The sequence below is a fragment of the Mustelus asterias genome, chromosome 7 (assembly GCF_964213995.1).
Source record: "Mustelus asterias chromosome 7, sMusAst1.hap1.1, whole genome shotgun sequence".
Taxonomy (NCBI): Eukaryota; Metazoa; Chordata; class Chondrichthyes; order Carcharhiniformes; family Triakidae; genus Mustelus; species Mustelus asterias.
Window position 1 is genome coordinate 13,031,017 of NC_135807.1, and position 288,358 is coordinate 13,319,374.

General features: G+C 45.9%; 2 protein-coding genes across 5 annotated transcripts; one reads left to right on the top strand and one right to left on the bottom strand.

Annotated features, from left to right (window-relative positions):
• Positions 1–61,958: 61,958 nt before the first annotated feature.
• Positions 61,959–183,618, top strand: LOC144495561 (melanocortin receptor 5-like). Of its 4 annotated transcripts, none has more exons than XM_078215671.1 (3): positions 61,959–62,109; positions 160,635–160,718; positions 181,351–183,618. In XM_078215671.1, the coding sequence occupies exon 3, from the start codon at positions 181,484–181,486 to the stop codon at positions 182,510–182,512; it is 1,029 nt and encodes a 342-aa protein (XP_078071797.1). In that variant the 5' UTR covers positions 61,959–62,109; positions 160,635–160,718; positions 181,351–181,483; the 3' UTR covers positions 182,513–183,618. The 4 variants fall into 4 exon arrangements, with proteins under 4 accessions (XP_078071797.1, XP_078071796.1, XP_078071798.1 ...); XM_078215672.1 differs by lacking the exon at positions 61,959–62,109 and adding an exon at positions 72,113–72,184; XM_078215670.1 differs by lacking the exon at positions 160,635–160,718.
• A 59,882-nt stretch (positions 183,619–243,500) lies between these two features.
• On the bottom strand, positions 243,501–244,478 carry LOC144496056 (melanocortin receptor 5-like). Its single transcript, XM_078217013.1, has one exon. It carries the CDS (start codon positions 244,476–244,478, stop codon positions 243,501–243,503), a length of 978 nt encoding a protein of 325 aa, XP_078073139.1.
• Between the last annotated feature and the right edge of the window lie 43,880 nt (positions 244,479–288,358).

Here is a 288,358-nt window from a genome sequence, read left to right on the forward strand (position 1 = left end):
CGTAGCCCAATCCATCACGCAAACCAGCCTCCCATCCATTGACTCTGTCTACACTTCCCGCTGCCTCGGCAAAGCAGCCAGCATAATTAAGAACCCCACGCACCCCGGACATTCTCTCTTCCACCTTCTTCAATCGGGAAAAAGATACAAAAGTCTGAGGTCTCGTACCAATCAACTCAAGAACAGCTGCCACCATCAGACTTTTGAATGGATTTACCTTGCATTAAGTTGATTTTTCTCTACACCCCAGCTACGACTGTAACACTACAATCTGCACTCTCTCCTTTCCTTCTCTATGAACGGTAAGCTTTGTCTGTATAGCGCGCAAGAAACAATACTTTTCACTGTATACCAATACATGTGACAATAATAAATCAAATCAAATCAAAATCAATGGTAATGCCATTGAATGTCATGGGGAGATGGTTAGTTTCTCTTTTGTTGGAGATGGCCATTACCTGAAACTTGAGTGCTGCAAATGTTACTTGTCCCTTATCAGCTAAAGGCTGCATTGTCCAGGTCTTGCTGCACATGCACACAGGCTGCATCAGTATCTGCGGAGAATGGTGCTGAACATTATGCAACCATCAGCAAACATCGCCACATCTGACCTTACGATGGAGGAAAGCATGAAGCAGATGATAACTATTTGGGTCTAGGACACTACCCTTCAGAACTCCTGCAGTGATGTCCTGGGACTGACCTCCAACAACCACAACCATCTTTCTCCAAGCCAAGCCTTTCGGTAACTTTTGGGGAGTTTTCCCCTGATTTCTATTTGACTTCATTTTTGCTTAGACGTCTTGGTACCACACTTGGCCAAATCCTGCCTTGATGTCAAGGACAGTCACTGTCACCTCACCTCTGTTTTTAGCCACGTTTATATCAAGGCTGTAATGAAGTCAGGAGTCCTGGCAGAAACCCAACTGATCATCAGTGAGGTTATTGCTGTGTAAGTGCAGCTTGATAGCACTCTCGATGAACCCTTCCATCTCTTTGTTGATTACCAAGGACCAGACGCATGGGCCAATAATTGACTCGATTGGATTTGTTCTGCTTGTTGTGGACATGACGTAACTGGGCAATGTTTCATGCTGACAGATAAATGGCAGTGTTTATGCTGTACTGGAACATCTCGGCCAGTATCGAGGCTGATTAAGAGCATAAGAACGTAAGAACAAAGAGCAGGAGTAGGCCATCTGGCCCCTCGAGACTGCTCTACCATTCAATAAGATCACGGCTGATCTTTTTGTGGACTCAACTCCACTTACCCGCCCGCTCACCATAACCCTTAATTCCTTCATTGTTCAAAGATCTATCTATCTTTGCCGTAAAAACATTCAGCGAGGTAGCCTCAACTGCTTCTCTGGGCAGTGAATTCCACAGATTCTGGAGCACAAGTCTACATTACTATTGCTGCAATGTTGTCATGGCCTTTGTAGTATCCAGTGCCTTCAGCCAGTTTTTGATATCACATGCGTCATGCTCTCTTATGGTCTGCTGCCGTCATATATGTTGAGGATCTCAATGTAGACCTCAAGCGACCTGTCCCTGCTAAGCACCATATTGAGAATGACAAGGGTTCTAACTGAACACATTTACATGAGGTTCATTGCTCTATACAGCTCTGCATAGGCCTTGGCCTAGCCTGGGTCTGAACATTTCATTTGGTTGGTCACTCATCTGCCTGACTCATGAACTGTACATGAAGTCTTACTGATACAGAGTCACAGACATTGCAGAACATATGCAGTAGTGATCGCAAGCAATAGTGAACATCTAACATGGAGGCTCTACCTTACGTAAGGAATAATACTTGCTTCTTCTGGGTGCCCTTACCAATAGGCACCTGCCCAATATACCTCAAACACCTGAGGCAGAAAGCTCCTGTAGTGGCCTCCCAACCTCATTTGCATCATTGAGCTAAGAATGCATTTCCCCCCCCCTTACCGCCTCCCCTCCCCCCACCACCCCACCTCCCTCCAACCTTCAAGCTGTCTGTCTACATCTGTATATCTGCCCATTATTGCTCCTCATTCCACCTTGGGACTAAGTGTTCCACAGACACACAGGAATGGGAAAGCTCTTGTCCCAGCTGTAACTCACTGAATCCATCATCTTTACTGCACACTGCACTGCCCAACCAGGCATGTATAAAAGGACATGATACAAAAATGTTCCCATGTGTCTCGATCCTGTGGCCAAAACTATAGAACTGTAAATAATATCTACAGGCTAGCGAGCTTTATTGAGCCACTTTAACCATGGAAATGCTAACTGCAGAGAATTCTTTTGATTTTTTGATTCATTAATGGGATGTGGGCATTGCTGGCTAGGCCAGATTTATTGCCCATCCATTGTTGCTCTTGAGATGATTGTGTTGAGCTGTATTCTTGAACAGCTGCAGTTCTGAGGTGTAGGTACATCCACCGTGCTGTTAGCATCTCTCAGCTTGATGTATCTCCTAGTCAGCTCTGCTATATATATGTTTTGGCTGATGTTTCACAACTTCTACATTCGACACACGTCCATCACTTTCTTTAGCAACAGTTTCTCATCTTTCAGTAGATTTGAAGTCACCAATGTTTCTCTCACTCTTAGGGTCAATATATCTTTAATCAGATCATCTTTTAGATGTCCAAATTCCCATGATACTGCCAGCTGCATTACTACCATGACATACCATTCAGTGGTCCTATTTTCATTCTGAACTCAAGTATTGAATACATATCTTTCATATGTAACAAACGTTTGAGGTTCATAATGTGCGTTCAAGGCACTTAAAGTCTATTTTCTTTGCTTGTCTGTTAGATTTTGGGTGGTATACACTTTGCAGCAGTCCCTCCCTGGCAGTGTTAAAAGTGTAGCTACTCTTCTCATTTCAGGTTTCTTATTTAAGTCTTTTGCAATCTCATAGCTTTGCCGTTGCAACTGGAAAAACTGCCAATTTTGCCATGCACCATTTTCCAAATTGACTGGAGATGGGATTGGAAAATTTACTGCAGCTATTTTTACTCACTCAGTACTTATGTGTGTGCTCTGCTTTTGTCCTTTTATTCTGCAGTCAGTGATTTCACTTGCGACCTGCGAGTGCTTCACGCACTCACTCGCTCACTCTCTCTTCCACACACACTCACTATCTCTCCTACACACACTCACTCTCTCCACCACTCTCTCTCTCCCACACACACTCACTATCTCTCCTACACACTCACTCTCTCCACCACTCTCTCTCTCTCACACATTCACTACTCTGTCTCCCACATTCACTCATTCGCTCTCTCCCACACTCTCTCCCACACTCACTCACTCTCTTGCTCCCTCACACACTCACTCTGTCTCCCACATTCACTCATTCTCTCTCTCCCGCACTCTCTCCCACATTCACTCACTCATTCTCTCTCTCCCACACACACTCACTCTCTCTCCCACACTCTCTCTCTCCCACATTCACTCCCTCTCTCCCATGCTCACTCACTCTCTTTCTCCCACACACACTCATCCTCTCTCCCACACTCTCTCCCACATTCACTCCCTCTCTCTCACATTCACTCACTCTCTCTCCCACACTCTCTCTCCAACACTCACTCTCTCTCCCACATTGATTCACTTGCTCTCTCCCACACACACTAACTCTCTCTCCCACACTCATTCACTCACTCAACAAATGTGAGGCCCACATCCTGTGAAATAATAATGAAAATTAAAGAGTGTTAACGAATGAGAATTTTTATTGAACCGGAATCCAGATCCCTGTTAATTGAGACAAGGAGCGAGGTTCTCCAGCCTCCCAGCCACGCGTTTCCTGCCAGTGGGAGGTGGCGCGTTGTTCGCTAGTGGCGGGATACTCTGGTCCCACTGGTGTCAATGGGAATTCCATGCCGGCGGGAAACCCATGAGTGGGGATGTGCTGTCGGCGGGACCGGAGAATCCCGTAAACAGCCAGAGAATTCCAGCCTAGTATTTCAGTCCAGATTTATACCAATTAAGTTAATTTAAATTCCTCGGGTTGCGTGGTGAGATTTGAACTCTTGCCTCTGGAAGATTAGTCTGGCATTCCGGCACAGTGGAGCAGCAATCATAGAATCCCTACAATGCAGAAGGAGGCCATTCAGTCCATTGTGTTAACACTGACCACAATTCCTCCCAGACCCTATTCCTGTAACCCCACATCTTTACCCTGCTTGTCCCCCTGACACTAGGGTCAACTTAGCATGGCCAATCCACCTAAGCTGCACATCGTTGAACTGTGGGAGGAAACCGGAGCACCCGGAGGAAACCCGCGCAGAGACAGGGAGAATGCGCAAACTCCACACAGACAGTGACCCGAGGCCGGAATTGAACCCGAGTCCCTGGCGCAGTGAGGCAGCAGTGCTAACCCCTGTGCCACCGTGCCGCCATGGACAATGTTGCCACTTTGATGCCGCAGCCTTTGACGAGCCCGTGTCTATGCAGATTTCAGGATAAATCAGGCGAGCGCTGAATTGCAAAATCACCCTTTCCTTCAGATCAAATGAAGCAGCACAGATTCGCACAGGAGAACACTTCAACAGTTACGTTGTAGAGAGGCAGTCCATAAACCAGAATAATTACTCCACATTGAACATTGACAGGAGACATTCAAACCCTTCTTTATTTTCTTTTTGTGCCCTGATATGAATGCGCTGTCCTCCAATTTCTATACAAAGGTAAATTGAATTCAATCTGTTCAGCGATGATTTACGTACACAAAAGGTCAGTCCTTACATCAAGCTTTGATAGGTCTTGATGGTGCTGTTCAGATGATGAAAAGCAAGTTTCAAAGTCTATTCAATCATGACATGAGACACAGCAAAGAGACGGCCTTTCTTCTTCTTTGCTTTTCAAATGTTCCATACCATGTGCCTTTCAAATTCCCATCTCGTGTCGAAATGATATTCTTGATCATGCTAACAATGCAACATTAGTGGCACTTATCTGCCCCAGCTTATGATCCACTCATCTTGATTGAGATGGGTTGGGAAAGAGTTGAAGGAATAGATTCATAATGCACATTTGCACAGGGGAAGAATAAAACGCAATAAAACTTGGCGCTCTATGGGAATTATGCGCACTCGCTAAAAGGGTGGTGGAAGCAGATTCAATTGTCACGTTCAAAAGAGAACTCCTAGGAAGAAAAAAATGGAAGGGGTGCAGGGAAAGACCAGGGAGGCAAGACTTTTACTTTAATTCTTCAATGGCTTGTGGGCGCCGCTGGCTGGGTCAGTATTTGTTGCCCCTCCCTAATTGCATTTGAACTGAGTGATTTGTGTTATATCTTTAAGTGGTTGCATGATTGCTTTAAGAGCCAGTCACATGATCTGATGGTGATGTCATTGGGGTGTTTTGCAGGCTCTGTTTAGTTTAGTTTTAAACTCTGTACAGACAACATCTCCTGCAATAAATCGGCTGTGCTTATTTTGAGCCTATGAGTGGGATTTTCTGGCCACGCTCGCCACAAGACCGGAACGTCACGCCCGAGGTCAACAGACCTTTGCTCGGTCCGTGTCCCGCTCACTACGATTCCCGTCGTGGGTGGGACAGGAAAATCCCACCCCACATGTGCAAACCACAGCTTTTTATTTTTGTTTAAAACCCACAACCCTGAACATAGGACATTACAAAAAGAAAACTGGCGACGAGTCAGAATCTTGTTTCATTGAGAACATCAAGAAAATATCCTCAGTTGTAAATAAATCGTGGGGTCCTCACAATTCGATTCTTGGAAGGTGGAGAAAATTAACAACAGGATTAAATATTGAAGTGCCAATGAAGGAAGACCAAATAAGAAAAAAGAAAGGACAGAAAATATTGCGCTTCTTACCGGGAAAGAAATCAGCAGACTCCTCAGTGCCGTAGAGTGTGTGCACATGTTGCAGTGTATATCGGCAGAGTGGGAGATTCACTCTGCAGTTGAGAAAGGGTGGAAGCTCTTGTGTGGCTTTAAAAAAGGTGTTTTTTTCCAATCAGATTCCAAGCAGTACAGAAACATAGAAACTAGAAGCAGAAATAGGCCATTTGGCCCTTCAAGCCTTCTCCGCCACTCATCTTGATCATGGCTGATCATTGAATTCAATATCCTGATCCCCCTCTTCCTCCCATATCCCTTGATCCCTTTAGCCCCAAGGGCGATATCTAATTTCTTCTTGAAATCAGACAATGTTTTGACCTCAACTACATTCTGTGGTAGCGAATTCCATACATTCACCACCCTCTGGGTGAAGAAATCTCTCTTCATCTCAGTTGTAAAAGGTTTACCCCTTATCCTCAAACTATGATCCCTAGTTCTGGACTCCCTCACCATTGAGAACATTCTTTCTCAATCTACTCTGTCTAACATTAGAATTTTATAAGTTTCTATGAGATCCCTCTCACTGTTCTAAATTCCAGTGAATATAATCCTAACCGACTTAGTCTCTCCTCATATGGCAGACCTGCCAATCCAGGAATGAGCCTGGTGAACCTTTACTGCACTCCCTCTATAACAAGGACATCCTTCCTCAGATAAGGACACCAAAACTGCACACAATACTCCAGGTGTGGCCTCACCAGCGCCCTGTACAGTATCTGCATGTTTGAAAAGAAGGGGATGCTTTGCTCTACGGTTGGGGCCGTTTGAAAAAAAAGTCAACAGTGGGTGGCATGGTGGCACAATGGTTAGCACTGCTGCCTCACAGCGCCAGGGTCAAAGGTTCAATTCCGGCCTCAGCTCTCTGTCTGTGTGGAGTTTGCACATTCTCCCTGTATCTGCGTGGGTTTCCTCCGGGTGCTCTGGTTCCCTCCCACAGTCTGAAAGATGCGTGGGTTAGGTGGATTGGCCATGCTAAATTAACCCTAGTGTCGGGGGGGTTAGCAGCGCAGGTGTGTGGGGTTGCGGGAGTGGCACCTGGGTGGGATTGTGGTCGGTGCAGACTCAATGGGCCTAATGGCTTCTTTCTGCTCCGTGGGGATTCTATGATTCTCCAGGGTGAAAAGGGGAGTACTGGGAAGACAGTAAAATAAAAGCATACTCAGCAGTCTCGAGTTGCTCGTGCCTGTGAGAGAAATGGCTGGAGCCATGAATTCTATCAGTGAAGAAAATGAATTACGGAGTTCCTAGGTAGAGATTTTTCAGTACTCTGTACAAGCGAATAAAATTCCAAACAAGTTGCTCGTATCAGCTTTTCTCAGGACCACAGGAAGTAAAACCTTCAATTTGCTCTGGTTCATCCAGCTGAACCAGGAGCCAAAACTTACAATGACTTGACAAAGATCCTTGAAGAGCATTACTCTCCAAAGCTACTGATCATTGCGGAAAGGTTCAGGTTCCATCGAAGGAATCACGTGGAAGGCAAAAGCATTGCTCAGTTTCTGGCAACCTTACAAAGGCCGGCACAACATTGTGAGTTTGGTGAGTCAGGAGAAGATATCCTTCAAGATCGTCTAGTTTGCAGTTTCCAAATTGCGGCGATCCAAAGAAGATTTGTTACTGAACATGCTTTAACTTTAAAGACAGCAATAGAAATGGCAGTGTCGATGGAACTGGCTACTAAAGAAGCTTCACAATCATGCTTTCAAGAGAAGAACAACAATAGTTTCTGCTTCACACACTCGGCTAACTCTGAATCTAACAATTCTCAGCTAGAATAAGAAACATTGGGTGGGATTTTCCAGCCGAGCTCGCCCCGAAACTGGAAAATCCGGCCCGAGGTCAACGGACCTTTGCATGTTCCGTGTCCCATGGTGGGCGGGACAGGAAAATTCCACCCATTGTCTATAATGTTTGGGGTACGAAGTTTCCATCATTGTTTATATGGTCACTATGTCACATTATTGACTGACCATTGACTGTTAACAAGATATTTGGGCCATAGAAAGGCATATCTTCGTTAGCTGCTAGCTGAGTGCAAAGACGGGCACTGATCCTCTTTGCATAATCCTAAGATATAAGGCACCACCAATCAGAGTGCCATGATAATTCTGATGCGTTGTCACACTTACCTTTACCTATTGAACAGATGCCACCAACTAGTTTTGCTAATATTCTTTATTTGCTAGTAGATCATTTGCCTGTGACAGCTTCTCAAGTTCAGAGACATACCAGAAATGATCCCGTGAAGGGGAAAGTGATGGATATGGTATTGAAAGGAACAATAGCTGGAAAGCATCATACACATCCTGATTTGAAACTATACGTGTCAAGGTGGCTGTCCATTGTGGGGAATCCGAGTGATCATTCCTCCTCGTGTGCATGGAAGAGTTCTTGAACAACTACATAAAGTACCGACCAGATGAAGGAATTAGCACAGTTATTTTTTGTGGCTGGGTCTGGATGTTCAGATTGAAGAAAAAGTGGGATACTATCAATCCTGTATATGAATAAGATAGTAAGGAGTCTAACAACGCCAGGTTAAAGTCCAACAGGTTTATTTGGTAGAAAACGCCACTAGCTTTCGGAGCGCTGCTCCTTCGTCAGGTGACTCACCTGACGAAGGAGCAGCGCTCCAAAAGCTAGTGGCGTTTGCTACCAAATAAACCTGTTGGACTTTAACCTGGTGTTGTTAGACTCCTTACTGTGTTTCCCCAGTCCAACGCTGGCACCTCCACATCATGAATAAGATATACACCACCGTTTTCTCCTTTACGCCCTTGGGAGTGGCCTAAAATGTCATGGAAACAATTGTATGTAGATTTTGATGGTCCGTTTGAGAGTTACATGTTCTTAATCATAATTGATGCACACTCAAAGTGGCCAGAAGTTGTTATCACGATATCTACCACATTTGAATAAACCATTGAGAAACTTGATGAAATTTTTTGCAAGATTTGGTAAATCAGAAAAGACAATTGTTGATAATGGTTTACACTTTACTTCATAAGAGTTTGAGAATTTTCTCAAAGTAAATGGTATTCAGCATATAAAATCAGCACCTTATCATCCATCAATCAATGGCTTAGTTGAAAGATTCATACAATCCTTGAAATATTCTTTCAAAACTTCAAAAGAGCAAGTTTCATTACCACGTCATATAAAAGAGGAATAGATGGCCTCCTGATTGACTTTCTTATTGATGGTGCTTAATGATTAATAGTACTGTGTCTAGATTATTATTGATTCTATGCATAACATTGTAGTAATTTGTTGTCATGACTACAGAAGTCAAGGGGAGAGTTGTCATATTTAAGTGGTTGCATGATTGCTCTGAGAGCCGGTCACATGATTTGATGGTGATGTCATTGGGGTGTTGCACAGACTGCTGTCTCAGTTTCATTTTGTACTCTGTTCAGTCTCTGTTCCAGTAGGGAGCCCTGGATGACTCGAGATATTGAGGCTCTGGTCAAGAAGAAGAAGAAGGCATATGGCATGCATAGGCAGCTGGGATCGAGTGCTGCCCAGTTTTTACCACTAAGCTAGTCCTAATTGCCGCATTTGGCCCACATCCCTCTATACTCATCTTACCCATGTAACTGTCTAAATGCTTTTTAAAAGACAAAATTGTACGCGCGTCTACTACTACCTCTGGCAGCTTGTTCCAGACACTCACCACCCTTCGTGTGAAAAAATTGCCCCTCTGGACCCTTTTGTATCTCTCCCCTCTCACCTTAAACCTATACCCTCTCATTTTAGACTCCCCTACCTTTGGGAAAAGATGTTGACTATCTAGCTGATCTATGCCCCTCATTATTTTATAGACCTCTATAAGATTACCCCTCAGCCTCCGATGCTCCAGGGAAAAAAGTCCCAGTCTATCCAGCCTCTCTTTATAACTCAAACCACCAAGTCCCAGTAGAACCCTAGTAAATCTTTTCTGCACTCTTTCTAGTTTAATAATATCCTTTCTATAATAGGGTGACCCGAACTGTACACAGTATTCCAAGTGTGGCCTTACTAATGTCTTGTACAACTTCAACAAGACGTCCCAACTCCTGTATTCAATGTTCTGACCAATGAAACCAAGCATGCTGAATTCCTTCATGACGGGGCATCATTGGGCTAAATTGAAGAGAAGACTCAAGGCTCTCATTGGAAATCCGATGCTCTGTGCTGTGATCCTGGTAGGTTTCGACTACAGAAACAATCTGCTTGTTACTTCAGGAACCACAAGAAAGTTAATCTCCACTGTGCAGAGAGGAAACCTGGACTATAATCAGAAGAGCCTTCTGACTAAATTTTTTTTTTCCCCAATATAAGGGCGACTTGGTGGCATAGTGGTTAGCACTGCTGCCTCACAGCTCCAGGGACCTGGGTTCGATTCCCAGCTCGGGACGCTGTCTGTGTGGAGTTTGCACGTTCTCCCCTGTGTGGGTTTCCTCCGGGTGCTCCAGTTTCCACCCACAGTCCAAAGATGTGCTGGTTAGGTGCATTGGCCATGCTTAATAGTCCTTTAGTGTCTCGGGATGCATAGATTAGCGGGGTAACGGGGATAGAGCCTGGGTGGGATTGTTGTCAGTGCAGGCTTGACGGGCCCGAATGGCCTCCTTCTGCACTGTGTGGATTCTATGATGATTCTATGAAGTAATTCCATTTCACACGATGCCATCTGTGACACATTCTGAGTATCAGACGTCTTCATCTTTTAATCTGCACAGTCACCCAGCGTTAATGAAAGACTCATTGGGGAGTTTCACCACAACATCAGTAACTCAGGCTCCAGCTGAACATCTGTAACGAGATGTGTATGGGAAACGTTTCCTGTCCAGTGGTTCGGCAAATCCATGCTTTTTTATCTCCTTGTTTTTTTATTTCTCTCCTGCAGTGCTTAACTCTGGGACGCAGGACTTTCACAATGACTCTTGCCCTATGATGGGCAATGATTTCCCTTATTCATTGCCTGTCCGAGTCTCTCCCACTGCCAGCTGCCTCCACAGCACCTGGGGTAAATGCTATAGGAGACTGAAGATCAAACAAATAATGGCAGCTGACTTGTTTTCAGTCACTTCTGGGACAGCACAGCTTGGAAAAGATCTGGAGCAAAGCGTGCAACAGAGAGGACAGATCCTGACCACTACTTTCTCAGAAGATGAAGGAAATTTGGCACGACTCTCACCAACCTTTACAGATGCACCATAGAAAGCATTCTTTCTGGTTGTATCACAGCTTGGTACGGCTCCTGCTCTGCCCATGACTGCAAGAAACTACAAAGGGTTGTGAACGAAGCCCAGTCCATCACACAATCCATGCTTTTTTATCTCCTTGCTTTTTTGTATCGAGTATAAAAGTTGGAGTATTATGGTAAGGTTATATAAGGCATTGGTGAGGCCGAATTTGGAGTATTGTGTACAGTTTTGGTCACCTAGTTACAGGAAGGATGTAAATAAGGTTGAAAGAGTGCAGAGAAGGTTTACAAGGATGTTGCCGGGACTTGAGAAGCTGAGTTACAGAGAGAGATTGAATAGGTTGGGACTTTATTCCCTGGAGCGGAGAAGAATGAGGGGAGATTTGATAGAGGTGTATAAGATTTTGATGGGTATAGATAGAGTGTATGCAAGCAGGCTTTTTCCGCTGAGGCTAGGGGAGAAAAAAACCAGAGGGCATGGGTTAAGGGTGAAAGGAGAAAAGCTTAAAGGGAATATTAGGGGGGGCTTCTTCACACAGAGAGTGGTGGGAGTGTGGAATGAGCTGCCGGATAAAGTGGTAAATGCGGGGTCACTTTTAACATTTAAGAAAAACTTGGACAGGTTCATGGATGAGAGGGGTGTGGAGGGATATGGTCCAAGTGCAGGTCAGTGGGGCTAGGCAAAAAATGATTTGGCACAGACAAGAAGGGCCAAAAGGCCTGTTTCTGAGCTGTAATTTTCTACGGTTCTATGGTTCTAACCAGCCTCCCACCCATTGACTCCGTCTACACTTACCGCTGCCTCGGAAAAGCAGCCAGCATAATTAAGGATCCCACGCACTCCGGACATTCTCTCTTCCACCTTCTTCCGTCAGGAAAAAGGTACAAAAGTCGGAGGTCACGTATCAACCAACTTCCCTGCTGCTGCCGGGTCTTGAGAAACTGAGTTACAGAGGGAGATTGAATAGGGGGTTGGGACTTTATTCCCTGGAGCTTAGAAAAATGAGAGGAGATTTGATAGAGGTGTATAAGATTTTGATGGGTATAGATAGAGTGAATGCAAGCAGGCTTTTTCCGCTGAGGCTAGGGGAGAAAAAAACCAGAGGGCATGGGTCAAGGGTGAAAGGAGAAAAGCTTAAAGGGATTCTTCCCTGCCGCTGTCAGACTTTTGAATGGACTTACCTCACACTAAGTTGATCTTTCTCTACACCCTAGCTACGACTGTAACACAACATTCTGCACTCTCCCCTTTCCTTCTCTATGAACGGTATGCTTTGTCTGTATAGCGCGCAAGAAACAATACTTTTCACTGCATGTTAATACATGTGACAATAATAAATCAAACCAAATCACCCAGTACCTAACTCTGTATTGCATACCTACCTGCTCTTGTGGGCCCCGAGGTCTGTTAACTTCCCCTCACTCTCAGCTGGAAGATGCGTTCAGCTGCAGAAGGGAGCCCCCCACACGCTCCCTACCCGCCCCCTCCACCTAGCCCCATTTCAAGGTATCACAATGGGACTTCCATTGACTTGCCGTTACTGCTACAGAGTGAGTGGATGTCCAGTGTTCTGTGTGGCTGGAGAAGTTCTGCCAAGTTCCTGGAGTCGGAGAGGTGTCATGCTGACTTATCCAAGGATTTCTGCAGCATTTGAATGCTTGTCAGCAGAAAAGTCTAACTCAGAACTGGTAATCTCACTGAATGTCAAGGCCAATAGTCTGATTCTCTCTTGTTGAAGGTGGTCATTTCCTGGCACTTCTCTGGTGTTAACTTACCAGCCCAAGCCTAGCATATTGTCCAGGTCTTGCTGCATGTGTACACAAACATGAGGAGTTACAAATGAGATTCAGCACTGTGCATCTCTGGTGATTGTCCCTTTTAGGGCAACACAGCAGATTAAGGGTCACATGGCCTGTTTGACCAATCAGGACTCAAGTGTGTGGATCACCCCATAATGAGAGAGGCTCCTAGGCAATGAGACAGTTTGGGAGCTAGCTACAGCCATGCAGCTCTGTAGAATTCTTATTTGTGTTCATTAATGAAGTCTGTGAAAGTGCATCTTTACATCAGGCGATGAGGATAAATTATCCTGACACTGCCTTTGGCCCGACACCAGTGAGTATCCTGCTTCGAAATCTAAGAAAAAAGAAGTCCTCACCAAAATTCTTTTATTGGGCAATAGACCCATTTGACCCCTCCATGGAGGACTGTACACAATACGTCGATCGCCTTGGATATTATTTCCAAGCAAACAAAATAGGAGAGCAAAATGCAAAACATATTTTCTAAGATGCCCCAATCTGTCAGGGGCCATGGTTGCTGGTGGGGCGGCCCTTTCCTTTTTTCTACAAAGTGCTTGAAATTTTGTCGGAGAAAGCTCTCAGGGAGCTGGTGGACTGCCCTCTGCTTTTCCCACCCGAGACAATGCTTTGAAAAAAAACATAAACTTCCGATGATGTTTTTGTTGCATCTGAGATGAGATATAACACATTCTGATCCTATAGTTTAATCTCAATTTCCATTCCTTTTTTTTATTTCTCACTATTGAATCTGAATAACATTTGCTTAACATTGCATCGAGTTTACAATACGAAAGCAGGCCATTCGGTCCATCAGAATCCATGCTGGTGTTAATGTTCCACACAAGTCTCCTCCTACCCTACTTCATCTCACCATATCTCTCTATTTCTTTGTCCCTCATTTTCTGATCCAACTTCCCTTTAAAGTTATCTATTCCATTTGTCTAAACTATTCATTGTGATAGTGAGTTCCACATTGAGGCCAAAACGTTGTGTGATTTCAAGAAGGAATTAGATATAGCTCTTGGGGCTAAAGGGATCAACGGATATGGGAGGAAGCGAGGATCAGGATAGAATTCAGTGATCCACCATGATCAAAATGAACGATTGAGCAGTCTTGAAGGGCCAAATGGTTTGCTGCTGCTTCTAGTTTCTATTTTCTATATAACCACTCTTTGAATGACCCTCTCTGGATTTTCTATTCTTCCAAAAATATGATTTATTTTTAAAATCTATGGACATAACAGTTCCAAGTTCAGATTACATGAATTGCAATCCAGTTCAGTTTCTTTTAATATGGTGCGGGGCACTCACACACGGTGCCCCTCTACACTCACAGTGAGTGTCTGGATTTCCAGCTTCCTCTCGACAGTTCAAACATAGAAACATAGAAAATAGGTGCAAGAGTAGGCCATTCGGCCCATCGAGCCTGCACCACCATTCAATATGATCATGGCTGGTCATGCACTTTCAGTATCCCACTCCCGCTTTCTCTCCATACCTCTTGATCCCTTGAGCCACAAGGGCCATGTTCAATTCTCTCTTGAACATATCCAATGATCCGGCTCCAATAGCTTTCTGTGGTAGAGAACTCTGCAGGTTCACAACTCTCTGAGTGAAGAACTTTTTTCCTCATCCCAGTCCTGAATGGCCTACCCCACCCACTGACTGCGACCCCTAGTTCTGGACTTCCCCAACATTGGGAACATTCTTCCTGCATCTAGCCTGTCCAGTTTCATCAGGATTTTATATGTTTCTATGAGATCCCCTCTCATTCTTCTAAATTCCAGTGAGTACAAGCCCAGTCGATCCAGTCTCTCTTCATATGTCAGTCCTGCCATTCCGGGAATCAGTCTGGTGAACCTTCGCTGGACTCCCTCAATAGCAAGAATGTCCTCCCTCAGACTAGGAGACCAAAACTGCACAAAATACTCAAGGTGCAGCCTCTGGAGCACAAGTGTCTCCGCACAGTTACATTGCACAATGTAAAGGCCTCGGTTTGAGGTTGTGACCATACAGACGATGATTTTGTCCTGCTTATTTACTGTCCAGAAGAGCAACCCAACACTAATCAAGCTGATGTCTGGTGATGTACCTTACAGGAAAAGATATTCTGTCTTCTCCTCGGCAAGAATGCTTGGTTTGCAACAGTATCATTACCGGCTCATAATTAACATACACTAATTAGAAAAATAGCAGCTTGTCCTAAACAAATTAGTCATTGTGCAAATACTAACTTCCACTGAATCCTGTCCTACCATCTGGGGATAATCTTAAATAGAATTACAGTGCATTTACAGCAGAGAAAGAAGTTAATTGTTCCAACTGGTCAATCCCAGTGTTTATGCTCCACACAAATTTCCGCTATATCATATTTCACCTCACTCTATCGGCACCTCCCGGGGGCTTTTCCAATTCCTCCCCAAACATATCGAAGCTAATCTCCTCAATTATCCCATCTGCTGGTGAGTTTCACATTCCCATCACTCACTAGGCAAAGAGGTTTCTCCTGAATCCTCTGTGGATTTATCATAGACTATGGGCCAGATTCTCCATCGTTGTCCAGAGACAGGAATTCTCCAGCCCCGCTGCTGCGAGCGAAGATTTGACTGAGCGCCAAATACTCCGTTCCCGCTGACGGCAGTAGCGGGGCGTGCGCGACCGGAGAATTGCGGCCTATTTGTTTGTATTTGGACTCTCCCCAAAGTGGAAACATCTTCTCGGGGCAGCACGGTGGCACAGTGATTTGCACTGCTGCCTCACAGCATCAGGGACCCAGGTTCGATTCCCGGCTTGGGTCACTGTCTGTGCGGAGTCTGCACGTTCTCCCCGTGTCTGCGTGGGTTTCCTCCGGGTGCTCTGGTTTCCTCCCACAGTCCGAAAGATGTGCTGGTTAGGTGCATTGGCCATGCTAAATTCTCCCTCAGTGTACCCAAACAGACGCTGCAGTATGGTGACTAGGGGATTTTCACTGTAACCCCATTGCGGTGTGAATGTAAGCCTACTTGTGACACTAATAAATAAACTTTTAGCCCTCATGAGTTCAGTTATATGGCGGGAGGGTTTGGATGGGTGGGGAGGGGGTTGGGCAGGGAGCAATATGGGAGATTCAATACAGTAATGTCCTATCTTTTGTGATTCCCCTATTGGCCGCCCTATGCTAAAGCTGTTACCATCGTGTGAACAACATTTGCTTAGAATCATAGAATCCCTACAGTGCAGAAGGAGGCCATTTGGCCCATCGAGTCTGCACCAACAACAATCCCACCCAGGCCCTATTCCTGTAACCCCACATATTTACCCTGCTAATCCCCCTGACATTAGAGTCAATTTAGCATGGCCAATCAAGCTGACCTGCACATCTTTGGGCTATGAGAGGAAACTGGAGTGCCCTGACGGAACCCACGCAGACACGGGGAGAACGTGCAAACTGTACATAGACAGTGACCCGTAGCCGGAATTGAACCCGGATCCCTGGCGCTGTGAGGCAGCAGTGCTAACCACTGTGCCACAGTGCGGCCCCATGCTCCCCACTTTCTTCTCCCCTCTCTCCCCTTTTTCACAGTAACTTCATTGCAGTGTTAATGTAAGGCTACTTGTGACAATAATAAATAAACTTTAAGCTTTAAAACTCTTTCCTCTGAGGAGACAGCAGCCAGACGGAGCAGAGACTGTGAAGGGGAGATGCTGTCAAAGTTTCTGGAAGAGGATTCCTTCCATTAGTCCTGGCCATGCACATTTAACTACCTTTTGATGTGAGCACCGATCCGGCAGAGGTGGGCGAGACTGGTTGCAGCAGAAGTGCCGCCCAAACGGAGAGATTAACAACTGGCTGAATCCCTTGGCCCAGATGTTCAATAATGTCTCTGTTCAATATTCGCCAATCATTTCTGCCAATTTTGAGATTTTTTCCCTCACTGAGGACTGTCTCTTTTTAACATTTTTGATACGTCTTGTGTTGCTCAGAGGCTCCCCCTGCCTGTCAGATACGGGTACTGTTCCACAAATTGCAAACCACTGCTGCCCTGACATTGCTCGAACCTACTGAACTGACTCCCATTGAAAAGCTTGTTCATTATTACCGATATCACCATTCGCAGGAACAGATGCCCCCACGAACAAGGGATAGTTGGAATCTGAGGCACTAGCAGAATGGATAATCAGAGTCTTTCTCCGAGAAATGTTAATTACTAGGTTTATTTTATCAGTGTCGCAAGTAGGTTTACATCAACACTGAAATGAAGTTACTGTGAAAATCCCCTTGTCGCCACACTGCGGCACCTGTTCGGGTACACTGAGAGAGAATTTAGCATGGCCAATGCCCCTAACCAGCACGTTTTTCCGACTGTGAGAGGAAACCGGAGGAAACCCACGCAGGCACGGGGAGAATGTGCAGACTCTTCACAGACAAGGACCCAAGCTGGAAATTGAACCCGGGTCCCTGGGCGCTGTGAGGCAGCAATGCTAACCACTAGGCCACCATGGGGGGGGGAGGGGGGGGGGCAGGGGGGGGGGGGGCAGGGGGGGGGGGGAGAGTTTAAAGGAGGTGTGAGAGGCAGAGACACTGTTTTTTGACACAGAGGGAGTTAAGTGTCTGGAATGTGCTGTCAGAGGAGGTGGTAGAAGCAGACCAAGGGATTCAGCCAGTTGTGGGTTAATCTCTCCGTTTGGGCGGCACTTCTGCTGCAAACAGTCTCGCCCACCTCTGCCGGATCCTGAGAGACAGGATTTATGATCATCTAGAGAAGTTTAGTATGATCAAAAGTAGTCAGCACGGCTTTGTCAAGGGCAGGTCGTGCCTTACGAGCCTGGTTGAGTTCTTTGAAAATGTGACCAAACACATTGACGAAGGAAGAGCGGTGGATGTGGTCTATATGGACTTCAGCAAGGCGTTCAATAAGGTCCCCCATGCAAGACTTCTTGAGAAAGTGAGAGGGCATGGGATCCAAGGGGCTGTTGCCTTGTGGATCCAGAACTGGCTTGCCTGCAGAAGGCAGAGAGTGGCTGTGGAGGGGTCTTTCTCTGCATGGAGGTCAGTGACCAGTGGAGTGCCCCAGGGATCTGTTCTGGGACCCTTGCTGTTTGTCATTTTCATAAATGACCTGGATGAGGAAGTGGAGGGATGGGTTGGTAAGTTTGCTGACGACACCAAGGTAGGTGGTGTTGTGGATAGTTTGGAGGGATGTCAGAAGTTGCAGCGAGACATAGATAGAATGCAAGACTGGGCGGAGAAGTGGCAGATGGACTTCAACCCGGATAAGTGTGTGGTGATCCATTTTGGCAGATCCAATGGGATGAAGCAGCAGTATAATATGAAGGGTACCATTCTTAGCAGTGTAGAGGATCAGAAGGACCTTGGGGTCCGGGTCCATAGGACTCTTAAATCGGCCTCGCAGGTGGAGGATGCGGTCAAGAAGGCGTACGGCGTACTGGCCTTCATTAATCGAGGGATTGAGTTTAGGAGTCGGGAGATAATGCTGCAGCTTTATAGGACCCTGGTTAGACCCCACTTGGAGTACTGCGCGCAGTTCTGGTCACCTCATTACAGGAAAGATGTTGAAGCCATTGAAAGGGTGCAGAGGAGATTTACAAGGATGTTGCCTGGATTGGGGGGCATGCCTTATGAGGATAGGTTGAGGGAGCTTGGTCTCTTCTCCCTGGAGAGACGAAGGATGAGAGGTGACCTGATAGAGGTTTACAAGATGTTGAGAGGTCTGGATAGGGTAGACTCTCAGAGGCTATTTCCAAGGGCTGAAATGGTTGCTACGAGAGGACACAGGTTTAAGGTGCTGGGGGGTAGGTACAGAGGAGATGTCAGGGGTAAGTTTTTCACTCAGAGGGTGGTGGGTGAGTGGAATCGGCTGACGTTGGTGGTGGTGGAGGCAAACTCGTTGGGGTCTTTTAAGAGACTTCTGGATGAGTACATGGGATTTAATGGGATTGAGGGCTATAGATAGGCCTAGAGGTGGGGATGTGATCGGCGCAACTTGTGGGCCGAAGGGCCTGTTTGTGCTGTGGCTTTCTATGTTCTATGTTCTATATTAGCAACATTTAACAGGCATCTTGACAGCTCCATGAATAGGCAGGGAATAGAGGGATATGGACCACGTAGGCAAAAGGCCTTTATTTGAGAGAGGTGTCATGTGTGGGTTGGCACAGGCTTGGTGGGCTGAAGGGCCTGTTCCTGTGCTGTACTGTTCTTTGTTTTTTGAACAGTGGGACTTTACTGTAACAGAAACAGAAAATGCTGGAAAAACTCAGTGGGGCTGGCACTTCTGCAGAGAGAGAAATCGAGTTATTGTTCTTCAGGGTCTGACGGACTCGAAAAGTTAACTCTGCCAGAGCTGCTGGGTTAGTGCAGTGCAGGAGGAGGCCATTCGGCCCATCGAGTCTGCACCGACCACAATCCCATCCAGACTCGATCCCCATAACCCCATCTATATACCCTAGCTAGTCCCCCTGACGCTAAGGGCAATTTAGCATGGCCAATCAACCTCTCATGTCTTTGGAGAGTGGGAGGAAACTGGAACACCTGGAGGAAACCCACGCAGACATGGGGAGAATGTGCAAACTCCACGCTGACAGTCATCCAAGCCAGGAATCGAACCCGGATCCCTGCCGCTGTGTGGCAGCAGTGCTAACCACTGTGTCACCATGTCGTTTCCAGCATCTTCTGTTTTTACTTCAGATTGCCGGCGTCCGCGGTATTTTGCTTTTATTCTGGGTTTTTTGTGCAGTTCCGGGAATGGACAGGTGATTCTGCCAACACAGACACTAATCCAGGATGCTGTGGTGCTTCTCTGTTGTCAGGGTCAAGAATGTTACTGAATGGCTGCAGAGCACCCTGAGGGGGAGATAACCAGTCAGCAGACATGGTCCACATCAGTGCCAACAACATAGGCAGAAAGAAGGGTATGTTCCCGCAATCAGAATTTAGGGACCTGGGTAGGAAATTAGCAAGTAGGACCTCAAAGTCAGTAACCTTCAGATTATTCCCAGTGCAACACGTCAGTTAGTATAGAATCATAGAACCCCTACAGTGCAGGAGGAGGCCATTCGGCCCATTGCATCTGCACCAACCACCATCCCACCCAGGCCCTATTCCCGTAGCCCCACATATTTACTCTGCTACTCCCCCTGACACTAAGGGGCAATTTAGCATGGCCAATCCACCTAACCTGCACATCTTTGGACTGTGGGAGGAAACCGGAGCACCCGGAGGAAACCCACACAGACACGGGGAGAATGTGCAAATTGCACATAGCCAGTGACCCGAGGCCAGAATTGAACCTGGGTCCCTGGCGCTGTGAGGCAGCAGTGCTAACCACTGTGCCACTGTAACACCCCCAAATGGAAGTGATAAAGCAGTTGAATGTGTGGCTGGAAAGTTGATGCATGAGAGAGGGCTTTAGGTTTCTGGGACATTGGGGTAAGTAATGGGAAAGATAAGTGAAATATTCTTGTTTATTGCAAGGGGAATGTAATGTTAAAGTAACGATGTTTGCTACAGTTGTATAGGGTATTGCTGGGATCACATATAGGGTACAATTTTGGTCTCCTTACTTAAGAAAGAACTTAATTGCATTGGAAGTGTCCAGAAAAGGTTCACGCGTGAGATTCCTGGGTTATCCTAAGGGGAAAGGTTGGACAGATTGAGCCTGTATCCAATGGAGTTTAGAAGAATGTGAGGTGATCCTATTGAAACATGACATCCTGAGGGAACGCTGGAGGCAGGGTCAGACAAACATACAAATCAGCAGCGGGCGTAGGCCACTCAGCCCCTCGAGCCTGCTCCACTATTCAATAAGATCATGGTTGAACTGATTGTAACCTCAACCCCACATTCCTGATTATTTGATTTGATTTGATTTATTATTGTCATATAGAACATAGAACATAGAAAGCCACAGCACAAACAGGCCCTTCGGCCCACAAGTTGCGCCGATCACATCCCCACCTCTAGGCCTATCTATAGCCCTCAATCCCATTAAATCCCATGTACTCATCCAGAAGTCTCTTAAAAGACCCCAACGAGTTTGCCTCCACCACCACCGACGTCAGCCGATTCCACTCACCCACCACCCTCTGAGTGAAAAACTTACCCCTGACATCCCCCCTGTACCTACCCCCCAGCACCTTAAACCTGTGTCCTCTCGTAGCAACCATTTCAGCCCTTGGAAATAGCCTCTGAGAGTCCACCCTATCCAGACCCCTCAACATCTTGTAAACCTCTATCAGGTCACCTCTCATCCTTCGTCTCTCCAGGGAGAAGAGACCAAGCTCCCTCAACCTATCCTCATAAGGCATGCCCCCCAATCCAGGCAACATCCTTGTAAATCTCCTCTGCACCCTTTCAATGGCTTCAACATCTTTCCTGTAATGAGGTGACCAGAACTGCGCGCAGTACTCCAAGTGGGGTCTAACCAGGGTCCTATAAAGCTGCAGCATTATCTCCCGACTCCTAAACTCAATCCCTCGATTAATGAAGGCTAGTACGCCATACGCCTTCTTGACCGCATCCTCCACCTGCGAGGCCGATTTAAGAGTCCTATGGACCCGGACCCCAAGGTCCTTCTGATCCTCTACACTGCTAAGAATGGTACCCTTCATTTTATACTGCTGCTCCATCCCATTGGATCTGCCAAAATGGATCACTACACACTTATCCGGGTTGAAGTCCATCATATGTATTAGTACACAGTGGAAAGTATTGTTTCTTCCGCGCTATACAGACAAAGCATACCATTCATAGAGAAGGAAAGGAGAGGGTGTAGAATGTAGTGTTACAGTCATAGCTAGGATGTAGAGAAAGATCAACTTAGTGCAAGGGAGGTCCATTCAAAAGTCTGACAGCAGCAGGGAAGAAGCTGTTCTTGAGTCAGTTGGTACGTGTCCTCAGACTTTTTATCTTTTTCCCGACGGAAGAAAGTGGAAGAGGGAATGTCCGCGGTGCGTGGGGTCCTTAATTATGCTGGCTGCTTTGCCGAGGCAGCGGGAAGTGTAGACAGAGTCAATGGATGGGAGGCTGGTTTGCGTGATGGATTGGGCAACATTCACAACATTTTGTCGTTTCTTGCGGTCTTGGGCAGAGCAGGAGCCATACCAAGCTGTGATACAACCAGAAAGAATGCTTTCTATGACACGTCTGTAAGTTTGTGAGAGTCCTAGCTGACATGCCAAATTTCCTTAGTCTTCTGAGAAAGTAGAGGAGTTGGTGGGCTTTCTTAACTATACAATCGGCATGGGGGGGACCAGGACAGGTTGTTGGTGATCTGAACACCTAAAAACATGAAGCTCTCGACCATTTCTACTTCGTCCCCATTGATGTAGACAGGGGCATGTTCTCCTTTACGCTTCCTGAAGTCAATGACAATCTCCTTCATTTTGTTGACATTGAGGGAGAGATTATTGTTGCCGCACCAGTTCACCAGATTCTCTATTTCATTCCTGTACTCTGTATCCTCATTGTTTGAGGTCTGACCCACTGTGGTGGCATCAGCAAACTTGATAATGGAGTTGGAGGGGAATCTGGCCTCACAGTCATAGGTGTATAAGGAGTATAGTAGGGGGCTGAGGACACAGCCTTGTGGGCCACCGGTGTTGAGGATGATCGTGGAGGAGGTGTTGTTGCCTATCCTTACTGATTGTGGTCTGTGGGTTAGGAAGTTCAGGATCCAGTCACAGAGGGAGGAACCGAGGCCCAGGCCACGGAGTTTGGAGATGAGTTTCGTAGGAATAATGGTGTTGAAGGCTGAGCTGCAGACAATAAGTAGGAGTCTGACATAGGTGTCCTTGTTATCGAGGTGTTGCAGGGTTGAGTGCAGGGTCAGGGAGATGGTGTGTGCTGTGGACCTGTTGCAATGGTATGCGAACTGTAGTGGATCCTGGCAATCCGGGAGGCTGGAATTGATTCGTGCCATGACTAACCTTTCGAAGGACTTCATAATGATGGATGTCAGAGCCATAGTCATTAAGGCTAGGAGAGGTTGGATAGGCTTGGGTTGTTTTAATTGGAGTAGAGAAGACTGAGGGGCGACCTGATCGAGGTGTACAAGATTATGAGGGACATGAACAGAGTTAATAAGGAGCAGTTGTTTGCCTTAGTTGAAGAGTCAGTCACCTGGGAACATAGGTTCAAGGTGAGGGGCAGGAGGTTTAGGGAGGATGTGAGGAGAAACCTTTTTACCCAGAGGGTGGTGACGGTTTGGAATGCGCTGCCTGGGAGGGTGGTGGAGGCGGGATGCCTCACATCCTTTAAAAAATACTTGGATGAGCACTTGTAACATCATAAAAGTTAAGGCTACGGGCCAAGTGCTGGTAAATGGAATTAGGTGGGAGTTCAGGTGTTTCTAATGTGTCGGTGTGAACTCGATGGGCCAAATGACCTCTTCTGCACTGTATCATTATATGATTCTATGATCCTATGACTACCCCGATAACCTTTCGCCTCCTTGCTTATCAAGAACCTATCTACCACTGTCTTAAAAATATTCAAAGATTCTGCTTCCACTGCCTTTTGAGCTTTAGAATTACACAGAGTCTGATCCTGTGAGAGAAAAACCTCTCATCTTCATTCTAAATGAGAGACCCCTTTAATTTACACTGGACCGTAGTTCCAGTCTCTCCCACAAGACTACCTCCACCCTGTCAAGAGCCATCAGGATCTTATATGTTTCAGCGTCTTACCCTTCTAAAACTCCAACGGATACAAGCCTAGCCTGTCCAAGCTTTCCTCATCGAACAGCCCATCCATTCCAGGTATAAATCTATTAAACCTCCAATCAGGGAGCACCTCACTTCACTACCCTTTGCTTTATGTGCGTGTCGTTTTGGTCATATCAGCAGGAAAGAAAACTACGCAGATGGAAATCAGCAAAATATGGCAACCCTGCGCGTGCACAATGGTCAACAAATTGTCTCGTGGGGCCGCACTCGGAACCCAGATGGGCTGCATGTGACCTCCCCCCCTCAGGCCACATGCTGCCCACCTCTGACCTATGACATTGCAGTGAACATGTTGATAGATAATATGACAGGTAAGCAGTGATCCTATTGCATTTCATTTATTATACAGTTATGGACCCTTCCTAACTTCATTTGTGAGCTTATATAAATTAGATTATCTTCACATCTTCTAATTGTAGGATTCCACCCTGAACAATCTTCAGTGTGGGCAATGATTTTCATTTCAAGTTTATTGCAGATTGAGAAACCTAATGGAATTAATAAAAGCAAGTCATTGGTTTATGTCGCACTGTGATGTTAAATGGTTGTGAAACCTGTTTAGCAGTGATGTTAATACGGAAAAACAAATCAGCCTAATTGGATCTATCTAAAGCATCGTCCAATGCATTCTTGCACATGTGCGTTCCCTGCTATTTCCAGTGCTGTAGTCCGCTATCCCCGAGGACCTCACACCACAGATGCCAAGCGGTTTCGGATCATGAAATGCACCATCGGCATTGCGTGAACTCAATTTGTTGTACCTCAGATAGAAACCAAATCATCTCAGCCCCAAGACCTCATTGCAGGAGGTGCTCAGGGTAATATCCGAGGACCAGCCATCTTCTGCTGTCTCACCAATGACCTTTCTTCCATCTTAAGGTAGGGTGATGACCCCCAGGACGTGCATGGGGAATCACTGATTGGCCTCCCTGTAGAATACATGCTCCACCAGGTAAGGTTTCTTTTTATTCATTCGTGGGACATGGGCCTCACTGGATGGCCAGCATTTATTACCCCATCTCTAGTTGCCCGAGGGCAGTTGAGAGTCAACCACATTGCGGTGGCTCTGGAGTCAGAGGTAGGTCAGGCAAGGTGAGGACGACAGATTTCCTTCCCTAAAGAACATTAGTGAACCAGATGGGTTTTTCCAACAATTGACAATGGCTTCATGGTCATCAGTAGATTCTTGATTCCAGATATTTTAAAGGTAATTGCCAATCACCAGGGATTTCGTATTCTACTAATTCTACAGGGAGGCCAATAAGTGATTCCTCGTGCGGGTCCTGGGGGTTATCACGGGTAGAAGTGTGGATGTTTGTTGACAATCGTACAGTGTTCAGTTCCATTCAGAACTCAGACACTGAGGCAGTCTATGCCCGCACGCAGTAAAAACTGGACAATGTTCAGTCTTGGGCTGATAAGTAACATCCATGCCACACAAGTGACCATGCCTACAAAGAGAGAATCTCACCGTCTCCTTCGATATTCAATAGCATTACCGTCGCTGAATCCCCCATCATCAACAGCTTTAGTTGCCATTGGCTAGAAACCTAACTGAACCAGCTATATAAAAACTGTGGCTACAAGAGTAGGTCAGGGACTTCAAATCCTGCGGCGAGTATCTCACCTCCTGACTCCCCAAATCCTGTCCACCATCTACAAGGCACGAGGCACAAGTCCAGAGATGTGCGGGTTAGGTGGATTGGTCATGCTAAATTGCCCCGGGGGACTAGCTCGGGTAAATGCATGCGGTTATGGGGATCGGGCCTGAGTGGGATTGTGGTCGCTGCCGACTCGATGGGCTGAATGGCCTCCTCCTGCACTGTGGGATTCTATGATTCTAAGTCGGGTTCGTGTTGGAATACTCCTCACTTGCCTGGATGGGTGCAACTCCAGCAACACTCAATAAGCTGAACACTATCCAGGACAAAGCAGCCCGCTTGATTGATATCCCATCCACCACCTTAAACATCCGACCCCGCCACCACCATGGCACAGTGGCAACAATGATATCTAAGAGGTGCATTGTAGTGATTCGCCAGGATTTCTTCAAAAGCACTGTCCAAACACGGGAACTCCACTACCAAGATGACCAAGTGCATTGGAACATGAGCAATAGTGAGATCCCCTCAAAACCACACAAATGCTCTCCTTCTCAGTGAAGCTCATATTAGAATCATAGAATCCTTACAGTGCAGAAGGAGGCTATTCAGCCCATCAAGCCTGCACCGACAACAATCCCACCCAGGCCTTATCACCGTAACTCCATGTATTTACCCTGCTAATCCTCCTGACACTAAGGGACAATTTAGCACGGCCAATGCATCTAACCCACACTGCTTTGGACTGTGGGAGGAAACCGGAGCACCCGGAGGAAACCCATGCAGACACGGGGAGAATGTGCAGACTCCGTACAGTGACCCAAGCCGGGAATCGAACCCGGGTCCCTAGCACTGTGAGGCAGCAGTGCCAACCACTGTGCCACCGTGCCACCCCTAAAATCACCACAAATACAAATTGAACCATCTGGTCTCTTCTGGAACCACCTGGGTGAACTTGTCCGCTCGCTGTGCGCTGGGGTGGCCTTTCAATATGGCGCCCTGATTATTGTGTGCCTAACTTGCTGGCAGGCTGGGGAAATCAGAGGCCACCCCGCCAGCGATGTACCGTAGAATCCATGACTTGAACATTTATTTTCAAAGTGCTGCACTCCATGGTGGAAAAAGCTGCCATTGCTGCTGGAGGCTTCAGCGAGGCTATTCCTCCCTGACATGGGCCTTTACTGTGTTTGACCTCAGTGTTCAGCACCTGAGATAAGTAGACTTCTGACTGTTAGGATGTAACTGGTGACAACTTTGTATTGGATATAATGTGACCAATGCTAACAAGCAGAAAGGGTCAGCTGACCCAGTAAACCATGGAACCAATTACAGAATGATGTGATGGTCAGCTGACCAGTTGACTCACTATAAATAAGAACCTGTTGGGAATTGTGGAGAGCTTGGAGTGGCCCAGGGTGTGGCCCCAAGTTTGGAGTAATGAAGTTTCTTTATTCAACCCCTTCTTTGATTTATAAGTTGGAGTAAGCTTTGTTATATTTTTACTGTCTGCATTTGAAGAGTCCCGTCTGAAGAAACACAGGCCACCCTCTCAAAGACCTCCATTCGGGTTGAGAGTGTGATGTTTCTCCACCTTTTGAAACTTAGCTAAGGGCCAGTTGCTTCTTTGCTGGTTTTAAAATGCTCTGGGGATCCAACCGGGAGTCTCCCCAAAGAAGAGATTATGCAGCCAGAGCTACATAATCAGCACGGGACAGAACCTGGCCATTCGGCCCAAATGGCCCATGTTGGCTTCTATGTTCCAAACAAATTCTCCACCCACCCTATTTCGACTCGTCTTCACTGCATGTCCTTCCATTCCTTTCCCCCTCAGGTTCATAGTTCAATTTGCTCATCCACAAAACTGAGCCCTAGATCAACACTGTGGGGAGAATTCCCCCGTTCCCGCCCACCATGGGAATCGTAGCGGGCAGGGGGGAACGGACCATGCAAATATCCATTGACCTCGGGCAGGATTCTCCAGGTTTGGGGCGAGCGTGGCCAGAGAATCGCACTCCATGAGTTTGCACTGGTTCAGGGGTGATGGCCCAGTGGTATTATCTCGAGACCATCAATCCAGATGTTCTGGGGACCTGGGTTCGAATCCCGCCACGACAGATGGTAGAATTTAAATTCAATAAAAAATATCTGGAATTAAGAGGCTACTGATGACCATGAAACCATTGTCGATCGTCGGAAAAACCCTTCTGGTTCACTGATGTCCTTTAGGGAAGGAAATCTGCCGTCCTTACCTGGTCTGGCCTACATGTGACTCCAGATACACAGCAATGCAGCTGACTCTCAACGAACCTCTGAACAAGGGCAACTAGGAATGGGCAATAAATGCTGGCCAGCCAGCGACAACAAACCAACAAACTCCTGACCTACAAAAGAATATAAAATAAGATGGCTCCCTAGACTGTGTTCATTTCAATAGGCGCACAGGCTCTTATAGACATAGCTTAAAAGCTTTACCTTATTGGAAAAATATTAAATTTACTAAGCAAGTTACTGGTGCGCACCAATTAAACTATTGAAGTTCCAGGATGGTTTTGTTCTAATTCATTTCAGTGAATTTAAATCCAGCTACTCAAAGGTGATGACATATTAAAATTGCTTCTATTAGGTGATAAACCTAGTTTCAGCTATATTAATAAAACTGCACCAAGCTACTGCTCTTAAACATGCATTAGCAACTTCCTAATGGGAAGACACTAACATATGAATATTTCAAACTATTATATCCACAAGACTTGGGGCGGCACGGTGGTGCAGTGGTCAGCACTGCTGCCTCACAGCGCCAGGGACCCAGGTTCGCTTCCTGGCTTGGGTTACTGTCTGTAACACTCTTCCCGTGTCTGCGTGGGTTTCCTCCGGGTGCCCCGGTTTCCTCCCACAATTCAAAGATGTGCGGGTTAGGTGGATTGGCCATTCTAAATTGCCCCCCTTAGTGTCAGGGGGATTAGCTAGGGTAAATGCATGGGGATGCGGGGATAGGGCCTGGGTGGGATTGTTGTTAGTGCAGGCTTGATAGGCCGAATGGCCTCCTTCTGCACTTTAGAGATTGTATGATTACTTGAGCCGGAGTTGTGGTACAATCGTGTGAAACTTTATTCAAACGTTACACGCTGGGATCACTTCTTTATTCAATGCCTACAACTTTCACAACTTTTATAACTCCTCTCAGAGGCCTGGTAGGCCTCCCTATCTGGCCTCACATACAACCTATTGTGTTTTTGGTGATGTCGGTTACTGAGTAACTGAATTTGTGTTGTTTTCCACGTATATTTTAACTTAGTTCCACAACTCCTGCTGCTGACTGCAGCAGTTGCAGACAATTAGCAGAACCTAGCAAGTCTGGTTTCTATGTTCGACCTTTGGAAATGTGTCGAGACTCAAATCAAGTCTCAGCATGTAGCTCAGCAATCCTTTGACATCAGCGGTACAGCACACATACACGGCTGTTCTGCTTCTCATTGTTATATGCAAGCCATTTTATACATGAATAACCATCTACTCCGACAAAACATATGACTTAGGAGCAGGAGTAGGCCACTTGGCCCCTCGGGACTGCTTTGTCATTCAATAAGATCATGGCTGCTTCGATTATAACTCCCACCCCACATTCTTGCCAGGCCCCCATAACCTTTCACCCCCTTGTTCATCAAGCATCTATCCGTCACTGCCTTAAAAATATTCCAAGACTCTGCTCCCACTGCCCTTTGAGGAAGAGAGTTCTGGATACTCACCATCCTCTGAGAGAAATATTTCTCCTCATCTCCATCCTAAATGGGTGACCCCTTATTTTTAAGTAGTGACCCCTTTTTCTAGATTCTTCCACAGAAGGAAACATGCTCTCCATATCCATCCTGTCAAAAACCTCAAGATCTTATATATTTTAATCAAGCCGCTCTTACTCTCTTAATTTCTAGTGAATGCAAGCCCAGCCTGTCCAACCTTTCCTCATAGGAAACCCACCCATTCCTGGTATCAGTGTAGTAAACTTTCTCAGACTGATTCTGTCACATTTACACACTCATTTCTGCTGGCAGGGAGACGGGTACTAATTGGATAGCACGATCAAAGAACTGCCATAAATGTTTTGGGTCAAATGGCCTCCTTCTATGCTGTATAATTCTATAATCTAGCTTCCCCTAGATCAGGCTTGCCCAACACACGGCCCGTGGATCACTATCTGGTCCGCCAAGCCTCTCTATCTGACCCACCAGGCCTCTCTATCCGACCCACCAGGCCTCTCTATCCGACCCACCAGGCCTCTCTATCCGGCCCCCAGGCCTCTCTAACCAGCCAGCCAGGCCTCTCTATCCGGCCCGCCAGGCCTCTCTATCCAGCCAGCCAGGCCTCTCTATCCAGCCAGCCAGGCCTCTCTATCCAGCCAGCCAGGCCTCTCTATCCGGCCCCCAGGCCTCTCTATCCGGCCCCCAGGCCTCTCTAACCAGCCAGCCAGGCCTCTCTATCCGGCCCGCCAGGCCTCTCTATCCAGCCAGCCAGGCCTCTCTATCCAGCCAGCCAGGCCTCTCTATCCGGCCCTCCAGGCTTCTCTATCCGGCAAGCCAGGCCTCTCATAACTTTAAAGACTGATATCAGGTCTCCCCTCAGCCTCCCGCTGCTCCAGAGGAAACAATCCCAGTTTGTCCAGCCTCTCCTTATAGCTCATACACTCTAATCCAGGCAGCATCTTGGTAAACCTCTCCTTCACCCTCTCCAAAGCCTCCATATCCTCCCTGTAAAGAATTGAACACAATACTCTAAGTGCGGCCTAACCAAAGTTTTACAAAGCTGCAACATGACATCCTGATTCTTGTACTCAATGCCCTGGACCAATAAAGGCAAGCAAGCCATGTGCCTCCTTTACCACCCTATCTCCTTGTGTGGCCAGCTTAAATCTGATTCAATATTAAAATCTCAGCTTGCTGGCAAACAGAAAAGAGTTACTCGTAATTATAGAGCACTTATTGGTTTTGTCCCACTCATGCTAGCCAAGAGGATTGAAGATGAATATATTTATCAGGAATCACACTTATATACACATCAATGAACCTCCATTATGGAAGTTTTTATCTGATTTCCCTCGTTACTTCTGTATGATAGTGCAAAAGGATAACAACCAGTTAAACTGTAAAATCAATCTCCACCTTCCCAGTAATGTGACAGAATTATCACAAAGCTAAACCCTTCACAAAGCAGCCACTCTGAGTTGTTACTGAGTTGTTACACAGTGCAGAAACAGGCCTGCAGGCCGACTGGTCCATCTCGAGGTTTAAGCTCCAGCTGTGTCTCCTCGTACCCTCATCCATCTAACCTCATCAGTATATCCCTCTATTCCTTTCTCCCTCACATGTTTATCAAGCTTGCCCTAGAATAAGTACATGAGATATGTAGGAACAGAATTAAGCCATTCGGCCCATCGAGTCCGCTTCGCCATTCGATCATGGCTGATATGCTCCTCATCCCCATTTTCCTGTCTTCTCCCCATAACCCTGCAACCCATTACCAATTAAAAATCTGTCTAACTCCTCCTTAAATTTACTCACTGTCCCAGCATCCACCGCACTTTGGGGCAGCGAATTCCACAGATTCACAACCCTTTGGGAGAAGTAGTTTCTCCTCAACTCTCTTTTAAATTTGCTGCCCCTTATCCTAAGACTATGACCTCTCGTCCTAGAATGTCCCACAAGAGGAAGCATCCACTCCACGTCTACTTTATCCATGCCTTCAATCATCTCAATTTGATCTCCCCTCATTTTTCTAGAATGTTTTTATTCTACTCAAATATTCCTTTTGTTCGCATGTTCCACATTGTCATTGCCCCTTGGGTAAAGGGATTTTCTCCAAAATTCCCTATTTGGCGTATTAGTGACTGTCTCATATTGAAAGTTCCTGGTCTCATCCTCCGCCAGAAGTAAAGCACCTTCTCCACATCATTCCTCAACTAAGCCACTAAGACACGTAGAGTGGCACAGTGGTTAGCACTGCTGTCTTGCAGCACCAGGGACCCGGTTTCGATTCCGGCCTTGGGTGACTGTCTGTGTGGAGTTTGCACGTTCTCCCCGTGTCTGCAGAGGTTTCCTCCGGATGCTCTGGCTTCCTCCCACAGTCCAAAGATCTGCAGGTTAGGTGGATTGGCCATGCTAAACTGCCCCTTAGTGTCAGGGGGATTAGCAGGATAAATGCGTGGGGCTATGAGGATAGGGCCTGGGTGGGACTGTGGTGGGTGCAGACCCGATGGGCTGAATGGCCTCCCTCTGCATTGTAGGGATTCTATGATTCCTCCGGATGCTCCGGTTTCCTCCCACAGTCCAAAGATGTGCAGGGTAGGTGGATTGGCCATGCTAAATTGCCCCTTAGTGTCAAGGGGATTAGCAGGGTAAATGCCTGGAGTGATGAGGATAGGGCCTGGATGGGACTGTGGTCAGTACAGACTCGATGGGCCAAATGGACTCCTTTTGCACTGTAGGGATTCTATGAGTCCTCCGGGTGCTCTGGTTTCCTCCCACAGTCCAAAGATGAGCGGGGTAGATGGATTGGCTATGCTAAATTGCCACTTAGTGCCCACAAGATGTGTAGGTTAGGGGAATTGGCCATGGCAAATGCGCAGGGTCACATGGATTGGACGGAGGGAAGGACCTGGGCGGGATGCTCTTTCGTAGAGTCGGTGCAAACCCCGATGGGCCGGATGGCCTCTTTCTGTAGTGTAAGGATTCAATGATTCTGAACAGCTGCTGAAGCCACACGATGTGTAGAGACAGCAGTGACTAGCAGTCAATTGTAGGAATCAGGAGTGTGATTTAAATCATGCTGCAAGAAACTCTGGAAGTTGATTAAAATTAATGGACTGTGTAACCTCTGTCAAAGGTTGCAGAATATGGAGAACGCAGCCTTGCCTTGGGTTCTTCAGCTTGTCGATAACCTGGAATTCGGGTATTACAGGTTTTAAGGACAACTGTTTTAAAGAGACATTTCTGTTTTCAAACCCGTACGTTAAGTTCAAGAACCTTTTTCAAAATGGAGGTATGGACAGACAACCATGGATGTTCAAGCCTTGCCAGGCTCCTATCTCTAGAACTGGCTATGAAGAGTCATTAAACATACAAAGACCCCCCTCCAAGGCTGTCCATTTAAATGTGAAAACCCTTTTTAGTTCTGAGGGAACAGGAGACAAAAAGGGACTTCAAAGGACCCCAACATAATCCTTTGCCCAAGTGGTACAAGGCTTCATCAAAATTAACATAGCAGCCATTTTGTTTTGTTGTGATACAAACAGGCTGAAAGTTCAGCAATTTTGTGTGTGGAACTGTAAGAAGAACTCTGGGAAATATCATCGGAGAGGGTTCTTGGCCAAGGGAGGACAGAGAGGGAAGTGTGAAGAAATCAACTGCAGATCTGCCAACAGAGTCCAGGTAATCTGCAAGTGCTATAACCACAGGGTTAGTGAGGAATAGAAACCCTTCTATTCCTCTCTCAGATATCTGCTGACATACTAAATCCATTTAAAAAAACAAATCTCCAAATAGTCAGCAGCAAAAGCCACCGCAGCTGCTAATCCAAACCCCAGGTTTCAACACCTTCACTTCAAACAGAAGGACTTGAAGCAACAGGCCCAGAACAAAATGTCACACAGACTGATTACAAATTCCGGTCTATAAGTATCTTTTTATCAGGATCTGCTTTTAACCTTTATGTCCGTATTATAGTTATTAGCTTTATCACGTTCATCAAAGTAACTTTCCGCAGTAGTTTTGTATGAACTAATCTTTATATGAACCACTCAGAAATTAAAAAGGGGGTCACACACATATACACACACACATTCTCACACACACACACGCTCACACACACACACACTCACACACACTCTCACACACACACACACTCACACACACATACACTCACACACTCTCACACACACACACACTCACACTCTCTCACACACACACACACACACACACATATACAGGGGAGATTTGATAGAGGTGTATAAGATTTTGATGGGTATAGATAGAGTGAATGCAAGCAGGCTTTTTCCGCTGAGGCTAGGGGAGAAAAAAACCAGAGGGCATGGGTTAAGGGTGAAAGGAGAAAAGTTTAAAGGGAATATTAGGGGGGGCTTCTTCACGCAGAGAGTGGTGGGAGTGTGGAATGAGCTGCCGGATAAAGTGGTCAATACTTTTAACTTTTAACATTTAAGAAAAACTTGGACGGGTTCATGGATGAGAGGGGTGTGGAGGGATATGGTCCAAGTGCAGGTCAGTGGGACTAGGCAAAAAATGGTTCGGCACAGACAAGAAGGGCCAAAAGGCCTGTTTCTGAGCTGTAATTTTCTATGGTTCTATGGTTCTACACACATAATTGTATTCACTTGACAAAATTGTACCTGCCTCTACTACTACCTCTGGCAGCTTGTTCCAGACACTCACCACCCTCTGTGTGAAAAAAGTGCCCCTCTGGACCATTTTGTATCTCTCCCCTCTCACCTTAAACCTATGCCCTCTAGTTTTAGTCTCCCCTACCTTTGGGAAAATATATTGACTATCTATCTGATCTATGTCCCTCATTATTTTATAGATTTCTATAAGATCACCCCTCAGCCTCCTACGCTCCAGAGAAAAAAGTCCCAGTCTATCCAGCCTCTCCTTATAACTCAAACCATCAAGTCCAAGTAGCATCCTAGTAAATCTTTTCTGCACTCTTTTTAGTTTAATAATATCCTTTCTATAATAGAGTGACCAGAACTGTACACAGTATTCCAAGTGTGGCCTTACCAATGTCTTGTACAACTTCAACAAGATGTCTCAACTCCTGTATTCAATGTTCTGACCGATGAAGCCAAACATGCTGAATGCCTTCTTCACCACTCTGTCCACCTTTGACTCCACTTTGAAGGAGCTATGAACCTGTACCCATAGATCTCTTTGTTCTGTAACTCTCCCCAACGCCCTACCATTAACTGAGTAAGCCCTGCCCTGGTTCAATCTACCAAAATGCATCACCTCGTATTTATCTAAATTAAAGTCCATCTGCCATTCATCAGCCCACTGGCCCAATTGATCAAGATCCCATTGCAATCGGAGATAACTTTCTTCACTGTCCACTATGCCACCAATCTTGGTGTCATCTGCCAATGTACTAACCATGCCTCCTATATTCTCATCCAAATCATTAATATAAATGACAAATAACAGTGGGCCCAGCACTGATCCCTGAGGCACACCGCTGGTCACAGGCCTCCAGTTTGAAAAACAATCCTCTACAACCACCGCAAACCATCAATAGGGTATAGGTTTCCCTTCTGTCAAGAAGCCAATTTTCTATCCATTTAGCTACCTCACCCTGGATCCCGTGAGATTTAACCTTATGCAACAACCTACCATGCGGTACCTTGTCAAAGGCCCCCTTGCTAAAGTTCATGTAGACAGCATCAACTTCTCTGCCCTCATCTACCTTCTTGATTACCCCTTCAAAAAACTCAATCAAATTTGTGAGACATGATTTTCCACTCACAAAGCCATGCTGACTGTCCCTAATCAGTCCTTGCGTCTCTAAGTGCCTGTAGATCCTGTCTCTCAAAATGCCTTCCAACAACTTACCCACTACAGATGTGAGGCTCACTGGCCTGTAGTTCCCAGACTTTTCCCTGCAGCCCTTTTTAAACAAAGGCACAACATTTGTCACTCTCCAATCTTCAGGCACCTCACCTGTGACTATCGATGATTCAAATATCTCGGCTAGGGGACCCGCAATTTCCTCCCTAGCCTCCCACAATATCCTGGGATACACTTCATCGGGTCCCGGGGATTTATCTACCTTGATGCGCTTTAAGGCTTCCAGCATCTCCTTCTCTGTAATATGTACACTCCTCAAGACATCACTATTTATTTCCCCAAGTTCCCTAACATCCATGCTTTTCTCAACAGTAAATACTGATGAGAAATATTCATTTAGTATCTCACCCATCTCTCGTGGATCCGCACACAGATGATGATGTTGATCCTTAGGAGGCCCTACTCTCTCCCTAGTTACTCTTTTGGCCTTTATGTATTTGTAGAAGCTCTTTGGATTCTCCTTTGCCTTTTCTGCCAAAACAATCTCGTGTCCCCTTTTTGCCCTCCTGATTTCTCTCTTAATTCTACTCCTACACCCCCTATACTCTTCAAGGGATTCACTTGATCCCAGCTGCCTGTGCATGTCACGCGCCTCCTTCTTCTTCTTGACCAGGGCCTCAATATCCCGAGTCATCCAGGGTTCCCTACTTCTGCCAGCCTTGCCCTTCACTCTAAGAGGAATGTGCTTCCCCTGAACCCTGGTTAACACACTTTTGAAAGCCTGCCACTTATTAAACATCCCATTGCCTTCCCACAGACTCCCCCAATTAACTTTTAAAAGTTCCTGCCTGATACCATCAAAATTGGCCTTGCCCCAATTTAACTTATGGGCCAGAGCTGGACTTTGCTTTGTATTTGGTTACACTGTTCGATTATGGAAACCTCAGTGTAATTTCAGTGTAATTTCAGTGTAACTCCACCTCAGCAAAAAGATCACTTTATCCAGGAGATCCTGGGCAGCCAATCCCAACAGTGGAGATACTGGAAACTGCAGCTCCTGCTGTCCATGCACAAAATAAGGGCCAGGAGGACAAAAAACAAGAAAGTTATGATGATCATTTATAAAATATTGATTCGGTCGCGATTGAAGCATTGCGTCCAATTCTGGGAACCCCATCTTCAGAAGGAAATGAAGACATGAGAGGGGGTGCAGGGGGGTGATTAGTCATCAATGGGGAGTGGGCATCACTGGCTGGGACAGCATTTGTTGCCCAGTCCTGTTTGCCCTTTAACTGAGTGGCTTTCTAGACCAGCTCAGAGTGGCAATTAAGAGTCAACCACATTGCCGTGGGTCTGGAGTCAACATGTGGGCCAGACCAGGGAAAGCTGGTAGATTTCCAGCCCTATAGGGACGAGGAACTTTAGTTTCATAGCTAGACTGGAGAGGCTGGGGCTGTTCTTCAGGGAGAAGAGAAGGTTGGGAGGAGATTTGATTGAAGTATCCAAAACCAGGGAGGGATTGGGACAGAGCAGTCAGGGCTAAACCGTTCCCACTGGTGGAAGAATCGAGAATCAGGGGGATTAGCATAAGAAGCAGCAGCGTCCCGAGCAAATCTGTCTCGTGCGGCAAGCAGTTAGAATCTGAAACTCAGCGTCTGAGAGCATGGGGGAGACAGATTCCACCATGCTTTCCAAGAGAGAACCTGCTGAGAAAAGGATGGCAAGGAAAGGGAGTAGGATTTGCTGAATTGCTCTAGCAGAGGATTGGCATGGACATGATGGGCCGAATGACCTGTTCTGTCCTGTAATCATTCCATGATTCAAAAAGCTCAGAATCTAATTTTTTTTTAAATAACAAATGCTGGAAATACTCGGCAGAACTGGCAGCGTCCGTGAAGAGAGCGACAGTCATCATTATAGTCCATAACTTTCCATCAAAAACAGTTAGAAATCGGACAATTTTTAAGCAACTGGAGGAAAAAGGAGAGGGAAAAGAACAAAAGGGAAGGTTGCTGAAAAGAGACATGTTGCTGAAGTTTTTTGTTTCGCACTCATCAGGACAAACATAAGAATATCAAATTTCAAACCATCACAGCAATTTTCTGCCCATTGCTATTTCTTTCCCCAACATGTAGTGCTATTGCATTATGCTGTTTCCTTCTGAGTAACAATCCATGCCTGCAAGGGCGACACAATGGCACAGTGGTTAGCGCTGCTGCCTCACAGCGCCAGGGACCCGGGTTCGATTCCAGCCTCGGGTCACTGTCTGTGCGGAGTCTGCACGTTCTCCCCTTGTCCGTGTGGGTTTCCTCCGGGTGCTCCGGTTTCCTCCCACAGTCTAAAGATGTACAGGTTAGGTGCATTAGCCATGCTAAATTGCCCCTTAGTGTCAGGGGGATTAGCAAGGTAAATGTGTGGGGTTATGGGAATAGGGCCTGGGTGGGATTGTGGTCGGTGCAAACTCGATGGGCCGAATGGCCCCCTTCTGCACTGTAGGGATTCTACATGCTCTAAAGTCTCTGACAAATACACTCAAGAAGCGCACACAGAAATACACACACACAAGCAAACACACGCAAACACACACCTGATAAATATTAAGCTGCGCTACCCTCTAGTGGACACCTCCAGAGCAACACATTCACATGCTCCATTTTATCCAGTAATACATCTGAAAGCTTGCAATTCATCATTTAAATTTTCCTTTGCAATCTTTCTTCAATCCTTCAATTTAATTCTGCTATGAACGTATATGTTCCCAGTAATCATGCTGTTGTACTATTAACTATCAACAATCCTTGGACACTGTATTTTAAAGTCAATCAGACTGGCAATATAAAACCAGTCTTTGTGAAATGAGATATACTCCGCTGTAATATGCAAACCCGACTCGGTCGACAATCCCGGGAATGGTTTGTGCACCTGTACAGGACCCAGGTCACTCCAGGTGAGCCTCTGTTATACAATCACGCAGAAAGAGCACTTACTAATATTATTTTAGAGCACCAGTGATTCATTTTATCATCTGCTGAGCTTCTGTGGATGCAGAGTCAATGTGTAAAACATATTATCTCTACCAAAAGAAATCAATGCTCGGGCCATCATTACACTTTAACACATGAATGGTTTACACAGTAACAGCACGTGACGTCAGCCTGAAAGTTATATAGATTTAGTTACATGTAGGCTGATACTCTGTTCCCCCCTCTTCACTGCCCCCCCGCCCCGACCACCTCTGATACCTACCCTTGGACTCCGATTCCTCTCCCAGCAGGTGTTTTTTATCTTCATTCTTGGGACATGGGCATCGCTGGCTGGCCAGCATGTATTGTCCATCCCTTGTTCAGAGTCAACCACATTGCTGCAGCTCTGGAGTCACATGTAGGCCAGACCAGGTAAGGACGGCAGATTTCCTTCCCTGAAGGTCAACAGTGAACCAGATGGGTTTTTCCATCAATGATTTCACGTCACCAGTAGATTTTTAATTCCAGGTTTTTTTTATTGAATTCGAATTCCACCGTCTGCCGTGGCGGGATTCGAACCTGGGTCCCCCAGAACATTAGCTGAGTTTTTGATTAATAAGTCGAGCACTCGACGGCTTGGTAAACATATAATTAACACACCAGGAGAACAAATCGAAACTATGACCCCCTATATTGTGGAAGGGATACACATCTCCAGCCATAAGTTAGCAGCACGGTGGCACAGTGGTTGGCACTGCTGCCTCACAGCGCCAGGGACCTGGGTTCAATTCCCGGATTGGGTCACTGTCTGTGTGGAATCTGCATGTTCTCCCCGTGCCTGCGTGGGTTTCCTCCGGGTGCTCCGGCTTCCTCCCACATTCTGAAAGACGTGCTGGTTAGATGCATTGACCCGAACAGGCGCCGGACTGTGGTGATTAGGGGAATTTCACGGAAACTTTACTGCAGTGTTAATGTAAACCTGACTTGTGACAAATAAATAAACTTTTTAACTTTAACTTTAAGTTATTGTAACGATTTCAATCAGGCAATTGAAGTTGGCCTGCTTGAATATGAACTCCCTGATTAAGGGTCAAATGGATGGTCCAATCAGGGAGCCCCATGCTCTGTACTTAACAGGAGTGTCAGTTCCTCTGGCACTCTGGATGCAGACTGCAGACTGAGAGCGCTGTGTGTAGTGTTGTTGGATCTTGTAAATAAAGGAATTCTGGTGAAGGGACTTCCGCCTCGAAGGAATTGTTACAGTTATCGTGGGGTTAATTTGAGTTAAAGGATGGCAACATGTCAAAATCTCACTGTACTTCAACCGGATTGTTAATTCCATTGAAATCAATTAAACTAAAAATGGGAAGTGAATTAAGGGCTTCGAGAATATTAATGATAAGTAGCTCGCTGCGTGTGCATGATAGCGTCTAAAATGGAAAGTGAGCCTGCTGATTTTCTCCAAAGTACACCCACTCCCACCCTGCATATAAATGAGCACGCAGGATGCTCTGTGTAAATGGAATTATGTTATATTAAAAGTTAATTTATGAAAACACATCAAAACATCCAAATTCATGTGGAGAAGCTGACAGAAGGGTCGGTAACCAGAAGACACAGATGGAAGATTAATTGGCAAAACATCCAGTACCGAGATCAGAAAAGGTTTTTTTACAAAACTATTCAATGACTTGGATAGTCAGAGGCTCTTTCTCAGGTGGAAGTGTCAATTACAAGGGGGCACTGGTTCAAGGTGAGAAGTGGGGAAAGTTTAAGGGAGATGTGTGGGGGGAGTTTTTCACGCAGAGAGTGGTGGGTGCCTGGAACGCGCTGCCAGAGGAGGTGGTGGAAGCAGGCACATTAGCAACGTTTAAGAGGGATCTGGATGGGTTCATGAATAGGGAGGGAATAGAGGGATACAGACCGAGTAAGGACAGAAGGTATTTTTTTTTAGTCTAGTTAGGGCATCATGATCGGCACGGGCTTGGAGGGCCGAAGGGCCTGTTCCTGTGCTGTACTTTTCTTCGTTCTCTTTTCACTCACCTGATGAAGGAGCAGCGCTCCAAAAGCTCGCGATTCCAAATAAACCTGTTGAACTTTAACCTGGTGTTGTGAGACTTCTTACTGTGCCCCTATTTTAACAGTCATTTCACACTTAACTCATAGCAGCCGGTATTCCCAACCTTTGCGAAAGCCAACAGTTGAAAGGAGGTGAGAAGGGTTGAATCCATGAGGTAAATGTCTCTACAGCACTGACACACTGCTTGTGGGCCAGGAGGAGTAGATGTGTTTTATTCAGACCCAACAAAATTACTCTGTAAACAATCCATCCAACCATTGGAACCACACTCGCACTATTGGACAACCCACCATGAATTTGGAGACTCACTGCACCCTCCCTGCCCTCCCCCATCACCCCCCCCCCCCCCCCCCCGCACCCTACCCCACAATATGGCATTCTTTCCTGATCAGTTCCAACATCCCATTTTCCACCTTTTCATCTTTGGATAAAACCCAGTTCTCCCGTGATTGGACACCCCTGTAATCCAACATCACACTTCAAAAGTCCCCCCCATCCCCCCCCCAACCCCCCCACCACGCTCCTTCACCACCACCATCTCTCCCACTGCACCCTCCAGCTTTCAGGCTACCTGCAGCCTTGCCATGGGCCTATAGTCTGTCAAGTCGCTTGCCTGTGGCAAAGAACAACCTATTGGACCCCCCTGGTTAAGATGCAGGACAATGTGGGAAAGTCATTCCGGGGATGAAGGGGTTGACGTATGAAGAGGGAATAAACAGTTTGGACTTATATTTGCTGGAGTTTAGAAGGATGAGAGGGGATCTGATCGAGGTATATAAAATTCTAAAAGGGATTGATAAAGTAAATGTAGACCAAATGTTTCCCCTTGTGGGGCAATCTCGAACAAGAGGTCACAGGTATAGGTTGAAAGGCGGTAGATTTAAAAGAGATGAGGAGGAACTACTTTCTTACGGAGGGGGGTGAATTTGTGGAACTCGCTGCCCCACAGCGCGGTGGAGTCTGAATCATCGAATGGCTTCAAGAAGGAGATAGATATATTTCTCATAAAAAAGGGATAAGGGGATATGGGGAATAGGTGGGGAGGTGGACTTGAGACCAGGGAGAGATCAGCCATGATCTGATTGAATGGCGGAGCAGGCTCGAAGGGCTGAATTTACCTATTTCTGCCCCTAATTCCTATGTTCATATGTTCTTCTAGGATCCTGGAACTCAAAACAGCTCCGCAAATGCTCCCAACCTCCCAGATATCTGACTCAACGGGTGGGGTTTTATGGCCTCGCTCACCCCGAAACCATAAAGTCCCGCCCAAGGTCAACGGATCTTTCCATGTTCCGCCCCCTTGCCCGTTTCGGTTCCCGCGGCGGATGGGGCGGTAAAACTCCCGCCAGTGTCTAGATTTCCTAAAAGTTCCGAATTAGAACCAGTTTTTGCAATAGGGACTCCTACGGCCTTGAATAAAGTTGTTCCCTGAGGAAGTACTCAAACTGAGAGCCACGAATAGTTTTGAGGCCAAGGCGAAATGGAGATTATCCTGACTCATGTTTCTGAGGAAAGAAAGAATCATGCGCCGATTTCCATTTTGCCACGAGGACACAACAGTTGAATCTTTCAGACAATATTTTGCCGTCACTTTTCGTCGAATTAAGGGCTTCAAGAATATTAATGATAAGTATCTTGCTGCATACGCACAATAGCATCTAAAAATGAAAGGGTGAAAAGTAACAATCCCTTATGAAAATGCAATCTTTGGATCCATGATTGATAGGCTTTGTGATCTGTGCTATAAAGGATACAATGGCCTATATTATACCGTTTCACTGTAGCTTCTAAATCACACTGACATACTTGTCCCAATACATAAAGTGAGAGATAACGCAGGCTCTAAAGGATGGCTTCGGAACAATGGGGGGACTAAATGTATATTATACATCGGTGACAGCTTTGTGAAATTTCATCTTTTATAGTTGAAATCCGAATTGTCGCTCTCATATCATGTTCTGAATTATTCTTAAGCATTACTGTAAATCACTGAGTACAACACATGGGCTGTCCCTAAACGTAGTGAATATAGAGCGCTAGCTAGTGTGAAGAGATATTTTGGGCGGCTCGGTGGCACAGTGGTTGGCTCCAGGGACCTGGAGGAGCATATCAGCCATGATCGAATGGCAGAGGAGACTCGATGGGCCAAATGGCCTAACCCTGCTCCTATACCTTATGAATTTATGAATTCCCGGCTTGGGTCACTGTCTGTGTGGAGTTTGCACGTTCTCCCCGTGTCTGCGTGGGTTTCCTCCGGGTGCGCCGGTTTCCTCCCACAGTCCAAAGATGTGCGGGTTAGGTGCATTGGCCATGCTAAAATTGCCCCTTAGAGTCCCGGGATGCGTAGGTTAGAGGGATTAGTGGGGTAAATATGTGGGATTACGGGGAGTTAATGTTTAAAGTCAATGCCCTTTCATCATAACTGATGTAAGGTTCTGAAGGAAGTTCACAGACCTGAAACATGATTCTCTCTCCACAGATGCTGCCCGACCTGCTGTATATTTCTACTACTTTCCATTTTAATTTCTGATTTTCAGCATCCATAGTATTTCTGACCTTACGACGGAGGGAAGGTCGCTGATGAAGCAGCTGAAGATGGTTGGGCCTAGGACACTAGCCTGAGGAACTCCTGCAGAGATGTCCTGGGGCTGAGATGATTGACTTCCAACTACCACAGCCATCTTCCTTTGTGCCAGGAATGACTCCAATCAGCGGAGAGTTTCCCCCCTAATTCCTGTTAACTCCAGTTTTGCTAGAATGGGGCCACACTCAATGAAATGCAACCTTGATTTCACCTCTTGAGTTCAGTTCTTTTGTCGATGTTTGACCTAAGGCTGTAATTAGGTCAGCAGCTGAGTGAGCATGGCAGAACCCATATATTCAAGTGTATTCGACATTTTGGGAAGGATAGGAGCAAAGGAAAAAGTTTATTCATTTATTTATTAGTGTCACAAGTAAGGCTTACATTAACACTGCAATGAAGTTACTGTGAAAATCTCCTCGTTGCCACACTTTGGCACCTGTTAGGGTACACTGAGGAAGAATTTAGCATGGCCAATGCACTGAACCAGCACATCTTTCGGACTGTGGGAGGAAACCGGAGCACCCGGAGGAAATGCATGCAGACACGGGGAGAACGTGCAGGCTCCGCACAGACGGTCATCCAAGCCGGGAATTGAACCGGCTTGGATGACCGCTGTGAGGCAGCAGTGCTAACCACTGTGCCACCAGTGCGTAGGGTAGTGCTGTTAATAAAGGATTCAGTAGAAAGGATGAAAGAAGAATCAGCAATTATTGGTGGGAGTTGTTTGTAGACCACCAAACAGTAATAGTAATATAGGGCATGGCAGCTCACCATCACCTTCTCTAGGGCAATTAGGGATGGCAATAACTGCCGGCCTGGCGAGCGAGGCCCACACCTGTCGAATGAATAATAAATAAGACTTTAGGCAATTTGAGGTACAGGTAACCAGGGCGGTACAATAATCACGGGGGTCTTCAAACTACATATAGACTGGGCAAATAAGCACTTAGCTGTGGATGACAAATTGCTGGACTATGTACAAGATGGTCTTCCAGAACAATTTGTTGATAGAACAGGCTATTTTAGATCTAGGGCGGAATTTTACTGGCACGTCTGCCCGAGGCACGTACGATCCTGCCTGAAGCCAATTGAGAATGCCGTTTTCCGAGCCTCGCCCGCCCCCAGAATCCGGGCAGGTGTGCCGATAAAATTCCAACCCTAGAGTTGTGAGATGAGAAAGGGCTGATTAATAATCTCATTGTAAAGAAGTATTTAGGGAAGAGTGACCATAATATGATAGAATTTTATACTTTATTTAGGGTCCAAAATCAATCCAAAGCTAGGGACTAGAAAAATTCAATAGATTCCAGAATGGTTCCTGCAGGTTAGAAGATAGTCCGACTATCGGGAGGAAGTGTTAGGTTTTTAGTTTTAGTGAACATAAAGACTGACAAATCCCCAGGGCCTGATGGAATCTATCCAAGGCTGCTCAGGGAAACGAGAGATGAAATCGCTGGGCCTTTGACGCAAATCTTTGTCTCGTCACTAGACGCAGGTGAGGTCCCAGAGGATTGGAGGATAGCTAATGTGGTCCCGTTATTTAAGAAGGGTAGGAAGGATAACCCGGGAAATTATAGGCCGGTGAGCTTGACGTCCGTGGTAGGGAAGTTTTGGAGAGGATTCTTAGAGATAGGATGTATGCGCATTTAGAAAGGAATAAGCTCATTAACGATAGTCAGCATGGTTTTGTGAGAGGGAGGTCATGCCTCACTAACCTGGTGGAGCTTTTTGAAGAAGTGACTAGAATGGTTGATGAGGGAAGGGCCGTGGATGTCGTCTATATGGACTTTAGTAAAGCGTTTGACAAAGTCCCTCATGGTAGGTTGGTGCAAAAGGTTGGATCTCATGGGATAAAGGGGGAGGTGGCTAGATGGGTGGCTTGGTCACAGAAGACAGAGGGTGGTAGTGGAAGGGTCTTTTTCCGGCTGGATGCCTGTGACTAGTGGTGTTCCGCAGGGCTCTGTATTGGGACCTCTGCTGTTTGTGATTTATATAAACGATCTGGAAGAAGGTGTAACTGGGGTGATCAGTAAGTTTGCGGACGACACGAAAATGGCTGGACTTGCAGATAGTGAGGAACATTGTCAGAGGCTACAGAAGGATATAGATAGGCTGGAAATTTGGGCAAAGAAATGGCAGATGGAGTTCAATCCTGATAAATGCGAAGTGATGCATTTTGGTAGAAATAATGTAGGGAGGAGCTATACGATAAATGGCAGAACCATAAAGGGTGTAGATACGCAGAGGGACCTGGGTGTGCAAGTCCACAGATCCTTGAAGGTGACGTCACAGGTGGAGAAGGTAGTGAATAAGGCATATGGCATGCTTGCCTTTATAGGACGGGGCATAGAGTATAAAAGTTGGGGTCTGATGTTGCAGTTGTATAGAACGTTGGTTCGACCGCATTTGGAATACTGCACCCAGTTCTGGTCACCACACTACCAGAAGGACGTGGAGGCTTCAGAGAGAGTGCAGAGGAGGTTTACCAGGATGTTGCCTGGTGTGGAAGGGCTTAGTTATGAGGAGAGATTGGGTAAACTAGGGCTGTTCTCACTGGAAAGACGGAGGATGAGGGGTGACCTAATAGAGGTGTATAAAATTATGAAAGGCATAGATAGGATGAACGGTGGGAAGCTTTTTCCCAGGTCGGTGGTGACGTTCATGAGGGGTCATAGGTTCAAGGTGAGAGGGGGGAGGTTTAACACGGATATCAGAAGGACGTATTTTACACAGAGGGTGGTGGGAGCCTGGAATGCGCTGCCGGGCAAGGTGGTGGAGGCGGACACACTGGGAACGTTTAAGACTTATCTAGATTAGGTTGATTGGCCAGGTTAAAAATTGCCCCTTAGAGTCCTGAGATGCGTAGGTTAGAGGGATTAGCGGGTAAATATGTGGGGGTAGGGCATGGGTGGGATTGTGGTCGGTGCAGACTCGATGGGCCGAATGGCCTCCTTCTGCACTGTAGGGTTTCTATGATTTCTATGATTTCTAGATAGCCACATGAACGGAATGGGAATGGAGGGATACAAAAGAATGGTCTAGTTTGGGCCAGGGAGCGGCGCGGGCTAGGAGGGCCGAAGGGCTGTATTGTTCTTTGTTTGTTCTTATTTAATCCCACTGTTTAAGAAAGGAGGAAGAGAGAAACTGGGGAACTTGAGTCCTGCATTTTCTCCACTACTCATATCAGGCTAACAGGTCTGTATTTCCCCATTTTCTCTCTACCTCCTTAGTACCCATTTAATGTCATGTAAATATTGTGGCTCTAAGAGCAATTTAGAAGCTGGAAATTCTGCAGTGATTATTTGAGCTCCTGACTGGGTGGCGCGGTGGCACAGCAGTTATCACTGCTGCCTCACAATGCCAGGGACCCGGGTTCGATTCCGGCCTCAGGTCACTGTCTGTTTGGAGTCACAGAGTCATAGATGTTTACAGCATGGAACAGGCCCTTCAGCCCAACTTGTCCATGCCGCCCTTTTTTTTAAAACCCCTGAGCTAATCCCAATTGCCCTCATTTGGCCCATATCCCTCTATACCCATCTTACCCATGTAACTGTCTAAATGCTTTTTAAAAGAAAAATTGTACCCGCCTCTACTCTACCTTTGGCAGCTTGTTCCAGACACTCACCACCCTCTGTGTGAAAAAAGTACCCCTCTCGACACTTTTGTATCTCTCCCCTCTCACCTTAAATCTATGCCCTCTAGTTTTAGACACCCTTACCTTTGGGAAAAGATACTGACTATCTACCTTATCTATGCTCCTCATTATTTTATAGGCCTCTATAAGGTCACCCCTCAGCCTCCTAAGCTCCAGAGAAAAAAGTCTATCCAGCCTCTCCTTATAACTCAAACCATCAAGTCCCAGTTGCTTCCTAGTAAATCTTTTCTGCACTCTTTCTAGTTTAATAATATCCTTTCTATAATAGGGTGACCAGAACTGCACACAGTATTCCAAGTGTGGCCTTACTAATGTCTTGTACAACTTCAACAAGACATCCCAACTCCTTATTCAATGTTCTGACCGATGAAACCAAGCATGCCGAATGCCTTCTTCACCACTCTGTCCACCTGTTACTCCACTTTCAAGGAGCTATGAACATGTACCCCTAGATCTCTTTGTTCTGTAACTCTCCCCAACGCCCTACCATTAACTGAGTAAGCCCTGCCCTGGTTCAATCTACCAAAATGCATCACCTCGTATTTGTCTAAATTAAACTCCATCTGCCATTCATCAGCCCACTGGCCCAATTGATCAAGATCCCGTTGCAATTGGAGATAACTTTCTTCACTGTCCACTATGCCACCAATCTTGGTGTCATCTGCAACTTACTAACCATGCCATGGTGTTTGCACCTTCTCCCTGTGTCTGCGTGGGTATCCTCCAGGTGCTCCGCTTTCCTCCCACACTCCAAAGATGTGTGGGTTGGGTTGATTGGCCATGCTAAATTGCCCCTTAGTGTCAGGGAAACTAGCTAGGGTAAATGCATGTGGTTACGGGGACAGCAACTGGGTGGGATTGTGGTCAGTGCAGAGTTGATGGGTCAAATGGCCTCCTTCTGCACTGTCGGGATTCTATGATTCTTTGACTCCCCAAAGCATGACAACAATCTACAAGGCTCAAGTCAGGAGTGAGATGAAATGCTCTCCACTTGACTGGATGAGTGCAGCTCACAAACACTCAAGAAGCCTTACACAATTACACAAGCCCTTGGCGGGTTGGATCAAGGAAAACCTCAAGGCTTTTTACTCTTATGTGAGGAATAAAAGAATGACCAGGGTGAGGTTAGGGCCGGTCAAGGACAGTAGTGGGAACTTGTGTATGGAGTCAGTAGAGATAGGCGAGGTGATGAATGAATACTTTTCTTCAGTGTTCACCAAGGAGAGGGGCCATGTTTTTGAGGAAGAGAAGGTGTTACAGGCTAATAGGCTGGAGGAAATAGATGTTCGGAGGGAGGATGTCCTGGCAGTTTTGAATAAACTGAAGGTCGATAAGTCCCCTGGGCCTGATGAAATGTATCCTAGGATTCTTTGGGAGGCAAGGGATGAGATTGCAGAGCCTTTGGCTTTGATCTTTGGGTCCTCGCTGTCCACGGGGCTGGTAGTCATGATGTGGAGATGCCGGCGTTGGACTGGGGTAAACACAGTAAGAAGTTTAACAACACCAGGTTAAAGTCCAACAGGTTTATTTGGTAGCAAAAGCTTGTGTGGCTTTTGCTACCAAATAAACCTGTTGGACTTTAACCTGGTGTTGTTAAACTTCTTACGGGGCTGGTGCCAGAGGACTGGAGAGTGGCGAATGTTGTTCCTCTGTTTAAGAAAGGGAATATAAATGACCCTGGTAATTATAGACCGGTTAGTCTTACTTCGGTGGTTGGTAAATTGATGGAAAAGGTCCTTAGAGATGGGATTTACGACCATTTAGAAAGATGCGGATTAATCCGGGATAGTCAGCACGGATTCGTGAAGGGCAAGTCGCGCCTCACAAATTTGATTGAATTTTTTGAGGAGGTAACTAAGTGTGTTGATGAAGGTAGGACAGTTGATGTCATATACATGGATTTTAGTAAGGCGTTTGATAAGGTCCCCCATGGTCGGCTTATGATGAAAGTGAGGAGGTGTGGGATAGAGGGAAAGTTGGCCGATTGGATAGGTAACTGGCTGTCTGATCGAAGACAGAGGGTGGTGGTCGATGGAAAATTTTCGGATTGGAGGCAGGTTGCTAGCGGAGTGCCACAGGGATCAGTGCTTGGTCCTCTGCTCTTTGTGATTTTTATTAATGACTTAGAGGAGGGGGCTGAAGGGTAGATCAGTAAATTTGCTGATGACACCAAGATTGGTGGAGTAGTGGATGAGGTGGAGGGCTGTTGTAGGCTGCAAAGAGACATAGCTAGAATGCAAAGCTGGGCTGAAAAATGGCAAATGGAGTTTAACCCTGATAAATGTGTGGTGATTCATTTTGGTAGGACTAATTTAAATGTGGATTACAGGGTCAAAGGTAGGGTTCTGAAGACTGTGGAGGAACAGAGAGATCTTGGGGTTCATATCCACAGATCTCTAAAGGTTGCCACTCAAGTGGATAGAGCTGTGAAGAAGGCCTATAGTGTGTTAGCTTTTGTTAACAGGGGGTTGGAGTTTAAGAGCCGTGGGGTTATGCTGCAACTGTACAGGACCTTGGTGAGACCGCATTTGGAATATTGTGTGCAGTTCTGGTCACCTCACTATAAGAGGGATGTGGAAGCGCTGGAAAGAGTGCAGAGGAGATTTACCAGGATGCTGCCTGGTTTGGAGGGTAGGTCTTATGAGGAAAGGTTGAGGGAGCTAGGGCTGTTCTCTCTGGAGCGGAGGAGGCTGAGGGGAGACTTAATAGAGGTTTATAAAATGATGAAGGGAATAGATAGAGTGAACGTTCAAAGACTATTTCCTCGGGTGGATGGAGCTATTACAAGGGGGCATAACTATAGGGTTCGTGGTGGGAGATACAGGAAGGATATCAGAGGTAGGTTCTTTACGCAGAGAGTGGTTGGGGTGTGGAATGGACTGCCTGCAGTGATAGTGGAGTCAGACACTTTAGGAACATTTAAGCGGTTATTGGATAGGCACATGGAGCACACCAGGATGATAGGGAGTGGGATAGCTTGATCATGGTTTCAGATAAAGCTCAGCACAACATTGTGGGCCGAAGGGCCTGTTCTGTGCTGTACTGTTCTATGTTCTATGTTCTACAATCTAGGATAAAGAGGTTTGCTTGGTTGATACCCCATACACCAACATTAAATTGGTGGCACAGTGATTAGAACTGCTGCCTCACCGTGCCAGGAACCGGGTTCAATTCCGGCCTCAAGTCACTGTCTCTGTGGAGTTTGCACATTCTCTCCATTTCTGCGTGGGTTTCCTCCGGGTGCTCCGGTTTCCTCCCACACTACAAAGATGTGCAGGTTAGGTGGATTGGTAATGCTAAATTGCCCCTTAGTGTCAGGGGATTAGCATGGTAAATACATGAGGTTACGGGGATTGGGCCTGGGTGGGATTGATCTCAGTGCAGGCTCGATGGGCCAAATGGCCTCCTTCTGCACTGTCAGGATTCTATGAAATATTCGCTGCCTTCGCCATTGGTACAATTAATACCATCTGCAGGGGCGGCACGGTGGCACAGTGGTTAGCACTGCTTTCTCACTGCATCAGGACCCAGGTTCAATTCCGGCCTTGGGTCGCTTTCTGTGTGCAGTCTACACATTCTCCCCGTGTCTGCGTGGGTTTCCTCCGGGTGCTCCGGTTTCCTCCCACAGTCCAAATATGTGCTGATTAGCTCAATTGGCCGTGCTCAATTGCCGCTTAGTGTCACAAGACGAGTAGGTTAAGGGGATCAGCCCTGCAATAGGGTGGGGGAGAGGGCCTGGGTAAGACACTCTATCAGAGAGTCGGTGCAGCCTCAATGGACCGAATGTCGGGTTTCTATGTAAGATGCAGTGCAGCAGCTTGACAAGTCTCGTGACAGCATCCTCCAAATACAGGGCCACCCAGAAAGACAAGGCCAAGAGTCGGGTAGGAACACCACCACACGTGTAAGGCCCCCTCCAAGCCACTCACCATCCTGACTTGGAAATATACCGTCGTTCCTTCACTGTTGCCGAGTCTGAATCCTGGGACACAAACCCAAACAGCACTGTGGGAAGTACCTACACCACAAGAATTGCAACGGTTCAAGTAAGCAGCTCACCACCACCTTCACAAGAGGAGTAAGGGATGGGTAACAAGTTCTGGCCCTGTCAGCGACTCTCCCATTCTATCAATAAAAAAGTAAAATAGATAGATAGAGTGAACGTTAAAAGACTATTTCCTCGGGTGGATGGAGCTATTACAAGGGGGCATAACTATAGGGTTCGTGGTGGGAGATACAGGAAGGATATCAGAGGTAGGTTCTTTACGCAGAGAGTGGTTGGGGTGTGGAATGGACTGCCTGCAGTGATAGTGGAGTCAGACACTTTAGGAACATTTAAGCGGTTATTGGATAGGCACATGGAGCACACCAGGATGATAGGGAGTGGGATAGCCTGATCTTGGTTTCAGATAAAGCTCGGCACAACATCGTGGGCCGAAGGGCCTGTTCTGTGCTGTACTGTTCTATGTTCTATGTTAAAATCCTTCTAATTCTTGCTCTGTGTGCATCTAGATTCCCCTTAAAAGTATCGATATTATTTGCCTCAGCTGCTCCATTTGATAATGAGTTTCACACACTGTGCTAACATAGAAACATAGAAGATAGGAGCATGACGAAGCCATTTGGCCCCTTGAGCCTGCTCCGCCATTCATTACGATCATGGCTGATCGTCCAACTCAATAGTCTAATCCAGCTTTCTCCCCATAACCTTTGATCCCATTCGCCCCAATTTCTATATCCAGCCACCTCTTGAATACATTCAATGTTTTGGCATCAACTACTTCCTGTGGTAATGAATTCCACAGGCTCACCACTCTTTGGGTGAAGAAATGTCTCCTCATCTCCGTCCTAAATGGTCTACCCTGAATCCTCAGACTGTGACCCCTGGTTCTGGACTCCCCCCACCTAAGCAGTACATTGCAATATCATTTATATGTTTCGTAACTCTTTGCTTCACTGATCAAACAACATGGTTCTGCTTGCCCCGTTCACATGTTCCATCATCACTGTCTCAGAAAAATAATATTCTGCCTGACCACAAGATGTCACCGAGTTCCTTACATTAAATATTACCATTAGGATTGTATTCATTGGAGTTTAGAAGAGTGGAGGGAATCTCATCGAAACTTATAAAATTCTAACAGGGTTAGAAAGGATAGCTTCAGAAAGAATTTCCCAATGGTGGGGGGAGTCCAGAACTAGGGGGTCATAGTTTGAGGATAAGGGGTAAACCTTTTAGAACTGAGGTGAGGAGAAATTTCTTCACCCAGAGGGTGGTGAATGTGTGGAATTCATTACCACAGAATGTAATTGAGGCCAAAACATTGTCTGCTTTCAAGAAGAAATTAGAACAAAGAACAAAGAAAATTACAGCACAGGAACAGGCCCTTCAGCCCTCCAAGCCTGCACCAAGCATGCTGCCTGACTTAACTAAAACCCGCTACCCTCCCGGGGACCATATCCCTCTATTCCCATCTCATTCATGTACTTGTCAAGATGCCCCTTAAAAGTCACTACCGTATCCACTTCCACTACCTCCCCCGGCAATGAGTTCCAGGCACCCACTACTCTCTGTGTAAAAAATCTGCCTCGTACATCTCCTTTAAACCTTGCCCCTCACACCTTAAACCTATGCCCCATAGTAATTGACTCTTCCACCCTGGGAAAAAGCTTCTGACTATCCACTCTGTCCATGCCTCTCATAATCTTGTAGACTTCTATCAGGTCTCTCCTCAACCTCCGTCGCTCCAGTGAGAACAAACCAAGTTTCTCCAACCTCTCCTCATAGCTAATGCCCTTCATACCAGGCAACATCCTGGTAAATCTTTTCTGTACCCTCTCCAAAGCCTCCACATCCTTCTGGTAGTGTGGCAACCAGAATTGAACACTATATTCCAAGTGCGGCCTTACTAAGGTTCTATAAAGCGTTCTATAAACATGACTTGCCAATTTTTAAACTCAATACCCCGGCCGATGAAGGCAAGCATGCTGTATGCTTTCTTGACTACCTTCTCCACCTGCATTGCCACTTTCAGTGACCTGTGTACCTGTACACCCAGATCCCTTTGCCTATCAATACTCCTAAGGGTTCTGCCATTTCCTCTATATTCCTATCTGTATTAGACCTTCCAAAATACATTACCTCACATTTGTCCAGATTAAACTCCATCTGCCATCTCTCCGCCCAAGTCTCCAACTGATCTATATCCTGCTGTATCCTCTGATGGTCCTCGTCGCTATCCGCAAATCCACCAACCTTTGTGTCGTCCGCAAACTTACTAATCAATCCAGTTACATTTTCCTCCAAATCATTTATATATATTACAAACAGCAAAGGTCCCAGCACTGATCCCTGAGGAACGCCACTTGTCACAGCCCTCCATTCAGAAACGCATCCTTCCAGTGCTACCCTCTGTCTTCTATGACCGAGCCAGTTCTGTATCCACCTTGCCAGCTCACCTCTCATCCCATGCAACTTCACCTTCTGCACCAGTCTGCCATGAGGGACCTTGTCAAAGGCCTTACTGAAGTCCATGTAGACAACATCCACTGCCCTACCCTCATCAATCATCTTCGTCACTTCCCCTTCACAAAACCATGTTGCCTCTCTCTAACACGTCCACTTATTTCCAAGTAGGAATAAATCCTGTCTCGAAGAATCCTCTCCAATAATTTCCCCACCACTGATGTAAGGCTCACCGGCCTGTAATTACCTGGATTATTCTTGCTACCCTTCTTAAACAAAGGAACAACATTGGCTATTCTCCAATCCTCTGGGACCTCCCCTGAAGAAGGAGCTTATGGCTCCGAAAACTTGAGGCTTTTGCTACCAAATAAACCTGTTGGACTTTAACCTGGTGTTGTAAAACTTCTTACTGTGTTTACCCCAGTCCAATGCTGGCATCTCCACATCATGTCCTCCCCTGTAGCCAGTGAGGACACAAAGATTTCTCTCAAGGCCCCAGCAATTTCCTCTCTTGCCTCTCTCAGTATTCTGGGGTATATCCCATCAGGCCCTGGAGACTTGTCTACCTTGATGTTTCTCAAGAACCCCAATACGTCCTCCTTTTTGATCTCAACATGACTCAAACTATCTACACATTCTTTCCCAGACTCATCATCCACCAAGTCCTTCTCTTTGGTGAATACTGACGCAAAGTACTCATTTAATACCTCGCCCATTTCCTCTGGATCCACACATAGATTCCCTCCCTTGTCCTTGAGTGGGCCAACCCTCTCCCTGGCTACCCTCTTGCTCTTTATATATGTGTAAAAAGCCTTGGGATTTTCCTTAATCCTGCTGGCCAATGCTTTTTCATGACCCCTTTTAGCTCTTCTTACTCCTAGCTTAAGTTTCTTTCTACTTTCCTTGTATTCCACACTTGCTTCGTGTGTTCCCAGCCTCCTAGCTTTGACAGATGCTTCCTTTTTCTCTTTGACTCGGCTCACAATATCTCTCGTTATCCAAGGTTCGCAAAAACTTGCCATTCTTATTAGATATAGCTCTGGGGGCTAAAAGGATCAAGGGATATGGGAGGAAGGGGGGATCAGGTTATTGAATTCGATGATCAGCCATGATCAAAATGAATGGCAGAGCAGGCTCAAAGGGCCGAATGGTCTACTCCTGCTTCTAGTTTCTATGTAAGGAAGACAACACATTTAGCATGAATCAGGCCGATATTCAGGGGGCAGGGCCTATTCCTGCTGGAAAGGCTGGCAGCGTAGCACTGAGCGGGACACTGCCAATCTCCAAATCTCCCCTGCCCCTGCAGCCCCGACACCCCCGGCAGGCCATTGGCCAGCACCAATCAGCCCTGTCATCCCTCCCCTCCCCCACCAATCCCGACTGCAGAGTGGCAGAGGGACCCCCGACCCCCCACCAATCATCCCGAGAGGCCCTGGCCCCCAGTAGGCCCCGCCCCAATAGGCCATATCCCCATGGTACTGAGCGATGCCCGGTGGACAAGCTGTCCCTTGGGCATTGCGACTTTGCCCCTTGGGCAGTGCCGAGGGGCCAGGCTGGGAATTCCCCCCCTTACCCCTGACCTCCTGCGGGGGGGCCTCTACTCCAACGGGGTCAGGCCGCCAGCACCCCATTAGTGAGGAGCTGTTGTAAACCCCGATGGAGTGAAACACTCCTGGCCGGCCAGGGATGGGGGTTGGGGGGGAGGCTAATTACATTTGAATTGGATATCAAATATTCAAATCAGCTCCACGCCAATTTCTGGAAACCTGGCGGCCGGAGACCATCAGAGGCCGTGGTGCCCAGCGGGAAGCTCACAACACGGCCTTCGCTGGCGTATCCCAGCGGGCTGGGAGAATCGCCCCAATATTTTTGAATTTCTGCCCACGTGTCTCTTAGGTGTGGATCAATTGCCACCTCGGGAAATTACCTTTAACTAACTCGATTTTGTTGCATTTAAGGTGCAAAATGCAACCCATTTGGATATAGATAGGGGCAAAACCCTGCTGGGTGTCTTAGGAATGTCTATGGAAGACGGAAGTTAAGGGAACAGAGACCAAGAAGCTGAACAAGGTGCTGTTCATGAGAATTTAAGGGAAAAGCAGATAGTTGCGGCACGATGGCACAGTGAGGCACTGCTGCCTCACAGCGGGGACCTCTGTTCGATTCCCGGCTTGGGTCACTGTCTGTGTGGAGTCTGCACATTCTCCCCGTGTCTGCGTGGGTTTCCTCCGGGTGCTCCGGTTTCCTCCCACCGTCTGAAAGACGTGCTGGTTAAGTGCATTGATCACGCTAAATTCACCCTCAGTGTACCCGAACAGGCGCCGGAGTGTGGCGACTAGGGGATTTTCACAGTAACTTCATTGCAGTGTTAATGTAAGTCTACTTGTGACACGAATAAAGAAACTTAAATTTAAAGATTTTAAGTGGAAAAGCGGACTACAGAGGTAAATCAAACCTTTGGGTGCCATCTTAATATAATCTGGGAATCGATTAACGAAGCAATTGTGAAGAATTTGTGCGACAATCCAGGGAAAAGAATGTGTAGGAAGCGTTGGAAGGAAGATGTAATTTGACTTATGCTCCCTCTCCCATTTGGGGTAATTTAGATTTCCAAGTATTCTGGACCAGAGTTCTGATACTTGTAAGGTTTGGGGATTCATTAGGTTGATTTGATTTGATTTAATATTGTCACATACAACGACAAGTATTGTTTCTTGCTCACTGTACAGACAGAGCATCCCGTTCATAGAGAAGGAAAGGAGAGAGTGCAGAATGTAGTGTTACAGTCATAGCTAGGGTGTAGAGAAAGATCAAAAAATATAAGGTAGGTCCATTCAAAAGTCTGACAGCAGCAGGAAAGAAGCTATTCTTGAGTTGGTTGGTATGTGACTTCAAACTTTTGTATCTTTTTCCCGACGGAAAAAGGTGGACGAGAGAATGTCCGGGGTGCGGGAGGTCCTTAGTTATGCTGGCTGATTTGCCGAGGCAGTGGGAAGTGTAGACAGAGGCCAGAATTTTACCGACGCACCTGCCCCAATTCCGGAGGTGGGCGAGGCTCGGAGAACGACATTCTCCATTGGCCTCGGCCAGGATCGTACGAACCTCAGGCGGACGTGCCGGTAAAATTCCACCCAGAGTCAATGGATGGGAGGCTGGTTTGTGTGATGGATTGGGCTACATTCACGACCTTTTGTAGTTTCTTGCGGTCTTGGGCAGAGCAGGAGCCGTACCAAGCTGTGATGCAACCAGAAAGAATGCTTTCTATGGTGTATCTGTAAAAGTTGGTGAGAGTCGTAGCTGACATGCCAAATTTCCTTAGTCTTCTGATAAAGTAAAGGCATTGGTGGGGCTTTCTTAACTACAGTGTTGGCATGGGGGGACCAGGACAGGTTGTTGTTGATCTGGACATCTAAAAACTTGAAGCTTTCGACTGTTTCTACTTCGTCCCCCTTGATGTAGACAGGGGCATGTTCTCCTCTACGTTTCCTGAAGTTGGTGACAATCTCCTTCGTTTTGTTGACATTGAGGGAGAGATCCTCACTAGCACCAATGGTTCCAGGATGTGTTTATCATAAGCAGCTGGAAATAAGACCTCTGGGAAGTTCTAAACATTTGCAAACCATGTACAACAATGTACAAGGACAGGTAAGCATGAGGCTCCTTCTGAAGGCATCTCTCTCTCTGAGCTCTGGTCACACATGATCTGACATCACCGATAATGTATATTAACTACTAAACCTTAACTTTACACATATAGCATGGACAAATATGAAAGAAGATCCCACATGCAGCAACATAATAACTGATTGGATATTCTATTTTTAGTGTTGTTGATTGAGGGATATATGTTGGTCAGGACAGAGGGAAGAATTGTCCTCCTCATTAACTCAGACCACGGGACATTTCACATCTCCCTGAATGACAGCCAGAGTTTAGAATCAAATCCAAAAGACAGATGTCGATGCCACCTTGCACTTGTGGGAATGATAACTGCGAACTATCCTGTACTTTCCCACCAGCTCCTGGAGATTCCATGGGGAATGCGAGGAAATCCTGGCAAAGCACTGCGTCTGGGGGCTAACTCATGCAGGAATGCACCAGAGCCTGACCGATGTTGCAGAAGTCTCCAACTGCAGCCTGAAATAGCCCTGATGTGGAGGAGGCCAGGACCGCAGCGATCGTAACTGCCACAAGAATGCCCTGTGCCAGCTGTGTCTAAAGAAACAGGAGGCAGAGTAGACCACCCTTGAGAATAGGGTGGATAGAGTAGGCCCCTTGAGAATAGAGTAGGCCCCTTGAGAATGTTCCACCACCATTCAATTAGTCACGGCTGAACTTTCACATCAAGCCCACTTTCTCACCCTCAGCCTTCTGTGGGACCAGTAGCTGACCCCTGAAGATCCCCACTTGTCTCTGTAGCTTCTCCTGTCGCTGTACTTCCTACTGCCAATAAAGGGTGCCCAATGTTCCTCTAATTTATTTATTTATTCTTTCATGAGATATGGGTGTTGCGAGCAAGGTCACCATTTATTGCTCTTCCCCAACCATCCTTGAACTGAATGGCTCACTTGGTCATTTCAGAGTCCACCTCATGCCTTGGGTCTGGTGTCACAGGGCAGCCAAACCAAATCAGGACAGTAGATTTCCTTCGCTAAAAACACCGTTGTGAACAATCAGTGATTGTTGTCATGGCCACCATTACTGAGACCAATTTTAAATTTCAGATTTATTAATTGAATTTACATTCCACCAGCTACTGGAACAAAGAAAATCACAGCACAGGAACAGGCCCTTCGGCCCTCCAAGCCTGCACCAACCACGCTGCCCCGTCTGAACTAAAACCCCTCTACCTTTCTGGGGACCATATCCCTCCATTCCCATCCTATTCATGCATTTGTCAAGACGCCCCTTAAAAGTCAGAGCAGGGTCATCTGGACTCGAAACGTTGGCTCTATTCTCTCTCCATAAATGCTGTCAGACCTGCTGAAATTTTCCAGCATTTATCTGTTTTTGTTTCAGATTCCAGCATTCGCAGTATTTTGCGTTTACCCCCAAAACAATAACCTGAGCCTCTGGAGTGCCGGTCCAGTGACATTGCGATTATGTCACCGCCTCCCCAAATATACAATGGCCTGAATTTTTGCCCCTCGCCATCTGAAGAGTCAGCAGAGAGCACGTCCCTTCCAACACCAGAAGGGCCCATTTCCATACTGTAAAGCTCTATGGGGGTGATCTGAGTGGCTCGCCACACTGATCGGCCAGCCAGTCAGATCGGCTGAGAGGTGGACAATTGGGTTCACGCCCAGTCTTTTGCCTCTTGCAATGTTACCAGCACTGTTCTGCCAGCAAAATCATCTTCATACCAGACTTAATTTAAATATAACTAGTGAGTCCTGGACACTATTGTCTGCGCTCATTTGCCCTTACATGCTCCCCAGTCGAGGTCTTCACCGGCGAGGATCACTTGAGGTCCCCACCACCTGATTTGTTGGCCTTGTCAGTGGAAACGGAGTCCATTGAAGCCCCCCCCGGTGGGCAGGTGCAGGCCAGGCACTGCCAGTTGAGCACTCTGGCACTGCTCACCAGGCTCTGACGTGGGGGTGGAAAGGGGGGAGCTTTGCATCAGCGTTGGGCGGTGATCGCGGGGGTGGAAGTGGTGATTGGCCGGGGCAGTGATTGGCTGGGAGATCAGGGCGCCTGCACGATGGTGCCCAGAGAGCTCAGCAGCTGGCTTTCCGCCCCCTCCCCCTGCTTGCGAAAATTGCATTGTGGTTCTTTTTTTCAAGTAAGTGCTGTACAATTGGCAGCTCATCCAGAACATGGGCGCGATTCTCTCCTTTTTCACACTTGTTCGGCAAGATCTCTCCCTATGACTACATGAATGCTCATTAACAGGGGAACAGACCAGAATCTTGTGCCATTTCCAAATCTACTTCCCCGTCAATGGGAATTTACGCCATTCAGTTGCCCAACTTGAGCAAGGTGGTACGGCCCCGGTGAAGGAGATTTATCGGAATGGAAACGTCACGGTTTATATGAACACTTGATGCTGGAGGAGGCAGCAGTAAGATCAGCACAAATAAGATGGAAGTTTCAGAGCACCCACTTTCATAGCATTCCTGACCAGCTGCCACCCTACATTTCGGGGATAACCTTTCACCCCTTGTTTGAGTCAAAGGGCATGAACTGAAGAATAGGAAATATCCTGCAATGTTGCTTGGCTTCACAACTCCACAGTGAAGACAGAACATGCTGGAAATGCTTAGCTTTTTTTTGTGTTTATTTATTAGTATCACAAATAGGCTTACACTAACACTGCAATGAAGTTACTGTGAAAATCCCCTGGTCACCACACTCCAGCGCCTGTTCGGGTACACGGAGGAGCAATTTAGCACGGCCAATGCACCCTAACCAGCACGCCTTTCAGACTGTGGGAGGAAACTGGAGCACCCGGAGGAAACCCACGCAGACACGAGGAGAACGTGCAAACTCCACACAGACAGTGACCCAAGCCGGGAATCGAACCTGAGTCCCTGGCGCTGTGAGGCAGCAGGGCTAACCACTGTGCCACCGTGCCGCCCTATCTGTTCCCAGGGTTCACCTTGCAGGTCATTGACCTTTCAACAGAACTGGGGAAAGTTAGAGATGTAATAGGTTTAGGGGGTGAGTGAGAGGGCGGCAATTGTCAGGAATTTAGAGAGCAGAAGAGATCTAATGACAAAAGATTTCATCCTGTGAAGGAACAGTCCAGTTTTGGTAGATACCAAGATCCAAGAACAAAGAACAATACAGCACAGGAACAGGCCTTTCGGCCCTCCAAGCCTGTGCCACACCCTGGTCCAAACTAGACCATTCTTTTGTATCCCTCAATTCCCACTCTGTTCATGTGGCTATCTAGATAAGTCTTAAACGTTCCCAGTGTGTCCGCCTCCACCACCTTGCCCAGCAGCGCATTCCAGGCCCCCACCACCCTCTGTGTAAAATACATCCTTCTGATATCCGTGTTAAACCTCCCCGCACCTCACCTTGAACCTATGACCCCTCGTGAACGTCACCACCGATCTGGGAAAAAGCTTCCCACCGTTCACCCTATCTATGCCTTTCATAATTTTATACACCTCTATTAGGTCACCCCTCATCCTCCGTCTTTCCAGTGAGAACAACCCCAGTTTACCCAATCTCTCCTCATAACTAAGCCCTTCCATACCAGGCAACATTCTGGTAAACCTCCTCTGCACTCTCTCTAAAGCCTCCACGTCGTCTGGTAGTGTGGTGACCAGAACTGGGCACAGTATTCCAAATGCGGCCAAACCAACGTTCTATACAACTGCAACATCAGGCCCCAACTTTTATACTCTATGCCCCGTCCTATAAAGGCAAGTATGCCATATGCCTTATTCACTACCTTCTCCACCTGTGACGTCAACTTCAAGGATCTGTGGACTTGCACACCCAGGTCCCCCTGCGTATCTACACGCTTTATGGTTCTGCCATTTATCGTATAGCTCCCCCCTACGTTAGTTCTACCAAAATGCATCACTTCGCATTTATCTGGATTGAACTCCATCTGCCATTTCTTTGCCCAAATTTCCAGCCTATCTATATCCTTCTGTAGCCTCTGACAATGTTCCTCACTATCTGCAAGTCCAGCCATTTTCGTGTCGTCCGCAAACTTACTGATCACCCCAGTTACACCTTCTTCCAGATCGTTTATATAAATCACAAACAGCAGAGGTCCCAATACAGAGCCCTGCGGAACACCACTAGTCACAGGCATCCAGCCGGAAAAAGACCCTTCCACTACCACCCTCTGTCTTCTGTGACCAAACCAGTTCTCCACCCATCTAGCCACCTCCCCCTTTATCCCATGAGATCCAACCTTTTGCACCAACCTACCAAAAGGGAATTTCTTGTAAATCCATTCATGGGATGTGGGCTTCGCTGGCTAGGCCGGGATTTATTGCCCATCCTTAATCGCCCTTGAGAAGGTGGTGATGAGCTGCCTTCGTGAACCGGTGCAGCCCCTGAGGTGTAGGTACACCCATCGGGCTGTTAGAGAGGGAGTTCCAGGATTTTGACCCAGTGACAATGAGGGAACAGCGATATATTTCCAAGCCTGGTCGGTGTGCGGCTTGGACGGGAACCTCCAGGTGGTGGTGTCCCCATGTGCCTACGCCCTCGTCCTTCTCGGTTGTCGTGGTCATGGGTCTGGAAGAAATCAGAAAGAGATGAAGGTGAACAGGGTAAAAGAGACAAGCAGAAATCCTGTCAGAGAGCAGAGCTTTATCAAGGTGGGCATTCCTGGAAGAGAAATGGCAGTGAATTAAACACTAACCCAAAAGCAAAATACTTTGGATGATCGTAGAATCATAAAACTTCCTCGTTAGTACAGCAACTTCCTCTTTAGTGTAGTGGTTGGTATCACGCAGGAGACCAGGGTCCCATTTGCCAACGCGAAGCTGCCAAGTTCCATGACACCACGGCGGCAGCATCTGGTTAACAGGGCGGCGGTGGCACAGTGGTTGGCACTGCTGCCTCACAGCGCCAGGGACCCGGATTCAATTCTCGGCTTGGGTCACTGTCTGTGTGGAGTTTGCACATTCTCTCCGTGTCTGTGTGGGTTTCCTCCGGATGCTCTGGTTTCCTCCCACAGTCCAAAAGATGTGCTCGTTAGAGGTATTGGCCGTGCTAAATTGCCCCTCAATGTACCCGAATAGGCGCCGGAGTGTGGCGACAAGAGGATTTTCACAGTAACTTCATTGCACTGTTAATGTAAACCTACTTGTGACAATAATAGGTAAACTTGAAAACGTTAAATCCTACAGAAGAGGCTGTTTAGCCCGTCAATTCTTTACCGACTCTCTGGCAGAGTATCTTAACCAGGCCCTCTCCCCCACCCTATCCCCGTGACCCCACACATTTAACACAGCCAATCCACCTAACCATCTTGGGACACTAAGGGGCAATTTAGCATGGCCAATCCACCTCAGCTGCACATCTTTGGACCGTGGGAGGAAACCGGAGCATGCAGAGGAAACTCACGCAGACACGGAGAGAATGTGCAAACTCCACACAGACAGTGACCCAAGGCCAGAATTGGACCCAGGTCCCTGGTGCAGAGGTAGCAATGCTGTGTCACCCATATTAAATTTTATTTAAAAGTTCCAGCATCGACAGTTTTTGCTTTTACAATTCCAAAGTAATTTCGGGACAGTCAGTGTTTTTTAAGACGGAGGCTGATGAGAAAGGCAGGAATATCAGTGAACCGACGGTGTATGACTTGTTTGCTTTTGGTATGCTATTACCCACTGATGGTTTTATGGGTCCATGGTGAAATATAGGGAAGGACATGAAATCACAAACAAGGTCTGCTGAGCTCAGAAGGGGGAAGGGTTTAACCATCCTCCCCCTTATCATGAAAAAAAATCGCATCATATTACACTAAACGTCATCTGTCTCTCTTGGCTTCTGAGTGCAGCCCATGTATTAAAAAGCTCAGTTCACTTCTACTGATCGGTGGGATACATTCAAATCTTCGCTCTTCACTTTTGAGTATGTGAGACTAAGCTTTCCAAATGGAGAGAGACGAGGAGCAAAACAGCTTCATCGACACATGGCGAGGTACTAAATTTTATCCATTTTTATTGAAGAAACTTTCTGGTCAATGAGTTGACGGAGGTGAGTCAGTTGCATCTGTAACCTCGGAATTTATGCTGTTTTATGCACATTACAGCTTTTAGGCTGTTGTTACTATTTACCAAAGAACAAACAAAGTACAATACAGCACAGGAACAGGCCCTTCGGCCCTCCAAGCCTGCACCGATCATGTGTTCCTAACTAGACCATCCGTTTGTATCCCTCTATTCCCAGTCTGTTCATGTGGCTATCTAGATAAGTCTTAAATGATCCTAGCGTGTCTGCCTCAACCACCTTGCTTGGTAGTGCATTCCAGGCCCCCACCACCCTCTGTGTAAAATACGTTCCCCGCATATCTGTATTGAACCTTGCCCCCCTTACCTTGAACTTGTGACCCCTTGTGTTTGTCATTTCTGACCTGGGAAAAAGCTTCCAACTGTTCACCCTATCTATGCCCTTCATAATTTTATAAACTTCTATTAGGTCGTCCCTCAACCTCCGTCTTTCCAGGGAGAACAATCCCAGTTTACTCAATCTCTCCTCATAGCTAATACCCTCCATACCAGGCAATATCCTGGTAAACCTTTTCTGCACTCTCTCCAAAGCCTCCACGTCCTTCTGGTAGCGTGGCGACCAGAACTGGATGCAGTATTCCAAATGTGGCCTAACTAGCATTCTATATACCTGCAACATCATATGCCAACTTTTATACTCTATGCCCCGTCCAATAAAGGCAAGCATGCCATATGCCTTCTTCACCACCTTTTCCACCTGTGCTGCCACCTTTAAGGATCTGTGGACTTGCACACCCAGATCCCTCTGTGTGTCTATACTCCTGATGGTTCTGCCATTTATTGTATAGCTCCGCCCTGCATTAGCTCCACCAAAATACATCACTTCGCATTTATCTGGATTAAATTCCATCTGCCATTTCTCCGCCCAATTTTCCAGCCTATCTATATCCTGCTGTATTCTCTGACAATGCTTATCATAATCCGCAAGTCCAGCAATCTTTGTGTCGTCCGCAAACTTACTAATCAGACCAGCTACATCTTCTTCCAAATCATTTATATATATCACAAAACAGCAGAGGTCCCAGTACAGAGCCCTGCGGAACACCACTAGTCACAGACCTCCAGTCAGAAAAAGACCCCTCCACTGCTATCCTCTGTCTTCTATGGCCAAGCCAGTTCTGTACCCATCTCTAGCTGGCTCACCTTTGATCCCGTGAGATTTAACCTTTTGCACCAGCCTGCCATGAGGGACCTTGTCAAATGCTTTACCAAAATCCATGCAGATGACATCCATGGCCCTTCCCTCATCAATCATTTTTGTCACCTCCTCAAAAAAACCGAACTTTGTTAGCAGCAGTTTGACAGGTAGGGATCACCGCGAGTGCGTGCCATGTGCCTCCTTATTCCCAGCCAGCTATAAACTTGTTTCATGTTCAGCTCCACCCCACCCAAGGGTTGGTGAGAAAGCTTCAGAATATTTTATTACAGTCGCGTAGGAAAGCTGAAACTCCCACTTGTGAATGTTCAGCTTCATGCTGATGTGACAATGCATTTATAGAAGGGTTTTGTTCAGGCCTTGCGGATGCACAGGCTCTGTTTCCTGTCAGCGTCGATTATGTTCAAAAACTTCCATGTTCTCACTTTAACAATATCAACATTGGCAGCAGGATGGAAAGTGGCAGGGGTGGCACGGTGGTACAGTAATTAGCACTGCTGCCTCACAGCGCCAGGGATCTGAGTTTAATTCCAGCCTCGGGTCACTGTCTGTGTGGAGTTTGCATGTTCCCCCCGTGTCTGCGTGGGTTTCCTCTGAGTGCTCCGGTTTCCTCCCACAGTCTGAAGGGCGCACGGGTTAAGTGGATTGTCCATACTAAATTGCCCCTTGGTGTCTAAAAATGTGCAGGTTAGGTGGATTAACCACAGTAAGTGTGTGAGGTTACCGGATAGGGTGAGGGTGGGCCTGGCTAAGAAGCTCCTTCGGAGATTCAGTGCAGGCTCGATGGGCTGAATGGCCTCCTTCTGCCCTGTAGGGATTCTATGATCTATAACAGTGCACAACATTAAACTGAGGTCTGTCTGACCTCTTGGCTGGACATGGAAGGTCCAATGGCACTATTTATCGGAAGAGCAGGGATGTTCTCGGTGGTGTTCTGGTTAACTCAGTTTCCCTCAACCAAAACCAGAAAGAACAGGTTATCCACTCATTAATCTCTTGTTGTGTGTGGGATCTTTCGGTGCGCAGATTTCCCGGCTGTGTTTTCCTACCAGTGGCTATATTTCAAAAAATATTTCATTGGCAGTAAAGATCTTTGGGACATCCTAAAGTTGTGTAAGGCACCATATAGATGCACAGCTTTCTTTCTCTACATTCAGAGAACCGCCTATCACTTCAAACCCCTGAACGTTCTGCCTTCCTTGTACCCTTTCAGTGCTGGGACAGCGAAGCCCCATTATTGATAGGCCATGTGTACGCTGGAAATATGTAACCAAGACCCCTGTCTACAGAAGTATCCATCCTGTAATCATACAGTGCCTTTCCTTGACAATGTTGCAATCGGAACCCTTCCTACACGCTCTGCCAGGAGTCATTCTTTCTTTGTGAACCCAAGATACACGTAAAACCTTATCTTCCACATTCTGTCCTTCCTCTGACAACCGCCTTGCTTTTAAAAACCCAAGGTAGGTGTCTCCGACTTGTTGATTCATAACATTTCTTCCCTCAGCCTTGGTGCCTGCACTGTGCCTCCCGACCCTTTCACCCTGGTATCTCAGTAACATTCAAAAGTATAAGTTGCTGCTGTTATCTGGGGCTCTGTCACAAGGGGGAAGCTGCAAACCCTCCTCAGAGCTTCTTGTTTAGAACATTGTGCTGCGTGTCAGTGCGGTATATCTGGATGTATAATTGGATTAACCCTGGCATTAATGTTCCTCAAACAAATCCAAACACATTATCCTCATTGACACTCCCTCTCGGCAGCCGTGCGCTGTTTTCTTTTCCAGCACAACGGTGATTTACATCAAATTACACAGAGCACAGAAATAGGCCATTCGGCCCAACTGGTCTAGACTGGTGGTCATGTTCCACATCATCACATTCAGCTATGAAGAGAGGCTGGCTGGGCTGAGGTTGTTTTCCCCCATAGTAGAGGGGTCACTAACCAGGGGGTTAGTAAGGTAAGCGGCAGGAGATTTAGAGGGGATCTGAGGAAAAATATTTTCACCCAGAGGGTGGTGGGAATCTGGAACTCACTGCCTGGAAGGGTGGTAGAGACGGGAACCCTCGGAACATTTAAAAAGCATTTAGATAAGCACTTGAAACACCACAGCATACAAGGCTATGGACCAAGTGCTGGAAAATGGGATTAGAGTAGATAGGTGTTTGATGGCCACCCAGATGTGAACAGCTGCCACTCTGCAACAGCGATCTGGGGGTGGGAGGGGAACCAGCTGCCGCTCTGCAACAGTGATTGGAGGGGGGGTCACCAGCTACCGCTCTACAACCGGCGATTGGCCGGTCCGTGCACGAAAGGGGGGTATTCAGCGGCAAAGCCCCTCGTGGGCCAGCTATTGCTGGGGAATGCTGTAACTCTCAGACCTGTTCACCCAGCACAGAGATCTGCACATGCGCACCCTCTGCTGCTATCTGCTGGCTTTCCTGCGAGGTAGGCCCCACTCCTCCCCCTGCTGGTGAGAAACAAGTTTGGCCTCTTTTTTTTTGACAGAGTCAGGTAAGATTCGATTTTTATCTCACCTGAAAAAACAATGTGATTCTTTCCCATTTTCATGCTCAGTTGAACATAGAACATAAAACATAGAACATTACAGCGCAGTACTAGCCCTTCGGCCCTCAAAGCTGCGCCGACTAGTGAAACCAATCTAAAGCCCCTCTAACCTACACTATTCCAATATCATCCATATGTTTATCCAATGACCATTTAAATGCCCTTAATGTTGGCGAGTCTACTACTGCTGCAGGCAGGGCATTCCACGCCCTTACTGCTCTCTGAGTAAAGAACCTACCTCTGACATCTGTCCGATATCTATCACCCCTCAATTTAAAGCTACGTCCCCTCGTGTTAGCTATCACCATCCGAGGAAAAAGGCTTTCACTATCCGCCCTATTTAATGCTCTTATCATCTTGTATGCCTCTATTAAGTCACCTCTTAACCTTCTTCTCTCTAACGAAACAACCTCAAGTCCCTCAGCCTTTCCTCATAAGACCTTCCCACCATACCAGGCAACATCCTAGTAAATCTCCTCTGCACCCTTTCCAATGCTTCCACATCCTTCCTATAATGCAGTGACCAGAACTGTACACAATACTCCAAGTGCGGCCGCACCAGAGTTTTGTACAGCTGCAACATGACTTCCTGGCTCCGAAACTCAATCCCTCTACCAATAAAAACTAACACTCCGTATGCCTTCTTAACAACCCTATCAACCTGGGTGCCAACTTTCAGGGATCTATGCACATGGACACCGAGATCTCTCTGTTCATCCACACTACCAAGTATCTTACCATTAGCCCAGTACTCTGTAATCCTGTTACTCCTTCCAAAGTGAATCACCTCACACTTTTCCGCATTGAGCTCCATTTGCCACCTCTCAGCCCAGCTCTGCAGCTTATCTATGTCCCTCTGTAACCTGCAACAACCTTCCGCACTGTCCACAAATCCACCGACTTTAGTGTCATCCGCAACTTTACTAACCCATCCTTCTACGCCCTCATCCAGGTCATTTATAAAAATGACAAACAGCAGTGGCCCCAAAACAGATCCTTGCGGTACACCACTAGTAACTGAAAATTGGCATTTTTTTTTGGCAAGATCGCCCCCATAGAGTGTGTCAGGTGAATTTGCTCAAATAGTATTTTGATAGGGAAGGAACGCAGAATGAGGATGTGTTAGTTGTTACATTGCAGAGTGAAGAAATAAATCCAGATGATTCAGAATTTGACATTCCTCAAATTGGATTGGATAATGAGGAAGTATTCAGAAATTGGAATAAATTATTGTGTTATCTTACGGAGGAGAATTAAAAAGACCTGAAAGAGTTATTATAAGCACATGAAGATATATGGGAATAAACTGGGAAGTACTAAAATAATTGTGCATGATGTATATGTAGAAAATGCTGTTCCAATTGAGCAACATCCATATAGGCTTAACCTTCTAAAGGTTCAATAAGGGATTGAAATAATGCTTAAAAATTGAATAATTGAAGTGAGTTGCAATGAGTGGAGCTCCCCCATAGTGATACTACCAAAACCAGATGGTACGCAACAATTGTGCAGTGGACTATAGCAAAGTCAATGCAGTTACAAAGTCAGATTCATATCCTATTCCTCGATTGGAAGACTGTATTGAGAAAGTGGGACAAAGGACTTGTATTGCTATGCTTGGTTTACTAAAAGGATACTGGCAAGTACCTTTATCCAAAAGAGCGAAGGAGGATTTGACTTTTGTGACACCAAATGGTCTGTACTAGTTTAAAGTCATGCCATTTGGAATGAAGAATGCAGCAGCCACATCAGTGCTGGGTCCACTGTTAGTTGTCATTTATATTAATGATTTGGATGAGAATATAGTAGGCATGGTTGGCATAAATGCGAGGTGATGCATTTTGGTAGATTGAACCAGGGCAGGGCTTACTCAGTTAATGGTAGGGCATTGGGGAGAGTTACAGAACAAAGAGATCTAGGGGTACACGTTCATAGCTCCTTGAAAGTGGAGTCACAGGTGGACAGAGTGGTGAAGAAGGCATTCAGCATGCTTGGTTTCATCGGTCAGAACATTGAATACAGGAGTTGGGACGTCTTGTTGAAGTTGTACAAGACATTGGTAAGGCCACACTTGGAATACTGTGTACAGTTCTGGCCACCCTATTATAGAAAGGATATTATTAAACTAGAAAGAGTGCAGAAGAGATTTACTAGGATGCTACAGGGACTTGATGGTTGGAGTTATAAGGAGAGGCTGGATAGACTGGGACTTTTTTCTCTGGAGCGTAGGAGGCTGAGGGGTGATCTTATAGAGGTCTATAAAATAATGAGGGGCATAGACAAGGTGGATAGTCAATATCTTTTCCCAAAGGTAGGAGAGTCTAAAACTAGAGGGCATAGATTTAAGGTGAGAGGGGAGAGATACAAAAGTGTCCAGAAGTTCAATTTTTTCACACAGAGGGTGATGAGTGTCTGGAACAAGCTGCCAGAGGTAGTAGTAGAGGCGGGTACAATTTTGTCTTTTAAAAAACATTTAGACAGTTCCATGGGTACGATGGGTATAGAGGGATATGGGCCAAATGCAGGCAATTGGGATTAGCTTAGGGGTTTAAAAAAGGACGGCGTAGACAAGTTGGGCTGAAGGGCCTGTTTCCATGCTGTAAACCTCTATGACTCTATGATTCCAAAGACTAACCAATAAAGTCATTTCTGGACTAACAGTGCAGTGTACATCGGCAATCTGGTGATTTTCAGTCAGATGTGGAAGGAACATCTAAAAGGAATTCTTCAATTGACTTCAGGAGGTGGGCTTGGTGGTAAACTTAGCTAAGAGTGAGTTTGCAAAAGCCCAAATCATGTTCCTGGGCCATACAATTGGACATGGACCGATGGCCCCACGGAATGTGAAAACAAAGGTTATTGGGGAGTTCCCAACACCTTCGTCAAAAAGAGAAGCACTGCGATTCCTGGGCCTGAGCAATTCCTGGGCCTGCATGATTTTTACAGGAAATACGTGCCAAATTATAGCAATGTGGTTGCTCCACTGACTGACCTGTTGAGAAAGCATAGAAAACCTGAGTGGATGGCTGAGTGTCAGAAGGTATTTGACAGCCTGAAAGCTGTGTTAACCACTGTCCCTGTACTGGCAACACTGCATTATGCAAAACCGTTCAAGGTGGCCATTGATGCGAGAAATGTGAGCCTTGGTACTGGACTGTTACAAGAAAATGATAAGAGGATAGAAAGGCCTATTGGGTATTTTTCCAGAAAGCTAAATGGTCTTCAAAAATAAATATTCGACCATTGAGAAAGAGACCTTGAGCTTGGTGTTGGCATTGCAACATTTTAACATTTATATTGCCAGCATCTCATCGGAGACAACTGTTTGCATTGATCATAATCCATTGACATTCCTGGAGAAATTTAAAGATAAAAATGCAAGACTGTTTCGATGAAGTTTATTATTGCAGTCACTTAATTTGAAAATTATACATGTGGCAGGAAGCGAGATTGCCAATGCTTTATCGTGACTTTGATGAAAGAAGAAGTAATATTTAACGTTTGGAGAAAAAGACTGAACTGGACTATAACTACTATCATATTTGCATGCTTTGATTTAATAACATGTATATAGAGTACTAATAGTGTGAAACTAGAGGTTTTGAAAAATGAAGCCATCTTTTCATATTGATGGTTCCTTTTTTTAAGGGGGAGGTGTAAAGATACCGTGCGTTTAAGAAATGTATTTATCTTACGGTTCTTGTGAAGGATGTGTTAAAATTCAACTCTGCTTAAATGGTGCCTATCTGTCTGCTCCAGACAATTCACATGCTGAGAATGTAGACTACTTTATCCTAGATATTGGGCTATTTGTTTTAACCAAAGCTAATGCAGTTTTGTTTATCTTTTGGGTTGTCCCTAGGGGGTCTCAGAGTAGGATTAGATTAGGTTGCCCTTGAACTGAGTGGCTTGCTAAGCCATTTCAGAGGGCGGTTGAGAGTCAACCACATTGCTGCGGCTCTGGAGTCACATGTAGGCCAGACCAGGTAAGGACGGCAGATTTCCTCCCCTAAAGGACATTAGTGAACCAGATGGGTTTTTACGACAATTGACAATGGTTTCGTGGTCATCAGTTGATTCCTAATTCCGGATATTCTTTATTGAATTCAAATTCCATCGTCTGCCGCGGCAGGATTCGAACCCAGGTCCCCAGAACATTAGCTGAGTTTCTGGATTAATAGTCGAGTGATAATACCACGAGGTCATTACTTCCCCCAATAGGCACCTGGATACAAAGGCTGCGTACCAGGAGTTGGAATGTGGCATAAGTTTGAATGGCTATTTGTTGGCTAGCACAGGCATAATGGGCTGAATGGTTTTCTCCCATGCTGCAAATATCTATGACTTATAGCACCAAACTCTCAGATTTTGGGTTGCCACCATTCGCCTGTACATTTGAAACAGTGAAACACTGTTGTTATTGTAAAGATTTGCTCAAGAGAGTTCACTAAACTGAGGGTCATGAGAGGAACTGAATAAGTGTAAACAGCAGATGATGAGATGTACGTATCCCTCATTCTTCCTGCCTTACACCGAATGCTGTACAGGACAAGTGTGGAAATGCATACTTAGACTGATTTTACAGTGCTAATGATCTGCAATGATGGAAATTAGTAATTTAAAGCCACAAAAACCAATGTTCATTTCTAAATCACATACACTTGGTTTGAGTTCAATAATGCATCCAGTTATTATCTTGGCACTTACTCAATCCCCGTCCCATATACTGGAAGTTTTTAATAATTCTCTTATGAATTAAGATACACACACATCTTTAGATTGCAGTCCATATTATTAAAAACAAAAATACAAGAAGCCAATTCAAACCACATTGGAGTTGTTTCTCACGAACCAGACTTGAAGATCGTCGAATCATAGAATCCCTACAGTGCGGAAGGAGGCCATTCGGCCCATCGAGCCTGTGCCGACAATAATCCCACCCAGGCCCTATCCCCACACATTTACCCTGCTAATCCCCCTGACACTGAGGGGCAAGTTAGCATGGCCAATCAACCTAACCAGCACGTCTTTCGGACTGTGGGAGGAAAGCGGAGCACCCGGAGGAAACCCACGTATATAATGTGCAAACTCTACACAGACGGTGACCCGAGGCCAGAATTGAACCCAAGTCCCTGGCACTGCAAGGCAGCAGTGCTATCCACTGTGCCACCCCGCCACCCCTAATGCTACCTTGCCATACTCCAGATTAGAATTTAGAGGCATTCGAAAAGAGTGAGTAATATGTTTGATTTTCTCACGTACAATCAGATTTAGAACAAGGGTGAATGCTTAACTCTGATAAACGCAGAATACTGCGGATGCTGGAATCTGAAAGGGAAACAGAAAAACTGGCAAATCTCAGCAGGCCTGACAGCATCTGTGGAGAGCGAATAGAGCCAACGTTTCGAGTCTGGATGACCCTTCGTCAGAGCTGAGAGGAAAGAGAGTCAGCAGAGATTTATACTATGAGGGGAGGGAGGGTCGGGAGGGGTAGTGGAATTGGACAAAGGGAATGTAAATGAGTATGCAGAAGGCTGAGAAGGTCATGTAGACTCGAAACGTTGGCTCTATTTCTCTCTTGACAGATGCTGTCAGACCTGCTGAGATTTTCCAGCATTTTTCTGTAGAATGCTCAACTAATTTGCTTTCAACAATCTCTTTTGTTCTAAATCTAGTTGCCCCTTGGCAGTGAACGGCAACATAGAAAACAGCCGCAGCTAATGTTTTACCTCTAGCACAAAGCACTGAAATAATACAGTTATTATTAACCCTTTAAAGTACTGAAAGTGCTTTGGGACTTAGTCCTTGGTTAACTCTTACAAGTGGTTTCTTTAACTGAGGGGCTGTAAAGAGCTGGAGAAGTTAAAACAGACATTGAGGAAAAGGACCTCTTAACAGAGGATGATCGAGGCAACGCTATCCCATAATAGTCTCTCAATGTAACATCGGAGCCCCAGTTATTGGGAATGGAATTTATTACTGACCCACCAGAGCTTCATTTGCTGGGTTTGATAACCATGGGTTAATATACATTGTTAAAATAGTGCTTCTTGCTTAGGAAAATGTTCCAACATACTCAAGGCACTGTAATCAGGCCAAGGATGAAACCAAACCAAAGAAGGCACTGTCAGAATAGTTTATCCAAATGCTTCATTAAAGTGGGAAGGTTGTACAGAGCCTCTTAGCGGCAGAGGGAGAGAGGTGGAGAGGTTCAGGGAGGGACTTCCAGAGTTTAGGATCCAAGCAGCTGAAGGTATTGACAACGTAAGTTTCAAGTTTATTTATTAGTGTCACAGGGAGACTTACATTAGCACTGCAATTAAGTTACTGTGAAAATCTCCTAGTTGCCACACTCTGGCGTCTGTCATTCTTTAGCGCTGGGTTTTTATCTAACCCCTTTTAACAAGCTGCTGAAATCGAGACAACAGCCAATCCACTTTTATACGAAACCACCAACTTTTCCAGATATATTCCCTGTACGTTCCCCAGACATCTGGATTCGATTGAGGCATTTTTTTTTCCCAGGAAATCCAGCCCTTCAGTATCCGTGGGAAAAAGAGATTATCGGCACATGCATGGGTTTAAAGTTCAAATACAAAGAGTATGTTAATCAGAGACCCTCCTGTGGTACTTAAAGGAGTGTAATAAGAAGCCAAGAACAGCACAGTACAGCACAGTGCAAGGCCATTCAGCCCGTAGAATCTGTGCCTGCTCTTTTTGAAGAACGTTCTGAATTGTCCCGTTCTCCCTCTCTCTCCACATATCTCCACAATTTTATCTCCAGCCAGTGTTTATCCAATTAAAAAAGCTACTAACCTATCAGGCAGCGCATTCTAAACCCAAACCACTCATTGGCCATGATCCTCCCTCTCTTCACTTCCTGTGACAGAGCTGGCTTGCCATTGGCTGTTGGTGGAGTTTTCTGGATCACCCTAGGTTTTGTATGGCTCGCCCATCCTGCCACTGGGATTCACGGTGCAGCGGAATTACCTTCAGTGGGACTGGGAGATCACGCTGGCAGAAAGGGCTGGAAAATCATAAAGTCATAGAGTTTTACAGCATGGAAACAGGCCCTTAGGCCCAACTTGTCCATGGCACCCTTTTTTTTTAATCCCCTAAGCCAGTTCCAATTGCCCGCGTTTGGCCCATATCCCTCTATACCCATCTTACCCATATAACTGTCAAAACGTTTTTTAAAAGACAAAATTATACCCGCCTCTACTACTACCTCTGGCAGCTTGTTCCAGATACTCACCGCCCTCTGTGTGAAAACATTTTAACCTCTGGACACTTTTGTATCTCTTCCCTCTCACCTTAAACCTATGCCCTCTAGTTTTAGACTCCCCTACCTTTGGGAAAAGATATTGACTATCTATCTTGTCTATGCCCCTCATTATTTTATAGATTTCTATAAGATGTCCAAAGATGTGCGGGTTAAGTTGATTGGCCATGCTAATAATTGCCCCTTGGTATCCTGAGATGCGGAGGTTAGAGGAATTAGTGGGTAAATATGTAGGGATATGGGGGTAGGGCCTGGGTGGGATTGTGGTCGGTGCAGACTCGATGGGCCGAATGGCCTCTTTCTGTACTGTAGGGTTTCTATGATTCTATGATCACCCCTCAGCCTCCTACACTCCAGAGAAAAAAGTCCCACTCTATCCAGCCTCTCCTTATAACTCAAACCATCAAGTTCCGATAGCATCCTAGTAAATCTTTTCTGCAATCTTTCTAGTTTAATAATATCCTTTCTATAATAGGGTGGCCAGAACTGTACACAGTATTCCAAGTGTGGCCTTACCAATGTCTTGTACAACTTCAACAAGATGTCCCAACTCCTGTATTCAATGTTCTGACCAAAAAACCAAGCATGCTGAATGCCTTCTTCACCACTCTGTCCACCTGTGACTCCACTTTCAAGGAGCTATGAACCTGTACCCCAAGATCTCTTTGTTCTGTAACTCTCCCCAACGCCCAACCATTAACTGAGTAAGTCCTGCCTGGTTCAATCTACCAAAATGAGTCACTTCGTATTTGTCTAAATTAAACTCTATCTGCCACTCCTCAGCCCACTGGCCCAATTGATCAAGATCCCGTTGCAATCGGAGATAACTTTCTTCATTGTCCACTATGCCACCAATCTTGGTGTCATCTGCAAACTTACTAACCATGCCTCCTATATTCTCACCCAAATCATTAATATAAATGACAAATAACAATGGACCCAGCACCAATCCCAGAGGCACACCGCTGGTCACAGGCCTCCAGTTTGAAAATAAACCCTCTACAACCACCCTCTGGCTTCTGTCAAGAAGCCAATTTTGTATCCACTTAGCTACCTCACCCTGGATCCCGTGAGATTTAACCTTACGCAACGACCTACCATGCGGTACCTTGTCAAAGACCTTGCTAAATTCCATGTAGACTGTCCTGTCCATTGTGTAAAAAATCCTTTCATAGAATCCCTGCAGTGCAGAAGAAGGCCATTTGACCCATTGAGCCTGCACCAACAACAGCAGAATGGTTAGCACTGTTGCCTCACAGCGCCAGAGACCCATGTTCAATTCCTGGCTTGGGTCACTGTCTGTGTGGAGTTTACATGACTCCACGCATCTGCGTGGGTTTCTTCCGGGTGCTCCGGTTTCCTCCCAAAAATTCAGCTGATGTTTTGGGGACCTGGGTTCGAATCCCACCACAGCAGATGGTGGAATGTGAATTCAATAAAAAAATCTGCAATTAAGAATCTACTGATTCATCCGGTTCACTGATGTCCTTTCAGGAAGGAAATCTGCCGTCCTTACCTGGTCTGGCCTACATGTGACTCCAGAGCCACAGCAATGTGGTTGACTCTCAATTGCCCTCCGACAACTAGGGATGGGAATAAATGCTGGCCAGCCAGCGACACCCATGTTCCACGAATGAAACGGAGGGGCAAGATCAGTAACAAGAATTGTCTTGTAGTTGTTCGCTTTCAGGAACAATCATTGGGGGGGAAGGGTGGGGATAGTGATGGGGGAGTTGGAGCAGGGCTTCACAGCAGAGATCCGAGAGATAAAGAAGAGGCCTCAATACTCACACTCCAACAAGGAAATTAAAGACAAAGCACTCGCCTTTTTGGGCCTTTTCAGGCTTCTGCACCCATTGTCTCCAGTGGTCAAGAAACCCCTGGCAATTTCCCACTTGGCCCGTCCTGCTCATGTTAAGGCCAGGTTCTGATGGTCCCTGGTCACTGCAGCCACACAAAGCATCGTCAACTATTATTCCAATTGTGAGGAAATCACAAATCCTCCAACTAGCTGTGACCACCAGAAAAGATCTCCTCTACGTCACTGCCAGCTGATACTTTTCCAATCCTCCCTTTACCAGCATCCTGCCTTCCGCCCTCAGTCAGCTAAAACTCTGCTGCCTCTTTCCTAACTTGCACCGAGCCCCATTCATTCAGCACCCCTGTGTTTGCCCTACATTGGGTCCCAGTCCAAGAACACCACCGTTTTAGAATTCTCTTTGCAGCTCTCTCACCCCTTCCCATCTCTGTAATCCCTCCAGTCCCATAATCCTGTCAGATTGCCGCATTGCTCAAATTTTGACCTCTTGAACATCTTCAATGCCAACTGCTCCACCATAGGTGGCCTTGCCATCCATTGCCCTGGCTCCCCAAGTTTGTCAATTCCCTCTCTAAACCTCTCTCTGCCTCCCTTTATCATTAAAATCTACTTCTTTGACCAGTCCTTTGGTCACCTGGTCCAAAATATTTGCTAACCTTCCTGCAAAGCATTTTGGGAAATTAAGCAACATTAACGAGGCAGTGGCGTAGTGGTTTTGTCACCGGACTAGTCATCCAGAGACCCAGGGTAATACTCTGGGGACCCGGGTTCAAATCCCACCATAGCCAATGGTGAAATTTGAATTCAATAAAAATCTGGAATTGAGAATCTACTGATGACCATGAAACCATCGCCAATTGTTGCAAAAACCCATCTGGTTCACTAATGTCCTTTAGGGAAGGAAATCTGCCGTCCTTACCTGGTCTGGCCTACATGTGACTCCACAGCAATATGGTTGACTCTTAAATTCCTCTGAAATGGCCAAGTGAGCCACTCAGTTCAATTAGGTATGGTCAATAAATGCTGGCCCGGTCAGCGACGCCCACATCCTGTGAATGAATTAAAAAAACAATGTAAATGCAAATTGTTGTGGTTACTCGGCAGAATGGCTCATATATCTCACTTGGAGGTGGCTTGGATAAGATGGCTGTGCTATGTCTGTGAGAAAGAGAGTGTGGTTCTAGTTTAGCTACAGTCCGTTCATGTTGACTACTTTTCTCAGGTGTTGCATTGACTGCAAAGCATCTTGGAGCATCCTCAGGTCATGAAAGGTGCTGCATTAATGCAAGTCATTTCTTCATTATAGGCAGAGAAAATAAAATTTATTCTGTAATCTCCATCCTCCTATATTTTAATGAGTAGAAGAGGCTTTGCATCACATTGGCTTCTCTTTACAATCATTTTTATCCGACTTACAAAGGTAGATTCAGAGATGGAAAGATGGCAGGAGGTTCAAGTGGAGCATAAACATCAACATGGACTAGTTGGGCTGAAGGGCCTGTTTTCTAGGCCATACATTCTTTATAATCTTATCAAAACTATTAGCCCTCTTCCATGACAGTTTGACTTGTCTGGAAGTAACCTAGCCTCAGAGGGATTACCGGCAAGGACAGAAAATCTGGAGACACTCAGGAAACCCAATTCTTGCCGGAGAGATCGGCCAGAATCTTATCATTGATTTGATTTGATTCGATTTATTATTGTCACATGTATTGACATACAATGAAAAGTATTGTTTCTTGCACGCTGTACAGACAAAACATACCGTTCATAGAGAAGGAAAGGAGAGAGTGCAGAATGTAGTGTTACAGTCATAGCTAGGGTGTAGAGAAAGATCAACTTAATGCAAGGTAAGTCCATTCAAAAGTCTGACAGCAGCAGGGAAGAAGCTGTTCTTGAGGCGGTTGGTACGTGACCTCAGACTTTTGTATCATTTTCCCGACGGAAGAGAGAATGTCCGGGGTGCGTGGGGTTCTTAATTATGCTGGCTGCTTTGCTGAGGCAGCAGGAAGTGTAGACAGAGTCAATGGATGGGTTTGTGTGGTTTGCGTGATGGATTGGGCTACATTCACGACCTTTTGAAGTTCCTTGCGGTCTTGGGCAGAGCAGGAACCATACCAAGCATACCATTGTTCATGCCGGTGGGATTTTCCCATCCCGCTGCAGTGAATGGAGATTTGGCTGGCTGCCAAATTCCCCAACCTGGCTGCAGCAGAGGTGTGGTGTGAACGGCCGGTATGACTGCGCCCATAGAGTTTCCCGATTTTCCTCACCCCCTCGCCAGTGATGTCACGAGGTTTGCGTCCACAAAGGGGCTAATTTTAATGGATTCAATAAATTTAAACATAAATATTCATCTCTCTGAAAGCCAGTGGCATAATGCAGGATCAGCTGGAGAGACTAAAACAGGAGCAGTGTGATATCTGACCAAGGCAATTAGCTGTGAAGTGTCAATCCCGCAATGTAAATTTGTACTCCAGACGTGTTCCATTGCCAGGTAGAAGGTTGGTGAGCTGGCTGAAGTGTTGAAACATGGCAGATCAATTGAACTATGAGAAAGCAGAGCCCGGGATGTGGAAAATGAGGCTAATGGTTTTATCAAGAAGTTAAATATTAAGCAATGGAAAGTTAAATATTAAACAGTGGTGTTTAAACCTTTGTCATCTGTGTCAATATCTTTGTGATACAATATAAAGCATAGCATTGGCACAGCATTCGAGAAGCTTGCCACTGTTTGCTTGCCGTAAGCTGCTAGTAGTTTTATGGTGACTATTTATTCTAGGACCCCGCTCTCACAAAACTGAGCATTTTATCAAGTTTAATTGACAACCAATAATTCAAATCAACTGAACATGCTAGTTAAATCTTTATGCATTATTGGTTAGGCCTCAGCTTTTTAAACAATTCTGGTCACTTTAGGAAAGATGTCAAGTCCTTCAAAAGAAAGCACAGAAGATTTTTTTTATTCGTTCGTGGGACACGGGTGTCGCTGGCTGGGCCAGCATTTATTGCCCATCCCTAGTTGCCCGAGGACAGTTGAGAGTCAACCACATTGCTGTGGCTCTGGAGTCACATGTAGGCCGGACCAGGTAAGAATGGCAGATTTCCTTCCCTAAAGGACATTAGTGAACCAGATGGGTTTTTCCGACAATCAACCATGTTTTCACGGTCATCGGTAGATTCTTAATTCCAGATTTTTAAAAATTGAATTCAAAGGGGCAGCATGGTGGCGCAGTGGTTAGCACTGCTGCCTCACAACGCCAGGGACCCGGGTTCAATTCCAACCTCAGGTCACTGTCTGTGTGGAGTTTGCACATTCTCCCCGTGTCTGCGTGGGTTTCCTCCGGGTGCTCCGGTTCCCTCCCACAGTCCAAAGATGTGCGGGTTAGGTTGATTGGCCGTGCTAAATTGACCCTAGTGTCAGGGGGGGATTAGCGGGGTAGATATGTGGGATTATGGGATTAGGGCCAGGGTGAGATTGTGGTCGGTGCAGACTCGATAGGCCAAATGGCCGCCTCCTGCACTGTAGGATTCTATGATTCTATGATAATGCCATAGAATTTGACAGGACCGCAGGAAATCCTGGGACACGCGTTCCCCATAAACATTCTCCCTTGTTCCCTTCTCCCATGATGATCAATTCCTGTATGTTTGAAGAATATAGAAAACAAGTGAGAGTTGTGGCAGAATTCTCTGAGAAACTCCTGCAGCGATGTTCTCCTGAGGCCGAGATAATTGGCTTCTGCAGAATCTAGTTCAGCACAGAAATACTAATTGTATCTGTTGAAGATTGTCAATAATTGGGCAAGCACATTATTTACACAAAAGGAATATTGAGTCATGCTGCGCTCTGACTAAAGTGCAGTGTTATTAGATTGTCAGAATGAAGCTTTAAACATGAGAGGAAAGAAAACTTACACTTTGCTTTTTATTGTGTGTGGGAGTTATTGTGATCAAGGCGTTGATGTGTTCTCAGAAGGAAATGAAAGGAATTGTCAAAATAAGCTTGAAAATACCAACTACGCTGAAGACTGAAATGGAAGGCGGCAGATTGGACAGTATTTAAGGGAGCAGAGGCCATTACAAGTATGGGCAGTATCCGTCACAATCACTATTTGCAGAAACCGCAAGCTGACAGGAGTAATTTACACAGAATCGTTGCACCAGGAAACCTGTTCCGAGGTTGCAAAAAGCATCAAGCACATTGTGCACTTTCTGTCGATTCCTTCGTCAGCCTGACCCCTTCGCTCAAGTTGGTGTCAGTCATTTTCTTGTCAATTCTTTGCTCCGTATTGACCTCTACCAGACCTTAGACTTGGTCGGTTAGTGACGCTGGAAGCGCCAGATGGGAAGGATTAGCAAGGACAAGAACAACAATTAAGAACGTATATCAAAATGATTGCACATCTGCCCGGCTATCATCAGCCTTATCGTTACCCTGCACCATTGCCTTGTCCTTTCTCTTTATCTCTCAATCGCCCCTCACCTGAACCCTTCCCCCTGCAACTCTCTAGTTCAAAGCCGCAGTTATACGATTTGCCAGGACACTGATCCCAACACGGTTCCATTAAGTCCATCCCAGTGGTACAGCTTCTTCTTTCCCCAGTGTTGGTACCAGTGCCCCATGAAACAAAATCCATTTCTCCCACATGACCGCAGTCAGTAAGGATAGGCAAGAGTGGGAATGGGGGGATACAAAAGAATGATCTAGTTTGGACCAGGGAGTGCCGCGGGCTTGGAGGGCCGGAGGGCCTGTTCCTGTGCTGTATTGTCCTTGGGTCTTTGTTGACACCTCCTCCACGATCATCCTCAACACCAGTGCCCCACAAGGCTGTGTTCTCAGCCCCCTACTATACTCCTTATACACATAGAACATAACATAGAACAGTACAGCACAGAACAGGTCTTTCGGCCCACGATGTTGTGCCGAGCTTTATCTGAAACCAAGATCAAGCTATCCCACTCCCTATCATCCTGGTGTGCTCCATGTGCCTATCCAATAACCGCTTAAATGTTCCTAAAGTGTCTGACTCCACTATCACTGCAGGCAGTCCATTCCACACCCCAACCACTCTCTGCGTAAAGAACCTACCTCTGATATCCTTCCTATATCTCCCACCATGAACTCTATAGTTATGCCCCCTTGTAATAGCTGCATCCACCTGGGAAATAGTCTTTGAACGTTCACTCTATCTATCCCCTTCATCATTTTATAAACCTCTATTAAGTCTCCCCTCAGCCTCCTCCGCTCCAGAGAGAACAGCCCTAGCTCCCTCAACCTTTCCTCATAAGACCTACCCTCCAAACCAGGCAGCATCCTGGTAAATCTCCTCTGCACTCTTTCCAGCGCTTCCACATCCTTCTTATAGTGAGGTGACCAGAACTGCACACAATATTCCAAATGTGGTCTCACCAAGGTCCTGTACAGTTGCAGCATAACCCCACGGCTCTTAAACTCCAACCCCCTGTTAATAAAAGCTAACACACTATAGGCCTTCTTCACTGCTCTATCCACTTGAGTGGCAACCTTTAGAGGTCTGTGGGTATGGACCCCAAAATCTCTCTGTTCCTCCACATTCTTCAGAACCCTACCTTTGACCCTGTAATCCACATTTAAATTTGTCCTACCAAAATGAATCACCTCACATTTATCAGGGTTAAACTCCATTTGCCATTTTTCAGCCCAGCTTTGCGTCCTATCTATGTCTCTTTGCAGCCTACAACAGCCCTCCACCTCATCCAATACTCCACCAATCTTGGTGTCATCAGCAAATTTACTGATCCACCCTTCAGCCCCCTCCTCTAAGTCATTAATAAAAATCACAAAGAGCAGAGGACCAAGCACTGATCCCTGTGGCACTCCGCTAGCAACCTGCCTCCAATCCGAAAATTTTCCATCGACCACCACCCTCTGTCTTCGATCAGATAGCCAGTTACCTATCCAATCGGCCAACTTTCCCTCTATCCCACACCTCCTCACTTTCAACATAAGCCGACCATGGGGGAACTTATCAAACGCCTTACTAAAATCCATTTATATGACATCAACTGCCCTACCATCATCAACACACTTAGTTACCTCCTCAAAAAATGCAATCAAATTTGTGAGGCACGACTTGCCCTTCACGAATCCGTGCTGACTATCCCGGATTAAGCTGCATCTTTCTAAATGGTCGTAAATCCCATCCCTAAGGACCTTTTCCATCAATTTACCAACCACCGAAGTAAGACTAACCGGTCTATAATTACCAGGGTCATTTCTATTCCCTTTCTTAAACAGAGGAACAACATTCGCCATTCTCCAGTCCTCTGGCACCATCCCCGTGGACAGTGAGGACCCAAAGATCAAAGCCAAAGGCTCTGCAATCTCATCCCTTGCCTCCCAAAGAATCCTAGGATACATTTCATCAGGCCCAGGGGACTTATCGACGTTCAGTTTATTCAAAACTGCCAGGACATCCTCCGAACATCTATTTCCTCCAGCCTATTAGCCTGTAACACTTTCTCTTCCTCTAAAACATGGCCCCTCTCCTTGGTGAACACCGAAGAAAAGTATTCATTCATCACCTCGCCTATCTCTACTGACTCCATACACAAGTTCCCACTACTGTCCTTGACCAGCCCTAACCTCACCCTGGTCATTCTTTTATTCCTCACATAAGATGGTAATGGGAAATGAGCCGGGCCAAGTGTTGGATTTGGTTGTGGGAGAGCAGTTTGGAGATAGTGACCACAATTCGGTGTCTTTTGTTATTGCAATGGAGAGGGAGAGGGCCATACGGCAGGGCATAGTTTACAATTGGGGGAGAGGTAATTATGATGCAATCAGGCGGGAATTAGGAAGCATAGGATGGGAACAAAAATTGTCAGGCAAAGGCACTAATGATAAGTGGAACTTTTTCAAGGAACAAATACTGCGTGTCCTTGATAGGTATGTCCCTGTCAGGCAGAGAGGAAATGGCCGAGTGAGGGAACCATGGTTCACAAAAGAGGTGGAATGTCTTGTCAAGAGGAAGAAGGAAGCGTATGTTAGGTTGAGAAAACAAGGTTCAGTTGGCTCGATGAAGGGTTACAAGTTAGCAAGAAATGAGCTGAAAAAGGGGCTTAGGAGAGCTAGGAGGGGGCATGAGAAGTCCTTGGCGGGTCGGATCAAGGAAAACCCCAAGTCTTTTTACTCTTATGTGAGGAATAAAAGAATGACCAGGGTGAGGCTAGGGCCAGTCAAGGACAGTAGTGGGAATTTGTGCATGGAGTCAGAAGAGATAGGAGAGGTGATGAATGAATACTTTTCTTCGGTGTTCACCAAGGAGAGGGGCCATGTTTTTGAGGAAGAGATGGTGTCACAGGCTGATAGGCTGGAGGAAGTAGATGTTCGGAGGGAAGATGTACTAGCAATTTTGAATAAACTGAAAGTTGATAAGTCCCCTGGGCCTGATGAAATATATCCTAGGATTCTTTGGGAGGCAAGGGATGAGATAGCAGAGCCTTTGGCATTGATCTTTGCGTCCTCACTGTCCACGGGGGTGGTGCCAGAGGACTGGAGAGTGGCGAATGTGGTTCCTCTGTTTAAGAAAGGGAATAGAAATGACCCTGGTAATTATAGGCCGGTTAGTCTTACTTCGGTGGTCGGTAAGTTGATGGAAAAGGTCCTTAGGGATAGGATTTACGACCATTTAGAAAGATGCAGCTTAATCCGGGATAGTCAGCACGGATTTGTGAAGGGCAAGTCTTGCCTCACAAATTGGATAGAATTTTTTGAGGAGGTAACTAAGTGTGTAGATGAAGGTAGTGCAGTTGATGTCATATACATGGATTTTAGTAAGGCGTTTGATAAAGTCCCCCACGGTCGGCTTATGAAGAAAGATGTGTGGGATAGAGGGAAGTTTGGCCGATTGGACAGGTAACTGGCTATCTAACAGAAAACAGAGGGTGGTGGTGGATGGAAAATTTTCGGACTGGAAACCGGTTACCAGCGGAGTGCCACAGGGATCAGTGCTTGGTCCTCTGCTCTTTGTAATTTTTATAAATGACTTGGAGGAGGGGGCTGAAGGGTGGATCAGTAAATTTGCTGATGACACCAAGATTGGTGGAGTAGTGGATGAGGTGGAGGGCTGTTGTAGGCTGCAAAGAGATATAGATAGGATGCAGAGCTGGGCTGAAAAATGGCAAATGGAGTTTAACACTGACAAATGCGAGGTGATTCATTTTGGTAGGACAAATTTAAATGTGGATTACAGGGTCAAAGGTAGGGTTCTGAAGAATGTGGAGGAACAGAGAGATCTTGGGGTTCATATCCATAGATCTCTGAAGGTTGCCACTCAATTGGATAGAGCCGTGAAGAAGGCCTATAGTGTGTTGGCGTTCATTAACAGGGGGTTTGAGTTTAAGAGCCATGGGATTATGCTGCAACTGTACAGGACCTTGGTAAGACCACATTTGGAATATTGTGTGCAGTTCTGGTCACCTCACTACAAGAAGGATGAGGAGACACTGGAAAGAGTGCAAAGGAGATTTACCAGGATGCTGCCTGGTTTGGAGGGTAGGTCTTATGAGGAAAGGTTGAGGGAACTTGGGCTTTTCTCTTTGGAGCGGAGGAGGTTGAGAGGAGACTTGATAGAGGTTTATAAGATGATGAGGGGGATAGATAGAGTGAACGTTCAAAGACTATTTCCTCGGGTGAATGGAGCGGTAACTAGGGGGCATAACTATAGAGTTCATGGTGGGAGATATAGGAAGATGTCCGAGGTAGGTTCTTTACTCAGAGAGTGGTTGGGGTGTGGAATGGACTGCCTGCAGGGATAGTGGAGTCAGAAACTTTAGGAACATTTAAGAAGCTATTGGATAGGCACATGGAGTACTTCGGGATGATAGGGAGGAAATAGCTTGATCTGGGTTTCAGACAAAGCTTGGCACAACATCGTGGGCCGAAGGGCCTGTTCTGGGCTGTACTGTTCTATGTTCTAAGAGTAAAAAGCCTTGGGGTTTTCCTTGATCCGACCCACCAAGGACTTCTCATGTCCCCTCCAAGCTCTCCTAAGCCCCTTTTTCAGCTCATTCCTTGCTAACCTGTAACCCTCAATCGAGTAAGAAGTTGAACAACACCAGGTTAAAGTCCAACAGGTTTATTTGGTAGCAAAAGTGTGGCTTTTGCTACCAAATAAACCTGTTGGACTTTAACCTGGTGTTGTTAAACTTCTTACTGTGTTTACCCCAGTCCAACGCCGGCATCTCCACATCATGACCCTCAATCGAGCCATCTGAACCTTGTTTCCTCATCCCTACATAAGCTTCCCTCTTCCTTTTCACAAGACATTCCACCTCTTTTGTGAACCATGGTTCCCTCACTCGGCCATTTCCTCCCTGCCTGACAGGGACATACCTATCAAGGACACCCAGTATTTGTTCCTTGAAGAAGTTCCACTTTTCATTAGTGCCTTTCCCTGACAGTTTCTGTTCCCAACTTATGCCCCCTCATTCTTGCCTAATCGCATCATAATTACCTCTCCCCCAATTGTAAACCTTGCCCTGCCGTACGGCCCTACCCCTCTCCATTGCAATAACAAAAGACACCGAATTGTGGTCACTATCTCCAAAGTGCTCTCCCACAACCAAATCTAACAATTGGCCCGGTTCATTTCCCAGTACCAAATCCAATGTGGCCTCACCTCTTGTTGGCCTATCCACATATTGTGTCAGGAAACCCTCCTGCACATACTGCACAAAAACTGCCCCATCTGAACTATTTGACCTACAAAGGTTCCAATCAATATTTGGAAAGTTAAAGTCCCCCATGACAACTACCCTGTGACCCCCACACATATCCATAATCTGCTTAGCAATTTCTTCCTCCACATCTCTATTACTATTTGGGGGCCTATAGTAAACTCCTAACAACGTGACCGCTCCTTTCCTATTTCTAACCTCAGCCCATATTACCTCAGTGTGCAGATCCCCCTCGAAGTGCCTTTCCGCAGCTGTTAAACTATCCTTGATTAACAATGCTACTCCTCCATCTCTTTTGCCAGCTTCCCTACACTTACTGAAACATCTATACCCCGGAACATCCAACAACCATTCCTGTCCTTGTTCTACCCACGTCTCCGTAATGGCCACAACATCGTAGTCCCAAGTACCAATCCACGCCCCAAGTTCATCTACCTTGTTCCGGGTGCTCCTTGCATTGAAGTAGACACACTTCAACCCACCTTCCTGTCTACCGGTACCCACCCTTGACCCTGATACCTTCCCCAATACCTCACCACCCTCACTGACTTCTGGACTACAACTCCTTTTCCCACTCCCCTGACAAATTAGTTTAAACCCCCCTGAAGAGCCGTATCAAATTTCCCTCCCAGGATATTGGTGCCCCTCTGGTTCAGGTGCACCCCGTCCTGTTTGTACAGGTCCCACCTTCCCCAGAATGTGTTCCAATTATCCACGCATCTGAAACCCTCCCTCCTACACCATCCCTGCAACCACATGTTTAACTGCACTCTCTCCCTGTTCCTCAACTCGCTATCACGTGGCACCAGCAACGTACCAGAGATGACCATATGTTTTGTCTTGGCTCTCAGCTTCCAGCCCAGCTCCTGAAATTCCTGTTTTAAATCCCCGTCCCTTCTCTTACCTATGTCGTTGGTACCAATGTGTACCACGACTTGTGACTGTTTCCCCTCCCCCTTAAGAATCCGGAAAACACTGTCTGAGACGTCACGGACCTTGGCATCCGGTAGGCAACATACCATCCTCCAGTCTCTTTTGCTGCCACAGAACCTCCTATCTATCCCTCTCACTAACGAGTCCCCAATAACTATTGCCCTCCCGCTCTGCCCCTTACCCTCCCGAGCCACAGAGACGGACACAGTGCTGGAGATACTCTCACTGCGGCTCACCACTGGTATGTCGTCCCCCTCAACCGTATCCAAAGCGGAATACTTGTTACTAAGGGGAAGGACCACAGGGGATCCCTGCACGGACTGCTTCCTCCCAGCCCCTCTCACCGTCACCCATCTGTTTTCATTCCTCGGAGTAACTGTATCCCTAAAGCTTCTGCCTATGGCCACCTCTGCGTCCCTAATGATCCTAAGTTCATCCAACTCCAGCTCCAGTTCCCTAACACGGTTTTGGAGGAGCTGCAGATGGGTGCACTTCCCACAGATGTAATCAGCAGGGACACTGTCGTCGTCCCTCACCTCAAACATAGTGCAAGAGGAACATAGCACTGCCTGCACACCCATCCCCTCTAGATACCTTGCTAGTACCAGGTAGAAACAGCAAAAATGAATTAAACTCACCCCTGCTCGCCCTGTCCCCCTAAGCCCTGTGAGCCAAAGCCCTTATAGCTCACACTCTGCTTCCCACACACTCCCGACGCTGCCTGCTGTATACTGCAGCCTACCTTTTATACTTTGCGCGCTTAAGAAACCCTTCCCAGACTCCTTAGCAGCCCACTTCCGGTTTTCACTTTAAACTTAAGAAAAATACTACTACAAAAGTAAAGGCCAAAAAAACCCACACTAACTGACTAATTAAATAAATAAATAATTCAATCAATCTCTCACCAGCACTCCTGCCTCCAATCACTCCCTCTCTGCTTGCTCCAGTGGAACAATGAATGTGTGGCCAAATTCCCCTCCAACTTCATTTTCAAGTTTGCTGATGACACCACCGTAGTGGGTTGGATCTCAAACGATGATGAGATGGAGTATCGGAAAGGGATAGGGAATCTGGTGAACTGGTGCGGCAACAATAATCTCTTCCTCAATGTCAACAAAATGAAGGAGATAGTCATCGACTTCAGGAAGCGCAGTGGAGGACATGTCCCTGTCTACATCAATGGGGACAAAGTAGAAATGGTCGAGAGCTCCAGGTTTCGAGGTGTCCAGATCACCAACAACCCATCCTGGTCCCTCCATGCTGACCCTATAGTTAAGAAAGCCCACCAATGGCGCTACTTTCTCAGGAGGCTAAGGAAATTCAGCATGTCTGCTACAACTCTCATCAACTTTTACAAATGTACATAGAAAGCATCCTTTCCAGATGTATCACAGCTTGGTATGGCTCCTGCTCTGACCATAAGAACTAGGATCAGGAGTTGACCATTTGGTCCCTCGAGCCTGCCCCGCCATTCAATAAGATCATGGCTGATCTTTTCGTGGACTCAGCTCCACTTACCCGCCCGCTCACCATAACCCTTCATTCCTTTGCTGTTCAAAAATCTATCTTTCATTGCCTTAAAAACATTCAATGAGGTAGCCTCAACTGCTTCACTGGGCAGGGAATTCCACAGACTCACAACCCTTTGTGGGAAGAAATTCTTCCTCAACTCAGTTCTAAATCTGCTCCCCCTTATTTTGAGGCCATGTCCCCTAGTTCTAGTTTCACATGCCCCCAGTGGAAACAACCTCCCTGCTTCTATCTTATCTATTCCCTTCATAATTTTATATGTTTCTATAAGATCCCCCCTCATCCTTCTGAATTCCAATAAGTATACTCCTAGTCTACTCAGTTTCTCCTCAAAAGCCAACCCTCTCAACTCTGGAATCAACCTAATGAATCTCCTCTGCACCCCCTCCAATGCCAGTATATCCTATCTCAAGTAAGGAGACCAAAACTGTACACAGTACTCCAGGTGTGGCCTCACCAGCACCTTATACAGCTGCAACATAACCTCGCTGTTTTTAAACTCCATCCCTCTAGCAATGAAGGACAAAATTCCATTTGCCTTCTTAATTATCTGCTGCACCTGCAAACAAACATTTTGCGATTCATGCACAAGGACACCCAGGTCCCTCTGCACAGCAGCATGCTGCAATTTTTACCATTTAAATAATCGTCCATTTTGCTGTTATTTTTATCAAAATGGATGACATCACATTTACCGACATTGTACTCCATCTGCCAGACCCTTGCCCACTCACTTAGATTATCTATATCCCTTTGCAGACTTTCAGCGTCCTCTGCACACTTTGCTCTGCACACTTTGCTCACAAATATCGGTGTATAAGGAGTACAGTAGGGCGCTGAAAACACAGCCTTGTGGGGCACTGGTGTTGAGGATGATCATGGAGGAGGTGTCGTTGCCTCTCCTTACTGACTGCGGTTACCTCAGTGTCAACTGCAAATTTTGACACACTACACTTGGTCCCCAAATCCAAATCATCTGTGTAAATTGTAAACAATTGCGGTCCTAATACTGACCCCCTGGGGCACATCACTAGTCACTGATCGCCAACCAGAAAAACACCCATTTACCCTCAAGACCACAAGAAACTACAAAGGATTGTGAATGTAGCCCAGTCCATCAAGCAAACCAGCTTCCCATCCATTGACTCAGTCAACACTTCCTGCTGCCTCGGAAAAGCAGCCAGCATAATCAAAGATCACACTCACTCCGTACATATTCTCTTCCACCTCCTTCCGTCAGGAAAAAGATACAAAAGTCTGAGGTCACGTACCAACCGACTCAAGAATAGTTTCTTCCTTGCTGCCATCAGACCTTTGAATGGACCTACCTTGCACTAAGTTGATCTTTCTCTACACCTTAGCTATGACTTTAAGAGACTTCTGGATGAGTACATGGGACTTAATAGGATTGAGGGTTATAGGTCAGCCTATATATAGGCCTAGGTAGGTAGGGACATGACCGGCGCAACTTGTGGGCTGAAGGGCCTGTTTGTGCTCTAGTTTTTCTATGTTCTATGTTCTATGACTGTAACACTACATTCTGCACCCTCTCTTTTCCTTCTCTATGAACGGCATGCTTTGTCTGTATAGCGCGCAAGAAACAATACTTGTCACTGTATACTAATACATGTGACAATTATAAATCAAATCAAATGAAAAAGAGATGGTAACTAAATCGCAATGCTTCCTGTATCTCACATTTCTGAAACTATAAAAAATACAAGTAATTTCCCTGCAGCACTTTGGACAATTTAAGGGAGGGGTGGGGGGGGCGATTTTAATCGAATTTGACGAGCAGAAAACCAATGGGATTGGGCGGAACAGTATTTCTTACCTTCCTCTCCAAAACTGCTTCAATGACGAATAAAATTCTGGGCAAGGAATTAAGGCAAGCACTGCATCCAATCCACCAATTTCCTGATGGGTGGTTTAATTATGATTAAGCCCACTTTGTGTCAATATAGAAGGACTAGAAAGAGAATTCTTCATTAACTTCATCCGCAACAGAAGTAGCAAACTGTAAAATAGTGGCACGAACACCGGGTGTACTTTTTTCATATCCTTTCAAATAATAAACTGATAATAAAGAAACCCAAAAGTATTCCGCACAGTTAAGCAACTCTGTCAGTGCAAAGTTTGAAAGACTAATACTGAACTAATAATTACCTTGTGAAGAAAGGTTGGAGAGGTTAAGTTTGTATCCACTGGAGTTTAGAAGAATAAGAGACAACTTGGTTGGACCCTTTCAAAACCTGTGAGATATTGACAAGATGGATGCGGAGAGGGTGACTCCTCTTGTTGGAGAAGCTAGAACTAGATGTCTGTGACCCTTTAAGGGGCGTTTCCCTGAAATAGTCATGTGACCTGCTGGTCCAATCGGGAGCTGAGTCGGGGACTCACCCAGACTTGCTTAAGCTTGTTCTAGGAGTTGGCATTTTGGGCCTGTGGAGTTTAAGACCCTTTTCCTTGCTCTGTAATGTGTTGAGTTATTCTGTCAATGAACCTTTTTTAGTTCACTGACCTGAGTTTGAGCCTTGCCTCACTGCACTACACTGGCGACGAGGGTAGGATTGGAAGACCTCTGTGGCCAGCTGCAATTCAAGACCAGGTCTCCATTGGATTTAGGCAGCAACAGCAAAATGTGAGTTAAAAATTACCTTGATTGGGAAACCTGAAGTTTTTGATCTCAATGTGAAGCACTGGAGTCATTACATCAAAGCACCTTAAGTTATTATTTACAGCCAACAGAATTGAAGATCATAGAGCCTTGGAGGTTTACAGGATGGAAACAGGCCCTTCAGCCCAACTTGTCAGTGCCGCCATTTTTTTAACCACTAAGTTAGTCCCAATTTCCCGCGTTTGGCCCATATCCCTCTACACCCATCTTACCCATGTAACTGTCTAAACGCTTTTTAAAAGACAAAATTGTACCCGCCTCTACTACTGCCTATGGCAGCTTGTTCCAGATACTCACCACCCTCTGTGTGAAAAAATTGCCCCTCTGGACACTTTTGTATCTCTCCCCTCTCATCTTAGACCTATGCCCTCTAGTTTTAGACTCCCCGACCTTTGGGAAAAGATATTGACTATCTAGCTGATCTATGCCCCTCATTATTTTATAGACCTCTATATAATCAGCCCTATGTCTCCTATGCTCCAGGGAAAAAAGTTCCGGTCTATCCAGTCTCTCCTTATAATTCAAACCATCAAGTCCCGGTAGCGTCTTAGTAAATCTTTTCTGCTCTCAGGGGGAAGAAACAGTGGATTATCCTGTTGTCAGTATGCAGAGCCCAAATTTCTGGAGCTTAACTTCTTCGGAGGCCCCTAATACAGAACCTTTTGAGCGGTTGGTGGCATTAGTAAAGGAGCACCTTCATCCCAAACCATTACAGGGACTGGGAACGTCCGACATGTGGAGTTTTTTCAAGGAGCAGCTACTGCGAGTCTGTGATAGGTATGTCCCTGTCAGGCAAGGAGGAATTGGTAGGGCTAGGGAACCGTGGTGCACCAAAAAAGTTTCTTTGTTGGTTAAAAAGAAAAAGGAGGCTTATGTTCGGATGAGACGTGAGCACTCGGGTAGTGCACTAGAAAGCTTTAGATTGGCTAAGAGGGAGTTGAAGAGCGAGCTTAGAAGGGCTAAAAGGGGACATGAGAAGACTTTGGCGGATAGGGTTAAAGAGAATCCTAAGGCGTTCTATAGGTATGTCAAGAACAGAAGGTTGGTTAGGGCAAGTTTAGGGCCAGTTATAGATGGCAGAGGGAAGTTATGTGTGGAACCGGAGGAGATTGGTGAAGCATTGAACCAATATTTCTCTTCGGTGTTCACGCAAGGGGACATGAATATAGCTGAGGAGGACACTGGGTTGCAAGGGAGTAGAATAGACAGTATTACAGTTGATAAGGAGGATGTGCAGGATATTCTGGAGGGTCTGAAAATAGATAAATCCCCTGGTCCGGATGGGATTTATCCAAGGATTCTCTGGGAGGCAAGAGAAGTGATTGCAGCGCCTCTGGCTCTGATCTTCAGGTCGTCGTTGGCCTCTGGTATAGTACCAGAAGATTGGAGGTTAGCGAATGTTGTCCCATTGTTTAAGAAGGGGAACAGAGACTTCCCCCGGAATTATAGACCGGTGAGTCTCACTTCTGTTGTCGGCAAGATGTTGGAAAAAATTATAAGGGATAGGATTTATAGTTATTTGGAGAGTAATGAATTGATAGGTGATAGTCAGCATGGTTTTGTGGCAGGTAGGTCGTGCCTTACTAACCTTATTGAGTTTTTTGAGAAAGTGACCAAGGAGGTGGATGGGGGCAAGGCAGTGGACGTGGTATATATGGATTTTAGTAAGGCGTTTGATAAGGTTCACCATGGTAGGCTTCTGCAGAAAATGCAGATGTATGGGATTGGGGGTGATCTAGGAAATTGGATCAGGAATTGGCTAGCGGATAGGAAACAGAGGGTGGTGGTTGATAGTAAATATTCATCATGGAGTGCGGTTACAAGTGGTGTACCTCAGGGATCTGTTTTGGGGCCACTGCTGTTTGTAATATTTATTAATGATCTGGATGAGGGTATAGTTGGGTGGATTAGCAAATTTGCTGATGACACCAAAGTCGGTGGTGTGGTAGACAGTGAGGAAGGGTGTCGTAGTTTGCAGGAAGACTTAGACAGGTTGCAAAGTTGGGCCGAGAGGTGGCGGATGGAGTTTAATGCGGAGAAGTGTGAGGTAATTCACTTTGGTAGGAATAACAGTTGTGTTGAGTATAGGGCTAACGGGAGGACTTTGAATAGTGTGGAGGAGCAGAGGGATCTAGGTGTATGTGTGCATAGATCCCTGAAAGTTGGGAATCAAGTAGATAAGGTTGTTAAGAAGGCATATGGTGTCTTGGCGTTTATTGGTAGGGGGATTGAATTTAGGAGTCGTAGCGTTATGTTGCAACTGTACACAACTCTGGTGCGGCCGCACTTGGAGTACTGTGTGCAGTTCTGGTCCCCACATTACAGGAAGGATGTGGGGGCTTTGGAGAGGGTGCAGAGGAGGTTTACCAGGATGTTGCCTGGTATGGAGGGGAGATCCTATGAGGAGAGGCTGAGGGATTTGGGATTGTTTTCGCTGGAAAGGCGGCGGCTAAGAGGGGATCTTATTGAAACATATAAGATGATTAGAGGTTTAGATAGGGTGGATAGTGATAGCCTTTTTCCTCTGATGGAGAAATCCAGCACGAGGGGGCATGGCTTTAAATTGAGGGGGGGTAGTTATAGAACCGATGTCAGGGGTAGGTTCTTTACCCAGAGGGTGGTGAGGGATTGGAATGCCCTGCCAGCATCAGTAGTAAATGCGCCTAGTTTGGGGGCGTTTAAGAGATCCGTAGATAGGTTCATGGACGAAAAGAAATTGGTTTAGGTTGGAGGGTCACAGTTTTTTTTTTAACTGGTCGGTGCAACATCGTGGGCCGAAGGGCCTGTTCTGCGCTGTAATGTTCTATGTTCTATGTTCTATCTGTAATCATGCAGCATTCTAAATTTAACTCAACTGGCAGGAACCCAGGACAATCTATCACAGAATCCGTGGCCAGATTGAGACAGCTGGCTGAACAGTGCAATTTTGGAGCCACGCTCCAAGTTATGCTCAGAGACAGACTAGTCTGCGGGGTGAACAATTTGACCACACGGAAAAATCTGCTGGGTGAAATGGATGTTACATTGGCCAAAGCCGTGGGGATTGCACAGGCTACAGAGAGTGCTGAGACGGGTGCTTTGCAACTACAGAATGTGCAGCATTGTGAGGTGAAAAGGCTTGGGGGGAGAGGCTCCAAGTGATTCTGGTGCCAAAGATGAGGGTGTGGAGGGCTGCGCAAGCAGCAGTGGCGAAATAGAGCAGGGACAAAGGAACCGAAGATGGGGTCAGTCGACCCAAAGAGTGGAAGAATGTTATCAAGCACCATCCTGATGTGTGTAGATTTAAGAGTGTAGTGTGTTTCGAATGGAACCAGAAGGGCTACATCCGCATTCGTGACAGAGAGAGAAAGAACTGACAGGGGCGAACAAAAAGAAAACAACTCCAAACCAAGTGTGTAATGTGGAGAGTGACTTGCTGAGCAATTCCAAAGACAGGCCCGTTGAGTAATTTGAGTGTGTGTAAATCAGTGACCATCGTAATTGAGTTGTTGATAAATGGCTTCCTTCCACTCTGCTTGGAAGTAGACACTGGAACTTCAGCCACTGTGATGGGAGAATATACAAATAAATATTTGAAGAGTGGTCCCCAAGAAATGAAGTTGAAAGATACCTCGGCGAGTTTAGCTACAAATACAGGTGAGTCCTTAAAAATATTGGGAACAACATCCATGCATCAATTGGCTCAACTACCTATCATCATTGTGAAGGGCCAGGGGCTCAGCCTATTGGGGCAAGATTAGTTGAACCAGATAAAACTAAATTGGCCAGAGATCTTCAGTATAACTGATGATATTTTCCAAAAGGCTTTAAGGAAATACCAAGTAGTCCTTTGCAACAAACTGGGGAAAATACGGACCATCAAAGCCAAGATCGATGTCAATTCAGTCTTCACTCCCAATTTTATTGAGTTTGGCCAGTACCCTACCTTTACATGAACGAGGTGAGGTGGAACTGAAGTGGTTAAAGGAGTTGGGAATAATAAGGCAAGTGCAGTTGTCAGAGTGGCGGCCCCAATTGTTCCCCTGCTGAAGCCAGACAGAATGATTTGTATCTGCAGGGGCTACAAATTAACCGCAAACCAAGTGACCAAGCTGGATGGTTATTCAATCCCAAAGATTGAGGAACTATACGCAAAGTTAGCAGGAGGACAACGATTTATCAAACTCGACTTGAGCCACACGTACCGGCAGTTGGAGCTGGATAAGGATTCAAGGAAGTATGTGATGATAACTACTCACAAGGGTCTGTACCAGTACACCCGGTTACCCTTTGGCATTTCATCAGCTTGTACCATTTTCCAACAAACCATGAAGAGTTTACTGCAGGGTATAGCTCAGATATTGGTGTACCAAGGTGATGTGTTGGTCACAGGAGTGTCCTAAGAGGAATATTTGGTGATCCTCAAGGGAGATTTAAGGATGCAGGAGTAAGGCTCAAGCGAGACAAGTATAACTTACAACCTCCGAGGTCGCTTACCTGGGTTTAAGGTCAATGGTCAAGAATTTTGCCCTTTAGCAGACAAGGTCAGGCTATCAAGAGGCACAAATGCCTCGTAATGTGGCTGAGCTGAAGTCTTTGTTGGGCATGGTAAATTATGATGGGACTTTCATACCCAATCTGTCAGCACTATTAGCCTACTTAAAAATAATCAATGATCGTATTGAAACGAGCACCAGAGAGAGGCCTTTGACAAAGTCAAAATCGCCCTGCAATCTTCAGACTATCGGTGCATTTTGATCTGAAGAAGAGAGATTGCGTTAACGTGTGATTCATCACCATGTGGCATGGAGGCAGTCCTGTCACACAAGACAGGAGAGGGAAAGGAGCAGCGTGTCACCTTTGCCTCCATGACCTTGGCAGATGCAGAGAGAGGCTACTCCCAGGTTGAAAAGGAGGGTTTGGTGGTGGTGTACGGGGTGAAAGAAGTTCACCAGTGCGTAAATGGATGGCACTTCTCAATAGTTACACACCACAAACCATTATTGGATTTGTTCAAGGAGGTTAAAGCTATTCCTTCCATTGCCTCAACCAGAGTCTAGCATTGGACATTGCTGTCAGCAGCCTATGAGTGAGTATTCATTCCAGCACAGACCGGGGACTCACATTTTGAATACAGATGCCTTAAGTGGCCTACTCTAATCATGGAGTGATTCACCCCCAGCACTGCCACAAGAGATCATACATGCCCTGAACTTTTTGGATACCTCAGCAATTTCTCTCCAGCAAATACAAATGAGGACTCAGAGAGACGCAGTGCCAGTGAAGGTAAAAGGAATGGTTCTTTGCAGTTGGAATAATAACAAATCTGAACAGTTTCGGTCCTATCAAACCAAAAAGAGGACAAAAGAACAAAGAACAAAGAACAAAGAACAAAGAACAGTACAGCACAGGAAACAGGCCCTTCGGCCCTCCAAGCCTGTGCCGCTCCTTGGTCCAACGAGACCAATCGTTTGTATCTCTCCATTCCCAGGCTGCTCATGTGACTATCCAGGTAAGTCTTAAACGATGTCAGCGTGCCTGCCTCCACCACCCTACTTGGCAGCGCATTCCAGGCCCCCACCACCCTCTGTGTAAAAAACATCCCTCTGATATCTGAGTTATACTTCGCCCCTCTCACCTTGAGCCCGTGACCCCTCGTGATCGTCACCTCCGACCTGGGAAAAAGCTTCCCACTGTTCACCCTATCTATCCCCTTCATAATCTTGTACACCTCTATTAGATCTCCCCTCATTCTCCATCTTTCCAGGGAGAACAACCCCAGTTTACCCAATCTCTCCTCATAGCTAAGACCCTCCATACCAGGCAACATCCTGGTAAACCTTCTCTGCACTCTCTCTAACGCCTCCATGTCCTTCTGGTAGTGCAGCGACCAGAACTGGACGCAGTACTCCAAATGTGGCCTAACCAGCGTTCTATACAGCTGCATCATCAGACTCCAGCTTTTATACTCTATACCCCGTCCTATAAAGGCAAGCATACCATATGCCTTCTTCACCACCTTCTCCACCTGTGTTGCCACCTTCGAGGATTTGTGGACTTGCACACCTAGGTCCCTCTGTGTTTCTATACTCCTGATGACTCTGTCATTTATTGTATAACTCCTCCCTACATTATTTCTTCCAAAATGCATCACTTCGCATTTATCCGGATTAAACTCCATCTGCCACCTCTTCGCCCAATTTTCCAGCCTATGTATATCCTGCTGTATTGCCCGACAATGCTCTTCGCTATCCGCAAGTCCAGGAGTTGAGGGCAGAGGACGGAGTGTTGTTGTGGGGAGTGAGAATGGTCATCCCTCCTCCAAGCAGCTAAATACAAAATTGGCTTGATGACAGAAGCCAGAGGGTGGTTGTAAAGGGTTGTTTTTCAAACTGGAGGCCTGTGACCAGCGGTGTGCCTCAGGGATCAGTGCTGGGTCCACTGTTATTTGTCATTTATATTAATGATTTGGATGAGAATATAGGAGGCATGGTTAGTAAGTTTGCAGATGACACCAAGATTGGTGGCATAGTGGACAGTGAGGAAGGTCATCTCGGATTGCAATGGGATCTTGATCAATTGGGCCAGTGGGCTGACGAATGGCAGATGGAGCTTAATTTAGATAAATGCGAGGTGATGCATTTTGATAGACTGAACCAGGGCAGGACTTACTCAGTTAATGGTAGGGCGCTGGGGAGAGTTACAGAACAAAGAGATCTAGGGGTACAGGTTCATAGCTCCTTCAAAGTGGAGTTACAGGTGGATAGAGCGGTGAAGAAAGCATTCAGCATGCTTGGTTTCATTGGTCAGAACATTGAATACAGGAGTTGGGACGTCTTGTTGAAGTTGTACAAGACATTGGTAAGGTCACACTTGAAGTACTGTGTACAGTTCTGGTCACCCTATTATAGAAAGGATATTATTAAACTAGAAAGAGTGCAGAAAAGATTTACTAGGATGCTACCGGGACTTGATGGTTTGAGTTATAAAGAGAGGCTGGATAGACTGGGACTTTTTTCTCTGGAGCGTAGAAGGCTGAGGAGTGATCTTATAGAGGTCTATAAAATAATGAGGGGCACAGATCAGCTCGATAGTCAATATCTTTTCCCAAAGGTAGGGGAGTCTAAAACTAGAGGGCATAGGTTTAAGTTGAGAGGGGAGAGATACAAAAGTGTCCAGAGGGGCAATTTTTTCACACAGAGGGTGGTGAGTGTCTGGAACAATCTGCCAGAGGTAGTAGTAGAGGCAGGTACAATTTTGTCTTTTAAAAAGCATTTAGACAGTTACATGGGTAAGATGGGTATAGAGGGATATGGGCCAAACACGGGCAATTGGGACTACCTTAGGGGTTTTAAAAAAAAGAGCGGCATGGACAAGGTGGACTGAAGGGCCTATTGCCATGCTGTAAACCTCTTGTGACTCTCTGACTCTAAGCCAGGGAGGCGCTGCTGCAGGAGTTACACGGGGTGCACCCTGGTATGACCACGGTGAAAATGCTGGCATGCAGCTACGTCTGGTGGCCAGGTCAGGACAAAGACATTGAGAGTGTGGTCAAGCAATGTGACCTATGCCAACTGCAGCAGCAGCTACCCCCATCAGCCCAGTTACACCCTCGGGAGTGGCCTGGACGGCCGTGGGCATGGATCCATATTGATTTTGTGGGACTCTTTCTTGGTGCCATGTTCCTCATCATTGTCAAGGCCCGTTCAGAATGGATGGATGTCCGTGTGACGAGATTCACCGACTCGATGACGATGATAAAGAAGTTACAGCAGATGTTTGCCCAGCATGGTTTGCCTGAGGCCCTGGTGTCACATAACGGCTCGACATTCACCAGTGAGGAGCTTCATTATCTTTCACAATCAAATAGGATTCGGTATCTTAAAACAGCTCCTTATCATCCGCCGTCCAATAGGTTGGCAGAGAGAGAGCAGTCCAGACCTTTAAGAAGTCAATGAAAAAGCAACCCCGGACTCTTGGCCAACTAGGCGGCACGGTGACACAGTGGTTAGCACTGCTGCCTCACAACGCCATGGATCCGGGTTCCATTCCAGTCTCGGGTCACTGTGTGGAGTTTGCACATTCTCCCCGTGTCTGCGTGGGTTTCCTCCGGTGCCCCGGTTTCCTCCCACAGTCCAACGATGTGCAGGTTAGGTGGATTGGCCACGCTAAATTGACCATAGTGTCAGTGGGATTAGCAGGGTAAATATGTGGGGTTATGTGGATAGAGCCTGGGTGGGATTGTGGTTGGTGCAGACTCGATGGGCCAAATGGCCTCCTAGGGATTCTATGGTTTTAAAGCTTTGTGGTTTCTGATGGTTTACCGGATGACCCCTCACACTGGCAGCGTCCCTGCTGAATTGTTGACGGGTAGACGTCTTTGGACGTGCCTGGATCTCATATTTCCAAAGTTGGTGTGAAAGGTGGAGATAAAGCAGGGTGTCCAGAAACCGTTTCATGATTCAAGCAACCAGAGCGCGCTTTCAGGGTGAGCAACCAGGTTTTGTAAGGAACTTTGGGAGAGGTCCAGTGTGGATCCCGGGTGAAGTTATGGAAAAGACTGGGCCAGTGTCGTACATCGTCGACATTCGAGGAAATAGAGTGCGGAAACATATGGATCATGTGAGGGAGAGGCAAGCGAGTTTCGCTCCAGAGGAGCAGTCAAGTATTGTTGTGCCTGTAATGATGGTGCCATCCGATGTGAGTGGGGGTGAAGAGTGTCCGTCTCTCTGAATGGGAGTGACGTGTCCCCCTGCAAAAGAAACAGCTTCCTCCACATCAGCAAGTGGGGAGGGCGCTGGCCCAAGCAGTTTGTGGGACGTTCGTCTAGCAGAGAGTGGGAGCAGATTGCCCCAGTGAGAGAAGGACCTGCCCAGGAACTTTGTCATTCCCAGTGAGTTCGGAAATCATCAGAAAGACTGGACCTGTAATGGACTGTATTGGATGCCCTGCCATTCTTGGGGTTTTTTTAGTTACTTACCTGTTGTGTATATAGTTTGAAACATAAAGGGGGAGGGGTGTGATCTAGCAGCCCTTTAATGGGTGTTTCCCTGAAAGGACACAACAATACTTGACTGCTCCTCTGGAGCGAAACTCGCTTGCCTCTCCCTTACATGATCCATATGTTTCCGCACTCTATTTCCTCGAATGTCGACGATGTACGACACTGGCCCAGTCTTTTCCATAACTTCACCCGGGATCCACACTGGACCTCTCCCAAAGTTCCTTGCAAAACCTGGTTGCTCACCCTGAAAGCGCGCTCTGGTTGCTTGAATCATAAATAAATTACCATTATTTATAAATTATTCTGTCAGTTCACTGACTGGAGTTCAAGCCTCACTTTGCCACATTACAGGGTCATTGTTGAAAAATAAGGGGTCGCTCAATTAAAACAGAGATGAGGGGATAAAGTTCTCTCAGAGAGTGGTGAGTGTCTGGAACTCTCTTCCTCAAAAACAATGGAAGCAAAATTTTGGAATATTTTTAAGGCAGAGCTGGATAGATTCTTGATGATGTGAAGTTGCCGGCGTTAGACTGGGGTAAACACAGTAAGAAGTCTCACAACACCAGGTTAAAGTCCAACAGGTTTATTTGGTAGCAAATACCATAAGCTTTCGGAGCGCTGCTCCTTCGTCAGATGGAGTGGAAATGTGCTCTCAAACAGTGCAAACAGACAAAATCCTTTGCGGTTGGTCTTGAGAGCGTGGATGGCGTTGCGTTGTGCTTGGGTGATGTTCGGGGCTGTCTTGTGAGTGCGGCTGATGAATTTGGTGTTGACGCACCTCCTGACGGCTTGGGCATACATGTCAAGTCGAGGGCAGCGGCCTGCCGGAGGAGTCCAATTCGACTCTTTCCTCTTCGGTTGCACTGCGGATCTCTCTGTCTGCTGTTCCGGCTCATTGGCTGTCTCATTGTGTTCGCTGTTGGCCTCTTGGGGTTTGTGGAAGAACTCCCACAGCCTCATTCGCCTGATGAATTCCTCTGTGTCCGCTGCAAGACTGATGGGGTCTATTTTGGTAGTGGGACAAAAGTTGAGCCCTCGGCTGAGAACTTCGATTTCATCTGGCTGAAGTGTGTAGTCCGATAAGTTGACAATGGACTTTCCTGCAGTGGTACTGTTTTCTACTGTGGTACCGGGGAATTCTTGATTAACAGGTGGGTGTGAAATAGCTCCTCAGAGGCCGGTGTCCCTTCACCAGATTCCCTTTACTTACAAACTTATCTCCACTCCTAAGACTGCTTCAGGTAAAAAGTCAGAATCCGGAGTGCCAGTAGCCCTGACGCTCCTCAATATACACACAGGTGAGACTCCCTGATTGGGCAGGCAATCATTCCCTCAATCAGGGAACTCATACTCCAAGAGGCCCACCTCACAAGGCCTCATTGAGGTCATTACAGGGTGAAAGGTTATCGGGGGTAGGCAGGAATGTAGGATACAATCGGATCAGCCTTGATCTTATTGAATGGCGGAGCAGACTCAAGGGACCCATTGCTCTACTCCTGCTCCTAAATCATCTATTTGTATAACTCCCCCAGAAACCACACAGGTAGTTACACTCCTTCAGGGTAAAACAGGGGTGCGAAATGGGTTAAAAAAAAAAGTGGATCAACCAGCTACTGGAAATTAAAAACGATAATTACAGAGCAGAATCAGCAAGTCAGAGAGAGAATCAGCCGACTGAGAATTCAGGCCATCAGAACAGATCTGGTAAACAAGACCTCCCGTGGTGCCAGCCTTTCAACAAGTCGACATGTGTACAAGAAACAGTCTATAAATACGGTAATGTCAGGCCAGATCAATGGGAATCATTTCTGTCACCTAGATGAGCGCTGAGTCTCCTCTCACACATTCGACAATAAATCAGGAAGGATTATATTCTGCACAGTTACATGATTGGAATATAAAACATCGCAAAAGAGAAATTAAACCCAGTCACCCTATAGTTACATAAGTATGAGGTGTCGATAGTCCTAACCCACAAAACATGTCCCAGCAACCAGGAATAATATAACGTGACCATTTCACTATCGCAACTACAACTCGCTCAACAAATACGTGTGAAGTCGGAGGATATTAAACATGGAAAATAAGCTCATAAATACGTTATTAGAAATAAATCGAAACAAAAAAAATCCACACTCTCATCATAAATAAATAGGGTACATGCACCCCATCACCGCACAAGTGCTACACAGTATTTAAAGCACAGAAATAGTCCACCCAGCCCAGTAAGTTCATGTTGGTGTTTATATTACACAGGAGCCTCCACCCTCCCTTCACCCTCTATCCCATCAAACTATCCTTCCATTTCTGTCTTCTCCGTGTGTTTCCCTAGCTTCCCTTTAAATGTATCCAAGCTGGTCCCACTCTCCGGGGAGGCACGGTGGCACAGTGGTTAGCACTGCTGCCTCACAGCGCCAGGGGCTCGGGTTCGATTGTAGCCTTGGGTGACTGTTTGTGCGGAGTTTGCACATTCTCCCCGTGTCTGTGTGGGTTTCCTCCGGGTGTCCCGGTTTCCTCCCACGGTCCAAAGGTATGCAGATTGGATGGATTAGCCATGAGAATTTCCCCGAGGATGGGTGATGGGGGGGTTGGACCTCAATAAAATGCTCTTTCGGAGAATCAGTGAGGCCGCGATGGCCTCTTTCTGCACTGTAGGGATTTTGATTTGATTTGGTTTATTATTGTCACATGTATTAACATACAGTGAAAAGTATTGTTTCTTGCGCGCTATCCAGACAAAGCATACCGTTCATAGAGAAGGAAAGAAGATGCAGAATGTAGTGTTACAGTCATAGCTAGGGTGTAGGGAAAGATCAACTTTTATGGTTCTGAACATGTTGTACTGAATTCCCTATTCAATTTATTATTGACTATATTTTCTCTTATTCATGACGCTACTTCCTTTGCATGTACTGTATAGAGACGTTTCAAAATTGTATGGACTCCTATACGTCACCCCTCCAACCTTCCTTTCCCAGAGACAAACCCCAGCCGGGTCAATCTTCTTTGACAGCTGTAATCTATTTGTTCTGGTATCAATCGAATATATCTGTTTGGTTGAGTTTGCTGATGTTGCAAGTGCAGCCAGCACACTCCCTGCACGTGTAGTTGTGATATCAAAACCAGCAACTGAAAATATCTTGCAGAGGCCAGCAACTTTTCAAACTCCTAGTTACTGGAAGAATTATGCCGCAAGGTTTCCCATTCTAAACAAAACATTTTCACAGTACAAGAAGTTAAATAAAGCAAGTGCCCCTCACTTAACAGTGTGGGTGGGATTCTCTGGCCCCCCCCCCCTCATTCCGTTGTTCTCGTACAGGAGGTGACATGCCATTGGCGCGATCTTCTGGTCCCGCCGCTGACAATGGGATTTCTGACTGACTCCACCCCACCCCACCAGGGAAACCACGGCAGGACTGAGACATTGGCTGGACCAGAAGGTTCCACCAGCATGAACAGCCGGAAAATTCCAGCCTACATGTTGTAAACATTTATAGCACACACCTGTAAAATTTCCACAGCACATTGCTTGTTCTCCTTTTCTTTCCACCCAAGAATTTGCTTATACTATACAAGATCATAAGGGTTCCATCACTTATCCTTGGACTAAACCAAGGTGTGCCACAGCTTTCAGGAATTCACTTTTATTCTCCTCGGTGTTCCTGCTATTCTCCAAGGCATGCAATTTCTTGTGATCCTTCCACTGGTAACTCTCCAAATCTAATGGACAGAGCTAATGGATTTTTGTTTATAGGTGAAGTTTTCCCCTGGGGTTTTTAGTAATTTGATTGACAGGGTCATGTGAGAAACAGCTTTCAGTTCTGGCTGGAATTTGTTTAGACAGAGGTCTGCAAGCTGCTTTGAAACTCAAAATCCCTCTCTGAAAGCTTTAAGACTGACTATACACCTTATAGCATGAATACTTATGGTTGCTAACTGTACTTAAAGTGGAATTTTCAGTCTGTAGGAGAATGTTGCTTATTTGGAACTGAAACAGTGATAGGTTAGAAAATTGTTTCCTTTAAATTTTTTAACTATTGTTCAACTGTTAAAAGTTAAGCTGTTTCATCTTGTTAGAATTATACCTAAACTGTGATATTAAATAAAGTTTATGTTACTATAAAGGATTCCTAATTTGTTTAGCAAAAATAGAAAAGTTGTTGTGGTCTAGTCTGGCTTCCTAATGTAACTTGGGATTCTGGTCCAGGACCCTAACAGATCATTAGTTAATCCTCTCATTACACAGTGTCAGTAATAATATAACCAGCTCCTTGGTTGCTTCCAGAATGTTTTGTTTCTAGAAACTTTGTAAATTTGATTTATCCTATCTGACTATAATCACCCACGATTACTGTAATTTTTTTCTTACAAAACCCCATTATTTCTTGATGGATACTCTGTCCGATAGTGTAGATACCGTCCTATGCTACTTCTTATCTCCATCCAAACAGATTCTACATGGGGAGACGATGGCCTAGTGGTATTATTGCTAGACTATTAATCCAGAAACTCAGCTAATGCTCTGGGGACCCAGGTTCGAATCCCGCCACGGCAGGTGGTAGAATTTGAATTCATTAAAAAATATCTGGAATTAAGAATCTACTGATGACCATTGTCGATTGTCAGAAAAAACCATCTGGTTCACTAATGTCCTCCAGGGAAGGAAATCTGCCGTACTTACCTGGTCTGGCCTACATGTGACTCCAAAGCCACAGCAATGTGGTTGACTCTCAACTGTCCTCGGGTAGCTAGGGATGGGCAAACAATGCTGGCCCAGCCAGTGACGCCCATGTCCCACGAATGAGTAATTAAAAAATGGACCTTCTGAACACTGATCATTTCTCACTATTGCACTGATCTCATCCTCCCCACAACCATTCACAACCTTAAAGTTAAAATTAAAGTTTATTTATTAGTCACAAGTCGGTTTACATTAACACTGCAATGAAGTTACTGTAAAAATGCCCTAGTCGCCACACTCCGGCGCCTGTTTGGGTACACTGAGGGAGAATTTAGCATGGACAATGCACCCTAACCAGCACGTCTTTCAGATTGAGGGAGAAAACTCACGCAGACACGTGGAGAATGTGCAGACTTGGCACAGACAGTGATCTAAGCTGGGAATTGAACCCGGGTCTCTGGCGTTGTGAGGCAGCAGTGCTAACCGCTGTGCCACCGTGCCGCCCCCCCCCCCCCATCCCTGTACGACCCTGTGCATCCCGAGAGAGCTGGCAAGGTGCAGCCCTTTATGTCTTCTCGGACTCCAATTAGCTAAATTCATGATGCTCCCAATTCAATTCAACCTTCCAAGCAAACAGTCACAAGAAGGAGGAGAAAGAGTGGGGAGAGAGAGAAAGAGAGAAAGAACAAGAGAGAGAATTTCTCTTGAGGGGTGAATATTTGGTGATTTTTCAGATTGAGGCAGATAACTCAGGCATGATCATTTTGAATTAAAGACTGGTGTTTGTTTTCTCTTCATTTGTAATTTTTTCAATATTTCATGAAGGTGCGTTCAGTGCTGGAGGCTGACTATCCTTCTCCAATCTCTTAATGTTAAGTGAATGTTTTCTGGAGTTGTTCCTTTGAAGGGAAACTAATTTAACATAAGTAAATTTGGCTTCAGATGAGGTTGCAGTCAGTCCTGTACCTGGGTCGGTGGTACATGATGTGTATTGTCTCTTGGACAGATTTCCTTGTCTCCATGTGACCCAACTGCATTATAAATCCACCCAGTAATTACACACAGCAGTTTATCCCGCATGCTTCCATTGAATATTTCATGTAGGCTTTTGCTACATCAAGGTCTTTACGATTTGGCCACGGGCGATTAGAATTGAAATATCTTAAGGACGTCAATTGTAACTGCAACCCCCACCCCACCCAATGCCAACGCTCAGCGGATTCATTACCTCATGGAATCCCAACAGTGCAGAGGAGGCCATTCAGCCCATCGAAACTGCACTGACTCTTACCCAGGCCCACTGTCCCGCCCTATCCCCGTAACCCCACACATGACCAATCCATCTAACCTCTGCGTCTTGGGACTCTAAGGTGCAATTTTACCACAGCAAATCTGCCTAATCTGCAGATCTTTGGACCTCGCGAGTCTGAATGTTTGGTAACGGTACTCAGATCAAACTCCAGGGTATCTGCTTGTTTCAAATAGGAGGCTGAATGTAATATGCAAATCAGCATTCCCAAATATCCATCGGACCCCTATTGTAATTTTCTACCCACTGACTCGCAAAGGCACGTCTGTTCATTGATGTTATAGCTATCCTCCGAGCCAATGATTCCGGACACTTGAAGTTTATTTATTAGTGTCACAAGTAGGCTCACATTCACACTGCAATGAAGTTACTGTGAAAATCCCCTGGTCACCACACTCCGGCGCCTGTTCGGGTACACAGAGGGAGAATTTAGCATGGCCGATGCACCTAACCAGCACGTCTTTTGGACTGTGGGTGGAAACCGTGGCACCCGGAGGAAACCCACGCAGACACGGGGAGAACGTGCAGACTCTGCACAGACAGTGACCCAAGCTGGAATCAAACCCAGATCCCTGGTGCTGCAAGGAAGCAGTGCTAACCACTGTGCCACCGATCTCAGTGCTGTGCAGTGCGCAGATGAACATAAGTATGTGACATCATTCTCCAACATAGAGCCCATTTTTATACAGGATTACACAAGCACAAGACTAGAAGATAGTCACTGATCGATCCACTGTCATTGTGCAGGCTGGGGTTATTTTCCTAGGAACAGGGGGGACCTGATTGAGTTGTTCAAAATTATGAAGGTGGATGGAAAGGAACTTATGCCCTTAACAGAGGGGTGAATAACGAAGGGGCAGAGATTTAAGGTAAGGGGCAGGAGGTTTATAGGAGATGTAGGGAAAACCTTTTCACCCAGAGGGTGGTGGGAATCTGGAACTCACTGGCTGAAAGGGTGGTAGAGGTGGGAACCCTCACAACATTTAAGAAGCAGTCACAGTCATTGTCATCGAAGTCTGCAGCATGGAAACAGGTCCTTCTGCCGAACATGTCCATGCCGACTTTTTTTAACCACTAAACTAGTCCCAATTGCCCACGTTTGGCCCATATCCCTCTATATCCATCTTACCCATGTCACTGTCTAAATGCTTTTTAAAAGACAAAATTGTACCTGCCTCTGCTACTACCTCTGGCGGCTCATTCCAGACACTCACCACCCTCTGTGTGAAAAAAGTGCCCCTCTGGACCCTTTTGTATCTCTACCCTCTCACCTTAAACCTATGCCCTCTAGTTTTAGACTCACCTACCTTTGGGAAAAGATGTTGACTATCTACCTCATCCATGCCCCTCATTATTTTATAGACCTCTATAAGACCATCCCTATGTCCCAGTCTATCCAACCTCTCCTTATAACTCAAAACATCAAGTCCCGGTAGCATCCTAGTAAATCTTTTCTGCACTTTTTCTAGTTTAATAATATCCTTTCTATAATAGGATGACCAGGACAGTACATACTAGAACATAGAACATAGAACATTACACAGCAGTACTAGCCCTTCGGCCCTCAATGTTGCGCCGACCAGCGAAACCCATCTAAAGCCCCTCTAATCTACACTATTCCAATATCATCCACATGTTTATCCAATAACCATTTGAATGTTCTTAATGTTGACGAGTCCACTTCTGCTGCAGGCAGGGCATTCCATGCCCTTACTACTCTCTGAGTAAAGAACCTACCTCTAACATCTGTCCTATATCTCTCACCCCTCAATTTAAAGCTATGTCCCCTCGTGTTAGCCATCACCATCCGAGGAAAAAGGCTCTCACTACCCACACTATCTAATCCTCTGATCATCTTGTATGCCTCTATTAAGTCACCTCTTAACCTTCTTCTCTCTAACGAAAACAACCTCAAGTCCCTCAGCCTTTCCTCATACGATCTTCCCACCATACCAGGCAACATCCTGGTAAATCTCCTCTGCACCCTTTCCAATGCTTCCACATCCTTCCTATAATGCGGCGACCAGAACTGTACGCAATACTCCAAGTGCGGCCACACCAGAGTTTTGTACAGTTGCAACATGACCTCCTCGCTCCGAAACTCAATCCCTCTACCAATAGAAGCTAACACACCGTACGCCTTCTTAACAACCCTATCAACCTGGGTGCCAACTTTCAGGGATCTATGCACATGGACACCCAGGTCCCTCTGTTCATCCACACTACCAAGTATCTTATCATAGACCAGTACTCTGTATTCTTGTTACTCCTTCCAAAGTGAATCACCTCACACTTTTCTGCATTAAACTCCATTTGCCACCTCTCAGCCCAGCTCTGCAGCTTATCTATGTCCCAAGTGTGAATCTATTATTCCAAGTGTGGTCTAGTACAACTTCAACAAGATGTCCCAACTTCTGCATTCAGTGTTCTGAGTATTTGGATTAGCACTTGAAAAGCCATAGCATACAAAAGTATGGACCCAGTGCTGGAAAATGTGATTAGAATAGATAGGTTCTTGATGGCTGGTGTGGAGACGATGGGCCGAAGGACCTTTTTCCGTGCTGTAAAACTCTGTGGCTCCATGATGCTATAATGAGCATCTGCAACCAGTCTGAACTGACGCCAGGAACCAGAGTAAATCAAGACAAGAGTGAGGTACAGATTATAAATAAAGGCTCCAGGAACTGAAGATCAATGTCCAGGACACTGCTGTGTGCAATTATAGAGAAAGATCATTAAAAAATATTTTTTCTTTGTCATTTTCTGAACATTTCTCTCTGCCAGATATAAAAATATTGAAAAATGAGAGGAAAAGTTTGTTTGTCTGACAGTCAAGCAGCACCCAATTGGATAATGAGTCTTTTTATTTTCCAATTGGTGCAGGAAAGCAGAGTACAAGGATGGATCTGTTGGCCGACTAATGGCTGGAGCATGGAGTGGGAGAGCAAGGAGAAGTGGGGGATGGTGGGGGGAATCATGTGATGAAACCTCCAGTCATACATTTATTCACAGTTGGCAAACTTAGAGTGACGTCACCTTCCTTGGGAAATGGCCTGGCCGACTCTTTGTCCCTTTCGCCACCAAAGAAAAGCTGAAGGTGGCCATTCAGCCCATCTTCCCCAAGTCAGTGTCCCTGAAGGAAATGTGGTTCTGAAAGGACAGGGGCATCAGCCACAAACTGAAAGGAGCATATATATATGGTAGATTGAACCAGGGCAGGACTTAGTCAGTTAATGGGAGGGCGTTGGGGAGAGTTACAGAACAAAGAGATCTCGGGGTACACGTTCATAGATCCTTGAAAGTGGAGTCACAGGTGGACAGAGTGGTGAAGAAGGTATTCGGCATGCTTGGTTTCATCGGTCAGAACATTGAATACAGGAGTTGGAATGTCTTGTTGAAGTTGTACAAGACATTGGTAAGGCCACACTTGGAATATTGTGTGTAATTATGGTCACCCTATTATAGAAAGGATATTATTAAACTAGAAAGAGTGCAGAAAAGATTTACTAGGATGCTACCAGGACTTGATGGATTGAGTTATAAGGGGAGGCTGGATAGACTGGGACTTTTTTCTCTGGAGAGTAGAAGGCTGAGGGGTGATCTTATAGAGGTCTATAAAATAATGAGGGGCACAGATCAGCTAATCAATATCACAGATAATCAATATCTTTTCCCAAAGGTAGGGGAGGCTAAAACTAGAGGGCATAGGTTTAAGGGGAGAGGGAAGAGATACAAAAGTGTCCAGAGGGGCAATATTTTCACACAGGGGGTGATGAGTGTCTGGAACGAGCTGCCAGAGGTAGTAGTAGAGGCAGGTACAATTTTACCTTTTAAAAAGCATTTAGATAGTTACATGGGTACGATGGGTATAGGGGGATATGGGCCAAATGCGGGCAATTGGGATTAGCTTAGGGATTTTTAAAAAAGGGCGGCATGGACAACTTGGGCCGAAGGGCCTGTTTCTATGCTGTAAACCTCTATGACTCTATGACTCTATATAGCCAGGGTGAGGCAGAAGCTGGGCTTTTGGGAGTTCTGCTCCTTCTCCATTGTAGGTAAGAGCCTGGGTCATCAGGAGCAAGGTGGTCTCAGTGTCCCTGTGCACAGTGCAGGTCTGGTCCATACCTCACTCCAGCCATGCGGTTATCAACCAAGTCATACTTTGTCTGGAGATACAACATGAACCATGCCTGCAGGGACATAGTGTACAAATCCCGCGATGGAGTTGGGGGTTTGGGAAACACAGCCAATGCTGCCCTCATCTTTGATGCAGTAAGAAGTCTCACAACACCAGGTTAAAGTCCAAACTTCAACTTCAGCATGGAAACAGGCCCTTCGGCCCAAGTTGTCCATGCCGCCCTTTTTTTAAAACCCCTAAGCTAATCCCAATTGCCCGCATTTGGCCCATATCCCCCTATACCCATCGTACCCATGTAACTATCTAAATGCTTTTTAAAAGATCATCTTTGATGGCCAGTGTAATATGCAGCTGCATCAAGTTGTGTATAAACCCTCATTATGTAAACCCCAAATGTCACTACACGCTGGAGTGTGACTGGTGATGAGAAACGTGCTCCCGATCAGATCATTCCTGCACCCCCAGAGTGTAATCACATCATCACACTGCCCTCAAGATGGCTCTGGTCAGGAGGAGACCATCGCTCACCTCCTCCTGGATTGTGTCTTTGCAGAGAAGATCTGGGAAGGGACACAGTGGTTTTTGACCAGGGTCACCCCAAGCAGCTCCAGGACGCACAACCCGATGGGCTGTTCCCAGGCACACACTCTTTGAGGACCCTCAACTCAGTGGAAGACACTTATTGATCGCCCGAACTCCATTGGTCTTCCAATGCAGAGAATTGTCCACCACCGAGCATTGCTCATTGCAACGTTCAGGACCATGTGCCGAGGGACACATTAAAGCTTGGGCTAACTGCCGCAAAAGCTTACAGGTCCCAAGAACACAATCTAAGGTCCACCCACTGTCATGCCCCGAGGAGTTGGAAACTGAGTCAACCTCCCCCGCCACCCTCCCACTTCCTCACACAGGCTGTATCCTTGTCTATTGTATACTGTTAATATCATGTTAATATCATGTGTAATTGCAACTTTATTGGCGCACCTCAGAGGACGACGTATGGGCAGAATTTTCCTGCCATTCGCGCCAGAGGGATTTTCTGCTCCCGCTGCAGTGAACAGAGATTTGGCTGAGCGCCAAATTCTCCATTCTGGCTGGCAGCAGTGACGGGGCGTGAATGGCCAGCAAATCCCAGCCCTCGTGTCCGAAAATAACTTGAGCCGCAGTGCACTTTCATAGAATCAAAGAATCCTACAGCGCGGAAAGAGGCCATTCGGCCCATCGCGTCTGCACCGACCACAACCCCACCCAAGGCCCTATCCCCATAACCCCATGCATTTACCCGAGCTAGTCCCCCTGACACTAAGGGGCAATTTAGCATGGCCAATCCACCTAACCTGCACATCTTTGGACTGCGGGAGGAAACGGGAGGAAACGGGAGCACCCGGAGGAAACCCACGCAGACACGAAAAGGTCAATTCAAAGCAGTGTGGAAATGTAATTTTATGGGTAAAGTATATTTATGGAGATAATGAGGAATTCTGGAGAAACGTGTTTAATCCGGGAATGGAGGTCTGCTGCACTCCAGCCCTGATATTTGTCTCTATTGAAATCAAAGGAAGTGAATATTTGATGGTGAGGATAATGGAGGGTTAATTCCTGCTTTGTGAGATCACCAAAGACCAATTTCAGACCAATTTCAGGAAAGTTCCCATTTCAGTTGACGCAAATCCACATCAAAGACTAATCTCAATACTATCTTTGGAGTCATAACCAGTTTATAGCTGTGCAGAAACTAAGTATTAAATGTTAATACAAGCAACTGCTTAATCCCTCATTTGTCAGACAAATATTACACAACATCCAAGCAAAGGGCAGACTCTAAACTGGTAGGAATTTCCTGCTGCCTTCTGTAAGCTTGAAATATTCCCAGCGACCACAATTTTTGCTGATGTCACCTTGTCACACAGTGAGTGGCTAAGGTCTGGGAAGCAGTGCCTGAGAGTATGAAGGAGGCAGGGTGACTCGGGGCATTCAATAGGGAACTGGATTGCTATCTGGAAGGTAAAGGCGTGCACGTGACACTAGGTGAATTATTCCGTTAGAAAGCCAGCACAAGTACAATGGGCTGAATGGCCTCCTCCTGTGCTATCACCATTCTCGGTACCCAAATCAATGCTACAGGAAGCTCTCAGCTTGAAATTGAGATGATGGGGTAATTTTAATCTAATCCACCCATGGGGAATATGACAAGGTTGGGTACAGCGCTAATTTTATAATCCAATGATTTTACTGTCCATTGCCAACAAAGAACAATACAGCACAGGAACAGGCTCTTCGGCCCTCCAAGCCGGTGCCGCTCCCTGGTCCAAACTAGACCATTCTTTTGTATCCCTCCATTCCCACTCCGTTCATATGGCTATCTAGATAAGTCTTAACCGTTCCCAGTGTGTCCGCCTCCACCACCTTGCCTGGCAGCGCATTCCAGGCCCCCACCACCCTCTGTGTAAAATATGTCCTTCTGATATCTGTGTTAAACCTCCCCCCCTTCACCTTGAACCTACGTGGAGAGATATTGGGTGGAATCTTACCAAAAAATGGCAAAGTGTCAGAGTCTGAATGAAAAACTCTCTCCAGAGAAACAGGCTGGTTTTCTCTCCAGATCTTCTGACACATTGGCCGGAAATCTACTGCCTCGTCTGCCAGGGAATTGGAGCGGGCGAGGGTTCGACAACAGAAATCTCCGTTGACCTCGGGTGGGGATTTCGGGTCTTACGCGAGCGAGATCGTAAAATCCCGCCCATTGTGAAAAAAAGCAGGTGGGCATGTTTCACACCATCATGTTGAGGGGAGGGGTCTAAAACTCCGATATAGCCCAACAGCACGGAGACAGAGACATCCTTTCTAAAGGGAGACACAATCAGAAGGAAAGGTAATCTCCTCCCTCCAAACCGCACCATGGAGGTCCCCAGGGGTCCTCCCCACCACGATCAGAGTCAGCAACTCTCCCCCACCTCACACACACCCCCACAAAAACAGTCAATACCACCACGATCAGAGTCAGCAACTCTCCCCCACCCCACACACACCCCCACAAAAACATTCAATACCACCACCCTCCACACCCCCCCCCCACCCCCGAACATTGCCAGCATCAGACCACTATCCTCCAGTCCCCCAAAAACAATAAATGCCAGTAAACCCCCCCCCCCCCAAACATTGGTGGCATGGACTCCTCCCCCCAAAACCTCAAACAGCCATCACCGGTACCCCCAACTCCCACATCCCCCACACCCCCATCACAAATGAGTTCCCCCACCCATGAGACTCCCACTAGGCTCTGCCCTTGGCACTGCCCACTGTCACAGGTTGGCTGTGCCTGGTTGGCCGTGCCAACCAGGCACAGCCAACCTGGTTTCGCCGGATTTCACCAGATTTTGGTTTTTGGATTTGGTTTCCAGGTTTCGCCGGATTTTGAACCCCACCATCATTCCCGTGCATGGAGAGGGTAGGCTCAAGATCGCCCCCATTAGGTATGGCTTAAATTAGCATTGCACATGATCCCGTGACTCTCCAGATTAGCAAATTAAGTTCAATTCTTTTTTGCAAAAATATACTTTATTTGTAAAATATCTGAAAGAACATTCCAAACATTTCAAAGTAGCCCTCACACAAAGAACAGTAATATTCAATAATATTCAGGTTGTCCACATCCATCATGTTGCACCCTGAGATGTTTCAATATAGTCGAAGGAAAATTGCAGACATTATAAAATGGTCACTACATAGAACATAGAAGAACATAGAACATTACAGCGCAGAACAGGCCCTTCGGCCCACGATGTTGCACCGACCAGTTAAAAAAAAAAACTGTGACCCTCCAACCTAAACCAATTTCTTTTCGTCCATGAACCTATCTACGGATCTCTTAAACGCCCCCAAACTAGGCGCATTTACTACTGATGCTGGCAGGGCATTCCAATCCCTCACCACCCTCTGGGTAAAGAACCTACCCCTGACATCGGTTCTATAACTACCCCCCCTCAATTTAAAGCCATGCCCCCTCGTGCTGGATTTCTCCATCAGAGGAAAAAGGCTATCACTATCCACCCTATCTAAACCTCTAATCATCTTATATGTTTCAATAAGATCCCCTCTTAGCCGCCGCCTTTCCAGCGAAAACAATCCCAAATCCCTCAGCCTCTCCTCATAGGATCTCCCCTCCATACCAGGCAACATCCTGGTAAACCTCCTCTGCACCCTCTCCAAAGCCTCCACATCCTTCCTGTAATGTGGGGACCAGAACTGCACACAGTACTCCAAGTGCGGCCGCACCAGAGTTGTGTACAGTTGCAACATAACGCTACGACTCCTAAATTCAATCCCCCTACCAATAAACGCCAAGACACCATATGCCTTCTTAACAACCTTATCTACTTGATTCCCAACTTTCAGGGATCTATGCACACATACACCTAGATCCCTCTGCTCCTCCACACTATTCAAAGTCCTCCCGTTAGCCCTATACTCAACACATCTGTTATTCCTACCAAAGTGAATTACCTCACACTTCTCCGCATTAAACTCCATCCGCCACCTCTCGGCCCAACTTTGCAACCTGTCTAAGTCTTCCTGCAAACTACGACACCCTTCCTCACTGTCTACCACACCACCGACTTTGGTGTCATCAGCAAATTTGCTAATCCACCCAACTATACCCTCATCCAGATCATTAATAAATATTACAAACAGCAGTGGCCCCAAAACAGATCCCTGAGGTACACCACTTGTAACCGCACTCCATGATGAATATTTACTATCAACCACCACCCTCTGTTTCCTATCCGCTAGCCAATTCCTGATCCAATTTCCTAGATCACCCCCAATCCCATACATCTGCATTTTCTGCAGAAGCCTACCATGGTGAACCTTATCAAACGCCTTACTAAAATCCATATATACCACGTCCACTGCCTTGCCCCCATCCACCTCCTTGGTCACTTTCTCAAAAAACTCAATAAGGTTAGTAAGGCACGACCTACCTGCCACAAAACCATGCTGACTATCACCTATCAATTCATTACTCTCCAAATAACTATAAATCCTATCCCTTATAATTTTTTCCAACATTGCCACTGTACAAATGGTGCAAAAGTATTTAAGTTGTCCACATGGAGCAAGTTGCACTCCAAAGTGCTTCAATACAATTATGATAGCTTTAATATTCACTGTATATATTTAATGCGAATCGTATGGCCCCGTGGGGGTTCTATACAATTCCCCTCCCCTCAGTTCATTGTGGCTGAAAGGTCTTAGACAGCAACTCCTTACATTGCATCACTACAGTGGCTGCCCCAAGCATTCCTTGGTGCGTAGTCCTGGGCTTTGGAATGTGTCAGTCTGCAAGACTCAGTCAGGGACAAGTGAATTACACAAGAAGTAGAAGCAGGAGTCAGCCACCAGGTCCTTCAAGCCTGCCCTGCCATTCAATACGATCATGGCTGATCTATGCTGGCCTCAACTCCTTTTCTGTGTCATTCCCCCATAGCCCTCTATTCCTCGATCTATCAAATATTTATCCATCTCCACTTTAAATATTTCTAATGATCCAAACTCCACCACCCTTTGGGGCAGAGAATTCCAGAGATTCACCACCCTCTCTATGGGAAGAAATTTCTACACACCTCAGCCGGCCCTTTATCTTGTAGCCATGTCCCCTTGTTCAAGACTCTCCCACTAGTGAAAACATCTCAGCATCTACCCTGTCAAGCCCCCTCACGATCTTATATGTTTGAATAAGGTCACCCCTCATGAACTCCAAGGAATGCAGACCCAGACTATTTTGTCTCTCTTGATGGGACAACCCTCTCATCCGGGAATTAGCCTGGTGAATCTCCTTCGGACAGTTCAAAGATGTGCAGGTTAGGTGAATTGGTCATACTAAATTGCCCCTTAGTGTCCAAAGATGTGTAGGTTAGATAGTTCGTAAATGTGTGGAGTTATGGGGATAGTATGAGACATTGGTAAGGCCACACTTGCAATACTGTGTACAGTTCTGGTCACCCTATTATAGAAAGGATATTATTAAACTATAAAGAGTGCAGAAAAGATTTACTAGGATGCTAATCGGACTTGATAGTTTGGGTTATAAAAAGAGGCTGGGTAGACTGAGACTATTTTCCCTGGAGCGTTGGAGGCTTAGAGATCTTATCTTGTGGAGGTCTATAAAATAATGAGCGGCATAGATTAGGTAGATAGTCAACATCTTTTCCCAAAGGTAGTGGAGTCTAAAACTAGAGGGTGTAGGTTTAAGGTGAGAGGACAGAGATACAAAATGGTCCAGAGAGGCAATTTTTTCACACAGAGGGTGGTGAGTGTCTGGAACGAGCCACCAGAGGTAGTAGTAGAGGAGGGTACAATTTTGTCTTTTAAAAAGCATTTAGACAGTTACATGGGTACGATGGGCACAGAGGGATATGGGCCAAACATGGGCAATTGGGACTAGCTTAATGATAAAAACTCGGTGGCATAGACAAATTGGGCCGAAGAGCCTGTTTCCATGCTGTAAACCTCTATGACTCTATGATAGGGCAGGGAAGAAGGCCTGGGTAAGATGCTCTGTCAGAGAGTCAGTGCAGACTCGAATGGCCTCTTCTGCACTGTAGGGATGTATGTTTCTATTGTTCTATTCTATGGTTCTTCTTTGCCGCCAATGTCCTTTTTTAGGTAAGGGGACCAAAACTGTACGCAGTATTCCAGGTGGGACCTCACCAAAACTCCAGACAGTTGCGACAAAACCTCTTTATTTTTAAACTCCAACTCTTTTGCAATAAAGGCCAAAATGCCATTTGCCTTCTTAACTACTTAGGTCAAAATTAGGTCAAAATTCCTCCCTGACCAGTGAGTGGAAGCTGATTTTATGTTATGGTACGGAAAAGAGGAGAGGTTGGAGATTCGAGCGGTGCCTCTCTAACAGGAACTTGGAGAGAAAGTGTTTGCAGTTCAACATATGAATCATAACGCAGCCAGGAAATGCCCCGCTCCCCCCCAGAGGAATCAAAGAACAAAGAACAAAAGAACAAAGAACAATACAGCACAGGAACAGGCCCTTCGGCCCTCCAAGCCCGCGCCGCTCCCCGGTCCAGGATTGAATCCTGAATCCAGGATCCCCGCCCAATTTTCCAGCCTATCTACATACCAATATCCTATCCACCGAGCTGTCCCCCACAGCTACGATGCTTTGTTCATTACAACCTATTAACTCACCCCCACCCCCCCATTCCAGACCATGTGATCTCCAGGGAGAGGCGAAAACCCAGAGTGAAAAACCCCAGGGCCAATATGGGGAAAAAAAATCTGGGAAATTCCTCTCCGACCCCCTGAGGCGATCGAAACGAGTCCAGGAGATCACAATGGCCCCGATTGGAAAATGCTTCCCAACCCTAGTCATTTCCACTTCCACGAACACCATATGAATTCCCTGCCCCCGAGACAGGTTCCCAACTATCCGCAGTCTCGCTCTGTACTGGCACCAGCAAGATGATCATAGAATGAAGCCTTGAAACGAGAAACAAGGAACAATTAGCCCGCGCCGCTCCCTGGTCCAAACTAGACCACTCTTTTGTATCCCTCCATTCCCACTCCGTTCATATAGCTGTCTAGATAAGTCTTAAACGTTCCCAGTGTGTCCGCCTCCACCACCTTGCCCGGCAACACATTCCAGGCCCCCACGACCCTCTGTGTGAAATATGTCCTTCTGATATCTGTGTTAAACCTCCCCCCCTTCACCTTGAACCTATGACCCCTCGTGAACGTCACCACCGACCCGGGGAAAAGCTTCCCACCGTTCACCCTATCTATGCCTTTCATAATTTTATACACCTCTATTAAGTCTCCCCTCATCCTCCATCTTTCCAAGGAGAACAACCCCAGTTTCCCCAATCTCTCCTCATAACCAAGCCCCTCCATACCAGGCAACATCCTGGTAAACCTCCTCTGTACTCTCTCCAAAGCCTCCACGTCCTTCTGGTAGTGTGGCGACCAGAACTGGACGCAGTATTCCAAATGCGGCCGAACCAACGTTCTAAGGATACATTTGACCTGTGAATCCTACTTGAGAATGAAGAAGAAATGTATGTTTGAAGAGGACATTAGGGGTGTGACTCGGGTCAAAGGACAAGCTTCAATCCACTTTAAAGAACATGACAATTGTCAAGGGAAGAATGGGAAGATTACTGGGCAAAGATATGAAAGGGAAAGACAAATCTCGAATAAGATGAAAATAGAGATTCAGAGCACCGTGCCTTTCATTGAAATGCCAGGATAGTATTTAAATTGCCAGTTCAATCATCTGGCACTATTAAACACAGGGACGTGATGACCTTGTTGGAGAAGAAATGAGTTGATAATGGGATTAAATACCTGCATAAGACCACAAGATGTACCAGCAGAAGTAGGCCATTTGACTCATCGAGTCTGCACTACCATTCAATGAGATCTTGACTGATCTGATAGGAAGCAGCTGTTCCCCGTCATTAAAGGGTATATCACGAGGGGACATAGGTTCAAGGTGAGAGGCAGGAAGTTTCAGGGAGATGTGAGGAAAAATTTATTTTACCCAGAGGGTGGTGACGGTCTGGAACACGCCAGGTGGGAGAGTGATAGAGGTGAGTTGCCTCACATCCTTGAAGAAATACCTGGCTGAGAGCTTGGCACGTCATAACTTTCAGGCCTATGGGCCAAGTGCTGGTAAATGGGATTAGGCGGGAGGCCAGGTGTTTCTTGCGTGTCGGTGCAGAATCAATGGGCTGAAGGGCCTCTTCTGCGCTGTATGATTCTATCATTCTATCATTCTATATGATAATCCTCAACTCCACTTTCCCGCCTTGATTCCCGTACTGCACTATGAGAAACAATCATGGTTAGTAGGAATGCTTATTTTGGAAGAAGATAGTTTGAGATACCGATTCTTTCTGGTAACCAACCTCCATGCTACAATATTGACTTCTAAAGCTTTCTGTCCTGGGTACTTATTCTTATTTCTTCTGACATTACAGTTACAGACGCATCCTCGAGTCTCTAATCATTGTTAATCAACTTCCTTCCTTGCAGAATGAAAGTAGCTTGCAGGGAACATAAAGACTGACACTAAGATTTTCTATAGATATGTGAAGAGAAAGAGGTTGGTGAAGACAAATATAGGTGCCCCTACAGACAGAAACGGGGAATGTGTAATAGGGGACAAAGAAATGGCCGAGCAACTGAATACCTACTTTGGTTCTGTCTTCACAAAAGAGGACACAAATCAAATGCCAGAAATGTTGGAGAATGCAAGATTTAGTGAGAGGGAAGGACTGAGGGAAATCAATATTAGTAGCAAAATGCTGCTGGAAAAAATTGATGGGATTGAAGACGGATAAATCCCCAGGGCCTGATAATCTACATCCCAGAGTACTTAAGGAAGCGGCTCTAGAAATAGTGGATGCATTGGTGGTCATCTTCCAGGTTTCAATAGATTTCTATATAATGGAACAGTCCCTGCAGATTGGTGGGTAGCTAATGTCACTCCAATATTCAAAAAGGGAGGTAGAGAGAAAACAGGGAATTATAGACCAGCAAACCTAACATCGGTAGTGGGGAGAATTCTCAAATCCATTATCAAGGACTTTATAGTGGAGCATTTAGGACGCAATGCCAAGATCAGACAGAGTCAGAATGGATTTATGAAGGGGAAATCATGCTTGACAAATCTGTTGGAATTCTTTGAAGCTGTAACTAGTAGAGTTGACAAGGGGGAGCCAGTCGATGTGGTATATTTGGACTTTCAAAAAGCGTTTGACAAAGTCCGGCATAAGAGAAAATCGTGCAAGATTAAAGCGCATGGGATTGGAGGAAGTGTATTGAGATGGATAGAAAACTGGTTGGCAGAGAGGAAACAAAGAGTAGGAATTAATGGGTCCTTTTCAAATTGGCAGGCAGTAACTAGTGGGGTGCCACAGGGATCGGTGCTGGGACACAGTATATATAAATGATTGGGATGAGGGAACAAAATGTAACATCTCAAAGTTTGCAGATGGATACCCAAGTTGGGTGGGAGGGTGAACTGTGACGATGATGCAGAGATCCTTCAGCATCTTCTGGACAGGTTGGGTGAGTGGGCAAATCAATGGCAGATGCAGTATAATTTTGATAAATGTGAAGTTATTCACTTTAGAAGCAAAAACAAGAAGGCAGATTACTATCTGAATGGCTGTAAATTGGGAGAGGGGAGTGTGCAGCGGGACCTGGGTGACCTTGTACACCAGTCACTGAAGGTAAGCATGCAGGTGCAGCAGGCGGTAAAGAAGGCAAATGGGATGTTGGCCTTCATTGCGAGAGGTTTCAAGTACAGGAGCAGGGATGTGTTGTTGCAACTATACAGGGCCTTGGTGAGGCCACACCTAGAGTATTGTGTGCAATTTTGGTCTCCTTTTCTGAGGAAGGATGTTCTTGCTCTCAAGGGAGTGCAGCGAAGATTTACCAGGCTGATTCCAGGGATGGCGGGACTGATGTATGAGGAGAGATTGACGAGGTTAGGATTGCTTTTGCTGGAGTTCAGACAAATGAGGGGGGGATCTAAGAGAGACTTATAAAATTCTAACAGGGCTAGACAGGGTAGATGCAGGGAGGATGTTCCCGATGGTGGGGGAGTCCAGAACCAGGGGTCACAGTCTGAGGATTCGGGGTAGACCATTTAGGACGGAAGTGAGGAGACATTTCTTCACCCAGAAAGTGGTGAGCCTGTGGAATTCATTACCACAGGAAGTAGTTGATGCGAAAACATCGAATGTATTCAAGAGGCGGCTGGATATAGCACTTGGGGCGAATGGGATCAAAGGTTATGGGGAGAAAGCAGGATTAGGCTATTGAGTTGGACTATCAGCCATGATCGTGATGAATGGCGGAGCAGGATCGAAGGGCCAAATGGCCTCCTCCTGCTCCTATCTTCTATGTTTCTACATTTCTATGGTTGACAATATCAGACTTTAAGGAGATAGTAAGAAGTCTCACAACACCAGGTTTAAGTTCAGCAGGTTTATTTGGAGTGCTGCTCTTTCATCAAGTGACTCACACTCACTCAAAAAGAAGTGTTAAATAGAAACCTGACAGAGGAAGGATTTGAGTTTCAAAGAGGTGTGAGAACATTGGAACCCAAGGTGAAAGGGGGGCAGAAAGAGAGCTTAGTGTTGGTTGTGTGAGGAAGACCTGTCTGAAACAGCTCTCCGCTGGGAGAAGATGTGAAGTTCGACTCACTGAACTATTAAATTCTTATTTTTCTGACCTTTTCTTTCTGTCTCTTTGTCTCTCTCTTAATCTCAATCTTTCTTGCCCTCATGATTTAATTTCCACTTTGAATACAGTTTAGATCTCTCTTTGCGTAACTTGAAGTCTGGTCTGGTTTTGGGGAGATTGGGGAGTGACTTAGGTCTAACCCTAGTAGGTTTCTTCAAAAACTCTTTTATTTACTGGCAGTACATTCTAAGCTTTGCAATAAGTACGGGCCCCATTCTCCCCAAAAAAATTCCAAGCGCTGAATTTGCGGGAAAAATGGTGTAAATCACGATTGTTTTCTCAGCGGAATTCAGACTCGAATCTCCCACACTCTGTGCAATGCAGAGGTCACCAACGTGAATATCATTAAAAGCTCGGGGGGGGCGGGACCTACTCACATCGGAGTCTGACAGTTCTGGATCTCTGCACATGCGTAGTGGCCCCGATCTGTCAGCCTTCCGTTTGCCCCCCAGGATCCGGGCAGTGCTGCCCCTACACTCCCTCCCACAGCCTGATTACGGCTCCCACGGCCATTCGCAAGCCTGCCCTGACCCCTCCCTGCGTCCCAGAGGGCCCCAATCTCCAACCCCCCCCCCCCCCCCCGCCCAGCAGTGCCGATCCCCTGGGAGGCAGAAACCCCCTGCGGGAGTGATGCGTGTTATCACACACGAGGCTTGAGATGCTCAAGGAAATAAAGGCTTTTATTTACTATTACAACGAAGCTACCATGTATAGTACACGATCCCAGACTGAGGGGTCCCAGACAGAGCAGTGACCTTTATACCTCTCCCAGGAGGCAGAGCCCGACTGGGATGTACCACAATAACTATAATATAGGTGTAACAGCCCAACCCTAACCCCAACAGCAACAAGTAGAACAACCCATCCCTAACCCCAACAGCAACATATATACATACTCGTAGTACTGGCCAGACCCTGGCTCAGTACTACCTAGTGGGAACCAACGATGGTTCACCACAGGGAGGCAGACCCACCCTCCCTCGGCATGTAGACCCCCCCACTCTGCCCTGATCACTGACCTCCCTCCAGCCCCAAACGATCCCCATGCAGAGTGGCAGTGGGACTCCCCCACCCCCACCAATTGCCTCAAGGCCCCGCCCCCTTGGCACTGCCCAATGCCCGGTGGGCAGTGACAATGTGACCCCTGGGCATGGACACATTTCCCCTTGGGCACTGCCAGGGTGCCCATGCCCGGGGGCACCATACCCCCACCGCCCGACCCCCTGGGGACCTCGATTGCCCCCACCTTCACTCCAGCAGGGTCGTCCCACTAGTTCCCTGAATGTGGGGAGCTAGTCTGAACCCCGCTAGAGTGAAATACTCCTGGTGGGGTGGGAGATGCTGTCGGGCACAGGGAATTCAGTCCCAGGCCCGATAATGCCATTTAATTTACATGAAAAATAGATTAAAGTCACTTACCTGGTCTTCCCGCCAGTTCCCAGCGTGGGGTCGATGTGCATGTCGGCCATTTCACGGGATTTACGCATGCTGCCCGGCGGTGGGAGATGTGCCTGCGCGAACCCCGCAAAATGGCCGACACGCGCGTCTCCCAACCGACGTGCCAAAAAAATTAGCGCGTCGCGATGGGCGAATCAGGCCCATATATCTGGCGTACAGACTATTCCACCTTCTCTTCTTCATAGACAGTCCCTTGGAGTCGAGGATGAGTTGCTTATAAATTTCACCTGAGTTCTCAGGTGACTGAGGAGACCAATGCATGACCTACAGTCTCTGTCACAGGAGGGGCAGGCGGTAATTGGAAGAACAGGTTGGCGGGGTAACGAAGTTCCGCATGTTTGATGATAGCCAATACCAGTCAATGTCGCTGATTATTAAATGCATTTAAATTCCACCAGCTGGCATTGGATTGGAACCCATATCCCCAGAGCATTAATATGACCCTCAGGAATATCGGACCAGTGACATTATTACTGCGCCACTATTCCCCTTTCTTCACATTGCCCTTCCTGCTCGATCGATGTTTAAAACATATTCCGAGAGGCTGTTCTCTGTACAGAAAGCACTTTAGAAAGAGCAAGTCCGGTTAATGTGGGCTAATCAGCTTAAATATTTGTCTTTACGCTGCGTGCGAAACATGATTAAGGAATTATAAATGGAAATATCTGTCGAGAATTTAGGGACATCATTAAAACTTCTCAACAAGCTTCATGCAGTGAATCAACTTTATTATTTTCAGTGTGACAGCTGGCAAACACTGAACGTTGAAAGGATCTTGACGTTTCCATTCTGGGCCGACTTTGCACCTTCCAAAAGTGTTTCATCTTCATGTCTGCTGCTTCTGCAGACATGAAGGTCACTTGCTATATGAATGAATGACAAAGTATTGCACTGGCAACGGCAGGAAAACATAGTCAATGAGTCCCAAGGGGCTTTGCAGGAGTGACTGTCAGACGCGAAACCCATCAAGATCTATTAGGATGGTGATCGAAATCTTGGACAAAGAGATAGGTTTTAAGGTCTAACGTTGACCCTGAGCCCTATGTGCAAAACCCAGAAGACAAATTGGGTTCTATTTGAATATGGGATACAGGCTGATCTGACAAGATGGATTCATAATTGGCTTAGCAGTAGGAGACAGTGGGTGGTGACAGTCGGCTGCTTTAGTGACTGGATCTCCACTTTGTGACTTAATGCATCTCCACTTAGTGACTGCAGGTCAGTGACCAGTGGCGTACCACAGGGATCCGTGCTGGGCCCCCTATTGTTCGTCATTTATATAAATGACACAGATGACCATGTGGGAGGTAGGATCAGTAAGTTTGCCGAAGACACAAAGATTGGCCGGGTGGTTAACAATGAGATTGAGTGTCTTGGGTTGCAGGAAGATATAGACGAGATGCTCAAATGGGCGGATAAGTGGCAGATGGAATTTAACCCTGAAAAGTGTGAGGTGATGCACTTTGGAAGGAGTAATTTGACAAGGAAGTATACTATGAAAGGTCTGACACTGGGAAGTTCCAAAGAACAAAGGGACCTTGGTGTGTTTGTCCATAGATCTCTGAAGGCAGAAAGGCAGGTTAATAGGGTGGCGAAAAAGGCATATGGCACTCTCGCCTTTATCAATCGGGGTATAGATTACAAAAGCAGAGAGGTCATGGTGTAGTTGTATAGAACTTTGGTGAGGCCACAGCTGGAGTACTGTGTGCAGTTCCGGTCACCACATTGTAGGAAGGACGTGAACGCACTGGAGGGAGTGCAGAGGAGATTTACCAGGATGCTGCCTCAGATGGAATATTTCAGTTATAAAGAGAGGTTGGATAGGCTTGGGTTGTTTTCTCTGGAGCAGAGAAGACTGAGGGGCGACCTGATCGAGGTGTACAAGATTGAGGGGATGGACAGAGTGGATAGGGAGCAGCTGTTCCCCCTTAGTTGAAGGGTCAGTTACAAGGGGGACAAGTTAAAAGTGAGGGGTGGGAGGTTTCGGGGGTTGTGTCGAAAAACATTTTTACCCAGAGGATGGTGACGGTCTGGAATGCGCTGCCTTGGAGGGTGGTGGAGGTGGGATGCCTCACATCCTTTAAAAAGTACCTGGATGAGTACTTGGCATGCATAACATTCAAGGCTGTTGACCAAGTGCTGGCAAGTGGGATCAGGTGGGCTGGTCAGGGCCTTTCATGCGTTGGTGCAGACTCGATGGGCCAAATGGCCTCTTTCTGCACTGTAGGGTTTCTATGATTCTATGAAACCGTAAAATCCCATCCAAGGGCAACAGACGTTCCCATGCTCTGCCCCTCACCCGCTTCGATATACGTGGCAAGCAGGCCAGTAGAATTCCGGCCACAGTCTTTTTCCCAGGGTAGGGAAATTGAAAACTAGGGGGCACAGGTTTAAGTTGAGAGGGGAAAGATTTAAAAGAGACCCGAAGGGTAACTTCTTCACTTAGAAGGTGTTTTGTATATGGAATGAGCTGACAGAGAAAGTAGTTGAGGCAGGTGCAATAGCAATATTTAAAAAGCATTTGGATAAGTACATGGATGGGAAGGGATTAGAGGGATATGGGCCAAACACGGGCAATTTAGACTAGATGGGAGGGCATCATGGTCGGTATGGACCAGTTGGGCTGAAGGGCCTGTTTCCGTGCTGTATTACTTTATGATTCTGTGACACTATTGTTGAGTGACTACTTGTGTTTAAAGTTGTCACGTCACATTCTTGCCTCAGTTGCATTTAAACTCCATTTTGATATAATCTTACAAAGCTTCAATGGGCAAAAGTTTATTTATAGTGTCACAAGTAGGCTTACATTAACACTGCAATGAAGTTACTGTGAAATTCCCCTCGTCACCACGCACCGGCCCTTATTCGAGCACACTGCGGGAGAATTTAGCATGGCTAATGCACCTAACTTCTAACTTTTTTCTTGAGGAGATTTATGATTTTGCAATATCGCTCAGCTCTCCGGCCCAGAATGGGAGCAATTATATGAGAATGGATTTTTTTTTATATTTGTGGCAAATAAAAGAGATGCACCACAGAAAGCATTCTTTAAGTTAATATAAGCCTACCTATGACACTAATAATAAACTTTTCTAGTTGTATCACTGGCTCCTGCTCTGCCCAAGACCACAAGAAACGACAAAAGGTCGTGAATGAAGCCCAGTCCATCACGCAAACCAACCTCCCATCCACTGACTCCGTCTACACTTCTGTCTTTTGGAGCCCTTCCTGAGATAATACTGAATCATCGGGCAGGATTTTCCTCTGCTCAGTGGGAAAATTTGGGGCTTCAGTCCACGTTGTTTTTCCAAGGGGTGAGGTGTCTGCAGCTTTTGTCATTCCTGGGTGTGCAAATTACTGTGAAGATTGGCATATATTGTCCATCCTTAGTTGTCCGGTTTGAAAAACTGTGTGGCTTCTATTACCAATGATGGGCGTGCCTTCACTTGCCTGGGCTCCAAAGCTCTGGAATTCTCTCCCTCCACCATCTGTCTCTCCACCTCACTCCTTAAAACCTACCACTTTGACCAAACTTTAATCACTCTCCTAATATCTCCTTCTGTGGCACAATGTTTCATTTAGCTTTCTAATGTCTCTTTCAATTGCCCTGCGATGTTGAATTACATTAAAGGCTCTATACAAATACATGTTTTGATTTTTGATTTGATTTATTGTTGTCACATGTGTTAGTATACAGTTAAAAGTATTATTTCTTGCGCACGATACAGACAAAGCATACCATTCATAGAGAAGGAAAAGAGAGAGTGCAGAATGTAGTGTTACAGTCATAGCTAGGGTGTAGAGAAAGATCAACTTAATATGAGGTAGGCCCATTCAAAAGTCTGAGGGTAGCAGGGAAGAAGCTGTTCTTGAATAGTTTGGTACGTGATCTCAGACTTTTGTCTCATTTTTCTAACGGAAGAAGGTAGAAGAGAGAATATCCGGGGAGCATAGGGTCCTTAATTATGCTGGCTGCTTTTCCGAGGCAGCCAGAAGTGTAGACAGAGGCAATGGATGGGAGGTTGGTTTGTGTGATGGACTGGGCTTCATTCATGACCTTTTGTCATTCTCTTGGGGTCTTGGGCAGAGCAGGAGCCATACCAAGTTGTGATACATCCAGAAGGATGCTTTCTATGATGTATCACCTTTATTCGCCACAAATATGTTTTTTAAAATATCCATTCTCATATAATTGCTCCCATTCAAAGACTATTTCCTAACGTTCAAAGACTATTTCCTCGGGTGGATGGAGCTATTACAAGGGGGCATAACTATAGGGTTCGTGGTGGGAGATACAGGACGGATATCAGAGGTAGGTTCTTTACGCAGAGAGTGGTTGGGGTGTGGAATGGACTGCCTGCAGTGATAGTGGAGTCAGACACTTTAGGAACATTTAAGCGGTTATTGGATAGGCACATGGAGCACACCAGGATGATAGGGAGTGGGATAGCTTGATCTTGGTTTCAGATAAAGCTCGGCACAACATCGTGGGCCGAAGGGCCTGTTCTGTGCTGTACTGTTCTATGTACTGTTCTATGTTCTATGTTCATTCTGGGCAGGACCGCTGAGCGATATTGCAGAATCATAAATCTCCTCAAGAAAGAAGTTAATTATGCTGTTAAGTACCAGCCTTAACTTTCCACGGTGAGTTTAATTGGTAATTAATGAACAAAGAGAGCAAATCCTTGTGACTTACAGGAAGACGAGGACAAGATGCCTTTTCGAGAGACCTAATGACAGACCAGAGAAAACCACCCAGTGACAGATGGTGATTCATAGCTCATCCCCGTCCCATATTGCTGGATAATTAATTCACTGATGATGGTGAGTGTCATTAAAGTTGTTGAGACATCGCAGAAGAGCCAGGGCCATTATCTATTTTCTTAACGTGCTGTTTGAATGGAGTTTAATGTGGGTTCCAGATAGCATACCCAATGAACTTTGCACAGCCCTTTATGAAGTAGTCACGTCCACCCTTTATCTACTTCATTTTTGGTCACCCTCTTTATATTTAGAAGCAGAAGTGCTTTGGTATTAGGAAGATTAATCACACAACCTTCTGACAAGAGAATCCCAGAACGTGCCGCCATAAAAATGTTTCCAATATTTCCAAGTGGTTTTCTGATTCCTTAGAGTCAGGATGGTGTTGAACGGGGTTTTTTAATGAACACTGATGCTCAGAGCACAGCTGCCAGTAACCATTATAATGATACTAAAAAGCAAGGCAGTCATCAACAGTCTGAACTACAGCTGCTGGAGGCTGGAGCTCATATTATTCAGCAGTTTGGGAATCAGGCACTTTGAATGTTATGCAAGGCTTTTTTATTCATTTGTGGGACGAGACAGAGTACAGGAATGAGACCAAGAATCTGGTGAACTGGTGCGGCAACAATAACCTCTCCCTCAATGTCAATAAAACGAAGGAGGTTGTCATCGACTTCAGGAAGCGTAAAAGAGAACATGCCCCTGTCTACATCAATGGGGATGAAGGAGAAAGGGTCGAGAGCTTCAAGTGTTTAGGTGATCAGATCATCAACAACCTGTCCTGGTCCCCCCCCCATGCCGACACTATAGTTAAGAAAGCCCACCAACGCCTTTACTTTCTCAGAAGACTAAGGAAATTTGGCATGTCAGCTACGGCTCTCACCAACTTTTACAGATGCACCGTAGAAAGCATTCTTTCTGGTTGTATCACAGCTTGGTATGGCTCCTGCTCTGCCCAAGACCGCAAGGAACTACAAAAGGTCGTGAATGTAGCCCAATCAAACAAACCAGCCTCCCATCCATTGACTCTGTCTACACTTCCCGCTGTCTCGGCAAAGCAGCCAGCATAATTAAGGACCCCACGCACCCCGGACATTCTCTCTTCCACCTTCTTCCTTCGGGGAAAAGATACAAAAGTCTGAGGTCACGTACCAACCGACTCAAGAACAGCTTCTTCCCTGCTGCTGTCAGACTTTTGAATGGACTTACCTTGCATTAAGTTGATCTTTCTCTCCACCCTAGCTATGACTGTAACACTACATTCTGCATTCTCTCCTTTCCTTCTCTATGAACGGTATGCTTTGTCTGTATAGCGTGCAAGAAACAATACTTTTCACTGTATGTCAATACATGTGACAATAATAAATCAAATCAAATCAATCAAAGACATGGGCGTCGCTGGCTGGCCAGCATTTATTGTCCATCCCTGGTTACCCTTGGAGTGCAGTTGGGAATCAACAACATTGCTGCGGCTCTGGAGTCACATTTAGGCCAGACCAAGATGGCAGATTTCCTTCCCTAAAGTACATTAGTGAACCAGATGCGTTTTTACGACAAACGACAATGGTTTCTTGGTCATCAGTAGATTTGTAATTCCAAATATTTTTTATTGAATTCAAATTCCACCACCTGCCGTGGCGGGATTCGAACCCGGGTCCCCAGAGCATTAGTTGAGTTTCTGGATTATTAGTCCAGCAATAATACCACTGGGCCATCACCTCCCCCTACTGTAAATACCCCTTAATGAATGAATATGTGAAACTTTGATTTGATTTAATTCATTACACAATGAGAAGTATTGTTTCTTGCGCACTATATAGACAAAGCATACTGTTCATAGAGAAGGAAATGAGAGAGTGCAGAATGTAGTGTTACAGTCATAGCTAGGGTGTAGGGAAAGATCGATTTAATGCGAGGTAAGTCCATTCAAAAGTCTGACGGCAGCAGGGAAGAAGCTGTTTTTGAGTCGATTGGTACATGTCCTCAGACTTTTGTATCTTTTTTCCGACAGAAGAAGGTGGAAGAGAGAATGTCCGGGGTGCGTGGAGTCCTTAATTATGCTGACTGCTTTGCCGAGGCAGCGGGAAGTGTAGACAGAGTCAATGGATGGGAGGCTGATTTGTGTGATGGACTGGGTTTCATTCATGACTCTTTGTAGCTTCTTGCGGTCTTGAATAGAATAGGAGCCGTACCAAGCTGTGATACAACAGATTTCCCGTCAGTGCTGCAAAGGAAATTGTGCTATAACAAATGGACAATTCCAGAACTTTATAAATATACAATTCTTCATTTGATTTGATTTATTATTGTCACATGAAGTGGGAAACAATGAAAAGTATTACTTCTTGTGTGCTATACAGACAAAACATACCGTTCATAGAGTACCTGGGGAGAAGGAAAGGCGAGGGTGCAGAATGTAGTGTTACAGTCACAGCTAGGGTGTAGAGAAAGATCAACTTAATGTAAGTTCTTAATGTAAGATGAAGGGTCATCTAGACTTGAAACGCTGGCTCTATTCTCTCCCCACAGATGCTGTCAGACCTGCTGAGTTTTTCCAGCATTTTCTGTTTTTGTTTCAGATTCCAGCATCTGCAGCATTTTGCTTTTATCTTAATATAAGGTAGGTCCATTCAAAATTCAAAGAAAAATAAAGAATTGCATCAATATTGGGTGGGATTTTCCATCCCTCACCAATGCCTCCCCACCCCCCAACCCCCCCCCCCCCCCCCATCCTCCCTATCCTGCCACACCGCAGTATATTTTCCAGCGGCAGAATTGATGGCGGCGAGATTTTCTGGTTCCGCCGATGTCTATGAGGTTTTGTGTGCCCCGCACTCTGCACCATCTGGGAACACGCCGCGGATGGGGGATGGATCAACACTGCCAGGACTGGAAGATCCCACTGATGGGAAGGGCTGGAAAAGTTTGGCCATTGTGCTGCTCAAGACCACCAGAAATCTCCAAGTGAATTACAGCCAGTGAAGAACTTCTGAAGCGCAGTGACCATGATAATGTAGGAAACTCAACAGCCGGAATTGGCACAGCAAGCTCCCACAAACAGCAATGTGATAACAGCTAGATAATCTCTTCTTGTGTGACCTTGACTGAAGGATAAACATCAGCCGGGACACCCGGGGAAACTAACTGCTCTCCTCAAACTTGTATCATGGGTTCTTTTACATCCAGCCAAGCAGGCAGATGTGGCCTCAGGTTAATCCAAAAGACAGCACTTCTTACAGTGCAGCACTCCCTCGGTACTGCCTTGGAGTGTCAACCTTGAGTCTTGTGTGAGAGCTCAGGAATGGAATTTGAACCCAGAACCTCGTAATTCAGAAGCAAGTGTTCTGCCAACTGAGTCAAAACTGACATTTGTAAATCTTGTCCAAATCCATGTCAATGGAAAATGAGACATGTAGCAGACATCTGAGTCCTGAATTTTTATAATTTTATTGCTTTCCTACCTCTGGAACATCATCAAGCTGCACAAAACATTCTGGCATTCAGCTATTTCCACCCTCTTGCCTATCCCCAATTTTCTGCACCCCACCATTATGACTGTGTCTTCAGTTACCTGGTCCCTAAACTCTGAAATCCCCTCTACAAATTGCTCCTTCTTTAAGAGGCTCCTTGAGACCGGCACCTTTGAGGAAACATTTGGTCACCTGTCCTAATGTCTCCTTATGTGGCTCAGTCTTTGATAACACAACTGAAAAACATTTTGAGACATTTTACAACATTGAAGGCACTATATAAGTTCAAGGTGTTGTATTATGAAATATCGTCAGTTCTTCAAGCTCATTGCATTAAACTTGCAACCAAACTTCACCAATTATATTCCATTCCAATTCTCTTCCCTCACCGAGTGGCGCACTAAGGCAGAATTTCATCTGTTTCCATACCTAGTAATTCCCGGTACAGGTCACTAGTCTGTTGCCAGAGACCTATAGCTTGAGGCGTGTCACTCCTCATTAAGTGCGGCTGACCAGGAGTCTCTCCCGCTCTTAACACCAGCCATTGGAGTGCTTGGGAATGCTAGATATTTAAGGGATTGCATGATTGCTTTAAGATCCGGTCACATGACTTGACACTGATGTCATTGGGGTGCTTCACAGGCTCCTGCCTTAGTTTCATTTTCTACTCCGTACAGGCAACAGTTCCTACATTGAAGCTCTTGCTGTTATTTTAAATCTACATGTGCAAACCATAGGAGCGCTTCTCCCAAATAAAAATGAAGTAGCCAACAGACGGAAAAATGAGAGATTTCCTGCCCGTTTTTTGGGCGTACTTAGTTTCATGAATCTCCAGCACAATGTGCTGCACAGAATGCCTCACGGGGATTCATGCTGGTAAGTGGGAGGGCAGGGCTTCATCCGCTGGAGAGGCCAGGACTGGAATGCTAAGCGGGCCTCTGCGCATGTGCTGATCTGTCAGCGGGGAGATCAGCGCATGCGCATTGGCCCCTCCATCAGCAGCCTCCCAACCGCTGGCCTCCCGATTGCTTCCCAGGCTCCTCCCCCCGCTGATCACCAGTTTCCCAAACCCCCCCACCCCTGTCCATGATCACCGACCAATCTGACCCACCTCCCCGGGCCAGGCCCAGTCACCAGCCCCCCCATGGCCTGCCCCGGCCCCCTCCCATGTGCAGCCCCGATCGCTTCCTCCCTCCCTCTCCCAGCAATCCCAATGCAGTATTTACAGTGGGTTCCCCCCCCACTACCGATTGGCTCTGTGTCCCCAGTAGGCGCTGCCCCCCTCTGGCCCTGCCCCACTGGCACTGCCCGGTGCCCGGTGAGTGGTGCCAGGGGCACCCTCCGATCCCCAACCTCCCAGGTGACCTCAACAGCCTCTGTCCCCACCAGCAGGGTGATCACACCTGGTCTACCTTGATGGTGGGAACCACTCCTGATGAAGGTGGGCGGTGGGGGCGGGGGGGGGGGGGGGGGGGGGGCGTGGGCGGGGGGGGGAGGCAGACGAGCCTGGAGAACACTGATCTGGGCTCGCTAATCATATAGAAATTCAAATTTCAATATGCTAATCTGCCTCAAGCCGAATTCCAGTGTGACGCTGATTACATTGGAAAGCATTGGCTGGGAGACTCGCGATTGGCCAGATGTTGGTTACGAGTCCCGCTACAGGTCCTCCTGCTGATGTCTCCCGGCCTGCCGTGCTGCTCCGAGTCCTGACTTGGAAATATATCGCCGTTCCTTCAATGTCACTGAGTCAAAATTCTGGAATTACCTCCCTGAAGGCATTGTGGGTCAACCCACAGCACATGGACTGCAGCGATTCAAGATGGCAGCTCACCACCACCTTCTCAAGGGGCAACTAGGGATGGGCAATAAATGCTGGACAGCCAGTGATGCCCATGTCCCATGAATGAATAAAAAAACCCACAATCAATCAATTACTATTAAATGTATAATTGTCAAAATTTGGTTGTGCTAACAGTATCATCTCGCATTCAATGGCAACACTCACCCACATTAGGCAATCACATTGTCGAGAACCCATTCGTACAACAACATGAGTCAGGGCATGGAACATGGTCAAGTTGGTGAAATGCAAACATGATATTAATGGGGCTTGAACTTAGACTTGAATAGCAATGAAAAATAAGTAGTAATGCATTAGGATAATACATCTCTGTATGATATTCAGGTCCATTCATTTCTCTAATACTGGAATTAAATCTCCCTGTAATTTATGAAAATGCAATTTCAGATGCAGAAGGAGAGAATAACTTGCTAATGTGTTTTTTTAAATATATAAATATATATATTGCTGAGAACCTTTACAATGTAATTAAGTGGAACAGTGGGTTTAAAAAGCAAGTGGGTGACTCACACCTTTGCAGTAATCTCTGGCACTCTGGATTGAAAAAAATCCACACCGACGTACTCCCTGCAGGGGAAAAGGCCACTTAATGCTTCACAGACCTCGACTTGTGTGAAATGAGCTGCTGTCTGGTTTCTACTGGCATTTCCAACCCACAGATTGCTTTTCGTGACTCTGCAAGCAATGAGGACGTCAATTAGAAAGTGCGGACGGTCCACAGTTTATTAAGTAACGCTCAGAAAAGCAAGTTCATCAACCGTTCGTGCCATTGGCTAGTTTTTGATTAAATAGTTTATTAATTTTCACCTTTGGGGAAAGGGCTGGCAAGAGGCACAGGTTAATTTTCGAAGGCCTCCCCCAGTGCCTTGATCAAGAAAGATCCGCTACAAAACAGAACCCGCAAGTTTATCTTGGTGAAATTACTCGGTTAGGCCTCATTTCATAGGATGATCCAGCAGCAAAGGGGGCCATTCGACCCATTGCCAGCATGCTATCTCTTTGAAAGGGCTATCCAATCAGTCCCACCACTGCCCCCCCCTGCTCTTTGCAGAAGGCCCTGAACATTTTTAACCCTCAAACAGTTGTTCAATTCCATTTTGAAAGTTCTTATTCCACCATCCTATCAAACAGTGACTTCTGGATCTGCTGAACAAGAAACTCTCTTGTTTTTGGTTCTTTTGCCATTTATCTTAAATCTGTGTCCTCTCCTCTGACCCTGCCACCGCTGCAATCAGTTTCTCTTTATATATTCGATCAAAATATTTAATAAATTTGAATATCTCATAGAAACATAGAAACCCTACAGTGCAGAAGGAGGCCATTTGGCCCATCGAGTCTGCACCAACAACTCCACCCAGGCCCCATCTCCGCAACCCCACACATCTACCCTGCTAATCCCCCTGACACTAAGGGTCAATTTAGCATAGCCTATCAACCTAACCTGCACATTTTTGGACTGTGTGGGAGGAAACCGGAGAACCCGGAGGAAACCCACGCAGACACGGGGAGAACATGCAGGCTCCGCATGTTCAATTCCAAGGCCGGAATTGAACCCGGGTCCGTGGCACTGTGAGGCAGCAGTGCTAACCACTGTGTCACCGTGCCGCCCTCTATCAAATCTCCTCTTAAAACTCTCTGCTTTTAAGAGAAGCACACCAACCTCTGGTTCAAAAGCAACTCAATCCAGAGGCTGGAAATCAGTAGTAGAATTGGAAATGGTTGGAAATAGGCAGCAGATCAGGCAGCCTCTGTGGAGAGAGAAAAGCACAGAATCAAAGGGTGAGATTTACCAGCCCTTCCAACCAGCTGGATTTTCCAGTCCCACCAAAGGTGACCCCCTCCCACCCTTCTCCCCAGCAGGATGGACAAGCCACACAAAACCCCATAGATATCAGCAGGACTGGAAAATCTGCCGCTGGAAAACACGCCATACACCATTGGGGGAGGGGGGGGGTGCTGGAAAATCCTGTCCAAAGTTTCAGGTCGATGACTTTCCTTCAAAAAGATACAAAAAGATACAAAGGTCTGAGGTCACGTACCAACCGGTTCAAGAACAGCTTCTCCCCTGCTGCTGTCAGACTTTTGAATGGACTTACCTCGCATTAAGTTGATCTTTCTCTACACCCTAGCTCTGACTGCAATACTACATTCTGCACTCTCTCCTTTCCTTCTCTATGAACGGTATGCTTTGTCTCTATAGTGCACAAGAAACAATACTTTTCACTGTATGTTAATACATGTGATGTGGAGATGCCGGCGTTGGACTGGGGTAAACACAGTAAGAAGTTTAACAACACCAGGTTAAAGTCCAACACTTTAAAGAGACTCGCCTGAAGAAGGGGCTTGCAGCTCCGAAAGCTTGTGTGGCTTTTGCTACCAAATAAACCTGTTGGACTTTAACCTGGTGTTGTTAAACTTCTTACTGTGTTAATACATGTGACAGTAAATCAAATGAAATCAAATCAAGAATGCCAGCATTCATGGGGAGTTTGCTAAAGGACATAAACATGAGAGTACTGGTTAATAAGTGGTTTTCAAACCACAAGGATGAAAACATTGGTGACTTGCATCCATCTTAACAAAAACAACAACCTTTAGCTATTCCATTCCATGAATGATCTGCCCAAAGGCAGGTCCATTGTCCTTGCATTTATATAGTGCCTTAATGTAGCTAAAAACATCTCATGGGGAAATTCCAGTGTGAGATGTTACGAATAAACACGTGAGCTGGCCATCTTGGTGCCTGTCTGTCTTTGCAAGTGCATCAACACAGACTGGGCATGCTCAGAACATATGAATATATTCCAGGTGAGAATTATTTTCAGAATTCTTTTCTCTGCCTGGTTTTAGATAATTTGAGATAGAAGATCAATATTTAGCAGGTTATCCAGAAGTAGGGAGCAAATTGTTATGGCAACCCGGTAAGTGACCCCAGCTTGGTAGGTTAAACAAAAGAAATTTAACATAGAGAAGGCTGATGACTTATTTCTGGATGTGGAATACAGGATAAACGCAAACACCTTCAAAAGGGTAGAACATAAGAGAGACTTCAGGTAAACAAACCTTTAAAGAACAGGAAGAAAAACAGAAAATGCTGGAAAATCTCAGCTGGTCTGGCAGCATCTGTGCAGAGAGAATAGAACCAACTATTCGAGTCAAAGTGACGAAGGTTCATAGAATCATAGAGTCATAGAGGTTGACAGCATGGAAACAGACCTTTCGGCCCAACTTGTCCATGCCACCCAGTTTTTACCAATAAGTTCGCCCCAATTGCCCGTGTTTGGCCCATATCCCGCTATACCCATCTTACCCATGTAACTGTTTAAATGTTTTTTAAAAGACAAAATTGAACCCTCCTCTACTACTACCTCTGGCAGCTTGTTCCAGACACTCACCACCCTCTGTGTGAAAGAATTGTCCCTCCAGATCCTTTTGTATCTCTCTCCTCTCACCTTAAACCTATGCCCTCTAGTTTTAGACTCCACTACCTTTGGGGAAAGATGTTGACTATCTACCTTGTCTATGCCCCTCGGTATTTTATAGACCTCTATAAGATCACCCCTAAACCTCCTACGCTCCAGGGAAAAAAGTCCCAGTCTATCCAGCCTCTCCTTATAACTCAAACCATCAAGTCCCGGTAGCATCCTAGTAGATCTTTTCTGCACTCTTTCTAGTTTAATAATATCCTTTCTACAATAGGGTAACCAGAACTGTACATAGTATTCCAAGTGTGGCCTCACTAAGTGTGGCCTTACTGTGGTCATCCAGACTTAAAATGTTGGCTCTATTCTCTCTCCATAGATGATGTCAGACCTACTGAGATTTTCCAGCATTTTCTGTTTTTGTTTCAGATTCCAGCATCCGCAGTATTTTGCTTTTATCTTTAAGAATAGGAGCAGCTGTTCCCCTTAGTTGAAGGGTCAGTCATGAGGAGACATAGGTTGAAGGCGAGAGGCAGGAGGTTTAGGGGGTGTGAGGAAAAACATTTTTACCCAGAGTGTGGTGACAATCTGGAATGCGTTGCCTGGGAGGGTGGTAGAGGCGGGTTGCCTCACATCCTTTAAAAAGTACATGGATGAGCACTTGGCACATCATAACATTCAGGGCTATGGGCCAAGTGCTGGCAGATGGGATTAGGTGGGAGTTCAGGTGTGAGTTCCAATGTGTCAATGCAGACTTGATGGGCCGAAGGGGCCTCTTCTGCGCTGTATGATTCTATGATTCTAACAGGCCGGCAAGTTAATAAAGTTATAAAAATAAACACAAGATCCTAGTTTTTATAAACAAGCCCATAAGAAGATGAATGGAGAAGAGATTGATGAGATTGGGCGGATTTAGGTATTGGGAGAGAAGATCAAACATTTCCATTAAAACAGATTCTTTTTTAACTTGTTCTTGGAATGTGGGCATCGCTAGCAAAGACAACATTTATTACACATCCCTAATTGCCCTTGAGAAGGTGATAGTGAGCCCATCTTCCTGAACCACTGTGGTCCATGTGGTGTAGATACACCCACAGTTCCTTTTTCTATGCTGGTTTAGTACAACTGAGTGGCTTGCTTGACCATTTTGGAGGGCAGTTAAGAGTCAACCCACATTGCTGTGGGTCTGGAGCTACATGTAGACCAGACGAGAGAAGGATGGCAGATTTCCTTCCCTGATGGACGTGGATGATCCAGTAGCATTACGTTCATCATTAATGAGGACCACTTTTCTTCCAGATTTATTAATCAAGTGGATTTCAATTGTTGGAGTGGTGAGGTCTTGTGGCGCAATGTGTAGGGTCCCAACCACAGGGCCAGAAGCTCAGAGTCCACATCACACGTCAGGACATGATGGCCATGGAGGGTACATTTATTATGTGGTTATCAATCTGTAAATCCTTCTAATGCTCCTGTGCCAGGCAGTAAGAGCAGGAGAGTTCCCTGGTCAACCATCTGCCAAAGGCAACAGCAAACCACTGTGGTATCTTGCCAAGCATAATCACAGACGTCCATAGTTACAGGGCATGGTACCCAAACAAAGAGCAAGAGAGAGAATTGCTGTAGTGGGATCTGAACTCATTAGTCTGGGCCTCTGGTTAGCTCGTCCAGTGATGTTATCGCGATGCTACCTTCCTCCAAGAAGGTATTTAAAGGATGCTAAAGAGGGAAGATTTGTTTCTCTGGTCAATCAGTAAAGGAATTAATATCGTCAGCAATGGAAACTCATACAGAGAATTGCTAAGACAATCTCTGCCCTAGTCATTGAGTATATTCAAGACTGATATCGACCTATTTTTGGAATGTAGAGAAATCAAGCTACAGGGGGGAATTCCCCGTCCTGCCTGCCTCGGGAACCATAGCGGGCGGAGGAGGGGGGGAGCAGACCATGCAAAGGTCCGTTGACCTCAGGTGGGATTTTCCAGTTTTAGGGCGAGCGTGGACAGAAAATTCCACCCATATAGTGGGAAAGTGGAATTGTGGTCAAAAATCAGCCATGATCTTAAATGGCCGAGGAGGCTCGAGGGCTCGTAAGAGAGGGGTTAACACAACACCACTTTCAGGCCGACCCCTTGAACTGGATGCTTGCTTCAGAGATTCTAGATTCTCCTTCAGAGAATAAATGTAAGGACAAATCTTTCAACTCAATCCTCATAAAAGATGAATACACATTTCAAAACCGTAAATAAGAGCAATTATGTAGATTGTTAATTTTACAAGGTGACATATTGGACAGCAAATACCACAGTACAATATTAAAGTGCGTGGGCAAATATTTACCTGAACCCTGTTGCCTGTTCATAGAGTCATTGAGTCGCAGAGGTTTAGAGCATGGAAACAGGCCCTTCAGCCCAACTTGTCCATGCCGCCTTTTTTTTAAAAACCCCTAAGCTAATCCCAATTGCCTTCATTTGGCCCATAAATGCTTTTTAAAAGATAAAATTATACCCGCCTCTGGCAGTTTGTTCCAGACACTCACCACCCTCCGTGAAAAAATTGCCCCTCTGGACACTTTTGTATCTCTCCTCTCTCACCTTAAACCTATGCCCTCTGGTTTTAGACTCCCCTACCTTTGGGAAAATATATTGACTATCTACCTTGTCTATGCCCCTCATTATTTTATAGACCTCTATAAGATCACCCCTCAGCCCCCTACGCTCCAGAGAAAAAAGTCCGAGTCTATTCAGCCTCTCCTTATAACTCAATCCATCAAGTCCCGGTAGCATCCTAGTAAATCTTTTCTGCACTCTTTCTAGTTTAATATCCTTTCTATAATAGGGTGACCAGAATTGCACGCAGTATTCCAAGTGTGGCCTTACCAATGTCTTGTACAACTTCAACAAGACGTCCCAACTCCTGTATTCAATATTAAAATTCTTTCTGATCTTACTCAGTAATAGGATAAAACTCGAAACACTCCATGATTTCACGAGGATTTTTATTTAGCTTTACTCTGATCCTGCCTGTCTCCCCAGCAGAGAGTAGGTATTCTATTTTCCACTTACATCTCTGTGTAATTACTAGCTGTTGACTTCTTGTTAATGTCGGTAACAGTTGAGAATGAGTAAAAAATGCAGTCGTTTCTGGTGAATCTCAGCAGAAAATGTAGTGCTCGAACCAGGCTTCTGTTTTCATCCGAATTGCTATCGGACATGACCAGATTGTCAGAAGAACCCAGGCATGAATTACAATAACCCCAGTTTTAACCTAAGATGTGCCAGAGTGGTTGTTATCCATTTCTGTAACATGGGTGTCACTGGATAGGCCAACAAAGGGGAGGTGATGGCCTAATGGTGTTATCGCTAGACCATTGTCCCAGAAACTCAGCTAACGTTCTGGGGACCTGGGTTCGAATCCTGCCACAGCAGATTATGAAATTTGAATTCCATTTAAGAATCCATGAAACCATTGTCAATTGTCGGAAAAACCCATCTGGTTCACTAATGTTCTTTAGGGAAGGAAATCTGCCGTCCTTGCGTGGTCTAGCCTACATGTGACTCCAGAGCAATGTGTTTGACTCTCATCTGCCCTTGGGCAACTGTGGATGGGGCAATAAATGCTGGCCAGCCAGCGACGCCCCTGTCCCAGGAATGAATTTTTTAAAACTCTGACTGAAATGAAATTTTCACATTGCCATGGGGCGATTTGAAATCTTATCTGACTGCATTTGATCATTTACTATAACAGTAACATAACCAACTATACAGCTGCACTGCACCACAGAGCACGAAGATCTGGGCTTGAAATTGTGTGCAGATTACACAGGTCTATGAAGTGAAACTACCATTTGATTGAGCATAGCTCCTGAGTTGTACGCTCAGAGCGGACTACAATCATATGTAAACTGTATCACAGGCCAGTTAACAATTAACCTTTGAATCTTATAACATGGTATCATTTTACTGTGGATCCCTCTACTGAGGTTGAAATGCTCCATTGTGAGACACATTCTCTCCCTCTCTCTCTCCCCCTCTCCTTACATTGTAAGGAGGGCAGTATGATGGCACAGTGGTTAGTGCTGCTGCCTCACAGCGTCAGGGACCTGGATTCAATTCCAGCTCCAGGTCACTATCTGTGTGGAGTCTGCACATTCTCCCTATGCCTGCGTGGGTTTCCTCCGGGTGCTCCGGTTTCCTCCCACAGTCTAAAAGACGTGCAGGTTAGGCTGAATGGCCGTGCTAAATTGCCCCTCAGTATAAAAGGATGTGCAGGTCAGGGAATAAATACATGGAGTTTTTTTCATTCATCTGTGAAACATGGGCGTCGCTGGCTGGCCAGCATTTATTGCCCATCCCTAGCTGCCCTTGAGAAGGTGGTGGTGAGCTGGCTTCTTGAATCGCTGCAGTCCACGTGCTGTGGGTTGATCCACAATGCCGTTAGGGAGGGAATTCCAGGATTTTGACCCAGCGACTGTGAAGGAACGGCGATATATTTCCAAGTCAGGAAGGTGAGCGGCTTGGAGGGGAACTTGCAGGTGGTGGCGTTCCCATGTATCTGCTGCCCTTGTCCTTCTAGATGTAAGTGGTCGTGGTTTTGGTTACGGGGATAAGGTCTGGGTAAGATGCTCAGTTAGAGAGTAGGTACAGACTCGATGGGCTGAATGGTCTCCTTCTGCAATTCTTTGATTTTTACGGAATCCGTAATTTCATAGCTTGCATGTTTTTTGCGACAGACTCCAACGGAAGATGTAAATGGAAAACAGAAAGTGAGAAAGAAAACCCAACCTCCCAGTTTCAAAGGAAACTGACAGTGAGGTTTTCCAGTCCCATCTCTTCGCAGACAGGGACAGGAAAATCTGGAATGACCAAAAGTCAATTGACCTCTAATCATAGAATCATAGAAACCCTACAGTACAGAAAGAGGCCATTCGGCCCATCGAGTCTGCACCGACCACAATCCCAGCCAGGCCTACCCCCATATCCCTACATATTTACCCACTAATCCCTCTAACCTACGCATCTCAGGACACTAAGAGCAATATTTTTAGCATGGCCAATCAACCTAACCCTCACATCTTTGGACTGTGGGAGGAAACCAGAGCACCCAGAGGAAACCCACGCAGACACGAGGAGAATGTGCAAACTCCACACAGACAGTGACCCAAGCCGGGAATCGAACCCAGGTCCACTAGAGCTGTGAAGCAGCAGTGCTAACCACTGTGCTACCGTGCCGCCCCTAATTGGCAATCCCTAAAATTCACTTCAGACTCAGGAATTCACTCAATGCAAGGGTCCCGATCCCTAATCAAAAATCAAGCCAATAAACTCTGGTTCTCCCTCCCTCCACCCACAGATGCTGCCTGATCTGCTGAAACTATTTCAGATTTCCAGCAACCACAATATTTTCAGCTTAAGTCTGGTATTGGTGTAGCATAAACACAAATATGGAAGAGGCTATTAACACTACCATGGGTTCTAATGTCTGCAGCGTTAAACACCGGTGCCTCATCCTTCCGATTGGTGTAGTTCAGCACTATTATCCCAGAAACGCAGCTAATGTTCTGGGGACCTGGGTTCGAATCCCGCCACAGCAGATGGTGGAATTTGAATTCCATTAAAGAATCTAGAATTAAGAATTTATTGGGACAATGGTGGATAGAATTATAGAATCCCTACAGTGCAGAAGGAGGCCATTCAGCCCATCGAGTCTGCACTTACTCTCTAACAGAGCATCTTACCCAGAGCATATCACCATAACTCCAAGTACTTACTCCGCTAATCTCCCTAACCTACATACCTTTGGACACTAAGGGGCAATTAAGCACAGCGAATCCATCTAACCTGCACTTCTCTGGACTGTGGGAGAAAACCAGAGCACCCGGAGCAAACCCACGCAGACATGAGGAGAACGTGCAAACCCCACACAATAACCCAAGACCGGAGTTGAACCCGGGTCCCTGTTTAAAGCTTATAGTTTATCTATTAGTGTCACAAGTAGGCTTATATTAACACTGCAATGAAGCTACTGTGAAAATCCCCTAGGTGCCTGGTCGGGTACACTGAGGGAGAATTTAGCATGGCCAATACACCTAACCAAAAATGTGCAGGTCAGATTGATTTGCCATAATAAATTGCTCCTTAGTGTTCGGGGGATGTCAGAGGGATTAGCAGGGAAAATATGTGGGGTTACGGGAATAAGGCCTTGGGTTGGATTGTTGTCGGTGCAGGCTCGATGGGCCGAATGACCTCTTTCTGCACTGTAGGGATTCTATTCTAACCAGCAAGTTAGACTTGTGCAGACTCCACACAGTCACCCAAGCCAGGAATCAAATCCGGGTCCCTGATGCTATGAGACAGCCATGCTAACCACTGTGCCACTGTGCCACCCCGAATACGGCCTTCTAATTAAAATTCCTGGGATAAATTTTCAAATGAAACTTTCCAGTCAGCAGTCGCCCCTAGCAACTGGGGAGGGAGGGTGGTGATGGGAGTTGTGGCTACCACTCTATGATAATCTAAAGCCCACCCAACCCCATCTCACTGCTGGTGCAGAAAGAAGGCAGCCTGGCAGCTGCGGCCATTTTTACCTTCAAAGGTTTTAAGTGCCGAGAGTGCTCCTCCACCTTGAAGCGCCCTCTCTCTCCCTTACCTGCAGCATTGGGTTGTTGCCCTCTCAGTGCTGGTGTGTCTCAAAAATAGGGCACCCACCTTAATGGCACTGCAAACATGCCCCCTAGCACTCATTGGCTTGTCCTTTGAATATCATGTCACCGGGCAGCTTGGGGTTCAGTCCCCGGGTTCGATCCCAGCGCCAGGATCCCGACCCCGAAACAAATGTCCCCAAACCCAGGCCACGTATCAGCCACCTTCTTCAAGACTGGGAAATGTCAGCTGTGCCGGGGAATACTGGGAATGTTCAGAACAATTTGTTTATCCTTAAGCTGATTATTTGAGAAACTACAATCAGACAGCCACAAATGAGATTTCCATCACTTGAGAGTTTGAATAAATTTCATGAAATCCCATTACAATACAAATTGTGCAGCACATTCGAAAAAGTGGGTTCAATTAACCAAATGACCTTTTCCACATTTTGTTATATTTTGTAAATGTTTTGACTGTTCTGTAATGTAAATGTATTTTATGTTGTAACCCTGATTGCCTTGAGACAAGGTCACATTGAGAGAGAGAAAATCTTCTGCTCTCATGTTAACTATGGGAGAATTTTCCTCGTGTCTGCGTGGGTTTCCTCCGGGTGCTCCGGTTTCCTCCCACAGTCCAAAGATGTGCGGGTTACGTTGATTGGCCATGCTAAATTGCCCCTTAGTGTCTTGAGATGCGTAGGTTAGAGGGATTAGTGGGTAAATATGTAGGGATATGGGGGTAGGGCCTGGGTGGGATTGTGGTCGGTGCAGACTCGATGGGCCGAATGGCCTCTTTCTACACTGTAGGGTTTCTATGATTCTATGATTTTTAGCCCTCACATTAACTATGGGGTAGGTTTGATCCTTACTTTCACTTTAATATCATAGCCACGTTCTTCTGCTTTCTTGATCTTTTTTTGTTCTTGCGCTGAGTGGCGGCACGGTGGCACAGTGGTTAGCAGTGCTGCCTCACAGCGCCAGGGACCCAGGTTCAATTCCAGCCTCGGGTCACTGTCTGTGAGGAGTTTGCTTGTTCTCCCCGTGTCTGCATGAGTTTTCTCCCACAGTCCAAAGATGTGCAGGCTAGGTGAATTGGCCATGCTAAATTGACCCTAGTGTCAGGGAGATTGGCAGGGTAAATATGTGGGGTTACAGGAGTAGGGCTTGGGTGTGTACAGACTTGATGGGCCGAATGGCCTCCTTCTGCACTATAGGGATTTGATGATTCTGAATCAGATTTAAACTTCAGTCTAGCCTAAAGTCTGTATAAACATATAAACTACCTCCAGTGCCCTTCCCTCATCAATTTTCTTTATCACCTCTTCAAAAAACTCAATCAAGTTGGTGAGACATGACCTTCCCAAAACCATGTACAAAACCATGCTGCCTGTCACTAACTAATCTATTTTCTTCCAAATGTGCATATATCCTGTCTCTCAGTATCTTCTCCAAAAGCTTCCCCACCACTGATGTCAGGATCACCAGCCTATAATTTGCTGGATTATCCCTGCTTCCTTTCTTAAACAAGGGAACAACACTGGCTATTCTCCAGTCCTCTGGAACATCACCTGTGGTCAAAGAGGATGTGAAGATATGTGTTAAGCCCCCAGCTATTTCTCCCATTGCCTCCCAGAGTAACCTGGGATAGATCCCCTCCTTTGATATATTGATGTTCTGTACAGCGTTCACACACCTAGCCCTGACCTCAACATCCGTCATGTCCTTCTCCTTGGTGAATACCGATACAAAGTAGAAAGTAACTGAAACGTGGAATTAGGAGGGCTAAAAAGGGGCCATGAAATGCCTTTAGGAAACAGGGTCAAGGAAAATCCCAAGGCTTTTTTTTTGCATATATCAGGAGCAAGAGGATAGCAAGAGAAAGAGTAGGCCCACTCAAGGACAATGGAGGGAAGTTATGCGGTGACAAGTGGTGTCCCGCAGGGTTCAGTGTTGGGGCCACAGCTGTTCTCTTTATATATTAACGATCTAGATGACGGGACTGGGGGCATTCTGGCCAAGATTGCCGATGATACAAAGATAGGTGGAGGGGCAGGTAGTATTGAGGAGGTGGGGAGGCTGCAGAAAGATTTAGACAGTTTAGGAGAGTGGTCCAAGAAGTGGCTGATGAAATTCAACGTGGGCAAGTGCGAGGTCTTGCACTTTGGAAAAAAGAATAGAGGCATGGACTATTTTCTAAACGGTGACAAAATTCATAATGCTAAAGTGCAAAGGGACTTGGGAGTCCTAGTCCAGGATTCTCTAAAGGTAAACTTGCAGGTTGAGTCCGTAATTAAGAAAGCAAATGTAATGTTGTCATTTATCTCAAGAGGCTTGGAATACAAAAGCAGGGATGTACTTCTGAGGCTTTATAAAGCACTGGTTAGGCCCCATTTGGAGTACTGTGAGCAATTTTGGGCCCCACACCTCAGGAAGGACATACTGGCACTGGAGCGGGTCCAGCGGAGATTCACACGGATGATCCCAGGAATGGTAGGCCTGACATACGATGAACGTCTGAGGATCGTGGGATTGTATTCATTGGAGTTTAGGAGGTTGAGGGGAGATCTAATAGAAACTTACAAGATAATGAACGGCTTAGATAGGATGGACGTAGGGAAGTTGTTTCCATTAGCAGGGGAGACTAGGACGCGGGGGCACAGCCTTAGAATAAAAGGGAGTCACTTTAGAACAGAGATGAGGAGAAATTTCTTCAGCCAGAGAGTGGTAGGTCTGTGGAATTCATTGCCACAGAGGGCTGTGGAGGCCAAGACGTTGAGCGTCTTCAAGACAGAAATTGATAAATTCTTGATTTCTCGAGGAATTAAGGGCTATGGGGAGAGAGCGGGTAAATGGAGTTGAAATCAACCATGATTGAATGGTGGAGTGGACTCGATGGGCCGAATGGCCTTACTTCCGCTCCTATGTCTTATGGTCTTATGGTCTAAAGTACTCATTAAGGATTTCACCCACTTCCTGTGGTTCCACGCATAACTTCCCTCCATTGTCCTTGAGTGGGCCTACTCTTTCTCTTGCTATCCTCTTGCAAAAAAAAGCCTTGGGATTTTCCTTGACCCTGTTTCCTAAAGGCATTTCATGGCCCCTTTTTAGCCCTCCTAATTCCACGTTTCAGTTACTTTCTACTTTCACTGTACCCCTCAAGTGATTCATCAGTTTTTGGATGTCTCGACCTATTGTAAGCTTCCTTTTTCCTTTTGACTAATCTTATAATTTCCCTTGTCATCCGTGGTTCCCGAATCCTGCCATTTCTATCCTTCATTTTTGTGAGGTCATGCCTGTCCTGCACTTCAATCAACTGGCCTTTAAAAGCTTCCCACATGCCAGATCTGGATTTGCCCTCAAATAGCCGCTCCCAATCCACATTCCCTAGTTCCTGTCTAATTTGGATGCAATTGGCCCTAAGCCAATTAAGCATCCTCACCCACGGGCCACTCTTGTCCTTATCCATGACTATCCAAAATCTTATGGAATTATGGTGGTTAAGCCCAAAATGCTCCCCCACTGAAACATCGATCACTTGGCCTGGCTCATTCAGCAAGTTTAGCATGGACCCCTCCCTGGTTGGATTGTCAACATGCTGTATCAAAAAGCCCTCCTGGACACATCTAACAAATTGCTCTCCATCTGAGCACCTGCCTGTAAGAGATTCCCAGTCAATATGGGGGAAGTTAAAGTCACCCATCACAACTACCCTGCTTTTTTTACACCTTTTCTATATCTGACTACACAACTGCTCCTCTGTCCCCTGCAGGTTCTTTGGAAGTCTATGGTACACTCCCAACAGTGTGATTTCACATTTCTTATTCCTGAGCTCCACTCATAATGCCTCACTACAAGGTCCCTCCAATGTCTCCTCCCTCAACACAACTGTGATCTGCTCCCTAATCAGCAATGCAACTCCCCCACCCCTTTTGTTTCCCCTTCTGTCCCGTCTAAAACAACGATATCCCGGAATGTTAAGCTGCCAGTCCTGTCCTTCCTTCAACCATGTCTCCGTAATTGCAATAACATCATAATTCCATGCAGTAATCCAGGCTCTCAGTTAATCTGTTTTACCTGTTATACTCCTTGCATTGAAGCAACCACACTCCAGACCTCCAGTCCCACTGAGCCCCGTGGCTTCCTCCGACTGATCTTACTCTGCGCTATGTTTATTTTAGTCTCACCTTTTTCCCCAGTCTCTACACTCACTGGCCTGCTGTTCCGGTTCCCACCCCTCTGCCAAGCTAGTTTAAACCCTCCCGAACAGCACGAGCAAACCTCCCCCCCAGGATATTGGTGCCCCTTCAATTCAGGCGCAACCTGTCCTTCTTGTACGGGTCCCACCTTCCCCAAAAGACATTCCAGTGATCCATATATCTAAAGCCCTCCTTCCTACACCAGGTCTTTAGCCACATATGCTTTGTCTGTATAGTGCGCAAGAAACAATACTTTTCAATGTATACTAATACATGCGACAATAATATATCAAATCAAATCAAACTGATATGAGACTAGAATCACATACTGGCCAGATGAGGTAAGGACGACTGGTGCTCTTCTCTAAAGTAAAGAAGTTACATTTTAAACGACAATCTCACTAATCATGATGACTTTTACTAATACTAACTAGCCTAATTTTAATTTCCAGATCCTTATTCAAACAGCAAAGAAGTTCAAGCTGGCCATAATAGAATTTAAACTTATTTTCTCAAGATTTTTGGGTTACAAAGACTGCACTGTCATAACCCTGATGTATCTGTTATATTTTGGTACCGCGTAGATAGCGAGAACTGCACCATTTGCAGCTATCTGAAGTTTTGTTTGTCAGGTTGCTTGTTCAAAGCCATTTTGCCTAAATCTACCCAATGACACTGGATTGAAATGAAGAGAATTCCTGGAGTGTGTCATGGTGCAGACGTATGAATTAGAGGCTCACAGTGAGTGATGAAGAGTGCAGAAAACAGGAGGTAAAAATCAATAATCTATTACTAATGTAATTGGTTATTGACTATGAACATTTAGAGATCCGAGCTTTGGTCAAGTAAGCAGTTATATCCAATCGAGAGCACTCATTCTTCAAGGTGAACCTTTTAAGTCAATGGTGAATTCCTAAATATAAACCATGCATTGACATTGATACAGACTCTGAGGGTGGAATTTTCCCACCCGCCCGCCACGAGAATCGTAGCAGGTGGGACACGAACCATCACCTTGGGTGGGATTTTCCACTCTTGAGGCGAGTGCAGTCATAAAATTCCGCCCATACAGTCATTACGGCCAAGAAGTAGGCCATTCAACCAATCGAGTCCATGACAGCCCTTTGTTGAGCTGCCCACTCTGCCCCATTCCCTCGCTCCATCTCCGTATCCCTGCAAGTTTATTTCCCTCCTGTGTCCATCCAATTTCCTTTTGAAATCAGCTATACTCTCCGCCTCCACCACCCTCGTCGGCAACGAATTCCAGGCCATTGCCATTCAATTCCTCATATTCTACCCCAACCTCGCTGCAACTCTAATCCAAAACCTTAAACCTGGTTCCCCTGGTCCTTGTACCATCAGTTAATGGGAACAGCTTTCTCTTCCTACCTTATCTAAACTTGTGGATGGCACGGTGGCACAGTGGTTAGCACTGCTGCCTCACAGTGCCATCGACCTGGGTTTCGATTCCAGACTTGGGTCACTGTCTCTGCGGAGTCTGCACATTCTCCCCGTGTCTGCGTGGGTTTCCTCCAGGTGCTCCGGTTTCCTCCCCCAGTCTGAAAGATGTGCTGGTTAGGTGCATTGGCCATGCTAAATTCTCCCTTAGTGTACCCGAACGGGCGCCGGAGTGTGGCGACTAGGGGATTTTCACAGTAACTTCATTGCAGTGTTAATGTAAGCCTACTTGCGACACTAATAAAAATAAACCTTAAACATAAACCTATCATAATCTCGGTCACCTCTATCAAATCTCCCCTCAATTTCTTTTGTTCCAAGAACAACTCCAGCTTCTCCAACCTAACCTTGTAGCTAAAATCCCCAATAAGTGGAACCATTCTTCACTGCAACCTCTCAAGGATCCTCACAACGTTCCAACGCCTTTTCTGGATGCAGCACGCTGCTGGCCTAAACAGAGCTTTATACGGGTCTGTCAGAACCACACTGCCTTTGTATTGGTGATGGCACAGTGGTTAGCACTGTTGCCTCACAGCGGCAGGGACCCGGGTTTGATTCCCAGCTTGGGCCACTGTCTGTGCGGAGTCTGCACGTTCTCCCCATATCTGCATGGGTTTCCTCCGGGTGCTCCGGTTTCCTCCCACAGTCCGAAAGACATGCTGGTTAGGTACATTGGCCGTGCTAAATTCTCCCTCAGTGTACGCGAACAGGTGCCGGAGTGTGGCGACTAGGGGAATTTCACAGTGACTTCATTGCAGTGTTAATGTAAGCTGACTTTTGACAATAATAAATAAACTTTAACTAATTTTAGGGAAGAGAACAATTTGTTTGTAGTCTGATTTTCAGAGGGGTTTCAGACTCATTCACAACGTCTGCTTCAAAAACACAAAAACACTACATTCTGTAACATCAGAGGGAGATAAATTAATAATTAAGAGCTATTACTGGCAAACTGCGACATGTTTATTTTAGATTGTTTAGATTTGCTATCCTGGGAAAATGCGCTGGGGGATGTACAAACTAACACAATTACATACGAACTTCTTCATTAAGTAAATCATTAGGAATTGAAAGTCCTGCATAATAAAAACAGCTCTGAAATGAATCACCAGATACCAAACATCAATGGTGTAGACATAATGAGGTAGACACCTCAGAAATTCCTCTTTCAAATACGTCAGTGGCAATGTGGGCCGCAGTACGTTTTTTCACAGGGGCAGGGAGAAGGTTGGGTGGGGCGAAATCGAAGCCACGACCCGATTATCAATTGTTTTTGTCTCAGGATGAGTGGTTAGCTGGCCGGTCAGGAGGGTGGGCTCGATTAGCGACAGGCCTCAACTAAAGGGCAGAATCATCACAGGGTGGCACGGTGGCACAGTGGTTAGCGCTGCAGCCTCACAGCGCCAGGGACCCAGGTTCGATTCCCAGCCTTGGGTCACTGTCTGTGTGGAGTCTGCACATTCTCCCCCGTGTCTGCATGGGTTTCCTCCGGGTACTCCAGTTTCCTCCCACGGTCCAAAGATAAAAGTAAAGTTTACTTATTAATCACAGGTAAGGCTTACATTAACACTGCAATGAAGTTACTGTGAAATTCCCCTTGTCGCCACACTCCGGTGCCTGTTTGGGTCAATGCACCTAACCAGCACGTCTTTCAGACTGTGAGAGGAAACCGGAGCACCCAGAGGAAACCCACGCAGACACAGAGAGAACGTGCAAACTCCACACAGAGTGACCCAAGCCGGGAATCGAACCCAGGTCTCTGGCGCTGTGAGGCAGCCACCGTGCCACCAATGTGCAGGTTAAGTGGATTGGCCATGCTACCTCGTTGAATATGTTTAAATCACGGATAGATGGATTCCTGATCGGTAAGGGAATTAGGGGTTATAGGGATCAGGCGGGTAAGTGGAACTGATCCACTTCAGATCAGCCATGATCTTATTGAATGGCGGGACAGGCTCGAGGGGCTAGATGGCCTACTCCTGCTCCTAGTTCTTATGTTCTTATGTTCTTAAATTGCCCTAAGCATCAGGGGACCAGCTAGGGTAAATGCATGGGGTTATGGGGATAGGGCCTGGTTGGGATATTGGGCGGTACAGACTCAATGGGCTGAATAGCCTCCTTCTGCACTGTAGGATTCTATGTTCAGGAGGGAGGGAGGGAGAGATGGGAAAGATAGATCTTAAGATCATAAGATATAGGAGCAGATTTATACGGCCCATCCAGCCCATTCCGTTATTCAATAAGATCATGGCTGACCTGATTGTGGCCTGAAATGCAATTTCCTGCCTGTTCCCTATAACCCTTATATACTATCTTATGTGATGATACTGTGCCTTGAAGAAATGTATTTGAGTCATGTTTTTATACAGGATTTTTTGTAACAGTCTGTTCTAACACCAGTGCTGCTTGATCTCTAACTGGCAGCTTCTGTTGTTACTGCAGCAGCATAATTGGTCCGAATTGATTAGAATGTTTGTTTAAATCTGGGCTTAATGTTGTTCTGTTATTTTAGTGTTTTCCCCTGGGGTTTTGCGGAGTAGGGCTTGATTAGGATGATTGACAGGGAGCACATCATGTGACTGGGCAGAGCTAGGCTTACACAGAGAAATCAAACTCAGTTGCTGCTTGGAATTGTTCGACAGCGCTGTCTCTCTTTCTCTCTCTGGATTTAGAGATTGGGTTATAGAATCTACGTAACGGAGACAGGCCCTTTGGCACAAAGTGGTCTATGCCGACCAAAAAGCCCATCTAAGCTAACCCCATTTGCCTGCATTTGACTCATATCCCTCTAAACCTTTCCTATCCATGTATCTGTTCAAATGCCTTTTAAAAGTTCAGTAAAAAATAAGTCACTTTCTCTGAGATTCTGCTGTTTGGGGGTGGATCTCTCTCTGGAGGTTGCTGCATGAGAGTCAGGTGTTTTTCTATATTTGTCCGGAGGGTGTAAAAGGCTGGAAACATAGCACCCACATGAGCATGTTTGTTTTTGAACTGATTCTGCAGAGGGATTTATGTCTATGAGGATACTGCTTACATTGGAGCTTTGGAGATAGCCAGCTGTTAATAATTAAAACTTCTCATGTTTAAGTATTTTCAATTGGTAAAAGTTATGCTAATTCTTTTTATTTAAAAATAAAGTTTGTTTCGATAAAAGCTTCCCAGTAGGTCATTTGAATCATACCTGGAACGAAATACCTTATGTCCATCCTAATGCCAAAATCAAAAAAAAAGTTGGGATCTAGGTTTACTCCATCCCATACCTTGGAATTTCTGATCTGGTCCCTAACACTTCAACAACAGGTGACTAACAGGTAGATGAACACATGAATGGTTTATTGAGATAAGTACCTATTTACAGAGAATGATGAGAAAGGTGGCCATCCTTCCTAACTCCTAACAACCATGGAAACCCCGCACTCTGACCCTGGAACCTTGCGCTCTGGCCTAATTGGCCGGCTGGGTCACATGACCCACAGAGAGCTCGCCCCCCTTAAAGGGGCATGCACCCATGCCTTAGAACATAGAACAGTACAGCACAGAACAGGCCCTTCGGCCCACAATGTTGCGCCGAGCTTTATCTGAAACCAAGATCAAGCTATCCCACTCCCTATCATCCTGGTGTGCTCCATGTGCCTATCCAATAACCGCTTAAATGTTCCTAAAGTGTCTGACTCCACTATCACTGCAGGCAGTCCATTCCACACCCCAACCACTCTCTGAGTAAAGAACCTACCTCGGACATCCTTCCTATATCTCCCACCACGAACCCTATAGTTATGCCCCCTTGTAATAGCTCCATCCACCCGAGGAAATCTGCAGGGACTGCTAAAGCATCTTTATACTCACGGGATGCCCACTGAGTGTGCAGCCCGCTGTGTGCCCATGGGACCATTGCAATACTGAGGCCTTAATGTCCAGAAGAGAGTCTACCATATACTCCTGAGGTCGTCCTACTGTCCCAAGTTTACCTTATTTTGTAGCAAACTGAAGCAGCTTAAATGCTGAACATCAATGAAACTTACAGCACAGAAGGAGACCATTTGGCCCATTGTACCTGGGCTAGCTCTTTGAAAGAGCAATTATGCCTAGACACACATCCTCAATTTTGTCCATAGCCCTATAAGTTCCTCATGCTTATGTACCATGTCGAGGCAGTGGCATAATGGTATTGTCACTTGACTAATGTTCCAGAGACCAAGGCTTGGTGACACTGGTTCGAATTCCCCCCATGGCAGATGTTGAAATTTGAATCATTCAAAATCTGGAATTAGAAGTCTAATGAAACCATTGTTGATTGTCGGAAAAATCCATCTGGTTCACTAAAGTCCTTTAGGGAAGGAAATCTGCCATCCTTACCTGGCCTGGCCTACATGTGACTCCAGAACCACAGCAATAGAACATAGAATCATAGAATCAATACAGTTCAAAAGGAGGCCATTTGGCCCATCGGGTTTGCACCGGCCACAATCCCACCCAGGCCCTATTCTCATAACCCCACATATTTACCCTACTAGACTGCCTGCCACTATTTACAATGGCCCATCAACCTAACCTGTGCATCTTTGGACTGTGGGAGGAAACCCATGCAGACACGGAGAGAATGTGCAAACTCGACACAGTCACCCGAGGCTGGAATTGAACCCGGGTCCCTGACGCTGTGAGGCAGCAGCGCTAACCACTGCGCCACCGTGCTGTCCCACCGTGGTTGACTCTCAACTGCCACTCAGTTCAAAGGAAATTAGGGATGGGTAACAAATGCCGGCCTTGCCGGCGACATCCACATCCCATAAAAGAATAAAGAGAAATGTCCTCATTTTGAAGCAAAAGATTATTTCCCTCACTGCTTACTGGGTGCCTTACCGGCTGCATGAAAAGTTGTTGCTCCTTACATATTTTTCCCATGTTGTCTTTCCACATTCCATGTGGTTTCTTGCTTGCATTCTGTGCTTTTTCTATCACTCAGCACTTTCTTCCATATTTTCCTTCCCCTGCTTTATCAAAGCCTTTATATTTAAACCTCTCCCTGTTCCCATGGACAGGAAACAGGCTTGAACGAAGAGGGAAATCGGCCAAGGTTTTCTAGTCAATTACTCTGGGCTAAATTCCATTTTATCGCATTGATTCCCGGTCTTTTATCCTAGCCTTCCTAATCAATTTTCAATGTGGATCTAATACGTTCCTGCTCACTGATTTCCCTCTTTGGTCACCAGGAGCCGTAATGATCAGGCGAAATGAGAGTTGGAAGGAGGCTTGTTTGAAGCAGTCACACCAACATACATTGTGCTGTCTCAGTACACATGGGCCAAGATTTTCAGCTCCCCTTCTCTTTGGGCGGGTTTGGGAGGGGGAAATCTCACAAGGGGCGTTTTACATCAGCGAGAAATCGTGCTGCAATTGATTTGATTCATTATTCATTAACATACAGTGAAAAGTATTGTTTCTTGCGCGTTATACAGACAAGGCATACCGTTCATAAAGAAGGAAATGAGAGAGTGCAGAATGTAGTGTTACAGTCATAGCTCGGGGGTAAAGAAAGATCAACTTAATGCAAGGTAAATCCATTCAAAAGTCTGACAGCAGCAGGGAAGAAGCTGTTCTTGAGTTGGTTGGTATGTGACCTCAGACTTTTATATCTTTTTCTCGAAGAAGGTGGAAGAGAGAATGTCCGGGATGAGTGGGGTCCTTAGTTATGCTGGCTGCTTTTCCCGAGGCAGCGGGAAGTGTAGACAGAGTCAATGGATGGGAGGCTGGTTTGCGTGATGGATTGGGCTACATTCACGAACTTTTGTAGTTCCTTGCGGTCTTGGGCAGAGCAGGAGCCAGACCAAGCTGTGATACAACTAGGGACATGATGGGAATTCCAACATGGAACATTGGGAACAGCACTTTAATACATCTGAATCTCATTATCAGGCCTCTGTGCCTGAATCATACTCCCTCCTCCCCCAGAGGAAAAATCCACATCAGCATGAGAGCAGACATTGTGAATTCTGATAGTCTCCCACGGTATACACCTGGACCTCCCAGAGAAGTTGAGGATTGTTCTGGGCTGAGGGAATCATGCCCTAGCACTACTCCGTGCAGTGAATGAGCAGCGCCAAAGACAGTGCCAGGGGGCAGTGCCAGGGGGCAGTGCCAGGGGGCAGTGCCAGGGGGCAGTGCCAGGGGGCAAGTGTCTGGGGAGGTGCCATGGTACAATGTTGGGGCTGTGCCAAGGACCAATGCCGGAGAGAGTACCAGGAGGCAGTGGCAAGGGGCAATGCCAGGGAGAGTGCCGGAGGCAATGCTGGGCAAATGCCAGAGGAGGTGCCATGGTACAATGCTGGGGCAGTGCCAGGGGACAGTGTCAGGAGGCAGTGCCAGGGGGCAGTGCCCGGGGGCAGTGCCAGGGGTAGAAAGGGTTACATGGGAAGAGGGGTTCCGTATGAACTTCTGTGTACTAGGACAGCCTATAAAAATGGCACCCTGATCTCTAAGAAGCTAATTTGCTGTCGGGGCGGGCTCTGATTGCGCTGCCCTGCCAGTGTTACGTTGTGAGACCCCACCGCACCCCCACCTTGTTTTTTTTCTCTTCTAAGTTCCCAACCATACAACAGGTGGAGGTGACTTCAACACCACTTTTCCTGGCCAGTGCCGCTCTCTGCCAAAGACAGAGGAAATTCCACCCTTGATGTAATTCTACTTAGGACCATTGTATCTTTTCCTTCCTTTATTTACAGGCAGACAGCACTGTTGGTTTTGGATACTGTTTCGTGGGTCTTAATGAAATCATCAGTAGGTTAACTGCATGTATTTATTAACTACAAAACTTACGTACATATATAGAGTGTAGGGGTTAAGCTAAGCTAGGAGCAGTCTTTGTGCTTGCTTGTGCACATGGCTCTGTCCAACACTAGACTGACCGTTATGTATGGGGCATGTGTTACCTTACATCATTGTGTGTGTGGGTGTACTATACAATCCTACATGGGCCAGACCTTTATATGACAGTGACTGGTGAGGGAATGAAGGCTCTGAGCTGTGGCTGCATCGGTAATGTAAAGCCCCACTCCAGAGACTTGAGCCCATAACCATTTTGTCTGATCTATCTGTCAATCTAGTTTGATACTGAGGGAGTGCTGCACAGCCCAAAGTTAAGACATTAAACCAAGATCTTGTCTGCCATCTCAAGTGGATGTATAAGATCCCATGCCCCTGCTTGAAGACAAGTAGGAGAGAACTCCCCAATGCCTTAGTCAATATTCACCCCCTACCCAGCATAGGGGAGGCGATGGCCCAGTGGTATTATCGTTAGACTATTAATCCAGAAACTCAGCTAATGATCTGCGGACCTGGGTTTGAATCCCGCTACGGCAGATGGTGAAAAATTTGAATTCAATAAAAGGTACCTGGAATTAAGAACGTACTGATGACCATGAAACCATTGTCGATTGTCGGAAAAACCCATCTGGTTCACTAATGTGAAATCTGCCGTCCTTACCCAGTCTGGCCTACATGTGACTCCAGAGCCACAGCAATGTGGTTGATTGTCTTCAGGCAACTAGGGATGGACAATAAATGCTGGCCAGCCAGCGACGCCCATGTCCCACGAATGAGTATGAAAAAATAATTGAAATAGGCATCTGTTTGCAGGAGCTTGCTGAGTGTAAATAAGTGTAAATGGGGGTCCTTGTGCATGAGACGCAAAAACCCAGTCTGCAGGTGCAACAGGTGATCAAGAAGGCAAATGGGATGTTGGCCTATATCGCGAGGGGGATAGAATATAAAAGCAGAGATGTCTTGCTGCATCTGTACAGGGCATTGGTGAGGCCGCAGCTGGAATACTGTGTGCAGTATTGGTCCCCTTATTTGCAGAAGGATACATTGGCCTTGGAGGGAGTACAGAGAAGGTTCACCAGGTTGATACCAGAGATGAGGGGTGTTGATTATGAGGAGAGACTGAGCAGATTGGGTTTGTACTCGTTGGAATTTAGAAGGCTGAGGGGGGATCTTATAGAGACCTATAAGATAATGAAGGGGCTGGATAGGGTAGAGATGGAGAGATTCTTTCCACTTAGAAAGAAAACCAGAACTAGAGGGCACAGCCTCAAAATAAAGGGGGGTCAGTTTTAGGACAGAGTTGAGGAGGAACTTCTTCTCTCAGAGGGTGGTGAATCTCTGGAATTCTCTGCCCACTGAAGTGGTGGAGGCTACCTCGTTGAATATGTTTAAATCACGGATAGATGGATTCCTGATCGGTAAGGAAATTAGGGGTTATAGGGATCAGGCGGGTAAGTGGAACTGATCCACTATCAGATCAGCCATGATCTTGTTGAATGGCGGGGCAGGCTCGAGGGGCTAGATGGCCTACTCCTGCTCCTATTTCTTATGTTCTTATAAGCAGTTGTATTTCCTACATTACAACAGTGACCACATTTCAAAAGCATTTAACTGACTGTGAAGCACTTTCCCTGCTGATATAAGATACTGTGCAAACTGAAGTTTCATCATTGTCACCACAAAAAACAGGATGCATCTTTTATAACTAACAATCAAAACTGTTGAATGAATATGAAAAAGAATACCATTTTTTAACGTCCCTCTAATTTTTCTCCTGATTTGCCTGCACTGGAATCCTGGAGATTATTTTCTTAATTTCTCAAGAGTGCTGGGTAGTGCTGGGGGGTGGGAAATCCCAGGTGAGGTTCCGCCACCAGGGCGATTCGGTTCCTTTACTCATAGCTGCCATCAAGAACCAATCATTGCCGGTGGTGGTGATGTCCTTCCAACAATGTAAGGTGATGGACACAAAGCCGGACCGGATCTCCATTAGTGGTGGAGACTAGGATCCGCGGCCAGAGCCTCAGGGTAAAGGGTCAACCCTGTACAACTGAGAAGAGGAGGAATTTCTTCAGCCAGAGGGTGGGGAATCTGTGGATTTCATTGCCACAGAAGGCTGTGGAGGCCGGGACGTTGAGCGTATTTAAGACAGAGATAGATAGGTTCTTGATTGGTAAGGGGATCAAAGGTTACAGGGAAAAGGAGGGAGAATGGGACTGAGAAACACATCAGCCACGATCGAATGGCAAAGCAGACTCGATGGGCCGCATGGCCTAATTCTGCTCCTATATCCTGCACCCCTTCCAGTGCAATCACATCCTGTGGTGAGCAGAACTGCACACAGTTCGCGGTGTGGCCTCACCAAAGTTCTATACAACTCCAACATGACTTCCCTGCTTCTGTAATCTATGCCTCGATTGATAAAGGCGAGTGTCCCATATCCTTTATGAATGGTCTGATGTGTAGCTTCCCATGATGCAATTTTTCTGACTACTGAAGAGACTAATCCGCAAAGAGTGGGGTTCAGCCACGAATGCTGCCAATGACGTGGTTATTAATTGTCGTTGTTGGCTTTCGTTTTCGGTGTTGGCACCTCTTGCGAAGCCGCAGTTGGCACTGGTCGTCATGGTGATGTGCACCGGCCCATAGCTGATGCCCTCATTTCCCTCAATCACTGGCAGATGCGTCCCAGGTGTAATAATCAGCTGTGTAGCATCTTCATGTCATGCCTCCAAGCATTCTTGAAGCAGAGCTTTGGGAGCTGGTCTGGTGTTCTGACCCTGGTTACATCACCGTACAAAAAGAATCCTTGGTTGTACGTCCACTTCCATCCTATGGACATGCCCGTGGGAGCACAGTCACCTCTGTTTGATGAGTGCCAATATGATGGACAGATTTACCTTTGAGAGGGCTGGTGTATTTATCATCTTGACCCTCCGTGAGATGCCGAGAAAAAGCAATCAAAATTGTGTTTACATTCCGCAGTCATTCAAAATAGAGTTCAAGGGGCCACTTTCCAGATAAAGCATTTAACAACTTTCAATCTTCCAGAGCTATAACCATGCAAAACTCATTGGAAAATGCTTCCAGTGAGCTTGGCACTTGATTGTGTTAATAATTTAAATGCAACATTTAGGTGATGAAGTATGCTGCTTATATATACTCCCAGACAGTGGAAAATAATCTCTAATCATACTTCTGGGTTGCAAATTGTTCACAATTCACAGAATCATAGAATCATACAACGCAGAAGAGGCCCTTTGGCCCATCGGGTTCACACTGATACATTAGAAACACCTGACCTCTCACCTAATCCCATCTGCTAGCACTTGCCCGACAGCCCTGAATGTTATGATGTGCCAAGTGCTCATCCAGGTACTTTGTAAAGATGTGAGGCAACTGCCTCCACCACCCTCCCTGGGAGCACATTCCACACCGTCACCATCCTCGGAGTGAAAAAGTTTTTCTCACACTCCCCCTAAAGGTCCTGCCCCTCACCTTAGAACATAGAACATAGAACAGTACAGCACAGAACAGGCCCTTCGGCCCACAATGTTGTGCCAAGCTTTATCTGAAACCAAGATCAAGCTATCCCACTCCCTATCATCCTGGTGTGCTCCATGTGCCTATCCAATAACCGCTTAAATGTTCCTAAAGTGTCTGACTCCACTATCACTGCAGGCAGTCCATTCCACACCCCAACCACTCTCTGCGTAAAGAACCTACCTCTGATATCCTTCCTGTATCTCCCACCACGAACCCTATAGTTATGCCCCCTTGTAATAGCTCCATCCACCCGAGGAAATAGTCTTTGAACGTTCACTCTATCTATGCCCTTCATCATTTTATAAACCTCTATTAAGTCTCCCCTCAGCCTCCTCCGCTCCAGAGAGGACGGCCCTAGCTCCCTCAACCTTTCCTCATAAGACCTACCCTCCAAACCAGGCAGCACCCTGGTAAATCTCCTCTGCACTCTTTCCAGCGCTTCCACATCCTTCTTATAGTGAAGCCTTGAACCCGCAGAAGTAGGCCATTCGGCCCATCAAGCCTGCACCGACAACAATCCCACCCAGGTCCTATCCTCATAAAATAGGTATAAAAGTGGACAGAAAACTAACTCTTGAAATGCTCACACAAAAGAAGATTTGGTGCGTCTCAAAATTAATTTGCAGCCTGTTAAAATGTTCTAATTCTGAAATAGAAATGCACATTCCAAATGCAGAAACATCTCCATCAAACTGCACTGCTCCAGGCATATGTTTAAAACCTTCCACAAGGCGCATTAACCATTTCCCACACGGCAGCTGTTACCTAGGAAATTGACGCTAAAAATAGAAAGGGCTGAGTTTGTGCCGGAGGGGAACGCGGAACACAGCTGCAGGAGAGGAATAAAATGGACTGGGGATCAATCCACCTGCTGAACTCATTGGTAACTCGAATAATGCTGTTGCGCTCCAGGTACAATCCAGTAATTGTGCACAGGCGTAGCAGATGTTTTGTTCATAAGTCTGTTCTGGCAGACAGCTACGGAAGAACAACAGGAGATTTGGATATGAAAATGAGTGATTATATTAAGCATCTCTTCCATGTTTGCGAGCGACATTTTTTTGGCACCACTGATTAAGAACAATTTTGTCAGTAATAGTTTCCCGTTTACTCTCGCTGCTGTGGGAGATTCACCACTGTAAATGTAAGGATTGAAAGGAGGAGAAAAACAGAGAGAGGTTCGGGGAGGGAATTCCAAAGTTAAAGGCCCATCGGCAGATGAAGGCACAATGTTGGAAATCAGAGATGCGTGAGAGGGATTGTAGGGTTGAGAACGTAGCCCAGTCCATCACGCAAACCAGCCTCTCATCCACTGACTCTGTCTACACTTCCCGCTGCCTTGGAAAAGCAGCCAGCATAATCAAACACCTCACATGCCCGGGACATTCTCTCTTCCACCTTCTTCCGTGGGGAAAAAGATGCAGAAGTCTGAGGACACATACCAACCGACTCAAGAGCAGCTTCTTTTCCTGCTGCCATCAGACTTTTGAATAGATCTACCTTATATTACATTGATCTTTCTCTACACCCTAGCGGTGACTGTAACGTTACATGGACAGAGTGGATAGTCAGGAGCTTTTTCTCAGGGTGGAAGAGTCAATTACCAGGGGGTATAGGTTTAAGGTGCGAGGGGCAAGGTTTAAAGGAGATGTATGAGGCAAGTTTTTTACACAGAGGGTGGTGGGTGCCTGGAACTCGCTGCCGGGGGAGGGAGTGGAAGCAGATACAATAGTGACGTTTAAGGGGCATCTTGACAAATACATGAATAGGATGGGAATAGAGGGATATGGTCCCCGGAAGGGTAGGAGGTGTTAGTTCAGTCCAGCAGCATGGTCGGTGCAGGCTTGGAGGGCCGAAGGGCCTGTTCCTGTGCCGTAATTTTCTTTGTTTTAGTTCTTTATTACATTCTGCACCCTCTCCTTTTCTTCTCCCCTATGTACTCTACGAATGGTATACTTTCTCTGTATAATGGGCAAGAAACAATACTTTTCACTATATCCCAATACATCTGACAATACTAAATCATATCGAAATGTCATGGGGGGTTGAGGTTAAGGAGGGTACGAGATCGAGAGGATGAGGCAATAGGAGGGATTAAAAAGCTGAGACGATTTGCTGCAGAATGTACACTCTTGGAGGGTGGAGGTTGGTTGGAGTTGCCATGGAATTTGGTCTTGTCAGAGTTCAAGGGACCCCAGGCACAAAAGGTGCAACAATAATTTTTTCCTGAATAAATGCTAGAAAATCAAATGACTGGTGAATTAGGTAGATTTCTGAAGGATCTGGGCAATTGAGAGGTTTGACTAGATTGACTAGGTTAGGATTGTTTTTGCTGGAGTTCAGACGAATGAGGGGGGATCTCATAGAGACTTATAAATTCTAACAGGACTAGACAGGGTAGATGCAGGAAGGATATTCCCGATGTTGGGGGAGTCCAGAACCAGGGGTCACAGTCTGAGGATTCAGGGTAGACCATCGAAGACGGAGATGAGGAGACATTTCTTCACCCAAAGTAGTTGATGCCAAAACACTGAATGTATTCAAGAGGTGGCTGGATATAGCACTTGGGGCGAATGGGATCAAAGGTTATGGGGAGAAAGCAGGATCAGGCTATTGAGTTGGATGATCAGCCATGATTATAATGAATGGCGGAGCAGGCTCGAAGGGCCAAATGGCCGCCTCCTGCTCCTATCTTCTATGTTTCTATGTTTGTATGTTTTCATTTTAGGGATGACCAGATAGACGGCAGAACATTTTCCCATCCTGCATTCGACTATATGATGCAGCCAAGAACCTTCGCACTGCAGTGAAAGTAAACAGGAAAGTATTATTACTAAAATTGGTCCCAAGCAGCATACCAAGGAAACCTTGTAAAATCTCCCTCATAAATAAATAAGGAAAAAAATCCTGAGCATAGTTGTTCACTTTCATATATAATTCTTCTGTATTGCTGAGAAAATTGAGCTTGTCGAAGCTTTTGATGTTGTACTCATCAGGACAATCGCAAGAATACCAATGTCGGGGGAAACAACAACTTTACACTGCATGAGAGGAGGATACTGATTGGTTGGCAAGTGAACTCTGATTGGTAGAGGCATTGGCATGAAGAATACACCAGTTTATGGTGACTGAAAATTAACTGTCAAGCATTGCTTATCATAAAGTATAAAGTTTTCCCTGACATTGATATTCTTGTGATTGTCCTGATGAGGACAAGACAAAGAGCTTCAACAAAATGTCTTATTCCAGCAATAATTAAGTTTTGTAGTACCAAAGGGCTATTTGTATCAACCTTCTGTTGTCGTTATTCTGCAGCTGTTTACCAAAGTGAAGTTACTGAATCATAGAATAGAATCATAGAATCATAGAATTCCTACAGTGCAGAAGAGGCCATTCAATCCATTGAGTTTGCACCAACTCTCTGACAAAGTCTCTTACCCAGGCACTCTCCCCCACCCTATCCTTGTAACCGTGCAAATTTACCATGGCTAATCCATCCAACCTACACATCCCTGGACACTAAAAGGCAATTCAGCATGGCAAATCCACCTAACTTGCACATCTTTGAACTGTGGGAGGAAACCGGAGCACCCAAAGGAAACCCACGCAGACACGGGAGAACGTACAAACTCTGCGCAGACAGTCAGTCAAGGTCGGAATCAAACCCCGGTCTCTGACTCTGTGAGGCAGCCATGTTAACCACTGTGCCACCGTATCCATTGGTGAAGAAGAAGCGAGATAAGCACATGAGGGAGAAAGGGATAAAAGATTGTGTTGATAGGATGAGATGAAGAAGTGTTGAGAGGCAATTTGTGTGGGGCATGAACAGCAGCAGAGACTGGGTTGAGTCAAATTGCTCTGTAAACTCCAAGTAAAAGAGCAAGATACAGGCTGGGAACTCATAGAAATCGTAGAAACCCAACAGTGCAGAAGGAGGCCATTCAGCCCATCAAGTCCACACCGACAACAAATCCACCCAGGTCCTATCCCCAAAACCCCACATATTTACCCTGCTAATCCCTCTAACCCATGCATCCCGGGACACTAAGGGGCAATTTAGCATGGCACCTAACTAGCACATCTTTTGGACTGAGGAAACCGGAGAGCGTGGAGGAAACCCACGCAGACACGGGGAGAATGTGCAAGCTCCACACATACAGTGACCCAGGACGGGAATCGAACCCAGGTCCCTGGAGCTGTGAGGCAGCAGTGTTAACCTGCTAACCACTGTACCACAATGCCGCCCACTGAGTTTGCCAATGTATCTCACAGAATCATAAAATCCCGACAGTGTAGAGAGAGGTAATTTGGCCCATCGACTCATCAGTTCATAGTTCATAAGATATAGGAGCAGAATTAGGCCATTCGGCCCATCGAGTCTGCTCTGCCATTCGATCATGGCTGATATGCTCCTCATCCCCATTTTCCTGCCTTCTCCCTATAACCTTTCAACCCATTACCAATTAAAAATCTGTCTAACACCTCCTTAAATTTACTCACTGTCCCAGCATCCACCGCACTTTGGGGCAGCGAATTCCACAGATTCACAACCCTTTGGGAGAAGTAGTTTCTCCTCAACTCTCTTTTAAATTTGCTGTCCCTTATCCCAAGACTATGACCTCGCATTCTAGAATGCCCCATAAGAGGAAGCATCCGCTCCACGTCTACTTTATCCATACCTTCTATCATCTTGAATACCTCAATTTGATCTCCCCTCATTCTTCTAAATTCCAGAGAGTATCGGCCTAAACTGTTCAATCTCTCTTCATACGACAAACCCCTCATCTCTGGAATCAATCTAGTGAACCTCCTCTGAACTGCCTCCAATGCCACTGCATCTTTCTTCAAATACGGGGACCAAAACTGTGCACAATATTCCAGGTGCGGCCTCACCAATGCCTTGTATAGTTGCAACAATACTTCCTTACCTTTATATTCTATTCCTTTAGCTATAAATGCCAACATTCCATTTGCTTTCTTTATAATCTACTGTACCTGCACGCTCGTTTTCCGTGACTCATGAACGAGGATACCCAGGTCCCTCTGCACTGGAGCACCCCGAAGTCTCTCCCCATTTTGATAATAAGTCGTCTTCCCATTTTTGCAAGTAAAATGCATGACCTCACACTTATCCACATTAAACTCCATCTGCCACATTTTGGCCCACTCTCCTAACCTATCTACATTCATTTGTAAGGTTCTTATTTCCTCGTTGCAACTTATTGTCTGGCTTATTTTTGTGTCATCTGCAAATTTGGCTATAGAGCCTTCTATCCCTGTGTCCAAGTCGTTCACATAGATTGTAAATAGCTGGGGGCCAAGGAGCGAACCCTGTGGCATCCCACTAGTTACTGCCTGCCATCCAGAGAAAAACTCATTTATCCCGACTCTCTTCTGTCCATCAGCCTGTCATCTATCCAAGATAATAAATTACCCCTAATCCCATGTGATCTAACCTTGTAAGAACATAAGAACTAGGAGTAGGAGTAGGCCATCTGGCCCCTTGAGCATGCTCTGCCATTCAATAAGATCATGGCTGATCTTTTTGTGGACTCAGCTCCACTTACCCACCCGCTCACCATAACCCTTAATTCCTTTACTGTTCAAAAATGTATCTATCCTTGCCATAAAAAACATTCAATGAGGTAGCCTCAACTGCTTCACTGGACAGGGAATTCCACAGATTCACAACCTTCTGTGTGAAGAAGTTCCTCCTCAACTCAGTCCTAAATCTGCTCCCCTTTATTTTGAGGCCCCCGAGTTCGAGTTTCACATGCCAGTGGAAACAACTTCCCTACTTCTATCTTATCTATTCCCTTCATAATCTTATATTTTTCTATAAGATTCTTCTGAATTCCAATGAGTATAGCCCCAGTCTACTCAGCCTCTCCTCATAAGCCAACCCTCTCAACTCCAGAATCAACCTAGTGAATCTCCTCTGCGCCCCCTCCAGTGCCAGTATATGCTTTCACAAGTAAGGAGACCAAAACTGTACACAGTACTCCAGGTGTGGCCTCACCAGCACCTTATACAGCTGCAACATAACCTCGCTGTTTTTAAACTCCATCCCTCTGGCAATGAAGGACAAAATTCCATTTGCCTTCTTAATTACCTGCTGCACCTGCAAACCAACGTTTTGTGATTCATGCACAAGGACACCCAGGTCCCTCTGCACAGCAGCATGCTGCAATTTTTTACCATTTAAATAATAGTCCATTTTGCTGTTATTCCTACCAAAATGGATGACCTCACATTTACCAACATTGTACTCCATCTGCCAGACCCTCGCCAACTCACTTAGACTATCTATTTCCTTTGTAGACTTTCAGCATCCTCTGCACACTTTGTTCTGCCACTTATCTTAGTGTCATCTGTGAATTTTGACACACTACAATTGGTCCCCAACTCCAAATCATCTATGTAAATCGTAAACAATTGCGGTCCCAACACTGACCACGAGTCACTGATTGACAACCAGAAAACTACCCATTTACCATACTCTTTGCTTTCTGTTAGTTAACCAATCCTCTATCCATGCTAATACATTACCCGTAACATTGTGCACCTTCATCTTATGCAGCAGCCGTTGGTGCGGCAACTTGTCAAATGCCTTCTGGAAATCCAGATACACCACATTCACAGGTTCCCCATTGTCCACTGCACATGTAATGTTCTCAAAGAATTCCACCAAATTAGTCAAACATGACCTTCCCTTCATGAACCCGTGCTGTGTCTTACCAATGGGACAATTTATATCCAGATATCTCACTATGATGAAAGATTCAAGCATTTTCCCTACTACAGAAGTTAAGCTAACTGGCCTATAGTTACCCGCCTTTTGTCTACCTCCTTTTTTAAACAGTGGCGTCACATTTGCTGTTTTCCCAATCTGCAGGAACCACCCCAGAGTCCAGCAAATTTTGGTAAATTACCACTAGTGCATTTGCTATTTCCCCCGCCATCTCTTTTGGTACCCTGGGATGCATTCCATCAGGACCAGGAGACTTGTCTACCTTTAGCCCCATTAACTTGCCCAACACTACCTCTTTCGTAATAATGATAGTTTCTAGGTTCTCACCTGCCATAGCCTTCCTGTCCTCAGTTTTTGGCATGTTATTTGTGTCTTCCCCTGTGAAGATCGACACAAAATACCTGTTCAATGCCTCAGCCATTTTCTCATTTCCATTTATTACATCCCCCTTCTCGTCCTCTAAAGGACCAATGTTTAATTTAGTCACTCTTTTTCGTTTTATATATTTGTAGGAACTTTTGCTATCTGTTTTTATATTCTGAGTTAGTTTACTCTCATAATCCATCTAATTTTTCTTTATAGCTTTTATCGTGGCTTTCTGTTGACCTTTCAAGATTTCCCAATCCTCTAGTTTCCCACTAATCTGTGCCACTTTATATGCATTTTCTTTCAATTTGATACCCTCCTTTATTTCCTTCGATATCCATGGCTGATTATCTCTTTTTCTACAGTCCTTCCTTATCACTGGTATATACTTTTGCTGAGCACTGTGAAAGATCGCTTTGAAAGTCCTCCACTGTTCCTCAATTGTCTCATCATAAAGTTTTTGCTCCCAGTCTACCTTAGCCAACTCCTCCCTCATCCCATTGTAGTCTCCTTTGCTTAAGCACAAGACACTGGTATTGGATTTTACCTTCTCACGCTCCATCTGTATTTTAAATTCAACCATACAGTGATCACTCTTTCCAAGAGGATCCCTAACTGCAAGATCATTAATTATTCCTGTCTCATTACACAGGACCAGATCGAGGATAACTTGCTCCCTCGTAGTTCCACACATACTGTCAAGCAAGCTATCGCGGATACATTCTATGAACTCCTCCTCAAGGTTACCTTGACCGACCTGGTTTGACCAATTGACATGTAGATTAAAATCCCCCATGATAATTGCTGTACCAGTTTTACATGCATCAGTTATTTCTTTGTTTATTTCTCGCCCCACCGTGATGTTATTATTTGGTGGCTTATAGACTACGCCTATCAGTGACTTTTTCTCCTTACTATTTCTAATTTCCACCCAAATAGATTCAACCTTCTTTTCCATAGAACCAATATCATCTCTCACTACCGCCCTATTGTCATCCTTAAATATCAGTTCTAAACCATCTCCCTTACCTTCCTGTCTGTCCCCCTGAACAGTCTGATACCCCTGGATATTCAGCTCCCAGTCGTGACCATTCTGCAACCATGTCTCTGCAAAGGCCACCAAATCATACCCATTCACAATGATTTGTGCCGTCAACTCATTTGTCTTGTTTTGAATGCTACGAGCATTCAGATAAAGTGCCCTTATGCTAGTTTTGGTTCCTTCTTTTTGAATTCTAACATTTCCATTAATAATGTCTCCTGAGTTCTCCTTCCTTTTAACTTTTTTCCTGATTTTTGATGTAGCTGGAACATTCTCCCCACATTTTGTCCTTGATCCCTCCTTCTCGGACTCCTTACATAGAACAAAGAACAAAGAACAATACAGCACAGGAAACAGGCCCTTCAGCCCTCCAAGCCTGTGCTGCTCATTGTTGCTAGACCATTCGTTTGTATCCCTCCATTCCCAAACTGCTCATGTGCCTATCCAGGTAAGTCTTAAACGATGCCAGCGTGTCCACCTCCACCACCGTACTTGGCAGCGCACTCCAGGCCCCCACCACTCTCTGTGTAAAAAACGTCCCTCTGATACCTGAGTTATTCCTCGCCCCTCTCACCTTGAGCCCGTGACCCCTCGTGATCGTCACCTCCGACCTGGGAAAAAGCTTCCCACTGTTCACCCTATCTATACCCTTCATAATTTTGTACACCTCTATTAGGTCTCCCCTCATTCTCTGTCTTTCCAGGGAGAACAAGCCCAGTTTACCCAATCTCTCCTCATAGCTAAGACCCTCCATACCAGGCAACATCCTGGTAAACCTTCTCTGCACTCTCTCTAAAGCCTCCACGTCCTTCTGGTAGTGCGGCGACCAGAACTGGATGCAGTACTCCAAATGTGGCCTAACCAGCGTTCTATACAGCTGCAACATCAGACTCCAGCTTTTATACTCTATACCCCGTCCTATATATAGGTTCCCATCCCCCTGGCGGTGACTTTTGCTACCAAATAAACCTGTTGGACTTTAACCTGGTGTTGTTAGACTTCTTACTATACTAGTTTAAACCATCCCCAACCGCTCTAGCAAACACTCTCCCGAGGACATCAGTCCCAGTCCCGCCCAGGTGTAACCCGCCCAATTTGTACAGGTCCCACCTCCCCCAGAACCGGTCCCAATGCCCCAGGAATCTGAAACCCTCCCCCCGACACCATCTCTTCAGCCATGTATTTATCCCATATATCCTGCCATTTCTGCTCTGACTAGCACGTGGCACCGGTAGTAATCCTGAGATCACTACCTTTGAGGTCCGATTTCTTAACTTTCTTCCTAGCTCCCTGTATTCTGCTTTTAGGACCTCATCCCTTTTTTTACTTATGTCGTTTGTGCCAACGTGTACTACAGCCACTGGATGTTTGCCCTCCCCCTTCAGAATGTCCTGCAGCCGCTGGGAATTAACCTTCCGTGTGACACCTTATCAAACGCCTTCCACAAGTCCAGATATACTACATCTACAGGATCCCCATTATCCACTTTGCTTGTTACATCCAAAGAACTCTAGCAAATTAGTCAAACATGATTTCCCTTCATAAAACCATGCTGACTCTGATGGATAGTGTTTTGACTTTCCAAATGTCCTGATATTGCTTCCTTGATAATTGATTCTAACACTTTCCCAACAACAGACGTTAAACTAACTACTCTGTAATTTCCCACATTTTGCCTCCCTCCTTTTTTGAACAAGGGCATGGCATTAGCATTTTTCCAATCCATTGGAACCTTTCCTGTGTCCAGGAATATTATATAGAATATTATAACCAATGGATCCACTATCTCCGCCTACACTTCTTTTAATACCCTAGGATGTAGGCCATCAGGCCCAGGGGACTTATCTGCCCTCCATCCCAATAGTTTGCTGAGTACCTTTTCCCTATCGATGCTGATTGTTCTAAGTTCTATCCTTTCTATTACCTCTGACTTGCCCATTTCTATAGGAATGGTGTTAGTGTCCTCCACCGTGAGAACTGAGGCAAAGTCTTGATTTAGCATCTCTGCCATTTCAGTGTTCCCCACTATTAACTCGCCGGTTTCATCTTCCAAGGGACCAACATTCACCCTAACGACTCTCTTCCCTTTTATGTACCTATAGAAGCTTGATATTTTTCTTTCATAGTTTTCTTTCATAATTTACCTTAGCTCTTTTTATTACTTTTTTAATATCCCTTTGTTTATGTTCGAAAGTTTCCCAATCTTCCAGCCTGTCACTGGCCTTTGCAATATGGTAAACCTTAGTTTTTGTCTTTATACTGTCCTTGGCCTCCTTGTTTAGCCATGGATTTTTTTTACCCCCCTTACCATCTTTCTTCCTCACTGGAATATATTTCAGTTGTGAGGAATTGAGTATCTCCTTAAACAACTGCCACTGCTCATCCGCTGTCCTAACTTTTAGCTTTCCTGCCCACTCTACTTGGTAAGAAGTTTAACAACACCAGGTTAAAGTCCAACAGGTTTATTTGGTAGCAAAAGCCACACAAGCTTTCGGAGCTCCAAGCCCCTTCTTCAGGTGAGTGGGAATTCTGTTCACAAACAGGGCATATAAAGACACAGACTCAATTTACATGAATAATGGTTGGAATGCGAATACTTACAGCTAATCAAGTCTTTAAGAAACAAAACAATGTGAGTGGAGAGAGCATTAGGACAGGCTAAAAAGATGTGTATTGTCTCCAGACAAGACAGCCAGTGAAACTCTGCAGGTCCAGGCAACTGTGGGGGTTACAAATAGTGTGACATGAACCCAATATCCCGGTTGAGGCCGTCCTCGTGAGTGCGGAACTATTGCTTGGGGACCTATAGATTACTCCTACCAAGTACTTCTTCCCTTTGCTATTTTTTATTTCTACCCAGACTGGTTCCACATCTTGATCTCCGGTGCTTACGTCATTTTCCATTACAGCACTGATATCTTTCTTCATCAGCAAAGATACACCACCTCTTTTTCCTTTCAGTCTCTCTTTCTGAAATGCTGAGTACCCTTGGATATTCAATTCCCAGACCTGGTCTCCTTGTAACCATGTCTCAGTAATCGCTAGCAAGTCATACCCTTCTGTTTCTATTTGTGCCATTAACTCTTTAATTTTGTTCCAAATGCTTCGTGCATTTAGATACAAAGCTTTTAAATTTGTTCTCCTGGTAAATTTCCCTACTCTTTTATAATTCCTTGGTGCATAAAGACATTCACCTGTTCTGTCTCTCTCTTTTATTGTCTGGTAACCCTCCGCCACATCGCTAACCGGCACTCTTACCTCCTCCTTCAATTTGGGTTTTCTATTTTCCCCTACAACTGAACCCTTCACCCCACTATTCAGTTTAAAGCCCTATCCACAGCCCTAGTTATGTGATTCGCTAGGACTCTGGTCCCAGTATGATTCAGATGAAGACCATCCCATTGGAACAGGTCCCAAGTCAACACTGACATCAATCCTACCCAGGTCCTATCCCCATAACCCCACATATTTACCCCGCTAATCCCTCTAACCTATGCATCCCGGAACCCTAGGTGCAATTTAGCATGGCCAGTGCACCTAACCCACACATCTTCGGACCGTGGGAGGAAACCGGAGCACCTGGAGGAAACCCACACAGACACGGGGAGAACGTGCAAACTCCACACAGACAGTGAACCAAGCTGGAATTCGAACCCAGGTGCCTGGCGCTGTGAGGCAGCAGTGCTAACCACTGTGCCACCGTGCCGCCCACTGAGTTTGCCACCTGTATATGTTAGAAAATTTCATGCAATGTGCCCATAATTTCCCACGGTACAGTGGAAGCAGCATGGGCTATAAAACTACTTTAGTGTGTCAACCAAAATCAGAGCCTTTCAGACTCCCAGCATTGGAAGTCTTAAATAAATCACAGTAACTCTGGGACTCAGCTGTAAAGGAACGGCGCTTAATGCACAAAATAAAGTAGCAGCTCGTCGCATATCCCATGTGACTTCACTTTATTTCCTATCCCCAGCAGCCAGAGTCTTTTGCTTTTATTTATTGTCCATTTCTGTTTACTCCTTGAGATGTTGTTAAGGGACGTCCTTCTCAAACTGTTGGCTGTGAATTTGATTCAACCCTGCACCTTGTGAGGCATCGACAACCTGCATTAAAGAGTCAATCACATTGGTGTGGAGCGAGATTAATTTACTGCCTCAAGCTCATTGATTTTCACGCTGAAATCATTTTATTCATTTCACAAATATATCAACTTAAATTCAACTAGCAGGCTGGAAGTTCACTTCCATGCGAGTAAGTATGAAGTTAAAGTTTATTTATTAGCGTCACAAGTAGACTTACATTAACGCTGCAATGAAGTTACTGTGAAAATCCCCTAGTCGCCACACACCGGCGCCTGTTCGGGTACACTGATGGAGAATTTAGCATGGTCAATGCACCTAATCAGCACATCTTTCGGACTGTGGGAAGAATCCGGAGCACCCGGAGGAAACCCACGCAGACATGGGGAGAACATGCAGACTCTGCACAGACAGTGACCCAAGCTGGGAATCGAACCCGGGTCCCTGGCACTGTTTGGCGGCACTGCTAACCACTGTGCCAGTTATCCACTTTGGTTCAAAAAACAGAGAAAGGAAAGGTATTTCTGAAATGGTTTGAGGTTGGGAAGTGTTAATATCCAGAGGGACCTGGGTGTCCTTGTTCATGAGTCACTAAAAGCTAACAAGCAGGTGCAGCAAGCCATTAGGAATGAGAATATTATGTTGGCCTTGACCGTAAGGGGATCTGAATACAGGAACAAAGATGTCTTGCTGCAATTGTAAAGAAGCCTTGGTGTATTGTAAAGAAGCACCAGGAGTATTGTGTACAGCTTTGGTCTCCTTATCTAAGGAAGGATGTTCTTGCTATAGGAGGAATGCAACAAAGTTTCACCAGACTAATCCTTGGGATGGCAGGGTTGACGTCTGAGGACAGATTGGGGAAACTGGGGCTGTATTCTTTAGAGTTTCAAAGAATGAGAGATGATCTCACTGAAAATTACAAAATTCTTCCAGGTTATGACAGGGTCACTGTGGATAGGATGTTTTTCCCTGGCTGGTGAGTCTGAAACCCAGGGGGGCACAATCTCAGGATCAGGGTCAGGCCAATTAAGACTGAGATGAGGAGGAATTTCTTCACACAGAGGATGGTTAACCTTTGGAATTCTGTAATTTCACCTCTTCTTTTGAAAACCACTTCAAAGAGGGAGTGAAACCATAGGCTGTCAATCAGGATTAGACTCTGTCTACACTGTCAGGATCAATGGGGTACTTGAGATGCAGTCAACCCTGAAGGGAAATCAAAATAAACACAGGTGGCTGGAGGAGGGGCAGTCCAGATTTTCCGACCCTGCCCACCAGCCAGTTCTTCCAGTCCTGCTGAAGTCAATGGAGTTCTGGCTGGTTCGCTGCATCCACCACGGCAGGTCCCACCTCACCGGGGTTGGGAAAACCCCAGGACCAAGAAAGGACAGCATCATAGAATTCCTACAGTGCACAAGGAGACCATTTGGCCCATCGAATCTGCACCAACTCTCCGGCAGATCATCTTTCCCAGGCCCATTCCCCCCATCCCTGTAAACCCAAACATTTACCCCACTAATCCCCCTAAGCTACACATCTTGGGACACTTAAGGTCAATTTAGCACAGCCAATCCTGTGCATCTTTGGACTGTGGGAAGAAACCGGAGCACCCGGAGGAAATCCATGCAGACATGGGGAAAACGTGCAGACTCCACACAGAGAGTCATCCAAGGCCAGAATTGTGAATGCTGTTTTCAGGCTGGAGGGAGGTCTTCAGACATGTTCCCCCAACTTTCAATACCGGGGCGTTGCTTTGTCATCCATTGGGTTTGGAGGCTCAGGACACCATTTTAAAATCTGCAGCTGACCCTAAACCCGGAAGTGCATTTAAGGGTGAAGGGTGAAGAAGATGGTAACAGCCTTCGCCGGACTATAAAGAGCTGCTGAAGTATACACGACAGATGGAATTCAACACAGAAAAGTGTGAGGTGATGGATACATTTGGTGGGAGAATGAGAGACAATATCAGGAATGGTAGTTCCATAGTGGTGATGTTACGAGACACGTATTTCAGAGCCCTGAGCTAGAGCGTTGTGTTTAAACGCCACCGTGGCAGCTGAGAACTTTAAAGATGATGCATTAAACAATTCGGGAATAAAAATACAGGGGGCAATTTTCCCATCCCAATTCTCTCATTCCCCCATCCCGCTGTGCCGGGAGACATCGGTGGTGGTCTATTCACGGGATTCCCGCTGGATGTCCGGTGCTCCATGCTTCTCCCAGCCTAGGTTTTTTCGCGTCGATGGATCCACCTGAAAATCAGCGGAATGGCGATTTCCATTCGTTAACATGCCAGAGCAAGCCATTAGCGGGTCCGCGACTAAAATCTCCGTCCCGCTAGCGTCTCCCCCCTCTCCGGCGTGGCGTCATGCTGGCGGGGTTTACGTCTGCTCTATAAGAGTCAGGACCTGGCGTGGCAGCGTTGAACAGGAGTAGGGAGGTAAGTTTTATGAGGCTGGAGCCCCCGGCGGGCAGGGGAGGTTGGGAGGCAGGGCCCAGGAAAATTGCTGCTCGTTGTGAGGAAGTTCCTGGAGAGTTTTCGGTTCTGTCCCCAAGCCCGGGAATGTTCCATGTCCTATCTGTGGGGTTGGGGTGGGGTCCTTTACTGAGTGCTGGTCAGGCTGCTCTCTGCAGCCACTGGGGCTGTTCCATTGTTCTGGCTGATGGGGTGTGGTGAGTGCTGGGGGTTTAGGGAGGAAGGGGGGGGAAGTGCACCATGTGCTGCTTGAGGGCTCATCAGTTCAGGCAGCTGATGTTCCAATCGGGTGTTCAGGTTAACACAGACACTCATGCTGCATGCACTCTGCAGTGAATGGGAACCCATCTTGTGATAATAAGTAGTCTGTCCCAGACCTGCAACACATGCCTGGAAGGGAATGCTGTAGTTGCACTCATGGCAATGGCTCAAGGGAGTGCAATGGCCACGCCCGCACACCACCCTGCGTACACTCCCTGCCTGCCATGTCCACGATGCCAATAACAGGCAACCTATTTTTTTTTCCCCAACGTGGCGTCGGAGTGAGGCGACTTCTTGCAAGCTATGCCCAGCATATTTTCCAACTCTATCTTTTACTCTTGTCCTTTGCTTGCATTCTGCATTCTCTCCTTTCCTTCTCTATGAACGGTATGCTTTGTCTGTATAGCACACAAGAAACAATACTTTTCACTGTATGTTAATACATGTGAGAATAATAATAAATCAAATCACATCATCAAGGCCAGAATTGAACCCGGGCCCCTGGCGCTGTGAGGCAGCAGTGCTAACCACTGTGCCACCGTGCCTCCTTCTAAAGCTGTACCTTTCCTGTGTTTGATTTTATTGTAAGAGTTTTGACAACACCAGGTTAAAGTCCAACAGGTTTATTTGGTAGCAAATTTGCTACCAAATAAACCTGTTGGACTTTAACCTGGTGTTGTTAAAACTCTTACTGTGTTCACCCCAGTCCAACGCCGGCATTTCCACATCTTGATTTTATTGACTAGGATACCCGTAACACAAAAAGAACACATGGGGATTACACCCGTGGTACTTTTCAACATTACCTCCCTCCCTGGGGTGTAAAATGGACATTACTGGATTTTAAGTTGTAAGTTATGACAACTTCCTATTTTATTCAAAGCAAAAAGAAATGAAACAAAATAACAGTGAACTAATGTCACAAAGGATCCCTAAGTGCTGTTGTGAACTAAGGTTTACACATGCAATAAGTTTATATACCAAGTCCTCCTCACTGACATCTGGCGGCCAGTGCCAAAGTCAGGGGAGCTGTCCCACAAGAGTATTCAAGCAACAGCCTGACATAGTCATATTTTGCAGCCAATATCCCGGTCTCCTCCATCACCATCCGTGCGTGTATCCTGTCCTACCAACAGGACAGACCAATCAGTGCTGGCAGCACAGTGGCACAGAACCAAGAGGAAGTCCTCAATATTGACTCAGAAGCCCATGAAATTTCATGCCACCTCATCAAACATGGGCAAGGAGGCTCACTGCTGATCATCATCTCCTGGAATCATGGAATCCCTACAATATAGAAGGAGGCCATTCGGCCCATTGAGCCTGCACCGACCACAATCCCACCCAGGCCTGATCCCTATAAGTGCACGTGCTAATCCCTTGACATTAAGGGCAATTTAGCATGGCCAATCAACCTAATCCGCACAGGGGCGGCACGGTGGCACAAAGGTTAGCACTGCTGCCTCACAGCGCCAGGGACCTGGGTTTGATTCCCGGCTTGGGTCACTGCCTGTGTGGAGTTTGTACAGACCTGTGGTCTGTGTGGGTTTCTTTCGGGTGCTCCGGTTTCCTCCCGCAGCCTGAAAGACGTGCTGGTTAGGTGCATTGACTCAAACTGGCGCTGGAGTGTGGCGACTAGGGGAATTTCACAGTAACTTCATTGCAGTGTTGATGCAAGCCTTTCTTGTGATAAATAAATAAACTTAACGTACTTTAACTTTATCTTCGGAATGTGGGAGGAAACCGGAACACCCGGAGGAAATAATGTTTCTATGTTTCTATGATTCAAGTCTTCCTTGTCTCTTAGTGGAGCTGATAAACCTGCTACTCCAGACTTACACTCCACTTCTTCTGTTAATCCTGCCTTGTTATGATGTTAAAGTCATCTCACCATTTAAAATTAACCATTAGCTGGCTGGGCTCAACACCGAAGCTTTTATGTAGCTGCCTTAATGAGGTCATGCCTAACAAACCTTTGTCCTGATTGGGCAGTGGTGCTTGTTGTTACAGCACGAGGGGAACAGAGAGAAAGGATCAAACATCATTATACTCCCATAAAAAAGAGATGAACTGCCCTTTGTAAATTCCAACCATACTCGTGTTGTTTACAAAGGCTTCATTTAAAAGAGTCATTGTGATTTACAGCCTGGCGCTTCTGTTTAATCAGTTCGACATGTTACACTAATGTCACTGGTGGTGATTTATTTAATAATGCAGCTCCAATGAGCATCTGCTGTTGATTGTCTAGGGGGTAGAGCAGGTACCAGCCTGCGCTGATTTCGTTAAGTGAATACTACAATTCATATTTATGAAAAGCCCTCAACATAATAAAATGTTCTAAGTAGGACCATTATGAAACAAAAATGCTAGTTTAATTCCTGAGATGAGAGGGTTGCCCTTGCTATAGAATGTGCTGGGCCAGGAAGGAAAAGGTTTAAGCGTATCAGGGCATCTGCTCAAAAACTTGTTCATTTCACACTACTTACAGCACGTGCATCAGTGCTGTGTAAGCGAGGCTAGTGAGTGAGCCACAGGAGTGCCCCCCCCCCTTCATCTCAGTGTGGGATGTCACGGTGTCACAGTGGTTAGCACTGCTGCCTCTCAGCACCAGGGACCTGGGTTCGATTCCCGGCTTGGGTCACTGTCTGTGCGGAGTCTGCACGTTCTCCCCGTATCTGCGTGGGTTTCCTCCGGATGCTCTGGTTTCCTCTCACAGTCTGAATGACGTGCTGGTTAGGGTGCATTGGCCATGACAAATTCTCCCTCAGTGTACCCGAACAGGTGCCGGAGTGTGGTGACTAGGGGATTTTCACAGTAACTTCATTGCAGTGTTAATGTAAACTTACTTGTGACACAAATGAATAAACTTTAAACTTGTCACACTTGTACCACCAGCCCGTGAATGTATGAAGAAGGTGGACACTTTTACTTTTTTTAAAAGCAGCATGGAAGATGGACAATTTACCTTGACAAGATGGAATCCAGGGGGTCAGGTGACCTTCTTTTGTGTTTTCTGTACAGACATAGGAACTGATTCATATCTGGACATGTCTCTGGGAAGCCACAAGCTCCTCTGGTGCTGATGACTGTCTCTCTCCATCTCAATTACAGTGACTGAGAGTAGCAATACCTGATAGACTTGCAAACCTCATGGAGGTGGAAATGCAGATAAAGATATTCGGAGACTATTCCTAACTGGAATGTTGATTGAACATAAGAACATAAGAAATAGGAGCAGGAGTAGGCCATCTGGCCCTTCGAGCCTGCCCCGCCATTCAACAAGATCATGGCTGATCTGAAGCGAATCAGTTCCACTTACCCGCCTGCTCCCCATATCCCCTAATTCCCTTATCGATCAGAAAACTATCTACCCGTGATTTAAACATATTCAACAAGGTAGCCTCCACCACTTCAATGGGCAGAGAATTCCAGAGATTCACTACCCTCTGTGAGAAGAAGTTCCCCCTCAACTCTGTTCTGAACCGGCCCCCCCTTATTTTGAGGCTGTGCCCTCTAGTTCTGGTTTCCCTTCTAAGTGGAAAGAATCTCTCCACCTCTACCCTATCCAGCCCCTTCATTATCTTATATGTCTCTATAAGATCACCCCTCATCTTTCTGAACTCCAACAAGTTGGAGACCCAATCTGTTTAATCTCTCCTCATAAGCTACACCCCTCATCTCCGGTATCAACCTGGGATACCAAACGTTCCTCATTGTGTGACAATTGCTTAGCCTATCAAACCATTTGTGTGAACGCTGAGAACACCAATACTGTGGTCACATGAATGAAATTGGCTTTGAGATAGGAAACAACTTATTAATTCCCAAGGACAGCCCAGGACAGCTAGTGTAGGATACAAAGATTACACAGGGAAGCCATCTCAACCACACAAAGGAAGAACCATGCCTAGAAATCCACCTATCAGCGGAAGAGTAGGATAGTTCTTTTTACCTGCAGATTCACGACAGGAGTTCAGCCATAACTTCAGCAGGAAAAACTAGAAACCTGATGTTGCGTAAAATAAGTCATTAAATTCATTGCCAGAAATTTCCAATCTCCATTATTTTCAGTCAGCCAAGAGAGAACCCCCAGGCTTGCAACATTTCCAACTAGCACCTCAAGAACTGAGTTATATAATTGTTTTTGACTCTTCTACAAATCTAAGTGCATGCTACATCTTTAGTAATCATCTTTTCTGTGGGTGTGTGCGAGTGTGTGTCTGTGCGTGTGTGTGCATGCATGTTTGTGTGTGTGTATCTGCCTGTGTGTGCATGCATGTGTGTGTGTGTGTGTGTGCATGCGTGCATGTGTGTGTGTGTGCACATGTGTGTGTGCATGTGTGTGTGCGTGTCTGTGTGTGTGCATCTGTGTGTCTTATGAATGAGTGTGAGGATGCTATTGTATTTATATTTTGAGTGTTGCGAAAATAAATGTTTACTCTTTCTTTCAATTTATCAGTAAGTTTATCTTGTGTGTGTTCTTGAAAGTCACATCTCTCAAAGGGTTAAGACATTTATTTTAACACACACCTGTGCTGGTTAGGTAATAATGGGGGAAAAAAGGGAAAGCATCCATCACCTCCCCAATATCCACATCACTCTCTGTAATTCATTCCTTCCTAAAGTGTGGGGTCCAGAATCGGACAATATACTCTCGAAGTATCTCAATTTGAAGAAATAACATGACACAGTTTAATACTTGTACTGTAACACAAGACTAAAAGTACGACTGACTGAACACTGCTTTTGTGGGGAATGTATACTTTAAACCAGGGAATAGAACTTTTCCCTTTTTACTTTTTGCACAACTGAAAAAACACATGGGTATAATCTGTACTGTTTTTAAACAATTCACCCAGAATCTGTCCAAAGTTATTCTTAGCTCCTGAGTATTTCCTTCTGCTTTTTTCCTTATTCAGGCTAGTATTTCTAACTCTATCCAAGACCCTGGCTGACTGACCTTGTCTATGAGTTTTCAGAGAAATTTTAGATCCTTCCCCACTTGATACAGTCCCAGTTGAGCAGTTATATCCTTTACAAAGAACAAAGAACAAAGAACAATACAGCACAGGAACAGGCCCTTCGGCCCTCCAAGCCCGCGCCGCTCCCCGGTCCAGGATTGAATCCTGAATCCAGGATCCCCGCCCAATTTTCCAGCCTATCTACATACCAATATCCTATCCACCGAGCTGTCCCTCACAGCTACGATGCTTTGTTCATTACAACCTATTAACTTACCCCCACCCCCCCATTCCAGACCATGTGATCTCCAGGGAGAGGCGAAAACCCAGAGTGAAAAACCCCAGGGCCAATATGGGGAAAAAAAAATCTGGGAAATTCCTCTCCGACCCCCTGAGGCGATCGAAACGAGTCCAGGAGATCACAATGGCCCCGATCGGAAAATGCTTCCCAACCCTTGTCATTTCCACTTCCACGAACACCATATGAATCCCCTGCCCCCGAGACAGGTTCCCAACTATCCGCAGTCTCACTCTGTACTGGCACCAGCAAGATGATCGTAGAATGAAGCCTTGAAACGAGAAACCAGGAACAATTAGCCCGCGCCGCTCCCTGGTCCAAACTAGATCACTCTTTTGTATCCCTCCATTCCCACTCCGTTCATATAGCTGTCTAGATAAGTCTTAAACGTTCCCAGTGTGTCCGCCTCCACCACCTTGCCCGGCAACACATTCCAGGCCCCCACGACCCTCTGTGTGAAATATGTCCTTCTGATATCTGTGTTAAACCTCCCCCCCTTCACCTTGAACCTATGACCCCTCGTGAACGTCACCACCGACCCGGGGAAAAGCTTCCCACCGTTCACCCTATCTATGCCTTTCATAATTTTATACACCTCTATTAAGTCTCCCCTCATCCTCCGTCTTTCCAAGGAGAACAACCCCAGTTTCCCCATTCTCTCCTCATAACCAAGCCCCTCCATACCAGGCAACATCCTGGTAAACCTCCTCTGTACTCTCTCCAAAGCCTCCACGTCCTTCTGGTAGTGTGGCGACCAGAACTGGACGCAGTATTCCAAATGCGGCCGAACCAACGTTCTATACATCTGCAACATCAGACCCCAACTTTTATACTCTATGCCCCGTCCTATAAAGGCAAGCATGCCATATGCCTTCTTCACCACCTTCTCCACCTGTGACGTCACCTTCAAAGATCTGTGGACTTGCACACCCAGGTCCCTCTGCGTCTCTACACCCTTTATGGTTCTTCCATTTATCGTGTAGCTCCTCCCTACATTATTCCCACCAAAATGCATCACTTCGCATTTATCAGGATTGAACTCCATCTGCCATTTCCTTGCCCAAATTTCCAGCCTATCTATATCCTTCTGTAGCCTCTGACAATGTTCCTCACTATCTGCAAGTCCTGCCAGTTTTGTGTCGTCCGCAAACTTACTGATCACCCCAGTTACTCCTTCTTCCAGATCATTTATATAAATCACAAACAGCAGAGGTCCCAATACAGAGCCCTGCGGTACACCACTAGTCACAGGCCTCCAGCCGGAAAAAGACCCTTCCACTACCACCCTCTGTCTTCTATGACCAAGCCAGTTCTCCACCCATCTAGCCACCTCCCCCTTTATCCCATGGGATCCAACCTTTTTCACTAGCCTACCATGAGGGACTTTGTCAAACGCTTTACTAAAGTCCATATAGACAACATCCACGGCCCTTCCTTCGTCAACCATTTTGGTCACTTCTTCAAAAAACACCACCAGGTTCGTGAGGCATGACCTCCCTCTCACAAAACCATGTTGACTATCGTTAATGAGTTTATTCCTTTCTAAATGCGCATACATCCTATCTTTAAGAATCTTCTCCAACAACTTCCCCACCACGGACGTCAAGCTCACCGGCCTATAATTACCCGGGTTATCCTTCCTACCCTTCTTAAATAACGGGACCACATTGGCTATCCTCCAATCCTCTGGGACCTCACCTGTGTCCAGTGACGAGACAAAGATTTGCGTCAGAGGCCCAACTATTTCACCTCTCGTCTCCCTGAGCAGCCTTGGATAGATTCCATCAGGCCCTGGGGATTTGTCAGTCTTTATATTCTCTAACAAACCTAACACTTCCTCCTTTGTAATGAGCCCCTTTAGGGCTCGGCCAGCTTGGTTTCTGGGGGTGCTACCGAACCACTCTTGATGAGTGGTATTGAAGTCCCCCCCACCTAGAGTACATTCTGCACCTTTTCCACCCTCAGTACTTCAACATGGAGAATTAATGATTTAACAGCTGATGGACATGGTATCTGGTAATCAGCAGGAGGTTTCCTTGCCCATGTTTGACCTGATGCCATGAGACTTCATGATGTCCAAAATCAATATTGAGAACTTCCAGGGCAACTCCTTTCTGACTGTATACCACTGTGCCACCGCCACAGGATTGTCTGTTTGTGGGACAGGACAGACCCAGAGATGGTGATAGTGGACATTGTCTGGAAGCTGTGATTCTGAGTATGACTATGTCAGGCTGTTGCTTGACTAGTTTGAGGGACAGCACTCCCAGCCTTGGCATAAGGCCCCAGATGTTAGTAAGCAAGACTTTTCAGGATCAACAGAGCTAAGTTTGCTGTTGTCTTTTCCAGTGCCTTGGTTGATGCTGGATGGTCTTTCCATTTTCATTCCTTTTAGGTAAAAGCAAAATACTGCGGATGCTGGAATCTGAAACAAAAACAGAAAATGCTGGAAAATCTCAGCAGGTCTGACAGCATCTGTGAGGAGAGAATAGAGCCAACTTTTCAAGTCTGGATGACCCTTCATCAGAGCTGCGTGGGTTTCCTCCGGGTGCTGTGGTTTCCTCCCACAGTCTGAAAGACGTGCTGGTTAGGTGCATTGGCCATGCTAAATTCTCCCTCAGTGTGCCCGAACAGGCGCCGGAGTGTGGCAACTAGGGGATTTTCACAGTAAATTCATTGCAGTGTTAATGTAAGCGTTATTTCTGGCAAATAAATAAACTTTAAACACTGCCCGAGATCAACAGACCTTTCCATGGACCGCCCCCTCACCCACTGCGATTCCTGTGGCAGGAAGGACAGTAAAATTCCAGCCAGGGAGAATGTGCGGACTCCGCACAGATAGTCACCCATGGCCGGAATTGAACCCGGATCCCTGGCACTCTGAGGCAGCAGTGCTAACTACTGTGCCACCGTGCCACCGCTAAGTGCTAGCAAATAATTGAATTTAAATTCCACAAACTGCCGCAGTGGGATTTGAACCCATGCCCCCAGAGAACTAGTTTAGGCCTCTGGATGGCTAATCCAGTGACATTACCATTAAATCACCTTTTTTGCCCTTTTTTTGCACTCGCTCCATTTTGTAATCAGGTGACCAGATTATTCACTGTAAACTAAACATATATTTTAATGAAAGTTCTTTTAATAATTTTAACTTGAATGTTTGACGAAGTTTAACTTGATTTAATTTATTATATATATATTTTATTTCAGTGGCAGCTCCCAATTCCCAGGGCAATGAACATCCATGGCACGGCTCAAAGCCATAACAAGAATGGATCGATTTCACTCTGCTTACTGAAGATTAATTCCCCTTGAATTTTGCTGCGGATACCTAGTGCAACAAATGGCAGCACTTAACATCTCACTGGGCACGGATGCCACCATCACCCCACGCACTGACGCCACTGTCTCTCCTTGGCTGCTGAACGGAACAGTGTCTGGAATAAATGGCAGCAGCCAGGTGAATGGGAGTGCCGTGAAAGAGTGTTCCCAAATCCAAATTCCCACAGAGGTGTACCTCATTCTGGCGGGGGTTAGCCTGCTGGAAAACCTACTGGTGATCATCGCGGTGATCAGGAACAGGAACCTTCACTCCCCGATGTACTTCTTCATCTGCAGCCTCGCCGTGTCGGACATTCTCCTAAGTTTGACCAAAGCCTGGGAAGCAATTACCATATCGGTAACATCTGGCAAGGAACATCTGTTCACTCAGGCCTTGTTAAATAGGCTGGATGATGTATTTGACTCATTACTGTGCATTTCTTTCACAGCGTCCATTTTCAATTTAGCTGCCATCACGACCGACAGGTACATCACTATCTTCCACGCTCTGCGCTACCACAACATCATGACAGGAAGGAGAGTCGCGGTTATCATTGCAGCAATATGGGTCTTTTGTACTTTTACCGGTATCTTCATGATCTCTTTCGCCAAGTATGACGCCATTGTTAGCTTCTTCTTCATATTGTTTTTCATTACGTTGGTTCTCATTGTGTCCCTCTATATATTCATGTTTCTCTTGGCTCAGATGCACGCCAGGCGGATTAGATCACTTCCGGGTCACGCCCTTCACCGACGGACTAATTTTAAAGGAGCTCTCACGCTAACTATCCTCCTGGGGATCTTTGTTGCTTGCTGGGCTCCATTTTCCCTGCACCTTGCTCTCTACTTATTCTGCCCTTCAAACCCCTATTGTGCATGTTTCATATCTCTCTTTCAGGTTGACCTCATCTTTATCATGTGCCACTCAATCATTGACCCTCTTATTTATGCATTCCGAAGCCCTGAGTTGTGCAACACTTTTAAGAAAATGTTGTGTTGCTTGAAAAGGCAGGGCTACTTGCGTAGCTCGGTCACATGTTCTTATCACTAGCCGAGTGACACAGACCACAAAGGCCCATTTTTGCTCTCCACTCTGATCTCAGGTTGAGTAAGTGTTAGCGATGCAATAAGTGGCAGCACTCTCACCACTGAGTCAGGAGGTCAAGGGTTCAAAGCCCACTCTAGAAATCTGAGGATTGGACTGTGCAATAATGAGAGAGTGCTACGCTGTCAGTGGCGCTGTTTTTCAGCTGAAACGTTAAACTGAGGCTCTGCCTTCCTTCTCAGAGGATTATGACACCATTCGAAGAAGAGCAGGGAATGCTTATCCCTGGTCCCTGGCCAATATCCCAGACATACTCTCTTCCATCTTCTTCTGGGAAAAAGACAAAGGCTGGAATTTTACCCCCCACCCACTCCCCCCGACACGGGAATCAGAGGGGGCAAGGGGGCGGATAATGGCGAGGTCCATTGACCTCAGGCGGGATTTTGCCATTTCGGGACAAGCGAGGCCATAAAATCCCACCCAAAGTCTGAGGTCACAACCGACTCAAGGACAGCTTCTTCCCTGCTGCCATCAGACTTTTGAATGGACCTACCTCGCATTAAGTTGATCTTTCTCTACACCCTAGCTATGACTGTAGCATTACATTCTGCACCCTCTCATTTCCTTCTCCCCTATGTACTCAATGAATGGGATGTTTTGTCCGTATAGTGCACAAGAAACAATACTTTTCACTGTATATTAATACATGTTGCAATAAATCTAAATCAAATCAATATTTATCCCTTAATCAACATCACAGATTACTTGGTCACTATCACATTGCTGTTTGTGGGAGCTTGCTGTATGCAAATTGGCTGCTGCGTTTCCTATAGTATAAAGGTGACTACACTTCAAAAAGCACTTCTTTGATTGTAAAGCATTTTGGAACAATCAGGAAAGCTATTACAAGCACACCTGGATTAAGAGAGGGTTATGATGGGCAGGTCTCCCATTCTCACTGTCAATTTCCGTATTTCTGGGGTACCTCCAGCCTATCAGCAGCAATACAGTTGTACTTCCAGGAAAGAACATACAAATGGATAAGATTGACTGGCCCAGTAACCACACCATAGACTTTGCCGGCTGGAGCATCATGACTAAACATTTCATTGACAACACCCTACCTACCCAATGGAACATTATTAATGCTATATTGATCAGTGACATTCATGTTGGTATTGCTATTCAACGCACGGTGTCCCACATCAGGCATCATCTACAGGACTATTCACTGGTGCAAAGTCAGACAAAGTGAATGGTCTTCTTCTGCACTGTAGGGATTCCATGATTGATTCGCTAATGTCACAATCAGGTACAGGACATCATTTGAAAAGGTTAATGGAATGCTGATCTTCACATCTAGAGTTTAAGGTTTATTTATTAGTGTCACAAGTAGGCTTACGTTAACACTGCAATGAGGTTATTGTGAAAATGTGCCAGTCGCCACACTCGGGCACCTGTTCGGGTACACCGAGGGAGAATTTAGCATGGCCAATGCACCTAACCAGCACGTCTTTCATAGTAACATAAGAACATAAGAAATAGGAGCAGGAGTAGGCCATCTAGCCCCTCGAGCCTGCTCCGCCATTCAATAAGATCATGGCTGATCTGAAGTGAATCAGTTCCACTTACCCGCCTGCTCCCCATAACCCTTAATTCCCTTACCGATCAGAAATCCATCTATCCGTGATTTAAACATATTCAACGAGGTAGCCTCCACCACTTCAGTGGGCAGAGAATTCCAGAGATTCACCACCCTCTGAGAGAAGAAGTTCCTCCTCAACTCTGTCCTAAACTGACCCCCCTTTATTTTGAGGCTGTGTCCTCTAGTTCTAGCTTCCTTTCTAAGTGGAAAGAATCTCTCCACCTCTACCCTATCCAGCCCCTTCATTATCTTATATGCCTCTATAAGATCACCCCTCAGCCTTCTCCAACGAGTACAAACCTAATCTGCTCAGTCTCTCCTCATAATCTACACCCCTCATCTCTGGTATCAACCTGGTGAACCTTCTCTGCACTCCCTCCAAGGCCAATATATCCTTTCGCAAGTAAGGGGACCAATACTGCACACAGTATTCCAGCTGCGGCCTCACCAATGCCCTGTACAGATGCAGCAAGACTTTTCTGCTTTTATCTTCTATCCCCCTCGCGATAAATGCCAACATCCCATTTGCCTTCTTGATCACCTGTTGCACCTGCAGACTGGGTTTTTGAGTCTCATGCACAAGGACCCCCAGGTCCCTTTGCACAGCAGCACATTGTAATTTTTTTCCATTTAGATAATAATCCAATTTGCTATTATTTCTTCCAAAGTGAATAACCTCGCATTTGTTAACGTTATACTCCATCTGCCAGATCCTCGCCCACTCACTCAGCCTATTCAAATCTCTCTGCAGACCTTCCGCTTCCTCCACGCAATTCACTTTCCCACTTATCTTCGTGTCGTCAGCAAACTTTGTTACCCTACACATTTCGGAATGTGGGAGGAAACCGGAGCACCCGGAGGAAACCCACACAGACACTGGGAGAGCGTGCAGATTCCGCACAGGCAGTGACCCAAGCCAGGAATTGAACCCAGGTCCCCGGCGCTGTGAGGCAGCAGTGCTAACCGCTGTGCCAGGGCTGGAAGAGAGGAGATAAAAGTTAAGCTTCAACAATACCGGGGCAGCAACTTCTTTTTCCTGAAGAGCCTCTTTTTATATAAACAAAATGCCAAAGATGGAATCAATATTTTTTATTACTCATTCATGGGGCATGGGTGTCGCTGGCCGGCCAGCATTTACTGCCCATCCCTAGTTGCCCTTGGAGGGCAGTGGAGAGTCAATCACATTGCTGTGACTCTGGAGGCCAGACCAGGTAGGGAAGGCAGATTTCCTTCCCTAAAGAGCATGAGTGAAGCAGATGGATTTTTCCGACAATGGTTTCATGGTTATCAGTAGATTCTTAATTCCAGATCTTTTTTTTATTGAATTCAAATTTCACCATCTGCCGTGGTGGGATTCGAACCCAGAACATCAGCTCAGTTTCTGGATTAATAATCTAGCGACAATACCACTGGACCATCACCTCCCTTTTTGAAAGATTTAAGACGAAAAGAATTAAAGATTGGAGTAAAGGCTCAAGAACATCAAGAAGAGAAAATTGCTCAGCAAGAATCTAAGGAGCTTTATGCACGGATTTGATGCTGCAGAAGTCACTTTGCTTTAATTAAAGCAAATTACTGCAGATGCTGGAATCTGAAACCAAAAGAGAAAAGGCTGGAAAATCTCAGCAGGTCTGGCAGCATCTGTACGGAGAGAAAAGAGCTGACGTTTCGAGTCCAGGTGACCCTTTGTCAAAGCTAAAAGGCAGAGAAAGTGGGAGATATTTATACTGCAGGGTGAGGGAATGAAAGATGAGTCAGAGCCACAGCAACCAGGGGGAAAGACTGCTAATGGCTGTCCACAGAGAGAATAAAGGGTGTGAATGGCCAAACGGCAGAGAAGCTGTAAACTGTGACAGTTGAAGATGTTGGGGGGAGGGGGGGGAGAAAGATGGGACAGTCCCGTCCAGATGGGAAAGATGCTGCAGACCTGATGAGATTTTCCAGCGTTTTCTCTTTTGGTTTCACTTTGCTTTAACTTCTCTCTGACACTTATATGAATTGAATATCAATCTTCATTTTAAACAATAAGTATTCATGGATATTTGAGGTTTGAATATATCCACAATTAGAGTCATAGAGGTTTACAGCATGGAAACAGGCCCTTCGGCCCAACTTGCCCATGCCGTCCTTTTTTTTTAAAACCCCTAAGCTCATCCCAATTGCCCGCATTTGGCCCATAATCCTCGAAACCCATCGTACCCATGTAACTATCTAAATGCTTTTTAAAAGACAAAATTGTACCCGCCTCTACTACTACCTCTGGCAGCTTGTTCCAGACGCTCACCACCCTCTGTGTGAAAAAATTGCCCCTCTGGACACTTTTGTATCTCTCACCTTAAACCTCTGCCCTCTAGGTTTAGGCACCTCTACCTTTGGGAAAAGATATTGACTATCTAGCTGATCTGTGCCCCTCATTATTTTATGGACCTCTATAAGATCATCCCTCAGCCTCCTACACTCCAGAGAAAAAAGTCCCAGTCTATCCAGCCTCTCCTTATAACTCAATCCATCAAGTCCCGGTAGCATCCCAGTGAATCTTTTCTGCACTCTTTCTAGTTTAATAATATCCTTTCTATAATAGGGTGACCAGAATTGCACACAGTATTCCAAGTGTGGCCTTACCAATGTCTTGTACAACTTCAACAAGATGTCCCAACTCCTGTATTCAATGTTCTGACTGGTGAAACCAAGCATGCCGAATGCCTTCTTCACCACTCTGTCCACCTGTGACTCCACTTTCAAGGAGCTATGAATATGTACCCTAGATCTCTTTGTTCTGTAACTCTCCCCAATGCCCTACCATTGACTGAGTAAGTCCTGCCCTGGTTAAAATTACAATATATTTTTTGAAATAATCCCAAATAAATGCTACTTCAAAGCCTGACAGTGTAGAGACTAAATTTTCAATGAAATGGATGAATAACCCAATTAGGAAAATTACATCACCATCCCTTTGTTCTGACATTTGCTTGACTTAATTATTTTAAGCTTTCTTTCCGGCTCTTTCGAGATAAGATCTGGAAAAAGGTTGGGAGCCGCAAATGAGACGCTAAAATGTCACCTGTCCCTCCAAAGCCACATGGGCTGCTGAACCCTGACCTATATAAATCCCGGGTGAAACCAGACCTGGAGAACTGTCAACAGTTCTGGGCACCCCACACCTCGGAATGGACATGTTGGCCTCGGAGGGACTGCAGTGTAGATTTGTTGGAATGATGGGCGGGATTTTACGACCTCAGTCATCCCGAAACCATAGAAGTTCCACCTGAGGTCAACGGAACTTTCTATGTTCTGTCCCTCACCCGCTCTGAATCCCATGGAGGGCGGGGCGATAAGCTTCCGGCCGATATCTGGATTCCAAGCAGTAAATTCCAAAGTGGGATTACACAAACTAAGGTTGCATTCCATGGAATTTAAAAGATTACAGGGGTGGATTGATCAAAGCACATTTAAAGGGTGCTAGAAGCCTGGACTTCTCTTCCACAAATGGAGGTTGACGTTACGTCAATATTTTGTCATTTTTCCATGGGATGTGAGTATCGATGGCCAGCATTTGTTGCCCATTCCTAATTGCCCTTGAACTGAATGACTCACCTAGCCAATTCAGGGGGCCATCTAAGAGTCAACCACATTGCAGTGGTTCTGGAGTCACATGTAGGCCAGACCAGATAAGGACAGCAGATTTCCTTCCCTAAAGGACATTAGTGAACCAGGTGAGTTTTTACAACAATCAATTATTTTCATGGTCACCATTACTGTGACTCCACACCCCAAAGGGTTAGTCTGGGCCTTTGGATTACTGGTCCAGTGACACGACCACTGTGCCACCATCTCCCTTCAATTGTTGGGATGTCAGAAGTTACAGAGAGACATAGATAGGATGCAAGACTGGGCGGAGAAGTGGCAGATGGACTTCAACCCAGGTAAATGCGTCGTGGTCCATTTTGGTAGGTCAAATGGGATGGAGGAGTACAATATAAAGGGAAAGACTCTTAGTACTGTGGAGGATCAGAAGGACCTTGGGGTCTGGGTCCATAGGACTCTGAAATCGGCCCCGCAGGTGGAGGAGGTGGTTAAGAAGGCGTATGGTGTGCTGGCCTTCATCAATCGAGGGATTGAGTTTAGGAGTCCGGGGATAATGATGCAGCTATATAAGACCCTTGTCAGACCCCACTTGGAGTACTGTACTCAGTTCTGGTCGCCTCACTATAGGAAGGATGTGGAAAAGATTGAAAGGGTGCAGAGGAGATTTACAAGGATGTTGCCTGGATTGAGTGGCATGCCTTATGAGGATAGGCTGAGGGAGCTCGGTCTTTTCTCCTTGGAGAGACGAAGGATGAGAGGAGACCTAATAGAGGTGTATAAAATGTTGAGAGGCATAGATCGGGTGGACTCTCAGAGGCTTTTTCCCAGGGTGGAAATGGCTGCTACGAGAGGACACAGGTTTAGGGTGCTGGGGGATAGGTACAGGGGAGATGTTAGGGGTAAGCTTTTCACACAGAGGGTGGTGGGCGAGTGGAATCGGCTGCCGTCAGTGGTGGTGGAGGCGAACTCAATAGGGTCTTTTAAGAGACTCCTGGATGAGTACATGGAGCGTAATAGGATGGAGGGTTATAGGTAGGTCTAGAAGGTGGGGATGTGTTCGGCACAACCTGTGGGCCGAAGGGCCTGTTTGTGCTGTAGTTTTTCTATGTTTCTATGTTTCTAAATCTGAGATTGATACAGAAGGTGAAGTCGCATGGGGTCACACTACCAGAAGGATGGAGAGGGTACAGAAAAGCTTTGGAGAGGGTACAGAAAAGATTTACCAGGATGTTGCCTGGTATGGAGGGCATTAGTTATGAGGAGAGGTTGAAGAAACTTGGTTTGTTCTCACTGGAATGATGGAGGTTGAGGGGAGACCTGATAGAAGTCTACAAGATTATGAGGGGCATGGACAGAGTGGATAGTCAGAAGCTTTTTCCCAGGATGGAAGAGTCACTTACTAGGGGGCATAGGTTTAAGGTGCGAGGGGCAAGGTTTAAAGGAGATGTACAAGGCAAGCTTTTTACACAGAGGGTGGTGGGTGCCTGGAACTCGCTGCCGGGGGAGATACGGTAGTGACTTTTAAGGGGCGTCTGGACAAATACATGAATAGGATGAGAATAGAGGGATATGGTCCCCGGAAGCGTAGGGGGTTTTAGTTCAGTCGGGCAGTATGGTCGGTGCAGGCTTGGAGGGCCGGAGGGCCTGTTCCTGTGCTGTAGTTTCTTTGTTCTTTGTTCTTTATTCTTTGTTCTTTGTTCTTTAATAAATTTTGCATGAGGATTATTAAAGAATATGGGGCAAATCTGTATATATCTGTTCCAAATCACCAATGATCTGAATGAATGGACGAACAGGCTCAAAAGGCTAAATTGCCTACTCCTGACAATATCTAACACACGCCATCGATTGATTCTAGAGGTCATTTTCTGACAGCAGCTCACTGGGAATAGGCCAGAAAGTCAAAGAATGGCAATCATTTTCCAAACTTGGATGCACAATGTCCATCACTTCCAGTGTGCATTTCTTATGGGTGAGTCTCAGTATTGGATTCACCTAAAGCCTTCTATCATTGTACAACCGTCCCATCGGGGAGGTGATGGCCTAGTGGTATTATCACGAGGCTATTAATCCAGAAACTCAGCTAATGTTCTGGGGACCCGGGTCCGGCAGATGGTGGAATTTGAATTCAACAAAAAATATCTGGAATTAAGAATCTACTGATGACCATGAAATCATTGTCGATTGTCAGAAAATCAAGTTTTTTGGCACGTTCCAGGCACCCACCACCCTCTGTGTAAAAAAACTTGCCTCGTGCATCTCCTTTAAACCTTGCCCCTCGCACCTTAAACCTATGCCCAAAGTAAGTGACTCTTTCACCCTGTCCATGCCCCTCATAATCTTGTAAACTTCTTTCAGGTCGCCCCCTCAACCTCCGTCATTCCAGTGAGAACAAACCAAGTTTCTCCAACCTCTCCTCATAGCTAATGCCATCCAGGCCAGGCAACATCCTGGTAAATCTGGTTCACTAACGCCTTACCTGGTCTGGTCTACACATGTGACGATGTGGAGATGCCGGCATTGGACTGGGGTAAACACAGTAAGAAGTCTAACAACACCAGGTTAAAGTCCAACGGGTTTATTTGGTAGCAAAAGCCACTAGCTTTTGGGACAGGCTGTTCCTTCGTCAGGTGGGTGGGAGTTCTGTGACATGTGACTCCAGATCCACAGCAATGTGGTTGACTCTCAATTACCCTCGGGTAACTAGGGGTGGGCAATAAATGCTGGCCAGCCAGCAACGCCCATGTCCCATGAATGAATTTTTTTTAAATTGTTCCACTGGAGTCAGTGGATATTATCCCAGTCTCCACATCTGCCTTCCATGATGTCAGTAATAGCGTTGGAATTTTCTGAATCAACATTGCCAACAAGGAACCTCCTTCTGGAGGAGGAACATTGGTGAGATGTGTTGGGAAGCAGAGACTACTAGCTATTGGCAAAAGCAATTGCAGGGCCATTCCAACCTAGCACATGGGGATACAAGGGCACTAATTGCAGCCAGTTAGTGCACTTGCCCATCCAATAGGGAAATGCCAGTTAAGCATTAGCAAATATGCACAAGATCCTAAGTGGAAGCTTCATGAAACTTAACACCAGTGATACATGATTCTCCTTGCTGAAGCTTGGGTCCACAAATAACGCATTCCAACATCTTTCTCACGTTGCAATTTCTCATGGATGAACCTTCACAGTGAGTCTTAACCAAACCCAGTCTTGTCCACACCCAACACCTTTCCATACCTACTCCTAAGGGGAGGCAGGGAGGGGTAGCTGATAAGTGACTAGGCTGAGTGTGCCTTCCATAATACAATAACTTATATTTATATAGTGCCACTAACATGATGAAACATCCCAGTCCTTCACAGGAGTGTTATAAAACAACAATGTGACCAACTGAACCACACATTAGGTCAGATGACCAAATGTTTGGTCACACAGGTAGGTTTCAAAGTGTTTTAATGTAGGACAAGGAGGTACAGATGTTGGACAGGTGTCATTGAATCATAGAATCCTACAGTGCAGAAGGAGGCCAATCGGCCCATCAAGTCTGCACCGACCACAATCCCACCAAGGCCCTATCCTTATAACGCCACATATTTACCCTAGCTAGTCCTCCTGACACTAAGGGGCAATTTAGCACGGCCAATGCACCTAACCCACTCATCTTTGGAGTGTGGGAGGAAACCGGAGTACCCGGAGGAAACCCATGCAGACACGGGGAGAGCGTGCAAACTCCACACAGACAGTGACCCAATCTGGGAATCAAACTCGGGTCCCTGACGCTGTGAGGCAGCAGTGCTAACCACTGTGCTACTGTGCCGCCCAATGTCGTGAGGGAATTCCAAAGCTTGGGGCCGAAATAACTAATGGTGCGGCCACCAATGGTGGAGAAATTATAAAGTGCACCAGGCCAGAATTAGGGGAGTGCAGAAAGCCCGGAGGGTTGTGGAGATTATAGAGATAGTGAGGAGCAAGAGGGATTGGAAAATGAGGTTGAGAATCGTATGATCAAGGTATTGTTTGACTGGGAGCCGGTGTAGGTCAGCGCGCACAGTGGGCAACAGTGACTTGTTGTGAGTTCAGGCATGAACTCAAGCTTCTGGAGGGTAGAGTGTGGGGGACCAGCCTTGACTACATTGGAATAGTCAAATCTAGTTGTAACAAAGGCAGAGATGAGTGTTTCAGCAGCAGATGAGCTGAGACGGGGCGAAGCTGGACAATGTTAGGAAAGTAGAAACAGGCAGTATTCGTGATGCCATAAACACGAGGTAGGAAGTTCAATTCGATCAAATGTTGACACCAATCCATATTACGATATAGAACCATAGAATGCCCAGTACAGAAGGAGGCAATTCAGCCCATCGAGTCTGTACCGACCACAGTCCCACCCAGGCCCTATTCCTGTGACACCACCCATTTACGCTGCTAATCCCCCTGACACAAAGGTGAATTTAGCATGGCCAGTGAGCTAACCCTCATGCGAGCGGAACTTGGCTATCAGTTTCTGCTCAGCGATTCTGCGTTGTCGTGTGTCTTGAAGGCCGCCTTTGAGAACACTTACCCGAAGACGGCTTCAACCAAGATCTTGGGTTCAGGTCAGACTACATGTAACCCCCACCATTTAGCCTGGGCTTGCAAAATCCTACTAACTGTTCTGGCTTGAGACAATTCACACCTCTTTAACCTGTGATTATCCCTCTCTCCACTCGCATTGTCTGTACCTGTAAAGACTTGGTTAGCTGTAAAGACTCGCATTCCAACCATTATCTTGCAATTGAGTCTCTGTCTATATATACCATGTTTGTGAACCCAACTCTCCACTCACCTGATGAAGGAGCAGCGCCCTGAAAGCTTATGCTACCAAATAAACCTGTTGGACTTTAACCTGGTGTTGTGAGACTTCTTACTGTGTTTACCCCAGTCCAACGCCGGCATCTCCACATCATGACACACACACACTCTCACACACCCACACATACAAACACACACACATACACACACTCACACACCCACTCACACACCCACTCTCACACACACACTCCAACACGCACACTCACACATACAGACACACACATACCGCCCCCGCACACACACCCACACACACATGCTCTCACACACACAATACCCACACACACACACAAAAACCTCACACACACACTCACACACACACACACTCTCACACACACACTCTCTCACACTCACACACATACATTCTCACACACACACTCTTTCACATACACTCTCACACTCACACACACACTCTCACACACAGAGGGCCCAATTTTACCATTGTGTTGCGCCCGCATCCACGCAGATTCCCATTTTACCAAGGCCCGAAAATGGCCACAATCGGCACCACGCCCAAAACGGGCGTGACTTAATGAGCTGGACACCCAAACTTACCGGCATTTCCCCCTTTACCATTGCGTTCGCCCGTCCAGATTCAGCACAAAACAGACATGCTCGGCAAAGGTCTGTTTCGGGTGCTCCAGCTTCTGAAGCGATAAGTTCAGAGCTTCCAGCGGCTCTCTGACTCAGATCAGTGGTGGGGAGGGGAGGGAGGAAGGTGGGTTATTTCATTCTCTGGTGGGGGGGGGGGGGGGGGAAGGAGGGAGGCCAGATGGTTCTCTGGTGGTGGGCGGGGCAGGGGGCAGGAGTAGGGGGGGTCCACTGCCTACTCTGTGGGCGATCGGTGTGGGAGGGAAGTGGGGCTAGGGGTCGCGATCAGTCTGGGTATGGGGGGGGTGGGGTGGATAAGGGGGACAGTTATGTTGTAGGAGTGGGGAGATGTCCGTGGGGGGCCATCGCTCCCGCTTTTCGCTCCCGGGGCGCTTTATCCGCTTTTTGCGGCCCGGGAGCGATGTGACAGGGGCCCGTTTTTCAATTTTTTTTCACTGCGCATGCACAGTAGAAGGTTCCGATCGGAGCTGCAACGTTTCGGACACAATAAGCCCCGCCCACAGAGTGATTCAGACTCGCGATTTTTTTCAGGCTAAGTGCGTATGCGGGTGCCTGAGAACAGGTTTCCAAGTCGGATCTGAATTGCGCCCAGATTCAGCACTTAGAATCATAATGCTGAAATCGCCCTCACTCATACACACACACACACACACACACACCCATACCCACACACACACACACATACACACACACTCACACACCCACACACACAACACACACACACCCATACCCACACACACATACACACACACACATACACACACACACGCACACACACACTCTCCCACACACACAAAAAGGGCAAATAAGTAAGGTCTTTGGTTTATAAAATAAAGGATAAAGTTCACAGTGTTTGGATGCTGTTGATCTGGAGCTGCCTCGTGCGAAGAGTGGTCCCAGTAGATGTCTCGATGTTCTCACCAAATGAGCTTCGGCACAGAAGAGAATATAGAGCTGGAGTAATTCTTCTTGTCTCTGCTTTGCAGGTTTCCAAATGCAGACAAATTATATTCAGATGGGGATTCTCAAGCTGCGGGCTAATAACCACACATGGGGTTTCGGGGGGGGGGGGGGGGGCGATGGCCTAGTAGTTTTATTGCTAGACTATTAATTCAGAAACTTAGCTGATGGTCTGGGGACCCGGGTTCAAATCCTGCCATGGCAGAATTAAGAACCTACTGACGACCATGAAACCATTGTCGGAAAAAGCCATCTGGTTCACTCATGTCCTTTAGGGAAGGAAATCTGCCATCCTTACCTGGTCTGGATTGCATGTGACTCCAGAGCCACTGCAATGTTGGTTGACTCTCAACTGGCCTCTGAAATGGCCTAGCAAGCCACTCAGTTCAAGGGCAACTAGGCAACTAGGGATGGGCATAAAATGCTGGCCCAGCCAGTGGCGCTCATGTCCCATGAACTAATAAAACAAATGGCAAGGCAGGGAGAGAGAAAATCAGGGCAGCTTTTCTTCACAGTTTATTCACCAAGACACACTGAGTTCAAAAACAGCAGGTCCAAAACTTCAAACTTGCTTCTGTCATGTGATTTCCAATAACACGAGCCTTTGGCCTAACCAGTTTGTTTTCCCCATCAACTAAAGAAATTGCCTTTCAAAGCAAATTAACAGCTCATCCCGTCAAGTACTAAATAAATTGATTCAGGGAAAGAGGGGATAGCACTAACAGCCCTGCGTTAAAGAGCACATACTGGTCAAGTGCTTATACCCTGAATGCACACACCCTCAAGGGCCTAGGGTTAACAGAACTCACCAGCAGGGTTTGTTTACTTGTAAGAGGAGTAAGAAGTCTCACAACACCAGGTTAAAGTCCAACAGGTTTATTTGGTAGCACAGGCCACAAGCTTCATCACTCACCTGATGAAGGGGCAGCGCTCCGAAAGCTTGTAGCTTGTGCTACCAAATAAACCTGTTGGACTTTAACCCGGGTGTTGTGAGACTTCTTACTGTGCCCACCCCAGTCCAACGCCGACATCTCCACATCATACTTGTAAGAGGAACAGATAGCCTCTAGCGAGGAGGAGGCAACAGTTTTGGGCTGAAGGTTTAACAATAAGCCATGCTGTAGACAAGATTGAAAATTAAACAATGTTCAGTGTACTGACTAAGCAGCATGGTGACACAGTGGTTAGCACTGCTGCCTCACAGCGCCAGGGACCTGGGTTCAATTCCTGGCTTGGGTCACTGTCTGTGCGGAGTTTGCACGTTCTCCCCGTGTCTGAGTGGGTTTCCTCCGGGTGCTCCGGTTTCCTCCCACAGTCTGAAAGACGTGCTGGTTGGGTGCATTGACCCGAACAGGTGCCGGACTGTGGCGACTAGGGGAATTTCACAGTAACTTCTTTGCAGTGTGAATGTAAGCCTTACTTGTGACTAATAAATAAACTAACTTTGAAGTGTATAAACAGTGCGTATCTGTGAATTAAAGGAGACTGCTGTATTAGAAAGCTCTCCATGTGAGAGCTATATTAGAGCTGAGGTTGCTGTATGGGGAGAGATTTGCATCAAGGGTTTCCCTGGGGCAGTGCTCCCCTTGCTTCAATCCATGAATAAATGATTGAAACCTGTCCCTAAGTCTCCTGTGCTTAGTTGGAAGGAGTCCAGAACAGTACCATGTTGGTCAGGTGATTCCTGAGAAAAGATATGCTTATTGACCATCCATGGTGAACTTGTGACCTTTTTAAAAAATCCAAGTGTCCAAATAGTACTGTGCCTTTCCGTATTTTAAAAGAAAGATCCAGTTCATGAAGATAGGGTTTCCCCAGCAAAAGAATGAATGTAAAAAATAAACTCCTTAGACCTTTAAATGGTTGTAGGACAGCCAATTTAGGCAGGAAAACCCCAGGCACCTGAAAACCCCTGGCTTATCTGTCTTTTGATTTGATTTATTGTTGTCACATGTATTGGTATACAATGAAAAGTATTGATTTGTTTTATTGATTTATTTATTAGTGTCACAAGTAGGCTTACATTAACGCTGCAATGAAGTCACTGTGCAAATCCCTTAGTTGCCACACTCTGGCGCCTGTTCGGGTACACTGAGGGAGAATTTAGCACGGCCGATGCACCCTAACCAGCGCATCTTTCGGACTGTGGGAGGAAACTGGAGCACCCGGAGGAAACCCACGCAGACACGGGGAGAACGTGTAGACTACGCACAGACAGTAACCCAAGCGGGAATCAAGCGGGAACAAAGCATACCGTTCATAGAGTACATAGAGGAGAAGGAAAGGACATGGTGCAGAATGTAGCATTACAGTCATTGCTAGGGCGTAGAGAAAGATCAACTTAATCAGCTTGCAGAGGGAGGACAACTAGGATGTTGAAATGACGTTTCTGGTGTCTAGGGGGTGCTTTACCTTACCCGCCTGTTAAAGTCACATTGCACAACTTTGTCCGGAAGGAAAGACTGACCAACCTCCAGCCCCACCGGCCTCCCATCCCCCCTCCCCCCCCAAAACTCCCCCATTTGGAGCAGAAGTGAATGAAGTGGAGGATCCTAACATGGGAAAAGCCACCAGCAGCCCCCTTGAATGAGGAGAGAGCAGTTGGTAGCTGGAACATGACTAAAGAGCTGGTTTGGGACAATGAGTGCGGCAACAAATCCCTCCACCTCACCCTGAAAATGGCCCAAAAAACATAGGGTATCAACATAAATATGTAACAAGTGACATTTTATTTCTGCAGCAGAGAGGCACTCCAGACGGCTACCGCTGAACATTATAAACTCCAGCTGTTTAGTGCAAGACGTTTTATGCAATTTGTACTAATTAGCTGCCTTTTAAACAGTCGCGCTGTTAAAATATCTAACAGCAATAAAATTATTGTGAACTAATCAGAAGGACTACAGGCTAAACCATAAAAATAATTGCAGACCCAAGTCGACGGTAAGCTATAAACATAACTCTCACTAAATGAAACAACCCGAACAGCAAAGAATCCACCCCGTCATCTGTGCCTGAGGGGGTACAGCTTCACAACAACGCCAGCAGAAAAGGATGCTGAAAACATCTCAAAAATATGTTTAGGTTTAAATGTACATTCCCCCCCCCTACCCCCATCGCTCTAACAAGGAGTGGGGTGGGTGGAATAAGAAGACAAAGTTGACTCTGGAAGAGCTGTCATCTTAATGCCTCCTGCCTCTCCCCCAGATGCAAAATGTCCAGAAGAAGAGAATAACGAGCAGAAGCGGCTGCTTACTGTCGACTTAATAAAGGATCTTAAAACAGAAGTAAACAAAGCATTTGTGGTTTTCCCTTGATTAATCTGCAAAAACTAAAAACAATCGTGTTTCTTCATGAAAGGGGGATGTTAACAGGTCCGGTGTTAGGAGCTACAATGACTCACTCCAAAACATGAATGGATGATAACGCAATCCTTAATTTCCATTCCAATTCTCTTCCCACATCTAATGGTGCACTCCACATCAAGCAGAGCTGATCACTCCCGCTCTTACCGCAAGCCATTGGCGTGTGTTCATAGAAATCATAGAAACCCTACAGTGCAGAAGGAGGCCATTCAGCCCATCGAGTCTGCACCGACCACAATCCCACCCAGGCCCTACCCGCACATATTTACCCGCTAATCCCTCTAACCTACGCATCCTAGGACTCTAAGGGGCAATTTTTAACCTGGCCAATCAACCTAACCCGCACATCTTTGGACTGTGGGAGGAAACCGGAGCACCTGGAGGAAACCCACGCAGACACGAGGAGAATGTGCAAACTCCACACAGACAGTGACCCGAGCCGGGAATCGAACCCGGGACCCTGGAGCTGTGAAGCAGCAGTGCTAACCACTGTGCTACCGTGCCACAGAAGCGTACCTTCCCTGGCCATCAAGTCCTGGGGCTGGACTCGAACCCAGAGCTTCTGGCTCAGAGGTAGGGACGCTAACCCATTGGAGTACATGATAGGGCGGCAGGGTGGCACAGTGGTTAGCACTGCTGCCTCACAGCGCCAGGGACTCAGGTTTGATTCCCAGCTTGGGTCACTGTCTGCACATTCTCCCCGTGTCTGCGTGGGTTTCCTCCGGGTGCTCCGGTTTCCTCTCACAGTCTGAAAGATGTGCTAGTTTGGTGCATTGACCCTAACAGGCGCCGGACTGTGGCGACTAGGGGAATTTCACAGTACCTTCATTGCAGTGTTAATGTAAGCCTTACTTGTGACTAATAAAAATAAACTATAACTTTAAACTTTAAAAACCAAACCATCGTTACAAAAGTCTGACATCATGTACCAACCAATTCAAAAACAGCTTCTTCCCTGCTGCCATCAGACTTTTGAATGGACCTACCTCGCATTAAGTTGATCTTTCTCTACACCCTAGCTATGACTGTAACATTACATTCTGCACTCTCTCGTTTCCTTCTCTATGTACGGTATGTTTTTTCTGTATAGCGTGCAAGAAACAATACTTTTCACTGTATATGAATACATGTGACAATAATAAATCAAATCAAATCAAATCTCAATTTAAACTACACAAAAATATTCACACAAGCAAACACGAGCTCGTTTGTTTTTGTCAACCACCGTGATCTGGTCATTGTTTCTTTACAATTCTGTTCAAAGCTAAAATAAGGCAGAGATCACCTATGTAATTTTGATGAAAGGCCACAGTGTGTAGCTCTTTGAGAAATGGGTGCATTATGCAGTATTGCGGCAACATGTTCGTTACTACTGAAAAGGCAATGTTGTGTTTTATCACATCAACAAATCTTTGATGAGATGTTAATAAATATATTTAATCAGGAAGTGGAGGAAACATGTAATCTCCTGTTTACTCATAACAGAAGACACTTGATTTGATTTATTGAAAGTTTATTTAATAGTGTCACAAGTAGGCTTACATTAACACTGCAATGAAGTTACTGTGAAAATCCCCTGGTCGTCACACTCTGGCGCCTGTTCGGATACACCGACGGAGAATTTAGCACAGCCAATGCAGCTAACCAGCACGTCTTTCAGACTGTGGGAGGAAACCGGAGCAAATCCCGGACAGAGACGGGGAGAATGTGCAAACTCCACACAGAGAGTGACCCAAGCCGGGAATCGAACCCGGGTCCCTGGGCTGTGAGGCAGCAGTGCTAACCACTGTGCTACCGTGCTGCTGTCACATGTATTGGCACACAGCGAAAAATATTACTTCTTGCATGCTATACAGACAAAATACTGAATAATATTAATAATAATAATTAATAATATTTGACAATGAATGCTAATCATGAGTGCCAAATTATTTGTATGAAATATGAACTTTAAAATCACAGGCAAAATAAGCACTGATATTCATTGTATATTAAGTAAATATCAGCTAAAAAGTACTTAAACCTCAAAGATTTGGTATTTGATTTGATTTATTATTGTCACATGTATTAACATACAGTGAAAAGTATTGTTTCTTGCACGCTATACAAAGCATACTGTACATAGAGAAGGAAAGGAGAGAGTGCAGAATGTAGTGTTACAATCATAGCTAGGGTGTAGAGAAAGATCAACTTAATGCAAGGTGGGTCCATTCAAAGGTCTGACAAGTATCAGGGAAGAAACTGTTTTTGAGTCATTTGGTACGTGACCTCAGACTTTTGTATCTTTTTCCCGACGGAAGGAGGTGAAAAAGAGAATGTCTGGGGTGCGTGGGGTCCTTAATTATGCTGGCTGCTTTGCCGAGGCAGCGGGAAGTGTAGACAGAGTCAATGGATGGGAGGCTGGTTTGCGTGACGGATTGGGGTTCATTCACGGCCCTTTGTAGTTTCTTGCGGTCTTGGGCAGAGCAGGAGCCATACCAAACTGTGGTACAACCAGAAAGAATGCTTTCTATGGTGCATCTATAAAAGTTGGTGAGAGTCGTAGCTGACATGCCAAATATCCTTAGTCTTCTGAGAAAGTAGAGGCATTGGTGGGCTTTCTTAACTATAGTGTCGGCATGGTATGCAGGTGTTGAAGCAATTATGAATGATATAGAAATGGTTGCAAGTATAAGGACAGCACGATGTCTTCAGTCTGTGTCTGTGAAGAGCTTTTATTGAACTGATTTTAATATGTCTGCCTCTAGAGGCAGAGTAAGAAGTCTCACAACACCAGGTTAAAGTCCAACAGGTTTATTTGGTAGCAAATACCATAAGCTTTCGGAGCACAGCTCCTTCGTCAGATGGAGTGGATATCTGTTCTCCAACAGTGCACAGACACAGAAATCAAGTTACAGAATACTAATTAGAATGCAAATCTCTACAGCCAGCCAGGTCTTAAAGGTACAGATAATGTGGGTGGAGGGAACATTCAACACAGGTTAAAGAGATGTGTATTGTCTCCAGACAGAACAGCTAGTGAGATTCTACAAGCCCAGGAGGCAAGCTGTGGGGGTTACTGATAATGTGACATAAGTCCAACATCCTGGTTTAGGCCGTCCTCATGTGTGCGGAACTTGGCTTAGGTATTTGCTACCAAATAAACCTGTTGGACTTTAACCTGGTGTTGTGAGACTTCTTACTGTGCTTACCCCAGTCCAACGCCGGCATCTCCACATCTAGAGGCAGACTCATGGTATGGCCACATGACTACAGAAAGCCTGAGATGTCAGTTAGACTGGTTACATTTAAAAACCCAAACAGAAATGGTGTTCATCTTAAAGCAGGAGAGTTTGTGAGAGCTTTAGAAATAGGAGCAGGTGCAGGTCATGTGGACCATTGAGCCTGCTCCGCCATTCAATGGGCTAATGGCTGCTCTGATTGTGACTATTTTCCTGCCTATCCCCATAACCCTTGATCCTTGAGTTAAATTCTCAGAAACCATTTTACATTTCAGTCTTGGATTATCATAGAATCATGGAATCCCTACAGTGCAGAAGGAGGCCATTTGGGCCATTGAGTCTGCACTGACCACAATTCCATCCAGGCCCTGTCCCCATAACCCCACATATTTACCCTAGCTAGTCCCCCTAACACGAAGGGGCAATTTAGCATGGCCAATCAACCTAACCCGCACATTTCTGGACTGTGGGAGGAAACCGCAGCACCCTGAGGAAACCCACGCAGACACGGGGAGAATGTGCAAATTCCACACAGACAGTGAGCCGAGGCCGGATTCGAGCTCAGGTCCCTGGCACTGAGGCAGCAGTGCTAACCACTGTACCGCGGTGCCGCCCGGACTATTAAGAGTTAGTGTTGCACTAGAGATATAACTATGGAAACCCCTTGCTCAGTTCAACAAATAACTATGAAGAATGCAAAGAGATAATACAATTGTAATATCCTAACTGTGTTTGGGGTGTGGGTTTTAAACAAAAAAGATGTGGTTTGCACATGTAGATTCAAACTAACAACAACAAGGTTTATTGTAGGAGGTGTTGCCTGTACAGAGTAGAAATTGAAAGTAAACAAGAGCTTGTGATGCACCCCAATGACATCACCATCAAATCATGTGACCAACTCTTAAAGCAATCTTGCAACCACTTAAATATATATGTCTGAAGAAGCTGCATAATGTTAGTCTTAACGGTAACTTGATGCACTTTCATTTAAGAACAACACATCCAAGTTGGAGGATGAAGTCTCAGGCAAATTCCAGTTTGAAGGATTGAAAGATTTGCACTTGTTTTCTGAAAGCACTCTGTTTTAGTGATGTAATATAGGTTAGAAATCTTAGTTTTTGAACATCCTTTTTCTACACATGTTTGAACAGTGGAGGTGGAGGGGGAGGAGGAGAAATATCTTCTGACTCACTCTGGCCAGTTGCAGTGCAGTTCCAGACTGGGTGAGAGAGAGGAAGAGGTGTGTGCTAATAGTGTGAGATGGAATCTGAATTTAATCTTCAGAAACAGAGTTTGTTCTCTGATAGTTTTAAGGATTTCAAGTTCTCAGGTCCACCATGAACTCACAGCCCCTGTTGAAAAGCAAAGCATTTTGTCCAACATGCTCCCCCTGGGCAATCGCAGTTAGTAATTTTTACCCCGCAACAAGGGATAGCAGAGTCAATGGACGGGATTCTATGGCCTCACTCGTCCCGAAACCGTAAAATCCCACCCGAGATCAAGGGACCTTCCCATTGTCTGCCCCTCGCCCGCTCCGATTCCCGTGGTGAGCGGGGCTGTAAAATTCTGGCCATTGGGTGGGATTTTCCAGCCCTTTCCAGATACCTTCATTAAAATAGGTAGCCTTTCCACAAAATGTGGGAAATTAAAAGGCATGTCTGCTTCTGAATGAAAGAAATATATATCCGTGTAAGAAAATAATGATACAGTCCCCCCAAAAATTATCACAAGTACCTGAACCTAAGTTGTATATATTTAAATTCATTTTGAATCTAATGTGTTTCACACACTTGGGGAATAAGATAACCTTATTTTACTCCTTTCCCTTTCAAAATATAAAAGCGTAAACCTTGAATTCTCTATCAGAAATAAGAAAGAGTTATTTTCTCTTTTTCTCAATTTATCTAGTGTCGCGATTTATAAACATTGAATTGCATATTTGCTTATTTGAATAAACTTTTGTGTGTTTTAAAACTTAAATTGTCTGACTTAATTTTCTGTATCAATAACTCAAACTCCCCACCCACTCCAATTCCTCTCTGGTGGGGGAATTCTTCACTGAGGAGTTTCATCCAGACCCTTGTACTGTCCAGGAAAATGACAATCTGGCTGAAAACTACTTAAAAATAAAAGACTATCAGGGAGAAGGTAATGACCTTTTAATATTGTTACTGCAATTGTACAGGGTGTTGGTGAGGCCACACCTGGAGCATTGTGTGCAGTTTTGGTGCCCTTATCTGAGGAAGGATGTCCTTGCTATAGAGGGAGTACAGCAAAGGTTTACCAAGCTGATTCCTGGGATGGCAGGTCTGCCATATGAGGAGAGACTAAGTGGGTTAGGATTATATTCACTGGAGTTTAGAAGAGTGAGAGGGGATCTCATAGAAACTTATAAACTTGTAACAGGATTGGACAGGGTAGATTCAGAAAGAATGTTCCTGATGGTGGGGGAGTCCAGAACTAGGGGTCATAGTTTGAGGATAAGGGGTAAACCTTTTAGAACTGAGGTGAGGAGAAATTTCTTCACCCAGAGGATGGTGAATGTGTGGAATTCACTACCACAGAAAGTAGTTGAGGCCAAAACGTTGAGTGATTTCAAGAAGAAATTAGATATCGCTCTTGAGGCTAAAGGGATCAAGGGATATGGGAGGAAGGGGGGATCAGGATATTGAATTTGATGATCAGCCATGATCAAAATGAATGGCAGAGCAGGCTTGAAGGGCCGAATGAAGGCCCGCTTCTAGTTTCTATGTTTCAATGACCTTGACTGGTTCTTTTCCTTCAGGGAGGGATTGTTCAGCCTGCAGACTCAGGTAATTGTCCTGACTCTCTCTACCTGCAGGCAAAAGGGATTAATCAGAAGGTATGCCTGATCTAGATTAGACCCAGAAAGGGACTAGGATTGTAATGCACTGCGCAATTACTTACATGATCGCAGTGATTACACTTGCAAAGGGATTTTTCTTTTACTCATTCAGACACAGGATTTGGGCAAAGCCAGTATTTCTGTCCTTGAGAACATGAGAGTGAGTCACATTTTCGAATGGTTGCCAGGTCATTTCAGAGGGCAGTTCAGAATCAACCACATTTCTGTGAGTCAGGAGTCAGATACACATCTGACAGGGCAAGGCTGGCAGGGGAGGTAGTGGTGGTGGCATAGTGGTATTCTAACTGCACTCGTAAGCTAGAGAGACAGAGTAATGTTCTGGGGACCGGGTTCAAATCCCACTATTGCAAGTGGTGAAATTGGATTTCAATTAAAAACTCTGGAATTAAAAGACTAATGATGACTGATGAAACCATTATCAAAAGCCCGCCTGGCTCACTAATATCCCCTTTAGGGAAGGAAATATGCCAGTCTGGCATGCACATGACTCCATACCCCACAGCAATGTAGTTGATCCTTAAATGCCCTCTGAAGTGACACAGAAAGCCAATGATGTAGAAGTTCAAGGGCAATTAGGGATGGGCAACTCATTTTGAGTGGAAATTAGGGGTGAGCAATCAATCATCCCATGAATGAATAGGGAGAAACAAGGTTTCTTCCCCTTCGTGGGCATTAATGAACCAGTTAGTCTTTTAAAACAAATCCTTTCAAAATCAAAAGCATCCTTCCTGGTTGTATCACAGCTTGGTATGGCTTCTACTCTGACCAAGACCGCAAGAAACTACAAAGGGTCATGAACGTAGCCCAGTCCATCACACAAACCGGCCTCCCATCCATTGACTCTGTCTACACTTCCCATTGCCTTGGAAAAGCAGCCAGCAAAATCAAGGACCCCACGCACCCCAGACATTCTCTCTTCCACCTTTCAGCTCTGACGAAGGGTCAGCCAGACTTGAAACATTGGCTCTATCCTCTCTCCACAGATGCTGTCAGATTTGCAGAGGTTTTCCAGCATTTTAGAAATCATAGAAACCATAGAAACCCTACAGCACAGAAAGAGGCCATTCGGCCCATCGAGTCTGCACCGACCACAATCCCACCCAGGCCCTACCCCCATATCCCTACATATTTTACCCGCTAATCCCTCTAATGTACGCATCCCAGGATGCTAAGGGGCAATGGCCAATCAACCTAACCCGCACATCTTTGGATTGTCTCTCTGCCACCTCCTTCCGTTGGCAAAAAGATACAAAACTCTGAGGTCACGTACCAACCGACTCAAGAGCAGCTTCTTCTCTGCTGCCATCAAATTTTTGAATGGGCCTACCTTATATCATGTTGCTCTTTCTCTACACCCTAGCTATGACTGTAACACTACATTCTGCACTCTCTCGTTTCCTTCTTTATGAACGGTATGCTTCGTACAGCGCGCAAGAAACAATACTTTTCAATGTAATTAATTGAATTTAAGTTGCCGAGCTGCCCCTTACATTATCAATCAAGGCTTGTGGATTGCTAGGCCTAACCTAAATCATTATACTCCCATTCCCACGAAGAACACATTGGAAAGCATTATATAAGTGGATTTTTTTTTTCAGGAATATAATTCAATTTTTTTCGGCACTCTGTCACTTAATCCAGCACCCGAGAGCTTCAGATAATGAGCACATCTTGAAAGGTAAGAAGGGGAAATCGAACTCCCATTATCTGGTGGCAAGCTGTTATTATTATCCACATGAGTTCCCTTCGCCAGGGGAGAGTGGATCAAAAGGAGGATGAGAAAACCTCATTAAAAGTAAGGCGGAGAATGTAAGGGAAATTGTATTAGATATTGTATGAGCTAGGTATGAAATTCAGATTCACAGGTTTTAGTAAAATGATATAGCAGATTTAGGTGAGTAGTGAGATGGGTATATAACCTAAAATAACTTCGTGTGACCTAATATAATCAAGTGTAGTCGATATGATCAAAGTGGAGGAACTAGAGAAGTAATATAGCAATCACTAATTAAGGAAAGCAGACAATAGTCACTTAAGAAAACAAGGAAGACTGCTCGGTGGTTCAACTTAATAGTGGACCATAAACCAGCAGAGAGAATGTTTTCTTCTAAACACATTAGTGGACCATAAATCAGCAGGGGGATGTCTTTTCTTCTAAACACTTTCGGCCTTAGCTTACAAAACCACGATTATTGTACAAACAGAAAAGTTCAGATAAGAGCAAGAGTTATAACCACCATGGTTTAAGAAACGAAGAGATATAACAGTGAACGACCGATTGCAAAGAAAACAGATAAAGGGTCAACTAAAAATAATGGTGGCCAAAGAAAGAGCGGGCTGTAGGGTAAGATAACAACCAAGGACAGGCAGTAAAAGGGAGATAAGGATCTTGAGATAGGAGGCTGAAATGTACATAAAAGATTGTAAGCCCAAGGGCTCTTTGGAGTTTTCCGGACGCTCCCGGCTTTGTCTCTTGTGCTGAGAAATAAAGTCTATTGCTTGAAAGATCGCTGCTCAGACTCTCTGTTTTAAACCGATGTGAACGAATTGTCGTCCTGGGGAACCACGACAAAATTGGCGCTGCGAGCAGGGTTGGTGAGAGATCGCCCAGAAAAGCATCTGGAAGGAGTGGCGGAGACGGTGGTCCAACCGGAACCGAGAGGTCCCCAGCCGGCCTTCTGTCAACAAGGTAAGCAGACTTGCATGCATGTAAATCCTTGTTGTCAGAAAGGGGTTTTCTCGAGGCCCGGTGCGCCCGGCTCTCTGCTGGTCCTGGATCTCCCCAACCCAAAAAGATATCCTGCACAGGTAAAACCAAATTGTGTAAAAATTTTTGAGAGACTGAGTCTGATCTGAAGAGCAGAATTTTTGCATGCAAAAGCGCGCTGCGAATACTGTATTGTCTGTGAATGGGTAAAAAGTGAGACGGGAAAAAGGCTGAAAGCTAAAGTAATGCAATTAGGTTAAGTCGAGCGGTTTGGAGCGGGTTTTTCAGGTCACGACTTGCCCAGAAGAGAGTAAGTGTGGGAAAACCTGCCAGTCCAAACCTACCCAGGACCTCGGGTAAGGGACGTCAACCGAGAGGGAGAGAGATCAGTGAGAGATCACTCTCTGACCTAATACAGTAGCCAAAAGCACAGGAGTGGATTTTAACCACAGGAAAGGGGAGTAGCAGCTAGAATAGAGGAAGTAAAAGACCAATTTGAACAAACTGGTCTGAGAAAACAGCGTGAAGGACAGAAATAAGAGAGAGAGTCGGAATATAGGTAGGGTAATAACTAACAACTTGAAAAATTACCCTGACAAAACTGCCTGGTGACAAGATTGAAAATAACTAATCTTTGAATAATAACAAAAACGGAAGCAACACTGGATTGGAAAAAGATTACACACATAATTAACTTAGAGGAGATAAAGAATGAGTGGCCGTATGTAAAATGGGAAAGAGTAGTCGATAGGAATTGGATAGACGAAATAAAATTGGAAACCCTAGAGAAATTAATAAAGGGATCTGACCGATACAGGATTCTTATACACATAGACGAGCAAGTGAAAACCTACTACCCTCTGGCCCGGGAGAGGAAGATAGTGCCGGGACAGGGGACTACGGGGAAGTGGATATCAGGACCCCGGTTAGAATTACAGATATTGGCAAAAGAAATCCAAAGGAAAGGTAAACAGGGGACTGAGCACGGAAAAACAGTACAGCAAGTAATAATCACTGTAATACCTAACTCTGACAGACTAAGTGACAAAAATTGCGACAGTGATCCAAAAAGACGGGTAATGGCGCACCAAGTTAAGACACCAGTGGAGATATTAGGGGATAAGTTCCCAGCCCTTAGGGGAGATATAGAACACGTCTCTAAAAAATGGGCCAAAAGAACAAATAAGACCAATACACAGTGGCCGGAGGAAGGCACATGGTCCATAGAGAGGTGTGAGGACCAGAAGGGAATGATAAAGAACTATAAGATTAAGGATAAAACGAGCAAAAGAAGGGAAAAGCGAGAAAAGGAGTTAGAGATATTAGCCCTATTCCAACAAGAAGGGAAAGAGAGAAGAGGGGTATGGAGGGGAGGTAGAATGCAGATGCCAGTACAACTTGAGGAAAAAGCAAAATTGGAAGATCCAAACGTAGCCCCACCCCCCTACGTAGAGAAACAGAGCTCCACGGGACTGTACCCAGTTATATCAGGCACAATGAATTTTGAGGGAGAATATGACATAGAACAGATGACGAAGGAGGAATGGGCACGAAAGGAGGGAGAAAAGAAACAAGGTATAGAGGAAGAGGCTAGGAAAACAGAAGAGGTTTTGGAGGAGCTGAATCAAAGGAGGAAGGAGTTAGAGGATGAAGTAAAGGTGGTAGAACTTTTGGAATGGGCAAAGAAGGTAATGGAAAAGGAAAAAGAACGAGAAGAGGGAGGAGAAAATGTTAGAAATAAATATGAGGGGAAAACAGGAAATGATTTTTGCGAGTATGCAAGTGAGACATCACAAGGATGGAGGTGGAAGCACCCAGAGGAAGGTAGAATGGCGAGAGAGACGGAAGGAGAAACAGAAGAGAGTAGTGAAGACGAAGGGAGGCAATCAATGTTAGGGGTGCAAAGAAAATCAAGGCGGGAAAGGCACCCACCTGTAAAGTTTCCAGATGTGGATAGGAGAGGGAAAAGGGTATTCCCGGTGATTCTGAAGGGTGGCAGACCGCAGTATATCCCTTGGTCAGGTCAGGATTTGCCTAATTTAATTAATGAATTACCCAATATTTTGGATGGAGCTGGAAGGTGGATTGGACAGTTGGAGGCAGGAATGGTGGGAAAAAGGATGGCACTGGGTGACATCAAAGCTCTCCTGACAAAGGTGCTAGGAATGGACCAAATGGCGGAAGTAATGAGACGTGCTGGCATCCCGACCGCAGCTTATGACCCAGCGGTGGATGGGATACTAATGGACCAGTACCGCCAAGACATCTGGCAGGCACTGCGGGATATGTACCCCAATCGAATGGATGTAAAAACCCTAAAGGGAGAGCCACTGGGTGAGGAGGAGAATGCAGCTGTGTATGTGGAGAATCAATTAAAAAGGTGGAGAAGGGACACGGAGAGGGACATTTTAATAGACCCACTGACCAACTCCATGTTCCGGGCTGCAATCCTAGAGGGCTTGCCAGCCCCAGCTAAGACAAGGCTGGAGGAAGTGGTGGGCTTGGACTCAAAAAATTACCGAGAGTTTGTGGATTATGTTGCCCATGCAGTAGAGAGACATCGCAAAGATGAAAAGAATGCAGACAAACAGCTGAAGGAGGTACAACGTAAACTCCTTCAGGCACAGTTGGAGGAGATCAAAAGCAAGGATAAACTGAAGGCAAAAGAGGATCTCGCACCCAGAAAAATAGCACCAATGGTGGTGGAGCAAAAGCCAGAGGAAATACCTGCACTAATCAAAGGGGGGAGCGGAGATGGAGGCCAGCCCGTCATAACCTATAACATTTCTGCCTTCCCACTGTCCATGAACCCAGGAGCCTATGGCCTAAATTATCAAAACCCATACGCCCTGCAAAGTCAGACTGACTGGAATAGAAATGGGAAAGGACAGGGAGGTGGTAGGCCACCCTATCAGAATCAGAGAGGACAGGGACAGGTTAATCATCAGACTCCGAGACAGAGACCATTGCCTGGCCCTTCAGGTGTGTGTTGGGGGTGCGGGGAGGCAGGGCACATAAAAAGGAATTGCCCGCGGAATTTCCCCGGACAGGGAGAAAACCAGCAGCAGACAGGCCAACAACTGATCCAAGGATCGCCAAACAGCATCCCGATGTTTCAAGGGCCGGTAAACCATCAGAATTCCCCATAGGGAGGCCCAGAGAACCCCGAAATGGTAGGACAGTACGTACAGATAACAGAAACTGCAGAGCAGGAACCTATAGTTAACGTTAGAGTAGGAGGGATCGAGGTCCCCATGATGATAGACACCGGCGCCACATGTACGTGCATGCAAACGAAATATGCGGATCACTTACCATTGTCAAACCAGTTTGTAAAAACTGTGGGGTTCTCGGGGAAAGTAACATTAGCTCGAATGACGACGCCGGTGCCTGTTACCATTGGAAATAAGACAACCCATGTACCTATTTTAGTATGTGATAAAACTCCTTTAAATCTATTGGGAAGGGATGCAATCCTAGGTTTAGGACTGAAATTAGAATGCACTGAACAAGGAATTGATTTGATGGGAATGTATCCACTTGAAATACCAGGAAAGGAAGGGGTTAATGTATATTGGTTGGGAGATATAGAGGAACAAGTTAAAAAACAGATATGGGAAGTTTGGGGAAAGCTTATAAACACTTGGGTTCCACAAGCCAAATGGCCAAGAACAGAATTACACAGTACAATGATATTTGATGAAGGGCAGGAACCTGAGATACAGGAGAAATGGGAAAGGGAGGCAGGACGAGAACAGGAAATAAAGTCAGGAAGTATTTTAATCGGACTAGAGGGAGTAGCCCTCACAATTGTTAGGAATGAATGGGTTAACAAATGGTTCTCTGTATCTGGGGCGGAGCCACATGTCACATTGAAAGTGAATCCAGGATACAGATCAAAAGACCTAGGACCAATGGTGTTGAGAGCACAAGATTTAGAATTTGTCCAGACAGACAATGTAGATACTTGGACGTCCAGCAATGGACAAATGACGAAAATAATTTTGGATGTTAAAATGCTTGGGAAACCGAAGCAGATAACAATAGGAGTGCAAATCGAGAAACAGGAACTGGAGTGGAGAGAGAGGTTAGAGCAGGATTTGAACTCTCTCCCGCAGGAGTTGTGGTCCAGACAGGACACGGATGTAGGGAGGGTCAAAAACGCTAATCCAGTTGAAGTCAGATTAAAGATAGGACGTCAGGGGCCGTATAGGCCGCAATACCCAATCAAGACAGAAGCAATTGAAGGAATTAGAGGGACAATTAAGGGATTGATAGAAGCAGGGGTATTAAAAGAAACCCGGAGCAGGTGTAATACACCGCTACTACCAGTGAAAAAGGCGGACGGAGAAAAATGGAGATTGGTGCATGACCTAAGGGCAATTAATGAGGTAGTGGAAGATATGCCAGTAGAGGTTCCAAACCCTTATACCTTGATGACAAATATACCACCTGAAAGTAGATGGTTTACTGTAATAGACCTATGTTCGGCATTTTTTAGTGTGCCACTAGCTCAAGAAAGTCAGTATCTCTTTGCATTTACGTACGAGGGGAAACAATACACATACAATAGGATGCCCCAAGGATTTAAACATTCCCCACATGTATTCAATCAGGTGTTGAGAGCAGATTTAGAAGGAATACAGTTGGAAGGAACACTAATACAATATGTGGATGATTTATTATTATGCACAGGAACACAAGAACAGTGCAGGAAGGATAGTTTAAAACTATTGGAAAGACTAGCAGAAGGGGGCCATAAAGTTTCCAGGAAAAAGCTGCAGCTGTGCCAGAAAAAGGTAGAATACTTGGGAAGAGAAATATCAGCAGGACAGAAGGAGATAGCTTCACAGCAAATAGAAGCAGTACTGCAAGTTCCGAAACCACGGACGGTGGGACAAATGATGACATTTTTGGGAATGACAGGATTCAGTTCAGAATGGGTGGAAAGCTATGCCGAAAAAACGCAGGCACTACGAAAGATAATGAAGGAGGCAGGGTGTGACGAATTAAAAGCCAAACTAAAATGGGATAAAGATGCTTCAGACGCATTTGAAAACGTGAAAAGAGAAATGGCACAGGCACCAGCATTGGCCTTACCGACCTATGACAAGCCCTTTGACTTATTTGTGAGTAACAGAGAAGCTGGATTTGCTACAGCAATGTTAATGCAGGAAAATTGCAAGGGTAGACGAAGGCAGGCTGTAGCATATTACAGTACCAAGCTAGACGACGTAGCGATGGGATACCCTCCGTGCTATCAAGGCCTGGCAGCAGCTTGGTGGGCGTACGAAAAGGCAGTCACGGTCACAATGGGATATCCGATAAACATACATGTATACCATAAGGTCGCTGAATTGATTGAGCAAGGAAAATTTGTGCTGACACCTGCTAGGATCCATCATTATCGAATGCTAACCACATTTCCAGATATCACGATAATAAAGTGCAACAGAGTAAATCCAGCTGATTACATGCCATTACCTCATGAAGGAGAAGAACATGAATGCTTAAGAGAAGCAAAAACATTTATGAAACTGAGAAAAGATTTAAGAGCAGAGGGACTAGTGACAGAAGGGAAAAGGATACTGTATGTAGATGGCTCATGTTACAGGGATCACTTAGGAAACCACGCAGGCTATGCCATAGTTGAACAGAAAGGGGAAACACTTGAAGTCATAGAAGCAGAGAAATGTGAACAGCCCTGTTCAGCCCAATTAGCAGAGCTTAAAGCATTGACCAGAGCATGTGAGCTAGCAAACGGGGAAGCAGTGGAAATTTATACTGATTCAGCCTATGCCCACGGGGTCTGCCATCTGTTCGGGGCAATATGGAAGCAAAGGGGATTTATGAAAAGCGGAGGAGGACCAATACAACACGAAGGTCAAATCAGGGCTTTAATAAGGGCCATGATGGGTCCAAGGGAATTAGCCATAATTAAGTGTCAGGCGCATAAAAGGGGAGCAGACAGCATCACACAGGGAAACACCAAAGCCGACAAGGCAGCTAGAGAAGCGTCAGGATGCATTGAGGCTACGATAGCCCCAGTAGAAATAGCAAGGCCGCACCCAGGGCCAGGTACGGGGGATATCGAACCTCATATCACATTAGAAGATGTAGCACAGTTACAGGAGGAAACCTCTGTAGCTGAAAAGACAATGTGGAAAGATAGAGGAGCACTACAGGGACAACAGGACAGGATATGGAGAAATGGGGAGGGATTAGTCATAGCACCCACATCATTACTAACCGTACTAATTAGCGAAGCGCATGGAGTGGACCACTGTGCAAGAGGAGAAGTGGCTAGAAAGATCAAGAAGGAAGGATTCTGGTCACCATACCTGCAAAACTCGATTGACTACATACTGAGTCAGTGTGAGGTGTGTGCTCAGAATAACATCAGGAAGGGCATTACTGCCCCAATAGGGCATATACCCATTCCTGAAGGACCATTTAAACATCTATGCATGGACTATGTGGATATGGGAAAGGTGGTAAGAGGGAAAAGATACATGTTAGTGATTATTGATAGATTCAGCAGATGGATAGAAGCAACGCCATCCAAAGATCAAGGATCTGGAACGGTGATTAACTTCCTGTCAAAAGAAATTATCCCAAGATTTGGCATACCCACGCAATTAAGTTCAGACAATGGATCTGCTTTTATAGGAAGGGCACTGAGAGAGACACTCTCGGCACTCCGAATAAAGCAGAAGTTTGGATGTGTATATCATCCTCAATCCCAAGGAATGGTGGAGAGAGCAAACGGGACCCTTAAGGCTAAAATAAGCAAAATTTGCAGTGAAACAGGGAAAAACTGGATAGATGCTCTGCCATTGGCTCTAATGCAATACAGGAGTCAGGAAAACAGAATCACACATTTGAGCCCTCATGAAATGATGACAGGAAGAGTAATGCCGGTACCTAAGATCAGGGGATCAGGAGGTCCTACGCTAGAATGTTTAGATCAAAGCACAAAAGAGTATATATAACAATTAACTGTTATACATAGAACTATATTTGAACAGGAAAAAGCCAAGGAGGAGGAGAATCCGGTAACAGAACATCAGATCAAGCCTGGAGATCGAGTATACATCAGAAAGTTCCGGAGACGTTGGAACGAACCGAGACGAGAAGGACCGTTTGAAGTCACCAAAGTGTCTCCCACGGCGTTGCAAGTAGAAGGCAGTACACTGTGGTATCACTTGAACCATGGTACCAGAACGGTACCAGGGGTGGGGGAGAGAAGGGAAATTGAAGAAGTACACAGAGTGGATAGAGGTGATAGCGAGGAAGAAATAGAAATACACGGGGAGAATCGTGGGGAGGAGGAACAGAGCCAAGGAAGAACAAAAAGAATAGAGGATGATGAAAGTAGTTCTGTACATGAGCTGGCTGATGATACAAATGCCCAGCCTGAGCCTATTAGTCAAGGTGCCGAGGGAGGTGAGGACAGGGAAGGGGCCCCATTCCCCACCTGGGAGTTGGAAACTATTTCCCTTAGGAACTTCCGTGACCCATAGAAAAGGAGAATGGGATACAGAAGACATAAGGGTGCAAAATCAGGAAGATAGAGTATTAAGACGAACAAAACGTGAACGATTAGTGAGCACAAATACTATTTGGGGAAAAGCGCAGAAAAACAAATGGTGGAAATGGGCTGAGTATACAGGTCAGAGAAACAGTGATGGGAAAGAGTGTGTAGTATGTGCATCAGAGAAACCTAACACCCAAGTAACTGATATACCATGGGGATCAGTGCTGCACATTTATCCCTAATAACACTAATCCAGAGGGGTCATTTACACAAGCCATGAATAAGTTAAAAAATCTTAAGAAAGAAGTGAAAGAAAATGCTGGGTTTGGGCATGAGGTATGGAGTTGGCTGGACAGAATATTAGGAAGATGGGGGGCGTGGTTTGCCAAAGCTGGAGCTGTAGCAATCGCAACAATAATCATTCTGGGATTGATATTTTGTTGTTTTTTACCCGCCCTGAGATCCTTCCTTACCAGAGTGGCAGCGCGGCAGATGGTGACGCGGGTGCTAAGCAGCTCACGCTCGAGAGAAAAAACAGAGGAATGGGAAAATCTTGAGCCGCCCCCGCTGAGTGGATTCACAATGACCTTGGTCGAAGTTGAAACTCGTCACTCTGTAAAATAACTACAATAGTGGAAGATCACCTTGTGGAAACAACAGCACTTTGCTGAAGTCCGCGCGAAACCAGGAGAACTTAGTCTGTACACAGGAATCAGTCTTTTTCCCTTCCCTAGACAAGAGTGGGAAGGTTTTTTGGCTGATGACTGTCAGGGGCAGGCAATCTGGAGGAGCAACCCAAAAATCAGAACCGGGATAGACAAATTATGATAAAGTTAGAATAGGGACACTGATCCCTGACCAAAATAGTCGGCTCCTCCACATCGCCTGGGAAAAGTGATTAAAATAAAATACAAATGGGATTGAGCAAGGGGATTATTTGAACTTGATAATTGGGATGAGGCTAGGGAAGCCTCAAAGGGGGGATTGTAAGGGAAATTGTATTAGATATTGTATGAGCTAGGTATGAAATTCAGATTCACAGGTTTTAGTAAAATGATATAGCAGATTTAGGTGAGTAGTGAGATGGGTATATAACCTAAAATAACTTCGTGTGACCTAATATAATCAAGTGTAGTCGATATGATCAAAGTGGAGGAACTAGAGAAGTAATATAGCAATCACTAATTAAGGAAAGCAGACAATAGTCACTTAAGAAAACAAGGAAGACTGCTCGGTGGTTCAACTTAATAGTGGACCATAAACCAGCAGAGAGAATGTTTTCTTCTAAACACATTAGTGGACCATAAATCAGCAGGGGGATGTCTTTTCTTCTAAACACTTTCGGCCTTAGCTTACAAAACCACGATTATTGTACAAACAGAAAAGTTCAGATAAGAGCAAGAGTTATAACCACCATGGTTTAAGAAACGAAGAGATATAACAGTGAACGACCGATTGCAAAGAAAACAGATAAAGGGTCAACTAAAAATAATGGTGGCCAAAGAAAGAGCGGGCTGTAGGGTAAGATAACAACCAAGGACAGGCAGTAAAAGGGAGATAAGGATCTTGAGATAGGAGGCTGAAATGTACATAAAAGATTGTAAGCCCAAGGGCTCTTTGGAGTTTTCCGGACGCTCCCGGCTTTGTCTCTTGTGCTGAGAAATAAAGTCTATTGCTTGAAAGATCGCTGCTCAGACTCTCTGTTTTAAACCGATGTGAACGAATTGTCGTCCTGGGGAACCACGACAAGAACAAAACTTTATTGTCTCAAATGCAAAGTATATTGCAGGATTCAAAACGGAAATGTTGCTTCCGTCGCTAATGTTTGATTTTGAAGAGTTGATCGGGCAATTCTACGAGTTCGTCTTCTCTCGAATTTTGACATTCCAGCTTCAGAAGTCAAGGTGAATTTTCACTCTGTATTTTCAAGAGCTGCGGGTGTTAATCAACCTCTAATCTTAGCTTTACCAGTTCATTAACCCGCTAAGAAATTTCTTCCTCTGAGTGCCTCTCGTGTCTGGCTGAAAGAAATATTTACACTGCTGCTCCACATATTTATTCCACTAATACCCCTGACATTAAGGGGCCATTTAGCACGGCCAATCCACCCAACCCTTGCATCTTTCGGACTGTGGGAGGAAACCGGAGCTCCCGGAGGAAACCCATGCAGACACGGGGAGAACGTGCAGATTCCATATAGACAGTCACCCAAGACCGGAATTGAACCTGGGTCCCTGGTGCTGTGAGGCAGCAATGCTAATCACTGTGCCACCGTGCCGCCCCTGCATACAGTCCAGTGTACTCTTTCCGCAGTGTAGTAATCACTTTTGCTTTACATGTGGAAGTTTCCCCAATTTGAACAAATATCAGCAAAAGAAACTTGCATATTTGTGTGTGACAAGATGTTCCACAATCCGCTTTCACACTTGGAGTATTACAGATCATTTTGGTTTTAAATCTACATTTATCTATTAGTCACAAGTAAGGCTTACATTAACACTGCAATGAAGTTACTGTGAAAATCCCCCAGTCACCACACTCCGGCGCCTGTTCGGGTACACTGAGGGAGAATTTAGCCCAGCCAATGCACCTAACCAGCATGTTTTTCGCACTGTGGGAGGAAACCGGAGCACCCGGAGGAAACCCACGCCGACAATGTGCAAACTCCGCACAGACAGGGTCCCAAGCTGGGAATCGAACCCTGGTCCCTGGTATTAGTGAGGCAGCAGTGCTCACCATTGGGCCACCGAGCCGCCAGTCCCTTACCTAAAGAAGGATATGCTTGTTGCAGTACAACACAGGTTCACCAGACTGATGCATGGGATGGTGGGATTGTCCTGTGAGGGCAGATGGAGGTGATTGGGCCTGTACTCGGTAGAGTTTTGAAGAATGAGAGGTGATCTCACTGAAACATACAAAATACTTACAGGGCTCGATGCGGTGAATGCAAGAAGGATGTTTCTCCTGGCTGGGGGTGGGGTGGGGGCTCTAGAACCAGGGGACATCAGTTCAGAATAAGGGCCGATGTGGACGGGCATGAGGAGGAATTTCTGCACACAGTGGGTGGTAAATCTTTGGAATGCACTACATCAGAGGGCTGTGGGAGCTCTATCACTGAACATGTTCAAGACAGAGATGGATAGAATCCTGGACAGTAAGGGATATGGGACGGTGCAGGAACACAGGGTTGAGGTAGAAATTCAGCATTATCTAACTGGATGATGGACCAGTCTCAAAGGGCCAAATAGAACAAAGAACAAAGAACAAAGAACAATACAGCACAGGAACAGGCCCTTCGGCCCTCCAAGCCCGCGCCGCTCCCCGGACCAGGATTGAATCCTGAATCCAGGATCCCCGCCCAATTTTCCAGCCTATCTACATACCAATATCCTATCCACCGAGCTGTCCCCCACAGCTACGATGCTTTGTTCATTCCAACCTATTAACTCACCCCCACCCCCCCATTCCAGACCATGTGATCTCCAGGGAGAGGCGAAAACCCAGAGTGAAAAACCCCAGGGCCAATATGGGGAAAAAAAAATCTGGGAAATTCCTCTCCGACCCCCTGAGGCGATCGAAACGAGTCCAGGAGATCACAATGGCCCTGATCGGAAAATGCTTCCCAACCCTAGTCATTTCCACTTCCATGAGAAACAAGGAACAATTAGCCCGCGCCGCTCCCTGGTCCAAACTAGACCACTCTTTTGTATCCCTCCATTCCCACTCCGTTCATATAGCTGTCTAGATAAGTCTTAAACGTTCCCAGTGTGTCCGCCTCCACCACCTTGCCCGGCAACACATTCCAGGCCCCCACGACCCTCTGTGTGAAATATGTCCTTCTGATATCTGTGTTAAACCTCCCCCCCTTCACCTTGAACCTATGACCCCTCGTGAACGTCACCACCGACCCGGGGAAAAGCTTCCCACCGTTCACCCTATCTATGCCTTTCATAATTTTATACACCTCTATTAAGTCTCCCCTCATCCTCCGTCTTTCCAAGGAGAACAACCCCAGTTTCCCCAATCTCTCCTCATAACCAAGCCCCTCCATACCAGGCAACATCCTGGTAAACCTCCTCTGTACTCTCTCCAAAGCCTCCACGTCCTTCTGGTAGTGTGGCGACCAGAACTGGACGCAGTATTCCAAATGCGGCCGAACCAACGTTCTATACATCTGCAACATCAGACCCCAACTTTTATACTCTATGCCCCGTCCTATAAAGGCAAGCATGCCATATGCCTTCTTCACCACCTTCTCCACCTGCGACGTCACCTTCAAAGATCTGTGGACTTGCACACCCAGGTCCCTCTGCGTCTCTACACCCTTTATGGTTCTTCCATTTATCGTGTAGCTCCTCCTTACATTATTCCCACCAAAATGCATCACTTCGCATTTATCAGGATTGAACTCCATCTGCCATTTCCTTGCCCAAATGTCCAGCCTATCTATATCCTTCTGTAGCCTCTGACAATGTTCCTCACTATCTGCAAGTCCTGCCAGTTTTGTGTCGTCCGCAAACTTACTGATCACCCCAGTTACTCCTTCTTCCAGATCATTTATATAAATCACAAACAGCAGAGGTCCCAATACAGAGCCCTACGGTACACCACTAGTCACAGGCCTCCAGCCGGAAAAAGACCCTTCCACTACCACCCTCTGTCTTCTATGACCAAGCCAGTTCTCCACCCATCTAGCCACCTCCCCCTTTATCCCATGGGATCCAACCTTTTTCACTAGCCTACCATGAGGGACTTTGTCAAACGCTTTACTAAAGTCCATATAGACAACATCCACGGCCCTTCCCTCGTCAACCATTTTGGTCACTTCTTCAAAAAACACCACCAGGTTAGTGAGGCATGACCTCCCTCTCACAAAACCATGTTGACTATCGTTAATGAGTTTATTCTTTTCTAAATGCGCATACATCCTATCTTTAAGAATCTTCTCCAACAACTTCCCCACCACGGACGTCAAGCTCACCGGCCTATAATTACCCGGGTTATCCTTCCTACCCTTCTTAAATAACGGGACCACATTGGCTATCCTCCAATCCTCTGGGACCTCACCTGTGTCCAGTGACGAGACAAAGATTTGCGTCAGAGGCCCAACGATTTCACCTCTCGTCTCCCTGAGCAGCCTTGGATAGATTCCATCAGGCCCTGGGGATTTGTCAGTCTTTATATTCTCTAACAAACCTAACACTTCCTCCTTTGTAATGGAGATTTTCTCCAACGGTTCAACACTCCCCTCCGAGACACTCCCAGTCAACACATCCCTCTCCTTTGTGAATACCGACGCAAAGTATTCATTTAGGATCTCCCCTACCTCTTTGGGCTCCAAGCATAAGTCCCCACTTTTGTCCCTGAGAGGTCCGATTTTTTCCCTAACAACCCTTTTGTTCCTAACGTATGAATAAAATGCCTTGGGATTCTCCTTAATCCTGTCTGCCATGAACATTTCGTGACCCCTTTTTGCTCTTCTAATTCCCCGTTTGAGTATTTTCCTACTTTCATTGTACTCCTCCAGAGCTCCCTCCGTTTTTAGCTGATTGGACCTATCATACGCCTCTCTTTTCCTTTTGACCAGTCCCTCAATTTCCCTGGTTATCCACGGTTCCCTAATCCTACCCTTCCTATCCTTCTTTTTTACAGGCACATGCTTGTCCTGTAGCCCTAACAACCGTTCCCAAATGGCCTCTTCCTGCTCCTATTTCCTAAGTTCCTTTGCCCTTATTGCCTCACTTAGGGCCCTCAAGCTTCTCAGGTGCAGAAAGGCAGAAAGGGGAATGAGACCCATTGGACGGGTTTTATCAGGAGTGGGTTGCGGGGCTGGGTAATGGGGGGAGAATGGTGCCCATTGCCTACCTGATTCTGTGAAATTCTCCCAGTGTCACAGGAAGTTAAGGATGTAGAATCAAGAGGAAGCATAGAAACACAGAAACTAGGAGCAGGAGGAGGCCATTCGGCCCTTCGAGACTGCTCCACCATTCATTTTGATCATGGCTGATCATCAAACTCAATATCCTGATCCTCCTCCCTTCCCCACCATATCCCTTGATCTCTTTAGCCCCGAGAGTTACATCTAATTCTTCTTGAAATCACACAACGTTTTGGGAAAGTTGGGGGTGAAGTGCCCATTGCCTTCCTGATTTTGTGAAATTCTCCCAGTATCACGGGAAGTTAACGATGGTCTTTCTGCCGGAGGCCGATTGTGTCCCCACAGTAGCCAGTGTCACTGGTCGGGGGCAGGGGGACTTCCAGAAGAGCTAAAGCCTGTGGCATCCCTGTGGGTTCAGGGTCGAGGGTCACACTTCTAATCAGGCAAGATGCCCCTGTGGGAATGGCCAGCCCAACCCCATCCACAACAAGAAGAAACGTCCCCTCACTGGGCAGGGCCTGTCTGACTGTCCCCAGCAGCCCCAACCCCACTCAGTTCAGTTCCAGGCTGGCATCTATGCCACTGCTCTGGGCCAGGTGTAGTCCCAGCGGTGGCCACCTCTCCTGATGGTGCTGATGGGCCTGGAGGTTCTCCAGGCCGGCAGTTCTTGGAGGATGGAGCTCCTTCCTTAAAGGGACGGGTGCCCCAGCATCAAGCCGTAGTTCAAGTGATGGCCACATAGTCAGGTCAAGTCTCCCAGGAACAGCCAAGGCAGGGTTGCCTCTCAGTCTGTTGCTATTTGAACACCGACTACATTTCATCCATAGGCCAGAGTCGCTCCATGGCTGGGCTTCTCCAGTCCCGCTGCAGTGAATGGAGATTTGGCTGAGTGCCAATTCTCCGTTCTGGCTGGCAGCGATGACGGGGAGAACGAGATCGGAGAATCCTGGCCTATGTCAGCTCTCCACCCCAAGCACACTTTCCCCAAGTGGGCTTCACCAGGCAAATGGGTGGCATGGCGGCGCAGTGGTTAGCACTGCTGCCTCACAGTGCCAGCATAAGACCATAAGACCATAAGACATAGGAGCGGAAGTAAGGCCATTCGGCCCATCGAGTCCACTCCACCATTCAATCATGGTTGATTTCAACTCCATTTACCCGCTCTCTCCCCATAGCCCTTAATTCCTCGAGAAATCAAGAATTTATCAATTTCTGTCTTGAAGACGCTCAACGTCTTGGCCTCCACAGCCCTCTGTGGCAATGAATTCCACAGACCTACCACTCTCTGGCTGAAGAAATTTCTCCTCATCTCTGTTCTAAAGTGACTCCCTTTTATTCTAAGGCTGTGCCCCCGCGTCCTAGTCTCCCCTGCTAATGGAAACAACTTCCCTACGTCCATCCTATCTAAGCCGTTCATTATCTTGTAAGTTTCTATTAGGTCTCCCCTCAACCTCCTAAACTCCAATGAATACAATCCCACGATCCTCAGACGTTCATCGTATGTCAGGCCTACCATTCCCGGGATCATCCGTGTGAATCTCCGCTGGACCCGCTCCAGTGCCAGTATGTCCTTCCTGAGGTGTGGGGCCCAAAATTGCTCACAGTACTCCAAATGGGGCCTAACCAGTGCTTTATAAAGCCTCAGAAGTACATCCCTGCTTTTGTATTCCAAGCCTCTTGAGATAAATGACAACATTACATTTGCTTTCTTAATTACGGACTCAACCTGCAAGTTTACCTTTAGAGAATCCTGGACTAGGACTCCCAAGTCCCTTTGTACTTTAGCATTATGAATTTTGTCACCGTTTAGAAAATAGTCCATGCCTCTATTCTTTTTTCCAAAGTGCAAGACCTCGCACTTGCCCACGTTGAATTTCATCAGCCACTTCTTGGACCACTCTCCTAAACTGTCTAAATCTTTCTGCAGCCTCCCCACCTCCTCAATACTACCTGCCCCTCCACCTATCTTTGTATCATCGGCAAACTTGGCCAGAATGCCCCCAGTCCCGTCATCTAGATCGTTAATATATAAAGAGAACAGCTGTGGCCCCAACACTGAACCCTGCGGGACACCACTTGTCACCGGTTGCCATTCTGAGAAAGAACCTTTTATCCCAACTCTCTGCCTTCTGTCTGACAGCCAATCGTCAATCCATGTTAGTACCTTGCCTCGAATACCATGGGCCCTTATTTTACTCAGCAGTCTCCCGTGAGGCACCTTGTCAAAGGCCTTTTGGAAGTCAAGATAGATAACATCCATTGGCTCTCCTTGGTCTAACCTATTTGTTATCTCTTCAAAGAACTCTAACAGGTTTGTCAGGCACGACCTCCCCTTACTAAATCCATGCTGACTTGTCCTAATCCGACCCTGCACTTCCAAGAATTTAGAAATCTCATCCTTAACGATGGATTCTAGAATTTTGCCAACAACTGAGGTTAGGCTAATTGGCCTATAATTTTCCATCTTTTTTCTTGTTCCCTTCTTGAACAGTGGGGTTACAACAGCGATTTTCCAATCCTCTGGGACTTTCCCTGACTCCAGTGACTTTTGAAAGATCATAACTAACGCCTCCACTATTTCTTCAGCTATCTCCTTTAGAACTCTAGGATGTAGCCCATCTGGGCCCGGAGATTTATCAATTTTCAGACCTTTTAGTTTCTCTAGCACTTTCTCCTTTGTGATGGCAACCATATTCAACTCTGCCCCCTGACTTTCCTGAATTGTTGGGATATTACTCATGTCTTCTACTGTGAAGACTGACGCAAAGTACTTATTAAGTTCCTCAGCTATTTCCTTGTCTCCCATCACTAGATTACCAGCGTCATTTTGGAGCGGCCCAATGTCTACTTTTGCCTCCCGTTTGTTTTTAATGTATTTAAAGAAACTTTTACTATCATTCCTAATGTTACTGGCTAGCCTACCTTCATATTTGATCCTCTCCTTCCTTATTTCTCTCTTTGTTATCCTCTGTTTGTTTTTATAGCCTTCCCAATCTTCTGACTTCCCACTACTCTTTGCCACATTATAGGCTCTCTCTTTTGCCTTGATGCATTCCCTGACTTCCTTTGTCAGCCATGGCTGCCTAATCCCTCCTCTGATAACCTTTCTTTTGTTTGGGATGAACCTCTGCACTGTGTCCTCAATTACTCCCAGAAACTCCTGCCATTGCTGTTCTACTGTCTTTCCCACTAGGCTCTGCTTCCAGTCGATTTTTGTCAGTTCCTCCCTCATGCGCCTGTAATTACCTTTATTTAACTGTAGAACCTTCATATCTGATTCTGCCTTCCTTCTTTCAAATTGCAGACTGAATTCTACCATATTATGATCACTGCTTCCTAAGTGTTCCCTTACTTTAAGATCTTTTATCATGTCTGGCTCATTACATAACACTAAGTCCAGAATAGCCTGTTCCCTCGTGGGCTCCATCACAAGCTGTTCCAAAAAGCCATCCTGTAAACATTCAATGAATTCCCTTTCTTTGGGTCCACTGGCAACATTATTTACCCAGTCCACCTGCATATTGAAATCCCCCATGATCACTGTGACCTTGCCTTTCTGACATGCCCTTTCTATTTCGTGGTGCATTTTGTGCCCCTGGTCCTGACCACTGTCAGGAGGCCTGTACATAACTCCCATTATGGTTTTTTTGCCTTTGTGGTTCCTCAACTCTACCCACACAGACTCCACATCGTCTGACCCTATGTCGTTTAGTGCTATTGATTTAATTTCATTTCTAATTAACAAGGCAACCCCGCCCCCTCTACCCACCCCTCTGTCTTTTCGATAGGTTGTGAATCCCTGGATGTTTAACTGCCAGTCCTGAACCCCCTGCAACCACGTCTCTGTGATGCCTACCACATCATACCTGCCAGTCACAATCTGGGCCACAAGCTCATCTATCTTGTTCCGGACACTGCGGGCATTTAAATATAGCACCTTTAATTCTCTATTGACCGTCCCTTTTTGTTTTCGTAGTGTGGTGGACCTTGGTTTACTGAGCCTTTCCAGACACTGTGTCATATTTTGTGAGATGGGGACTATCGTAACCTCTCCTGAGCGCTGTCTTTTCGTGATTTTTTGTAATCCTAAGCAGCTACGCTTCCCACTGATTCCTTCACCTCTTGGTTCCCTGACTTTCCCTTCCCCCCCAATCTCTAGTTTAAAGTCCTATTGACCACCCTATTTACTCTCTTCGCCAGAACACTGATCCCAGCTCGGTCCAGGTGGAGACCATCCCAACGGTATAGGTCCCCCCTGCCCCAAAACTGATGCCAGTGTCCCACGAAAAAGAACCCCTCTTTCCCACACCACTCTTTCAGCCACGTGTTAACTTCCCTTATTCTTGCCTCCCTATGCCAATTAGCACGTGGCTCGGGCAGTAATCCGGAGATTATGACCCTTGAGGACCTGTTTTTTAATTTGAATCCTAGCTCTTTATAATCTCTAAACAGGTCCTCTTTCCTAGACTTGCCTATGTTGTTGGTACCAACATGGACCACAACAACTGGGTCCTCCCCCTCCCTCTCCAGTATCCTTTCAAGCCGGTCAGAGATGTCCCGCACCCTAGCACCGGGCAGGCAACATACCATGCGGGACACTCTATCCTGCTCACAAAGGATACTATCTATCCCCCTGATAATAGAATCCCCTACAACTACAACTTGCCTATTTACTTCCTCCCCTTGAATGGCCTGCTGAACCATGGTGCCTTGGTCAGCTGACTCATCCTTCCTACAGCCCTGTTTGCCATCCACACAGGGAGCAAGTGCCTCGTACCTGTTGGACAGGGTCAAGGGCTGAGGCTCCTGAGTTCCTGACTGCTGGTTCCCTTTACCTGCCTGACTTGCAGTCACACCCTGCTGTCCCTGGCCACTGGCAGGATTTAAACTATTTACTCTGACAGGTGTGACTGCCTCCTGAAACACAGTGTCCAGGTAAGTCTCCCCCTCCCGGATGTGCCTCAGTGTTTGAAGCTCAGACTCCAGCTCATCAACTCTGAGCCGGAGTTTTTCAAGCAGCCAACACTTACTGCAGATGTGGTCGCTGTAGCTCGCAATGGGATCTGCCAGCTCCCACATCAAGCAGCTCAAGCACATCACCTGACCAGCCATCTCTAATTAATTAATTAGTTTAATTTAAGTTTACGAGTTTAGCTGTGTTTTTTTTTTAAATTTGGGGCAGATTTGCTATCAACCAATCAGATCACAGCTTCCCTCTGACGTCACTTTTGAAGAAAGAAAAAGTGGAAAACAGGAAGTTACCGTTAGGTTTTTATACTCACCCAGAGACTGCTCCTCCTCCTCCGAACAGCTCCCGAAACTAGGCCTCGATCCCCGGGTTAACGTGAGTTTTTATACTCACCCAGAGACTGCTCCTCCTCCTCCGAACAGCTCCCGAAACTAGGCCTCGATCCCCGGGTTAACGTGAGTTTTTATACTCACCCAGAGACTGCTCCTCCTCCTCCGAACAGCTCCCGGCTTTGAGTCACTGTCTGTGTGGAGTTTGCACGTTCTCCCCGTGTCTGTGTGGGTTTCCTCCGGGTGCTCCGGTTTCCTCCCACAGTCTGAAAGATGTGCTGGTTAGGTGCATTGGCCATGCTAAAGAATGGTCTAGTTTGGACCAGGGAGCAGCACGGGCTTGGAGGGCCGAAGGGCCTGTTCCTGTGCTGTATTGTTCTTTGTTCTTTAAATTCCCCCTCAGTGTATCCGAACAGGCGCCAACTGTGGCGACTGGGGGATTTTCCCAGTAACTTCATTGTGGTGTTAGTGTAAGCTTGTGACACTGATAAACTTTATTTACCCACAAACCCAACATTAAGGATGCAGTTTCAAAGATCCTCTTGCCTCGTTTTGCTGAATTTCTATCCATGTGATGCCAATTTCAGGAACATGTTTAATATTATCATGTCTGCCTCCTCGTTAGCCCACCTTGGGTCTGCAATAGACATTCTCATTGTTACCAATCTTTCCCATATATTGGTCCGGACGATCCAGAGTTTACCCTCACTGCCTGACATCTAACTCACCGACAGAATGATGAAATCCTTCATTCTCGGAAGCCAATGGTGTAATCTCACACATTCTCTCACATAACATTCTCCAACTTACCCTTTGATGAACATTTTAATAAGGTGAGACCAAATATAAAATTAACAAGTGGATTTGTTTTATAATCAGTCAGTTAATGAACTGAGCGATGTTTGCAATGCGTTATTACTCATTCCGTAACACTCATCACAGCATTGTGTAGAAATTACAGCACCGAACCTGATCGAGGTCAGTGTTTGTCCTCCACACGAGCCTCCTTCTGCTCTCGTTTCATCCAACCTGATGTATATTTCCATTGGTTACTTTGCTGTTCATATTTTTACCTGGTTTTCCCTTAAACCCACTTCCATTACTTGTCTGAGCCACTCTTTGTTGCCGTGAGTTCCTGTAACCACTCTTTGGGTAAAGAAATTTGCCCTGAATTTCCGATTGATTCTATTATCGACTATCTTTATTTTATGGCCTCTCATTTTTCGCTCCCCTTTGTGGGGCTGTTAGCGACCTGAATATAACTGCTGTGGCCCCCAATTCCGCCGAACTTGATGAAAGCTTTGATTTGATTTGATTTGATTTATTATTGTCACATGTATTGGTATACAGTGAAAAGTATTGTTTCTTGCGCGCTATACAGACAAAGCATACTGTTCATAGAGAAGGAAAGGAGAGGGTGCAGAATGTAGTGTTACAGTCATAGCTAGGGTGTAGAGAAAGGTCAACTTAATGCAAGGTAGGTCCATTCAAAATTCTGATGGCAGCAGGAAAGAAGCTGTTTTTGAGTCGGTTGGTACGTGACCTCAGACTTTTGTACCTTTTTCCCAACGGAAGAAGGTGGAAGAGAGAATGTCCGGGCTGCGTGGGGTCCTTAATTATGTTGGCTGCTATGCCAAGACAGTGGGAAGTGTAGACTGAGTCAATGGATGGGAGGCTGGTTTGAATGATGGATTGGGCTACATTCAACGACCTTTTATAGTTTCTTGCGACAAGCGAGAAACACCTGACCTCCCAACATTTACCAACACTTGGCGCATAGCCCTGAATGTTACGATGTGCCAAGTGCTCATCCAGATGCTTTTTAAAGGATGTGAGGCAACTCACCTCTACCACCCTCCCAGGCAGCTCATTCCAGACCGTCACCACTCTCTGGGTAAAAAAAGTGTTTCAACTTGAACTTGTGTCCCCTCATGACAGACTCTTCAACTAAGGGGAACAGCTGTTCCCTATCCACTCTGTCCATGTCCCTCATAGTCTTGTACAGTTGGATCAAGTTGCCCCTCAGTCTTCTCTGCTCCAGAGAAAACAACCCAAGCCTATCCAACCTCTCTTCATAACTTAAATGTTCCTTCCCAGGCAGCATCCTGGTGAATCTCCTCCGCACCCCCCTCAGTGCAATCACATCCTTCCTATGGTGTGTTTTACGGATGAACATCCAGGAATCTGTTACCCAAGGATCAACCAGGTGAGCAGTCAGTTGAATTTCACTATCCTGTGTGGTGAAGGTTTCCAACGACGAAACATTATTCTGACATGGGATGTGGCAAGGCCAGTATTTGGTGTCCATCCCTAATTACTGCATGGCTTACTAGGCCATTTCAGAGGACAGTTAAGAGTCAACCGCATTGTTGTGGAACTGCAGTCATATGGAAACCACACCAGGTAAAGATGGGGGGAATCCAGAACCAGGGGTCACGGTCTGAAGATTCAGGGTAGACCATTTAGGATGGAGGTGAGGAGACATTTCCTCACCCAAAGAGTGGTGAGCCTGTGGAATTCATTACCACAGGGAGCAGTTGATGCAAAAACTTTGAATGTATTCAAGAGGCGGCTGGATGTAGCACTTGGGGGCGAATGGGATCAAAGGTTATGGGGAGAAAGCAGGATTAGGCTATTGAGTTGGACAATCAGCCATGATCGTGATGAATGGTGGAGCAGGCTCGAAGGGCCAAATGGCCTCCTCCTGCTCCTATCTTCTATATTGCTATATTTCTATGACAGATTTCCTTCCCCTCCTTTTTGCAGAGGTCCAAATGTTGAGAACAACACTGCCAGGGTTGGGATTTGAACAGAGGTTGCTGTGGCCACATCGCAGAGTACTAGCCGACTATATGATCCTGGCACCACACACCATCTGCTAAAAGTAGTGAGCATCAGGAGGTACAGGCACACATCATGTTGTTAAAGCTTCTCTGTCAGAATTGAACCCTAGTCCCTATGCTGGGACTCCAATTGCTGTACTAATCAAACAGCTGTCTAAAGAACAGACAAAATAACTACAGAAAATTTCCTTTCCATCAGTGAATCAGATGGGTTTTTATGACAATCGATGGTGGTTTTGTGTTCGCCGTCTTTGAGACTCGCTTTTCAATGCCAGATTTTTGAGATTGAAGTTAAATTCCACCAGCTGCAGTGATGGGATTTGAACCCGTGTTGAAATCATGAGAGCATTAGCTTGGCTGTCTAGCTCCGTGACAATACTACCATCTCCTCATCATTGCCTCAAGCAAGCTGGATCGACAAATCACCTGCATCTAATAGAAACATGGAAACTAGAAGCAGGAGTAGGCCATTCGGCCCTTCAAGCCTGCTCCACCATTCATTTTGATCATAGAACATAGACCATAGAAAAAAAATACAGCACAAACAGGCCCTTCGGCCCACAAGTTGCGCCGGTCATGTCCCTACCTACCTCGGCTTATATATAGGCTTACCTATAACCCCCAATCCTATTAAGTTCCATGTACTCATCCAGAAGTCTCCTAAAAGTCTCCTATCAAGTTTGCCTCCACTACCACTGACGGCAGCCGATTCCACTCACCCACCACCCTCTGAGTGAAAAACGTACCCCGACATCTCCTCTGTACCTACTCCCCAGCACCTTAAACCTGTGTCCTCTCGTAGCAGCCATTTCAACCCTGGGAAAAAGCCTCCGAGAATCCACCCGATCTATACCTCTCAACATCTTGTGACCTCTATCAGGTCACCTCTCATCCTTCGTCTCTCCAAGGAGAAAAGACCGAGCTCCCTCAATCTATCCTCATAAGGCATGCCAGCCAATCCAGGCAACATTCTTGTAAATCTTCTCTGCACTCTTTCAATCATTTCCACATCCCTCCTGTAATCATGGCTGGTCATCGAATTCAATATCCTGATCCCCCCGCTTCCCCCCGATCCCTTTAGCCCCAAGAGCTATATCTAATTTCTTCTTGAAATCAGACAATGTTTTGGCCTCAACTACATTCTGTGGTAGTGAATTCCATACATTCACCACCCTCTGGGTGAAGAAAGTTCTCCTCACCTCAGTCCTCAAACTATGACCCCCTAGTTCTAATCCTCAGATTGTTACAGAACAAATCTTTTGTGAGCTGAATTGACTCGAACTGTCATTTTAACATAGAATTATACCGGATCTTTCAGTGACAAAGTACTCAGAAACCTGAAGTCTGACACTCCTGTCACAGGATCTATCTGCCAGTACCTGCATAAGTGAAAGTTTCATTTTAGGTTCAGGTACCAGTGCGCACCCTGTTATTTAAACTCTAAAATCTGAATCAAGTCCAGTTGCAGAGAATACTTTTCAATACTGGCACGGTGGCACAGTGGATAGCACTGCTGCCTCACAGCACTAGGGACCTGGGTTCAATTCCGGCCTTGGGTGACTGTCTGTGCGGAGTCTGCACATTCTCCCTGCGTCTGTGAGGGCTTATTCCGGTTTCCTCCCACACTCCAAAGATGTGTGTGTGGGTGGATTGGCCATGCTAAATTGCCCCTTAGTGTCAGGGGGAACCAGCTAGGATAAATGCATGGGGTTGTGCGCCTGGGTGGGATTGTTTTATTCATTTGTGGGACATGGGTGTAGCTGGCTGGCCAGCATTTATTGCCCAGCCCAAGTTGCCCGAGAGCAGTTGAGAGTCAACCACATTGCCGTGGCTCTGGAGTAACATATAGGCCAGACCAGGTAAGGACGGCAGATTTCCTTCCCTAAAGGACATTAGTGGACCAGTTGGGTTTTTACAACAATTGACAATGATTTCATGGTCATCACTAGATTCTTAATTCCAGATATATTTTTTAATCTGCCGTGGCGGGATTCGAACCTTCGTCCCCAGAACATTAGCTGATTTTCAGTTTTAATAGTTTCGCAATAATATCACTAGGTCATCGCGATTGTGGTTGGCAGAGTCGATGGGCCAAATGGCCTTCTTCTGCACTGTAGGGATTCTCCAATTTAGTTTGAAGCAGGAACATTTTTTTTTGGCTGTAATTTGATGATGGGGAGCTTCAGCCATGTTTTCCTGAGTGGTAGGTGTTACAAACACCCTCAGGGTTCGGTTCCCCAAACTTGTCAACCTAGGCGAGGTTGCTCAACTTGTTACAGTCTGGCTGGAATACCCTCCAATGGTCGTGCCCCGAGTCAGGAGGGATAAATTGGCTCCCTTTCTGGGAGGCTAGGGAGGAGATTGCAGAGCCTTTAGCTTTGATCTTTATGTCGTCATTATCTACAGGAATAGTGCCAGAAGACTGGAGAATAGCAAATGTTGTCCCCTTGTTCAAGAACGGGAGTAGAGACAACCCTGGTAATTATAGACCAGTGAGCCTTACTTCTGTTGTGGGCAAAGTTTTGGAAAGGATTATAAGAGATAGGATTTATAATCATCTGGAAAGGAATAATTTGATTAGGGATAGTCAATACGGTTTTGTGAAGGGTAGGTCGTGCCTCACAAGGCTTATTGAGTTCTTTGAGAAGGTGACCAAAGAGGTGGATAAGGGTAAAGCAGTTGATGTGGTGTATATGGATTTCAGATAAGGTTCCCCACGGTAGGCTATTGCAGAAAATACGGAGGCATGGGATTAAGGGTGATTTAACAGTTTGGATCAGAAATTGGCTAGCTGTAAGAAGACAGAGGGTGGTGGTTGATGGGAAATGTTCATCCTGGAGTTCAGTTACTAGTGGTGTACCGCAAGGATCTGTTTTGGGGCCACTGCTCTTTGTCATTTTTATAAATGACCTGGATGAGGGCGTAGAAGGATGGGTTAGTAAATTTGCAGATGACACTAAAGTCGGTGGAGATGTGGACAGTGCGGAAGGATGTTGTAGGTTACAGAGGGACATAGATAAGCTGCAGAGCTGGGCTGAGAGGTGGCAAATGGAGTTTAATGCGGAAAAGTGTGAGGTGATTCACTTTGGAAGGAGTAACAGGAATACAGAGTACTGGGCTAATGGTAAGATACTTGGTAGTGTGGATGAGCAGAGAGATCTCGGTGTCCATGTGCATAGATCCCTAAAAGTTGGCACCCAGGTTGATAGGGTTGTTAAGAAGGCGTACGGTGTGTTAGCTTCTATTGGTAGAGGGATTGAGTTTCGGAGCCATGAGGTCATGTTGCAGCTGCACAAAACTCTGGTGCGGCCGCACTTGGAGTATTGCGTACGGTTCTAGTCGCCGCATTATAGGAAGGATGTGGAAACATTGGAACGGGTGCAGAGGAGATTTACCAGAATGTTGCCTGGTAGGGTGGGAAGGTCTTATAAGGAAAGGCTGAGGGACTTGAGGCTGTTTTCATTAGAGAGAAGAAGGTTAAGAGGTGACTTAATAGAGGCATACAAGATGATCAGAGGATTAGATAGGGTGGATAGTGAGTGCCTTTTTCCTCGGATGGTGAAGGCTAGCACGAGGGGACATAGCTTTAAATTGAAGGGTGATAGATATAGGACAGATGTCAGAGGTAGGTTCTTTACTCAGAGAGTAGTAAGGGCGTGGAATGCCCTGCCTGCAGCAGTAGTGGAGTCGCTAACATTAAGGACATTTAAATGGTCATTGGATAAACATATGGATGGTATTGGAATAGTGTAGCTTAGATATGCTTTAGATTGGTTTCACAGGTCGGCGCAACATCGAGGGTCGAAGGGCCTGTACTGCGCTGTAATGTTCTATGTTCTATGTTCTTTGTTTATTCAGCCCTCTCTGCCAGTCGCAACCACATTCATCAAAAACCAAAAGGTCTCCCCCTTCGTGGATACTTTATCCCAATCTCAATATTTATGTTTTGAAAGGAGGCAATTTAACCAGGCTTGCTTGAGTTAAAGTTTGAGGATAAGGAGTAAACCTTTTAGAACTGATTTGCGGAGAAATTTCTTCACCCAGAGGGTGGTGGATGTGTGGAATTCACCACCACCGAATGTAGTTGAGGCCAAAACGTTGAGTGATTTCAAGAATAAATTAGATATAGCTCTTGGGGCTAAAGGGATCAAGGGATATGGGAGGAAGGAGGGAATCAGGATATTGAATTTGATGATCAGCCATGATCATAAAGGGCTGAATGGCCTATTCCTGCTTCTAGTTTCAATGTTTCTATGTAAAGATAGAGTGCATTTATTAACTACTAAAGGCAAGAAAATGATAAAACACACAATAAACATTCATACAGATCAGAAATGACAACTGAGGTGAAAGTCAGTAAGAAAAAGGGTTTAGTAAATGAGGTGTAGATGATTAAGTGTTGTGCTGTTGTGATTTGAGATTCCAGTAGCACTGACTTCAGCAGGTGAGTACTCAGTTTTGAGATTCCAATGCTGTGCAGTTTCATTCAGTGCAGAAGAGGCCCTTCAGCCCATCAAGTCTGCACGAACACCTAATCCCATCTGCCAGCACTTGACCCATAGCCCTGAATGTTATGACGTGCCAAGTGCTCATCTAGGTACTTGTTAAAGGATGTGAGGCATCCCGCCTCCACCACCCTCCCAGGCAGCGCATTCCAGACCATCACCACCCTCTGGATAAAAGAAAATTCTCTCAAATTCCCCTAAACCTCCTGCCCCTCACCTTGAACCTATGTCCCCTTGTGACTGATCCTTCAACCAAGAGGAATAGTTGCTCCCTATCCACCCTATCCAAGTCTCTCATAATCTTGTACACCTCGATCAGGTCGCCCCTCAGTCTTCTCTGCTCCAACAAAAACAACCAAGGCTATCCAACCTCTCTTCATAACTTAAATGTTTCATCCCAAGCAGCATCCTGGTGAATCTCCTCTGCACCCACCCCAGTCAACCACATCGCCATAATCCTAAGTATTTACCCTGCTAATCCACCAGACACTAAGGGGCCATTTAGCACGGCCAATCCACCTAACCTGCACATCTTTGGACTGTGGGAGGAAACCGGAGCACCCGGAGGAAACCCACGCAGACACAGGGAGAACATGCAGAATCCACACAGACAGTGACCCGAGGCTGGAATTGAACCCAGGGTCCCCGGCGCTGCGAGGCAGCAGTGCTAACCGCTGTGCCAGTGTGCTGCCCAAACAAAAAGGGAGGTAAAAAATAATGAATCTTTAGTGATTGTTGCACTGATTCAAAAAGCTTCAAAGTTCTGCTATTTTCTCCGGTTCTTACATGTCCAACAGAGATTGCACGCAGACTGAATCGGAGCAATACACATTCGGAAATGGAATTTATTCATTGGTGTAAGATTAACAGAGTGCTATCATGTAAAGAGCATGGAACCTGCCGAACAAATAAGTCTATTCCTGCTTCAATTTTACAGAGTATGCTGGATGACAAAAGGCAGGCAAGTGCCACAGAAGTTCATATTCATTTATGAGTTGCACAACAATGCGTCTTCATCAATTTTCAAGAAGAAAATAGACTTTTTCCAACGTCATGAGGCATGATTCACCGGTCACTTATTATGTTTCCTGCCTTACATCTTTAATGCGTCACTGATCAATGTTGAATATTAAAGCCTTCTTAAAACAGCAGGAGAAGGCAAGTTACTTTGACATATGTGGCCATAAATTAGAATGGCAAACAGATGAACCACTCCACCATATAGCGGCTGTGACTTGAGCTGCCTGAGTCCCAAGCTCTGGCATTCTGGGAAAGACGGTGGGGAAGTGGTATCTTCACTCGACCAGCAACCCAGAAGGTTCCAAAGATGAGTCATTGGACGGAATCACAGAGTCATTACAGTGCAGAAGGAGGCTATTTGGCCCATCAAGGCTGCACTGGCTCACTGAAAGAGCATTCTACCTAATCTCAGTCCCCCCTCAGGAAGATCATTCCAGATTCCAACCAACATTTGTCTTTATTTCTGTTCCTTTTACCCATCTTATGGTCCCATCAATGGCGCGCACCCCTGCCATGGCGAGGGGTGCGTTCAACAGGAAACCCCGTTGACACTGGCGGGAACATAAGATCCCACCGCCAGCGAGTAGCACACCCCCTCCCACTGCCGTGAAACACATCATGGAGGGGAGGAAAATCCCATCCATGATTTTGAATCTGTGCCATCTAGTTCTTGATGCTCTCTTGAGTGGGAACAGTTTCTCACTATTCATCCTGTCCGTACCCCTCAGGATCTCGAATACCTCTATCAAATCTCCTCTCGGCCTTCTTAGCTGCAAGGAAAACAAACCCAACCTCTCCAATCCCCATTTCTACAGACTCAAAATGTTAATTTAAATTTTCTCTCTCTACAGATACTTCCAGGCCTGCTGAGTGTTCCCAGCACTTTCTGTTTTTAATTATAGCAATCCAGGGGTGATCTGATAGAAGTCTACAAGATTATGACAGGAATGGACAGAGTGGAGAGTCAGAAGCTTTTTCCCAGGGTGGAAGAGTCAATTACCAGGGGGCATAGGTTTAAGGTGCGAGGGGCAAAGTTTAAAGGAGATGTGTGAGGCAGGTTTTTTACACAAAGGGGGGTGGGTGTCTGGAACTCACTGCGGGGGGATGGAGTGGAAGCCGATACGATAGTGACTTTTAAGGGGGGGTCTTGACAAATACATGAATAGGATCGGAATAGAGGGATATGGTCCCCGGAAGGGTAGGGGGTTTTAGTTCAGTCGGGCAGCATGGTCGGTGCAGGCTTGGAGGGCCGAAGGGCCTGTTCCTGTGCTGTAAATTTCTTTGTTCTTTGTTCTTTGTTTATTTTCAGAGTTCAGGTGGAATCCAGGACATGACCAATTCCAAAAGATGGTAGAAAATTCAGCACTCCATGTAACATGGCCTCAACACACCCACCCACCTCTATCCACCCCTACAATCCTCCAAAAGCTCTATGCTTCTCCAGTTTTAGCCTCCTGAGCATCTCCGATTTTGATCGCTCCATCATTGGTGCCACATCTTCAGTTAACTAGGCCGTAAACTCCCTCCTTAAACCCCTCTGGTTCACGACTGATCTCTCCTCCTTTATGAAGCTCCGGGGAGGCGATGGCCCAGTGGTATTATTGCTAGACTATTAATCCAGAAACTCAACTAATGTTCGGGGGACCCGGGTTCGAATCCCACCACGGCAGATGGTGGAATTTGAATTCAATAAAAATAATCTGGAATTAAGAATCTACTGGTGACCATGAAACCATTGTCGATTGTCGGAAAAACCCATCTGGTTCACCAATGTCCTTTAGGGAAAGAAATCCTTACCTGACCTGGCCTACATATGATTCCAGAGCCACAGCAATGTGGTTGACTCTCAATTGTTCTCACAGGCAACTAGGGATAGGCAATAAATGCTGGCCAGCCAGCAACGCCCATGTCCCATGAATGAATTTTAAAAAACCTATCCTAAGGCTTTAGGGAGTCGGGGGATGAGTTACTCGCCACAGCCAAAGATCTGCTTTTGTAGCCACAGTATTTATGTGCCTGGCCAACAGTAACCCCCAGGATGTTGATAGGAGATTCAGCAATGGCAAGGTCATAGAATATCAAGGGAAGTTGGCTAGATTCTTTCTTATTGAAGATAGATATCGCCTGAGGCAGGAATATTTCGAGTTCTAATTGTTAAGAATCCCATGATGTTAAATGCGACGGTATCCCAAAACCCGGAAGGGTAACTTGAAACATCCATTCTTAGTAGAATATATTTTCAATATGAGAAAAGATACGTAAACCAGTGAGGAACAGACAAGCCTTGTTGTAATCAATTAGTAAAGAATATTTATTAACTTAACAGAAATCGCACAAGAAAGATTATAATACACTCCAACAGTCCATTAACTACATTAATTGTACACACACAGAACAGTGCATGAAGTTAGCCCTTGTTTCCAACTACCTATGTTTCCTGAATTCTGAAAAAAGCTCCTTTTCCCCAAATAACATATATTTGCCGCACACAGTTTATTTTCCAAGTTTGGGAAAACCGTCTTCAGTTCAGTGGAGCTGTTCGTCTCTATTAGCATTTTTGTAAAGCAGCAGCTTGTAGCAGCATCTTGTTTCCAAGAGAGTTTGCTTTCTCCAGCTGGGTATAGCTATGGTGCTTGCTGCTTCTCTCCTGCTGTAGACGGATATCCTCCTACGGTTATACTGTCCTTCCACTTTGATGTTATGCTATCTTAATAACACCGTGGACCAGGCTTTTAGCATATAGATGCAAATTATATTCTTCTCTCTCCACTTTGAACTCACCTCTTCTATAGTTCTAACACGTATTTATATGTAACCATTGTTTTCCCCTGGCCACTTGGCTAAACACTTTTTTTCTTACTGCTACCCTAATCCGCATCTCAAAAACAACCTTTCAGACAGATGCACTCATCAGTTCCGCTTTTATCCAATTTCTTGGCTTTATTCTATCCCAATTTTATTTTTAATCTTGATTTTGCTCTTCCTTTTACCCCAGTATCTTAACATATTTCATTTTGTTGCTTTAAACACAGGAGGACGCAGGCATCAGAAACAACTGCAGAATCAAGTCTTTAATAAAACATTACACTACACAATTCCCATATGTGTACATGGATCTTTATTGAGCTCACAATTCAATATGAGGACTCAGGTACATCACACCCCTCATGAATACTCAGGTACAATGATTCACTCTCACTCTCGCACTAATTCTATCTTTGATCTTTACGTTCTATACATACTACCACTAAATCACAGCCCATCAACGGTACATAAAAGTAAGAGCAGCGTAACAACATGGAGACAGCAAGATGCACTTTTCAATCTCTCCTAATCATTGTGTTACCATGTTTACTAAGCCGACCTAATTTGATTAACATTAGCAGAGCAACAAAGCCAACATGTTAGAGATGATGAGACATGAATTTCACTAATTCCATCAGTTCTTCATCCTTTACCTTGGGACTATTTACAAAATCCATCCCGTATTCAAAGGAAAGTTGTTTCAACGATGCCGATCCCACAAACAGTCCAGGATAATGGGGTACACCGGGAGTATGAACCATCATTCCCACACCTTGCCCCTTTTGAAGAATGATTGTTACTTGCCATTATCAGCCCAAGCCTGAATCTTAAAGTTTTTGAAGTTTATTTATTCGTGTCACAAGTAGGCTTCCACTAACACTGCAATGAAGTCACTGTGAAAATCCCCTAGTCACCACAGTCTGTTCAGGCACACTGAGGGAGAATTTAGCACAGCTAATGCACCTAACCAACACATCTTTCGGACTATGGGAGCAAATCAGTGCACCCGGAGGAAACTCACACAGACACAGGGAGAATGTGCAGGCTCCACACAGACAGTAACCTAAGCCGAGAATCGAACCCAGGTCCCTGGTGCTGTGAGGCAGCAGTGCTAACCCCTGTGTTATCATGCTGCGGTGGGGTCAATCTTTGCCTGTTTCTGGGGCCGATCACAATCCTCAGTATATCTCAGGTACTGAAGCCATTGTGTCACTAACATGTAGAACATTAATGTGAAATATGCTGTGGTATCATAGGCCCCCAAGTATTGCATTATCAGGAATCGAACCCGGGTCCCTGGCGCTGCGAGGCAGCAGTGCTAACCATTATGCCAACATGCCGAATGTTGTCCAGGTCGTGCTGCATGTGGGCATTATCTGAGGAACAACATTTCCCAAATGGCAACAGAAAATTCTGGAAACACTCAACATGGCATCTTCTACCACAAGCAGCTGTTAAGGCAGAGACTTTGAAAGAAAATTGAACAAGTATTTGAAGAGCAATGGAGAAAGGGCGCGAAAAAGTGATTCAAGTTGTAGCTCCAGCTGAAACTCTCGCATTTGCATTGCGGCATTAGGGCAAATTAGCTTCCCCTGTGCTGTAATTCCCATGGCCCACTACTATCATTATAGAACATATAACAGTACAGCACAGTACAGGCCCTTCGGCCCTCGATGTTGTGCTGAGCCTTGTAGGTTTAAAACTTTTGTAGGTTTAAAACTGAGATGAGGAGCAACTACTTCTCACAGAGGGTGGTGAATTTGTGAAACTCGCTGTCCCATAGCACGGTGGAGGCTGAATCATTAATTGGTTTCAAGAAGGAAATAGATGTATTTCTGATTTTTAAAACTGGTTAAAGGGATATGGGGAACAGGCGAGGAGGTGGATTTGAGACCAGGGAGAGATCAGCCATGATCTGATTGAATGGCGGAGCCGGCTCGAAGAGCTGAATTGCCTACTTCTGCTCCTAATTCCCACGTTCAATGGATGAGGGACTTGAGTAGATTGGAGAAACTGGGGCTGCCTTGCAGAAGGGGAAGATGAGAGGCGATCTGAGAAAGGTGTTCAAAATCACAAGGGATCTGAGCAGGGCAGTTAGGGAGAAACTGCTGCCATTGACAGGAGGGTGGAGAACCAAAGGACACCAGTTTAAAGCACTTGGCAGAAGGTGACATGAGGAAACCTCTTTTCACGCAGCACTTAGTTCGGACATGGATTGCACTGCTTCCGAGTGTGGTGGAGGCAGATTCAATCATGGTTTTCCAAAAGCAGATTAGATAATCACCGAAAGAGAGAAAGCTTTGTGAGGCTATGGGGAAAAGGCAGGGGAATGGGACCAGCTGAGTTGTCACTGCAGAGAGCCAGCACGAACATAGCGGACTCCTTACTTGAGAAAGGATATCCTGGCACTGGAGGGGGTGCAGAGGAGATTCACTAGGTTGATTCCGGAGTTGAGAGGGTTGGTTTATGAGAAGAGACTGAGTAGACTGGGGCTATACTCATTGGAATTCAGAAGAATGAGGGGAGACCTTATAGAAACATATAAGATTATGAAAGGAGTGGATAAGATAGAAGCAGGGAAGTTGTTTCCACTGGCGGGTGAAACCAGAACTAGGAGGCATGGCCTCAAAATAAGGGGGAGCAGATTTAGGACTGAGTTGAGGAGGAACTTCTTCACACAAAGGGTTATGAATCTGTGGAATTCCCTGCCCAGTGAAGCAGTTGAGGCTACCTCATTGAATATTTTTAAGGCAAGGATAAATACATTTTTGAACTGTAAAGGAGTTAAGGGTTATGGTGAGCGGGCGTTTAAGTGGAGCTGAGTCCATGAAAAGATCAGCCATGATCTTACTGAATAGTGGAGCAGGCTCGAGGGGCCGGATGGCCTACTCCTGCTCCAAGTTCTTATGTTCTTATGTTCTGATGAATGGACTCCTGTGCTGTGGGGATTCTATAATTCTGATATATCAGAAAGGGTGAATGTTTGTTTCAGTGTACGGTGTTATCTGGACAAAGAATAGGTTCTGTCTCAGCGGATTTCCGATTAAACTCAATGACTATAAAACGCCTCAGCACCATTTAAACCAGAAATGACAAAAATCAGGTGATAGCAATCTTAATTGGACAAAGAACAAGTTTGTAATTATTGTACTTATAAACTGAACTTCTGAGATTATTTGAAAAAGAAATTCACATTAGATTTCAGCTTAAGCAAATCTTGCTTTAAGCAATGTTCAACTGTGAACATTTGTTTTAATAGGGATGAGTACAAAATTTGACGCACTAAATCTTCCAGATTTAATAGTTTCAACTTCTTTCTTTTCACATGAAAGGCTGCCATTCAACAGCTGCCCTCAAGAGGTACCATTAGGCTGAAGATCGCAATTATTTTTCCTCTCCCCCTGAAGTTTTTCTTCTCTTTTTCTTCACTTTTATCCCTTGAAGCAGGCAGCCTACACGGCATGAGATGTACTACCAGCCGCAGTTGGCCGAGATAATGAATGACAAGTTATTTGTCCAAATGGCAAATCAATTGAACCAAGTCCAGAGGTGTCCTCACCCCATTCCCATGTGTTGAGACTTTCAGTACATGTGGTTGCCTAGTGATGAAGAGCAAAGACCTCTAAACTATTCATCTTTCTCCTCAGCCCATGGTTCAAAGCAACTGCTTTGTCAACCTTCTCGTTATGAAACCTGTTTGCAGCCGGTTACAATATCAGAGACTGGTGCTAAATTCTGAGACTTCCGTGGCCTTAAAATCCAGTGCTACACTGAGCGATGTACCTACAGATCAGGAGACTGGTCTGCAGACCAGTCTGTAATTAAATCAGAAAATCCGACAAATGTACAACAGGCCTCACCACAGCTTTTTTGTTTAATTCATGGGTGTCGCTGGCTAGGAGAAGGTCTGGAGATGGTGGTGGTGAGCTGCCTTCTTTAACCACTGCAGCCGATGTGGTGCAGGTACACCCACTGTGCTGTTAGGGAGGGAGTTCCAGGATTTTGACCCAGCGACTGCAAAGGAACGGCGACATATTTCCAAGTCAGGATGGTGAGCGACTTGGAGAGAAACCTCCAGGTCATGGCGCTTTCATGCATCTGCTGCCCCTGTCCTTCTAGATGATAGGAGTTTTGGGTTTGGAAGTTGCTGTCTAAAGAGCCTTGTGGAGTTGCTGCAGTACATCTTGTAGATAGTACACACTGCTGTTACTGTGCACTTGTTATATTCATTTGAGTGGCGCTGGCTGTATCAGCATTTATTGCCCATCCCCAATTTTAAGAGTCAACCACGTTGCTGTGGATCTGGAGTCACATGTAAGGCAGGCCAGACAAAGTAAGGAAGGCAGATTTCCTTCTCTACTACTTACACTTTTAATTCCATTAATTGAATTTTTAGATTTAAATTTCACCATCTACTGTGGTGGGATTCCAACCCAGGTCTCCAGATTACTAGTCCAGTGACAATACCACAGTGCCACCGCACCCGTTGTTTTTGTGGTGCAGGGAGTGAATGTTTGTGCAGGGGGGTACTAATCTAACAAGCTGTTTTGTAATGGATCCTGCTGAGTTTCCTCAGTGTTGTTGGGAGCCGCACTCATCCAGGCAATGGAGAGTATTCTTTCACACACCCGACTTGTGCCTTGTGGATGGTGGACAGGCTTTGCAAAGTCAGGAGCAGAGTTACTGACTTCAGAACTCCCAGCCTCTGACCTTGCAGCCAGTATTTATATGGCTAGTCCAGTTCCGTTTCTGGTCAATGGTAACTTGCAGGACGTTGATAGTGGGGGATTCAGCAAAGGCAATGCCATTGAATGTCAAGGTGTGATGGTTGGATTCTCTGTTGTTGGAGATGGTCATTGCCTGGCACTTGTGTCGCGCAAATGTTGCTTGTCAGCCCAAGCCTGGACATTGTCCAAATCTTATCGCATTTGAACATGGACTGCTTCAGTATCTGAGGAGTCGCGAATGGTGCTGAACATTGTGCAATCATCAGCAAAAATCCCCACTTCGGACTTCATGATGGAAGGAAGGTCATTGATGAAGCAGCTGAAGATGCTTGAGTCGAAGACACTGCCCTGAGGAACATCTGCATCTTTGGAGAGAGAAACAGAGTTCATGTTGAAGGTCGATGACCTTTCACCATAACTGAGGTAAGGTTCAGAAAGAACTATACAGACCTGAACAATGTTTCTCTCTCCACAGATGCTTCCGGACCTGCTGTATATTTCCAGAATTTTCTGTTTTTATTTCTGATTCCCAACATCTATAGTATTCTGCTTTAAGATTTATGGAAGGTATGTTTGATATAATTAAATAAAATTGCTTCATTTACCTCAAACTTCCATTCATTCAGATAAGTGATAGCAGTGTCAAGGCATATTACAACAGTATTTATCCAATTGAATTTTGAAGATTCAATTTTGTTTGAAACCACTATCCTTTCAGACAGTGAATTCCTGATCGTAACCACTCACTGCATTGAAAACATTTCTGCTCATTTCCCCTTTGGTCGTTTTGTCTGTTGCGTAAATCCTGCTCCTGCACTGCCCAAGATCGCAAGAAACTACAAAAGGTCGTGAGTGTAGCCCAATCCATCACACAAACCAGCCTCCCATCCATGGACTCTGTCTACACTTCCCGCTGCCTCAGCAAAGCAGGCAGCATAATTAAGGACCCCACGCACCTCGGGCATTCTCTCTTCCACCTTCTTCCGTCAGGTAAAAGATGCAAAAGTCTGAGGTCACGCACCAACCGACTCAAGAACAGCTTCTTCCCTGCTGCCATCAGACTTTCGAATGGACCTGCCTCGCATTAAGTTGATCTTTCTCTACACCCTAGCTATGACAGTAACACTACATTCTGCACCCTCTCGTTTCCTTCTCTATGAAAAGTATGCTTTGTATAGTGCGCAAGAAACAATGCTTTTCACTGTATGTTAATAGATGTGACAATAATAAATCAAATCAAATCAAATCAAAGTAAATCTGTTTTCTCTGGTTAGTAACCCACCTACTTCCTCTCTCCATTAATCCTATCCTCGTAATTTTGAACAGTTTTATTAAATCTCCTTTTCTGTGATCTAAGGAGATTCTCCCTCCTCTTCCCTTTATTCATGAGGTACTCCAATGTTGACAAAATAGTTCCATAGGTTCAAGGTGACGGGCAGGAGGTTTGGGGGGGGGGATGTGAGGAAAAATGTTTTTCTGCTGTCACTTAAAAATGTTACAACATAAGGGATTGCAACATGTTATCACTTTAAGGGAAGTTTGCCATGTGATCCAGTCTTAGTTTCACTTTGGCCTGGATCAAAAAGAACAAAAAACAAAGAAAAGTACAGCACAGGAAACAGGTCCTTTGGCCCTCCAAGCCGTGCCAATCATGATGCCCTACTTAAACTAAAGAAAACCTCCTGCCCACATGAAAAGTAAAGTAAAAGTAAAGTTTATTTATTAGTCACAAGTAAGGTTTACATTAACACTGCAATGAAGTTACTGTGAAATTCCCCCAGTCACCACAGTCTGGCACCTGTTCGGGTCAATGCACCTAACCAACACGTCTTTCAGAATGTGGGAAGAAACCAGAGCACCCGGAGGAAACCCACGCAGGCAACGTGCAAACTCAGCATAGACAGTGACCCAAGCCAGGAGTCGAACCGGGGTCCCTGGCACGGTGAAGCAGCAGTGCTAACCACTGTGCCACTGTGCCGCCCCACTTCCACACACTTCCCCCCCACATGACACACTTCCCTTAAAGAGATGGCATGATACTATCCTTAAAGGCATATGGCAACAAATGCTTGAAAGGAAAAAATGTACAGGGCAATAGGGATATAATGTTTTTACTCAGAGGGTGGTGACAGTCTGGAATGTGCTGCCTGGGAGGGTGGTGGGGGGGGGGGGGGGGGGGGATGCCTTACAACCTTTAAAAAGCACCTGGATAAACACTTGGCACACCATAACATTCAGGGCTCTGGGCTAAGTGCTGGCAGCTGGGATTAGGTGGGAGTTCAGGTGTGTCAGTGCTGACTTGATAGGCTGAAAGGTCTCTTCTGTGTTGTATGATTCTGTGATTCTACGAAATGAGTGAAAGGAATCTCAGAGTCGCCACTGAATTTACACCATCTGGCAAGTGAAGTTTGTGAAGATATTGGAAATAATTTTGTTTGATTATGAGTAATACTCTTAAAGTTCAATTAGTAACTTATTGACTGTCAGATATTGATCATTCTCTTTCAGCCACAGGGGGAGGTTTGACAGAGAGCTGTCTTCATTCATTACAGTCTTACTTGTCAGAAAGTCCAACACAAGCTGCCCTTAAATTGTAGCAGCAGATTATCTCCCTGAATGTCTTCCGCATTTCTTGGCTACGGAAGGCGTAGATGAGTGGGTCAATGATTGAGTTACACATGATGAGGATCAAGTACAAATTGAAATGGGACATGAAACAGACGCAGTACAGGTTCCCGGGACAGGAGATCATGAGGATGAGGTGCAGGAAGAATGGAGCCCAGCAGATGATGAAAATGCCCAGTAGGATTGTTAAGGTGATGGCCCCCTTCATACTCGCTCTCTGGTGAATGGAGTTGTAACCGGACAGAGCCGCAATCCGCTTGGCGTGGGAGCGAGCCAGCAGAAACATGTGGCTGTAGAGGGACGCCATGAGGACCAACATGATGAAGAACATGGTGATGAGACAGATGACGACGGTTGGGCTTTCGGAGTAGACGATGAAGATGATACCACAGCCAGTGCAGAACATCCAGATACCTGCAATGATAAAAGCAGCTCGTTTCACTGTCATGATGTGGTGGTAGCGTAAAGCGTAAAATATGGTGACGTACCTATCGACAGCGATGGCCAAGAGGCTGCACATGGATGCCACAACAGAAATGCAGATCAACGAATCGAATACATTGTCCACCTGCTTGGCAAAGCTGTCCTCAACAATCAAATGTCTGTTGTTGAGCAAGGCTATTACAATGGTCTCCCATGCATTAGACACACTCACCAACATGTCTGCAACAGCTAGGCTGCAGACAAACAAATACATTGGGGAATGGAGGTTCTTGTTCTTAATAATTGCCGTAATGACTAAAATATTTTCCAGCAGGCTCATAATGCCCAGTGTTAGGAACACCTCAATGGCTACACTGACTTGTTCACATAAAGCAGAAGTCCTTTTCATCTTGTGCGAGACATCATCGGTGGGGGTTAGATTCTGCAGCCATGGTGCATGCGAGTGTAAATCTGTTAAATTCATGTTTAACATCTGCCCATCGAGGGAGGGATAGTCCTTCTGGCGCTTTCAATGTGAAATACTTATTGAGAAAGGTGCATCTCTTCCCTAAATGAGAAAAGGAAAAAGTTAAACTGAGCACTGCGATGTTTCTAGTTGAAATTTCACACACAAGTCTGGTTTTAAACTTTAAGAGGCTGTAACCGATAATTCTCTCTTTGCTCCGAGCAGCTGTTCTTATGGAAAGGCAGAAAGGTCTTGCACTTAATACATCATCTTTCACAATCTCAGGCCGTTTCGGAGCAGGCTCGAGGGGCCAAGTGGCCTACTCCTGCTCCTAATTTTTAATTTCTATGTAAAGTACTTTACAACCAATCGAGTACTTTTGTGAAGTCACTCTTGTAAGGTCGGAAATGTGCACAGCAAGATTCCAGTTAGAGCAGATAATGAGATTGTTTGTTTCTAGTGAGGGGTGCATGTTGGCCAGGACCCTGCTCGTAAAATCATGGAATCCCTACAGTGCAGAAGGAGGCCATTCAGCCCATCGAGCCTGCACCGACAACAATCCCACCCAGGCCCCATCCCTTAACCCCACATATTTATCCCGCTAATCCCCCTGACTCTAAGGGGCAATTTAGCATGGCCAATCCACCTAAGCCACACAGCTTTGGACACTAAGGGCACGATTTTACTATCAAGTTGCCCATTTGGGTGCGAAAACTTGGTAAAGTTGGGTCTGAGGTGAGTAGTGCGATCTGCACCCGCCTCCACATGGTTCCCCCTTTATCAAGGTCCGAAAATGGCCGCGATCGGGACCGCGCCCGAAACGGGTGCGACAGCTATTTGCATACATTTGCATGCATTTAAATTGACTTAATGGGCTGCACGCCCAACCTTATCGGCACTTCCCCTTTACCACCGTGTTCGCCCATCCAGAATCGGCACGAAACAGACATGCTCCACAAAAGTCCGATTTGGGTGCTCCAGTTAGTGAGGAGCTAAGTGCCGAGCGTCCAACGGGTCTCTGCTTGGTGATCGGTGGGGGGGTGGGCAATGGTGAGGTCTGCTGCCACTGCCTGAAGGGGGGGTCCACTGACACTCTGCCTGTGATCAGTGAGGGGAAAGGGGGGGTCCGCTGCCATTCTGCCTGTGATGTGGAGATGCCGGCGTTGGACTCGGGTGAACACAGTAAGAAGTCTCACAACACCAGGGTAAAGTCCAACAGGTTTATCTGGTAGCAAAAGCCACCAGCTTTGATAGCCAAGTTCCGCACACATGAGGACGGCCTTAACCGGGATCTTGGGTTCATGTCACACTATCTGTAAACCCCACGACTTGTCTGGGCTTGCAAAATCCCACTAACTGTCCTGTCTGGAGACATTACACATCTCTTTAACCTGTGCTTAACCCTCTCTCCACTCACATTATCTGTACCTTTGAGACTTGATTACCTGTAAAGACTCGCATTTCAACCATTATTTTGTAAATTGAGTTTGTGTCTTTATATGCCCTGTTTGTGAACTGAAATCCCACTCACCTGATGAAGGAGCAGCGCTCCGAAAGCTAGTGGCTTTCGCTACCAAATAAACCTGTTTGACTTTAACCTGATGTTGTGAGACTTCTTACTGTATTCTGCTTGTAATCAGTGAGGGGAAAGGGGGGGCCGCTGCCACTCTGCCTGTGATCAGTGAGGGGAAAGGAGGGGCCCACTGCCATTAGAAGGGGGGCAATGTCTGTGGGGGCCAGGGGGAGGCATTATCCGGCCCAGGAACGATGGGACAAGGGAGCCGCATTCCACATTTCTTTTCTGCACATGTGCAGTTGGAGGCACCAATCGGAACTGCAGGATTTCGGGGACGCTTAGCCCCGCCCACTGGCTTCTGCAGCGTGATTCGGAATTGCTGATATATTTTAAGGCAGAGTGCGTATGGGGGCGCCTGAGAACGGGTCTAAAAGTCAGATATGAAACACTCCCAGTTTCAAGTCCGTCCAGCACTTAGAATTAAAATGGTAGAATAGGGCCTAACCAGCACGTCATTTGGACTGTGGGAGGAAACCGGAGCACCTGGAGGAAACCCACACAGACACAGGGAGAACGTGCAAACGCCACACAGACAGTCACCCAAGTCGGGAATCGAACCCGGGTCCCTGGCGCTGTGAGGCAGCAGAGTTAACCATTGTACGACTGTGCCGCCAGGATAATGGTTTCCCCTCCATTAGGTTCCTGGGTTCTCCTATCTCTCTGCCCTTGCTCCTGCGCACCAGTGCTGGGTATATTTACAAGACCAATCTCCTCTCGCTGAGCCTCCGAGATGCATGGGGTGCCAATTTCTGAGTTAGTACCTGGCAGATTAAGTGCTGAGTGCTCTGAAGGGTTCTCCGCCTCTTCCTCTGTGTCTGCTCCAGTTAGGCCCCTGACTCATGGTGGACCTGGGAAAGGAGAGAGTGGAACAAGGCTTAGTGCTCAGCAGGCAGGAGAGGACGAGACAGAGGAGGGGTAGCTCCAAAGAACATTGCTTCACTAAAATAAGCGGCCAGTAATACCGAACTAGTATCTCCCAGACATGGCTCTAATCCTGCCACAGTAACTGGGGGAATTTAAATTCCATTAATTAATAAATCTGGAATAAAATGCTAGTGTCATTAATAATTCCTCATGGAACAACTGGATTGTTGTAAAAATCCATCAGGTTCACTAATGCCCTTCAGGGGAGGAAATTTCCATCCACTCTGGTCCACATGTGACTCCAATGTGGTTGATATTTAACACCCTCTGAAATGACTTCAGAATCAGCAAATCATCGAATCATTACAGCGCAGAAGGAGGCCATTCGGTCCATCATGTCCACACTGGCTCTGCAAATGAGCATCAACAATTTGTGCCATTCTCCTGCCTTTTCCCTGTAACCTCTGCACATTGTTTCCAAGTAATCATCTATTTCCCTCTTCAAAGCTTCAATTGAACCTGCCTCCGCCACATTTATGGGGCAGAGCGTTCCAGACCCGAACCACTCACCGTGGTCCCACTGCGTTCACTGTCTCCACAAACGGGGAGGATGAGATGGGTGGAAATGGCCCTCTGTGTGTCCATGACTGCTTCCTCCAATTGTGTGAGGAAATGTGACTGTTTCTGACATTTGAGCAGGACATCACCATCCTTGCCAACACTTCCAAATATGCATCAGGAAAATTGGGGGGAGGTGAGAGAGAGGCCTTCCCTCCCTGCCTTTTCAACTATTTCTTTATTCATTCGTGGGACATGGGCGTCACTGGCTGGCCAGCATTTATTAGTAACTTGATTTCTGTGTCTGTGCACTGTTGGAGAACAGATATCCCCTCCATCTGACGAAGGAGCTGTGCTCCGAAAGCTTATGGTATTTGCTACCAAATAAACCTGTTGGACTTTAACCTGGTGTTGTGAGACTTCTTACTGTGTTCACCCCAGTCCAACGCCGGCATCTGCACATCAGCATTTATTGCCCATCTCTAGTTGCCTCAAGGCAGTTGTGAGTCAACCACATTGCTGTGGCTCTGGGGTCACATGTAGGCCAGGCCAGGTAAGGAAGGCAGATTTCCTTCCCTAAAGGACATGAGTGAACGAGATGGGTTTTTACTACAACTGATAAAGTTTTCATGGTCATCAGTAGATTCTTACTTTCAGATTTTTTTTATTGAATTCAAATTTCACCATCTGCCGAGACGGGTTTCAAACCACCTGAACATTAGTTGAGTTTCTGGATTAATAGTCTAGCAATAATATCACTCGGCTATCACTTCCCCAACTTTAAATCAGGTGGCAGCAGCCAAAGTGCACTTCCCCTTTAAGAAACTGCCTCAAGGGCGGCACGGTGGCACAGTGGTTAGCACTGCTGCCTCACAGCGTCAGGGACCTGGGTTTGATTCCTGGCTTGGGTCACTGTCTGTGTGGAGCTTGTACATTCTCCCCGTGTCTGTGTGGGTTTCCTCCGGGTGCTCCGAGAGTTTCTGTGTGGAATCTGCACATTTTCCCCGTGGGTTTCCTCTGGGTGCTCTGGTTTCCTCCCACAGCCTGAAAGACGTGCTGGTTAGGTGCATTGGCCATGCTAAATTCGCCCTCAGTGTACCCGAACAGGCGCCGGAGTGTGGCCATTAGGGGATTTTCACAGTAACTTCACTGCAGTGTTAATGTAAACCTACTTGTGACACTAATGAATAACCTTAAAATTTTATATGGGGCCAGTGATTGGCGAGCTGGCATAATGACTGGTAACTTGCCAGACTTAACCAAATGAAATGTAGCAACACCAAATTGACTCATGCCATCACACAATCAGGCATGAGTTTGGAGCTGCAAGCCAGCCCGTGCTGAATTCATCCCCACGGAGGAGCACAGCTTCCATAACCTCTGCGGCACAGTGGCACAGTGGTTAGCCCTGCTGCCTCTCAGCACCAGGGAGAGCTTGGTGTATGTGGAGCTTGTACATTCTCTCCGTGTCTGTGTGGGTTTCCTCCGGGTGCTCCGGTTTCCTCTCACAGTCTGAAAGACGTGCGGGTCAGGTGGATTGGCTGTGCTAAATTGCCCCCTTGTTGTCAGGGAGACTAGGTAGGGTAAATGCATGGGGTTGTGGGGATAAGGTCTGGGTGGGATTGTGGTGGGTGCAGACTGAATGGGCCGAATGGCTTCCTTCTGCGCTGCAGGATTTTATGATTCTGCCTCTGGCATTTGGTCTGGGCTACTGGGAATTGCCAAGTGGAAATTCAGAGCTGGTGTAATATCCCCAAGTACAGCCCACCCACAGGTAACGCTGCAATGGAAATGTGTACACATCAGACGCTATAGAAGTGAAATCGTTCGGTAAAAGTGCGAATATCTTTTAGTTATCCACCGGAATAGAAAATGTGGTCTCCTGGACAGCATCTTAGTGAAAGTCAGTGCTGCCTCTCAAACTTAGTAACGCGGTGCTTGCCTCTCCTGTTTGTTATCTCTGGAACAAAAATAACGCTTCCCAAATTCTGAGACCGTGTCCCAATTAAGTTAAAAGCGATTCTTTAGCGTCTGGGCAATTGCACATTTACACCATTGCTGTGTTTGTGGAATATAAACTGTAAATATGATATAAATAATATTTAAACATTCGAAATCCGAACCATTATTTTCAGTCACAACAGCCCCAATATTGATGTCCGTTTTTTTAACATTATTTTAATCAAAAGGCACCCAAACAATTCTAAAAGTTACTTACTGGTCTGCGATCTGCTTGTTATCACCCGCCTATCAGCCACACCGGATTCATTCATTGAGCAGCGCACATCCTCTGCTCCTCTCGCTCTCTCCCTCTCTCTCTCCCTTCCAGTTCCTGAGTATCAAGACTGTTCTTAGCAGAATTGTAAAGCAAATTCCTCTGCTACTGTGCAGGCACAAAGGGGACCGCGATGGATGTCGCAACCCGTTTCTTTTTGTTGTTGTTGTTGTTTGTGTGGACTTTGGCTGGTCAGACGTGCCCGTCCCCTCACTCTAAAGCACCAGCTAGCATCTGAGCCACAGGACACTTGGCCCAGCGAGGCTTACTTTAAAAAGCCGGTGGTGGGTGCATTGCCCACATCTTCAGGCACCTGCAGGGCCATCTTCTGGCACTGGAAATACTTAAAGCTCCAATGATAAGCCCAGACCCCAGTCATTTCATCAGCCAAGCGTAAAAAGCAATTTATTTTTTTCCGAACATTTCTGTCATGCAGCGTCACTCGGGAGAGGCAACTAATTAGATCTAGCCTGGTGTAAGATTGTATCAAATCTTTGAACTGAAACATCTCCAGTACATTGATTTAGAACACTTGCTATCACTATAAACCCTTAAGTAACCTCCATTCTAATTAATGAAACGCCAAAAAAATTGATAAGATAATTAATCAGCATTCTCTGAATATTTACATTTCCAAGCTGTGTTGTCCCAAGAATTTTATCAATAATTACATTTTTCTGCTTACGTCGTGATCAGAATGCGTGTAGGATATTTCACTGAATTCAGTGGTCAATTAATGGACACTTTTAGCACCTTCTCAGCCTTCTGTATCATCATTGACCAATTCCACACGCTCTTCCCACTTCCATAGCATAAATCTCTGCTGATTCTCTTTCCTCTCAGCTCTGACCAAGGGTCATCCAGACTCGAAACGTTGGCTCAATTCTCTCCCCACAGGTGCTGTCAGACCTGCTGAGATTTTCCAGCATTTTCTGTTTTTGTTTCAGATTCCAGCATCCGCAGTATTTTACTTTTACGTAGGATAATTCGTTAAATTATGCATTTAGATGTACGAGGCAAGTTTTTTACTCAGAGGGTGGTGGGTGCCTGGATCTCGCTGCCGGGGGAGGTAGTGGAAGCAGAAACGACAGTGACATTTAAGGGGCATCTTGACAAATACATGAATAGGATGGGAATGGCGAGATACGGTCCCCGGAAGGGTAATGGGTTTTAGTTCAGTCGGGCAGCATGGTCAGTGCAGGCTTGGAGGGCTGAAGGGCCTGTTCCTGTGCTGTAATTTTCTTTGTTCTTTGTTCTTTACACTCATCCTGGTTACTTTGATTTGATTTGATTTATTATTGTCACATGCACTGAGATACAGTGAAAAATATTGTTTCTTGCACACTGTACAAACAAAACATACAGTTCATCGAGTACATAGGGGAGAAGGAAAGGAGAGGGTGCAGAATTTAATGTTTCAGTCATTGCTGGGATGTAGAGAAAGATCAGCTTGATATAAAATAGGTCCATTCAAAAGTCTGACAGCAGCAGGGAAGAAGCTGTTCTTGAATCATTTGGTATGTGTCCTCAGACTTTTGTATCTTTTTCCCGATGGAAACAGGTGGAAGAGAGAATGTCCGGGGTGCGTGGGGTGCTTGATTATGTCGGCTGCTTTTCCGAGACAGCAGGAAGTGTAGACAGAGTCAATGGATGGAAGGCTGGTTTGCGTGATGGTCTGGGCTTCGTCCACAACCTTTGTAGTTTCTTGCGGTCTTGGGCAGAGCAGGAGCCATACCAAGCGGTGATACATCCCCAGAAAAGGATTCTTTCTATAGTACATCTGTAAAAAACTACTACTTTATGAAACTATTTCTTTAACCGGACAAATAAACTGACTGAAGTCTGACTGCCTACGAAAGGACTTTCTAGCCTTCAGAAACCAGCAGGGACTTTGTTATCTTTAAAGAGGCACTAATGTCCTCCTGTGACTGCAAATAATCAAATTCCAGGGAAGTGCACCAGCACCTTTTGCATTTCTAGGGCAGAGCTCTGGCCAATAAAGACAATGGGCGAGAGTTTTGGGCCTCTCTGCTGCATGTTTCTTGGTGGCGAGAGGCAGTGTGCCAATCGCTGGTGGTGCGATCATCTGGTCCCAACACTGTCAATGGAATTTCCAACTGTGTCCACCCCACGCTGCCGGGAAACCCACGGCGGCGGGGTGTTGTTGGAGGCACTGGACAATCCCGCTAGTGTGAACAGCCAGAAAGTTCTGGCCAATATGTCTACAAGGACAAAAAGCTCTGAAGCCGCTAGTATTCCTACTAATGGATGAAATATTAACAACCTCCAGAATCTGGGCCTGGCACGTACATCCTTTGTCCAAACCAAGGGGAAGGAGTAGAAGTTATGCAACGTGACGCCACTTTCCCAAGCTGCTAGAACCTGCCTCGTGGAGCTGAACAAAGACAGACTGCCACTTTCCATCATATAAAAGGACATAGAACGATCCAAGCTCAGTAGTAGTAGGTGATGAGTCCAGTGGTGCAGTACAGGCAGGCTGAAGAAGGCGGGTGCTAGATCCAGAAACAGCGAATAGGAAAATATACAGCTGCTGTAATTCTTTCTGTGACTGGAAGGTAACATTGATGGATCTTCACCATCCAGGCTGAGCTGAGGAGGTTGAGGGGATTATGGCGAAGACCACATTCTTGGAACTTGGATTGGTTGTGTGCTGTGGCCAGCTGGGGATCAGACAAGCACCCAGAAGAGGAGCTGAAATTCACCATGAGAAAGCTAGAGTTTTGAAGACCATGACTGAGTTTGATGATTACGTGCTGTAGAACACTGAGCCAATTTGTAAGAGCTGTCTTGGTTGTATCTGCCACTTAATGTATAATTTATCCTTCATTATTTTTCAAAATTCATTTATGGGATGAGATCTTCGCTGGCTAGGCCAGTGTTTATTGCCTATACCTAATTGCCCTTGAGATGTTGGTGGTGAGCTGCCTTCTTGAATCGCTGCAGTCCACATGGTGTAGATACGCCCACAGTGTTGTTAGAAAGGGAGTTCCAAAATTTTGATCCAGTGTCAGTGAAGGATCAGCAATGTATTTCCAAGTCAGGGTGGTAAGTGAGGAACTTTCAGGTGGTGGTGCTCCCATGTATCTGCTGCTCCTGTCCATCTAGAAGGTGGGTTGCTGCAGTGCATCTTGTAGATGGTACACATGGCACATGCCATTGTGTGTCGATGGTGGAGGGTGTAAATGGCCAAAATTCTCCGATCTCACATGCCTCACTACCACTGCCAGCGAGAATGCCTCACGATAAACCTTCCTCCAGTATGGCAAACAATCATTCCCCACTATTCTGTTTCCTATCACTCAGTCCATTTCATATCCATGCTGCCAATGTCCTTTTCATTTCATTAGCTTGAACGTTGCTGGTGAGTCAGTTATCAAACACTGTTTGGAGGTTCACGTACACCACATTACCCTCATCAACTCTCTCTGTCACCTCATCCAAAAACTCAAGCAAGTTAGTTAAGCACAATTTACCTTTTACAAATCCAGGCTGACTTTCCTTAATTAAATCACATTTGTCCAAGTTGCTGTTAGTTTTGTCCTAGATTATTGTTTATAAGAGTTTCTCCATCACTGAGGTTGAACTGATTGGGCACTTTGAAGCATTTGAGCTATGAGGAGATGTTGGATAGGCTGAGGTTGTTTCCTTTAGAACAGAGAAGGCTGAGGGAGGACCTGATCGAGCTGTGCAAGATTATGAGTGGTATGGACAGGGTGGATAGGAAGCGGCTTAGTTGAAGGGTTAATAACAAGGAGGCATCATTTCAAGGTGAGGGGCAGAAGATTTAGAGAGGGTTTGAGGAAAGAACTTTCCACCCAGAGGGTGGTGGGAACATGGAATTCACTGCCTGGGAGGGTAAGTTTAAGTTTATTTATTAGTGTCACAAGTAGGCTTGCATTAACACTGCAATGAAGTTACTGTGAAAATCTCCTAGTCGCCACACTCCGGCACCTGTTCAGGTAACACTGAGGGAGAATTTAGAATGGCCAATGCACCTAACCAGCACGTCTTTCAGACTGTGGGATGAAATCAGAGCACCCGGAGGAAACCCACACAGACACAGGGAGAACTTACAAACTCCACACAGACAGCGACCCAAGCCGGGAATTGAACCCAGGTCCCTGGCACTGTGAGGCAGCAGTGCTAACCACTGTGCCACCGTGCCATCCTACATGGGCAAGAACTTGAAATACATGGATAAGTACATGAAATGTCACAATATTCAAGGCTATGGGCCAAGTGCTGGAAAGTGGGTTTTGGTGTAGTTTTGTCAGTGTAGATTCGATGGGCTGAAGGGCATCTTCTGTACTGTTTGGCTTTATGACTCTATGACACCTGGTGAGCTGAATGGCCTCCTTTTGTCCTGTAACCATTTCCTGATTCAATGATTCGGCAATGCAAGCTCTACCACCAAGATGGACAAGAAATGCAAGGTCATGGGAATGCCATCCCCTTCATGTTCGTGCACATGCATCCTGACCTGGAAACATTACTGCTCCTTCACTTCAGAGAATCATAGAATCTCACAGTGCAGAAGAGGCTCTCCGGCCCATCGAGTCTGCACCGGCAGGCAAGAGACCCCTGACCTCCCACATAATCTCATTTATCAGCACTTGGCCCATTGCCTTGAATGTTATGATGTGCCAAATGCTCATTCCAGGTACTTTTTAAAGGATGTGAGGCAACCCGCCTCCACCACCCTTCCAGGCAGCGCATTCCAGACCATCACCACCCTCTGAGTAAAAAGGTTTTTCCTCATATCCTCTAAACCTCCTGCCCTCACCTTGGACCTATGTCCCCTCGTGACTGACCATTCTACTAAGGGGAACAGCTGCTCCCTATCCACCCTGTCCATGCCCCTCATAATCTTGTACACCACAATCAGGTCGCCCCTCAGTCTTCTCTGCTCCAGAGAAAACAACCCAAGCCTATCCAACCTCTCTTCGGAACTTAAATGTTCCATCCCAGGCAGCATCCTGGTGAATCTCCTCTGCACTCCCTCCAGTGCAATCATATCTTGGGATTCCCCAACTAAAATTAACATGGGATCAGCACCGCCACAGGAACTGCAGAAGCTCAAGAGAAACACCTTCTGAGGGAACTAGGCAATAAATGCAGTCTTCCCAGCACTAAAGTGGAACTGAAGAATGTAGATTGGGGGCCGATGTTTGAGGGAAAATCAACATCTGGCATGTGGGAGGCTTTCAAGTGTAAGTTGATAGGGATTCAGGACTGGCACATTCCTGTAAGGATGAAGGATAAGTATGGCAAGTTTTGGGAACCTTGATAACGAGAGATAATGTGAGCCTAGTCAAAGAGGAAAAGGAAGCATTTGTTAAAGCTAGGAGGCTGGGAACACACGAAGCAAGTGTGGGATACAAGGAAACTAGAAAGAAACTTAGCAAGGAGTAAGGAGGGCTCAAAGGGGTCATGAAAAAGCCTTGGCCAGCAGGGTTAAGGAAAATACTAAGGGTTTTTATACATATACAAAGAGCAAGAGAATAGCCAGGGAGAGGGTTGGCCCACTCACGGACAATGGAGGGAATCTATGATGGGGCCAGAGGAAATGGGTGAGGTATTAAATGAGTACTTTGCGTCAGTATTCACCAAAGAGAAGGACTTGGTGGATGATGAGTCTGGGAAAGGGTGTGTAGATAGTTTGAGTCATGTTGAGATCAAAAAGAAGGTAGTATTGGGGTTCTTGAGAAACATTAAGGTAGACAAGTCCCCAGGGCCTGATGGGATATACCCCAGAATACTGAGAGAGGCAAGGGAGGAAATTGCTGGGACCTTGAGAGAAATCTTTGTATCCTCATTGGCTACAGGGGAGGTCCCAGAGGATTGGAGATTAGCCTTTGTTATTCCTTTGTTTAAGAAGGGTAGCAAGAATAATCCAGGTAATTACAGGCCGGTGAGCCTTACATCAGTGGTAGGGAAATTATTGGAGAGGATTCTTCGAGACAGGATTTATTCCCACTTGGAAATAAGTGGACGTATTAGTGAGAGGCAACATAGTTTTGTGAAGGGGAGGTCGTGTCTCACGAACTTGATCGTGTTTTTCGAGGAAGTGGCAAAGATGATTCATGAGGGTAGGGCAGTGGATGTTGTCTACGTGGACTTCAGTAAGGCCTTTGACAAGGTCCCTCATGGCAGACTGGTGCAGAAGGTGAAGTCGCATGGGATCAGAGGTGAGCTGGCAAGGTGGATACAAAGCTGGCTCGGTCAAAGAAGACAGAGGGTAGCAGTGGAAGGGTGCATTTCTGAATGGAGGGCTGTGACAAGTGGCGTTCCTCAGGGATCAATGCTGGGACCTTTGCTGATTGTAATATATATAAATGATTTGGAGGAAAATATAACTGGATTGATTAGTAAGTTTGCAGACGACACAAAGGTTTGTGGATTTGCAGATAGCGATGAGGACCATCAGAGGATACAGCAGGATATAGATCAGTTGGACACTTGGGTGGAGAGATGGCAGATGGAGTTTAATCCAGACAAATGTGAGGTAATGCATTTTGGAAGGTCTAATACAGATAGGAAATATACAGTAAATGGCAGAATCCTTAAGAGTATTGATAGGCAAAGAGATCTGGGTGTACAGGTACACAGGTCACTGAAAGTGGCAATGCAGGTGGAGAAGGTAGTTAAGAAGGCATGCGGCATGCTTGCCTTCATCGGCCAAGGCATTGAGTTTAAAAATTGGCAAGTCATGTTGCAGCTTTATAGAACGTTAGTTACACCACACTTGGTCACCGCACTACCAGAAGGATGTGGAGGCTTTGGAGTGGGTACAGAAAAGATTTACCAGGATGCTGCCTGGTATGGAGGGCATCAGCTATGAGGAGAGGTTGAAAAACATAGAACATAGAACATTACAGCGCAGTATAGGCCCTCGATGTTGCGCCGACTTGTGAAACCAATCTAAAGCCCATCTAACCTACACTATTCCAATAACATCCATATGTTTATCCAATGACCATTTTAATGCCCTTAATGTTGGCGAGTCCACTACTGTTACAGACAGGCCATTCCACGCCCTTACTACTCTCTGAGTAAAGAACCTACCTCTGACATCTGTCCTATATCTATCACCCCTCAATTTAAAGCTATGTCCCCTCGTGCTAGCCATCACCATCCGAGGAAAAAGGCTCTCACTGTCCACCCTATCTAATCCTCTGATCATCTTGTATGCCTCTATTAAGTCACCTCTTAACCTTCTTCTCTCTAACGAAAACAGCCTCAAGTCCCTCAGCCTTTCCTCATAAGACCTTCCCACCATACCAGGCAACATCCTGGTAAATCTCCTCTGCACCCTTTCCAATGCTTCCACATTCTTCCTATAATGTGGTGACCAGAACTGTACGCAATACTCCAAGTGCGGCCGCACCAGAGTTTTGTGCAGCTGCAACATGACCTCATGGCTCCGAAACTCAATCCCTCTACCAATAAAACCTAACACACCGTACGCCTTCTTAACAACCCTATCAACCTGGGTGCCAACTTTCAGGGATCTATGCACATGGACACCCAGATCCCTCTGTTCATCCACACTACCAAGTATCTTACCATTAGCCCAGTACTCTGTAATCCTGTTACTCCTTCCAAAGTGAATCACCTCACACTTTTCCGCATTAATCTCCATTTGCCACCTCTCAGCCCAGCTCTGCAGCTTATCTATGTCCCTCTGTAACCTGCAACATCCTTCCGCATTGTCCACAACTCCACCGACTTTAGTGTCATCCGCAAATTTACTAACCCATCCTTCTACGCCCTTATCCAGGTCATTTATAAAAATGACAAAGAGCAGTGGCCCCAAAACAGATCCTTGCGGTACACCACTTGTAACTGAACTCCAGGATGAACATTTCCCATCAACCACCACCCTCTGTTTTCTTACAGCTCGCCAATTTCTGATACAAACTGCTAAATCGCCCTCAATCCCATGCGTCCATATATTCTGCAATAGCTTACTGTGGGGAACCTTATCAAACGCTTTACTGAAATCCATATACACCACATCAACTGCTTTACCCTCATCCACCTCTTTGGTCATCTTCTCAATAAGGTTTGTGAGGCACGACCTACCCTTCACAAAACCGTGTTGATTATCCCTAATCAAATTATTCCTTTCTGGGTGATTATAAATCCTATCTCTTATAATCCTTTCCAAAACTTTGCCCACAACAGAAGTAAGGCTCACTGATCTATAATTACCAGGGTTGTCTCTACTCCCCTTCTTGAACAAGGGGACAACATTTGCTATCCTCCAGTCTTCTGGCACTATTCCTGTAGACAATGACGACATAAAGATCAAAGCCAAAGGCTCTGCAATCTCCTCCCTAGCCTCCCAGAGAATCCTAGGATAAATCCCATCCGGCCCAGGGGATTTATCTATTTTCACACTTTCCAGAATTGCTAACACCTCCTCCTTATGAACCTCAATCCCGTCTAATCCAATAGCCTGTATCTCAACATTGTCTTTTTCCTGTGTGAATACTGACGAAAAATATTCATTTAACGCCTCTCCTATCTCTGCAGACTCCACGCACAACTTCCCACTACTGTCCTTGACTGGCCTCAGTCTTACCCCAGTCATTCTTTTATTCCTGACATACCTATAGAAAGCTTTAGGGTTTTCCTTAATCCTACCTGCCAAAGACTTCTCATGTCCCCTCCTGGCTCTTCTTAGCTCCCTCTTTAGGTCCTTCCTGGCTAACTTGTAATTCTCAAGCACCCTAACTGAGCCTTCGCGTCTCATCTTTACGTAAGTCTCCTTCTTCCTCTTCACAAGAGATTCAACTTCTTTAGTAAACCACGGTTCCCTCGCTCGACCATTTCCTCCTTGCCTGACAGGTACATACTTATCAAGGACACGCAGTAGCTGTTCCTTGAACAAGCTCCACATTTCAATTGTGCCCATCCCCTGCAGTTTCCTTCCCCATCCTAAGCATCCTAAATCTCGCCTAATCGCATCATAATTTCCTTTCCCCCAGCTATAACTCTTGCCCTGCGGTATATACCTATCCTTTTCCATCGCTAAAGTAAACGTAACCGAATTGTAGTCACTATCACCAAAGTGCTCACCTACCTCCACATCTAACACCTGGCCTGGTTCATTATCCAGTATCAAATCCAATGTGGCCTTGCCTCTTGTTGGCCCAACTACATACTGTGTCAGGAAACCCTCCTGCACACATTGGACAAAAACTGACCCCTCTAAAATACTCGAACTATAGCGTTTCCAGTCAATATTTGTAAAGTTAAAGTCCCCCATAATAACTGCCCTGTTACTTTCGCTCCTATCCAGAATCATCTTTGCAATCCTTTCCTCTACATCTCTGGAACTTTTCAGAGGCCTATTAAAAACTCCCAACAGGGTGACCTCTCCTTTCCTGTTTCTAACCTCAGCCCAGACTACCTCAGTAGTCGAGTCCTCATCAAACATCCTTTCTGCCACCGTAATACTGTCCTTGACTAACAATGCCACACCTCCCCCTCTTTTACCACCTTCCCTGATCTTACTGAAACATCTAAACCCCGGAACCTGCAACAACCATTCCTGTCCCTGCTCTATCCACGTCTCCGAAATGGCCACAACATCGAAGTCCCAGGTACCAACCCATGCTGCAAGTTCACCCACCTTATTCCGGATGCTCCTGATGTTGAAGTAGACACACTTCAAACCACCTTCCTGCCTGCCGGTACACTCCTGCGACCTTGAAACCTCCCCGTTCAAATTTATTGGGGAAAAACCTTCCCCCGCCTCTCCGCAGCCTCTCCAGTTTCCTGTTTCCTGCTGCTCGGGAAAACAAAAACTCCGAAAAAGTAAGTTCAAAATCAAAGTCTCTTACCTTCCAGCTTTCCCCAAAAGAATCGCTCCCCTCTCTGCTTGCTCCGGTGGAACAATGAGGTCGAAACCTCGAAGGTAAGTACCTTTTAAAGAAAGAACAAAGAAAAAAGAACAAAGAAAATTACAGGCCCTCCAACCCTGCACCGACCATGCTGCCCGACTTAACTAAAACTCCCTACCCTTCCGGGGACCATATCCCTCTATTCCCATCCTATTCATGTACTTGTCAAGACGCCCCTTAAAAGTCACTACCATATCCGCTTCCACTGCCTCCCCTGGCAACGAGTTCCAGGCACTCTCTGTGTACAAAATCTGCCTCGTGCATCTCCTTTAAACCTTGCCCCCCGCACCTTAAAACCTCTGCCCCCTAGTAATTGACTCTTCCACCCTGGGAAAAAGCTTCTGACTATCCACTCTGTCCATGCCTCTCATAATCTTGTAGACTTCTATCAGGTCTCCCCTCAACCTCCGTCATTCCAGTGAGAACAAACCAAATTTCTCCAACCTCTCCTCATAGCTAATGCCCTCCATACCAGGCAACATCCTGGTAAATCTTTTCTGTACCCTCTCCAAAGCCTCCACATCCTTCTGGTAGTGTGGCGACAGGTTTGTTTTCACTGGAACGACGGATGTTGAGGGGTGACCTGATAGAGGTCTACAAGATTATGAGAGGCATGGACAGAGTGGATAGTCAGAAGCTTTTTCCCAGGGTGGAAGAGTCAATTACTAGGGGGCACAGGTTTAAGGTGCGAGAGACAAGGTTTAAAGGAGATGTACGAGGCAGATTTTTTACACAGAGAGTAGTGGGTGCCTGGAACTCGTTGCTGGGGGAGGCAGTGGAAGCAGATACCATCGTGACTTTTAAGGGACATCTTGACAAATACATGAATAGGATGGGAATAGAGGGATATGGGCCCCGGTAGGGTAGGGGGTTTTAGTTAGGTTGGGTAGCATGGAGGGCCGAAGGGCCTGTTCCTGAGCTGTAATTTTCTTTGTTCTTTGTTCTTTATTCACTACACACATCCTGAAAACTAATTTAAAAACACAGCAGCCACAGTGAGCTACAAGACCGGTATGAGAATAGGTTATATGGCCCAAGCAAAAATATTCAGGAAGAGAGGGAAATGGGAATAGAATCCTACAGTGCAGAAGGAGGCCATTCGGCCCATCAAGTCTGCACCAACCACAATCCCACCCAGGCCCTATCCCCATAACCCCATGTATTTACCCTAGCTCGTCCCCCTGACATGAAGGGTCAATTTAGCCAATCCACCTAACCCGCACATCTTTTGGGCTATGGGAGGAAACTGGAGCACCCAGAAGAAACCCACGCAGAATGTGCAAACTCCACACAGACAGTAACCCAAACCAGGAATCGAACCCAGGTCCCTGGCGCTGTGAGGCAGCAGTGCTAACCACCGTGCCACCGTGCTGCCTGATAGGCACAGTCCAGTTATCCTCGTGATAAAGAGGAAAGAATCATTTGAGGACAAAGGAAAGAAAGAAAGAGCAAGGAACAATATCATAGCTCTATGCAGCTAATGGCTACTTGAGCACTGCTGCAAAAAAAGACATACCGTTGAAGTTTTTTGTCTTGAACTCATCAGGACAGATGCAAGACTTCCAAATTTCAAAAGGAACAAAATTTACACTGCAGGTGAAAACTCATGTTTCCTTTGAACTTTGGTATTCTTGTATGGGTCTTGATGAGTACAAAACAAAAAGATTTTGATAACATGTCTCTTTTTTCAAGTTATTTACTATTAAGCAACAAAGTTGTTTACTTTGTTTCGGTATTCACCAAGGAGAGATGATGGATTTTGAGGTCAACAGTAGGTGTGTGAACATTCTAGAGAATGTTAATATATCGAAGGGGGAAGTGCTGAGTATCCTAAATTACATTAAGGATCTATCCCAGGTTACTGCAGGAGGCAAGGGAAGAAATAGCTGGGACCTTAACAGATATCCTCTTTGACCACTGGCAAGGTTCCAAAAAACTGGAGAATAGCCAGGAAATTATAGGCCGGTGAGCCTGATGTCAGTGGTGGGGAAGCTCTTGGAGAAGAGACTGGGGGACAGGATATATGCACATTTGGAAGAAAAGGTCATGTCTCACCAACTTGATTGAATTTTTTGAAGAAGTGGCAAAGATAATTGATGAGGGAAGGGCTGTGGATGTAGTTTATATGGACTTTGGTAAGGCGTTTGACAAGGTTCCACATGGCAGACTAGTACAAGAACTAAAATCACATGGGATTCGGGGGTGGGCTGGCTAGACGGATACAGAACTGACTTGGTTAAGGAGACAGCGAGTAGCAGTGGAAGGGTGTTTTTCAGAATGGAGATCTGTAGCTAGTGGTGTTCCGTAGCGCTGGGATCTCTGTTGTTTGTAGCATTCATAAATGATCTGGAGGGAAATGAAGGGGATCTGATTAGTACTTTGCAGATGATAAGTTGATTGGTGGAGTTGCTGATAGTGCTGAGAATATAGATAGATTGGAGCCTTGGGCACAGAAATCCCAAGGCTCCAATCTATCCATATCCTGTTGTATCCTCCGGCAATTCTCAGCACTATCAGCAACTCCACCAATCTACTTGTCATCTGCAAAGTACTAATCAGATCCCCTTCATTTCCCTCCAGATCATTTATGTATACTACAAACAAAGAGGTCCCAGCACTGCGGAACACCACTAGCTACAGATATCCAGATGGAATTTAATCCAGACAAATGCGAAGTGATGCATTTTGGAGGATCAAATTTGAGTGTGAATTCTACTGTAAATGGCAGAACCTTCAGGAACTTTAACATACAGGGCAGCCCGATGGCACAGTGGTTAGCACAGCTGCCTCACAGCGCCAGGGACCTGGGTTCGATTCCTGGCTTGGGTCACTGTCTGTGTGGAGTTTGCATGTTCTCCCCATGTCTGTGTGGGTTTCCTCCGGGTGCTCCGGTTTCCTCCCAAAGTCCAAAAGATGTGTGGGTTAGGTTGATTGGCCATGCTAAATTGACACTCAGTGCCAGGGGGGTTGGCAGGGCAAATACATGAGGTTATGGGAGTAGGGCCTGAGTGGGATTGTGGTCAGTGCAGTCTTGGTGGGCAAAATGGCCTCCTTATGCACTGTAGGGATGAAATTCGATGAAATCTACAGAGGGATCTGGGCGTGCAGGTCCACAGATCCCTAAAAGTGGCAACACGGGTGGCCAAGGCGATTAAGAAAGCATATGGCATGCTTGGCTTCATCAGCTGGGGTATTGAGTACAAGAATTGGGAAATCATGTTGCAGCTATATAATATGTTGGTTTGGCCGCATTTGGAGTATTGCGTGCAGTTCTGGTCACCACACTAGCAGAAGGACATGGAAGCTTTGGAGAGAGTGCAAAGAAGGTTCACCAGGATGTTGCCTCGTCTCGAGGGTGTTGGCTATGAAGAGAGGTTGAATAAACTAGGATTGTTTTCACTCGAAAGACGGAGGCTGAGGGGAGACCTGATAGAAGTCTACAAAACTGTAAGAGGCAGAGACAGGGTGGATTGTCAGAGGCTTTTTCCCCAGGGTGGATGTGTCAATTACAAGGGGGCACAGGTTCAAGGTGAGAGGGGGAAAGTTTAAGGGAGATGTGCGGGGTAAGTTTTTCACGCAGAGAGTGGTGGGTGCCTGGAACGCGCTGCCAGAGGATGTGGTGGAAGTAGACACATTAGCAACATTTAAGAGACATCTGGATGGGTTCATGAATAGGGAGGAAATAGAGGGATATGGACCGAGTAAGGGCAGAATGTTTTTTTTTTAGTTTAGTTAGGGCATCATGATCAGCACGGGCTTGGAGGGCCGAAGGGCCTGTTCCTGTGCTGTACTTTGCTTTATTCTTTATTCTTTGTTCTATTTGGCCCATCGTGTCTCCTAGGGCTCTCTGACAGAGCATCTTACCCAGGCACTCTCCCTCACCATCTCCTCATAACCCCACGTATTTACCCCGCTAATTCCCCTGACATTAAGGGGCAATTTATCAATGCCAATCAACCTAACCAACCCACACATCTTTGGACTGTGGGAGGAAACCGGAGCACCCGGAGGAAACCTACGCAGACACGGGGAGAATGTGCAAACTCCACACAGGCAGTGACCTAAGCCGGGAATCGAACCCGGCTCCCTGGCGCTGTGAGGCAGCAGTGCTAACCACTGTGTCACCGTGCCACCTTATATTTATATAGCACCATTAACATAATAAAATACCTCGAGGCTCTTCACTAGAGCGTAAGCAAACAGAATTTGACACAGAGGAGATAGTAGGTCAAATAACCAAAGGCTTGGTCAAATACAGATTGAAAGGAGTGGGGTAAAAAGAGGCAGAGAGGCATAGGGTGGGCACTGAGGGCCCAGGCAATTAAAGTTGTGGTCACCCATCATGGAGCAATTAAAATTGTGGACGCTTAAGGGGCCAGGATTAGAGGAGCACAATATTGGAGGTTTGTGGGGATGTTACAGGTGATATATGAATGCAAGTCTTTCTTTCCCAGTAAGCTATGCCAGATTTGCGTGGAAGCTGGTTACTGCTAGTGTTGCGCAGTTGCAATCAAACCTACTTGAGTAGCTTTTATCGAGTGGCAGTTTAATCAAGATTAAGCATTAAGGATTACAATTTCACCAGATAGTAATTAACAGAATTGTTTTGTTTTTCCGATGCCCTTGTGATCCCAGGGATGGAATGCAGCAGTAAAACGCTCTGCAAAATTCATATTTTATTGCACTCAACAGGATTGAGACGTTTTTGTCCCCTTAGCATCATCCCTGAGCAGTCTGACTCTCTGCTCTCTTGCCCTGGACTCCCCCACTTGAGGAAAGAATCTCTTGCCTCCGGGCCCTATCAAGTCATTTAATCATCTTAAACACCTCGAGGAGATGATGCAGAGAAATGCAAACAAGGCGAGAGAATTTAAGATGGGCCAGAGGGCAGGCTGGAGCATCCGTGGGGATTTTCCTCCCAGCTCTGGGTCCCACCACCCCCCCGCCCCCCCCCCGAGAAATGTGCACTGAGATAAAACTGCGGCTGTAACGCATGAATCACGTCATTAAATCTGTCAGACCCAGGGCCAAAACCTTGAAAGTAGGGAGGCCGACCCCAGCTCGATACCTCCCTATCTGCGTTTCCTTTATAGCTGGGCACTGATGTGACGTCCATCTCTGGAGATGCTTTATCTTCATCTGTAATGCGTTGCAAGGCTATCAGAATCAGAATCAGTACATCACTGATTGATGTTTCTTTCCATTGAGTATAGTTGCTTCTGAACATCCCCCAACACTCAAGTTTAATGTTTTCCCAGCAGTGCACCCAGCAAATGCTTGCCAATCGACAAGCTTTATCATCCCTTTTTAAATAAAACAGTGTGGATGTATCCTTTGTCCTGCTTAAAAGATAACATGAAAGACATGTGGTGAGATTGCATTTTCACTGTCCCCTGAGGTCTCATAGCATCTTCCAACCAATTATGAAGTGCAGTCACTGCTCTAATGTAGGGGAAGTGGCAGTTAATTTACGCACAGTAAGTGGTGGGTCGGAAGGAGGGGTGGGAGGGGAGGGGTGGGCATGGGGTGGGAAGGTTGGCACCAAGTGCCCATCCCACTGAACGAAACGTGGCAGACTGGTGGCCAGGCATGGGGAGAATGCTTCACTTTTAGGCTCCTTCTGCATATGTTTCCCCTCCCGCGTTTCCACTGCCCCTTTCCCACCCTCCCCTCCCCTCCCCACTTCCATTTCTCACGGTGACCCCCAGACTTTGCTCAAAGTCTGTCTCTGTCGCAGTTCTCCGGGACTCGCTGCAGTCCCAGGAGTCGCCACCACTCCGGTGGCGCTGCTGAGACCAAACAGCAGTGTGATATTTTTAAAAGATGGGCTTGCAGACCAAGAAGGAACAAACAAACGCGAGATATATTGGAAAGGTGTTTACTCTACAGGCTGCTAGGATAGACTGTCCATTTGCCCACACAAACGGCCGACGAATCATCAATGTGTCACGTGATCAGACTCTTAAAGTGACCTTGTTCCAACTAGGAGCAAACATGAACTCACAACACTTTCTCTTTACATCAGATGTTCCTGCAATGAAACACAATGTAACCGGCTCCAAAGATGTGCGGGTTAGGTTGATTGACAACTCTAAATCGCGCCTTAGTGTCAGGGAGATTAGCAGGGTAAATATGTGGGGTTATGGGAATAGGGCCTGGGTGGTCGGTGCAGACTTGATGGGCCGAATGGCCTCCTTCTGCACCGTAAGGATTCTATGATTGTATGATAACAATCAAAATTTATAATATGAACAATTAGTAAATACAACAGCCAATAAGTTAAAGTTTTGGAGGATATGGATTCCAGTGTAGTTGTCGGCGAACCTTAGGTGTCGGCTTTTCTGTGTTAACTGCAACCTCTGGTGTCTTTGGTTGAGTTTGGAGTAGTTGTCTCAAGCGGAGTCGATGTAGGATTTACTCGGTGTTGAAGTGTCCTCAGCTGAGGGACTGTATTCCACCATTGCTGATATTGTCAGGTTCTCAGCAATATCTAGGTCTTCCCTTGGCACAGTTTGTTGCAAACTCTTGGTTGACTCTGCCTCGGGCAAATTGGCTCCAGTTGTTAAAAATTGATCAGCGTGTCTTCTCCACACTACATTGTGCTGACTTTGAACAGTGTAGGAGACTGGTCCTGTCTGTGCTAATACAATGGCAGGTATCCACTGGTGGTCTAGTTCCTTGCCAATACTTTGTGACCTTTCTGGAAAACATGGTGTTTAGCCCTGTTCTCACGTCACAAAACCTCTTGCCCTAGGCTGCTTCAGCAAATCAAACACTGTGCGTAACTGACGTTTTATCATGAGGAGCACAGATCAGCTAGATAGCCAACATCTTTTCCCAAAGGTAGGGGAGTCTAAAACTAGAGGGCATAGGTTTAAGGTGAGATGGGAGAGATATAAAAGAGTCCAGGGGGGCAATTTCTTCACACAGAGGGTGGCGAGTATCTGGAACAAGCTGCCAGAGGTAGTAGTAGAGGCAGGTACAATTTTGTCTTTTAAAAAGCATTTAGACAGTTACATGGATAAGATGGGTACAGAGAGATATGGGCCAAATGCGGGCAATTGGGACTAGCTTAGTGGTTAAAAGAAAAGAGCAGCATGGACAAGTTGGGCCAAAAGGCCTGTTTCCATGCTGTAAACTTCTATGACTCTGTGACTCTATAATGATGGAGAACCTTGGGTTATCGAATATGTTGTATTCCTATATGCCATCAGGAATTAGTTTGGTCATTTAGACAATGATCCTTGTTCATGAGTTACCTCTTTGTCTGAACAAACCTTTCAGCCAGCCCATTAGTGGCAGGTGGATAAGGAGCAGATCGGATGTGTTAGATTCCGTTCTCCTTTAGATAATTTGTGAATTCTTGCAAAATGAACTGTGGCCCATTGTCGCTCACAAGTTGTTCAGGGTAACCAAATCTTGCAAAAAATCTCGTCCAGTCTTTCAGTTGTTCTCTCTGAGGATGTAATCTTCCTAAGGGCGACTTCAGGAGATTTCGAGTGCACATCTACCATAATGAGAAACATACGCCCTTTGAAAGGTCCAGCGTAACCAATATGAACTCTTTGCCGTGGTCTTTCCGGCCATTTCCATGAGTGTACGGGTGTGAATGGCGGCGGGATTGGACAAGATGAACACATAATCCTCGATTTCATGTTCAAGCCCTGGACACCAAAGATAGCTTCTGGTTATCTCCTTCATCCTTACTCTACTGCAGAGACCTTCGTGAAGTTGGTTTGGGACACATTTCCGCAACATTGGTGGAATGATGACTCTCATTGCCCAGAGGAGACAACCAGCCTGTATGGATAGTTTGAGTCTTCGGGTGACATATGGCTTCAACTCTGGGTTTGCCCTCCATGGTCTTGCCACAAAGTACCATGTCCATAACCTCTGACAGTAGTGCACCACTCCTGGTATACTTCTTCACTTGTCCTGCAGTTACAGGAGTGTTAACGACATAGAAATAGGAAATATTACCACTTGAACTATTCATTGGTGACTCGTTAGGTAAAGTTAATCTGGAGGGTCCACCAGCATTCCCATGGATTGACGATATTTTATTGAGTCGGTATGTGCTGACAACAATGCCCATCACTGCATCCAGCTCGCTGCTAGAGATGGAATACCGGTGTGCGGCCCCAGTCACGTTGTCAGTGATCACAGGGTTTCCCCCGCATGCATGTGACAAGGGATTCCATTTTTAAGAAAAGGCGTTCCCAATCTTGGGATTCCCGGCTGCCGGCTTTTTCTGGCCCTGTCCCGTCAGTGTAATGGCATGAGCCATGCCTCCAGCATTCCAAGTGTTTCGGAGTATGGCGGGAAAATCCCAGCAGTGCAGCTGGTGAGCTACACACCGCTTTTCTCGCCTAGGCCAACACTTTGAAAAGAAAATCAGAAAATATCACCAATGATGTCAAAGAACAAAGAACAAAGAAAATTACAGCACAGGAACAGGTCCTTCGGCCCTCCAAGCCTGCACTGACCATGCTGCCTGACTGAACTAAAACCCCCTACCCTTCCAGGGACCATATCCCTCCATTCCCATCCTATTCATGTATTTGTCAAGATGCCCCTTAAAAGTCACTATTGTATTTGCTTCCACTACCTCTCTCAGCAGCGAGTTCCAGGCACCCAGCACCCTCTGTGTAAAAAACTTGTCTCGTATATCTCCTTTAAATCTTGCCCCTTGCACCTTAAACTTATGCCCCCTAATAATTGACTCTTCCACCCTGGGAAAAAGCTTCTGACTATCCACTCTGTCCATGCCTCTCATAATCTTGTAGACTTTTATCAGGTCACCCCTCAACCTCCGTCGTTCCAGTTGAGAACAAACCAAGTTTCTCCAACCTCTCCTCATAGCTAATGCCCTCCATACCAGGCAACATCCTGGTAAATCTTTTCTGTGCCCTCTCCAAAGCCTCCACACCCTTCTGGTAGTGTGGCGACCAGAATTGAACACTAGATTCCAAGTGCGGCCTAACTAAGGTTCTATAAAGCTGCAACAGGGCTTGCCAATTTTTAAAATCAATGCCCCGGCTGATGAAGGCAAGCATGCCGTATGCCTTCTTGACTACCTTCTCCACCTGTATTGCCACTTTCAGTGACCTGTGTACCTGTACACCCAGATCCCTCTGCCTATCAATACTCTTAAGGGTTCTGCCGTGTACTGTATATTTCCCATTTGTATTCGACCTTCCAAAATGTATTACCTCACATTTATCCGGAAAATGTCAGAAGCTGATCAAGTCCGTGTCCTGTGAACTTAAAGGGGGTGAAAGTGAGGACCATCCCAGAATGAACTGATCAGTGGACCTTACAGGTTTCAATACATACATTCAAACATACAAATTGGGAGCAGGAGTAGGCCATTTGGCCCCTCAAGCCTGCTCTGCCATTTAATCATAGAATCATAGAATCCAACAGTGTAGAAGGAGGTCATTCGGCCCATCAAGTCTACACTGACCACAATCCCACCCAAGGCCATATCCCCATAACCCCATGCATTTATGCTGCTATGCTGACACTAAGGGGCAATTTAGCATGGCCAACCCACCTAACCCACACATCTTTGGACTGTGGAAGGAAACCCATGCAGACACAGGGGGAACGTTCAAACTCCACACAGACAGTGACCCAAGGCCGGGAATCGAACCCGGGTCCCTGGAGCTGTGAGGCAGCAGTGATTTGATTAGAATTGATTTGATTTATTATTGTCACATGCATTAGCATACAGTGAAAAGTATTGTTTCTTGCGTGCTATACAGCCAAAGCATACCGTTCATAGAGAAGTGAAGGAGAAAATCTTACAGAAAACCATATTTTACATCGTCAAACATATTTACATATTGGACTAATTGGCACCACTCATAACGGGCCAACAATGCAGAGGGGCACCCCCGGATGGATATTCGATCGGGTCCCCCCCTGTACAGCTGAGAGACTCACGAATTTCAGAAACTGCGGGAGATCCCTAATCTGCCTAGCAACAGCCTGTAGCTGCATTTTAAACTGGTCAAGGACGATCAAGACCCCTATGAAACGAGCCATAGAGTGGGTTATCAAAACCAAGCTATCACTGAAACATTACTAATTCGGCCAAGGCAGACATAAAAATCTGATAAACCAAGATATAAGAATAAAAGGTTAGAATGAAGTACTCCAGACATCCAACAAGACAGGATAACATTAACACTCAATCTCACAAGCAGGAAACACAGACACGGGACAATAGGATCAAATTCAAATAAGGGGACACATAGAGATGATAATGGGAAACGCATTTAGACACCGGGGCAGGACCAAGTAATCCCATTAACACGAACACACACCATACAAATGCAAATTGACAAGCCTCCCAGAGAACTTCCTGACCTGACAGACCACTTTATACATATTGTAAAAAGATGCATAATCAAATGTTCCCGCTCAAATTTGGAGCCCTATAAAGATCCAGGGCTGATGTAATCCAATTGAGATCAACGTGGCCAAGCCACTGTTTCTGAGCTGGCTACGGGGGTCTCCCTAGGATCCTAGTAAATTGTACAATAAAGACACGCTTTGAACCTTGATTTGCGACTCGGCTTCTATTCTGTGCTGGTAAGGGATTTTTCCCTACAACAAAATGGCGTAGTCAGCAGGATTTGATATCTGACTTCTGACTGATAACCACAGTTTGAAAGTCGGGATCAAATTAAACGAATCTGATACAAATCCAGAACAGTCAGAGGCGAGTGCAGGTCTCCGTTCAAAGTGAGGTACCTTTAAGGGTTAGGGTTTGTCTGTTTTAAGTATTGTTGTCTTGTAGAACTGTATAATCTTGCCTAAGTTTTTAAATTGAAACAGAAGTCCGCACTAAAGAGGTACAGGTCAGAACGACCGCGTGGAAAAAGGTAAGTAACTTTTAACTTTAATAGGAGTAAAGGACCAGAGGTAAAGATAACAGGTTTTGGGCTATTTGATAACAGGAATTAAGACTAATATAAAGATAAGTACCGCATGCAGAACTAATTGGTGTAACTAACCCAGGATTGTAAATGAAACCACTGTCTGTGCCAAGGCAATAGGACAAGGGAGTGCTTGACTCAAGGTGCCCTACCCTAAACTGGACGTTAAGAGGAGAAATCTCCCACGCTAAGGTTGGGTTTTGAAGCGGGCGCTAAGAGACACAGGCACTCAGGGTGCAAGGCACGGACAGTGTAAATCGGGTAACAACACTGACTCTGAAGGGACGAACAACCTCAGAGTCGATACAGTTACTAACTATAACAGGGGCTTTGATAACAGAGTACAGGTGTGTAAGTGTTGAGGAAAAGTGGACCCGATCCATCCTGACCAAGAGACACGACGACGGAGGATCCATTAGGGACCCGGGCGGAGTTTGATAACCTTGTTCGTCTGTAGGGAACACCACAGCCCATAGCAGGATACCCGGTTTTGGGGGGTAACGGATCAACCCTGCTAGTGGGGGTGGTGGCCGAGCGGGAGGCGTTGTACTTAGAGGGGCTGGGAACAGGGGCGGACAAACCCACTAAACAACCAGCACACATCCCAATAAGACAACACAAAATAGTCCAAGCGTGAGGTGTCAGGAATAGTTGGGGGAGCCCAGGGGAAAGAGACCCACTGGAACCTCACTACGAGGCTCTACAGCAATACAGACGGTGCTGGGGCAGTATCAGTGACAGGAGTTGAGGCACTTTTACTGTAGCAGCCAGCATACGGGGGTTGCAGGACTGCTAGACAGAAAAATGGCAGACCACGTTGTTAAGGGAGAAACTGCAGTAGCTCTCATTTTAAAGTATCTGTTAGCCAGAGAAGCGATTGTTGCAAAGATGAAACGGAACGGGTGGAACGCATCACAAACTTTAGAAGATCAAAGAAAGTGGGTAGACGGAGTTAAACGGGACAAAACAAAAGTAATGGGAGTAATATTAGTGACCCAGTTAGCTGGACTAATTGAGGAAGTAAATGCCTCCATGGAGGAGAGACACAAAGAGACAGAACAAATTAAAGTATTACAGGAGAGAGTGAGGGAGTTAGAATACAGAAACAACACTGCGGAGATAACGCAGAGATCAGAGGAAACGGACCCTCGGCGCCCATACGAGTCAGTGCAGAAACATACAGCCACTCCAGCATCAAAAGAAAACATAGACAATTATAATCTAGCGCCAGTCACGAGAGGAGGGACGTTAGCACAACCAAAGGCAACCTATAAGCCTTTTACGCCAGGGGAAAGGCAGCAGATTATGGCATCCCTGGGGAAGTTAAAACCCAGAAGCGCAAACCTGGAATTTTGGGGCGAATTAGATTCGCTCTGGGTAGGACACCAGTTACATTTAAGGGACATACACCAGCTGGTCAGGGCAGCCTGTCCAGCGGATAAATGGAGGTTGGTAGCAGGAGGGCCAGCGGCTCAAGCAGCACAGGACTATAATGGAGGAAGATGGACACATGCCGTTCCTACAACGGCTGAGATAGATGACCAGCAGGCACCCTTTACATTATTCAAGACCGAAGTCCAACGGGTCTTAGGGAATTCCCCCACTAATTGGAGCAGGATCACAAACACTAAACAAGGACGGGGGGAAAGTGCATCGGAATTTGGAGAGAGATTATTCGGGGTATATATGGAATGTTCAGGACGAGACGACGCGGATAGGAGGGACAGGGCTTTTGTTCAGGCATTTAAGGACGGGCTCTCAGAGGCACACCAAGAGATCCTTAAGATGGGGGTGATAGCATCCCAAGACTATGACGAGCTAGTCGAGTGGGCTAGCGGGATAAGAGAAGAGAAGGCTGCCCAAACCAAGCCCAGACGAGAGAGAGTTGTAACCCCCCATAACGGAGATAGGGGGAGAACCGGGTTCAGCTGCTACACATGTGGCCAGCCAGGGCATACGGCTAGATTCTGCAGGGGGGCACCAGTCAAAGGGAAACCTGAGAATGGCGGGCCTCGCTGTGACCACTGCCATAAACCAGGGCACACTGAGGCAACATGTTGGGGGAAGCATGGGAGACCCCAGGACAACTATGGAACAACCCCGGGGGCACCACACTCCCGGAATCCACCAGGGTGACTAGGAGAAACCTTAAGCCAGGGAGATGGCAGAAGAGAGAGGGTTAGTGTAGCCACGCCCACAGAAGACTGTGAATCCCGACAAAAGCCGGTGTCCGTCCACTCCACTTATCGGCCAACATTGGTCGAAATCTCACAACCCGTAGCTCCCATCCAAAACAGGAAAGAGGGGGAGAGAATATATGTAGATGCCTTGAAGGGGGCTGGGAGAGTGTTAAAACTGTTAAAGATTAAAGTGATAGGATTTCTTGAATTTACTTCTGTTTTGAGTTAATTACAGTTTGGAAGAAAGAAGAATAAAAGCGATTGTCTTAATCAATGTTCTGTATTCTCTTTGAATGTTTTACACTCATCCCAGTCTGAAATGATAAGTTTGAATGAAAAAGGATGTACTGTGGAATGACTTTTGGAAGCTTCCATGTGTATGTGTGTGTGTGTTTAAACAAAGTGGTTGCGTGGATGCTTTGTTGTTGTTTGTTTTAATGTTAAGAAAGGATTTAAACCTTGGAAGGAAGCATGTGCTCTTTCCTTTGTCTTGAAGTAGAAATTATAAGAGTTAGTTGAGGAGTTAAGAGAAGAAAATAAGTTATTTTGTGGAAAGGTAGAAAAGCAGGAACAAAAGACTGAGGTCTATGAATTAGTTTAAAGTATATCAAGTCAGTGAAATACAGTATTAATCGCAGAATATCGCGATTTGCGAACGTCAGATAGTTTAGTATTCTGAACTAGTTAAAATTATGTACTGCCGTCAGAATTTCATGAGCCATCAAGGTTCAAGGTTTGCCAAATATAAAAGCACTGCAAAGCTTAAAACCTAGCCAGTTAAGAAACCAAAATGTTCCTAATCAAATAACTGGTATGTATTGTACCTGCTTTGATTTTGATTCGGCGCCTGTTACTTTTCCTAGAGTGCGGGGGTTTCGATCTGGAGCTCAGTTTAAAAAAAAAAGAAACGGCTTAAATTAAAAGGGTTTGGATATCACGGGTACGATGTGTAAAGTGGTATGATACAACTGCCGCTTGATTATTTTTATTATACAGTATAGCACTGCCATATAGACACAAGAATAACATCAAATCCTGAAAAGCCTTAACCAACTTTGTATGATATATTCATATACTATATTGGGCATTGATAAAGACATAATTATTTTGTGAAGTACTGTGGTGTAGCGCTTGCACGCAAACAAATGATCAAATTAGAGATAGTGTAAGAGTACTCGTATAAAGATCGGAACTCTATGGCATGTGATTTTAATGGGGAAAGCGATGTCTTTTGATAAGACTACATACAAATGAATGGATGTATCCGACAATACATCCGAGACCTTAGCACCCAATTGAAGGGGATGCGCCGGTCCGTAATTTCTAATCAGGCACAGGTCGACGCAGAGGGGGACTCAGAAATATTACCAGAAGTCCCAAAAGCCGGGAGCCGGGTATTAACAAAAGTGCTTCCTGCAAAACCAGGATTTGCCCCAAGATGGCACGGACCTTACGAGGTCATTGTTAGCGGAGATACCTGTGCCTGTATAGATATAAGGGGACAGGGGGTCTGGAAACACTGGACCCAATTAAAACTATATGAGGACAAATGAACTAAAAAATACCGTTTTGCTCATTCAACTTCCACAGGAACCAGGACTAGATCTACTATCAAGACGTCGGAACCAACTACTTTTAATTTAATTGCCTGTTTATTTTCTGTATATACTGTAATTTTAAAATACTGTTGAAAAAAAAGAGCGATATGGGAACAGGGACATATCTGATAATAACCCTGACCATTGTAAATACACTCCAACATATGGGGGTTAGGGGAGCAGAACCACCAATCATGGAAGGAAACCTATTCCTGAAAACACACATCCAGATCTATGGGAATAGGACCGCTTGTTACCCCTCAGCGCGATCAGTAAACTCCCTATTCATCGCAACACCAGGGTGGCTCCCACAAGAGTTATTCACTATTGACACATCGGGGGCACCCTGCAAAGAACATATTGGGTACTTTAAGCAAGGGATACAAGGAAGGTGTGTAGAGCTCACTGAGCCGGGAATTCTAAGGGGGACGGGACCCCAACCGGAGGAGACACATGGGAACTACCCACAATGTTTTAAGGGAGAGGGATGGGGGTGCGTGCATGCCTTTGTCCCTAAAAATGATTCGTGCGCTGAGGCACATTGTGCTCTCCAGGAGTGCCGGGTCCGGGAAGGACACTTCACCTGTGACTGCAAGCAACAGAAATGCATTGCAGTCACCGCGGGTAGGCAGCTTATGTGTGGCAAGTGCAACGGCACCCACGTAAGCTCAGCCTCAGGGACATATCCATTTGATTCTCACCAAGAGGTACAATCAAGTGGACAGTCCAGGGGGAGGGAAGGTTCCACAAGATGGGGCCATGCGGTCAAACGACCCCGGGGAAATGCATGTTATCGGGTTAAAGACGGGTACGTGTTTTTATTTAAAAATGTATATATGACGGCCACAGACAGGCCTCCAAGGTTCTTTTCCGTAGGGACAATCAGACCTCTCACGGTTCCATGCCCAAGTGAGGGGCATGTCCAGAAACGCATAGTGACCAGGGCCATCAGCGCAGAATTTTGCTCCGACTGGCAGGCCCCTGTCACACTAGGGTCTTCTTTAGGATATGGATTTCTGGGGACACTATCCCTGGGAGGCGCCGCAGGGGTGATCAGTGCCAGTAATAGGAACTTCTTCATATGTGGACTGACCATTTTAGGAAACAACACCCTACAAGCATTAGGCGCAATTGACCAAGAACTCGCAGAACTCAGACTATACACACAACAAACAAGATATGCGGTGGACTATCAGCTAGCCAGACAAGGGGGGGTATGCACCATCATCAAGGACAAATGCATCACATACGTACACGACGAGACACTAAACATAACAGCAGCCATGTCCGGGATACAAAAGCAATTGGATAACTTTAAACAGGGGTTAACAGGGACTGATGGGTGGTTAGGATGGCTGTTTAACACCGTTTGGGGAGCATATATTATGAAGGGATTAATCCTAGTAGTAGCCATCCTGTTCACAGTCTGCCTTGGCCTAACCTGTATTAAAGTGATATGTGCAAATATTACATCAAGAATGCTACCCACTGCCAGTATCCAGATGCAAGAACTTAACAACGATACAGAAGAAGAGGAGCAACGACAAGGACAACAGCTGTACAAATCACTGTTCCTCTGAAGGTCGTCCATGGGGGGTCAGCCATGAATGGCACCCCCTGGACGAGAGGAGGGACTGAAGGAGAAAATCTTACAGAAAACCATATTTTACATCGTCAAACATATTTACATATTGGACTAATTGGCACCACTCATAACGGGCCAACAATGCAGAGGGGCACCCCCGGATGGATATTCGATCGGGTCCCCCCCTGTACAGCTGAGAGACTCACGAATTTCAGAAACTGCGGGAGATCCCTAATCTGCCTAGCAACAGCCTGTAGCTGCATTTTAAACTGGTCAAGGACGATCAAGACCCCTATGAAACGAGCCATAGAGTGGGTTATCAAAACCAAGCTATCACTGAAACATTACTAATTCGGCCAAGGCAGACATAAAAATCTGATAAACCAAGATATAAGAATAAAAGGTTAGAATGAAGTACTCCAGACATCCAACAAGACAGGATAACATTAACACTCAATCTCACAAGCAGGAAACACAGACACGGGACAATAGGATCAAATTCAAATAAGGGGACACATAGAGATGATAATGGGAAACGCATTTAGACACCGGGGCAGGACCAAGTAATCCCATTAACACGAACACACACCATACAAATGCAAATTGACAAGCCTCCCAGAGAACTTCCTGACCTGACAGACCACTTTATACATATTGTAAAAAGATGCATAATCAAATGTTCCCGCTCAAATTTGGAGCCCTATAAAGATCCAGGGCTGATGTAATCCAATTGAGATCAACGTGGCCAAGCCACTGTTTCTGAGCTGGCTACGGGGGTCTCCCTAGGATCCTAGTAAATTGTACAATAAAGACACGCTTTGAACCTTGATTTGCGACTCGGCTTCTATTCTGTGCTGGTAAGGGATTTTTCCCTACAACAGAAGGAAACGAGAGAGTGCAGAATATAGTGTTACAGTCATAGCTAGAGTGTAGAGAAAGATCCTCCGGGTGCTCCGGTTTCCTCCCACAGTCCAAAGATGTTGCGGGTTAGGTTGATTGGCCATGCTAAAATTGCCTCTTAGTGTCCTGAAATGCGTAGATTAGAGGGATTAGCGGGTAAAATATGGAGGGATATTGGGATAGGGCCTGAGTGGGATTGTGGTCGGTGCAGACTCGATGGGCCAAATGGCCTCTTTCTGCACTGTAGGGTTTCTATGATCCTATGAACTTAATGCAAGGTAAGTCCATTCACAAGTCTGACAGCAGCAGGGAAGAAGCTGTTCTTGAGTCGGCTGGTATGTGACCTCAGACTTTTGTATCTTTTCCTGACGGAAAAAGGTGGAAGAGAGAATGTCCGGGATGCGTATGTTCCTTAATTAAGCTGGCTGCTTTGCCGAGGCAACGGGAAGTGTAGACAGAGTCAATGGATGAGAGGTGGGTTTGCGTGATAGATTGGGCTACATTCATGACCTTTTGTAGTCCCTTGCGGTCTTGGGCAGAGCAGGAGCCATACCAAGCTGTGATACAAGCAGAAAGAATGCTTTCTATGGTGCATCTGTAAAAGTTGGTGAGAGTTGTAGCTGACATGCCAAATTTCTTTAGTCTTCTGAGAATGTAGAGACGTTGGTGGGTTTTCTTAACTATACTGTCGGCATGGGGGGACCAGGACAGGTTGTTGGTGATCTGGACACCTAAAAACTTGAAGCTCTCGACCCTTTCTACTTCACCCCCACTGATGAAGACAGGGGCATGTTCTCCTTTACGCTTCCTGAAGTCGATGACAATCTCCTTCGTTTTGTTGACATTGAGGGAGAGATTATTGGTGCCGCACCAGTTCACCAGCTTCTCTATCTCATTCCTCTACTCCGTCTCATCGTTGTTTGAGATCTGACCCACTACGGTGGTGTCGTCAGCAAACTTGAAAACTGAGTTGGAGGGGAATTTGGCCGCACAGTCATAGGTCTATAAGGAGTATAGTAGGGGGCTGAGAACACAGCCTTGTGGGGCACCAGTGTTGAGGATGATCGTGGAGGTGGTGTTGTTGCCTATCCTTACTGATTGTGATCTGTGAGTTAGGAAGTTCAGGATCCAGTCGTAGAGGGAGGTGCTGAGACCCAGGCCACGGAGTTTGGAGATGTGTTTTGGAGGAATAATGATGTTGAAGGCTGAACTGTAGTCAATAAATAGAAGTCTGACATAGGCGCCTTTGTTATCTAGGTGTTCCAGGGTTGAGTGCAGGGCCAGGGAGATGGCATCTGCTGTGGACTTGTTGCGGTGGTAGGCGAACTGTAATGGCACCCAGAGGAAACCCACGCAGACACAGGGAGAATGTGCAAATTCCACACAGACAGCGACCCAAGCCGGGAATCGAACCCAGGTCCCTGGAGCTGTGAGCCAGCAGCGCTAACCACTGTGCAGCCCAATTCATTACTTAAGAAAGGATATAGTTGCAGTTCAGGGAAGGTTCACTCAACTGATTCCTTGGGTGAAGGCATCACCTTGTGAGGAGAGATTGGACAAGGTGGGCCTGGAGCTTAGAAGAATGAGAGGTGATCTGATTGAAACATTCAAGATCCTGTGGGTACAAGACAGGGTGGACGCCAAGAGAATGTCCCCCTCATGATAGATGCTAGAACTAGGGTACACAGCTTAAAAATAAGCGGTTTTCCATTTAAGACTGAGGTGAGAAGAATTTATTTTCCTCAGAGGGCTTTTTAAAAGTTTTATTTATTAGTGTCACAAGTAGGCTTACATTGACACTGCAATGAAGTTACTGTGAAAATCCCCGAGTCGCCACACTCCGGCACCTGTTTGGATACACTGAGGGAGAATTTAGCATAGCCAAAGTAGGACGTCTGTGGAGTTCTCTTCGCTAGAGAGAGTGGAGGCTGGGTTGTTGAATATTTTTAAGTTAGATAGAATCTTGATTGACAAGGGAATCAAAGGAAAGGGAAGAAAAGTAGAAGCCACAATCAGCTAGTTATGATCTTATCAAGTCATTTCGGGCAGCACGGTGGCACAGTGATTAGCACATAGTGGTTAGTCTAGGTCTGAGGCGTTCAAGTCAGGCAACACTGATCTATACAAGAAAGCCAGATACAATCTAAGGAGATCCATCAAAGATATTGCGAGGGGGATAGAATATAAAAGCAGGGATGTCTTGATGCACCTGTACAGGGCATTGGTGAGGCCGCAGCTGGAATACTGTGTGCAGTATTGGTCCCCTTATATGAGGAAGGATATATTGGCATTGGAGGGAGTGCAGAGAAGGTTCACCAGGTTGATACCGGAGATGAGGGGTTTGGATTATGAGGAGAGGCTGAGGAGATTGGGTTTGTACTCGTTGGAGTTTAGAAGGATGAGGGGGGATCTTATGGAGACTTATAAGATAATGCGGGGGCTGGATAGGGTGGAGGCGGAGAGATTCTTTCCACTTAGTAAGGAAGTTAAAACTAGAGGACACAGCCTCAAAATAAAGGGGGGTCGGTTTAAGACAGAGTTGAGGAGGAACTTCTTCTCCCAGAGGGTGGTGAATGTCTGGAATTCTCTGCCCACTGAGGTGGTGGAGGCTACCTCGCTGAATATGTTTAAAGCGCGGATGGATGGATTCCTGAGCGGTAAGGGAATTAAGGGTTATGGGGATCAGGCGGGTAAGTGGTACTGATCCACGTCAGATCAGCCATGATCTTATTGAATGGCGGGGCAGGCTCGAGGGGCTAGATGGCCTACTCCTGCTCCTATTTCTTATGTTCTTATGTTCTTATGCCAAAAGACAGTACCGGACCAAGCTAGAGTCCCCCAGGCTAGCCACACAGACCCCCGCCGACTATGGCAAGGCCTGCAAGACATAACAGGCTACAAGATGAAGGCATGTAAAATCGCCGGCTCCAACGCACCCCTCCCTGATGAGCTCAATGCATTCTACACCCGTTTTGAGCAAGAGGTCAGCGAGAGCATGCCCTCCAACCTGAAACCCTGGATGAAGCTGTATCTGGGGTCACCATTTCAGATGTCAGAGCAGCTTTCTTGAAGGTCAACCCACAGAAAGCGACTGGTCCGGATGGGGTACCCGTTCGAGCACTCAGATCCTGCACGGATCAGCTGGCAGGGGTATTCGCAGACATAGAAACATAGAAAACCACAGCACCAAACAGGACCTTCGGCCCCACAAGCTGTGCCGAACATAGAACATAGAACATAGAAAAACTACAGCACAAACAGGCCCTTCGGCCCACAAGTTGTGCCGAACACATCCCTACCTTCTAGACCTACCTATTAAGCTCCATGTACTCATCCAGGAGTCTCTTAAAAGACCCTATTGAGTTTGCCTCCACCACCACTGACGGCAGCCGTTTCTACTCGCCCACCACCCTCCGTGTGAAAAACTTCCCCCTAACATTTCCCCTGTACCTACCCCCCAGCACCTTAAACCTGTGTCCTCTCGTAGCAGCCATTTCCACCCTGGGAAAAAGCCTCTGAGAGTCCACCCGATCTATGTCTCTCAACATCTTATATACCTCTATTAGGTCTCCTCTCATCCTACGTCTCTCCAAGGAGAAAAGACCGAGCTCCCTCAGCCTATCTTCATAAGGCATGCCACTCAATCCAGGCAACATCCTTGTAAATCTCCTCTGCACCCTTTCAATCTTTTCCACATCCTTCTTGTAATGAGGCGACCAGAACTGAGCACAGTACTCCAAGTGGGGTCTGACGAGGGTCTTATATAGCTGCATCATTATCCCCGGACTCCTAAACTCAATCCCTCGATTGATAAAGGCCAGCACACCATATGCCTTCTTAACCACCTCCTCCACCTGCCGGGCCGATTTCAGAGTCCTATGGACCCGGGCCCCAAGGTCCTTCTGATCCTCCACAGTACTAAGAGTCTTTCCCTTTATATTGTACTCCTCCATCCCATTTGACCTGCCAAAATGGACCACTACGCATTTATCTGGGTTGAACCGCTTCAACCTCTCTTTACAACAATCTGAGGTCCCTATCTGCTTCAAGAAGACGACCATCATCCCAGTACCAAAGAAAAGCCAAGCAGCGTGTCTTAATGACTATTGGCCGGTGGCCCTGACATCCATCATTATGAAGTGCTTCGACTTTTTTCCTCCCACAGTCCAAAGATGTGCAGGTTAAGTGGATTGGCCATGCTAAATTGCCCCTTAGTGTCTCAGGATGTGTACGTTAGAGGGATTAGCGAGGTAAATGTATGGGGTTACAGGGATAGGGCCTGGGTGGGATTGTTGTTGGTGCAGACTCGATGGGCTGAATGGCTTCCTTTTGCATTGTAGGGATTCGATGATTCTATGAAACTGCACACAATACTCCAGATGTAGGGTGGAATTTTCCCATCCCGTCCTCCACTGGAATCAAAGCGGGCGGGACACGGACCCTGCAAAGGTTTGTTGACCTCGGGCATAATTTTCTGACCTTGGGGTGAGCGCGGTTGGAAAATCGCACTGTGGTCTTACCAACATTCAGTACAACTGTAGCAAAACATCCTTACGTAAATATTCTATTCCCCTTGCAATAAACAATAATGTTCCACTTATCTTCCTAATCACTTGCTGTACCTGCATACTAATGTTTTATGATTCAGGTACCAGGACACCCAAATCCCTTTGTATTACCGAGTTCTGCAATCACTCTCCAGGTAAATAATATGCTGCTTTTATATTATTCCTGCAAGTGGAAGAGTTCATATTTTTTCACATGATGCTCCATCTGTCACGATTTTGCTCATTCACTTAACCTAGCGACAGATTAGTGAGCAGCGCTCTTAATCCCACAAGAATAACTCCAAACAATATTGGCCATTAGCCTGGCATTGCAGCCTCAAAGATTTTGGATCATTCTCCTAGCTAATGGAGAAGCGGGGTGGGGCACATCTGCAGTGTTACCCAGTTCGCTGCTCACAGTTATATTAAGACAGTGAGTGGTGCTTTCATTTGGAAGACCAACACTTTTGAAACTTTCGCCTTCGAGTGAAGACAGAAGCTTGAGAAGGTTGGGGCACTGTGTTGCACTGTTGGCTTTCCAGGAATATAAAAGGCAATTGATTTCACTCATGTTGCCATTTTGAATTCTAACCACAACATTGTAACCAATGGGGACATAATCAAAAGATTAATGCCTGCTTCCCCAGAAATTCCCATGATGCATCAATGTCGTAGGACTGTAGTAGACCATTCAGCCCGACACAAACTTGCCAAAAAGAGCTACTCAGCTGATCTCACTCCCCCTGCCGAAAGTAAAACTTAAAAACTGTCCAAAGGCACCTGACCCATCCATCATTCTTTCTCCAACAATTCAGGGTCAATTTGAATTTGGCTAGGGTAAGGTTTCACTTCAGGTATGATTCAAATGACCCACTGGGGAGCTTTTATCAAACAAAGTTTATTTAAGAATATAGTTAACATGTATAGAAAGAAAATTAGCAATACCTTTTACCAATGACAAACAAAAACAAAACCATGATATTATATAAACGTTAACAGCTAAATACTGTTCCAACCAAACAAATCATATAAAACTAACACCTGTCCCAGGTTCAGCACAGACAATAAGAATGCCCACATGCTTTTGCAGCTCAGCAATACCTGCTTACATTAAGGCTGCAATGAAGTTACTGTAAAAATCCCCTAGTCGCCACACTCCGGCACCTGTTCGGGTACACTGAGGGAGAATTTAGCATGGCCAATGCACCTAACCAGCACGTCTTTCAGACTGTGGGAGGAAACCGGAGCACCTGGAGGAAACCCACGCAGACACGGGGAGAACGTGCAGACTCCGCACAGACAGTGACCCAAGCCAGGAATTGAACCCAGGTCCCTGGCGCTGTGAGGCGGTCACGGGCATTCGGCCTCTGATATTCGGGTAAGCGTTCTCCAAGGCGGCCTTCGCGACACCAGACGGCGCAGAGTCGCTGAGCAGAAACTGATAGCCAAGTTCCGCACACACGAGGACGGCCTCAACCGGGATATTGGGTTCATGTCACACTATTTGTAACCCCCACAGTTGCCTGGACCTGCAGAGTTTCACTGGCTGTCTTGTCTGGAGACAATACACATCTTTTTAGCCTGTCTTGATGCTCTCTCCACTCACGTTGTTTTGTTTCTTAAAGACTTGATTAGTTGTAAGTATTCGCATTCCAACCATTATTCATGTAAATTGAGTTTGTGTCTTTATATGCTCTGTTTGTGAACAGAATTCCCACTCACCTGAAGAAGGGGCTTGGAGCTCCGAAAGCTTGTGTGGCTTTTGCTACCAAATAAACCTGTTGGACTTTAACCTGGTGTTGTTAAACTTCTTGCTGTGAGGCAGCAGTGCTAACCACTGTGCCACCGTGCGACACCGTGCAGGACAAAACAGCCCACTAGATCAGCACTGTCCAATGGTAGTGAAGCCCATTTAACAAGTTATATTCTTCTACTATTAAATGAATCATCGCAACAAATTAATTGTTTCTTCGGCTTGCTTGACAGGCTTTCACTCATTAATGTATATTTAAATACAGAGGACGATAATTAGCAGGCACTAATTGGAACAGTCAGAGGAAAGATTAGTGTGTGTCATCCAGCAAATCTCCTGTATGTAAACAAGGAGCGCTGGGGCTTCTGTTAATTCTTGTTGCGAGTCCATTATTCTAAGAGGAGGATGCAGCAGAGCATTTAATATTTCTGCAGAGGGTGATTAATCTCAAACATTTAATCAGTTAAATTATCTAACTGAATGCCAAGTGCGGGAACAAGTCTACGCCACGATAAAAAACACAACAGAATCAGGACAACTAATGATTCCGAGGAATAGGTTCTAAATTTCATTAAACTTAAATTCAATATTTCAAATAAACTGAGTTTTGTTTCGCATTTTTTACAGAAAGGACATAAAATAAGTTTTCCGGAACTTTCCTTTTCGCTCTGGGAGTCGCTAGCTATGGAAACACTTATACTTTCATTTTAGTTTGCACATCAGCATGGAAAAATATGGTAATTGTGTTTTATAATTCATTAAAAAATGAATGCCTCTTACTTAAAGGCAGTGACTCATTGTAGGTTGCTACGTAACGGGATAATGCGAGGTATCTGCCAGTCAATACATGTCTGTAAGTCATTTCAGTTCCATGCAGTGTACCCTTGTTAATTCTTAAAAAAATATAACACTTATCTCTCACTACTCCTAAATATAAATTCTGATAACTCTAGTCCACACAGAAAAATTAAAAGCAATATTTGATTTGATTTATTATTGTCACATGTATTAGTATACAGTGAAAAGTATTGTTTCTTGCATGCGATACAGACGAGCATAAAATACATAGAGAAGGAAAGGAGAGGGTGCAGAATGTAGTGTTACAGTCATAGCTAGGGTGTAGAGAAAGATCAACTTAATGCAAGGTAGGTCCATTCAAAAGTCTGACAGCAGCAGGGAAGAAGCTGTTCTTGAGTCGGTCAGTTCGTGACCTCAGACTTTTGTATCTTTTTCCTGACGGGAGAAGGTGGAAGAGAGAATGTCCAAGGTGCGTGGGGTCCTTAATTATGGTGGCTGCTTTTCCGATGCAGCGGGGAGTATAGACAGAGTCAATGGATGGGAGGCTGGTTTGCGTGATGGATTGGGCTACATTCATGACCTTTTGTAGTTTCTTGTGGTCTTGGACAGGGCAGGAGCCATACCAAGCTGTGATACAACCAGAAAGAATGCTTTCTATGGTGCATCTGTAAAAGTTGGTGAGAGTCGTAGCTGACATACCAAATTTCCTTAGTCATCTGAGAAAGTAGAGGATATGGTGGACTTTCTTAACTATAGTGTCAGCATGGGGGGGACCAGGACAGGTTGTTGGTGATCTGGACACCGAAAAACTTGAAGCTCTCGACCGTTTCTATTTCATTCCCATTGATGTAGACAGGAGCATGTTCTACTTTACGCTTCCTGAAGTCGATGACAATCTCCTTCATTTTGGTGACATTGAGGGAGAGATTATTGTTGCTGCACCAGTTCACCAGATTCTCCATCTCATTCCTGTTCTCTGTCTCATCATTAGAACATAGACCATAGAACAGTACAGCACAGAACAGGCCCTTCGGCCCACGATGTTGTGCCGAGCTTTATCTGAAACCAAGATCAAGCTATCCCATTCCCTATCATCCTGGTGTGCTCCATGTGCCTATCCAATAACCGCTTAAATGTTCCTAAAGTGTCTGACTCCACTATCACTGCAGGCAGTCCATTCCACACCCCAACCACTCTCTGCGTAAAGAACCTACCTCGGATATCCTTCCTATATCTCCCACCATGAACCCTATAATTATGCCCCCTTGTAATAGCTCCATCCACCCGAGGAAATAGTCTTTGAACGTTCACTCTATCTATCCCCTTCATCATTTTATAAACCTCTATTAAGTCTCCCCTCAGCCTGCTCCGCTCCAGAGAGAACCCACTACAGTGTTGTCATCAGTAAACTTGAAAATCGAGTTGGAGGGGAATTTGGCCACACAGTCATAGGTGTATATGAGTAATGAGTGACTCGGGTAATCATTTTGCGCATTCTAAACTTCTAATGGATTCAATTATAACACTTTTTGATTGGAACAGTTTAACATGTTTTCCCCCAAGCACAAAGTTATATTTTCTCTTTAAACTACGCAATAAAACTCTTCTCTGTTTAAGAAGGGCAGAAGAGACAATCTGAGAAATTACAGGCCTGTGAGCCTTACATCAGTGGGAGGGAAATTATTGGAGAAGGCTTAGGGGTGATCTTAAAGAGATCTATAAAATAATAACGGGAATAATTCACAAAGGAGAGGGATGTGTTGACTGGGAGTGTCTCGGAGGGGAGTGTTGACCCGTTAGAGAAAATCTCCATTACAAGGGAGAAAGTGTTAGGTTTTTTTAGGGAATATAAAGACTGACAAATCCCCAGGGCCTGATGGAATCTATCCAATGCTGCTCAGGGAGACAAGAGATGAAATCGCTGGGCCTCTGATGCAAATCTTTGTCTCGTTACTGGACACAGGTGAGGTCCCAGAGGATTGGAGGATAGCTAATGTGGTCCCGTTATTTAAGAAGGGTAGGAAGGATAACCCGGGAAAATATAGGCCGGTGAGCTTGACGTCCGTGGTGGGGAAGTTGTTGGAGAAGATTCGTAGAGATAGGATGTATGCGCATTTGGAAAGGAATAAACTCATTAACGATAGTCAGCATGGTTTTGTGAGAGGGAGGTCATGCCTCGCTAACCAAGTGGAGCTTTTTGAAGAAGTGACTAGAATGGTTGACGAGGGAAGGGCCGTGGATGTCGTCTATATGGTCTTTAGGAAAGCATTTGACAAAGTCCCTCATGGTAGGTTGGTGCAAAAGGTTGGACCTCATGGGATAAAGGGGGAGGTGGCCAGATGGGTGGAAAACTGGCTTGGTCACAGAAGACAGAGGGTGGTAGTGGAAGGGTCTTTTTCCGGCTGGAGGCCTGTGACTAGTGGTGTTCCGCAGGGCTCTGTATTGGGACCTCTGCTCTTTGTGATTTATATAAACGATCTGGAAGAAGGTGTAACTGGGGTGATCAGTAAATTTGCGGATGACACAAAAATGGCTGGACTTGCAGATAGTGAGGAACATTGTCAGAGGCTACAGAAGGATATAGATAGGCTGGAAATTTGGGCAAAGAAATGGCAGATGGAGTTCAATCCTGATGAATGCGAAGTAATGCATTTTGGTAGAACTAATGTAGGGAGGAGCTATACGATAAATGGCAGAACCATAAAGGGTGTAGATACGCAGAGGGACCTGGATGTGCAAGTCCACAGATCCTTGAAGGTGACGTCACAGGTGGAGAAGATAGTGAATAAGACATATGGCATGCTTGCCTTTATAGGACGGGGCATAGAGTATAAAAGTTGGGGTTTGATGTTGCAGTTGTATAGAACATTGGTTCGGCCGCATTTGGAATACTGCGTCCAGTTCTGGTCGCCACACTACCAGAAGGATGTGGAGGCTTTAGAGAGAGTGCAGAGGAGGTTTACCAGGATGTTGCCTGGTATGGAGGGGCTTAGTTATGAGGAGAGATTGGATAAACCGGGGTTGTTCTCACTGGAAAGACGGAGGATGAGGGGTGACCTAATAGAGGTGTATAAAATTATGAAAGGCATAGATAGGGTGAACGGTGGGAAGCTTTTTCCCAGGTCGGTGGTTACGTTCACGAGGGGTCATAGGTTCAAGGTGAGGGGGGGAGGTTTAACACGGATATCACAAGGACGTATTTTACACAGAGGGTGGTGGGGGCCTGGAATGCGCTGCCGGGCAAGGTGGTGGAGGCGGACACACTGGGAACGTTTAAGACTTATCTAGATAGCCACATGAACGGAGTGGGAATGGAGGGATACAAAAGAATGGTCTAGTTTGGACCAGGGAGCGGCTCGGGCTTGGAGGGCTGAAGGGCCTGTTCCTGTGCTGTATTGTTCTTTGTTCTTTGTTCTTGAATAGATAAGATAGACAGTCAGCATATTTTCCCAAAGATAGGGGAGTCTAAAACTATAGGGCATAGGTTTAAGGTGAGAGGGGAGAGATACAAAAGGGTCCAGAGGGGCAGTTTCTTCACTCAGAGGGTGGTGAGTGTCTGGAACAAGCTGCCAGAGGTAGTAGTAGAGGCAGGTACAATTTTGTCTTTAAAAAGCATTTAAATAGTTGCGTGGGTAAGATGGGTGTAGAGGGATATGGGCCAAACGCAGGCAATTGGGATGAGCTTAGTGTTTTAAAAAAAAAGGTGGCATGGACAATTTGGGCTGAAGGGCCTGTTTCCATGCTGTAAACCTCTATGACTGTATGACTTTAAGATTCTTAGGGACAGGCTGCACTCACATCTGGAAGAGAATAGGCTTATTAGCAATAGACCGCATGGTTTTGTGAAGGGGAGGTCGTGTCTCACAAACTTGATTGAGTTCTTTGAGGAAGTGACAAGAAAGATTGACCAGGGCAGGGCAGTGGATGGTGGATACATGGACTTACATAAAGCCTTCGATAAGGTTCCTCGTGGCAGGCTGGTACAGAAGGTGAATTCATGTGGGATCCAAGGTGAGCTGGTAAGATGGATACAAAACTGGCTTGGGCATAGAAAGCAGAGAGCAGCAGTGGAAGGGTACTTTTCTAACTGGAGGTCTGTGACAAGCGGTGTTCCACAAGGATCAGTGCTGGGGCCTCTGTAGTTTGTAATATATAAATAATTTGGAGGGAAATGTAGGTGGTCTGATTAGTAAATTTGCAAATTATACAAAAATTGGGGGAGTAGCGGATAGTGAGGAGGATAGTCAGAGGATACAGCAGGATATAAATTGGTTGCAGACTGGGCCGAAAGATGGCAGATGGAATTTAACCTGGACAAATGTGAGGTGATGTGATTTGGAAGATCTACAGAAGGAAAGTATACAGTAAATGGTAGGATCCTTTGAA

Excerpts from the sequence above, each read along its gene's own strand:
- LOC144495561 (XM_078215671.1), top strand. The coding sequence starts at position 181,484 with ATGGCAGCACTTAACATCTCACTGGGCACGGATGCCACCATCACCCCA.
- LOC144496056 (XM_078217013.1), bottom strand. The coding sequence starts at position 244,478 with ATGAATTTAACAGATTTACACTCGCATGCACCATGGCTGCAGAATCTA.